Consider the following 288,358-nt stretch of genomic DNA (forward strand, 5'->3'; position numbering starts at 1 on the left):
TTCAAACATCTGTAGCTCAGGCATACATTCACCGAGAGACTTCATTTCAACTTTAAAATGTAGACCCAAGTCTGGTCTATTGGTGTGTTCATCCACATTTTGATTGGTCCTATAGTTTTTGATCAGTCACTGTTCAATGACAGTGATCGTTTGGCGGGAAATTTTGAGATTATAATGGGTGTGTATTGCGCGGAATGTTCGTGCTAGAGTGCGTGCTAGAGTGGCACAGAGTCTAAAAACGATCTGAAAATCTTCTCTTTTTCTCGTCGCTACGGCCACAAATTACACTCTACACGCATAATTTTGGGATCAGTTTGTAGACAAACTTGTCCTCTTTCGTGTGATGTCCTCGAAAAAGCCGAGAGACTTACTGAATTTAAATAGTGAGACGTTTTGTGCAGCCAGCGCCCTCCTGTTCTCCCATTAAGTCCCATGTTAAAATTCAGAGCTGTTTTGTGAGCAAAGCAGAAATGCCTCCTGTCTTTAGATCGCCATAAAACGAAAAGTTGTTGTGTCAGGAATAAAACGAGATGATGGTCGGACTCAGGAAGTTCTCGGGAGTCCGATGATCTATAGTACACTCTGATACGAGGTACGGTTCTCTCACCAGAGGATTTAGTTCAGGAGGTTCGCCGAACCCAAATCTCACTGCATACAATACAAACTCCTGTTCTCTGAGTGGCAGAGTCTTTTTAAGTCGACCATTTTGTCATTTTTCTAAAGAATATCTGGACATAAAACACACGTACATCTGGCCCAGACTTGTCCGCATCTCACAGTGTAATCGGTTTTTTGATAGCAGCTACGGTTTTGACACAATCGCAAGTTGTTCGGAAGAAACCGACAGCGAAAAAGCCGCTTTTCAGTTAACAGGTGCAACTGTCATTTACACACACACCGGTCAATAACCCACGCACACACATCTGCAGGACAACAAGCCTGAGAATGATTATCTTAACGAGCTCAGTCAAAACAAGGGCATTGTTTGAAAACAATCTCCATCCAACAAACAGTTAAACTCAGCTTCACCAAGCGCTTTGCCAAAAAGGTTGAGACAGTAGTCACACAAACACACACACAAAAAGGGCTAACCAACAGCTAAAAAGTGATTAAAAACAAGCACGTCAAAACTGAACAGGAACAGGTAAAAAGTGGGAGAGGTAGAGAGGTAATTATCAGCAGGTGGGGCAGAAGTTACACAGGCACACACGCACACACACACACACACACACATTCAGACACATATATACTATACACATCTCCATGTAGGAGCTGGTTGGGCTGCTTGTGTAGTTCAAGCAGACACACACACACAAACAGACGAAGACACACACATACACAGTCACACACAATGACAGATACATAAACACACATACACAGACAAATGCATAATGAAAACCCCATCCCCCCGCCCCCTTGTTAACACCGTAAGCTCTATTAGCTCTGTTAGCACAGTTAGCTCTGTTAGCGTTAGCGCCGTTAGCTCTATTCGCGCCGTTAGCTGTTCGCTCCGTTGGTGTTAGCTCCGTTAGTGTTAGCTCTGTTAGCTCTGTTAGCATTAACTCCATTCATGCTTATTGATTCAGTTCATTAATTCATGTTAACAGAGACATGAAGCAGAGGAGAGAAGCAGACACAGACAGCTGAGGTGATCAACAGAGACAGACAAGGAGAAAGCCACAGAAACAGACGAAGACACACACATACGCAGTCACACACAACGACAGATACATAAACACACACACACAGACAAATGCATAATGAAAACCCCATCCCCCCGCCCCCTTGTAAACGCCGCTAGCTCTATTAGCTCTGTTAGCACAGTTAGCTCTGGTTGCGCTAGCGCCGTTTGCTCTATTCGCACCGTTAGCTGTTCGCTCCATTAGTGTTAGCTCTGTTAGCTCCGTTAGCATTAGCTCCATTCATGTTTATTGATTCAGTTCATTAATTCATGTTAACAGAGACATAAAGCAGAGGAGAGAAGCAGACACAGACAGCTGAGGTGATCAACAGAGACAGACAAGGAGAAAGCCACAGAAACACAGCTGAGAGCAATTCATTAATCAGGGACTGACTGCCTCTGATATCTGCCGTTTTCTCACATTGCAGCCTTTTTCAATTGTCCGCTGCTTCGCCATAGTTTCTCCTAGAGACTTCATTCAAACTTTAAAACGTAGATAATTTTGTCGGCTCGAACGCACCCCGTGTCCCTTTCAAAATTTCCCAGGGGGAATTTTCTAGTTCTTTTTGCACTACCGTTTACATTTGCACTATTACATTCTCAATGTTTCATTGTTTAGTTTGTACAATTTTTACTTAGTTTGTACAGTTTTTATCTAGATTGTACAGTTTTTACTTACTTAGTTTGTACAGTTTTTATTTAGATTGTACAGTTTTCTTATTTATCTCTTTTCTAATATATGTCCTGTCACAAAGGGTTGAAGAGTAACGCAATTTCGATTCTCTGTTTGTCCTGTACATACTGCAGAATTGACAATAAAGCTGACTTTGACTTTGACTTTGATTTCTTTTATTGTCAGACATGGAAAAAAATGATTATTTTGTGACCATCATATTGATGTTGCTTATAAACTTTTCATTTTTATGTCACGTTTTACTCCCACTCGACATCCTGGAACTAAACACAGTAAATTTGATGAAACAGGAAAGGAAATCCACAATAAACAGGACAGCTCAACATGTGCAGCAGCCAGCTGTAAATCCACAGATGCATCACTTTAGTTATTCCCAGTCCCTGCTTGGATTAGCTCTGTCTGCTCCTGTCCAGGAGAGCACAGGCTGTGTTATTTGTGCTGCTAAAAGACTCACAGGCTACAGTTGACCTCCATCAAAGACCTACTCAACACCGGAGCAGCGGAGCACGTCGCAGCTGAAGATAAACAGTCCTGTTCCATTAAAGTGGCCCCGTGGCACCACCTGTCAAAACCCTGCCGACCGTTACTGCCTCTGTTTACGTTCAGATTTTTACTCAGATCAAACAAGTTTTCCAAATTGGTTTGTGGACATGGCTGGGAGCTACACATTAATGAGTAAATTACATTCAGCAGCAGTGTATGCATATTTGACAATACAATGCTGCACCATACCAATCAGTTACGGCTCAGAGTTCAAAAACTGTATTTCCTATTGATTAGATTTGATAGAAAGGAGGCATATAGTAAAATATAATATATTTTTCTTATTATTGTTATCATGTACCATACAGATTATGTAAAATTTAGAGCCTTTTAAGTAACACACAACATAAACTGTTTGACAAGGATCCCTAATGTTTAATTACTGAAGAGCTCTGACCTTATATACTGAGAGGAACACAGCTGAAAAATAAACTTGTTTTATTGTCAGAAATTTAATTCTGGAGCTTGGATTGAACTGTTTCTTAAGACTAAGCCCATTATTACTACTCCCAAGCAAACAGACCTTTATGAACTTTTAGAGATATCTTGTACTATGAGTTATGTGTGCATGGAGAATAATTGTATTATATTGGGTAATACGAACTGGTTACTGCTTCCTAGGAAGTTTAGTTAAATGATTTTCTAAAGTGTTTGGTTTGCAACAACTAGTAGCCAGTCCATATTAGACCTGATATTAAATTCAGTGTGTAAAGATGTGATTAGTGATCATAAAGAAATTTACTGACTTGTACGATATCTAAATCACAGATAAATACTGGAAATCACCGTCCTGTTAGCTTCAGATGTACAAAACATTACACAACATAGGCTTTCAGATACTGATTGGCCTGAGCTTTTGGGTAGTAGGGATGTTCATAAGACTTGGACTCTTTTAAAAGAGCATTTTATAGTTGCACTTGATGCAACTTATTCCACTGAAGGAGACTAGAATTAATTAAACTGAGAAGTTTTGGATTACTACAGAAATTATAAATCTTATTCGACAACAAGAGATATATTTTAGAAAGTTTAAGAAGTCAAATATGCCTATTAATTAACAAATACATTTATTTGGAAATAAATCCAGACATATTACATTGAAATCAAAGTCCCATTTTAATGCACATGCCCCAAAAATCATATTAATATTAAAATGAATCTGGCAGTATTGGAATAGTCATTGAGGCTCAGATGTGTTTTGATAAATGGAAGGTTGCTAGTTATTTGACAAAATGTTTTACAACAATCGCTGCTAGTTTGGTTGCTGAATTACCTCGTGGATCAGGGAGATATGAAAAATCATTTGTGAATTCTTTTTTACAAAGACAAAAAAGTTGTTTCTTTGACAGTACATACCCTCTGACTGAGAGTAAGGACGTGTCTATCCACATTACCAACAAACAGTTGGTTTGACGGATAAATTAGGGACAAAAAAAAATTATTCAGTGTTTGCTAAATACATTCCTTCGAAGTCATGTCGATAGTGATGAACCCAGAAGGGTATGACTGCAGCCAGTACAGCTCAGAGCAGAACAACAGAAGCTGTTTGATATGTACAATATTATCAATGGGTTTGCTCCTCAATACAAAAGATAACACTGGTCCATACTCCATAAGTATCATATCAGGGCCAGTGTACATCCATGTAAAGCGCCTGGAGTGAATGATGCAGCCAGAAGTTGCTTTTTTTACGCTCGTGCTTAGTTGTGGAACAGCCTTCTGCGAGAGTTATCTTTCATTTCTTAAATTATGGTGATGTGTTTTTGTTTTTTTAGTTTTTATGATGGATGTCTCTTTGTGTTTTGTTTGTCTTCTAACACCTTGGGACCAAAAAGAGTTTTCACTTTTACAAACCTTCGGATTTTAGTTTTTTCTGTGTCTGATAATCTGTACATAAATTCAGTCAATCAACTAGAACAGTAAGCAGATGTTTGAGTTGCTATCACCTTCCCATCAGCGGGAACCAGTCTGACCATTCTCCTTTGATCTTGCTCAATAACAAGGTGTTTTTGCCCACAACACTGCTGCTCTTTTTTTTCTTTTTTCTTTTTTTTTGCATTTTTTGGCATAGTTCTGTGATATCTACAGATTGTTGTGTTGTTGTGTCCCTGCAGATCAGTAGTTTCTGAAATACTCACCCTGCCTGGCAGCGGCACCATCAATAATTTCAAAGTAAATGTCACTTTGATTATATTTCTCCATTTTTTTGATGCTACTGTATGAATAACAACTGAAAGAGCCACCAAGCAGCTGTATAATGCAAACTCCAAAACTGTCACAAAGTTTTTGAAAGTAGATTAAAAAATAAGTGCAAAATCCAACCACAGTATTTTCTTATTTTCATCTTATTTTGCTTTGATTATGGGCTGCAACCTTTGGGTAGTGGGTGTGTAACCTCCAGCCAATAGTAGGGTGCAGGTGAGGTCTGGACTTCATACAAGGGTAGTGACCAGGTGCCAGAACGTAAGCAGCACACATCCCAGAGAAAGCTATGAAAATGGCAGACACAGCTTTGAAAAAGGATGGTGATGAAGAGCAACGCGGAGTTTAATATTAAAAATGTAACTTCTTAAAACTCCCAACTGTGGGTGCATTGTTCAGTGGCTCTTGGCAGATCTTTCTCGTGTAATGTAAAGCTAGCCTCAACCGGACAACCTGATCTGTAACAAGCTAGCCAAGCCGGAGCCTTTGAAAATACAAACACAACAACAACAGAACTCAGAAAGTTTCTGAATTAGCCGGGCAGCCAGAGTTGTGCACTTTTTCTCAGAGCCAATCTGTCAGAAATTACTCGCAGATATCACAAAATTTTCATGCCTCTCTTGTATGATGTCGCTTGGTTAAATCGCTTAATTTCCAAAAGGTTTCCAAAGCATTTCCGCACATGTAAGCAAGGTTGAAACAGCTGCATGCAAATGATGCACTTAGTATCCAAGTGCAGAAAAGTATCATCAGCTCCATACAAAAATGACTTTGGTGTACACGTGTAGAAACTGTGTCATTTGTATGCCATGGGATTAAAGTGAATTAACTAATCTATATGAGAGTTGGGAAATTTAAAAGGAGTTTCTTTTTTGTGCTTTGGAACTGCACACATCACAAAAGGGATGGTAGACAATGCTCAGTATCCCAAGAAGGAAACACCCCGTCCAACAGTCTGTTACTAGCTATTGCATGTAGTGATTTTGTCAAGAGGTTAGGATTTTTACATTCTGGTAGATGCAGCAGTTTTGCAGTGGTTGCAGTGGGTTGTAGTGAATTAAAAATAGTCGCTACCTAAAAGCACAGAAGAGCGTGTACAGTGGGAGGTTGTCTAAAGGATAGAGGGGACGATTCAATTAAAGCTGCACAACACACAGTGAGCTTCAGTGTGCAGCATCCTTGACATGCAATAATCCCTCTCTTTTCACAGGCCTCCTGTGTTCATACACGCTGAGACAAAAAAACAACATTTAGACAAACATTAAAACTGCAAATAAAGGACAAGATTCAAGTTGAGAAAGGGCATCGAACCAGCCTTAAATCAAATCTGCGATTCGGGATAAAAGCCAAAAACCTTGACACCTGAGGATCTGTTCTTCACTGTGATCTAACGATTGCAGGGACAGAAACAGTAAATCTCAGTTAGCTCAGTTAAGATTTAAAATCTGCCAATGAAATCAGGTGGCTTTTTGAACAGACCCCTGAGTCGATGCTTTAATGACATGAAATCTATCCGTTAGTAATCTATCATATCAACAATCCAAACCGGCCCAAACTTTTACTCTATAACCATTCAGAGGCGCCTCTTCATCTCCAGACAGCGAAACACAGAGAAGGTGAAGGGGAGTTGAGGCTGGCTCACTGCACGAGCACCTGCTAGATGACACTCTTTACCTTCCAGTCTTCCAGTCCTAACACTTGATCATGTTCATTGCAAAACTTTGAGCGGCCTCCCTGTGGTGCTTCAGATTTACAGCCCAGCACAAGACGGAAAGAAGAGAACAGGTGGAGGAAATGATTTGAAATAACACTGCTCGGACAAAATGGAATTGTAAACACAGCTAATTTGTGTCCATGTCCTCATTTGTGCTTCTTCATTGCGTTGATTGGACTTTGCAGTGTCAAACGGACGAGTCCATCAAACCCACAGAAGTTGCTCTCCATTGGAGGGCTGCAGTCTGCACAGTTCTGAATCAAATGTGAAAAAAATAATTGTGCAAGGTTCAAGGTGTATGCAGTCTGATTCCAACATGCAAAAGACAAAAAAGTTTTGTACTAAATTAAAAAAAATACAAAACAAAAAGTGAGTCTAGTTATTACCCTCACTAAATTGTCTTCCAATTGGCATGGCAACCTGACTGTTCTTGTAAATTTAATGGGGTCTGAAAGGTTTCTTTAAGCTTGAGGACAAACCCATGCAGTTGTGGTTCCCTATATTACTTATGACCCCAGTGAACTAAACAGTGTTTACTTCCTTCTACATATGCGAATAATTTTTAAAGACCTGGGAAGTAAAATTACCCAGTAATTTACAAGAAAAAAGCAAAGCTTAAAGATAATAATAAATTATACAATAATCGTTTTAGTCAGGTCACTTTCGCCTTGATACCACTTGGAGGGGTCCCCAACTCCAGCTTGGGAAACACTGACCTTCTGGATCCTGTGTTACTTCAGATCTGAAAACCTCCCTCAGTGAACATACATACAATTACTGTAATTCAATTCTGCAGTCATTTAACTAAATTATGGAATATTATAATAATATATATGATCAGTCTGTGTTACATATTCTACTCAGACAGACTCAGATGTTCACTCTTGCTTTTTAATTTGTATTGCTTGCTAAAGACTGCCTGTACGTGACTAAATTGAAAATTTTCTATTTACATGTTTGCTTTTGTATAGAATTTAAAGTAAAACATGTGTTACATGTTGTTACTGTCAGCACACATTTCTGTTTTAGGTGCTATATTATAAATCATGCTAAAGTGCATCATCATTGAGTCACCTAGTGAAAGATAAAATAAATGCCTGAAAGATGAGAAACACACACCTTGAACAACAGCTTCTCCAGACTGTTCCGCAGCTCCTCTCGGCACCTGGAGGTGAACAGGCCTCTCTGGGACTTGTCCTCACAGTTTCTGGCCAGCTGTTGTGGAGATCTCCTCCTTTTCCCCTTTGCTCTCCTGTGTTTTCCCCTCCTTTTGTCTCCTGTCTGTCTGTAAAGTCCTGTCTGTGTTCCTGCAGGGCGTGGCCGACTCCTCTCCTCCTGAGCACAGCTGCACTCAATCAAGCAATCAAGACTCAGCTGCCTGCACAGTATTTAAGCACCAGGGTTTCAACCAGTATTCATCAAATTGTCTGCCTTCCTACGGGTAATGACAAAGACCTATTTATTTTTTTTTTTTTCCTTTCTGACTGTCCTGTTTGTCTGTGCTCAGGTGCTCAAATCCTCACCTGTTCTCAGCTGTGCCCGGTTTGTCTGCTCTCACCCAAGCAATCTGGATCAGTCACTACCTGGACTCTGTCATTCTGGACTCATCTCTGCACATTCTCCTAACCTTCTTTTAACTGTTGAACTTTTCTCCGGCCTCCACTCTTATCTGTCTGAGTGTGCTATTTTGGGTCCTAAATACTCTAAAAACAAAGGTTGTACCCTCTGCAGCTGATTTAAATTTAGTATGAAGTTGGCCTGCTGCCTGCAATGACAGGGGGACACTCCATCTGGGCAGCTTCCTCAGACTGAACGCTGATGAAGAATTGACTACGAATACATAAATGTAACAGACAAAAAAGAAAGCAGCATTAAAATTGAATCTGGAGTCCAGTAAAGTGGCCAGAGACAGAGCACTTAGCCAAGTTGTTCTGATCATTGGCCCATTTAGAGGCAAACCTCACACTCATGGCTAGACCTAAAGTCACACCACAACATGCTCTTAAATGTTTAGTCCCATAAATGTTATCCCTGCAACAGAAAATATGCAACACTTACGCTGTGACTGTATCATCAGAGCTCACGTTACATCTCAGAGAGAGTTCCCTAACTATTGCCTGTGTTTTGCTCAGCAAGTAGCTTTCATTATCAGCATTTTCAGACTACAGTGTCCTGAAATGCACGATAATAAGAGCTGCACCAGATGCATTGCAGCATGTAGGTGGATCATTAACATACAGCGACAGACCATTTTGATCTGTAGATTACCACAGCAGCGTTATCATAGTATGAGATAACATAGTGTGACAGCATGTGGCCAATAAAGGCAAGTCAAATCAATAAATCCTACTGCAGCAGCAGTGCAGTCTCAGTGAGCTATAGCCTCTAACAGATTTTAGTGCTGCTCTTTTCATATTTCATTAGTGTGTATTAAAGCTGGATAGTGTCCATGCTGCCTGTGAAATATCACCGATCCTGGTATTAAAAGGCCAACTCAATTGTCTACATTGAACTGAACTGCAAATATTAATTGCTATTGTCTGAAGTTTCTGTCTCAGTCACCCTAAAGCTCTAAATCCCATACAGATTTTGTCTATAATATTGTGGACACCAGGAGAGATCTGACACTGCTTTATATTTCAGTTACTTCATAAGTTTTCCTCATTAATAAGCTTTATGAATGCCCCAACTGCTTCTCTCTATCTTAATTGTGTTTCTGGTGAGCAAGCTGGAAATTGCTATGGGTTGATAGACTCTCCAACTCCAAATTTCCATGTGTCTTAGATCACAACGCATTAATGTAAATTGGATTCTTTCAAACCTTTCCAAGATGTAGTCGGTACACTTAAACACATTTCTTACTTTATTTGTGTTAGAATATCAATTTGTGTACTACTCGTTGGATTTTGATTTTAAGGTGGATATCAAAACAGAGCAAAGAATGCCCCCGGGCCTTTAACAATTTGTTTTGAATAACTCTTTAGTCCTACTGGTCACACTGAGACTTAAAAACGCCTCACCACATATTTAAGACGATCTCTACGGCCAAGAGAGGAGAGACTGCCGCAAAGCCAAACACCATGTTTTTAGAATACCAGTACATTATGTTTATGTGTCACAATTCTTCTTATGAAGCTATGCATGACACTGACAGAATCTGATGCTTGTTCAGTCATATTTGGCCATAGCCTGTTCAAGACACTCCTGCAAATTCCCATAGAAAAGCACAAGGAAGCAGCTGTGTGCTGCTCTTTGACAGAGGTGGAGAGGTTAACCTGACATATATATGACCAGCCAGTTAGTCGCTTCTAATGTATCTTAAAGCCATTTGATCCATTGTTAACATAAAAATATTGGTTAGAGCAGGTTTAATACATCAGTATGCAGCTTTAATATATCAGCAGATATTAAAGTATAACACACAACACTAATGTTAAACAGATACAGCTGTGATTTGCAGTGCACACAGTGGAATTAGTCTCTTTACAGTCCGCTGAAGTCCTTTAGATATGTAGCAAGAGAAGCAATCAAATGCTGGAGGTAAGAAGAACTACTACTACGAAGCAATCTCACAATCTATGGTCTGTTCATCGCTACAGCATTTGTCATTTTCCACAAAGCAATTCAAAACAGAACTGGAAAGAATTAGATAAGATAAGATTAAAACATCAAGATATAAATGATACAATCCATCTGAGCAACATTTAATCTGAGAATAACATTTTTAAAAAGCATCGTGCTTACAAATGTTTCCAGACATGAACGTTCGTACAGTGTTACAAAGAAACTGAAAAGCTCTGTAAACACTGACCTCTGCTGGACACCTGAGGCATGTACACTACAGTTTAATCATGTGACAATCCTACAGCTGCTATATAGTTGTAGATAAAGTGTAGGTCACTTCAGGATCAGGTGCTTGAAATAATGAGTCACCCCAGTTGTTTGGGACCACTTGTTTTAAATCCTGTCTTCAGGAAAATATTGATTTCAGGCCCTGCACTGCAGCGTCCTTCAGACACCACGAGAGGATCATTTCCACTCTGTTGCATCTTGTTTTGAAGCACTAAGTTGTGTTGCCTTTCATTTTAGTTCCACTTCTAGCTCTCCCAGACAGATCTTGCTTAAAAATCTGTCCACTTTTAGATGAATTCCTTTCAGATCAGATGATATTACTCCTTTTTACCAAAGAAATAGGCCGCAGCAGATTGAAGTCAGCTCAGTATTGTCTGATATAGCAGTAAGCTGTACAGGGGCTAACCTAAGAAACATCAGTTCACCCTTGTCATTTAATTTGTATACAAATGACTGTGTCAGCACAAAATCTAAACATTAGTAGAGAAATGTTTAGATGACAACACGTCAGGTGCTTACCCGTGACTCTGACATTAGCTGCTCTGAAGCTGAGGTCAGCAAGTTTGTGGACTGGTGTGACGACCATCATTTGCAACAAGTCCACCAAATTAAACCACAAAGTACGTTGTTTGTGTAAGATCAACAATTAAAAACTTCACATTATACAAAAGGAAACATTATCTACTATACTGTACATACAGTGACTTATAAAAAAGGATATTAAAACATAAGAAGATTGAAAAGAATTTTCTTGCACTACAATACAAACTTGAGATTTATTTTTGGTGCAATCATTTGCATCACTCTTGTTTCTTTCAGCACCATCTGTTTGTGACTCTCCACCCCATTTCTCCTCTACTGCACTCACCTGCCAGAGGACAAGTGTAGACAAGTGCAGATGAGTGGAGACCTGGCAAGAGCTGGAGGTGGAAAGAGGAGTGAAAAAATAAAAAATAGAGGTGCTGTGGGTGGAGGTTAACTGCACTGTGGATGGAGGGATGTGGGAGCTTGAAGCCCATGCAGAAATAGAAACAGTGACAGACACATTATGCACTCACAAAAACACACCAGAGAGTACAGTACAACCACGCAATGAAACATGCAATGGGAAATGGAATTAGCTGCTCATTATGTGTGAAAGGTGAAAACATTTGTCTCCATTTCCTGAATATCCTACCTCTTGTGCTCTATTTCCTCTTTAACACAATATTTCATAAAGCATGTCACACCTACTGATTGCAGTTATAACAGCATGTTGGTGTCAAATTTGTGAGCATATTGATGAATCAGAGATTTAAACCAAGGGATCCATTCAGGTGCAAGAAGTGACAATACAGGGGACGAGAAACTGATTACATATAGTCCTGACTGCCTTCATTAAGGTGTCTATTCTCACAGCCCTGATCCCTGCTCCTCTTCAGGACCCGACAGCTTGTTTTGATTTGCAACCTGACAGAGGAAGGACTAAGAAACCTGTTGAAGATTAATCAAGTTTAACACAATACATACTGCATCTTCCTTAAAGAACACCCCTTTTGACCCTTGAAATTTATCCACAAAAGTTGCAATCAGGATTTTTAGCTTAAAAGTCTGAAGGACAGAAATAATGTAAATAAAGAATGGGGCTGGCAGTCACACTTTCTAGGGCTTCTTAAGACACACTTGGTATCCTACAAGTGAGTTGGAGGCACTCATTAGTCTGAGAGTGTCTTCAGTTACAGTGCTTTGGAAATTTTGGGATCATCTTAGCCTTAAGATGCTATTGGAAAACAGTCCTTGACCTTTATTGGGACAGGCAGGTTATATTTAATGTCCATCAGTACAGCAAGAGTCAATCAACAAATGAAACTCAGCATTTCCTCCCCAATGTTCAGGTTAAAAGTCTTGCACTCTGCCCTTTATACAGTAGGTATGCTTTTAATGTGGACAAAATGTGAAAAATATCTGAAAGTTTAAATGGTAATTTAACATCGCTGAGGCGTGAGGTAAAGAAGAGATTGTTTCAAAAAAGGAAAATTTACATCAGCAGAGTGGTGAGTATGACATGACTCTGACTGAAATGTATTGTACATTATACTAAATTTACCATGTGAGCTGTTGTAGTAGGATGCAGGTCATTATTTCACTCTGCTCAATGTTTTTACTGGCCATTTGTTTATGGCCAGGTGTTATTTGAGACTAGGCCATTATTTGTAGAGTGGCCTTTACATGAGAGTGTGATCTATTGTGGCTCAGAAAGGACTGAGTTTGGATATAGCAGAGTGACAAAAAATGAGTGCATGCAACACTGTTGACATGGGAAACATGGCAAGGTGACCTTTTTACCACAAGGGGACAGAAAAAAATCAGTATTTTTCAGTCTGTGTGCACTTATTCCGAAGGGTGTAGCTACAGAGGCGATTCTTTAGAGTCATGCTTTTTAGAGTCAGCTCTGCACATCACTGTTTAATATGCTGGTACCTTCAAATGACAGCAAGATGAATGAATTATTTATAAAGATACCCCTAAGGGCTGAGATGAGGAAATTACATTTCTTCTGTAGTGTCTGGTGGGTTGGAGGTGGTAAAAATTGTCAGCTATTGGTGAGTATTGGTGATTTTTGGTTAATCTTTATTATACTAGCAGTTTCTAGAGCACTCTTGTCATGACAACAACTCTGTCTTCATTTCCTTCCAGCCAGCTCCATCTTTCTCTTCCTCCCTCACAACATCCCTCCTTCATCCCTGTTTATAACTGCGTCACCCTCAGGCAAGCCTGCCCTCTCCCCAGTGTCCATCATTGCCTGCTCCCGCCCATAACTACAGCAGGCACCTGTCCTTGAAAAGCCTGTGTCCAAATCAGCCTGAAAGACATCCAAAGAACTCCCTTTTCCTAACAGTGGATGGTAGTAATTAGTGTCAGCTAGCCTAATTAATGTCAAATCTCTTGGATGAGGTAGAGCCCTGAGGAAGCAATGCAGCCTGTTACTGCTGGATCAGCCATCGCACAAACAGTTTGAGCTTTCTGTGGGAAGTTACAGTAAATAGATGTTCTGCTGTGATAGAAGAAACTGTAAAAAGGCGCAAGTCATTGTCAACGGCACTCTTGTGAACTGAACTTGTTAAAAATAGTTGCTTAACAGCGATACATAGCCATCTTTTGTTTGCAACACTCATAGTTTCAAGTACACAACCTGCATGCCATGTTATTGCATCTTCTGGAAATCCAGAGCTTTAATGGAAGTAGCATATTAACATTTATTAATGAAGATTCAATTATTAAGAGCATTCCAAGCACATGATCTACATACAAAGTGTATTTTTCTGCAAAGCTGGAGATTTTGATGCATTTGTCAGATCACCACTGAGCTCCTTCAAGAGAAACCTCCCAGTTGCTGCTCCAGATGTATGAAACCCTCATTCAAATGCAAACTGTCCTTTGTTAAAATACCAAAAACTAAGAATTCAGTCTCGGAACATAAACGTGTGCAATAGCATGTTGTGTGGTTCACTCCCCATATGTTAATATGGTTAGTATTAGTTCAAACAATTTAATACCTTCTGTAACTCTGTTTGGTGTAGTGAACATTGCAGCCTGTAGGAGCTGCTAACAGCGCCTCATTGATCTATGCAGTGCAGTGTCTGGCATTGCAGAGGGGTGGTGTGTGTGCGTGCATATGTCTCTGTGCATGTGTGGCAGAGATAATTATCTGTAGTTCATGTGCTGTCTGAATGTGGGAAGGCAAAAGTTCTATAATTAACGCTACTGTGAGAGAAAACTCCTCTGCTGCCTGGTGGGCCTCACCCTGTCTCACCTCGCTGTCTTTCGGCTTGACTACTGTACCAGGACTCACCCGCTTGTCTGACTGGCTGTCCGTCTGTCAGACTTTCTGGCTTGCTTCCCACCAAGATGCTGATGTCTGTTTTTTTACACCTCGTAGAGCTGAATGATGTCAGAATAAGTCCTCACATATGATTTTCGATTTCATTTTATTGTCATACAGCAGCTTCTTAGCCTCATGATGTCTGGTGTGACTGTGCTTACAAAACTCTTTACACTTCTACAAAATTTAGTGAGTACAGTACATGAATGAAAAACTCATTCTTGTGTTCTGTGTTGGCTGGCTGTGTGGCATTCTTGCCTCTATCCATCTGTCTTCTCTTTTTGCTGATCTGTCAGTCTGTCTAAAGTCACTGGGGCAAACAGAGCTGCCATCAAACAGCTTGTTCAGTATCATCTGTTCACAAACCAAATGAAATAGAACTGTTAACATAGCACTCACTGTGTACAGCAGCCTGGCCGTCTTTTAGCCGTTTTTTAACCACTCTTTGTTCTCTCTCTCATTGCAGCCATCTGTCCGAGCACTCAGCACTCATTCTTCTTTCATCTCTGCGTCCCGAAAGCCGGGATTGCATTATTCATTATGAAAATTTACTTGGTATAAATGACGTGGGCTTTCACAACACACACACATGCACACACACACAAACACTAATTATAAAGTGATTACAATTCCTTTTTAGTTGAAGGGACGAGAGCAAAATTGGAAATGATGATGACTGTGATGCTGTGACCAGCAGGATGATACTCTATCTTGGTCCAAGTGTAAGATGTCATTGATTTTAAGACTTTTCAACCATAACAAACAGAGTGAATGATAAATACATGCTATAAATGAACAACCTGTGGAAAGCTTGCTTTTCTCCCAGTTCTCCAGCAGTGCCAGTGCTTTAACAGTACACCATGTTTTCTCTGCTTTGTTATTAATTTCAGTCCAGTTATTATTATTTATTCAGTTTATCTGATAAATAATCAGTCTGGTTACATAAGTAACACAAGCCTTTTTAAATGTGTTTTTATTGTTGTTTCATTAGATTGTGATCTGTTGTTGTATATCATACAACGTAGGCTCAAAGTGTTTCACACAAAACAATTGTGAAAATGTGAACATGAATACATGCTGAATACATATAAAGCAAAAATTTCACATTAATTATTGATCCCCACTGACCAACATAAACATACCTCCCAGAGAGAAAGAGAGAGAGAAAGATTTTATATATATACTTATATAATATATTACAACAGTAAAAAAGTTTGTAATATCAGCTAAAATGTCACTCTGTTTTCTAATAAATACACAGCCGTAAGTGTTTTTCTCTCGCATCCTCACCTGATTGTGGCTGATTAAGGTGTTCCCTCTTTACTCTGTAAAAACTCAACATTGTATCGTGCTGCTGATTGATTCCACAAAGCAAACATACAATGTTATAGATCAACCACCTGAATTACACAGATCCTGATGTGTGTAAGATGAAGGTTTAAATAATCACATCAGTTATTAAATATGTGGCCTTTGCTGCACGATGCAGCGCCACTGCTCATTTGCCCTGAAGCCTAATATTGCGCTTCATTTTATGACGTGCAATATCAGTGTTTAGGTAGTGTATTAATATTTCTTTTTTATGTCAGGCAAGGTGGATTGCTCCACTTGTGCAAGCATAGTTCCTGCAATATGTCAGCATAGTATCTGCTCAGTGCTAGCATGAAGCCACGGACATCATCATCATCATCATCATCATCGTCAACATCATTATCCAACAGGAGCTTTATACAGAAAATTTGATTGTGACCTCTCACTGGTGGCAGTGTTTTTTAATGGCAGTGGTAAATGTAGAGGATGAATACACAGCTGTTCAAAGAGCAACTACACCTTTCCACTTTAATTTCACCTCGAGCCAAAGCAAATACCATGCAGAGGACAGCCACTGTTACTGAAAATATCCCTACTGTGTCTACCGGAGGTGGTGCAGCTGTTAAGAGAGAACAGAGGTCTCAGCAGGGCTGAGAGGCAGGCAGAGAAGGTGTATTTATCCTCCTGCTGAGACCAGAGCTATTCTGCAGTGCTTCATCTCTCACTGCGCTGTTCAGTCCGAAGGGGAAACTCCCCCATCTTCCCTGCAGCGAAAAATCTCCTTTGGCTGAATGAGACGACCTCACTGATCCTGGCAGCCTGTGAGGTTCATGTGATGGTGATTGTGTATGTCTGCCTGTGTGTGCGCTCTCTCTGTAGTCTCATAGAGACGGTTGTGTAATAGGCTGCACTCAAAACAACAAAATGGACATAAAAGGTACATATTGTACCCATACAGCAGCAAGCCGATGGGAATTCCTTCTGCTGTGCTGTTAATTATTGAAAGACCTTCTGACATTGGCTCTTTGCTATTTTCTGCTTTATGCATTACTTTGTGTGTGTGTGGCTAATGATAATCTATATTGTTATTGTGTACAAATCCCAGGAAAAGACCAAAACCAACAAACTGATTCAACTAAGTATTGCCTTTGTAGCCAAAGCCTGATATGGAGATGTTGTTTCACAGATCTCTATTGTTATCATCTACTAGGTGAAATGTTCCTCGATTACCATGAATATACGCTGAAGTTTATTTTGACTCAACCCCACATATCAAAAGTGTAAAAGGTTTGCTTGGATTGTCGTCCTCCACATCCAACCAGACCCGTTTATCAGCGGCAGGGCATCCATCAGCAAAGGCTTTAGTTAGAGAAAAACAGGCCCAGTTCTTAGATAAGATGAAACATCAGCTTGATATACGTGATGGTGTGTTGGGTTGTGTACTGTAAATCCTATCATGAATTAACTCACACAGTCCAAAAGGTTGGACTGATCCATCCATTTTATAAAGTTGATCCAGTATTGGATGTCATTTGAAAATCATATTTACAAGGTTTTACTTCAACCAGGTTGAGTATTAAACTTGGAGATACAGAGCAGCTGAACAGCGCCTGCGCTTGTGTTGCGCTGACTGCACCAAGAATTAAAGACATGCACTGTTGTGTCCTCAGACTTATGACACCGGAGTACAGTTTAAGCACAACTCAAACAGCCTTAGTTCACTATTTATAGGCACAGACAAGAGAGTCTTAGGTATGTTGCATACTTCTAGTCTAGTCTGAAAATGTAGAATATTTATCTATGTGCTGACAGAATGGTATTGTATGTGGAATAATGTTTGGGTATTGGTTAAGTTATTCGATAAGCTTGTATTGTGATATTTTAGCCAATTAAAAAAGTATTTTCCATACCTGAAAAAGTACATCTAATGTACTATTCACTGCTGTTTGAGTAATGTTTCCTGAAAACTACAATGCCTGTGAAATGTTTTTATTACACAAGAAGTTATTTCATTTATTTATGTTACTGAAACTACATATATGTGACCTGTTTTTACATATGCTGATCAGGATGTCAAGACTGCCAACAGTAACAATACAGAGAAAGATTTTATTTTCCAGTCAGTTATATACTGCAGTGTACTGTACACAGCACATGTGGCTTAAACAGAAGTGCAAGGAATGAGTATTGACTCATTCAGATTTTCTAGTAATTACTCAACGCAATATCTTCCTGGCAGCATTTCATAAATAACACAATCAGGATATTGCTGTGAGGCCACAACAGATACAACCCATTCTCACTCCCAACTCATCACATATGAACATTTGGTCAGGACCCTTTGTTGTCACTTATTAAGGCACTGGATACCCCTCATCCATACTATAAACAACCATATCTCACTGCCAGGGCATCAAATTACATTGTATAGAGAGAAAGAAAGGTCCTAGCAATGAGGGAAATGCAGGGAAGGAAACTGAGCAACCAGACAGCAAAGGTTTTCCCATTGTTTTCAACAGAAATCTGCTTCTCCTGAATTAACTATTCCATATTCAAAGCCAAGTGTAGCCACTGTGCCTCCAAGTGAATTGAAACTTTTCCAAGTGAAGATATGTTTTCTGACAGAGTTTCCAGTGTGGAAACAATGGATAAAACTTTGGGAATAAAATGCAAGTCCTCTCGATCTTCTAGTCATCCAACACCAACACCACCTCTCTGTGTGGTAAGACTATCATGGAAGGTGGCACCACCCTCCCATGACAGAAGCATGTAAAAGTGTCTCAGTGAGGTTCCCAGGCAGCAGGAGGGTAAAGGAACCACTGACACCTGAAACACAATAACTAACATATTCAACATCTGAAGGCATTTCAGCACGGCAATCCAGCATAGCCAGGAAACAGTCTGCACCTAATACTCATCCTCTTTCTGTTCTGTGTCTCTTCACAGTCTTGAGTTCGGCCAAGTTTGGGTGACCACACATTCTAAGATCCTGCCTGATGTGTTTTTGCTCCATATCCTTGCCTTCTGTCCTTGTGATCAAGAGTAGAAAATGACCATAAATGGAACAATATCGTCATACCGTATATTGTGGGAGTATCTGAAAAACTCCGAATGATTTTCAACAAACACCACATTCCTGCGCACTTCAAGCCCTGTAACACCCTGAGGCAGAAGCTTGTCCACCCGAAGGACAAAACACCCAGGCACAAACAGAACAATGTAGTTTGTCTGCAGTGCAATGCAGCGAGAGTGCACAGACTTGTACACTGGGGAAACAAAACAACCGCTTTACATGCGCATGGCACAACACAGAGGAGCCAACACCTCAGGTCAAGACTCGGCAGCCCACCTGCATCGAAAGGACATGGCACACTCTTTAGAGGAAGACGGGTGGTTTGAAAGAGGAGTGAAAGAAGCCATCCATGTCAAACTGGAAAGACCATCAGTGAACCGAGGAGGTGGTCTACAACACCACTTATCAGCCACTTACAATGCTGTCCTCAGACCCCTCCCCAGGCAGCTCAACAGCCATTTACACCCTGATGACTCACCCATTGTAGTCCATTTGCCCATGTGACCATCACGATTCACATGATTGCTGGGCAGGTCTATGGTCCTGCAAGAGGATAAATACCTGAGACTTCCCACCAGTCAGTTAGAACCGAAGACGCCTCTTGGATGAGAGGCAAAACGTCTTCTAGAACCACAAGCAAGTCCAGTTTCCTTTTGGAAGCACTGAGAAGTACCAGGACCCGGATGCATCAATATCTTCACAGACGAAAGTAGTCGTGTGATCCATTGTTATTTTAACAATATTGATTACAGCCAAAGTAAAGTATAGCCACAAATACATGGAGACATGGAGGAGCTGCAGATCTAAGCACCGACCTTCTGATTAGTGGAGGAGCTCCCCTCCCTCCTGAGCCACAGCCACTCAGGAGGTACACACTGTTATACACTTGAAAAGCAGTTAGCATATAGTTTGTACGGCACATAATTTACTTAACAGATTTCATCACCCAAATAAATCATATTTCAGAAATGGTTTAATTACAGGTATAAAATATAATGTGGTTTAATTATAAAGTTGTACAGCACTTCCTGAATGAAACACACCAGGACCCACCCACTGTGTGTGTAAGATTTTTCCATTTTACAGTAAATGAGGAACACCCCATACTGCAGGCAAAAAAGAATACTTGAGATATGTTCATTACACAATATAGCTGAAGTATACAATTACAACAATTAAATATTAGGATGTAAGTCACCTGCTTCTATAAAAAATGGACTGGGGTTGTATGGCTCATTTTGTAATAAACACCAGTTCTAGCTGTTTCAGAGAAGAACATTTTTCAACAGAGTGCAATTATGGACAGTTTCTGTGTTTTGTAGATATAATTTCCAATATTTTCAGTTGCTATGTGACACTGAAGTTTGGCTTCATCTGTAAAGCTTTTTGAGGTTGTTATACAGTTAGAGCATTGCAGTGTGAATATTCTGTTTCAGACAACTTTGGTAAAACAGCATAGATGAAGTGACGATTGTTACCTCCATGTCTTCAACTGTGGGGGCTCAACCAGCTTTGGATGAAATGGAAGAGAAGGACAGAGTTCCATGTTAGCTCACCAAGTAAGAAACAGCCTCTGTGGTGCCAGCAGCTCCCCAGGATACATTTTAATTTTCTGTAATGCGGTGTACACTATGTCCCTCACTGTGTGTGTGTGTGAGAGAGAGAGACAGAGAGAGAGAGAGAGAGAGAGAGAGAGAGAGAGGGAGACTTGTCCTGCAGTCAAGGACAAGGGCACTCTAATCACCTGAAGATTGTTCTAGGCCAGGCTGCTGGCTGTACCCTGTTCATTGTTGTGTATTAAGTGGTGTGTGTGTGTGTGTGTGTGTGTGTGTGTGTGTGGAGCGGGCCAAGACCACCTGAAAAGGTCCACAGAGGCAAACTCTGGGCAAGTTTGGCACTGTTACTGTTCCCAAGAGCATCATGACCATCAGAGGAGATGAAAAAATGATATGTGCAGTGATGGTCACCAGATTTTCTGTTGTGGGGGTGTGTAGGATAGCACAGGATGGCTTAATGTACGTTGGTCTGTCTGACTTCTTGTTTATGACTCACTAATGGTTTGTAATAAATAAGTCATGGTGACAGATCTTTTTCTCATCTTGTTAGCTCTGTTGCCATTCTGCCTGTCACTTACCTCTCTAGTCAAATCACTTCCCTCATTGTCCTTCACTCGTCCTCAGGGTATTCTCTCCTTCTCAACACCCCCTGCTCACAATTCCCTCCCCAGCTCCTCACCTTCTCGTCCTGTTACTCTGCCTGCTGTGTTTTTGGCCCACTGCCTGCCTTCATGGCCTGTTCTGTTACATGTTGGTGTCCTCTGCCTTCTTTTGTGACTAAATAAACCCTGCTTTTACATCACCTGTTTTGACTGCGAATAGTGAAAAGAGAGACACAGTTATCAATACAAATACTAGCTGGAGCACTACCCAGCCCAGCCCATCTCTGTGTAAGTAACTGGCAGATAATAAGACAGCATGTGTCCTCGCTGATGCTGTCCTTTGCTGGTACCAATATGCAGTTAAACAAATTACAGGCGGCTGTCACAAGTGAGCCAGGGGCTTTTGGGGATCCTCGGTTCTGTTACCTGCTTTGCCTGGTTGGCAGTCCAGCCTTAAATCTTCACACAGATCCCAGACAGTATTTTTCACTTTGGATTGGCTCGAGGACAAAATCTGAACATTATAACCTTCATGAAGGTAAGACTTCTTGCAGGACTGTTGGATTAGACTGCATTTGTTGTAGCTAAGTGTATTTAATAAACCGGGAACTGAGTGTGAGAGAACACACTGTAAAAGGTAAAGGTAGGCTTTAGTAGTAGGCTGATGTAGGCTTTTACTTGTCTACATCTTCAGATTATGTTGGCAGTAGCTTTGTTCATAGTGGATATGTTTTATCTAATTTTGTATAACAGGTAGAAGTTCATTGAGGTAACAATACATGTTATCTCAATGGATGTCCAATCTCTGATACAGCCAATAGATGTACAAAATTGTCCAATAGCTTTAATTCTTCCCTTCAACCCCATTTACTGTAAACCAAGAGGAGCAAGGAATGTCTTTTTCCTTTTTTTTCTTTTTCACATAAACAGACTTTCTGTTATTGTGAAAGAGTTGTCTAGATCTGACAAACAAATGTGAAACTGTGGGACAAATGAGACATGATTGGAATATTTTTGTTTATTCTTCTTTTTCGTGGATTTGTTTTCTTGTTTGTTCTTGTGTGACAAAGATGGGGAACATGTGCAAAGCACATATGTTAATTTGCAGCAAAGAGACATAAACCCATAAGGAATCTGGATGATCGTGAAATCTGGATTACCATAATTTTATGGTGACACAAATGAAGAGAAGAGAGAAGGAACAGTGTGCCCACAGCAATGAACTCCATAGGGGTTCAGTGTTTCTTTATTTCCTCCCTCCTGTTCTCATTTCAGGAAAAACACATCTGAACCTTCACCTGTGGGATGTTCCACCATGAGCTACACAGTTCTTTCCCAACACTCTGCTGATTCCATCGATACAGTACAGTTTGCTAATGTAGAACAGCTTACAGATGAATCCTATATAGATCATTATTACTACTTTTAGAAGAAACCAGAAGTAAAACTGGATTTATTGTCTTTCAGTCAAATGCAAGCCACCCCCATCCAGACAGATGTTCTGAATTACTGTCCTAGTCTGACTACACAGAATATATACTTACCACAGACCCCTGCTTAATCTCTACAAAATTAAAAAATAAAATCCCCACAACTGAGACATCCTCATCACCTTTCACCTGTAATGGTAATGACTGACCCTTTGGTCAATCAGAGTTCTTTTAAAACTGCCAAGATGATGTGGTGAGATGCATAATTTCCTCCACTTTGATAAAAATCACAAATTATTGGTGTCTGAGAAATTACATTGCGATTCACACATCGGGATGATGGATGATGGATAATGTCTCCTCCAGGTCAGATCATAACCGAAAGTCAGTTCCATTTCAACACAGTACATGTCCAACCCTATCTATGTTTGTGTGTGTGAAAAACAGCAGCAAGTTTCAAAGGCAGCAGCTCCAGTGCCTCTAATAGTAGATTTAAAGGACAATTCCAGAATTGCTGTATTATTTTTGTAGTTTTGCCCATCAGTCCTATTGCTTATGATAATATCGTACTCACCAACAAATTAGTTGCTGAGCTCTGGAATACAGTGACATTGTTGCTGCACAAAGATGTTGCAAAGATGCAATCGGTTGATCAGACATGTTCTCCACTATCTAAACTACTTTGGTCTGACAAAAAACTAAAAGGTGCACACCCAGACCACTCCAAAATCACAGAAAACCTTTCATGCATGTTGAGTTTAGCTATAACATTTGAACTAATTCTTACTTACTACCTAAGTAACATTTAACTGTTGTAGTTGGTCGAGGTGGAGCTTTAAATACTGCATACACAGTTCAGGCTTTGGTGGCACCGCTGAGGGAGTGATCAGTCCTGTGTTAATATGAGTATTGCAGAGAAAGCCTCAGAAAGCATGAATGAACCAACTCACAACCCTCATCTCATGTATATAACAAAACATATATATTGTGCTTGCGTGCTGAATAAAACAGCAGGGGAGCCTGAATCACTGTTCCTGCATGACGGGTCATGCTCTCATGTTACTGCTGCCACTAATGATCCCTTTACCAAACACACTCAGTGACCTGCCACAACTGCTCTTTATGTAATACAACATATCTGAAATGTCTGCAAATGGACTGTGATAGCTGCTGACTCACTACTGCCTGAATGACTTTTAATGGTAATCTGGAGGAGGGCTGAAGAGGTTCTGTATCTTATAAAGAGAGGAGGGTCTGAAAAAGAGAGCTGAAAAATGACAGGGTTTGGGTGTTTGACTCTGCTACAGCTGGCAACTCTACTTAGAATAGTCTTGATAGCTTGAGAACTCAATGTGAGCGGCCTATGTCCTGCTTTCACTTTTGTGAAAAATTGTTGTTGGTCTCTGTCGTTACTTCTGTATCCAAGCTGAAATGTTCTTGACTGCTAATGTCTGTCTCAGAAGAATACTGGCAAAGTATTATGGGGTTTTAACCTTCACCCTCTTAATATTTCCGTCAACAGAATAACATGTGTCTCTGCTGTTCAAAATGTCACAGCCTCATTTTATGCCTCTGCACTTTCTGAAAGTAAAATCCTGCAAAAGCCTTGGAAACAGTTAAATTATTGTCACATAATTCTGCTTTGTCCTGACCCAGTGAAACTGTTCAAGGTTTACCTCTACTTCAACTGGAAGGAATATATGTGATGAATTCAATGCACACTGTGTTTCTTCAGTTAACACATCTGACAATGCCGGATCATCTTCTTCTGTCTCTGATCATAGTGCACCATGCTGGGCAAACAAACTTCGCATTCAGGTCTTTTCATTGAAGCATCATATGAATCCTGAAGACTTTAATGATCTTCATTCTATTGATCCTAAAATAATGACTAATCAGTTAGAGCTAAGGCTGTAATTGTTAGCAGCTCTATTTTTAGTTGGATGTTGGTCTTATATTTTTAATCTGACTGTGGAAACAGAAAACATCCCTGACCTGTGGAGGGAAGCCGTATGTCGTACCTTACCTACTGATTTCTAAACTTATATGTCTATCTGAAATGTTAGAGAATCTGGTAAAGGATCCGGTGACAATGTTTTATGTTAACACTCCTCTTTAAAATCTTATCAATCCCACTTTAAACCAGGGCATAATAATGTGACAGCAGCATCTAAAGTCTTGGATGATGTTTTGTTAGTGAATTAGACAGTAAGTCATCCTTTCTGTTGACTTATTGAAGGATTTCAATACTGTTAATCATCAAATTCTTTTCAAATGCCAAAGTCTTCATATAATTAGCTTGGAAATGATCTCAGTGGCACAACACAAGCTGGCCGATGGTCACCAGAGGAGTTTTCTGAGTGTTAAGAACGGTGTGCCACACAGGGTTCTATTCTAGGACCACTTTTACTCACAGTTTTTGTGAATGATTTAAGTGAAAAAGTTTGAAGCAGTACAGTTTATCTGTACATGAACAATAGCATACATACAACACCACCCTTTGCTGGACAATTTATATGCACTGGTCTGCCTCCACTCTTAAACATGAGGGGGGTCTGAGGGTATTTTGCCCAGTACAAATTCCATTTTGTAGGATTTCTTCAATACTCTGAATTGAACATTAGACCAACAGGAACATTTACTCAAATTGCAGATGGCAGATGAGGTTGACTCCTCATGAAAAACTTTGTTTAACTTTGTTTAACTTTATGTCCCTAGTCCATACGCGATTTAGCTAGCTGGCTAGCAAGCTTGCTCACTGAGGTGACACGACAGGATGAAATATGGCTCACAAAAGACAGCAACTCCTCATAACAGTGTCATGGTAAACCTTTAGATGGCAATATTTCTCCAATAATAGAATTTTTGCTCATTGATTTGGTGGTCCAGTCAGAGAGAGAGAGGAAAAGACACAGAGTTGAGGTCAATTTAACAACCTAAAAGATGCAGGGCTATTGAGAAGCCATTTGGGCTTGGAGCCCCAGAAGTAAGTAACTAAGAAATGTGGGGCTGATCCGTAGATGCTGAATGGGGCTTTGACTTGACATTGAGGCCATAAAATGTTTTTTGCTTTTGCACCCAAATAACATGTATACTGCAAGCATTGTCATGGTGTGTATATAGTAATAATACGAAATTGTGTTTGTATAGCACTTTTCGTAACAAGGTAACAAAGTGCATTCCAGAAATATGGGGAAAAAACAACAGAAAACAATCAGAAAACTGCAACAACAATACAAAAAGCATAAAAAACACTGGGGAAATATATAATGTTAACACTGTAACATGGCAAGAGTGGCCAGATAAAATCCAGCAACTTATTAAATATTCATAAACGCTTTGAAAAAGGGACTTAAATTAAGTTAATGATGTAGCCTATCTGACTTTAATAGGTCGAGTGCTCCATAGTGTGGGGTCTCGAACAGCAATTGCACAGTCACGAACCACGAACAACTGGTAGAGCTGAATCCACTGAGAACGTTCAGGAGTGGGAAGTTGTTTGGATGAGCAGGTCTAGAGAAACCTGGATGCGGCAACACCAGAGGCCAAGCAATCCCCCGTCTGAACAGGCACGTTTTGAATGGGCTGCACTGCACTGGTCAGGCATGAACATTCACCTCTGGAGAAATGCTCTACTGGTAATAAAGGAAACAAACATACACACACACACTCATATATACTCTGGTAAAGTACAGTTCATGTTCATACACATTTCCCCACACACACGTGAGCACACACACGCGGATGTGTACATTTATTCAACCTTAGTTACTTGTGCACAGGCTTCACACATTCATGCGCACACACACACACAGTATATGCATATGTACAAGCACATATGTACAAAAATGAATACCGACACACCAATAAACATGCTTAAATGCACAAATGCGTACACTCACAGTGCATTGTTGCAGACTTATACATGCACAAACACACGAACAAACACACATGCGCACACACACTAATTGTGTCTCATTGTCTCATATGTACATATATATACACACATGCTTTCATAGCTCTCACTGGTGTGTGACAATCCTGTCAACACCAGAGGCTGGCTGTAGCCAAGGAGGAGGGGACGAGGAGAGGAGGAGGCTTGTGCTATGCCAAGTTGTGATTGGCTGTTGCCATACCAACGAGGGAGGGCCAAAATGAGACATTGGTGGGGGAGGAGCTGCAGGATGATTATAAAAGCATCTGAGCAACACTTTCTCCTCTTCTGAGCTGTCTCTACTGTATATTTGTCTCTCCGCTTAGCTTTTCCTTTTATCTGGCCAGTTAGGCAGCTGGCAGGGCTCTGTGTGGAGGACGGAGGGAGGGTGGAAGGGTGAGCTGTCAGAGGTACTCCCGGACAGGTTGGTCCATTTACCTCGTCTTCCTGCCGAGCCCTGTCCATCACTGGGATACAGCTGCCTGCATCTTGTGGATTTATCTCTGTGTGAGTGACACCTGGGAAGGCGAGGGAAACCTGAGCAGAGAGGCAGGAGCCCCCCCCCCCCCTGCTCCGTCCCTCCTGTGTGTGTGGATGACCTGTGCTCGTCTGTAAGTAGCTCTGCTGCAGCCACATCCACACACATTCTTCATTAAGACAGGTCAGGGGTCAGGGGAGGCAGAGACAGAGGTACATGTTGCTGAATTTAGGCTGAACTTGTGCTTTGAGGATGACATTCGTTATTTTTTCTCAGCATTCCTCATTAGCTCGCTGGACATCTCATGGCTGTGCACCAATGAGGTCTAATTGGCCTCATTAGAGGTTGCTTTTCTCTCTTTTTGGTCTAAAGGTCTGTCTTGAGGTTGAACTTAAATGGTGCTCTGTACAGTATGTAATGAAACTCAGAGGTTACATTACATCACAAAATTGCACACTTCAAAACTGACTGAATTGTATTACACGTCTATATTTTAATGAGAGAAAGAACTCATTATTCCATATAAGACTGTTGGCCATATTGATCTCTGCCCAGTGGGAATCACAACTCTGAGGCCAGACTGTGGATAACACTTTCTAATGTAATAACAGTGTGATACAGTATGAGAATAGATGAGGCTGCAGTCGCATCTTTTTCATCTTAACTGTTGCTTCTGTATTATGTCTACCACTGCAGTAAGAACATCTTAGGACATCTGAAACCCCTGCAACCAGCCGCCAACCCACTCACTCATCCACCCCTCTCCTCTCTGATGAGCCTCATGCAATAGCACTCACATGTAAACTAACACTGCAACAGTAGTAACATAGGAAGGGCCGCTCAGATATACTGAAGTCTATCCATAACCACTGTACACACAGCACTGTTTACCCACAGCTGGTGTAATTGGATGTCTAGTGTGTGTGTGTGTGTGTGTGCTCGGTGCTGGGTGCATGCACAAAAGTGGTTCCCTATTCCATATCAATGTCATGTGTTGTTGAATCATGCAGTAACTACAGCTTTGTTTTAGTGCAATAAAAAAAGAAACTAAATCTAACATGTTAGCGAGAAGTTAGTCTTCTGCTGAAAGTGTTGCATGTTGAAAACCCCAAGAAGTGTGAAACAATGTGTTAAGTCACTATTATACATATATTTTAGGGTCTTCAAAGAAAGAAATTAAAATGCTTCATTATAGATAGTATTTTTGTTTTTCATGTCACAGCATGCAGTTTTTTTTTTTTATTTTGATGCAGCTATAACATTTGATAATTTGTCTTGATAGGCACATTCTTAAATTTTCCTCTTCCAACCAGCAATTGTCCAATCATGGTGTAACATCTGTAATCACGCGTTGCTTGTCCGTCAAGCTCTAGCTTGTTCAGCATGCTGAAGCAGCGTGCATGGGGCTTTATTGGAGTGATATTGAACGTGTTCACACACAGTTATGCAAAATGCTTCTCGCCTTTCCATAATCGAACTTAAGAGCAAAGGTCTTAGGAACGGAATAACAGTGTATCTGCCCTGATGAAAGCAGTTAACATTAGCATTGCTTGCCAACTAGCTTACTGTGTCTCCAGTAGTAACCTAGTGTTATGTCCAAAGCCACTTGGAGAGAACCATATCATTAGCTAACAATAATTTTGTGTGACTACAGATCACATCAGAAATCCCCATTGGAGAACACAGCCACTGCGTTGGATCCAGTCCTGTCCTGTTTTCTGTTGGATTTGGGAAAGTTCTGCTTTGACATCAACCTCAGCCAAACTCTTTACCTGCGGCAGCATTATATTTGTTTGGCTCAAATCTTTATCTCAAATCTTTTCCTTCAGTAAAAATAAAGCAAGCAAGCAAAACGTTATTTATAGAGCACATTCTGTTTTAAGTGGAGGCACAATGTGCTGCAGGTTGTATTAGCTACCACAGAAGTTGCTGTTACAAACACTGCATGGATAATGTAATGTCAAAACTAAAGACACTATATTCAGTGGTGATGCCTATTAGTGTAAAAGTACCACTGGAGTCGAGACAAGCTTCAGTTAAAAATAGCATGTCCATCTTATAATCTGTAATTAGGTCACTAACGAGCACAGCCTTTTCAGTTAAAGTTCACTAGCCATTAGTGAGCACAAGAAATTACATTTTCTCAACCTTTCCTCAAAGGGAATCAGGCCTGTCAGAATAGAAAGCTTTCCTAGACTCCGATTAATATCGGATCATGTCTCATAGTCCTGTTGGAGCTTAATTGACTGCTAAAGTCTAATATCGTTTGCGCCCACATGAACAATTATAGTATTGGCAGTTGGGTGGATGTCATTTACAACAGCGATGAGTCCAACTATGTCCAGAATTTTGGCACCAGGCCAGTTGAGATTTCCACAAACTTTATAAAGGAGTCCCTCACTAAGACAAGCACTGGTTCCCCATCCGCAAAGCTTCCACTGCTGATGCAAGGTTTGCATGAACACCATCAAGGCTGAGGATAGCATTCTTTGAAACATCATTCCTGGCGACGACCAGAGATGTGTCCTCTACAGGCATCGCAGGTCAGGGCAGTGCGGTTGGTGTCAGGTTTCCTTTCTGTGGCTTGCTCAGAAAGGTAGGGGTGCTTGCTGTCCAGGGATGCTGAATGAGAGCTGACAGAATTGGCACAGGGTACTGAGGGTTTCCTCGCTGTCCGGTCACACTGGCTGGAGCCAGGTTATCAGGTCGCGGTGCAAAAGAATTTGAGAGAGGAAGGCTTGTATTATTAGCTGACATAGTTAGTTGGCTAGCAAACTAGAGCTGATCAGATCTATTTTTTTTTTATCTATATCCTGAAATCAAGAACTCATCATTTCAAAAGCCATAAGAATGTGGTAAATTTGACATTGTTATCATTCTAAATTGCATATATGCAATGTTAAACTACATAGCTTGACAGGTGCAGCGACAAATAGGCTGAAGCAAAATTTGAAGGTAATGGAAATTAGACAAATAGAATTTCATAATTTCTAAAACAAAGTAGTGACTGACTGACAGCAGCCATCTTTAGGATTAATACAAAACATTGGTATTTAATATTTACACATAATTGCTGGGCATTGTGTTACTTAACACTTCATTTTTGCTCTCCTTTAGTATTCTGTTGGTCTTTGCCACCCTTAGTTTGATCAGTTTACAGTTTTGATCAGTGAGCCTGGTTGTTTCTGTATGTTGGAGTCCATATCATACATCGTCTGCCTTAGCATGCTGCAGCTGAAGCACAATGGCAATGTTTACATAAGCAGTTTATTATTGAGTCCCTGATTCATCACACAGCCCCCAGGCCCACTCAGCCATGATAATGTGAAGATAGACCCTTCCATTTTCAACAATAACCCCGGCACCAGCACTAAACACCGCTCACAGATGAACAGACTCATGCAAACATTTGGTCAGACACACCGAATGGAACGCAGTTTGTCTTTCACACAGCACTGAGCCCACTGGCTACTGTGAAGAAAGGTTAAATGGTTCAGCAGGCAAGATCTTTTGTGAAAATAAATCGATCATCTCCATGACCTGAGACCACATGGGTCCTTATGGTGGGTTTCACCATAAGGACCCATGGAGTTATACTAGGATGGCTGTATTCCAGTGGTGGAGCCGCTAGATCACCTACTCTCAGATACTGTATGTTGGCTCAGTCACTACTTCAGTGTTTTTGTGTGAAGAGATTATAGACTGGCTGGGTGGGACAATGTGCATGTGCTATTTGCTGGTTACCAATGTCACAGTTCTATGTGAAACAATTTTCCTCTTATTGTTGCCTCTTTGAAATGCCAACATGCAGAATTGCCAGTTGAGGAACGCTGTGTTTCCAGTGTGTTCTTGTTCCGCTCACTGCACACTAGAGTTATCATCACATTATTGCTCTGTTTTCATTGGACAGTCCTTCTCAATAAGTCAGTGCACGTTTGAATAAACTGGAATAAAGCCACAGTTATGCGATAGCAAGTACAGTACACACTGATATGGTAGTAACCATTACAACTGCCAGTGAACGTGCACGCACCTCCCAAAACAACACACTGGCGCACAGAATGCTCTGAGTGTTACTACTTTTGTTTAAATACAAAAGTTAAGTTTACATCAAGTGTTAATCACAATGAATGCAATTCCTAAACATATGCAAAGCTGATCTTTATTGGTGCGTTGTTAACATGCATATTTACCAGCATGCTCTCTTCTTCTTCCCTGTCGTTGTTGGCACACACACACACACACACACACACACACACACACACACACACACACACACTATACGTTTTTGCTGCAAGTGTAACAAACTTATCTTGGCTCAAGGTCCACCTACAAACTTTTATAGTGTTTAGAACCCCATAAGGAGTCACCGTTGGTACACTGATTATATTGCTTGACGTAATGAAGTTTCAGTTTCAGCACAATAACATGCTCTGGTGCTGTTTTTGTGTTCATGAGCGGCAGCCGCATCCTCCATCCTGTGCCACGGCTGCCGCCACGGTCGCATTAAATTGCTAAAAAAAGACCTAAAGGACCTAAAGTGTTGCTGGGCTTGCTTTCCCCGCTCACGCCCAGTATGCTTCAAAAGCTCTTCACAGGTGGGCGGGCGGTGCATTCACAGCTGAGCTATCCAGCTCATTTAAAATTATCCACCCTATCTGAGACTGCCAATGCTTTATATAGAATTATGTTTTCAACGAACACTGGAGAAAGACAAATGTTGTGACAGGCACTCCTCTGGCGGACCCTGAAGTCCGGGATTTGCTTCTCTGGGCAGGATGGCAGCCAGTGTGCTCGTAACTGTCATGCTCAGCGGTGTATTTAAGTGCTTTACATAATTGCAGGCCTCTTTTTCCCAAGTTGCTAGTGTAGTGCTGCAGCGGTGATGGCTTATTAGAGTTTGGCTCACACACTGACACAAACAGAAGCCACCTAGGGAAATGTATAATGTATCGTGTGCGAGTGGTCTGAGGTAAGCTATGAGTCACAGGGCTGCTCCTGTCAGAAGTCCGACCATAAGCCAAAACCCCAGGGAGAATCCCAAACAACCAACACATCAGAACAATCACACACACCTAATGTGACGTGAAGAAATCTGACAGACATAAAGGTCTGGATCACTCATGCATGTTTCTGACATTCCACTGAAAGCCTTTTTTGTCTGTACTTTTAAATCTTGTGTTACTAATTTAATGGTCATAATTTCTTTTGTCTGCTTGGTCAAATACTTAAAAACGTGATTCTGAACATTAGTTATTTCATGTAAATAACCAAACAGACAAAGAAACCAATCATGCAGGGATTAGCTTCATGTAGTAAACCTTGTTCAGGTGTACTGTACATGTTTGCAACACAGAATGTAGATTAACCAATATGTCAACATCAATACACAACCACAGATCAATTTGAGTGACTCAACTCCACTATGTGCATTTTTATGGTCTGCGAAACAACCACAAACCTTGCTACTGATTTAAGATGAGGTGCTGACTTGGGGTAAAGCTTTCAGCTGAAACAGTCAATCCAGGCAAGTAAAGCTAAGAGAAGCTGCAAACAGTACTGCAGCCTTGAGCTGTTTCATTTGTTAGCACATGTAGCCTCATTGCAAATACCAAGTTTGTGTGAGTAGATGTGTAAAATTGCCTAAGAGGGAAAGATACACACCCTTGATACACATGGATGCCACTGAAGCACTGAGGTGGCTGATGCAATACATTTCAGGGGAGCAGCAGGTTAGCTGGGGACGATATCATCAAGAGATGTACACATGTGGTTTGACTACTAAGCCTGAGGCTAAGCCCACAAAAGCTGTGTTTACAAAAGGCAAAGTGAAAACAAGACTTATGCATTGACACTTTCAGGTTTTTGTGAGTTCAGAAAGCTCTGGCTGAACTTAATACTTCTTCCTGTCAGCAGGAAGTTCCCCAATCTAAATTTACAGTGTACTCTTTTAGTCTTGCTCAGGTAAGTTCATGCTTTTAGTCACAACAAACAGACGGCCATTAGACTGAGCCAGTTTGAGGATGACAACCGTCTGTGTTGCTTCTGTCTTTTCCACAAAAATCCCTCCCGACTCTTCCTCTTTCGCTATCTTTTTCTTCTCCTTTCCTTTACCCATGAACCCTTTCCCCCCTCTCTGTCTTTCTCAAACAGTTTTGCTTTTTTTGGCTAAACCATGAGCAGAGACATTTTCAATTTGAGTCGTGCCTTCATGTAACATACCTCACCTTCTGCATCTCGACTCGCCTCTGATGTCACTCTGACATCTACAATCAGTGTGCATATGCATGTTTTAGTAGGTTGGGTTCAGGAGGTAAAACCCTATAGAGAGAAGAGACTGCAGCTGCGTTTCCATTACAGTTGTTCGCAAAATAAAAGCGATATTTCTGAAATTTCAGCAAAGTTCAAATGCGACTTGCAGGTGTTTCCATTGAACAGTGTTCTGCCAACCAGCCGAAATTCTCGGACGTCCCGCGAGATGTGTGTGCGTGCTGTGCGTCGGTAAAACGTAACACGAAGCCCTACAATTAAAAAGCACATGCATGCTCCTGGCCTTGTAGGATTGCACATACTCAAATGCACAAATGCTGAAGGTGAAATAAAGAAATGATTTGTTAACTTGGAGTGATCACTGATTTTAATGGCCTATTATTTATCACTTTGTTATTACGCGAGGCTCGCTCTGACAGCATCAGCTCGCTCTGACAGCATCAGCTCGCGCCAGCAGAGCAGCAGCAGAATACAGGACTGTGAATTACTGAAGTGTCCTTTAAACATATTTTCTATCAGTAATTATGTGTAAATATTAAAGTTAATGGCGTGCACGCGTGTCTCCCACATAGCCGAGGTGCACACACTCATCACAATGGCAAACACCGTGCTGTACATCTGTGCGCACGTGTGTCTTTAAAGTTCATCTCACGATTAATGAAATGAATGATTAGATTTTGCAAAGTGCGCACAGGACGAGATCACAGCTGTCAGATTGTCTTTAACAGATCAGCCAGCATGACAGCTGGAACAGCTGTAGTGTTTTTGTCTGCAACTTATTGAGATCCAGAAAACAATAATTAAACAATTATAATCCATACAATACAAAACTGACAAGACGTTATAACTGACTGCATGCGGCCGCCCAAAACGGGGAGTCCGCTGACCTCGGTGACGTGTAAATGCAAAAAAAGTGTTTCCATTACACTTTTGCGATACACTTTTATATCGACACGTCTGAAAAACCACCTCATGAGAGCGTAAAAATTATTTAGCGATATTTGAGAGGATTTTCGAAATTTAGGTGTTTCCATTACCAGTTTTTTATTGCGATATTTAGGATTTGTGCATTTCTAGGGGCAATGGAAACGCAGCTATTGTCGGAATGAGTAAATCGCAGCCTCATCAAACAGTCATTATCCTGGAGCTTTAACCTATGCATGTGCTTAAAATGTCACCAGAAAACCTGAGGCTAAGGCTGAGAAGACATGAAGGCTCACTCAAATCTGCTCAGCTGCTTTAAATGCACATTAAATGCACGAACATGGAAGTACACACACATCCTCTCACATGGACCTCCTACTATGTGGATGTATACATACAAGAGTGTGTTTGGATGAAGCAAATGCACAAGTGAATGTATGTGTGTTAATCCACTGTGACCTGGTAGCACAGGATCTTGCCTCAACAGTTGTGATATTGTTGCAATATGTACAAATGTCTTTGTTTACAAGCTTCTCTTTTTCTGTTCTGCCATGATGACTGCTGCTAATGCTAACTACCCACATGTACTTCTTCTACGTCTTATCCACCTCCACATCCACCTTTCTAGACAGACAAACAGTATTAGAGGGCCCTAGACACCTAGACCCTAGAGTGCTCTGTGGACATTTAGGTTTATAACAGATTGTGACCCGAGTTAAAGAAGAGTTAAGGTGTATTGGGCTTTGCCAGGGTTGTACCTCGTCACATTTTCATTGATAGAATCTGGAGGTACAACCGACTTTGTGTTGGGAGTGAGTCAATGCTGCAAGTGCAAGCATCCTCCGGTGTTGTTTATGATTGATGGCAAGATGGAGTGTGAGGTCAACAGACAGACCGGTGCACGTCTGCAGTCATGCAGACATGATAATGGACTGTCATGGTGAACAGGCAGCTAAGCATGGAGGCAAAACTCTCGATTTTCCGGTTTGTCTCCATTCCAACACTCGTCTAGGTCATGAGCTTTGGGTTGTGACCAAAAGAGTGAGATTGGCAGCATAAAGGACCAAAGTTGTTTTCTTTGTGGGGTTGCCAAGGTCATACTTAAAAACTGGACGAGGAGCTCACAAGTTGGGAAAGAGTTCAAGCAAGCTGAGGTAGTTGGCATCTGATTAGGATTTCCCCCGGATGGCACCCTGCCAAGGTATTCCAGACACATCTGAGTAGGATGCAACCCCAGCTCAGACCCAGAATATCAAGAACGTGACGGAAGGATTATGATGCATAGGAAGAGCGCTGTGTGATCGATGTGGGGGTCCTGCTTTGACACAGTCGGATGTCAATGTAGTGGGACAATGCAAAAAAAAATTTGCAGGGTCATCTAGCAAAAAAGTAAATCCAAGTTAAACCTGGCAGGAACGCAGTGAGAGATCATCCAGCATTGCACTGCGTAGGCCAATCACATCTGTGAAGTGTACATTCCTGGTAGATTACTTTGTAATGTGAAGGCCATATTTCTACTGTTTATGTCAAAATCATTGTGATAAGAGATGACGTAATTGCAACTGCCAGGAACTTCCAGAGCGGCGAAAGTCTTCATCATAATATGAGAAATCAAGCCATGTTTTGGCTTCTAATAACCCTTTAAACTCTATTACTCAGACTGGTTTTCATTATCTCAGTGGTACCTGAAGCAACATACCTGCATGCATGTTTTAAAGCAGAGCTGTTTGGTCTTGATTCTTGGTCTGAATGTCCATTTAGTCTGCTGCCACCATCCAGTTAGGATGGGTGACAGGAAACAGATGCATGGATGAATGATTAAAATTAATTCTTGTGCAAAATATACGTATGAATGCCAGTGAATCTCCTAACAAAACAATCACCATGATGCATGTGGCCTGTTGCACAAACCATGATGGCCTGTGATACAATAGGGCAGTCTGATGTTGACCCCCCAGCACTGTTGTTATTCAGTCACAACCACTGGACACAGTAAGCCACTGTTCACACGGGGGCATGGGGTGATGTGTAGACAGACACAGAGAGAAAGACAGAAGGATTTATTGTTGTTGTCAACACTGTTGTCAATTCTGCTGCGAGTGATAGCTTCATTAACAGGACTTCTCTTAAACTCTTTGTGCAAAATTCTGAGAAGTGAGTTGGATGAGAAGCAGTGCACAATGACGGATAAAAGTGAAGAAAAACACCGCTATGTGAGTGTGATGCATAGCCATATAACTGAGTAAATAAGGCAGTGATTGTTGTCTAGTGACGCCTGACTCCAAGACAAGACAGAATGGGAGGAAACAAAAGGTCATCTTCATTACTGCTTCAGCCTGGACACAAAGAGGAGAATGTGACATCATATTTCTGACTGCACACTTTGTGCAACATATAAAGATATCAAGCTGGAGCTAGGTAGATTTTTCATCATTCATTAGAGGGACATGGGCTCAAGCACAAGCTCAAGGTTGGTTACTGTCTGTCCAGGCTCAACCTCTCCCTCAAGAACACTGCACAGAGAGATGCCTGGCAAAACTGATCGTCAGTGTGGGACAAGGGGGAGAAACCTTTCTGGGTTTCTTCTGTCTCTTAAACCAATCACACCCTGTCACAGACAGGGCTTAAGCCAAGTCTCCATAACATGTCTTTATAAGCATTGTGTTCATGGTGAAACTGTGCACTGGTGTCTAAAGGTAAAGGGGAGGAGCTTAAAACTGGTTTTAGTCTGTTCCAACTTCCTGCTTAGTCACACAGTGATGTTTAAGGCAACACTCTGTTGAGAGGAGAGTCTCCCTTCAAGCTTTGTTTGGCATTCGCAAGAGTATAATCTGATGGTGATCTGACCGGGCTACATAAAGCTCTTTGTATCTCGAACTAAACAGAGATGCAGCGTATAATCATCCACAAACACAGCTGATGCTCAGCCTTTTCGTTCTTTAGTTTGCAAAATTCTGTCTAATGAAGAATCCACTGACCGATAACACTCCCACAAAAACAGTCTGGCTACATTGGCACAGGTCCAGATGATCCAATCCAGTAAAATATTTAGTGCAAAACACTATAATAATCCACGGAAAACTGTTTTATCATTTCAAATTAGATGGCAGACTTGCTAGTCTTCCATGCTTTGTCTATTAAAACTCTAGTAAGCATGCATGTGTGGGCGATATGTTGGTTTCAAAATGACTACTGCACTTTGACCCTTCAATTGACACCTCGCTTGACCAATAATGATCTTCTATGTCATGTCACAGCCAATAACAGCCAATGAGAGTTAGCTGAGTCAGTTGAAAAGAGGTGCCTTGTTCTCTTCTTCTGTGTGAAGGTGCGGATGACTGGCACTAAATGGCAATGAAATTCCAAATTTAGTAAATGGCATTTTGTGACACACTTGGACATATTAGAAAAACATGTAAAATGTTCACTTTCAGTGGTATTGTCAGTTTTTATAGAACTTGGACTAGGGTAAGGCCTCATGCTGTGGTCCCTTTGTGTTTTCCAGCTAAAAGGCCCAGATATAACCATCTGCAGGCACATATTTGGAAAAATATGTTTCAGTAGAAATTAAAACCTTCTACTTCACTGTGTTGAAACCATTACTCAGTGCCAGTAGCACCTACAGTGATTCTGACTGCTGGAGATAAAACAAAACCAGGAACAGCTTTCAGTTACTTTGGGTTTGTCTTTGATAGGCGTTTTAGGCTAATTTTACAGAGATGGTAAGGAGATGTCTGTAGTTCCTATTTCACAAGTAGAATTGTTGTAAGAACCAGGGTGAACCCAAATTCACCCTCGTACCTTACAACTCACACAGCTACTGGACTTTATTTCTGTTACGACAGAACCTCTAGCTTAACAGTTCACCTGTTGGCATAATGTGAAAACACTGTATGAATCCAGGTAACATTATAACAGTTCCAATTTCGCAATAGATTGCAGAAAACACTTCAGCGGTAAAGACTTGTATCATCTCCATTATGTGTGTGCATTGTTGTTGGAACATGGCTGGATAATGGCAGCTAAAATTGGATTAGCTGCACTACAGACAAAACACACCAGCTGTGTAACAGTGATTCTCTCTTACCACTTTGGTTTCTGTGAGGCAGCACAGTCAACACCATTCCTCTCCTTCAGGGAAGATGTGTGTGTGTGTGTGTGTGTGTGTGGTGCATGTGAGTGTGTATGTAGTTGTGCAAGCAGAGCTGTATTTTCAGTCCATATGAACTACTGGAGCACACAGTAATGTAACCTCAGGCCCAAGGTCAGGTTTAGCGCATATGACCCATCACACACGTGCACAGATGACACAGATGCGTGTTTCTCTCTCTCTCTCTCCTGAACACACATACAAACGCACGCTCTCTGTTTAACATCACAGAAAAAGAAACAATGGGGAAAATGGCAGATCATAGCAATGGGGATGATTTCCTCACATAGCATGTGTTTTGCATTCAGTTTGAAGAAGCTCCTCTCTCTGTCTCATCTAAAGCTTTGCTATGACAGCTTTCTTTTCAAGCCAGTGTCCATATGATACTGCAGTGTGGTTATTTCAGTAACCATTTAGATACATTACCTCCTCACTCAATTTCTCGGTGTAGATACAGTATAGCTTGCCAGTATTTACTGTGAAACTGTAAGTCTATAGTTTCTGTTGCTGTGTTGCTAGGTCATAATAACTGGCTGTTGTGCAAGACTTTTGTTTCAAAGAAATCTTCTTCTTGTTGAAATTCCTTCTTATCACTCACATCAGTGCCTAAAGGTTCTTACGATTAATGGCATTTTATCAGCAACATACTGTGCTCAGAAGATAAGAAACCATTTCAGAATCACTACATTATTTTTTGTCCTCCCTCTGTTTTAATCTCCCCTTTAATGTCGGATCTGGGAATGGCACACACACACACACACACACACACACATCTGAAAATCTTTTTTTCTTTCCTTCTGCTTCATTTAGTAGCTTTCTGCATCTCCATTTTGACACACCTAGAGATCACATGTGTTGGCAGCCTGTTCGGCTGTCAGGAACAGGAAGCTGCCATGCGAGGTTTCACTGGACAAACACAGCGGTCGGTTTAAGCTGTGGTCTCACTGTTAGCGGACTGATGGTCTGCCCCTGACACTGTGCCTTTGTACAGGCCTCTCAGAGTCATTCATTCATTCAATTTCAACAAACTGGACGGAGGGAAAAAGATAAAGAGAAAAACATTTGCCTGAAGGTTGAAATTAGAGCGTGTGCATGTGTGACCTCATCACCCAGCGTGACTCACAGTTGTGTATCTCCATGCCTACGCTGTATGCATCATATGTGGATAGATTGTTGAATGTGTGTCATATTTTCTGATGACTGTGCCCACTGACCTGTATAAAACCATGACGCCCGTCTAAACTCGGCCCACATCTTTTCCATCAGCTGGCACCATTCTAAATGAGTACACATGAGGGGAGTTGTGCAGTTGTGTATATTCGTTTAACCGGAGCTGACATGGGTCACTGGACCACTGGCGTATGGCTTTTTGCTGAATCAAACGCATTCATCCTCGACCCAGCAGAAGCATCAACCGCTGAACTGCTCCAGTGGATGTGGTCACTGGTCAAAAGGACAATATCTTGTTTGCACTGGGCTCGTGTTTTTCCTCATTCCTCCCACTGCAACAGCTTTACAATTTAACCAAGTAGTAACAGATTGTTGTTGGCTTTCTGCTAAAATCTCATTTCTTCCGTCATCAGGGATGGGTTTTGAGACACCTGATTTCCACGGCCAGATTTCTCCTGGAAGAGGTAGATTTCTTGGCCATGTTACCCAGGTTTCTAATTATTCACATGCATCTGCATGACAAAGACTGCCAGCTGCAAGATAATGCACGGACTAAAACTAAAACCAACCAGCCTTCATTGTCCAAGTCAGATTTGCACAACAAAGGCACAGTCACACCAGCAATAGAAATGGCAAAATCAATTCACACATGTAAATCTGAATTTGTGTCAAGTTACACTTTGATGAACTTCAATGCATATTTTTACATCTTTGACCAATAGGAAAACTGAGCACAAGCTGAGAATAATTTTTTCCTGAAAGTGAAGAAAATGATCAGTGCATGGCACCCTTCCCATGATGCATGTCACATTATTCTGTTTGAGTTCTTTCTGACACATGAAAGCCTGTCAATGATACTCAGACTTACTACGTTTCTGAAGCAGGGCTAACAGATCTAAAATGTCAATAGTACAGATAATATTCCTGACATCAAAGTGCCAAGTGAGGTTAAAAAGACTGAAGAACACAGACATAAGTCAGTATCAGTCCTCCCTCCTTTTATTGCAGTAAGTAAAACATTATGCCTATTCACAGATTACATGGACGAGACTACTTCCGCCTTTGTTCATTGGTCAACAGAGAGCCTTGTCAGACCAGTTGCTTTAGGCTTTTGAACAGAGGACAGTGTGAGGACAGTCTTTCTAAAAGCCCCAAATTCAGTCAATAATAGGCCTACAAAGGATATGACCTTAGTGTCCTGCGTTGTACTGCAGCTGCAGCACTGCCTGCAGGCAGGTCGAGAGGTGTCTGTTTTTAGCCTGTTCAAGGTATCATCGTTCCTTCTATTTAAGATAACTTCCTGAAGATCTGCTCATCTTGGCTACAGCCCTGTTGCACTAAGTAACCTTGTCCACAATTGAATCATTCAGCACTGAGGGTCTGTTTGATTTCAGTAAACACATCAAAAGGCTTTGGGCCTCCATCCAGAATATTACACACACCGGTTTATGAATGGCCTACTGTCGACTGCCTGTGTTTTGGAGGGTTGTCATCTGAAATTTACAAGAAGAGAAAAGAAATTTAAATCCTCGTGAGGATGCATGAGAGGGGGAGGGCAGCTGAGAAAGAAGAAAAGAGATCAAAGAGGAGCGGCGATTTTTAAAAAAAAGAGGAGAGAGGGTGCCTCGGTAACATTAATGTGTTTGTGTCCAGGGATTATCACAGCTACAGGCGAACTGAGATGTGTGGGCACCTCGCTTCGAGCAGATGCTCTTGTGAGATTGAGTGTGTGTGCGCTATCAGACTGTGTCACACAACCTAGGACCAACTTCCTCCCTTTGATAGTATAGCTGTGAGAATGATGCATACTCCTGATGTCTGCAAAGCACCCAGACCCTCAAACTGTACCCTTCTCCAAACAGAGGAGGCCATTGTCCACAAGATAAATGAAGCACGCCGCCAGTTTCAAACACGCGTGCACACACACTGCTCATCGCAGTCAGGAATTTTCTCACTCACGACCCATGCAATTAAGCCGTTCAAGAGGGCAAATGAGAGAGGACGGTGAATAAAGAGAGGCTCAATAAGATTGGGGCCATCTCATTTCTCTGTGTCCTCTCTAGAAAAGAAACCCTTTAGATTGTATTTCAAACACCAGGCCAGAGCAACAGATGAGAGGTGAGGAGAGAAGAGGAAGCAAGTGAGAACAAAAGCAGCTGAGCTCACAGTAAAAGAGATCTGCAGCAGTCTCTCTCCTGGTGAGACGTTGCACAACAAACTGCACACGCACTGCGGCTGGCTGAACACAAACACGAGCATGTTAGTGATTTTCAGCCATGATTTACAGGTTTGTGAGTAAAGATGGCCTGATCTATAGAAGAAAGACGGTTCTCAAATGAAATAGGCTTCAGATATTCAGCGTGGGCTGCTTGCTACGCTCTCGGACATGACTTTGGTCTGAACTGTAAACAGGAAGGAATGTTTGCACTGAATGTTGCTGCATTTTGAGAAATATTTCAGTGACGTCTCACAAATACTTGAGAACAAAGTTATTTTAGACACGCATAGACTGTAGGGCCTGGGCTTTGACTGCACTCATCCAAGGCTGCTAGGAAGGCTTTACTGGTTATCCTCCAATATTAATTTTACATTTGAAACATTTTATCAAAGCTCTCATTTAGAGAAATTTTCATCATCAGCATGACCCTTGTTATTTATAAGTTAGATTACTGTGGCGTATTTGTCGTTGGATTATTTGTGAATGAAGTTACTGTATGTTTCTTGGCTTTCTTTAACTCTCAGGTTCCTATTCTGCTTAGAACTTTACATACAAATGTTAATGATCTGCGTTGGTTTTGTAGCTTGTAAAAGCCCAGTTTCATGAACTGGGCATAAGGGTTTGGAGGATAATCCACTCCAGGGTTTGGCAAATGGGCAAATTCATCTAGTTTTAGCTGAAAGATACACAGTAAACAGTCAAAACACCCTTTAGCATGCCTTTTTTAATACATGTTACTCCCTCATTTAGTTGACAATACCTCTACAATTTAACCAAGTCAGGTTTTGAATGTCCTTTACTTGTACTGGAGTGTTGTACACTGAGGTATTACTTTTGAACAGTGAATGAATTAATCACTTCCCTTAACACATCGGGCAACAGATGAAATCAATTATAAAACAGCCCTTCGGCTAATGGTCACTTAGGCCTTTAAAATGGCCCAAATGTGGCGCCATGACCAATGACCACAGCGCAATGCAGGTCACATAACTACCAACTCCAGAGGCTGCCAAAGTCTCTCCCTCCCCTCACATTTTGATCCAAGTTTTGGAAGTGATGCCTTGCAAGAATTCATTTTTTTATGACAAAAGATGACCTGATACTCACCATTAGTGGTTGTGAGGAAAAACAAAATACTCAACCATAACAGAACTCAAGACAACATCCACAACAGCCGACATATTTAGCATATTTTTAATGCTTGATATTCCAGTCAGACCTGAGGTGACTAACTTCCAACTCAAAGTTAACCAAACCCCTGCATCCTCTGGACTCACAGTAAAGAGTCCAGTCTCCTTCCTGCTCCTGTTTATCCTGTTTGTTTTATACAAACTTCATCCACAGAGAAGGAGTAAAGAGCAAGTTAAATAAAAATGATCCTGTGGATGCATTTATTTGTTTGTGTACAATGTTTTGCAGGATGAGTCACAAAGTCACAAATATTAATAGCATGGTATGGCAATAACAGCTACAAGTGTGGGGACACTGAATTGAGAGCTGAGAGCACTGAAAAGAAAATATATATATATATATATTTTTTTTTTTTTTTTTTTTTTTTTTTCATTCACATCAGAGCAATAAACACTGCCCTTCAGAAAGAAACCAAGCTAGTAAAGGAAACCGTTGCTCAGCTTGTGACACAAAGGGCTATTCGTACTGGTGTGTTCCAGTGCTTTTTTGTCCATTTGACCTCCTGTACGGAGGTAACTCCCTGCCTGTAGAGTTCTACCCTGCTGATACACTGGGGAAGTCGTCCTCCACAAAGGCTGCCTCACAAATTCTCAGAGGGCAAAACATAAGGCACAACCACAGAAACACCCGGACTTTAGCCGGCCTAGTGGTATTGATTTCTCTCTGCAGAGTAAGCCGCTTTCCTCCTCCATTCTTAACCCCTTAATCTGCTTTATATCTGATCACTCTTTATTATTCAAATGTCCCAAACCTATAGGTTTCTCTGCTTTTCTGCATTTTCTTTGACAGTTAACAATAAATACCTATTGATTGTTGGGTTTTTCTGTTCATACTGTCCAGTTACATGGTATGACTGTCAGAATATCCACAGTGAGCTGCAAGAAAACTGCTGTCATGCTGCAGAGACATGCTGCTGCTGAGCTGTCTGTCTATGTTTGAAACAGATGCTTCTGTCATGATGGAGGAGGATGAACTGCGTGTGACTGAGCCAAAGCGTTATGCGTTATGAACACCTTACAAACACCATGTAAAAGGCTGGCATGCCTGCTTCTAACAGTGCTGTGGCAGTTACTTTACTCTCTCTTGTAAACAAGAGGGTTCCACCTTCTCAATCAATCAATCAATCAATTTCATTACTTGAGTGAAATGATTCCTTAAGTCCTCTCATTTTCCAAAGCAGATCATTTTGCTTATACACACACACACACACACTTCTAGTTGTTTATATGTGTACATATGTATATAGCTAGTAGTTATAAAGCAAACCCAGACTACACAAAGTTCGCTGTTGAGAGTTTTGACAAATAAACTGTGAGTGCATCCCAGACCATCAATGGGCAGCACGGGTTAAAAGCAGAGGCCCATCACATAAATAGTATTAGCATTTATATGAAAACAATACTGCTTAAAGTAAGAGCTCAGAACGTCCCTCATTCTGGGTATTAGATCAGTAATGTCAGCATGTATGAAAAAAATTCTGCTCTTTACCATGAAAACATACCTAGTAGACACTACGCGTCTTCCACATGTCTTACATAAGCGCAAAACCTTACATTAGATGATTGCAGTTAACTCATATCACACTGTCACTTTAGGATTTAATGAGTATGATTAAATCAGCCACACAAGATTATGGAAAGCGAGTCTGCACACCTGCTTGTGACTATTTTTCAATTAAAAGAAAACAATTTGACGCATTCCACACCTAATTCCATCAGTCAGCTGTCACCATGTCCCAGGGTTAAACTCTAAATGCACATCAAACTGATCACCAAGGTATTGATCACAGTCTGACACACACTTTCATGACACTATTCATTGAACCATAAACATACTGTAGCAGTGTGAGCTCTTACTTTAAAACATGTGCTTTTCCATGCTCTGACCAGCATTTTTAGAGACCTGCGTGTGTTCTTCTGAATAAAATAATTTTTAGAAAAGACATTAAAAAAGTGAAAATAATAAGTCAGCAGTGACTTGTGTTTGCACACAGGACACAAACCCCTGTCCTGGGTGAAAGTCCTGTGTTTGATCTATTCCCCCTCTCCTCCCTGTGTGCATTCTTTGTACTATGTTTGCCCGGGAAATGGAGCAATGTTATGGATTCTTGAGCTGAGCGGTTTGCCGTGGCTGCCTTAGTCATCCATGTTTTTCAGTTTGAGAGAAGCCCAGAATTTACCCAGAATTCATAGCAAATTAATCCCCCTAAAAATACTTGAGAACTAGACAGCTTTGCGCAACAGATGCATTTAGATATTATTTAGACTAAATGGGGAGATTTCTTTCTTAGGAACCCACCTATCACTTTTGAGATCTATGCAGTTTAAGACATCAAAATAACTCATGTTGATCCCATAAGCTCTCCTTCATTCCAGTTGATGTCTGTCAGAAAGCCTTACATTGTTTCAAACCATCAGAAAAAGACCTGTGTATTTAAATCCCATTGCTCAGCTGTTGAATTATGTACTGTTTCAGTTGTTTCAGTGTTATGGTGTGGGTTAGAAGATCACTGCTACTGAGATAGTTGGGGTGGATTATTTTCACTTTCATCTGGATTCATCATTTTTGTGCATGTTTTGCATATGTGTTTAATGGCATGTTCCTGTTTGGAATCAGGCAGCCGTCTGAACTGCACTGTGCAGGTATTGCAGCCTTCAGGGTAATCAGACAATTCCCTGATTGCTCAGAGGCAGTGATATTCTGATGGGTTATTGACGCTTAAAAATAACCATAGGGAATATTGAGTCTGGCTGTAATTGAACCCAGCATACATATCTTATCTTAGCCTTTCACAATAATGAGCAGAAACGCACACACACGCAGACACACATGCACAAATCCGTGTCAGTAAAGGAATCACGGAGACCCCATGACACCAATCTGTGCAGCACACAGACCAGAGAAAAAGAAGAGAACAAAAAGCTGAGTGAGAAGAAAGTGCAGGAGAATGAAAATTAACTGTTCGGGCCGGTGGTTGTGTAACCTACTGCGGGAGAGGGTATATTGATCAGATGCTTTCCTGCTGCTTTCTGCCTCATTATCAGATGACACAGAAGACTGTTTTTGGCCAAGCTGCACAAAAAGATCCATTACAGCTGCACATCATGTTCTGCAGCTTGTCTCATGTCGGCAGTGGACTGTGGAGCGCTTACCCATCAGTTTCTTTGGTATATGGTGTACGATATATTCTGTACATAACATTAATAACACATTATTATTATTATCAATAATAATAATCAGATATTGTAAGAACTACTAAATGCCTTGCATTTAGAAAACCTTGATGTCACTCTGTTTGTATGGTGTTATACGGCTATACATAACAAATATTGCAACTTTATATTGTGTTGTTGTTTTTTTTCAAGAAAAACATCAGAATGTGCTGATGCACACCTCAATGGACTGGGGGACTGATTGTATATTTCTTGGTGAATGCGACTCAATGTGTGTGTGTGTGTGTGTCTCCTTCTCCTCCCAGAGCCTGCTCCTGAGCACCATGAACAAAATGAAGAACTTTAAAAGGCGTTTCTCTCTTTCTGTTCCTCGCACTGAGACCATTGAGGAGAACGAGTTCACTGAGCAGATCAACCAGCTCAACATACGGCACACTCAGGGTAAGACTCTCGAAATTAAGCTGTGTAAGCTATAACCAGGCAGAATGTTGATGTTGGATGAAGCCATAAACATGAATATCCCTAAAAATTGAGGCTTGTACAATACTCAAGGTCTGGTTTAAGTTAAAGCTGCGCTAATCAATATTTTTATATGAATAATTGATCAAGTGCATACCTGGAATGTGAAGGAGTTGTTCATAGTGACAATCCCACAGAGAATTTTCACTCAGCTGTTTAGTTCCCCAGATCTTTAAGCGTTTTAGCATGTTTCAGATCATTGTTTTGGTTTTATGGCCCACAGCTTTTACTGTTTGGTTTCACTCTCACTGCTCTCAACAAGCATATTTCCAGACAGGTGTTTTCAGTGAAAAGACTCTGAGAACTGCACTGCACACTTCTTGCCCATTAACAAATGGGTGATCGGTTTTTGTCCGCTCCTATTTGAGAGATATCAGTTATCAGTGGCCACGATGGCTGACAAAACCTTTTTATAACCATCGGTTAATTAAGCATGTTCATGTCCTGAATCCTGAGCTCTACTTTTTTTCTACGTCTTTTGGTGCCTGTTTGAATGAACAGCTCATGTCTAATAATAGAGCACAAACTGCAACCTCGGTCTGGGTTTTAATACCAAATACAAAAGCCTTGCTTCCTTCCGTGTCTGTAGCGGACCCTCGCAGATTATCTGGGGTTTTTCCGGCTACGACTGGTACCACCACCGGCGCTGAGCCACCGAGGATCAGCAGGCTTCAAAGGGAATTGAGGGTTATGGTGGGATAAGTAGGAGTAGATAATCGAATGGAACTGAATGCATTCAGAATAGGATTCTGAGTGTCTCGTCTTATTTATGTAGAGTTTGACTGCGAAGATAGCACAAACAGATGGAGTGAAAGTGAACTGGGTGAATACATCATGGGCAATTTTTTATTTCATACCATAGAGCCACCAAGATGGTTTGCTCTACGGTATGAAATTCATCTTAGATTTGATGCTTCATGTGCATCAGGTGGGCTGGAAGGTCACTCTAGGTGTACTGATATGATCTGCCAAGTCAAGTGCACAAACATTATCAGGCAACCATCATGCACTGCACTCAAGTGGCTTCATGAGACCTGCTCACATGTAAAGCACTTGAGTCAACTAATCAAAATGAGGCAACTAAAGCTTCAGCCTCCTCTCTGAACGTACAGCTCAGTAAAGTGACAATGTTATTTTGGCTGCCTGATGGAGAGAAGCAGCTGGGTATGTAGTTTAACCCCCCAGAGTACATCTGCCTGCATCACTGTCTGCTCCTCAAGGTCAGGACAGAGGTGACCAGACAGAGAGAGAGGGGGGAAGAGGACAAAGAAGTGTAGATAAACAACTGAGTGAGGAAGAAAGGAGACACAAAGACAGACAGAGCATTCGACCCAAACCCAGCAGCCCTCTGATGTTGCCATTCCTCTCTAATCTTTTCCCATTCATCTTTTTTCCCTTTTGCTTCTTGCTCTCCTCTCTCCCATGTGTGGGATTATATCATGCTCCCACAGCGTTATCCACAGCATCTGCTGCTGTTTGGACTGAAAACATCATCTGACATTTTTGCAAGGATATAAGCATCACATGCCCGGAGCACTTCTATAGAAAGAAAGCTATTTCGCAAATGCTCCATGTTTTATTTTTGGATCCAGTGAATATTGAGGATAACATGGTGCACGTTTAACAAATTATTTGACATTTTGTGAAATATGCTAATTCACTTAATTGTAGTGAGGAATGTCTTCTCAAACACATCAGATTGGTAAATTTGATTGGAATCCACAAATTCAATATGGCAATAGTCTACATACCTTGAGTCAATGAAGTATTTTTGTCATATTCATAATACTACGGTATCTCTCCTCTAATACCTCTGGGATTACAAATCAGGCTGTTGGTGAATTACTATGACTTAGTATGGCTTATGCCTTATAATAATAATGGATGCACCTATTAAGTGCCTTGAGAAGTCAGGTAATTAATTCACTAGATTCATCAAAAACAAGTATTCCTTTGATAGAGGATTTTTAACCATAATGCCCACTCCTCATGTCTACCATGAATGGAGGAGACTGTTTATGTTTATGCTCACAAATCTTATTAAATATACAGCTCATGCTCAGGTGAGTTTAACTTCTTCAGTCTTATCAGATTATTGGATTCTCTGATATCAGTTTTCACGTTTAAGAACAAGAGCAGCTGGATCAAACTGGTAAATAAAGTAAGTCAATTAGTCTCAGATCACTGAGCACAGTGAACTCATTAGCATCCCTTAAGGCTGTGTATACACACAAATACACACATTAGATAGAGTGGCACATGAACACAAACGTATACACACAATTTCATTACCGCAAGTCTAGTAAGATGTTTTTTTTAGGTGTGTGTGTGATTGATTCACTTTCCTTGCCTGACTAACCACTAATATTTCACATTAGGCAGAATCCCTTTGTTCACTTTCCATATATTAGCCCATTTAAAGCTGTTGAGCTGAGTTCCCATATGAACGTGCTAATGTAACAGTGAGGGTAATCACATAAGCCATCAGTGGTACATGATAGATCAGAGCTGTGATGAGGGCTCAAAAACCAATCTTAATCCTGATTGAAGGAAAACAAACAAATGATTCAAGCCAGTTGATTTCAATCAGTTCGATGTGACAGTGAGTTGGTTGAGTTTTTCCAAACCCTCTGGCACACACATGCACAAAGTCACAAAGCATTTATTACCAAGCAGGTGGGATTTTCTTATCTTGGTTATGTTGACTGGCCATCGTCCAAAGCACACTGCCATTTGCTTTTACAGGAAAAGCACCATCAGCCACAGTTCCCAGCAATCTGATCATGTGACCTGTGTGAACATGCGATAGTTTTAGCTTTTGCTCCAATACAGCTGAGGAGTGTAGATAAAGTTAAACCTGCATTAATGAATCCCACCAGTGGCTTTGTGACAAGCTACAAGCACAACACTGACGTACAATCACCTTATAATAGTCAAAAGTGTTCGCAAAAGGATGCCTAATTACACATCCAGCAGACAAAGAGCAACATTATGTCATGTCTCGTCGGGTCTGTTGATGTGTCTGTTCACAGTGTCATGTCTTGTTATGCACTTCCTGTTGTATTGTGAAACCCTAACTCTCCTCTCATTTCAGACCCTTGACTTCCTGGTGTCCTTCCCACCTGTTCATTGTTACCTCGTGTATATATAGTCTCCCTTTGTCCTGTGCCAGATCGTCTTGTGCGTTATATGCCTTGTTGTCATTGCTACCACAGCTATAGTTAACCCAGAGTCTTGTCTTGTATTGTTTGTTTGTCTTTTGATCCTCAGCATCTTTAGTTATTTGCCCTTCTGCCTTAGTTGCCTTTTGCCTAAGCGCCTTGTTGTTTGATTTTTGGAAAAAAAACATTTTTGTTAATAAATCAGCCTTTGAGCTCGCCTTCAGTTCGTGTCCTGTGTTCTGCCTGTGAGTCCTGAAAGCCCTGACAGCCCTACGGGCTTATCACATTAGCATTCATTTGGAGCCATGTTTCAAGCCAATGCAATGTTACCTGGTGAGTGTACGTCCAACCCCCCTCTCTCATTTTTAGCTCTCTTTTTGTCACCACCAGCTCCTGAAAAAATATTGGTCTCGCTAAATGCTAAATTTTCCACTTTGTCCACCAGCTTGTTGATTTCTGTGTCTGCCTAGCAGCGTAGAGTGGGCTAATCAGAGCTGCCTGCTGCTGCTGGAAACCATGCAATGAGAACAGGGAGTGTCCACCAAAACACTAGTTCTTTGCCAGCCGTAAAACCAAAACAGTGAGCTGAAAGACTATACATGGGTTCGCCACTCCAAGCGATCCCTTTCACACTACATGGTCATTTTTCCTTCATTGATTTTCAAATATGGATTAGTGCAGCTTTAAGTTCACTCAACAAAACACACAGAAGCATACTGTTTCATACTACATACAGATGGAAGCGCCACAAAACCATCCTGTGGCGTACTATATTGGATTGTCCTTTTACTAAGGAGATGAATAGCTGGCATCCATCCATACTGCGCAGACATCAGGCACCGTGGGTGTCTGGGCTCATATCAGTGTCGCCTTTGCTGACCATAATTAGCATCTGGAGATCAAAGAAGCGCTGTAGCTGTGATATTCAAATGACTGACAAACAGGTTATCATTCGCCCCCCCCCCAGCCCGTTTAGACTGTCAATCAATGTGACACAAAGTGGCCTGTTAGAAGCCTCTCTGTAGCGCTGTTAAACTCACCCAGGCCATCTTGGCCTTAAATCTGTCTGCCTTCTTTTTATTTTACTGATACGCTAGCAGCTTGTTATGTGAGGTGTGTGTGTGTTTAATTGATAGAACAGTGGTGAATTTCCTGTAATATGAGAGAGGCCATAGTTCATGCATTCAATGTTTCTGTTTATACTGTGTGTGTGTGTTGAGGGGGAGGCTTTAAAGAGATATATGACACTTCCTCCTTAACACGAAGACCCGCTTCCCTTGTTCCCGATGGTCCCCATGGAAACAAGAAATTAAAGCACTTCGTGCTTTAACCCAGGAGCAACCAGTTGAAAAAACACATATGCACATCTGGAGGATGCCGATAAAATGGAGACACGTGTCCACTTCTCACACCACGCTTGCCATACCAGCCAACATTAGCCATTGAAATGGGAGATCAAACTGCAGTTGAAACCTCAGGTAGCATTCAAAAGACACCGACCAGGCATCAAACACACATCACATTCAGTTTTGTATGATGAGGATCAAAGTCCATTCTTCCCACCACACTAGGCTGGATAGCTGTCACACTGCAGTATCTGTCCCTACCCTTTCTCCTGATGAGCCTCGTCCATTAAAACAAGATGCTGAATCCAGTTTATGGTTGCGTGCAGACATTTATGCCCTTCTTTGTTTTGTGCCAGTATATTGGATAATCTTTATTCAACTTTGCTAATGATGTCTTCACTCTCATCAGTCTTAAAGGAGAAAACATGCAGCCAAAGCGGACCAGTCACAGCTCTTGCAATCGAGGCTACCTAGCTCCGTTTGGGTCTTCACCAAATCCTCAGAAAAATGTCTAGCTGCTGAGCTGCTGAATGATCCAGTTTGTGCATCAGCTGGTTGCCATTCGGTGCTGGGCAGGTAGAGGCTGTTTAAATCTTTTTCTCTGAAAGCAGCTGCTAGTGCTGAAAATGACTCAGAACAGTAAAGTCAATGGCAGTAAAACCAAAACAATACACTGAAAGGCACAGAAATGCTCTGCACAGCTGAAGGGCTGCAGAATTTGGTGCGAGTTCTCTCGAGGTTCAGTGGTGAGCTATTTCACACTGCATGCAGTTTGATATTTTGGGAAATATTACAATCACCTTCTTGCCAAGAGTATGATGAGAAGATTGGCATCAACCAAATGGCTATATGGTAAATATGAAGCTGGAGACAGCAGCCACTTAGCTTAGCTTTGCATAATAACTGGAAACAGGGGGACACACTCGGGGTCTGTACAAAGGTCACAAAATTTGTCAACAAAGCTGACTGATCAGGCACCACCTTACATCTCCTTTGTTTAATCCCCACAAACATGACGTGTTAAATTACATATGCATCCATAAAATGCAGGATTGAAGTTACTCAGAAAAGGGGTAATTTCATGAGCTAATTTCACTGAAAAATGTTGGTTAACAGTTGTAGCATAATTCACTTCTCCACATTGACGTAGGGTCAGCTTTGAAGGTGGTTAATGATTTACATAAGTCACAGATGGATGTTTGCCTTGGGTGGTTAAATGTCAGCTCTGGTTCTCTGATTAAAAATCTGTCTGAAGCATCTAATTATGAGAAAATCTAAGTAAATGAGTGGAGAAACATGACAAATTCACAAAGAGCACAAGGTGTCACTGACGGCTGGAGGATTATAAAAATAATGTGAACCACTTCTAAACACAACTTTGGGGATCCACCCCCTTGGTCGCTGAAGCTGTTCTGAAAACACTGGGTTTTCCTTTGTCACCCATCTGTACACCTGCAAAAGCTGAGGGATCATGTTTCTCCTCTGACAGGCCTGACCCCAGACAGGCTGGATCCTCCATCTCATGATGCCAGTCCGGTGAGCCCTGAACCATCAACACCAGGAGCTCAGTCTCCGTCCCATCTCCACTATCACAGCAAGGCCCAGCACAGACGTTTCTCCATGGAGGTGAGTAACAGAGGCTCAAAGAGCAGCTGCAGGAGGACACGGGTTCAGGGGTTAACAGGCAAAGTGTTAACTTTGGCTTCCTGTCATGCTGTAGTCACATGCTGCCATGTTTGACTTCTACAGTGATTTACTTGTTGCTTATCAGAAGTGTAGTGTTTCTTCTTTAACCTAAGATTATGTAACCACTATGGTGGCAAGTTACATACATTAGTCAACTATAACTGACCACATGATCAAATGTTAGACTGAGTTTATGAATCGCTTTATTGTGTTGGGGATAATATGTTGCAGTCAGCCAAACATCTTGCTAATATTAGGTGATACCATGGATGGATGTAGTATGTTGAAGTTAGTGTGGCATTAAGCGATATAGGCAAATGAACACAAGCAGTTCTGTGTTTTGAATGATTTCATTTACTTGTGCCGAGCAAAGGAACCCACATTCAAAGCATCCATTGTGAGGAAGAGTTGCCATGAGGCAGAGGTCATGCTCATCTAATAAGCTATGAAAACATAGCTAACTTAGCTCATTTCCAGAAGGCATTGTGCATGCAGCACAAGCCGTCCAAGTTGAACAGACTGATTTTACAAATTCTTTGCAAATGCATCACAAATAAGCCAACAGAAGAGTGATGACGAATGAAAGAATGTTTTCCTGTCTTTTCATCTTTACTAGTTAACATTAGGTAGTTTTAGACTGCAGAAAAAATAATTACATTCACTGTGCAGCTCAAAGGCTACTGCCAGCTACCAGCAACTTTTAAGGTTGAGGTGTTCTTGCAAGCTGCTTAATGCATGAGCTGATCTTCTGAATCAATCAACACAACTTAAAAATCATTATGGCAACTTAGACCATTCCATTGGTTTTTATTGACTCTCTTGCGTGACATATGCTTTAGTGATGATTGGATTGGAAAAAGTGGCTATTACGAATATTTAAAGTCACTCTGATGCATCAGCAGTGACACAAATAGTTTGTTCTCCTGTTTCCGCCTCCGCCAGCTCAATGAGACCCTCCCAAGAGCACCAGACTTTTTATTGGAAATGTGAGAGAGTTCACGGTTCCACCTTTTCAGAAACAATCCCTGTGGAGTGAGTGTGACTCACTTTGAGTCTCTTTCATACTCGACTCAACTCGTACCAGACAGTGACGTGAAGCTATGCCAGAGGGAAGTGTGTGCTCAGGAAGGATGGTGGTGCTGTCAGGACAGAAATAATAGTGCGAATGAGACAGGGTTGGGAGCTTAAACAATTTGGGTAGCTCCATTCAACAAGCATGAGAAATGAATGTAACTGCAGTTGTACCTAATGGCTGCGTGGTTAATTAATGCTCCAGTTAGCTATTATAGGGAGAATTGTATGGTTGCCTGGATGTGAAAAATCTCTTTGGCTGGTGCATAACATTGTCTTTTTAGCCTGCTTTGCATACATTCATAGCATTCAGACTATAATAGATAGATTTATTAGCTCTTTAACACTTGCAAGCCCAGACCTGACTTATCATTGCAGTGGAAGAGCCCACCATTAATTAATGACTTTTAAACATTAAAGCACTTTGCCACATCCAAGACACTACTCTGGTTATGAAACTGCCTTCAAATGAGGCTTAATGTTCACACAGTTTCTCTTGACTGTCTCTCATTATAAAATATGCCAACATTACCCCAGTGTGTGGGTCTACAATAGATGCTACCTGCCACATTAGCCATGGAACATGCTAATGCCACATTCAACAGGCTAACCAGCAGAATAAACAGTGAAGCAACATAAAAATGGGAAAAGCTACAGGTTCTAAGTTTGAAGTGGGTAATGATCTGATCTGATGAAGAGCTTCAGTTTTGAGGTGAATCCTGCTTTGTATCGGCCCTCAAAGCAGTTCGAAGTAAATTTATTAGCACACATACAACCTAAGAGTTTTCCAGTTGTTGCTGTGGGGACATTTCCATCAAGTTAATCTAGTATTTTAGATGTTTGTTTTTTTTTTTGTTATGTTAGAACCTTTTTATCTAACTAAAACGAACACACATTTTGTTCTGCACCTTAAAGTTAGCTTGTTCAGCACGCTACCAAACACACAAGTGTTAAAAACGCTACCTGCTCAGGTGTAGCACATTAAACGGCATGTAAACACACCTGGAATTTTTTCACTCTCTTCAGTCCATTTAGATGCTGGTGTTGGTTTTTCTCTTCAGCACCACTAACAACCGGCTGTCTGCCTATGACGTCTAGATTACAGTACAAATTTTGGTGTAACACTGGCTTGCTGACAGCCTGCCAGCTGCTGTCAATCAGGCACAGCTCACTGAGAGGAAAAGGAGCATTTCTGTTTTTTCTTCCTTTTGATAATAATAAAAGGTAAAACAGGTAGGTAAAAAGGTAAAAGTTAAACAGATAAGAACATGTTGTAAAGCTTGGTGTCTCTTAATTTCCTGCAGGATGTCAGTAAGCGCATGTCTCTGCCCATGGACATTCGTCTGCCTCCAGAGTTTCTCAAGAAGCTGCAGCAGGAGAGTGAAAACTCACCGCTCTGCAAACCTCTCAGTCGCATGTCTCGACGTGCATCACTGGTTAGTGCTCTGTCTATCTATCTATCTATCTAGTCCTCTTATCTTGCCCTGCTGTTACTATTTACTTCTTTATTAATATTGTAATGAGTGCATTATTTTCTTTGACATTCTCCCCCCGTTCTCCATTAAGATGTATTTGTTTTGTATCAGGCTGACAGAGTAAACAAGGATTTATACTTAATTAAGAAAACATTAATTAATGCATGCAAATGTGATCTCTTGACTGATCTGAGGTATAATTAGTACAGAACCATAACAGTGAACACCAGAATTAATCTGTCTTGTTCTTTTTGCCTCTAGTCTGACATAGGTTTTGGGAAACTGGAGACATACGTGAAGCTCGGCAAACTGGGTGAAGTACGTCCATACCAGTCAGTCTCACACACACCTTTTATAACCGACGGTTGATGGAAACAGCTGATGTGCAGTCCAGTGAGAGACGAGTGCACGACTGCTACACCCACTGCAGCCACCGACCAATAACTTGAGGCTAGACTTTATCAAACACAAATAAAGCATCTCTCTGGTGTATAACATCCACCACGCTGACCACAAGCTGTCTGCGGGTCTTTGTTATACTGAACAGGTTGCAGCTTTGTTTATGTGCCTGAACAAGACAAACTACAGTTTACCCATGTGTCCATTTGATTGTATTAGTTGGGCTTGGCTGGCTTGGCTGGTATTCTGTAGGATCACAGTGCATGGTCCTGCTGTGGTTGAGGAGATTGCATATCACGGGCAATGCACTGAAATCCCTCACCATTTATCTGAGGATGGTTAAGGACAGAAGCTGTCTGCATTAGTCTCAGTCACAAGGCTCAGCAGCAGATCACAGCGTTGGTGAGAGGTCGAAAAGAGCTTCTTTTGTTGTCAATTATCATGACCTGTGGTTCACAAAGGCATGATTTAGTTTTACATGCAGTGGAACACAGTAATTTGAACATGTGACCCTGTCCCTTTTCACATAACCTGAAAAGATTTGCTCTCATTGCAAAGCCTGGACATATGAAGAATAATCATGAGTGAGCTGTGATAGTAATGAGAAATCCCAGTAATCAGATCCCAAACATGTAAATATGCACTTCATTAATGGACTGAATCCTGCTGGAGACGCTTGCAGTGCATTGATGAAATGTTTTGATGCTGCTCATGTATGGTAGCGGTTAAAACTTCTAACCTCATTTAGTTTAGTTGGAATTAATTATCTGTTTTGATTTTGATGTGATTCGTGTTTATGTGCTTTGAGTGACAAGTCAACAGAAAACACATTCCAATCAAATTAACTTCATTTTTCTGTTGCTGTTAATAAAAAAAATACATACCTGCTCGTATTTGATTAACAGTTCTTCAGAATATAGTATAATCAGAATACCCACTAGAGGCGTGTGTGTGTGTGTGTGTGTGTGTGTGTGTGTGTGTTCATAGGGGACGTATGCCACAGTGTTCAAAGGGCGAAGCAAACTAACAGAGAACCTGGTGGCGTTAAAGGAGATTCGGCTGGAGCATGAGGAGGGAGCGCCTTGCACTGCTATCAGAGAGGGTACACACACACACGCACACACACACACACACACACACACACACACACACACACACATTTCAACAGACACACACAAACAGGTGTGCCAGTCCAGGGGTGCAGCCATGCCCTCATTTAATATACCTTAAGATAAATTTACACACAGGGGGCTGTTACTGTGTCACTTAGCATCCAAACTGGACGTATGATGAACTCGCTTTGTAAGGTCCACCTCACTCAGGAGATTCAGAGGAACACTGCATAGCAGCTCAGAAAAGAAACAGCACAGGAACAATGTCCAGTGTGTGTTTTATCAATCAGAATCTGGTTGCACTTGTGTTTATCATCATCATTTAATGCCAGTGTACTCTGTCTGTTTACAATCAAATGAAGTATTAATAATCTATCAAATACATGATCTTCTATTCAGCTTGTGGGCAGAACTGGTTAATATCAGTTGACTGAACAGTGCATCCAAGAGGACAGACTGACCTCACGTTCTCCTTCACATCCTGAACATGCGCTGCTGCAGTAGTTAATACATGGCTTTTCTAGCAGAAAAGCTTTATTGAAGACACAACATTTTGTCCTCAGGCTTTCATCATCTTCAATAAAGCTTTTCTGCAAGTAGAAGGACAGTGTGAGGGAGCTCTCCCTTCTCTTGTCTGTGGATGTTTCCACCTACACGCCTGTGTACAAGAAGCTGAAGGTGTCAGTTGACATTTTAGTCAGTTGAAACCCAGCAGTGCAAGTATTGTATCACTTTCTCTCATGATGCTAATGGCAAAAACTGTATGCTATAGAGATTCACATCTACTGTACAGGATTAGGGACACAGCACTGTCTGCAGTACATTTCAGTTAAACCTCAGATACAGTGACCTCTAGTGGCATGTACATGAGGACACAGCTGAGTTTAGACTAAACCACAGGTGCGGTTTAAACAGCTGCAATGACAACATAGTAATGGGGTATTTTATTTTGTTGTTTCAGTTTAAACCCACCTTAAGCTTGAAATCGTAGCTAAGCTATTGTCTATTGTGGTCGTAGGTTGTTCTGTAGTAGTTTCTACTGTTCTACAGCACAACTCATCTCTCCGTCTTCTGTCCACCCAGTGTCTCTACTGAAGAACCTGAAACACGCCAACATCGTCACACTGCACGACATCATCCACACCGAGCGCTGCCTCACTCTGGTGTTTGAGTATCTCGTGAGTACATCGGCAGTTCAGCGTGCAGGAGTTCAGAAGGTGCTGACCTCATTTATGGACGCATTTGAGTGTGAACACTTTGGCTGTTGTGTCTTCCAGGACAGTGACCTTAAACAGTACTTGGACAACTGTGGGAATCTCATGAGCATGCATAACGTCAAGGTGAGCCCCCAGCATGACAATGACTCAGCAGCAGCAGCAGCAGGTGTCAAACACTACTGACTGCGTACCAGACCAGACACCACACATGCACAGCTCCAGCATTTGCTGCTGCTTGTTCTCAAGCCAAAAATCAAATAATCAAGCACAGTTGATTCAGCATAGTAGCCATGGAAGCCTGGAATTAAAACAATGAAATAAAGTCACATTCCCAAAGTAGACCAGAGCACAAATCTCACAGAATCATAAATAAAATGTTGTCCCAGAAAGCTGTTTGACAGCACTTACTGCTGTTCTGAAGGTACTTCCAATGATTCTTCTCAACATCCAGATGAAAAAATATTCTGTCTGCTGCTCAATAAAAAAGATGTTTCACCTATTTCTCAAATTGCAATCTGGGTTGTGGAAATGACTGGATTTATTTTTTTTTATCTTTTTGTAAAACACAAGCAAATATTATCATAAATATGTTACTTTGTATAAAAATGTAAATACTGGAAAGAAAAAAAAAACAAATATACCGATATAACTGATTATATACATTTTAATTTTTGCTTCACATCATACAAAGTGAGCAAGGATATACAAACGTCATTTATAGCTACAATCTTTAGGAAATTAAAATTAGAAAATGAGTCACAACTTGGGAAATGGGTTGAAAATCTTTTTTTATTGTGCAGCAGATGGATTTTTTCATCCACAGCCGCGATCCACCATCCACAACCATCCACCGAGGATCCTGGAAATACCATCAGGACAGCAGCTAGTGTTCTGTGTTTTTCACATTTTCCCATGCACACATTTTTAGCTAAATCGAATGTGTAGCTCCATAACTCAAATGTAACAAGAGGCACAAACTGGAACTGAGTGATGCATATTATCTTTTCATTCTGTGATTGTCTTGGATCTGTTGGATTTTTGATCTTCATCATTTTCACTTTTCTCCCACAGATCTTCATGTTCCAGCTGCTGCGTGGTCTATCCTACTGTCACAAGAGAAAAATCCTCCACAGAGACCTAAAGCCTCAGAACCTGCTCATCAATGACAAGGGCGAGCTCAAGCTGGCTGACTTTGGTAGATAAGGCAGCACACTCTCATGCAGCATATATGAACATCAACAAAAGTGAATGTGGTCATAAAGACTCAGGCACTTGGGAATAGAATAGCACGTTTCCTGCCACAATCGCTTTCCAATTATATTTTACTGCCGCTCAGAGATCTCCTATCCTGATTACTTTAGCACCCTTACTTCCTGTATCCTAGCAACTGTGCCCCTCTCTCTGAGTTTTCTCAATATTGTGCTGGAAGTGAGTAGATGAACCCACCAGTATTCCCTCACTATTTTTCAACTGTTTTAACTTAAAACTGCATATGAGCTGATGGAGGGACTATTCCACTGTATGAGACTTGCTGTCAGCAATCATGCTGTTTGATACAACACCTGTGGAGGCACAGAATACCTCATTTCAAGGGGATCTTGGTACAAAGGTAGTACCCAAGTGAAAGAGGTTGAACATTTACTCAAAAATTAGGCTGATTAAAGCAGCCATAGGAAAGCCATTCTGCTGTTCCTGAGGCCTCTCATGGTTAAAGCCCGACCATGCTGTGTTGTCCAGGTCTGGCGAGAGCCAAGTCCGTCCCCACTAAGACCTACTCCAATGAGGTGGTAACTCTATGGTATCGCCCCCCTGACGTGCTGCTGGGCTCCACAGAATACTCCACACCCATCGACATGTGGTGAGTACCACAGTATGAATATTTAATTATCATTAGTCTAACATGTATTTCCCCTCCACAGTACCACAGTAAACATCTGCTCTCTGTGGTAGACTAGACCAACCACACTACAAACTGTCCCAACTGTAATTTGTGGAAGAGCATGCTGGAGCAAATACTATGCTGTGTGAATGTTACCACCAGCATTATCTCTTGTTGAACCTCAAAATCTAAATGAAGGTGAAATGTAACATGCAGCTAGTTTGCTCCTGTCAATGATGCAAGAGATATTGCACTGTATACAGAGTAGATATCTGTGCATCTGAGTTCAGTAAGGACCTATCACTGGGACTAATTCAGGCTCGTCTCAGGTGTCACAAGGAAACTGAGAATAAATGGGTCGATAGCAACACATATATTAGACCTATTTTTACTGGGATTGTCTCATTTTTCTCTTAACTGACTGAAGTCTCAACCGGGAACTGAACAGAACTCCAACACTAGTGTCATTCCTGGTAATGAGCAATGCTGTTCACTTGGTGAAGCAGAAGAATGTCTAACAGGTTGAAGATCATCAAGGACTTCCATGACTTGTGCATATCTATTGAAATCTCCCAGGCTGTGGTCATACAATGGAGCATAATGTATCTGCATTCACTTTCCTTATGTGTTCAAACCCTCACAGCTTTGGCAAACCACTGATGACTAAATGTGGCTCTTCAGCAACACACCAGTCTTTTATGAGCTCACCTAGATACATATCCGCTCATCACACCACAGGGCACCACTCCAGCACACCATCCGGGATAGAACAAAAGGCTGCACTGTTCCCACTCACACACCGTACATGTTTGCACTTACAATCAGCGCTCTTTGAAGTGTGTGTGTTTGTTGAACGGAGTTCTACAATGCTGAAGGGCTCTTTGTTGTTTGCTCCTCCTCCCTCCTCCTCCAGGGGCGTGGGCTGTATCCTGTATGAGATGGCAACTGGTCGTCCTATGTTTCCTGGTGCCACAGTAAAGGAGGAGCTACACTTAATTTTTAGGCTCATGGGTAAGATAGCAGCATGTTATGACAATATCCTACCGGCCAGGCTGAAATAAAGTAATGCATGAATTTGGAATAAATAATATACGTGACCGTGTCCCGTGACAGCAGACTATTGTACATTTTTTTGTTTCTTCATCTTCCAGGCACTCCAGTAGAAGAGACTTGGCCTGGTATCAGCAGTAATGAGGAGTTTAGGTCTTACCTCTTTCCTCAATACAGACCTCAAGCTCTCATCAACCATGTACCCAGGTAACACTAACAACACTGTCCATTCAACTGAGTGCTGTCTGAGGCTCCATCAGCCTGTACTGAGGCCACAGCACTGCTTCAGCTAAATGCTAGTGTCACCGTGCTAACATTCTTACAGTGTCAGTGCTAACATGCTGATGATTAACATGTATAACGTTTCCCATGATTAACATCTCAATTTAGCTCGTTAGCATGCTCATTAGGACTAAATACACGTAATGCAAAGTACAGTTGAGGCTGCTGTAAATGTCACTTGGATCATAACCAAAAGATCTGGACAAGTTAACATTTTGACCTGATGATGGGCAGGTTATAACAGAACATCCAGAGGATGAATGAATGAAATTTTGTGGGGGCACTACAGGAAAATGCAGGAGATCAGCGGGAGACATCATGTAGTAACTATGAATGTGTTTGCAAAACTTTGCACCCAACCAGTCATTAGGATTCTTTTGCAGACTGCAAATATCTGTACAAAATTTAATGATGATGGCAATTTTATATGAGTGAATCTTGAATTAAGATAAACCAGGATGTGTTCTTTTTCCTCTACCATTGTCCTCCAGGGGTTTTTGTGGGTTTGAGTTCACTGTTGACATGGCCTCAGTTGGCCCTTTTAAGAAAACAGACCCCTCAGTGAAGCTGAGGATTTTGTCTGAACACAAGCTCAGGCTTGGTGCAAAAGTAATTAGGAGATTAATGTTAATAGGACTAAAGAAATGATTATTTGTGCTGGGCAGGATTTCATAACAGGGCCTGTTGCACTGGACAGCCAACTTGTTGAAACTGTTGAAAGTTTCTTGGTACAGTGTCTTGGTATAATTCTGTGCTGCCAGTTCAGCTTCTCTGAAAACACCAGCTATTTTTACAGGGATCACCGGGTCCTCTCAACGGTTTTTCATAAATTATGCTGCTCCTCAGCATTTTATTTTATTATAATTTAATGTTTTATGTTTAGTAGTAGTAGTATTTTGACCAGTGTGCTGGGTATTATATTTCGGTGGTGTTCTGCATGGACGGCGCCAGGATTTTTTTTCTACCGGTGCTAAGGGGGGGCTTAACCAATACGTGAGGGTGCTAAGAAAATAATCGATTTTCATGATTGGTAACTTTATAAAGAGGTTCTCGTTTTTTCAATAAAAGCAGCTATATTATACACAGCACAAGCATACTCGAGTATTTTTTAATTGAATTTGGCCAAAGACTATTCAATAAAATAACTAAGCCTCATACAAGCGACCACAATAAAGCAATGGCTAAAATGTTTCACGTACAAAAGTGACAGACTCAGCACCGAACAGCGACCATGCGCCTGCCAATAACCAGACAATACCCAAAATGCGACAAATGTATTTATTCCATAGCACTTAATGAAAACGAAAAACTATGCGTTGGCAATGTTGTCTTTGATCACAACATCATAAGAGATGAAAGAACAGTGAAATTAATAAGGCTGCAAAATGCAGCCGCAACGAGAACAGCTTCATTTGGATCACAACATAGGCTACGGTCAAAAATAGAATTAATAGCCACAGCGAGAAGAAACAACAAACACCCGATCCTGGTGTCCAACTTTTGTGGCCGGATAACGCCGGAGAAGAGGCCGCCTTGGTTCATCAACAGGTGACTGGCTTAGATCAGAGGTAGCGGTACCTGTGTCAGCAGCAGTGCAGGTAGGGCCTGTAGAGCATCTTGCAGCGATGGACTGCTCTGGTGCTGCTTTATGTTCTGGCTCAGCAGTTCCTCCCTAAGAACCATTTTTCGATTTATCTCCTCCTTTTTCATCTTCTTCTACCACTTTTTTTTTCTTTATAACGAAACGATCCATATTGCAGGCAGCGGACTAGCTAGCCAGTCTAGCTGAACGCACGTGTATCCATGGTGACAAAACACGCCCCCCTTTCCCCTCACACACACACACACACATAGGCTACACTTTGGGCTACACTAATCAATGGGAAACAGGCAAGCGGGGATGGATTGGAACTCGTGAATTTTTTAATGTTTTTTTAACTTAAAATAAATATTAAAATATACAATGAAATTATTGAAATTGTTTTTTTGTACTTAATATACATGTATTATAATATGAAATAAAATTCTGGAGGGGCTTAACTGGGGCTAAACAGATTTTTGACGGGGCTATAGCACCCTCTAGCCCCAGTGTGGAGCCGTCCATGGTGTTCTGTAATCATATCATGTTCTAAGGCTGCTTTTATCTTTTGCTGAGCTAAAGACAAATATCCACCCCTGAGCTCTATCTATTTGATTAAAGAGCAGAGAAATATCAGGTATTCTATGCTGTTTTGGTTAATTACATTTAGCTCAACCGTGGCGCTGAATACAGTATTGCTTTTGATTTGGAAAAAGGGGGGAAAACATGAAGAAAAGCATGTTATTTTTCTGTGAGTAGTCTAAATAAAAAGTGAACTTTTTTCTTTGCTGCCATCAGGTTGGACACAGAGGGGATGGACCTGCTGTCTGCTCTGCTGCAGGTATGAAGCAAAAGCACTGTGACCTTCACTCAGCTGGATTTGAGGCAGTGTGTGATTTCAGAGATGGTCTAATCTGCTGCTTCTGGATTCTGGTTGCAGTATGACACCAGGAGCAGAATCTCCTCTGAAGCTGCTCTACGACACCCCTACTTCCTGAGTCTGGGGGATAACATACATAATTTGGCAGACAGTAAGACACACACACACACACACACACACACACACACACACACACACTTAAAGGCTCTTTGGTGTATTACCAGAGTGTTTTGGTCAATTTGCACATTTTGATCGAAAATGACACAGTTCATATCGCTAGCACACAGAAAAGTCTGACAGAACACTCGTTGGTATAAAAAGCTCCAGGCTGCTCTGAATAAAAATTGCTGCTCTTGCTTAATGTGTTTGCCTTATTTAGATTTCTTTGTCAAAAGTTCCAAGTATTAGCATTAACCCTGTTAGCTCTTTGTTGTCACCCACTGAAAACAGTGGCTCGCAGTGTAGTGTCAGCCTTGAAGCAGCCGGAGGAGAGCACCGTCTCCCTTTGATGACAGTGTTACTTGGCAGGCAAGGTCCAGGTGAAACTAATTACACCAGCAATGACTCTGTTCCAGCTAGCTGTCCCTGTAAGCCCAATAAGTGAGCCATGATGCCATTATTAGTATTATTAAATACACCTGTACTTTTTGTCATGTAAAGATGTCAGCAGTACAAAGGTCTTCAGAAGGCTTATCTGTGGACCACACTGTTGAGTCAAGACTGCATGATACGAGACGTTCAGATAAGTTAGTTGAAGAGCTAGTTAGGATGCTAGTTAACAGACAAGTAACAAAACCCACCTCTTTCTTCTTTATATATATTCTGCACTGACTGAGTTCAGGCTTAACAGGCCACAGAAACCAGTCTACCTTTTCAGACCTTACCTTTACAAATGTAAACCTTCTTCACATATACATCTCGTCTTGTTAACTGTGGGTTGAGTTGAGCATGTGGACTCGTTCTTCTAGTTCTTCTAGAACCTTTAAGACAGGCGCTGTCTGTGGTTGAGAGAAGACGTCTGATGTTTACTGCTGAAGTTGCCAAATTTAGTTGTACCTCTGATGTGTGTGACAAGGCCAAGGTCATATAAACATGGGACCTGATGTAATGGTCCAAAAGTTATAACATTAAAAAAGAAAGCAGTCCTACATTCTATTGCAAAATTGCAAACAGTGATGTATGCATGACAAATACATAGCTACAGTCCATCTATATATATCTGGTTTGTAGGTTGCGTATGGCACGCAGTGCCAAACAGAATTTGGTATTAAACTATATACACTATAAGATGTTCAGGCTAAAAACTTTATGTCTAACACAGCTCACACTCTTTATGTTTAACACAGCATCCCAACTGTTTTGTAATCAGGGTCCTATAATAAGTTCTACAGCTTTAGCACATGTAGCAGTTTTTCAAATCAAAGCCTTTATAAAAACTTTTTTTCTGAGCTCTTAAGTCATTCTTTCCTCCCTCTTTGTTTTAGCTGCTTCAGTGTTTTCCCTCAGAGAGGTGCAGCTCCAGAAGGACCCAGGCCACCGCAGCTCAGTGTTTCAGCCCTTAGGTAAGGTTCCTGCCTCACAGTCTCACAGTGTGAGTCATTTCTTGGTCAATGACTTGGTCATTTCTAGAATAGATCTGTACATTGACAATGTTCTGCACGTTAGACCTGGTAATTAGAATATGGTGCACAAGATGTACATTCACATTAGTTTTTTTGTTATATTCTCATAGTCAATAGTTTTATATTACATTTAACAAGACCTGCTAATTAAAAGTTTCAGAGGTAGATATGAGTCATTAATGATTACAATGGGATAGCTTTATCACTGTGTGGAGTGAAACAGAATTAAATCCAGCTTTGTTTAGTTTAGACCACAACATCTGAAATGGTATCTGTAGACGTACTTTAATTAGCAAAGCTGTGCAAGAAGCCAGCAGGCTGATTTTGTTTACTGTGACACAAGTTAAAATACCACAGAGTCGAGTCTTAGAGGACCTGAAAAGAAAATGAGAAACAAATTCAATGCAGATTACAGATTTCACCCATTTTTATATTCTAACAAACTCTTTACATACTTAGTAAGTCTCACTATGACTGTATTTCCTAGTTACACTCATATAAAGCTTCAAGACCTAACATAGTACTTGACTTATACTAGCATGTAGCATCCAACTGATTAACGTTGCATAGGTTGTTGCATCTTGTTAACATTGATTAATCGTCATTTTGAAATACGTGTTCAGTCTCAACGTGTCTCTCTTCAGGTCGAGGAAAGAACCGTAGACAAAGCATCTTCTAGACGTCACAGAGGACGACCAGAGACACGCAGAAAAGAGGAGCTCCCATCTCAGACCACAACGCAAAGGCCGACACAGCTCAGTACATCAACAAGCATGCTCACCTACGTGCACACGCCTGCATGCACACAAAAAAAAACTCATGTGCACTCACTCATTTCCATGGCAGCTGACCATGGGGACACAGGGTTTCAGGAAATAAACTTGTACTGCACTTGAAATGACTGAGCTGCGATACACTCTCCTTCCACAGACATTTGCACAATCAGCAACATGCTCCGGTGATTTAGTTAAAGTAGGCCCCTAAATAAACTGCTCTGCTCTCTTATAGTGTACACATGTACGCAAGCTTGTTTAATTGCCATCCAGAGCACACCCAGGGCTCTGGCCATCTAAGGTAGCAGTTTAAAGTGAAGTCTAATAGTCAACTTGTTTCCAAATTTTGCAAAATGTTTGGCTTACAGGCTTGTCTCTACACCAAAATGTAGCTTAAAGGTACACTCTCTGATTATGTATTATAAAGGAGGCGCTCCTGGTTGGAAGCATCCAGTGGTGCCTCAGCGTCATAAAATTTCCTCCCAGCTCAGCAGTGACATTCTGGGATTTGTGGCACTTTCAGGGCCATAACCGGGATGATTTGGTCAACTGTTCATTTGCTCATTGTGCACATTTTATTTCAAAGCCTGAAAGTCTAAATGGCAATTCAAAACCTTCTCAGTATTGCCAGGAGTAAAATTCTGCTTGAGAAATGCTGAAGAGGTCATTTATTTATTATCATTTTGACCTACAAATAGTCATATTGAATCTAGCATTACTGGAATCAATTTATAAAATACACCAAGGTTGCTAAAGCCTGCAAATTCAAAAAGAAAACGGTAACGGAGGCTAATCATGCCACAGAGCTAATAAGATGGCATAATTTAAACTAAATCAGACTCATCCATGCTGAAATGATTACATCCCTGTCAAAAGAGTCACCATTTGGCAGCTATGGGTACGTTATGTCATCTGGCAGTCTTGAAGTTGTACATATACAAGCAGTCAGGGCGTTGAAATAGTAGCAGCACACTGTTCATTCACAGCACCTCTACTCACACGTAACAAACAATGAACCGACTCTGACGCCATCATAAAGAGGAAACTCCAGTGCGAAATGGGTTCGCGTCGACGGACTTGCCTTGCTATAGCGCCCCCGTGTTTTAACTCAGCGTGAGGTTTTGTTCCACAGTGTTAACAGCTGGCTTGACTCCAGTTTTGAAGTTGCCTTAGTAAACTGTGCATGATATTTTGGCTTGTGAAGAATCTATATTTGATCTTGTGTAGCCAATGTGTTAGGAGGCGTTGCTTTGTGTGTGTAAATAACTCTATGAGTATATGTATTTCTTAGTCTCCTATTTGCACAAACCAGAAGTGTCCTCTGAAGCCTGCTCCCTTCCCTTTGTGTCTTATCGTACATGGTTCCAACATATGAGCCCTATATTGTTCCAAACCCCTTAACCCTAGACCCATAACCTGCGAAAGTATGATCTACAAGTACTTTCTAGTAGCAAATTACTGTCAGTTGGACTCACCACTGTCCTTATATTTTGCACAGCTCTCTTTCAGCTTTTGCAAGGGAGCAGTTTTTGGCTGCAGGACAACAACAGGCAGTGCATACAGTATAACTTTAGAAAATATATGTATCTGCAGAAGTGAAACTTCTACATCTTCCTTATCTAATGTCTTTCACAGTTCCCTTGTGCCTGGGGTCACAGGTTATGCTTATGTCGTAGAAGATGAAATGATCTGCAGACACAAAAAATGATGGGGGCTTGTGGCCAAGCTCCAGCCTCCTCTCTCTGACACCTTGACTCCCTCTCCATCTTCTCTCTCTTTGTGCAGTGCTGCTGAGATCCAGCAGAAAAGAAATGCTGAGGGAATGTTAGCCAATGCAAGGGGGTTTTAATGACTGGTGAGGTATGATCAAGGCTGTCTGTCAAATTAACAGTGCGGTATGGTCTGTGTGCAATACGGTAGTGGTTTCCCACTGCCATCATTCCTCCGGTGGTATGCTTGAAACAAACCTGATCATATGTTTGCTGCTCCAAGCAGCCACATTTGAAAGTGGGGGCGATGAGCCTGCCGTCAGTGAGGGGGGTGAGATGTGGTAATCGCTCAAATGGGGACAAAGGAACACAGTCTGCTTTTGAAGGCATCCATGGTGTTCCAGTTGTTTCTAGACACAAGGAATGACATATAATGAAGTAGCTGTGTAATGAAAATAAGAGAGAGAGAAGTTAAAATCTTACATACTCTCTCATGCCCGCACACCTGCTCAGTCGCTTGTTGTAAATTGGAGATGACTTGTCCAGTTGGGGACAAAAGCCATGTCTCCAAATGGGAAAAATGTGATTTTTGGGTCAGTGGGTAAGGGTTAAGGTTAGGGTTAGGTAAGTAGTGGTTATTGTTAGGGTGTCATATGTGGAGGACCAACTCCCTCAGGTCGGGAGTCTTCTAAAGGACAATGGTCACTACTTTGAGGACAGTAATATGAACAGATGTGGACACATGGTTTGACAGAGTACTGAAGGATGCACTTACAGTGCTGTCCTGATATCCCATTCACAGTCAGTCACTTCAGAAGTGACGTGCTATTTGGATCGTTGAGAAGCAAACGAAACCCCCTCACCCACACCCGTATGATGTCAGAATTGATGGGGTCCAACAAACTTCCTGAAACTGACAGTCTAACATGCACCCCACTTCATGCAGCGATTGGTGTCCAAATGACTGTTCGAAAGCGTGCATGGTCTCCCCAGTTGTACAATTCAGCATATATCATCCCTCTCTATGACTGGAGATTTTTCTTTTTACCCCGCCATCGAATGTGGCATATGAACACTTTTGCCTTTCAATGCGGTTGGACAGCATTTTTTACTTCATTTCAAGCATACCTCAGCTTTTAGAGTGCAGTCATGGCATCCTTTCCAAGGCCGTTTCAGGCCCATTCACACCTTGACTCATGACTTCAAGGCCCCAAGGCCTCTTGGCTGATGCAACAAATTTGAAACATTGCGATCTGCTCCTGTGCATGGCTCCATGCTGATGATTGGCTAATTGGTCTGTGGTACCCTGACCCATTCGTTTTCTGATTTCTTCGAAAAGCCACTGCTAATTAGATAATCAATATATTTATAAAGACCAAAAAAGAAAAAAAGCGAGAAGGAGACAAACAACGGTGATACAGCCACTGTGAAAGTTAACTAAAAACATTCATGTTCTGCTTTTGCTGCTGTCTTTTTCTGCAGCAGCCTTCCTGTGTACTGCAGTAGATCGGTTCACATCGTCACTACAGTGTCAGAGAGTAATGACAAGTCTGGATGATACTGTGGCTCACAAGTGCGTACACATTAATCGTTGTGGGCAGTGTGCAGATCACGGCTGCTGCTCACCATGCTGAGAGGGTAATTACTCTCACTGGTGTCAAATGCTCCTCGTGTGAATTTAGTGGCTCTCAATGTGTGGACACAAGTCTAAAGCAGTTGTCTTTGATTTAACACTTCTAGATGATTTGATCCACAGAATTTGGACCCACGAAAAGTCGTTAAGTAAGAGCCAATGACTGATGGCTTGAGACTGTTCAGGGAAGACAGAGGTAAAGAAGCTAAACGGTAACCAGAAAGTTGTTGGTTTGACCCTCAAAAGAAAGGTGTGTTCAAGTGCCCGTTAGCCAAGCACTGAACCCCTAAAGCACTCCAGCACCAGACTGGTTTGAAGAGTTATATACATGCAGATAAGAGGTGTTTATGTTTGTGTATGAGTGAAGAGAAAAATGCTAGTGAAAGGTAAATGGCCGCTGAAAGTTTTTCTACCTCTAAAAGTGATCGAAGCTGATGGAAGGATTAGTGCGACCATCCAACCCTCTGTTCACCTGCCAGTGACCGCAAGCAAAGGTGAAGGCAACAAGGAGAGAAATCCAGGGCAAACCTGCGGGTACTTCAGAGGGATGTTAGACTTCCAACCTCCCCCACTCCTTCCCTCAGTGGCAGAAGTATTACTGTGTGTTTTAGTTGTGGTAAATGAAGCTATTTTAAATACTGTAATGAAAATGAAATAATATATATATATGTATTTTAACAGATGTTTTCATCTTTCTCAGTGAGTTTTATGCTGTTAAAATATAGAGCAATGTATTTAAAGTAAAAGAGAGAAAAAAACTGCAGACGATGTCTAAATGTTTTATAAGATAAGTTTAGATTTTGTATAAGATGTGATATTTTGTGTGATTTGTCTACACTGTTATAAAAAAATGAATGTACTGTGACTGCCAACTGGCATACATTGATTGAATAATTGAATTAATGAATAAATAAACTATTGAAATCTGGAACACATCCACCTCTTCAGTGTTTTGTTTTGTTTTGTTTTGTTTTTGGCTACTTACGTAGTTGATTATACCATTGTAGGTTGATGTGGTGTGGTTCTTGTTGATGCAGCGCAATAACATAGGTGAACAGGAGATGGTGCTATTGTTCTGCTGAGTGTTGCTGCACATCAGTCCAGGATGTCTAGAGAGTTTATTTTAATTGATGCACAGCTGGTGAGAGAGGCAGCAATGCAAAATGTTATTGCATAATCCAGTGTTTCTTAATCGTTTGCAGACAGTGTCAGTGCTGCATTTCGAGTTGACATATTCCTTACTTTTCTATTTTCAAAAGAGCATAAACAAAGAAGTGTAATCTTGTACATTTCCCATAACCTTTATAAATACACTCAACATTACTCAATGTAAGGTTTGTGGTGAGAATAACATATTGCAGTGGCATCAGATGTTCTGTGTGTCATCATCAGTCACATTACCATGACTCTCCTGTGTCTCCTGTGGCAATCTGCAGCCTGATTAATCTGAAAGGGAACTCAAAGCGCAAAAAAAAGCCCAAAGGTCCTTTTCTACAGCCATGCCGCCATGCTGTAGCTTACATTTTATTACATTTTACTGAGGTGATATACGCCCTATGGACTTAAGTTTGAATTATTCTATAACAGACAAATTTTGAGATTATTGTAGAATTACATATTCTTTGTCAATTGGCTGCAGAATGGGGACCCCCTGTGTCCTCCTCCTCTCTGCATCCAGTGACACAGCTACAGCTAGGCCATCTTTCTGAAGCTGCCCCCCATGGAAAGAACAGATCTGCGGGCAAACTTCGCAGCTGCTGTTAGGAGGAAGATGGCAGGATCACTGCGTTTTACACTGTGCACGTATACGTGCGCGTATTCGGTACGACCTGATAATCCGGCTGCACATGGTAATTAAAGTGGGTGAGTATTCGAAATGATGGTATTGGAAGAGCGTATTACCCAGAGAGTCCAGTAGAAGGCGGAGTGCGTGTGAGATAGAACTTGTCAAAGCAGTCAGAAAATCAAAATACAAGAAAAATGTCATGATGATAGTAACTCAAAATGTTGTTCTCAAACTAGTTGCACAAATATGTAGTTTCGCTGGTTATGAACATGTACAACTGAAAAACATTTAAAACAAGAACGAAAACTACAACCACACAGCTATTTTATCCCAACTCGTATGTGTTTCTTTTTTCATAATAAGTCTACAAATGTGGAGTCCTGTGTGAAAGCTTCACATCAGCGCTCAACCGGTTTTCTCAGCTTGTCTCTGCGTAAAAATGAAGTTATGAAGAAAGTCATGTCCTTATAACCAAAAAATATTCGCCGCTGGGCAGAGAGCCTGAGTACTTGTTTGCAGTGACGCGAGTTCACTGAAAAACTGATCTGAAACCAGCCAGGAAGTAGGCTGTACCTTGAGATTTCAGCCAATCAGCGTCTCGTCCGTCAATAAGATAACTATCACTCAGCACAGCGCCCAGGCTGAGTGAGTGGAGCAGCTCTGCAGACTTTATCCGTCGACAGGTCGTGAACTTTATTCGGAGGTGACGGAGCTCCATCAGCCGTCAGACAGTCACACATCCTCGACCGGACCGACATGAAGCTGCTGGACGAGCGGCTCTGGTCGCTGTTCCGGCGCCACTGTCAACAAACTCTCACCTACTGGAGTGTGTTCTTTAGCTTCGGCCTGTGCATCGCCTTCCTGGGACCCACCATCCTGGACCTGAGGTGTCAGACCCAGTCCACCCTGCAGCAGATCACCTGGGTCTTCTTCTCCCAGCAGTTCTTCCTGTTGGTGGGCAGCAGCCTGGGGGGACTCTTCAAGAAAACGTGAGTATCGTGAGTGCTAGTAAACACTACTGAAACACACACACACACACACACACACACACACTGAGGACATTAGACTTGCATTAAGAAGACTTACTCTTACTTGCCTAACCCCAACCCTTACTCTAACCTCAACCCAAGTCTTCACCCTCAAATTTAATCATTTACATCATGGGGACTTGTGTTTTGTCCCCATAGGGAAGGTGAGTCCCATCTTATTAAAACTAATGTGCCTGTTGAACATTATTTTATTTAGGATCAATCAGGCCCCGTTTAACAGCTCAAAATCACGTAGGCTACTCAACATTGTTTTATCACCTTGATACTTCATGACATTTTATTGTTTCTAAACATAATTTTGTACTGATACCATGTTTAATAAGACCAAGACAGAAAATCAGACATTTCTTCTGTTTGGGGTCTGGCTAATTGGCTAATACAATGGATTTTCATATGCTCTATATCTATATCTTTTATTAGAGTTTCATAACAGTTTCTTTATATGCCTTCTAACAGAAAGTTCTACGTCTTTGGCCTCTAACTGACTCCAAACGTAATATAGAATCATTCCACAGTTGTAGTTAGTTCTTATAAAGTGCTGTACATTTCTGAATTTGTGAATGACTTTTTGACAAATAACATAAATATACAGTATATGTGTTCATGTACAGCCCATATAGCATATAAAACATGAAATATTTCCTTATGTGGTGTAACATGCTTTATGGTCATTTCTCTATTTTGTCACTTTCAAATGTGCACGCCTACTTTGTTGCAAAAGCAGTCATTACCACCGCAATACTTTTCTACACATTGAGTTTTAACAATTTCAGAGAAAGAGAGAAACATTTCAGAGGAGAATAGCTTGACTGTGCAATTCTTTTTGTCAATTTCACACATGCAGCAGTGGGCTCTGTGGGACACCAAACAATAAGGAAGTAAAGCCAACAAAACACAGTATCACTTAATCTAACATTCTTAAATATGGCCCTATTTCTACATATGTTTTACCCCAGTACTTTAATATTACTGACTAAACGTACGGATTTGAAGTATTTAAATGACCACGTTGTGACTTTTCATCTTTGACAGTCTGGTTGACGTGTTGTAAATTTGACTGGCAAATCTTCCACATTCAAACGACAGACGGTTGTTTCAGGCCTGTGCTTTACTTCACACAGTGTGCAGCGAGTGACCCCTGACCAGAAGTGCAAATAGATAGATAGATATACTTTATTTATCCCAAGCTGGGACTTTGAGTGTGTGAAGCAGATAGAGAAATGGTTAATACAGGTGCCCTTCATACATGATACACAAAGTGTATATATGATCTTAGCATGGGACTGAAAACATCCCTCCTTTGTCACAAATTGACACACACATTGGTCTGTTTCACAGACACATTTATTCTGCTATCTACGTGCTCTGTCAGGCAGAATAATTGCACTCTCCAGTCAGGCTAAGGATCTTATTGTTCTGTGCCCCAATGAAAAAAACAAAGGCTACGCAAGAGTCTCAGGCCATGTTAGCAGCAGTGTGAGGCTGCACTTTGAGCTAGATGCTAATGTAAGCCTGCTAACATGGTAATAACAACTACGCTAACATGCTGATGTTAAGCAGGTACAATGTTTACACCGACATTTGCTAATTAGCTACAAACACAAAGTACAGCTGAGGCTGGTCAGTCAGTAGGGAGATGGCTATCTGTGCAGTGTTGAGATAATTCAGCCTGAAACAAAGTGGTGGACTGGCCCCCTGTCAGACCAACTCTGCCATACCTAGAGCCATGCTGCTAGCATGACTGAAACTTACTAAACCACCTACCACACACACGCACGCACACACGCACGCACACACACACACACACACACACACACACACACACACACACACACACACAGGTGCCTACAGTGAAACTTATCTTGGACAAGGTTAAATACAGAATGGAAAGTTGGCAGGAAAGAAGGAGAACACAAGGTGAAAATAATGCGGTGGTGTGCTGCTGCTGAAGGCCTGCGATAAACCTGCAGGGTAAGTAAAAGTTAGTGGAGCAGGAGACCATCAAGGTGACCCCACTGCAACAACAACAAGATGGAAATCCCGTGTTCAATCTGGACCACAGTGCAGTACTAATCATCTTAATTACATTAAGTTTCATAAGAATAAAAATTAAATTTGCACTTGAGTGACTGAATGTGTTTTGTTATGAAGTCATAAACAGTCTGAATGCACTGCATAATGCTGTGGCTGTCTTCTCTTTCTGTGTCTTGCCCAGACTCCTATCCTCCCTGTCAGCCCTCCTGTTCTGCACTCTCATCATTTCACTCGTGTTTGCCATCATACCGCTATGTCACAACATCATACCGCTGTCCATCGCCATGGCGCTCGCTGGCAGTGCCATGGGCGTGATCGACACTGTCGGCAACCTGCAGCTGGTGAAACTGTACCAGAAGGACTCCGCCATCTTCTTGCAGGTCAGAGGGGAGAGGGGGGTGAAATAACAGCAGTGACTGTTTGTGTGTGTGTGTGTGCCGGGCTGTATTTTTCATGTTGTTGGAACATAAATCTGTTTACAGTCACATTGTAGGGACTCGCCTTCCTTATGGGGACAAAATGCAAGTCCCCATAATGTAAATCATTAAATTTCAGGGTGAAGGGTGAGTTATGGTTAGGGCATGTCTCCAGGAAATGGATGATGAATGAAAGTCTATGTTATGTCCCAAAAAATGAGTGTGTGTCCCGTGCTGTGTGTTCAAGGAGCTAAGGATGTCATTGTGGATGAGCCATTACAGTCCACATACAGCGTGTGCTATACAATAACATCATTCTGATTAATTGACTTTATTGATTAAGTAAAGAAACAATAGAAAATTACAGCTATATGGACCAATATTGTTATATGTACAGTAGGTACATTCTGTGTAATGACTTTTTTTCATCATCATCAGGAGACCAAATCCGAGCTAAAAGGAGAGTGAATATTTTGACTTGTGTTCATCAAGTCACCAGAAACACGAAGATAATGATAATGATAAGGGGCTGAGAAAATAGCCCTACTCCAAATACGGGACAAAGACTACTGATGATTTGAATTATAAAAGGGTTTACTGTCACAAGAAAAAGCACATTGATCACTGGGAGACGATTGTTGATCCAAGGAGTGGGCAGGCGGGTGAGCTGAGTCAGCAGGTTTTCTGGTGGGGGGCTGGAGCTGGGTAGACTTAACAGGTTGAGACAGGAGGAGATGATCCTGAGACACAAGGAGAATAAACTTGGTTACTCTGAAACAGACAAAGCAAACGTACTTGAGCAAGAATAAAGCACAAAAAGAGCTATGTGGCCAAGGTGTGTTACCAGACTAGTGGGTACCACAATCCGGCAAGGACTGGTGAGGAGATCCGGGATTTTATCCTGTGGCTGGTGATTATGGATTGACTGTAGCTGTGGTGGCTGATTGGCACAGGGATCAGGTGTAGGTGAGCCATGATTGCAGAGGAACCGCCCAGTTCAGACACACACACACACACACACTCGCAAGAACAGACATAAGGAGAGACTAACATGACACAAGGAAACACAAGGAAATGGAAAAGGAGACAGAGGCTTCCTAACAGCTGATGTTGTTTGGCCTCTGCTCAGTATGTAAACATGGTCATATATCGCCAACAACTTATCCATATTAAAGTCATAATACTTGTATCTAACTGTGGAGTTCTACCTGCCAGAACAAAAAAGACAAATGCAGCTTGAAACCATTTGCCTGAAACAAATTGTGAACACGACACTTTTCAGCTGTTATGGCTAAACTGTTATCAAGAAGCTGTCCGTTCACACATCCAGCTGACACAGAACAACACTGACATTCATTTGGAGTGTGTCTCTGATCAGCTAATAAAGGCAAGTCCAGTATTCACTCTCTTCAGCTTTCTTTTTGGTCTCTGCCAACTCCTGAGGGAAATGTCTGGCTCTTTCTTTTTATATATATATTTTCTACATATTTTTTTCTTTTATATATTCAAATTTCATTTTGCTTGTATAATATGTACATATATAGTATACTTTTTTATCTTGTTTTTTTTTTTCTTTTCGAATGTTCTCCATCTATACTGCTAATTTTCTTACCGCTGCTATCACATGCTGCTGTAATGCCCAAATTTCCCTGGCTGGGGATAAATAAAGTTTTATCTTATCTTATCATATCTTTACCTGCTAAATGCTCCACTGTTTTCACCAGTTAGTTGCTAACTGTCTGTTTGCCAATAACATCTATTACAGAAGCTTTGACAAAGAATAATAGGAAACGGATACATTGGATATAGCTGTTGGAGCTGTTAACTTACTAAAAGACGGACTGTTAAGTGATAAAGACAGTCTAAACTGAGATGAGATTTCCTTTTAAATACTTTTTCCAACTTCTTCACAAACCTTAGAACAAAAATGGACATAGTTTCTCTTTCATATACTGAAAGAAAAAATCTGAATTTATTTATTAGCCACTCCAGCTAATACCTTTCATCTCACAGTTTAGGCTTTTAGGAAAGTCATCAAGATTTTTGGGGGGTATTTTGTAACCTGTCCTACAATGTAAGACAGAAAATAAGGGGGAATCAAGAATGATATCAAATGCAACAAAGGTTCCTGGCTGAAATCAAACCAGGGACGCTGCAGTCCTATGGTATGTGTCGTAACCACTCGACTACTGGATGCCCCCAGTATATAATCTTAAGGGATCTATGTTCATGTCTCGCCCTAGGCCTTGCATTTCTTTATAGGCGTGGGAGCGCTGGTCAGTCCCCTGGTGGTTGATCCTTTCCTGGCAGAGAGCAACTGTGTCCTGGGTGCCAACTGGACCACCAACTCATCCTCTTCCTCAGACCTGCAGCACCTCCGCAGCCGCATCGCGGGTCAAGGAGCAGGACTACACAACATCTCTCATGATTCTCTGCACACCGAGGGTGTAGTCATCACCAGGGTGTCGTACGCTTTCTGGATCATTGCTCTGATCAATGTGAGTTCTTGCCAATATTACTTACGTCACATGATTGATGGCCAAGATCTATTGGCTCAGATGTCTATCATTAGTGAATGGGTAAAAGACTCTTTACCCATCAAGTGACTCTTGTAACTGCTAGTCTGCAACTAGATGTGCAAAGAGGTGTAGCTGTGTGATTTGAGTAAGAGTACAGATAACTCATGACATGCAGTATCATGACAGAAAGTCCCCTCTACTGAGCAATGGTTTGACACTGGGTGCTTCTCAGTGCGACAGTAAACATCCAAGGGGTTCAAATCTATTGGATAAGGGATCCATGGAGGGGGTGACTTGCCATAGTCAGTGTCCAAGTGCTTGCCCATCAAGTCAGAAACAAAGAAAACACAGACGTATCTTAAAGTTACGAAGATAGAAGTACAACCCTGTTTCCAAAAACGTTTGGACACTTTGCAAAATAAATAAAACAGAATGTGATGATTTGCAAAACTCTGAAACCCTGTATTTAAATGAAAATAGCACAAAGGCGACTTATCAAATGATCAAACTGAGAATTTGTATTGTTTTTGCAAATGATATCCTCATTCGCATGTTTCTTCTATTAACAACACCCTGTCCTGTTTGGGAACTGAGGAGACCAACTGCTGTCATTTTGAAAGTGGAATGTTTTCCCATTCGAGCTTGATGTTTGATTTCGGCTGCTCAACATTTCGATGTCTCCTTTGTGGTGCTTTAGGTTTCAGAATGCACCAAACATTTTCAGTGGGTGACAAGTCAGGACTGCAGGCAGGCTGGAATACATGCAGAATGTGGTTTGGCATTGTCTTACTGAAATAAGCAAGGTCTTCCCTGAAAAAGACATCATCCACCTGGCAGTCGGCATATGTTGCTCCAAAACCCGTATATGTGGTTCAACATTAATGGAGCCTTCACAAACGTGCAGGTTACCCAATGCACCCCCACACTATCACAGATACTGGCTTTTGAACTGTGTGCCGATAACAAGCTGGATGGACGTACCTCTCCTCTTCAGCCCAGAGGACGCAGTGTCCATGATTTCCAAACAGACTTTCAAATGCTGACTTGTCAGACCACAGGACAGTTTTCCACTTTGCCTCAGTCCATCTTAAATGAGCTCAGGACCAGACAAGGTGGCGGTGTTTCTGAATCTGGTTTAGATACAGTTTCCTCTTTGCGTCATACAGTTTCAGCTATCTTTGTGCTATTTTCAATTTATGTTTTACAAAGTGTCCCAAGTTTTTAGAAAATGGGGTTGTACAGAAAATCCATGTACTGCACCTATCAAGTGGAATGAATTAGGGGAAAGATGAAAATGGTTCTTACAGTGGAGCCCCTTGGCTACAGAATCCAGTTTTGCTGATTTGCGGCAGTTCCGCTGCATCACTTGACTGTCAAACTGAATCAGCAAACAGCCTCAGCGTTATCCATTATTTTCCAATCCAAAATGCTTCTTCATAGCTCAGATGATTTGGTATTTTTGTCCATTAGCACAACTTAGCTAGTTTTCTCTGTTTTGCATTAGCAAAGAAAGAGAACAATAGACTGCATGTGAAGAACACCCCCACTGGAGTGAAATTCCTGGCATGCTGTGTTTATACACTGTGAATTTTGACCTTGACCAAACAATTACAGATTAAATATTTAACGTAATCCCACATTCAAATGACAGAATGGCAGTGGCAGGCCTACAAGTTGTGAACAAGATTTCTCTGCAGCAGTGCTAGCAGCTCAGCTCAGGCTGCAGTTCAGCACAGCAGAGTTTTGAGCTAAATGCTAACATGCTTACAATGACAATGCTACTGTATAGCTGCTGTTCAGCAGGTGTAATTGTTACCATGATATTAGTTTAGGATCTTATTATGCTAACAATTCCTGATTAGCACCAAACACAAACCATAGCCGAGGCTGATCGGAATGTGATTAGTATTGAAGATGCAGGACAGATTACAAATTTGACCCAATGGTGGGACTAGTTGTAAAATTAAGGGACTACCAAAGTGATCACAGTTCCTGAAGAAAACAGCAATTTATTAACCACATTTCATGGCAAATCTAATCGCTGTTGAAACATGTAAGTTTGGACATTCCTAAATCCATGTCACTAGTATGGCTAAGAAACAGGATAAACATTTAACAGGTGTCAGTATCAAATATCAATCTTTCATGTGTTCCATCCTCTCTCTGCTCTTCATTATAATATAGTTCTTTATAGTTTTATAGTTCATTATAGTTCTTTTCAACACTGAAGCACCTTTTGTTCTCATGAGGCTTTATAGAAAAATACCTTTGCAAAACCTTTTTTGGCTCAATATAATACAGGTATCCCGTGACTAGATTTCTAATGCAGTGCTGCACAGTTTCATTAGCCTGAATGGCATTCAATGATGTTACTGTTCCTCAGAGACAGAACTGTGCCCTTGTTTTCAGTGTTTTTCTTTTCAGAATTATTTGCATTTCTTCAGATGGCTATAAGCCTCGATATTGCTTCTCAGATAAATCGATAAGATCCCACCTCAGCAGAAATACCACTCCGTTTTCATGTTGAACTAGATCTGTTTCAAGCAGATGAAGAGATAAGATGTGTGTGTGTGTGTGTGTGTGTGTGTGTGTGTGTAGCTCCCTGTGCCAGCGGCAGTGCTCGCATTGATGTACCATGAGAAACTTCTGCCTTGCTTCAGCAACGGTCCACGTCTGCTCGATGGAGACTCTGTGTCCAGCGTGAGCCCCACTGGGGCGGATGCTAAAGGTAATGCATGAATGTAATGTATGCATGTGTGTGTTTGTGACTCACTCTCTTCAAATGACACGGCAAACGTCTCAGTATCCCTGTCTCTTCAGGTCATGGGAGTTTGTTTGCTTGCTGTAATCCTGCCAAACTCCAGGGTCAGCCCACTACTTTCTTCATCCTCCATGTTTTGGGTGGGGCCGTCCTCTTCATCTCTGATGGGATTATAGTGAGACTTCCTGCTAATGCTCCACACATACACACAAATATTGAACACTACATAGACTTGAAAACCTCCTCTCTGTGCTACCCTCCTGCTGTGTTTCTTGCCCTACAGGGATCCTACGCCGGCTTTGTCTACACCTACGCGGTGCTCCCTCCTCTGCTGATGGGTCATAAGACTGCCGGCTGCCTGACCAGTATATTCTGGGCGTCCATCACAGCAGGAAGACTGGCTTTCATCTACCTGTCTTACAGATACACACCATCAAGGGTGCTCACCGTCAGTCTGGTATGAACACTCACCAAATCATTCCTAAAGTAATGACAGTAGTTGACATCACAGTGCAGTGAGAATAGATCTCAACAGAGGAATGTGAAGGATCAGGTTTTAAGTTTGTGTGTCACACTGAGCAATAATTTGTGTTACAGTAAAAGCAGCTCACGCACAGCTGTCACATAATAGTTCTAACCAAATATTTGGACTGGGAGGGAATGCATGTGACAGGATTTATTACTCAGAGGAAGATTAGGTAGGTATACAGACAACAGGATCTTTAAGATCAACACTTGATTTAAGTACTTTAAGACACAGAAACAGAATATTGTCATCTACTGAATTTCTCTGCTTGTCTTTTTAGCTTCTGTCTCTCTTTCTGCTTCTTTCTTGTCTCAGTCTCACAATTTTTGCCTTGCCAATCAATGTGTTTGCATGCACTGTACTAGTAATTTTGGCAGTAATATTATATTAGAGACATTTTTCAGGAAAAAGGGTTAAAACAGAAAGATTTTTACTGAAGAAACCTAGTTACTTGAACATGTATAAACTTTGAATCTGCTGTCGTTATTTAATTATTTAATGTAATAGTTTGATTGATTTTTGGCCACTTATGGGCAGTGGAGCAAAGTGGAAACACAACATCTGACATATTATCACCTTAAAAAGTTGATTCAGTGAGCTTGTTAACAATTAGTTGGTTGTTTTACAAATCAAGCAGATACAGAGCAACATTAACATTCATTTGGAGTCATGCCTCTCCACCACCTGATAATTGTAAGTCCAATATTCAGTCGTCTTTCAGCTCTGTTTTGAACTCCACCAACACCTGAAGGAAATACTCCCTTCCATGTTCAGCAGCTAGTTGCTTACCCAGTGTCAGACCAATACAAAACAACGATCCAGAATAGACTTAACATCCTGTAGAGCTGAGGGGAAGTGTTCAGTTTGGTGATATTCTGTGTGGATTAGTCTCTATGAGCAATACCTTCCACATTACTTTCAAGTGTGTTAAATGTATGCAATTGTCACAGGACAGGCAACAGAATCAAAATGTCATGGCAGACATTTTGATTAGTCATGGCTGAAAAAGCACATTTGAAACTAATTTAACAATGGCTCCGTTCCATCAAATGTCCCAGTAAGCCATGACAATGAGCCAGTACACACAACACCAGGACCCTGGAAATAGCTTGCCTAAATGGAATTCAGTCATTTTGTAATGTTAATAATTATAGCTGGCACCCCACCACCCTAACATGAAGCACAATTCATGTTGCACCCCAACTAGGGGTGGCAGAGACACAACCACAATGAAACACGGACTAGGGCAGTTATTTGGGTTTCAATTTACAGTAGTTTCCCTTTTACTGTATGTGTGCCCCTCACCCCGTCTTTATTCTTTCTGTTTTTAAGCCTTGCTATGAGGTAATGTCTCATCTTGGAATAGGGGTTCCTGTGTCTTACTAGCCTGTCCAAAGTCTGCACTGCTGGCGTGTGAAAACTGCAGTTTCATTTGTCAGGTGTGCTATAGAGTCTTTCCAGTGGACATGTAAAGTACATTGGCCTCAAGTATAATTGTGGCAGCAGCAACAACAGAAATTTGAACTGAAACCCAATATACTCAGTACTCATCTAATGATGACCCACAGAGTCTGTGTCTGCAGGTTGTAGGCTCCTTGTTTTGTGTATTGGTTAAATAATACTTTGAACATCTCCATTCATTATCTATCTCACCCAGCCATGATGATATTGGATGGAATCAAAATAAACACATGGTAGTTTTCATGACAATCTCTTAATTATGTAAGGCAAAACTCTACATTATCTATAAGCTAATGAGTACATGTACAAGTACATGTTGTAGAATCATGAAATACATTCAAATGTCTTTTGTCCACAAAGTACCTGCACCAACTGGTGCAGAGCTATGCCCTCTACTGGTCTTAACAGTGAACAGCACTAAATGATAAGACTGTCATTGTTTTTTCTCAGTTAAAGTCTTACTAAAATGACAGATATGGACTATTTTCCACATCTGTTTTCAGCACAAACAAGTCAACGACTGAATTAAAACAAAAGTAAAAATGTTGCGACTCAAACATAACTTGAAACTGGCAGCTGGAAAGCTGTATTTTGGTAAAGTATTCCACAGTATGGAGAAACATTGACTCATAGTAGTCTGACTGGGGTCTGTTTGTATTGAATGTTGGAAATGTGCTTGAAAAGATTTCGTGTTGTCAGTCATTGCTGACTTGGTTACGTCCATCTGGATTCTCCGTGTTCTTCTACAGGACCCAAGTCCCACAAATCAACCCATGTAGGCCGTGTCCATCCCAGGTTTCAGCAGCTGGAAAGCTGCATTGTCTGATTGGGGTCTGTCTGTGTTGAATGTTATGGATGTATTTGTGTGGTTTTCGTGTATTATGCCATAGCTGATAGCTGCTTACGGTTTGTGTGTCCATGGTCTCCTACAAGAACCAGCTCACAAAATACGCCATGTGGTTTGTGTTGTCCTTTTGTTGTCTTGGATTATCGATCCCAGGTTTGAGCAGCTGGAAAGCTGTGTTTTGGGAATGCATTCCGAGGTATTTCGACCCCCCTCACTGTAGTCTGATTGGGGTCTGTCTGTAGTCTGTAGTCACAAGTATGTCATACTTGTATTGAATAGATTTCGGAGACAATGTCATAACTGATTGTTTGTGTCGAATATCCATGTTCCCGTACAGTACCCAACTCAACAAATCATGGCATGTTGTTTGTGTTGTGTCTTTTGTTGTCTTGGATAATGAAATGAAAAGGAACAGTGACTCATAGTAGTCTGACTTTGGTCTGTCTGTATTAAAGTTGGAAATGTGCTTGCATAGATTTTGTTGACTATGTCATACCTGATAGGATGCTGTTTGTGTTGAGTGTCCATGTTTTCGTACAGGAGCCAACTCAACAAAGTACAAAAATCTAACGGTCCCTGGTTGGATCCTGAGTTTCGACAGTCGGAATGTAGTTGTTTGTGTTGTGCTTTTGTTGTATTGGATGATCAAATGAACACAGGCAGTTTTGCAGTAAGCGTTAGATCAAAAATCTAAAGGTCCCTGTCGACCCCAGGTTTCAGCAGCTGGAAAGCTGTCTGATTGGGGTCTGTCTGTGTTGAATGTCATGAATGTATTTGTGTGGATTTCGTGCATTATGTCATAGCTGATAGGATCCTGTTTGTGTCTAGTGTCCATGTTCTCCTACAAGAACCAACAGTGACTCATGGTAGTCTGACTTTGGTCCGTCTGTATTAAAGTTGGAAATGTGCTTGCATAGATTTTGTTGACTATGTCATACCTGATAGGATACTGTTTGTGTTGAGTGTCCATGTTTTCGTACAGGAGCCAACTCAACAAAGTACAAAAATCTAACGGTCCCTGGTTGGATCCTGAGTTTCGACAGTCGGAAAACTGCATTGTCATACCAGATAGGATACCGTTTGTGTTGAGTGTCCATGTTCTTGTACAGGAGCCAACTCAACAAAGTGAAAAAATCTAACGGTCCTGGGTTTGGACAGCCGGAAAACTGCGTTGTTTCCCGTTCTTGTCTGTGCGATATCACAGATGTTGTTCAAATTGCCGGATATCTGTTTTTTATGGCCGAAATAGCTCAGTTGGGAGAGCGTTAGACTGAAGATCTAAAGGACCCTGGTTCAATCCCGGGTTTCGGCAGCTGGAAAGCTGGCTTTTGGGAATGCATTCCATGGTATTTCGACTCATTGGCGCACAGTCGTCCAACTGGCATCCTGTTAGTGTTGAGTGTCCATGCTCCTGTACAGGAGCCAACCCAACAAATGTTGACATATTGGTTGTGTTGTACTCTTGTTCTCTTGGATTATCAAATGAACACAGGCAGTATTGTAGTAAGCATCACAGGAGCCAACTCAATACATGATGGCATGTAGTTTGTGTTGTGCTTTTGTTGTATTGGATGATCAAATGAACACAGGCAGTTTTGCAGTAAGCGTTAGATCAAAAATCTAAAGGTCCCTGTCGACCCCAGGTTTCAGCAGCTGGAAAGCTGTCTGATTGGGGTCTGTCTGTGTTGAATGTCATGAATGTATTTGTGTGGATTTCGTGCATTATGTCATATCTGATAGGATCCTGTTTGTGTCTAGTGTCCATGTTCTCCTACAAGAACCAACTCAACAACTTACGCCATGTAGTTTGTGTTGTGCATTGTTGTCTTGGATTATCAATCCCGGGTTTCGGCAGCTGGAAAACTGCATTTTGGAATGCATTTCACGGCATTCAGGAACAGTGACTCATGGTAGTCTGACTTTGGTCCGTCTGTATTAAAGGTGGAAATGTGCTTGCATAGATTTTGTTGACTATGTCACACCTGATAGGATACTGTTTGTGTTGAGTGTCCATGTTTTCGTACAGGAGCCAACTCAACAAAGTACAAAAATCTAACGGTCCCTGGTTGGATCCTGAGTTTCGACAGTCGGAAAACTGCATTGTCATACCAGATAGGATACCGTTTGTGTTGAGTGTCCATGTTCTTGTACAGGAGCCAACTCAACAAAGTGAAAAAATGTAACGGTCCCGGGTTTGGACAGCCGGAAAACTGCGTTGTTTCCCGTTCTTGCCCGTGCGATATCACAGATGTTGTTCAAATCGCCGAATATTTGCGTTTTATGGCCGAAATAGCTCAGTTGGGAGAGCGTTAGACTGAAGATCTAAAGGTCCCTGGTTCAATCCCGGGTTTCGGCAGCTAGAAAGCTGGGTTTTGGGAATGCATTCCATGGTATTTCGACTCATTGGCGCACAGTCGTCCAACTGGCATCCTGTTAGTGTTGAGTGTCCATGCTCCTGTACAGGAGCCAACCCAACAAATGTTGACATATTGGTTGTGTTGTACTCTTGTTCTCTTGGATTATCAAATGAACACAGGCAGTATTGTAGTAAGCATCACAGGAGCCAACTCAATACATGATGGCATGTAGTTTGTGTTGTGCTTTTGTTGTATTGGATGATCAAATGAACACAGGCAGTTTTGCAGTAAGCGTTAGATCAAAAATCTAAAGGTCCCTGTCGACCCCAGGTTTCAGCAGCTGGAAAGCTGTCTGATTGGGGTCTGTCTGTGTTGAATGTCATGAATGTATTTGTGTGGATTTCGTGCATTATGTCATAGCTGATAGGATCCTGTTTGTGTCTAGTGTCCATGTTCTCCTACAAGAACCAACTCAACAACTTACGCCATGTAGTTTGTGTTGTGCATTGTTGTCTTGGATTATCGATCCCGGGTTTCGGCAGCTGGAAAACTGCGTTTTTGGAATGCATTTCACGGCATTCAGGAACAGTGACTCATGGTAGTCTGACTTTGGTCCGTCTGTATTAAAGTTGGAAATGTGCTTGCATAGATTTTGTTGACTATGTCACACCTGATAGGATACTGTTTGTGTTGAGTGTCCATGTTTTCGTACAGGAGCCAACTCAACAAAGTACAAAAATCTAACGGTCCCTGGTTGGATCCTGAGTTTCGACAGTCGGAAAACTGCATTGTCATACCAGATAGGATACTGTTTGTGTTGAGTGTCCATGTTTTTGCACAGGAGCCAACTCAACAAAGTACAAAAATCTAATGGTCCCTTTTTCGATCCTGGGTTTCAACAGTCGGAAAACTTCATTGTTTCCCTTTCTTGTCTCTGCGATATCACAGATGTTGTTCAAATCGCCGGATATTTGCTTTTTATGGCCGAAATAGCTCAGTTGGGAGAGCGTTAGACTGAAGATCTAAAGGTCCCTGGTTCAATCCCGGGTTTCGGCAGCTGGAAAGCTGGGTTTTGGGAATGCATTCCATGGTATTTCGACTCATTGGCGCACAGTCGTCCAACTGGCATCCTGTTAGTGTTGAGTGTCCATGCTCCTGTACAGGAGCCAACCCAACAAATGTTGACATATTGGTTGTGTTGTTTCCCATTCTTGTCTGTGCGATATCACAGATGGTAGTCTGACTTTGGTCCGTCTGTATTATATATGTATTATAATGAGTATTTCGACTCATAGGCGCACAGTCGTCCAACTGGCATCCTGTTAGTGTTGAGTGTCCATGCTCCTGTACAGGAGCCAACCCAACAAATGTTGACATATTGGTTGTGTCGTTTCCCGTTCTTGTCTGTGCGATATCACAGATGTTAGTCTGACTTTGGTCTGTCTGTATTTAAGTTGGAAATGTGCTTGCATAGATTTTGTTGACTATGTCATACCTGATGGGATACTGTTTGTGTTGAGTGTCCATGTTTTCGTACAGGAGCCAACTCAACAAAGTACAAAAATCTAACGGTCCCTGGTTGGATCCTGAGTTTCGACAGTCGGAAAACTGCATTGTCATACCGGGTTTCGGCAGCTGGAAAACTGCGTTTTTGGAATGCATTTCACGGCATTCAGGAACAGTGACTCATGGTAGTCTGACTTTGGTCCGTCTGTATTAAAGTTGGAAATGTGCTTGCAAAGATTTTGTTGACTATGTCATACCTGATCGGATACTGTTTGTGTTGAGTGTCCATGTTTTCGTACAGGAGCCAACTCAACAAAGTACAAAAATCTAACGGTCCCTGGTTGGATCCTGAGTTTCGACAGTCGGAAAACTGCATTGTCATTCCAGATAGGATACCGTTTGTGTTGAGTGTCCATGTTCTTGTACAGGAGCCAACTCAACAAAGTGAAAAAATCTAACGGTCCCGGGTTTGGACAGCCGGAAAACTGCTTTTTATGGCCGAAATAGCTCAGTTGGGAGAGCGTTAGACTGAAGATCTAAAGGTCCCTGGTTCAATCCCGGATTTCGGCAGCTGGAAAGCTGGCTTTTGGGAATGCATTCCATGGTATTTCGACTCATTGGCGCACAGTCGTCCAACTGGCATCCTGTTCGTGTTGAGTGTCCATGCTCCTGTACAGGAGCCAACCCAACAAATGTTGACATATTGGTTGTGTTGTTTCCCGTTCTTGTCTGTGCGATTTCACAAATGGTAGTCTGACTTTGGTCCGTCTGTATTATATATGTATTATAATGAGTATTTCGACTCATTGGCGCACAGTCGTCCAACTGGCATCCTGTTAGTGTTGAGTGTCCATGCTCCTGTACAGGAGCCAACCCAACAAATGTTGACATATTGGTTGTGTTGTTTCCCGTTCTTGTCTGTGCGATTTCACAGATGGTAGTCTGACTTTGGTCCGTCTGTATTATATATGTATTATAATGAGTATTTCGACTCATTGGCGCACAGTCGTCCAACTGGCATCCTGTTAGTGTTGAGTGTCCATGCTCCTGTACAGGAGCCAACCCAACAAATGTTGACATATTGGTTGTGTTGTTTCCCGTTCTTGTCTGTGCGATATCACAGATGGTATTCTGACTTTGGTCTGTCTGTATTTAAGTTTGAAATGTGCTTGCATAGATTTTGTTGACTATGTCATACCTGATAGGATACTGTTTGTGTTGAGTGTCCATGTTTTCGTACAGGAGCCAACTCAACAAAGTACAAAAATCTAACGGTCCCTGGTTGGATCCTGAGTTTCGACAGTCGGAAAACTGCATTGTCATTCCAGATAGGATACCGTTTGTGTTGAGTGTCCATGTTCTTGTACAGGAGCCAACTCAACAAAGTGAAAAAATGTAACGGTCCCGGGTTTGGACAGCCGGAAAACTGCGTTGTTTCCCGTTCTTGTCTGTGCGATATCACAGATGTTGTTCAAATTGCCAGATATTTGCTTTTTATGGCCGAAATAGCTCAGTTGGGAGAGCGTTAGACTGAAGATCTAAAGGTCCCTGGTTCAATCCCGGGTTTCGGCAGCTAGAAAGCTGGGTTTTGGGAATGCATTCCATGGTATTTCGACTCATTGGCGCACAGTCGTCCAACTGGCATCCTGTTAGTGTTGAGTGTCCATGCTCCTGTACAGGAGCCAACCCAACAAATGTTGACATATTGGTTGTGTTGTTTCCCGTTCTTGTCTGTGCGATTTCACAGATGGTAGTCTGACTTTGGTCTGTCTGTATTAAAGTTGGAAATGTGCTTGCATAGATTTTGTTGACTATGTCATACCTGATAGGATACTGTTTGTGTTGAGTGTCCATGTTTTCGTACAGGAGCCAACTCAACAAAGTACAAAAATCTAACGGTCCCTGGTTGGATCCTGAGTTTCGACAGTCGGAAAACTACATTGTCATACCGGGTTTCGGCAGCTGGAAAACTGCGTTTTTGGAATGCATTTCACGGCATTCAGGAACAGTGACTCATGGTAGTCTGACTTTGGTCCGTCTGTATTAAAGTTGGAAATGTGCTTGCAAAGATTTTGTTGACTATGTCATACCTGATCGGATACTGTTTGTGTTGAGTGTCCATGTTTTCGTACAGGAGCCAACTCAACAAAGTACAAAAATCTAACGGTCCCTGGTTGGATCCTGAGTTTCGACAGTCGGAAAACTGCATTGTCATTCCAGATAGGATACCGTTTGTGTTGAGTGTCCATGTTCTTGTACAGGAGCCAACTCAACAAAGTGAAAAAATCTAACGGTCCCGGGTTTGGACAGCCGGAAAACTGCTTTTTATGGCCGAAATAGCTCAGTTGGGAGAGCGTTAGACTGAAGATCTAAAGGTCCCTGGTTCAATCCCGGATTTCGGCAGCTGGAAAGCTGGCTTTTGGGAATGCATTCCATGGTATTTCGACTCATTGGCGCACAGTCGTCCAACTGGCATCCTGTTCGTGTTGAGTGTCCATGCTCCTGTACAGGAGCCAACCCAACAAATGTTGACATATTGGTTGTGTTGTTTCCCGTTCTTGTCTGTGCGATTTCACAAATGGTAGTCTGACTTTGGTCCGTCTGTATTAAAGTTGGAAATGTGCTTGCAAAGATTTTGTTGACTATGTCATACCTGATCGGATACTGTTTGTGTTGAGTGTCCATGTTTTCGTACAGGAGCCAACTCAACAAAGTACAAAAATCTAACGGTCCCTGGTTGGATCCTGAGTTTCGACAGTCGGAAAACTGCATTGTCATTCCAGATAGGATACCGTTTGTGTTGAGTGTCCATGTTCTTGTACAGGAGCCAACTCAACAAAGTGAAAAAATCTAACGGTCCCGGGTTTGGACAGCCGGAAAACTGCGTTGTTTCCCGTTCTTGTCTGTGCGATATCACAGATGTTGTTCAAATTGCCGGATATTTGCTTTTTATGGCCGAAATAGCTCAGTTGGGAGAGCGTTAGACTGAAGATCTAAAGGTCCCTGGTTCAATCCCGGGTTTCGGCAGCTAGAAAGCTGGGTTTTGGGAATGCATTCCATGGTATTTCGACTCATTGGCGCACAGTCGTCCAACTGGCATCCTGTTAGTGTTGAGTGTCCATGCTCCTGTACAGGAGCCAACCCAACAAATGTTGACATATTGGTTGTGTTGTACTCTTGTTCTCTTGGATTATCAAATGAACACAGGCAGTATTGTAGTAAGCATCACAGGAGCCAACTCAATACATGATGGCATGTAGTTTGTGTTGTGCTTTTGTTGTATTGGATGATCAAATGAACACAGGCAGTTTTGCAGTAAGCGTTAGATCAAAAATCTAAAGGTCCCTGTCGACCCCAGGTTTCAGCAGCTGGAAAGCTGTCTGATTGGGGTCTGTCTGTGTTGAATGTCATGAATGTATTTGTGTGGATTTCGTGCATTATGTCATAGCTGATAGGATCCTGTTTGTGTCTAGTGTCCATGTTCTCCTACAAGAACCACCTCAACAACTTACGCCATGTAGTTTGTGTTGTGCATTGTTGTCTTGGATTATCGATCCCGGGTTTCGGCAGCTGGAAAACTGCATTTTGGAATGCATTTCACGGCATTCAGGAACAGTGACTCATGGTAGTCTGACTTTGGTCCGTCTGTATTAAAGGTGGAAATGTGCTTGCATAGATTTTGTTGACTATGTCACACCTGATAGGATACTGTTTGTGTTGAGTGTCCATGTTTTCGTACAGGAGCCAACTCAACAAAGTACAAAAATCTAACGGTCCCTGGTTGGATCCTGAGTTTCGACAGTCGGAAAACTGCATTGTCATTCCAGATAGGATACCGTTTGTGTTGAGTGTCCATGTTCTTGTACAGGAGCCAACTCAACAAAGTGAAAAAATGTAACGGTCCCGGGTTTGGACAGCCGGAAAACTGCGTTGTTTCCCGTTCTTGTCTGTGCGATATCACAGATGTTGTTCAAATTGCCAGATATTTGCTTTTTATGGCCGAAATAGCTCAGTTGGGAGAGCGTTAGACTGAAGATCTAAAGGTCCCTGGTTCAATCCCGGGTTTCGGCAGCTAGAAAGCTGGGTTTTGGGAATGCATTCCATGGTATTTCGACTCATTGGCGCACAGTCGTCCAACTGGCATCCTGTTAGTGTTGAGTGTCCATGCTCCTGTACAGGAGCCAACCCAACAAATGTTGACATATTGGTTGTGTTGTACTCTTGTTCTCTTGGATTATCAAATGAACACAGGCAGTATTGTAGTAAGCATCACAGGAGCCAACTCAATACATGATGGCATGTAGTTTGTGTTGTGCTTTTGTTGTATTGGATGATCAAATGAACACAGGCAGTTTTGCAGTAAGCGTTAGATCAAAAATCTAAAGGTCCCTGTCGACCCCAGGTTTCAGCAGCTGGAAAGCTGTCTGATTGGGGTCTGTCTGTGTTGAATGTCATGAATGTATTTGTGTGGATTTCGTGCATTATGTCATAGCTGATAGGATCCTGTTTGTGTCTAGTGTCCATGTTCTCCTACAAGAACCACCTCAACAACTTACGCCATGTAGTTTGTGTTGTGCATTGTTGTCTTGGATTATCGATCCCGGGTTTCGGCAGCTGGAAAACTGCATTTTGGAATGCATTTCACGGCATTCAGGAACAGTGACTCATGGTAGTCTGACTTTGGTCCGTCTGTATTAAAGGTGGAAATGTGCTTGCATAGATTTTGTTGACTATGTCACACCTGATAGGATACTGTTTGTGTTGAGTGTCCATGTTTTCGTACAGGAGCCAACTCAACAAAGTACAAAAATCTAACGGTCCCTGGTTGGATCCTGAGTTTCGACAGTCGGAAAACTGCATTGTCATACCAGATAGGATACCGTTTGTGTTGAGTGTCCATGTTCTTGTACAGGAGCCAACTCAACAAAGTGAAAAAATGTAACGGTCCCGGGTTTGGACAGCCGGAAAACTGCGTTGTTTCCCGTTCTTGCCCGTGCGATATCACAGATGTTGTTCAAATCGCCGAATATTTGCGTTTTATGGCCGAAATAGCTCAGTTGGGAGAGCGTTAGACTGAAGATCTAAAGGTCCCTGGTTCAATCCCGGGTTTCGGCAGCTAGAAAGCTGGGTTTTGGGAATGCATTCCATGGTATTTCGACTCATTGGCGCACAGTCGTCCAACTGGCATCCTGTTAGTGTTGAGTGTCCATGCTCCTGTACAGGAGCCAACCCAACAAATGTTGACATATTGGTTGTGTTGTACTCTTGTTCTCTTGGATTATCAAATGAACACAGGCAGTATTGTAGTAAGCATCACAGGAGCCAACTCAATACATGATGGCATGTAGTTTGTGTTGTGCTTTTGTTGTATTGGATGATCAAATGAACACAGGCAGTTTTGCAGTAAGCGTTAGATCAAAAATCTAAAGGTCCCTGTCGACCCCAGGTTTCAGCAGCTGGAAAGCTGTCTGATTGGGGTCTGTCTGTGTTGAATGTCATGAATGTATTTGTGTGGATTTCGTGCATTATGTCATAGCTGATAGGATCCTGTTTGTGTCTAGTGTCCATGTTCTCCTACAAGAACCAACTCAACAACTTACGCCATGTAGTTTGTGTTGTGCATTGTTGTCTTGGATTATCGATCCCGGGTTTCGGCAGCTGGAAAACTGCGTTTTTGGAATGCATTTCACGGCATTCAGGAACAGTGACTCATGGTAGTCTGACTTTGGTCCGTCTGTATTAAAGTTGGAAATGTGCTTGCATAGATTTTGTTGACTATGTCACACCTGATAGGATACTGTTTGTGTTGAGTGTCCATGTTTTCGTACAGGAGCCAACTCAACAAAGTACAAAAATCTAACGGTCCCTGGTTGGATCCTGAGTTTCGACAGTCGGAAAACTGCATTGTCATACCAGATAGGATACTGTTTGTGTTGAGTGTCCATGTTTTTGCACAGGAGCCAACTCAACAAAGTACAAAAATCTAATGGTCCCTTTTTCGATCCTGGGTTTCAACAGTCGGAAAACTTCATTGTTTCCCTTTCTTGTCTCTGCGATATCACAGATGTTGTTCAAATCGCCGGATATTTGCTTTTTATGGCCGAAATAGCTCAGTTGGGAGAGCGTTAGACTGAAGATCTAAAGGTCCCTGGTTCAATCCCGGGTTTCGGCAGCTGGAAAGCTGGGTTTTGGGAATGCATTCCATGGTATTTCGACTCATTGGCGCACAGTCGTCCAACTGGCATCCTGTTAGTGTTGAGTGTCCATGCTCCTGTACAGGAGCCAACCCAACAAATGTTGACATATTGGTTGTGTTGTTTCCCGTTCTTGTCTGTGCGATATCACAGATGGTAGTCTGACTTTGGTCCGTCTGTATTATATATGTATTATAATGAGTATTTCGACTCATAGGCGCACAGTCGTCCAACTGGCATCCTGTTAGTGTTGAGTGTCCATGCTCCTGTACAGGAGCCAACCCAACAAATGTTGACATATTGGTTGTGTCGTTTCCCGTTCTTGTCTGTGCGATATCACAGATGGTAGTCTGACTTTGGTCTGTCTGTATTTAAGTTGGAAATGTGCTTGCATAGATTTTGTTGACTATGTCATACCTGATGGGATACTGTTTGTGTTGAGTGTCCATGTTTTCGTACAGGAGCCAACTCAACAAAGTACAAAAATCTAACGGTCCCTGGTTGGATCCTGAGTTTCGACAGTCGGAAAACTGCATTGTCATACCGGGTTTCGGCAGCTGGAAAACTGCGTTTTTGGAATGCATTTCACGGCATTCAGGAACAGTGACTCATGGTAGTCTGACTTTGGTCCGTCTGTATTAAAGTTGGAAATGTGCTTGCAAAGATTTTGTTGACTATGTCATACCTGATCGGATACTGTTTGTGTTGAGTGTCCATGTTTTCGTACAGGAGCCAACTCAACAAAGTACAAAAATCTAACGGTCCCTGGTTGGATCCTGAGTTTCGACAGTCGGAAAACTGCATTGTCATTCCAGATAGGATACCGTTTGTGTTGAGTGTCCATGTTCTTGTACAGGAGCCAACTCAACAAAGTGAAAAAATCTAACGGTCCCGGGTTTGGACAGCCGGAAAACTGCTTTTTATGGCCGAAATAGCTCAGTTGGGAGAGCGTTAGACTGAAGATCTAAAGGTCCCTGGTTCAATCCCGGATTTCGGCAGCTGGAAAGCTGGCTTTTGGGAATGCATTCCATGGTATTTCGACTCATTGGCGCACAGTCGTCCAACTGGCATCCTGTTCGTGTTGAGTGTCCATGCTCCTGTACAGGAGCCAACCCAACAAATGTTGACATATTGGTTGTGTTGTTTCCCGTTCTTGTCTGTGCGATTTCACAAATGGTAGTCTGACTTTGGTCCGTCTGTATTATATATGTATTATAATGAGTATTTCGACTCATTGGCGCACAGTCGTCCAACTGGCATCCTGTTAGTGTTGAGTGTCCATGCTCCTGTACAGGAGCCAACCCAACAAATGTTGACATATTGGTTGTGTTGTTTCCCGTTCTTGTCTGTGCGATTTCACAGATGGTAGTCTGACTTTGGTCCGTCTGTATTATATATGTATTATAATGAGTATTTCGACTCATTGGCGCACAGTCGTCCAACTGGCATCCTGTTAGTGTTGAGTGTCCATGCTCCTGTACAGGAGCCAACCCAACAAATGTTGACATATTGGTTGTGTTGTTTCCCGTTCTTGTCTGTGCGATATCACAGATGGTATTCTGACTTTGGTCTGTCTGTATTAAAGTTTGAAATGTGCTTGCATAGATTTTGTTGACTATGTCATACCTGATAGGATACTGTTTGTGTTGAGTGTCCATGTTTTCGTACAGGAGCCAACTCAACAAAGTACAAAAATCTAACGGTCCCTGGTTGGATCCTGAGTTTCGACAGTCGGAAAACTGCATTGTCATTCCAGATAGGATACCGTTTGTGTTGAGTGTCCATGTTCTTGTACAGGAGCCAACTCAACAAAGTGAAAAAATGTAACGGTCCCGGGTTTGGACAGCCGGAAAACTGCGTTGTTTCCCGTTCTTGTCTGTGCGATATCACAGATGTTGTTCAAATTGCCAGATATTTGCTTTTTATGGCCGAAATAGCTCAGTTGGGAGAGCGTTAGACTGAAGATCTAAAGGTCCCTGGTTCAATCCCGGGTTTCGGCAGCTAGAAAGCTGGGTTTTGGGAATGCATTCCATGGTATTTCGACTCATTGGCGCACAGTCGTCCAACTGGCATCCTGTTAGTGTTGAGTGTCCATGCTCCTGTACAGGAGCCAACCCAACAAATGTTGACATATTGGTTGTGTTGTACTCTTGTTCTCTTGGATTATCAAATGAACACAGGCAGTATTGTAGTAAGCATCACAGGAGCCAACTCAATACATGATGGCATGTAGTTTGTGTTGTGCTTTTGTTGTATTGGATGATCAAATGAACACAGGCAGTTTTGCAGTAAGCGTTAGATCAAAAATCTAAAGGTCCCTGTCGACCCCAGGTTTCAGCAGCTGGAAAGCTGTCTGATTGGGGTCTGTCTGTGTTGAATGTCATGAATGTATTTGTGTGGATTTCGTGCATTATGTCATAGCTGATAGGATCCTGTTTGTGTCTAGTGTCCATGTTCTCCTACAAGAACCACCTCAACAACTTACGCCATGTAGTTTGTGTTGTGCATTGTTGTCTTGGATTATCGATCCCGGGTTTCGGCAGCTGGAAAACTGCATTTTGGAATGCATTTCACGGCATTCAGGAACAGTGACTCATGGTAGTCTGACTTTGGTCCGTCTGTATTAAAGGTGGAAATGTGCTTGCATAGATTTTGTTGACTATGTCACACCTGATAGGATACTGTTTGTGTTGAGTGTCCATGTTTTCGTACAGGAGCCAACTCAACAAAGTACAAAAATCTAACGGTCCCTGGTTGGATCCTGAGTTTCGACAGTCGGAAAACTGCATTGTCATACCAGATAGGATACCGTTTGTGTTGAGTGTCCATGTTCTTGTACAGGAGCCAACTCAACAAAGTGAAAAAATGTAACGGTCCCGGGTTTGGACAGCCGGAAAACTGCGTTGTTTCCCGTTCTTGCCCGTGCGATATCACAGATGTTGTTCAAATCGCCGAATATTTGCGTTTTATGGCCGAAATAGCTCAGTTGGGAGAGCGTTAGACTGAAGATCTAAAGGTCCCTGGTTCAATCCCGGGTTTCGGCAGCTAGAAAGCTGGCTTTTGGGAATGCATTCCATGGTATTTCGACTCATTGGCGCACAGTCGTCCAACTGGCATCCTGTTAGTGTTGAGTGTCCATGCTCCTGTACAGGAGCCAACCCAACAAATGTTGACATATTGGTTGTGTTGTACTCTTGTTCTCTTGGATTATCAAATGAACACAGGCAGTATTGTAGTAAGCATCACAGGAGCCAACTCAATACATGATGGCATGTAGTTTGTGTTGTGCTTTTGTTGTATTGGATGATCAAATGAACACAGGCAGTTTTGCAGTAAGCGTTAGATCAAAAATCTAAAGGTCCCTGTCGACCCCAGGTTTCAGCAGCTGGAAAGCTGTCTGATTGGGGTCTGTCTGTGTTGAATGTCATGAATGTATTTGTGTGGATTTCGTGCATTATGTCATAGCTGATAGGATCCTGTTTGTGTCTAGTGTCCATGTTCTCCTACAAGAACCAACTCAACAACTTACGCCATGTAGTTTGTGTTGTGCATTGTTGTCTTGGATTATCGATCCCGGGTTTCGGCAGCTGGAAAACTGCGTTTTTGGAATGCATTTCACGGCATTCAGGAACAGTGACTCATGGTAGTCTGACTTTGGTCCGTCTGTATTAAAGTTGGAAATGTGCTTGCATAGATTTTGTTGACTATGTCACACCTGATAGGATACTGTTTGTGTTGAGTGTCCATGTTTTCGTACAGGAGCCAACTCAACAAAGTACAAAAATCTAACGGTCCCTGGTTGGATCCTGAGTTTCGACAGTCGGAAAACTGCATTGTCATACCAGATAGGATACTGTTTGTGTTGAGTGTCCATGTTTTTGCACAGGAGCCAACTCAACAAAGTACAAAAATCTAATGGTCCCTTTTTCGATCCTGGGTTTCAACAGTCGGAAAACTTCATTGTTTCCCTTTCTTGTCTCTGCGATATCACAGATGTTGTTCAAATCGCCGGATATTTGCTTTTTATGGCCGAAATAGCTCAGTTGGGAGAGCGTTAGACTGAAGATCTAAAGGTCCCTGGTTCAATCCCGGGTTTCGGCAGCTGGAAAGCTGGGTTTTGGGAATGCATTCCATGGTATTTCGACTCATTGGCGCACAGTCGTCCAACTGGCATCCTGTTCGTGTTGAGTGTCCATGCTCCTGTACAGGAGCCAACCCAACAAATGTTGACATATTGGTTGTGTTGTTTCCCGTTCTTGTCTGTGCGATATCACAGATGGTAGTCTGACTTTGGTCCGTCTGTATTATATATGTATTATAATGAGTATTTCGACTCATAGGCGCACAGTCGTCCAACTGGCATCCTGTTAGTGTTGAGTGTCCATGCTCCTGTACAGGAGCCAACCCAACAAATGTTGACATATTGGTTGTGTCGTTTCCCGTTCTTGTCTGTGCGATATCACAGATGGTAGTCTGACTTTGGTCTGTCTGTATTTAAGTTGGAAATGTGCTTGCATAGATTTTGTTGACTATGTCATACCTGATGGGATACTGTTTGTGTTGAGTGTCCATGTTTTCGTACAGGAGCCAACTCAACAAAGTACAAAAATCTAACGGTCCCTGGTTGGATCCTGAGTTTCGACAGTCGGAAAACTGCATTGTCATACCGGGTTTCGGCAGCTGGAAAACTGCGTTTTTGGAATGCATTTCACGGCATTCAGGAACAGTGACTCATGGTAGTCTGACTTTGGTCCGTCTGTATTAAAGTTGGAAATGTGCTTGCAAAGATTTTGTTGACTATGTCATACCTGATCGGATACTGTTTGTGTTGAGTGTCCATGTTTTCGTACAGGAGCCAACTCAACAAAGTACAAAAATCTAACGGTCCCTGGTTGGATCCTGAGTTTCGACAGTCGGAAAACTGCATTGTCATTCCAGATAGGATACCGTTTGTGTTGAGTGTCCATGTTCTTGTACAGGAGCCAACTCAACAAAGTGAAAAAATCTAACGGTCCCGGGTTTGGACAGCCGGAAAACTGCTTTTTATGGCCGAAATAGCTCAGTTGGGAGAGCGTTAGACTGAAGATCTAAAGGTCCCTGGTTCAATCCCGGATTTCGGCAGCTGGAAAGCTGGCTTTTGGGAATGCATTCCATGGTATTTCGACTCATTGGCGCACAGTCGTCCAACTGGCATCCTGTTCGTGTTGAGTGTCCATGCTCCTGTACAGGAGCCAACCCAACAAATGTTGACATATTGGTTGTGTTGTTTCCCGTTCTTGTCTGTGCGATTTCACAAATGGTAGTCTGACTTTGGTCCGTCTGTATTATATATGTATTATAATGAGTATTTCGACTCATTGGCGCACAGTCGTCCAACTGGCATCCTGTTAGTGTTGAGTGTCCATGCTCCTGTACAGGAGCCAACCCAACAAATGTTGACATATTGGTTGTGTTGTTTCCCGTTCTTGTCTGTGCGATTTCACAGATGGTAGTCTGACTTTGGTCCGTCTGTATTATATATGTATTATAATGAGTATTTCGACTCATTGGCGCACAGTCGTCCAACTGGCATCCTGTTAGTGTTGAGTGTCCATGCTCCTGTACAGGAGCCAACCCAACAAATGTTGACATATTGGTTGTGTTGTTTCCCGTTCTTGTCTGTGCGATATCACAGATGGTATTCTGACTTTGGTCTGTCTGTATTTAAGTTTGAAATGTGCTTGCATAGATTTTGTTGACTATGTCATACCTGATAGGATACTGTTTGTGTTGAGTGTCCATGTTTTCGTACAGGAGCCAACTCAACAAAGTACAAAAATCTAACGGTCCCTGGTTGGATCCTGAGTTTCGACAGTCGGAAAACTGCATTGTCATACCGGGTTTCGGCAGCTGGAAAACTGCGTTTTTGGAATGCATTTCACGGCATTCAGGAACAGTGACTCATGGTAGTCTGACTTTGGTCCGTCTGTATTAAAGTTGGAAATGTGCTTGCAAAGATTTTGTTGACTATGTCATACCTGATAGGATGCTGTTTGTGTTGAGTGTCCACGTTTTCGTACAGGAGCCAACTCAACAAAGTACAAAAATCTAACGGTCCCTGGTTGGATCCTGAGTTTCGACAGTCGGAAAACTGCATTGTCATTCCAGATAGGATACCGTTTGTGTTGAGTGTCCATGTTCTTGTACAGGAGCCAACTCAACAAAGTGAAAAAATGTAACGGTCCCGGGTTTGGACAGCCGGAAAACTGCGTTGTTTCCCGTTCTTGTCTGTGCGATATCACAGATGTTGTTCAAATTGCCAGATATTTGCTTTTTATGGCCGAAATAGCTCAGTTGGGAGAGCGTTAGACTGAAGATCTAAAGGTCCCTGGTTCAATCCCGGGTTTCGGCAGCTAGAAAGCTGGCTTTTGGGAATGCATTCCATGGTATTTCGACTCATTGGCGCACAGTCGTCCAACTGGCATCCTGTTAGTGTTGAGTGTCCATGCTCCTGTACAGGAGCCAACCCAACAAATGTTGACATATTGGTTGTGTTGTTTCCCGTTCTTGTCTGTGCGATTTCACAGATGGTAGTCTGACTTTGGTCTGTCTGTATTAAAGTTGGAAATGTGCTTGCATAGATTTTGTTGACTATGTCATACCTGATAGGATACTGTTTGTGTTGAGTGTCCATGTTTTCGTACAGGAGCCAACTCAACAAAGTACAAAAATCTAACGGTCCCTGGTTGGATCCTGAGTTTCGACAGTCGGAAAACTGCATTGTCATACCGGGTTTCGGCAGCTGGAAAACTGCGTTTTTGGAATGCATTTCACGGCATTCAGGAACAGTGACTCATGGTAGTCTGACTTTGGTCCGTCTGTATTAAAGTTGGAAATGTGCTTGCAAAGATTTTGTTGACTATGTCATACCTGATCGGATACTGTTTGTGTTGAGTGTCCATGTTTTCGTACAGGAGCCAACTCAACAAAGTACAAAAATCTAACGGTCCCTGGTTGGATCCTGAGTTTCGACAGTCGGAAAACTGCATTGTCATTCCAGATAGGATACCGTTTGTGTTGAGTGTCCATGTTCTTGTACAGGAGCCAACTCAACAAAGTGAAAAAATCTAACGGTCCCGGGTTTGGACAGCCGGAAAACTGCGTTGTTTCCCGTTCTTGTCTGTGCGATATCACAGATGTTGTTCAAATTGCCGGATATCTGTTTTTTATGGCCGAAATAGCTCAGTTGGGAGAGCGTTAGACTGAAGATCTAAAGGACCCTGGTTCAATCCCGGGTTTCGGCAGCTGGAAAGCTGGCTTTTGGGAATGCATTCCATGGTATTTCGACTCATTGGCGCACAGTCGTCCAACTGGCATCCTGTTAGTGTTGAGTGTCCATGCTCCTGTACAGGAGCCAACCCAACAAATGTTGACATATTGGTTGTGTTGTACTCTTGTTCTCTTGGATTATCAAATGAACACAGGCAGTATTGTAGTAAGCATCACAGGAGCCAACTCAATACATGATGGCATGTAGTTTGTGTTGTGCTTTTGTTGTATTGGATGATCAAATGAACACAGGCAGTTTTGCAGTAAGCGTTAGATCAAAAATCTAAAGGTCCCTGTCGACCCCAGGTTTCAGCAGCTGGAAAGCTGTCTGATTGGGGTCTGTCTGTGTTGAATGTCATGAATGTATTTGTGTGGATTTCGTGCATTATGTCATAGCTGATAGGATCCTGTTTGTGTCTAGTGTCCATGTTCTCCTACAAGAACCACCTCAACAACTTACGCCATGTAGTTTGTGTTGTGCATTGTTGTCTTGGATTATCGATCCCGGGTTTCGGCAGCTGGAAAACTGCATTTTGTTGTATTGGATGATCAAATGATTTGTTGTATTGGATGATCAAATGAACACAGGCAGTTTTGCAGTAAGCGTTAGATCAAAAATCTAAAGGTCCCTGTCGACCCCAGGTTTCAGCAGCTGGAAAGCTGTCTGATTGGGGTCTGTCTGTGTTGAATGTCATGAATGTATTTGTGTGGATTTCGTGCATTATGTCATAGCTGATAGGATCCTGTTTGTGTCTAGTGTCCATGTTCTCCTACAAGAACCACCTCAACAACTTACGCCATGTAGTTTGTGTTGTGCATTGTTGTCTTGGATTATCGATCCCGGGTTTCGGCAGCTGGAAAACTGCATTTTGGAATGCATTTCACGGCATTCAGGAACAGTGACTCATGGTAGTCTGACTTTGGTCCGTCTGTATTAAAGGTGGAAATGTGCTTGCATAGATTTTGTTGACTATGTCACACCTGATAGGATACTGTTTGTGTTGAGTGTCCATGTTTTCGTACAGGAGCCAACTCAACAAAGTACAAAAATCTAACGGTCCCTGGTTGGATCCTGAGTTTCGACAGTCGGAAAACTGCATTGTCATACCAGATAGGATACCGTTTGTGTTGAGTGTCCATGTTCTTGTACAGGAGCCAACTCAACAAAGTGAAAAAATGTAACGGTCCCGGGTTTGGACAGCCGGAAAACTGCGTTGTTTCCCGTTCTTGCCCGTGCGATATCACAGATGTTGTTCAAATCGCCGAATATTTGCGTTTTATGGCCGAAATAGCTCAGTTGGGAGAGCGTTAGACTGAAGATCTAAAGGTCCCTGGTTCAATCCCGGGTTTCGGCAGCTAGAAAGCTGGGTTTTGGGAATGCATTCCATGGTATTTCGACTCATTGGCGCACAGTCGTCCAACTGGCATCCTGTTAGTGTTGAGTGTCCATGCTCCTGTACAGGAGCCAACCCAACAAATGTTGACATATTGGTTGTGTTGTACTCTTGTTCTCTTGGATTATCAAATGAACACAGGCAGTATTGTAGTAAGCATCACAGGAGCCAACTCAATACATGATGGCATGTAGTTTGTGTTGTGCTTTTGTTGTATTGGATGATCAAATGAACACAGGCAGTTTTGCAGTAAGCGTTAGATCAAAAATCTAAAGGTCCCTGTCGACCCCAGGTTTCAGCAGCTGGAAAGCTGTCTGATTGGGGTCTGTCTGTGTTGAATGTCATGAATGTATTTGTGTGGATTTCGTGCATTATGTCATAGCTGATAGGATCCTGTTTGTGTCTAGTGTCCATGTTCTCCTACAAGAACCAACTCAACAACTTACGCCATGTAGTTTGTGTTGTGCATTGTTGTCTTGGATTATCGATCCCGGGTTTCGGCAGCTGGAAAACTGCGTTTTTGGAATGCATTTCACGGCATTCAGGAACAGTGACTCATGGTAGTCTGACTTTGGTCCGTCTGTATTAAAGTTGGAAATGTGCTTGCATAGATTTTGTTGACTATGTCACACCTGATAGGATACTGTTTGTGTTGAGTGTCCATGTTTTCGTACAGGAGCCAACTCAACAAAGTACAAAAATCTAACGGTCCCTGGTTGGATCCTGAGTTTCGACAGTCGGAAAACTGCATTGTCATACCAGATAGGATACTGTTTGTGTTGAGTGTCCATGTTTTTGCACAGGAGCCAACTCAACAAAGTACAAAAATCTAATGGTCCCTTTTTCGATCCTGGGTTTCAACAGTCGGAAAACTTCATTGTTTCCCTTTCTTGTCTCTGCGATATCACAGATGTTGTTCAAATCGCCGGATATTTGCTTTTTATGGCCGAAATAGCTCAGTTGGGAGAGCGTTAGACTGAAGATCTAAAGGTCCCTGGTTCAATCCCGGGTTTCGGCAGCTGGAAAGCTGGGTTTTGGGAATGCATTCCATGGTATTTCGACTCATTGGCGCACAGTCGTCCAACTGGCATCCTGTTCGTGTTGAGTGTCCATGCTCCTGTACAGGAGCCAACCCAACAAATGTTGACATATTGGTTGTGTTGTTTCCCGTTCTTGTCTGTGCGATATCACAGATGGTAGTCTGACTTTGGTCCGTCTGTATTATATATGTATTATAATGAGTATTTCGACTCATAGGCGCACAGTCGTCCAACTGGCATCCTGTTAGTGTTGAGTGTCCATGCTCCTGTACAGGAGCCAACCCAACAAATGTTGACATATTGGTTGTGTCGTTTCCCGTTCTTGTCTGTGCGATATCACAGATGGTAGTCTGACTTTGGTCTGTCTGTATTTAAGTTGGAAATGTGCTTGCATAGATTTTGTTGACTATGTCATACCTGATGGGATACTGTTTGTGTTGAGTGTCCATGTTTTCGTACAGGAGCCAACTCAACAAAGTACAAAAATCTAACGGTCCCTGGTTGGATCCTGAGTTTCGACAGTCGGAAAACTGCATTGTCATACCGGGTTTCGGCAGCTGGAAAACTGCGTTTTTGGAATGCATTTCACGGCATTCAGGAACAGTGACTCATGGTAGTCTGACTTTGGTCCGTCTGTATTAAAGTTGGAAATGTGCTTGCAAAGATTTTGTTGACTATGTCATACCTGATCGGATACTGTTTGTGTTGAGTGTCCATGTTTTCGTACAGGAGCCAACTCAACAAAGTACAAAAATCTAACGGTCCCTGGTTGGATCCTGAGTTTCGACAGTCGGAAAACTGCATTGTCATTCCAGATAGGATACCGTTTGTGTTGAGTGTCCATGTTCTTGTACAGGAGCCAACTCAACAAAGTGAAAAAATCTAATGGTCCCGGGTTTGGACAGCCGGAAAACTGCTTTTTATGGCCGAAATAGCTCAGTTGGGAGAGCGTTAGACTGAAGATCTAAAGGTCCCTGGTTCAATCCCGGATTTCGGCAGCTGGAAAGCTGGCTTTTGGGAATGCATTCCATGGTATTTCGACTCATTGGCGCACAGTCGTCCAACTGGCATCCTGTTCGTGTTGAGTGTCCATGCTCCTGTACAGGAGCCAACCCAACAAATGTTGACATATTGGTTGTGTTGTTTCCCGTTCTTGTCTGTGCGATTTCACAAATGGTAGTCTGACTTTGGTCCGTCTGTATTATATATGTATTATAATGAGTATTTCGACTCATTGGCGCACAGTCGTCCAACTGGCATCCTGTTAGTGTTGAGTGTCCATGCTCCTGTACAGGAGCCAACCCAACAAATGTTGACATATTGGTTGTGTTGTTTCCCGTTCTTGTCTGTGCGATTTCACAGATGGTAGTCTGACTTTGGTCCGTCTGTATTATATATGTATTATAATGAGTATTTCGACTCATTGGCGCACAGTCGTCCAACTGGCATCCTGTTAGTGTTGAGTGTCCATGCTCCTGTACAGGAGCCAACCCAACAAATGTTGACATATTGGTTGTGTTGTTTCCCGTTCTTGTCTGTGCGATATCACAGATGGTATTCTGACTTTGGTCTGTCTGTATTTAAGTTTGAAATGTGCTTGCATAGATTTTGTTGACTATGTCATACCTGATAGGATACTGTTTGTGTTGAGTGTCCATGTTTTCGTACAGGAGCCAACTCAACAAAGTACAAAAATCTAACGGTCCCTGGTTGGATCCTGAGTTTCGACAGTCGGAAAACTGCATTGTCATACCGGGTTTCGGCAGCTGGAAAACTGCGTTTTTGGAATGCATTTCACGGCATTCAGGAACAGTGACTCATGGTAGTCTGACTTTGGTCCGTCTGTATTAAAGTTGGAAATGTGCTTGCAAAGATTTTGTTGACTATGTCATACCTGATAGGATGCTGTTTGTGTTGAGTGTCCACGTTTTCGTACAGGAGCCAACTCAACAAAGTACAAAAATCTAACGGTCCCTGGTTGGATCCTGAGTTTCGACAGTCGGAAAACTGCATTGTCATTCCAGATAGGATACCGTTTGTGTTGAGTGTCCATGTTCTTGTACAGGAGCCAACTCAACAAAGTGAAAAAATGTAACGGTCCCGGGTTTGGACAGCCGGAAAACTGCGTTGTTTCCCGTTCTTGTCTGTGCGATATCACAGATGTTGTTCAAATTGCCAGATATTTGCTTTTTATGGCCGAAATAGCTCAGTTGGGAGAGCGTTAGACTGAAGATCTAAAGGTCCCTGGTTCAATCCCGGGTTTCGGCAGCTAGAAAGCTGGCTTTTGGGAATGCATTCCATGGTATTTCGACTCATTGGCGCACAGTCGTCCAACTGGCATCCTGTTAGTGTTGAGTGTCCATGCTCCTGTACAGGAGCCAACCCAACAAATGTTGACATATTGGTTGTGTTGTTTCCCGTTCTTGTCTGTGCGATTTCACAGATGGTAGTCTGACTTTGGTCTGTCTGTATTTAAGTTGGAAATGTGCTTGCATAGATTTTGTTGACTATGTCATACCTGATAGGATACTGTTTGTGTTGAGTGTCCATGTTTTCGTACAGGAGCCAACTCAACAAAGTACAAAAATCTAACGGTCCCTGGTTGGATCCTGAGTTTCGACAGTCGGAAAACTGCATTGTCATACCGGGTTTCGGCAGCTGGAAAACTGCGTTTTTGGAATGCATTTCACGGCATTCAGGAACAGTGACTCATGGTAGTCTGACTTTGGTCCGTCTGTATTAAAGTTGGAAATGTGCTTGCAAAGATTTTGTTGACTATGTCATACCTGATCGGATACTGTTTGTGTTGAGTGTCCATGTTTTCGTACAGGAGCCAACTCAACAAAGTACAAAAATCTAACGGTCCCTGGTTGGATCCTGAGTTTCGACAGTCGGAAAACTGCATTGTCATTCCAGATAGGATACCGTTTGTGTTGAGTGTCCATGTTCTTGTACAGGAGCCAACTCAACAAAGTGAAAAAATCTAACGGTCCCGGGTTTGGACAGCCGGAAAACTGCGTTGTTTCCCGTTCTTGTCTGTGCGATATCACAGATGTTGTTCAAATTGCCGGATATTTGCTTTTTGTGGCCGAAATAGCTCAGTTGGGAGAGCGTTAGACTGAAGATCTAAAGGTCCCTGGTTCAATCCCGGGTTTCGGCAGCTAGAAAGCTGGCTTTTGGGAATGCATTCCATGGTATTTCGACTCATTGGCGCACAGTCGTCCAACTGGCATCCTGTTAGTGTTGAGTGTCCATGCTCCTGTACAGGAGCCAACCCAACAAATGTTGACATATTGGTTGTGTTGTACTCTTGTTCTCTTGGATTATCAAATGAACACAGGCAGTATTGTAGTAAGCATCACAGGAGCCAACTCAATACATGATGGCATGTAGTTTGTGTTGTGCTTTTGTTGTATTGGATGATCAAATGAACACAGGCAGTTTTGCAGTAAGCGTTAGATCAAAAATCTAAAGGTCCCTGTCGACCCCAGGTTTCAGCAGCTGGAAAGCTGTCTGATTGGGGTCTGTCTGTGTTGAATGTCATGAATGTATTTGTGTGGATTTCGTGCATTATGTCATAGCTGATAGGATCCTGTTTGTGTCTAGTGTCCATGTTCTCCTACAAGAACCACCTCAACAACTTACGCCATGTAGTTTGTGTTGTGCATTGTTGTCTTGGATTATCGATCCCGGGTTTCGGCAGCTGGAAAACTGCATTTTGGAATGCATTTCACGGCATTCAGGAACAGTGACTCATGGTAGTCTGACTTTGGTCCGTCTGTATTAAAGGTGGAAATGTGCTTGCATAGATTTTGTTGACTATGTCACACCTGATAGGATACTGTTTGTGTTGAGTGTCCATGTTTTCGTACAGGAGCCAACTCAACAAAGTACAAAAATCTAACGGTCCCTGGTTGGATCCTGAGTTTCGACAGTCGGAAAACTGCATTGTCATTCCAGATAGGATACCGTTTGTGTTGAGTGTCCATGTTCTTGTACAGGAGCCAACTCAACAAAGTGAAAAAATCTAACGGTCCCGGGTTTGGACAGCCGGAAAACTGCGTTGTTTCCCGTTCTTGTCTGTGCGATATCACAGATGTTGTTCAAATTGCCACATATTTACTTTTTATGGCCGAAATAGCTCAGTTGGGAGAGCGTTAGACTGAAGATCTAAAGGTCCCTGGTTCAATCCCGGGTTTCGGCAGCTAGAAAGCTGGGTTTTGGGAATGCATTCCATGGTATTTCGACTCATTGGCGCACAGTCGTCCAACTGGCATCCTGTTAGTGTTGAGTGTCCATGCTCCTGTACAGGAGCCAACCCAACAAATGTTGACATATTGGTTGTGTTGTACTCTTGTTCTCTTGGATTATCAAATGAACACAGGCAGTATTGTAGTAAGCATCACAGGAGCCAACTCAATACATGATGGCATGTAGTTTGTGTTGTGCTTTTGTTGTATTGGATGATCAAATGAACACAGGCAGTTTTGCAGTAAGCGTTAGATCAAAAATCTAAAGGTCCCTGTCGACCCCAGGTTTCAGCAGCTGGAAAGCTGTCTGATTGGGGTCTGTCTGTGTTGAATGTCATGAATGTATTTGTGTGGATTTCGTGCATTATGTCATAGCTGATAGGATCCTGTTTGTGTCTAGTGTCCATGTTCTCCTACAAGAACCACCTCAACAACTTACGCCATGTAGTTTGTGTTGTGCATTGTTGTCTTGGATTATCGATCCCGGGTTTCGGCAGCTGGAAAACTGCATTTTGGAATGCATTTCACGGCATTCAGGAACAGTGACTCATGGTAGTCTGACTTTGGTCCGTCTGTATTAAAGGTGGAAATGTGCTTGCATAGATTTTGTTGACTATGTCATACCTGATAGGATACTGTTTGTGTTGAGTGTCCATGTTTTCGTACAGGAGCCAACTCAACAAAGTACAAAAATCTAACGGTCCCTGGTTGGATCCTGAGTTTCGACAGTCGGAAAACTGCATTGTCATACCAGATAGGATACCGTTTGTGTTGAGTGTCCATGTTCTTGTACAGGAGCCAACTCAACAAAGTGAAAAAATGTAACGGTCCCGGGTTTGGACAGCCGGAAAACTGCGTTGTTTCCCGTTCTTGCCCGTGCGATATCACAGATGTTGTTCAAATCGCCGAATATTTGCGTTTTATGGCCGAAATAGCTCAGTTGGGAGAGCGTTAGACTGAAGATCTAAAGGTCCCTGGTTCAATCCCGGGTTTCGGCAGCTAGAAAGCTGGCTTTTGGGAATGCATTCCATGGTATTTCGACTCATTGGCGCACAGTCGTCCAACTGGCATCCTGTTAGTGTTGAGTGTCCATGCTCCTGTACAGGAGCCAACCCAACAAATGTTGACATATTGGTTGTGTTGTACTCTTGTTCTCTTGGATTATCAAATGAACACAGGCAGTATTGTAGTAAGCATCACAGGAGCCAACTCAATACATGATGGCATGTAGTTTGTGTTGTGCTTTTGTTGTATTGGATGATCAAATGAACACAGGCAGTTTTGCAGTAAGCGTTAGATCAAAAATCTAAAGGTCCCTGTCGACCCCAGGTTTCAGCAGCTGGAAAGCTGTCTGATTGGGGTCTGTCTGTGTTGAATGTCATGAATGTATTTGTGTGGATTTCGTGCATTATGTCATAGCTGATAGGATCCTGTTTGTGTCTAGTGTCCATGTTCTCCTACAAGAACCAACTCACCAACTTACGCCATGTAGTTTGTGTTGTGCATTGTTGTCTTGGATTATCGATCCTGGGTTTCGGCAGCTGGAAAACTGCGTTTTTGGAATGCATTTCACGGCATTCAGGAACAGTGACTCATGGTAGTCTGGCTTTGGTCCGTCTGTATTAAAGTTGGAAATGTGCTTGCATAGATTTTGTTGACTATGTCATACCAGATAGGATACTGTTTGTGTTGAGTGTCCATGTTTTTGCACAGGAGCCAACTCAACAAAGTACAAAAATCTAATGGTCCCTTTTTCGATCCTGGGCTTCGACAGTCGGAAAACTTCATTGTTTCTGTTTGTGTTGAGTGTCCATGTTTTCGTACAGGAGCCAAATAAAACAAAGTTCAAAAATCTAACGGTTCCTGGTTGGATCCTGAGTTTCGACAGTCGGAATGCTGCATTGTCATACCAGATAGGATACTGTTTGTGTTGAGTGTCTAGTGTCCATGTTTTCGTATAAGACCCAACTCAACAAATTACGGCGTGTTGTGTCTTACTTTTGTTGTCTTGGATTATCAAATAAACACAGGCAGTTTTACTGTGAGCATATCTTTTGGAATTTTAGATGTGTTTTTCTTTTCAGACAAGACTCCACAGAATCTTTAATAGGTATGTTGGCCCACAGGTGCGGACCACAATAGTTAAAACAAAGTTGTATCAATTGAGAATATTTCATTTGTTTGAAAAATGTTGCACTTCATTGCCTGATTTGAGATGAAGGGATAAAATGTGACATGCAATAGTTTACAAAACTGTGCCTCCCACAGGCAATCACAGGTTCACAAATCTGTTTCTCAACTCATTTAGCTTAGATGGTGTCAACTGGAAAACCATCATGGATATTGTGCGCAGCCACACACACACAAATGTGTTTGCCAAACATTCATATTCACCCGTGCAGTCAAAGTCTTTTGTCCATGCTTAACATGATCATTGTGGTGGTTCTCTGAAAACCACCACAATGCATCTGCATCTGACAGTCACCACGGACAAATGTGGTCCATCAAAGTAGCTCTCATTTTTTTGGTGTACATTTGCCCTGCGTGTCAGTACTGTTGTCTTGTAATGTCAAAACTCATCTCCCTGTGTTCGTTGTGTGGTTTCCACCACAAGAAAACATAGGCATATTGGAGAAATTCATGTTCCTCTGCTATATGTTTGGGTTGACGAAATGAATCCAGGCAGGTTTTGTAAAAGGTTATGAGTATTTGCTTTACGATTTGTGATGTGCTTTGATTTTGTTTGGTCCAGACTATCTGAGAGTTGTACTGAAACTTTTCAGATGCTGCAATTGTAAGGGTTGCTAACATTTGCTATCCACATTTGTTGGGTGGATAATGTTTTTGTCAAATTCAGTGGTTCATTTTTAGTTTTGATTGATGCTGAACAAGTTGGTCAAGTTCTGCACAGCAAGTATAACTGCGGTCTGTTGGATGCAGCAGAACACAGGCCTCTGGTCATGGTCATCCTCTCTCTTTCACTGTCTGTCTGGTTGTCTGTCTCAGGTGGGGGTCATACTGGTGCAGTGCCTGTTGTTGATGTTCAACACCAGCTGTGCGTTTCTGTTCATCGGCACCTGCATGTTGGGGCTGTGCATCAGCAGTGTGTTCCCCTCCATGCTGGCCTTTACAGAGGACATACTGGACTACAAAGGTAGATACAAACACTGACATGTGTACTCTCTCAGCATCACCTCATCTTTGAATTCACATACCAAATATGGAAGATAAAAAAAAAAACGCCTATTTATCAATAGATAAACCTGTGCATTTTTAAATAATTGCTAATAAAACATAGACAAAAATACATTTTTATGTATATAAACCTGAGCTAAATGGTATTTTATTTTATTTATTACTGATGTTAACTAGCTGCAAGAAGGACCTTAACTTTATACACAACTAGCAAGGCTCACATTAACAGAGCAATCAAGTCCTGCTTTGCAGTCCCTCATTAACATACATCTAAATCAATAAATGTAGCAATACAGACATTCATCTATGTAGATGTGTGGAAATATAGAAATACATTAAAAATGTCCATCTTCTGTTTAACAATTGAAATATTTATTTACTTATTTACGCCTTTATATACAAAACCATTTCCAAAAAAGTTTGGACTGTGTGAAGTGTAAATAGAAACACAATGTGATGTTTTGCAAAACTCTGAAACCCCAGCACAAAGACAAACATATCAAATGTTCAAACTGAGAAATGTCATTGTTTTCGAAAACGATATCCTCATTCACACCTTTCAAAAAAGTTGGGACAGGGTCATGTTTAGCACTCTGCTGCATCACCTCTTCTTTTAACAACATCCTGTCAGCGTTTGGGAACTGAGGAGACCAACTGCTGTCATTTTGAGAGTGGAATGTTTTCCCATTCTTGCTTGATGTTCAATTACATCAAGCTGATCAACAGTTCAAGGTCTCCTTTGTCATATTTTGTGTTTCATCCATCCATCCATCCATCTATTGTCTTCCACTTATCCGGGGCTGGGTCGCTGGGGGCAGCAGTCTAAGCAGGGATGCCCAGATTTCCCTCTCCCCAGACACTTCCTCCAGCTCTTCCGGGAGGACCCCGAGGCGCTCCCAGGCCAGCCGAGTGACATAGTCCCTCCAGCGTGTCCTGGGCCTGGAGGCCTGGAACACCCTCCCAGGAAGGCGTCCAGGAAGCATCCGATAAAGATGCCCGAGCCACCTCAGCCGGCTTCTCTCAGCGTGGAGGAGCAGCAGCTCTACTCTGAGCTCCTCCCGAGTGACAGAGCTCCTCACCCTGTCTCTAAGGGGGCGCCCCGCCACCCTGCAGAGGAAACTCATCTCGGCCGCTTGTATCCGAGATCTCGTTCTTTCGATCATGACCCGAAGTTCATGACCATAAGTGAGGGTAGGAACGTAGATTGAGTGGTAAATCGAGAGCTTTGCCTTTCGGCTCAGCTCCTTTTTCACCACGAAGGACCGGTACAACGACCACATTACTGCTGCCGCCACGCCGATCCGCCTGTCAATCTCACGTTCCATCCTTCCCTCACTCGTGAACAAGACCCCAAGATACTTGAACTCCTCCACTTGAGGCAGGAGCTCTCCTCCAACCCAGAGGGGGCAAGCCACCCTTTTCCGGTCGAGAACCATGGCCTCGGACTTGGAGGTGCTGATTCTCATCCCAGCTGCTTCGCACTCGGCTGCAAACCGCCCCAACACAGTGCATGTTGGACTCCGGCAGGGCTGCCCTTTGTCACTGGTTCTGTTTTATGTTTCATAAGGCATCAAATTATTTCAATTGGTGACAAATCTGAACCGCAGGCAGGCCAGTTTAGCAATCAGACTCTTTTACTACAGAGCATGCTGTTGGAATATGCACAGAATGTGGTTTGTCATTGTCTTGTCGCCTACTGTACGAATCATCCAGCATTAATGGTGCCTTCACAAATGTGCAGGTTACCCATGCCATGTGCACTAATGCACCCCCACACCATCACAGATGCTGGCTTCTGAACTGTGTGCTGTCAACAAGCACGAGCTTGAGCTGGAAATAGAAAATCATTATGGATTTTCAGTGTTTTTTTAGGAGTCTGTTCACTCTTATATAGATGTATAAAAATAACATTCATTTTAGGAGAAAGTGAAAATGATAAAAAATAATAGGATAATCAGGCTTAAATCTATTTTTTAATTTGAAAGTCTGGCCCCAAAAATGTTTGCTTAGAAAAATTCTGGCCCTTAGACAAATGCAGTTGATCCCTGCCACCTTGTGTTTTGAATAGGCTACAACACATTATGAAGAACACTGTAATTTCATTCCGAAATAAATTTTCTATTGATTGAGCAGGGTAGCACAGATCATCGAGTGTTGTGTGTTGCTGCTAAGTCCACACATAAATGTTGAACTGGATGGATTTGCTATCAGCTCCTAAAGTCCAGATTCAGAATGTGTCTCCTTTTCTCACTGCTGCTCCTGCAGCAGAGCTGCAGGAGCCAGTGACTCGGGGCTACGCCCCGAGTCACTTATTACTATCCCGCGCGTTTCTTCTTCTTCTTCTTATTAGGGACACGGGGCAACGTCCCGAGTCACTTATTACTATCCCGCGCGTTTCTTCTTCTTCTTATTATTATTATTAGGGACACGGGGCAACGTCCCGAGTCACTTATTACTATCCCGCGCGTTTCTTCTTCTTCTTCTTCTTATTATTATTATTTTTCATCTTCCTCCAAGTTTTCGTCCTCAAACTCGTCCCACAGCTTTGAGAAAACCCTCGCAAATTATATATCAAAACGTGCTTATTGTTCGGGATCGGTGTGCTATTACTTTTCTCAAATTTATAATAATTTATAAATTTCCCATAAGAAATTAATGGGACGGGCGAAAAAAACAAGATTGAAATTGGAGTTTTTCAAACATCTGTAGCTCAGGCATACATTCACCGAGAGACTTCATTTCAACTTTAAAATGTAGACCCAAGTCTGGTCTATTGGTGTGTTCATCCACATTTTGATTGGTCCTATAGTTTTTGATCAGTCACTGTTCAATGACAGTGATCGTTTGGCGGGAAATTTTGAGATTATAATGGGTGTGTATTGCGCGGAATGTTCGTGCTAGAGTGCGTGCTAGAGTGGCACAGAGTCTAAAAACGATCTGAAAATCTTCTCTTTTTCTCGTCGCTACGGCCACAAATTACACTCTACACGCATAATTTTGGGATCAGTTTGTAGACAAACTTGTCCTCTTTCGTGTGATGTCCTCGAAAAAGCCGAGAGACTTACTGAATTTAAATAGTGAGACGTTTAGTGCAGCCAGCGCCCTCCTGTTCTCCCATTAAGTCCCATGTTAAAATTCAGAGCTGTTTTGTGAGCAAAGCAGAAATGCCTCCTGTCTTTAGATCGCCATAAAACGAAAAGTTGTTGTGTCAGGAATAAAACGAGATGATGGTCGGACTCAGGAAGTTCTCGGGAGTCCGATGATCTATAGTACACTCTGATACGAGGTACGGTTCTCTCACCAGAGGATTTAGTTCAGGAGGTTCGCCGAACCCAAATCTCACTGCATACAATACAAACTCCTGTTCTCTGAGTGGCAGAGTCTTTTTAAGTCGACCATTTTGTCATTTTTCTAAAGAATATCTGGACATAAAACACACGTACATCTGGCCCAGACTTGTCCGCATCTCACAGTGTAATCGGTTTTTTGATAGCAGCTACGGTTTTGACACAGTCGCAAGTTGTTCGGAAGAAACCGACAGCGAAAAAGCCGCTTTTCAGTTAACAGGTGTAACTGTCATTTACACACACACCGGTCAATAACCCACGCACACACATCTGCAGGACAACAAGCCTGAGAATGATTATCTTAACGAGCTCAGTCAAAACAAGGGCATTGTTTGAAAACAATCTCCGTCCAACAAGCAGTTAAACTCAGCTTCACAAAGCTCTTTGCCAAAGAGGTTGAGACAGTAGTCACACAAATGCACACACAAAAAGGGCTAACCAACAGCTAAAAAGTGATTAAAAACAGCACGTCAAAACTGAACAGGAACAGGTAAAAAGTGGGAGAGGTAGAGAGGTAATTATCAGCAGGTGGGGCAGAAGTTACACAGGCACACACGCACACACACACACACACACACACACATTCAGACACATATATACTATACACATCTCCATGTAGGAGCTGGTTGGGCTGCTTGTGTAGTTCAAGCAGACACACACACACAAACAGACGAAGACACACACATACGCAGTCACACACAATGACAGATACATAAACACACATACACCGACAAATGCATAATGAAAACCCCATCCCCCCGCCCCCTTGTTAACACCGTTAGCTCTATTAGCTCTGTTAGCACAGTTAGCTCTGTTAGCGTTAGCGCCGTTAGCTCTATTCGCGCCGTTAGCTGTTAGCTCCGTTAGTGTTTGCTCCGTTAGTGTTAGCTCTGTTAGCTCTGTTAGCATTAACTCCATTCATGCTTATTGATTTAGTTCATTAATTCATGTTAACAGAGACATGAAGCAGAGGAGAGAAGCAGACACAGACAGCTGAGGTGATCAACAGAGACAGACAAGGAGAAAGCCACAGAAACAGACGAAGACACACACATACGCAGTCACACACAACGACAGATACATAAACACACACACACAGACAAATGCATAATGAAAACCCCATCCCCCCGCCCCCTTGTTAACGCTGCTAGCTCTATTAGCTCTGTTAGCACAGTTAGCTCTGGTTGCGTTAGCGCCGTTAGCTCTATTCGCACCGTTAGCTGTTCGCTCCATTAGTGTTAGCTCTGTTTGCTCCGTTAGCATTAGCTCCATTCATGTTTATTGATTCAGTTCATTAATTCATGTTAACAGAGACATGAAGCAGAGGAGAGAAGCAGACACAGACAGCTGAGGTGATCAACAGAGACAGACAAGGAGAAAGCCACAGAAACACAGCTGAGAGCAATTCATTAATCAGGGACTGACTGCCTCTGATATCTGCCGTTTTCTCACATTGCAGCCTTTTTCAATTGTCCGCTGCTTCGCCATAGTTTCTCCTAGAGACTTCATTCAAACTTTAAAACGTAGATAATTTTGTCGGCTCCAAATGACCCTCGGCACATTTTGATATCTCTTACGGTTTTCGAGCTATGACCATCGAAGGCCGACGTAAGACGCGAACAACTGCGATAAATTTCCCATAAGAAATGAATGGGGAAATTTCCTCAAATTTCAGCCTTTTTCAATTGTCCGCTGCTCGGCCATACTTTGTCCTAGAGACTTAATTCAAACTTTAAAACGTAGATAATTTTGTCGGCTCGAACACACCCCGTGTCCCTTTCAAAATTTCCCAGAGGGAATTTTCTAGTTATTTTTCATCTTCCTCCAAATTTTCGTCCCTTAACTCGCCCCGCAGCTTTGAGAAAACCCTCGCAAATTATATATCAAAACGTGCGTATTGTTCGGGATCGGTGTGCTATTACTTTTCTCAAATTTATCGCAGTTTTTCGCGTCGTAAGACGCGAAAAACTGCGATAAATTTCCCATAAGAAATGAATGGGACGGGCGAAAAAAACAAGATTGAAATTGGAGTTTTTCAAACATCTGTAGCTCAGGCATACATTCACCGAGAGACTTCATTTCAACTTTAAAATGTAGACCCAAGTCTGGTCTATTGGTGTGTTCATCCACATTTTGATTGGTCCTATAGTTTTTGATCAGTCACTGTTCAATGACAGTGATCGTTTGGCGGGAAATTTTGAGATTATAATGGGTGTGTATTGCGCGGAATGTTCGTGCTAGAGTGCGTGCTAGAGTGGCACAGAGTCTAAAAACGATCTGAAAATCTTCTCGTTTTCTCGTCGCTACGGCCACAAATTACACTCTACACGCATAATTTTGGGATCAGTTTGTAGACAAACTTGTCCTCTTTCGTGTGATGTCCTCGAAAAAGCCGAGAGACTTACTGAATTTAAATAGTGAGACGTTTTGTGCAGCCAGCGCCCTCCTGTTCTCCCATTAAGTCCCATGTTAAAATTCAGAGCTGTTTTGTGAGCAAAGCAGAAATGCCTCCTGTCTTTAGATCGCCATAAAACGAAAAGTTGTTGTGTCAGGAATAAAACGAGGAGATGGCCGGACTCAGGAAGTTCTCGGGAGTCCGATGATCTATAGTACACTCTGATACGAGGTACGGTTCTCTCACCAGAGGATTTAGTTCAGGAGGTTCGCCGAACCCAAATCTCACTGCATACAATACAAACTCCTGTTCTCTGAGTCGCAGAGTCTTTTTAAGTCGACCATTTTGTCATTTTTCTAAAGAATATCTGGACATAAAACACACGTACATCTGGCCCAGACTTGTCCGCATCTCACAGTGTAATCGGTTTTTTGATAGCAGCTACGGTTTTGACACAATCGCAAGTTGTTCGGAAGAAACCGACAGCGAAAAAGCCGCTTTTCAAGGGAGGAGTTTAACAGGTGCAACTGTCATTTACACACACACCGGTCAATAACCCACGCACACACATCTGCAGGACAACAAGCCTGAGAATGATTATCTTAACGAGCTCAGTCAAAACAAGGGCATTGTTTGAAAACAATCTCCATCCAACAAACAGTTAAACTCAGCTTCACCAAGCGCTTTGCCAAAAAGGTTGAGAAAGTAGTCACACAAACACACACACAAGCAGGGCTAACCAACAGCTAAAAAGTGATTAAAAACAAGCACGTCAAAACTGAACAGGAACAGGTAAAAAGTGGGAGAGGTAGAGAGGTAATTATCAGCAGGTGGGGCAGAAGTTACACACGCACACACATTCAGACACACATATACCAGACACATCTCCATGTAGGAGCTGGTTGGGCTGCTTGTGTAGTTCAAGCAGACACACACACACAAACAGACGAAGACACACACATACGCAGTCACACACAACGACAGATACATAAACACACACACACAGACAAATGCATAATGAAAACCCCATCCCCCCGCCCCCTTGTTAACGCCGTTAGCTCTGTTAGCACAGTTAGCTCTGTTAGCGCTAGCGCCGTTAGCTATATTCGCACCTTTAGCTGTTAGCTCAGTTAGTGTTAGCTCTGTTAGCTCTGTTAGCATTAGCTCCATTCATGCTTATTGATTCAGTTCATTAATTCATGTTAACAGAGACATGAAGCAGAGGAGAGAAGCAGACACAGACAGCTGAGGTGATCAACAGAGACAGACAAGGAGAAAGCCACAGAAACAGACGAAGACACACACATACGCAGTCACACACAACGACAGATACATAAACACACACACACAGACAAATGCATAATGAAAACCCCATCCCCCCGCCCCCTTGTTAACGCCGCTAGCTCTATTAGCTCTGTTAGCACAGTTAGCTCTGGTTGCGTTAGCGCCGTTAGCTCTATTCGCACCGTTAGCTGTTCGCTCCATTAGTGTTAGCTCTGTTAGCTCCGTTAGCATTAGCTCCATTCATGTTTATTGATTCAGTTCATTAATTCATGTTAACAGAGACATGAAGCAGAGGAGAGAAGCAGACACAGACAGCTGAGGTGATCAACAGAGACAGACAAGGAGAAAGCCACAGAAACACAGCTGAGAGCAATTCATTAATCAGGGACTGACTGCCTCTGATATCTGCCGTTTTCTCACATTGCAGCCTTTTTCAATTGTCCGCTGCTTCGCCATAGTTTCTCCTAGAGACTTCATTCAAACTTTAAAACGTAGATAATTTTGTCGGCTCCAAATGACCCTCGGCACATTTTGATATCTCTTACGGTTTTCGAGCTATGACCATCGAAGGCCGACGTAAGACGCGAACAACTGCGATAAATTTCCCATAAGAAATGAATGGGGAAATTTCCTCAAATTTCAGCCTTTTTCAATTGTCCGCTGCTCGGCCATACTTTGTCCTAGAGACTTCATTCAAACTTTAAAACGTAGATAATTTTGTCGGCTCGAACACACCCCGTGTCCCTTTCAAAATTTCCCAGGGGGAATTTTCTAGTATTATAAATGATGTCTTTTCTTTCTTACACCTTACCTACAAATATGAGAAATACTTTATGTTGCTCACTCCTCTACCCAGCTAGTGTCAGTCAGGCTCTACCTGCAAGACCCACATTTCAATGCCTTTTCCATCATCTGTGATGTGAAAACATCACATTTCCACACAGTCAGAGAAAGTAAAAGTGTCATAGTTGAGTTAATAAAATCCTAATACACCACTTAGACTGTCTGGCTGCTGACAACACTCGTTGGCAGATTGTACCAGCACCTGGTTTATCATCCAGTTTAACCAGCTTGACTAACACAGAGGACCGTAGCTGAGACTCGGGGCAGCCAACAGATGCCCCCTGCCTTTTCTATTACAGGGCTTGAAACATTAACTTTTATGGGACAGACATATGAACATATTTATTTATCAAATAACAAATTTGTGATTTTTAGGCCTCCATAACTGAAGATAGTTTCTGTCTATCTCTTATGTGTTAAAGGTTGCGCCACAACCGTCCTGGTGACCAGTGCCAGCACAGGAGAGATGATGTTGCAGTTGCTTGTTGGATCGGTAAGAAATGTTTGTGTCCTTTCTTCTTGAATGTCATTTGATTAAAAATAATGATTAAATTCAAACCAATGGTTCCACATTTGATGGTTTTACATGATTCTTGTCATATCTGCATTTTGCCTCTTTGTTTTGATATGTTAATATTTGCTTCACAGATGATAACATTGAAAACAAAAATGTATGGAAACCTGGCTGTGGACCTTGACTTTGCCCTCAGTTTAAAAGTGTTGTATTATTGTTGAAAAAATGTCTGTAGCAGGGCATTATTGTTCGCAAGGTTTCGTGTGGCGGTGGCAGCCTGCTGTGTCTGACTGAATGAAGCAGACACACTGTCATAATAAACCTGTTCTGTGGCTACACCGAGTTGTTTGATTTCAGAAACCCACAGTGTGCTTGTATCTCTTCCTGCAGGTGATCAACAGTCAAGGCAGTTACGCTTTTCTGTTGTCTTGTACAGTAGCATCATTCATCGGCTTCGGGCTGTTCCTCCTGTTCCTCTATGCCCAGCACATCCACAGAAACACAGGTAAACACACATCAGGTAGACTCATATGGAGATGTCATGTCACACTTATATTAGACAGGATGTCACATAGCAACCGGACATGACATTATATACAGTGTGACTTAATTTCACTTGGGAATAAATTGGTGCATGCAAACAGAGTAGACACTAAAGCTTCTAGAGGTTAGTGTATGTGTATAGTGACATGTGATGGGTGGGGAAGCTAGCTGTCAGTTGATAAAACTTAGCTTGAGGCATGATTTAACTGCTCTGCCTGAATTGATAAACAGCGATCGCCCACAACATTATAACCACTGACGGGTGAAGCTGTCTCATTACAACCAAGAGGCAATCTCTGGGGCTGAGAAACAAAGCCAATGTGGAGGTGCCAAAAACTGCAGTTCCTCGAATGGCCACTTGAGTCTGGCCCCAAAAGCGAGTCAGTTCCCATAAACCCCTATATTAAAATGCCCAACTTCACAGCAGAAATAAAAATGTTCCCAGCCTGGTTTTTGGATTAGTCAGGTGCTTTGGTGGAGTCAGGCACTGCCAAGATAGCGACAACCAGAGCCACTGACACTGAGCTTCACTATGGCTCTGCAGGAACTTGTGGGTGATTTCACAGAGACTATGTGCATGATTTGTACAGTCCACATTACAATCCAACGTTCTGCTGGAAAACCTTGGGCCCTGACATTCATGTGGATGCCACTTAAACACGCACCACCCAGATACTGTTGACCAAGTACACCCCCTCATAGCAACAGCACTCCCCGATGGCAGCAGCCTCCCCCAGTGCCCTGCCCTCCTTGAAAAACTGCTTAGGAATGGCCTGAGGAACATGGCAAAGAGCACAAGGCATCGTCCTGGGCTCCAAACTCCCCAGATCTCAGTCTGGGACATGCTGCAACAAGTCCAATCCATTGGGGGCCCCACCTGGCATCCACCGCCAACACCCTGGCGTCAGACACCACAGGACACTCCCAGAGGTCCTGTGTCCATGCCTCGACAGGTCAGAGCTGCTTTAGAGGCAGGAGGGGGCCTACACAACATTAGACAGGTGGTTTTAATGTTGTGGTTGATCGGCAATGAATTAAAGACTTACCGTCAGAATCAGTAGGGGAGGGCATAAAAGGAAGACATTGCAGCTCATCTTTTTGTACAACAAAATCCCTGCAATCTCAACCGGCTCTGTAGTAACTGCTGTCTACTTTTGTCGGTCAGTACTGAAATGGGTACAAAAGTGTAAAACAAAACAATCTGGAAACCAAAGTGATAGAACAGAAAACACAATGACATTTCATAAATTGCAGGAAGGCACAGAGCATTTTTCAACTTGAACACACTGGCTTTATGTCTCTGCTGTGAGTCAAACTATTCAGCACTGTTTACTTCTCAGGTTCGTCTAATAATACAGCCATGGAAGAGAAGCCTAAACCAGGAGGCTCCTGATCCGAGGGTTCCTGAGAGGCAGACCAGAGGACACAAAGTCCCCTGCTGAGCTCGAGCACAGGGGGAAGAACAGTCTCTGACATTCAGACATCCCTCCCCAGTGTTGGAACAGGAGCTTTATCCCGGCCTCCTCCGGCTGACTGTTTTTTCTGGAACTCGAGAGAAGTTTACAACCCGGATTCCAAAAAACTGTTGGGATGCTGTGTGAAACATAAAGGAAACAGAATGTGATCACTTGCTAATCCTTTTTGACATGTACTCAATTGAAAACAGCACAAAGACAAAATGTTTCATATTTGACCTCATCACCGTCATTCATTTTTGTAAATATCTGCATATTCTGAATTTGATGCAGCAACAGGTTTCAAACCAGCTGGAACAGGAGCAACTAAAGACTGAGAAAGATGTGGAACGCTGCAAAAACACCTGTTTGGATCATTCCACAGGTAAACAGGTTGATTGGTAACAGGTGATAGTGTCATGATTGGGTATGAAAGGAGCATCCTGGAAAGGCTCACATGATTGCATAAAGGACGTTACTGCATGGGCTCAGGAACACTGAAAAACTGCAAACACAGTTTGTTTGCAAATGATTGCGTTCTGTTTTTCTTCATGTTTTTCACAGCGTCTCAGCTTTTTTGGAGTCAGGGTTGTACTTTCAGGCCTGATGATCAAGAAGCAGCTCAATGGATGCCCACTGCTTGACTTATTTTTTGGTACAATCATCTCTTGTAGTACATTATAATGCTGCTGTATCTAGATTCAATGATTAAGTATTGCCTTTTCAGTGTGAATGTGAATGGACGATGGGACTCTGGTTTAAGTGTTGTATGATGCCCATTTTTGTAAAAACATCTGCAACAGATTTGGCTGCTACTGTTAAAATATGACTCATATCAGCTTGTGAAAGTAATCTTGTGATTTCCTGGTGGTTGAATGAACATTATTAGCACATGACGTAATGACATAATACAGAGACTTGGTTAGTTAGAGATCTTTTATTATTGGTCTCACATATCTCTTTCATTACAAACACTTCCTCTACACCTCTCACACATTAATATGCCACTTAAGACAAGCAGCTTGTAAACATTTGAAAAAGCATCAAACAGATAGAAAATTGGACAGAACAAAGCAAGAACTGTTTTTAAAACAAGATTTTACATTTCAAGCTAATTTGAAGGAAAAACATCATCAAAAGAAGAAATATGCAAACGACAAGCCCTAGATGATTTGATGGAGGAAAGTTTCAAATGGGCTTTGGGGTTATTATCCAGCTGTTTTATAGTTTTTCATCAAACTTACTGCAAAAATGTGACATAAGCAACCAATTCCATTGGGCTCTATTATAAATTCAAATAAATAAATATTGTGTGGTCATGCCTAATCACAAATCATTTGATGCGTACTTGTAAAAGATTGGATTTCCTATATAAAATACGAAGTGCATAATTTTATCCTCCCTTTGGGAAAATATACATTTCTCAGTAAGCAAACATCAACAACATTTCATGAAAGAGGAAATCACAGTCATAGAAAAGCGACAGAATCCAATACTACAGGAACCCCGAAAAGTTTAAGTGCAAACGTTCCATCACAACATCTGCATGTACAATATCAACACTATATCAAAACACTTTACATATAAAACATAGATTTAGATTTCTCCTCGTAAGGCTTTGATTTCCAAAAATAGCCAATGCCACCATGGGGCAGTCACCTCCCAAATACACAAGAGGAAAACAACATAAAGAAACACATGCACAAAAAATAGCAGACATCTAACTATCTGGCCATTACAAAAATAGAAATTAATCTTAAAATTCTATTGGTGTTACAGGAAAATGAAAGGAGATTACAGAAAAAATAATAGGTTTTATATATATATATTTATATTTATATGCTTTCTGAGTAAATTTGTTATCACAAACATTTATAAGCAGGTTGGATTCTTTCCACATGGCCTGATTACATTTACATGCCCTGCATATTAACCCATGTTGCTGTCTGTATGTACAGTTCTGCATCCTGGAGAACACTGCAGCACACTTAAAGTCCTGCGATACATAATCTGTGGCAGACCACATGAGCTGCAGTGAACTCACACACAAAATATCCCTGTGAAGTTTTACTCCAAACTTCTAGGGCACTGGTTTGGTCTACGCAAAGATATGACAGAAAAACAAACGGCAAACGCTTCTGCACACTGTGAGTTCTACACTACCTTTAAATGACAGAACTCCATCCACTTCTGGGAGATAAACTTGGGCTTGGCTGTGGTAAGGCACCATATAACAATGTGACGGACTGCGGGCCGAGGGGGCAAATGTTAGTTGAGTAAAAAATGAGCAAGAGTTCCCCCCTATAAGATTCGCTGGTCGTCCATCCCTGGGTTAGAAAGGGACACTTAGGTAATGAAACACTGAAGCGTGTTCTATCCAAGTACCATGTAAACAAGTGTGTTGTACAATTTCCACATTTACTAGCATAGAAATGTGGGATCTACCTCTTGTGTCTGTGTCTCCGACTTATGGCTTTATCATTTACAAAACAGGTATAAGCCTTTTCATGGCTGATAATGTAGAGGAGGGGTTTCAGGGTGAGGAAGGTGCTTCAAAGCTCCAGAAGGTTTCCACAGTCCTCTGGATTAAAGGTTGATGTATTTCAGATGGCTAAGGCTAGGCAACGGTTACGACTGGACTGTTAAAAGTCTAGCCACTAAGGTTTGGATGTTCAGAGATAAAATGACTGCACCGACCCTGCAAGCAACATTAATCACTGACAGCAAAGAAGACAGAGCCGACCCGTGGACAATCAACACAGATTCAAGATCTGGTGTGACTTTTCCTGATGAGTAACAATTTTGTCTGCTGTTAGTTCAAATTGTTCTTTAAGGAATAACTGTTTTACTTACTTGCCAAAAGTTTGATGAGAAGATTTATAATACACTCATGTCTGTATAGTAAATATGTAGCTGCGGCCAGCAGCCCATTGGCTTAATTTAGCAAGCCCTGCCTCCCTAATTAGCATGTTATTTCTCATAAAAACATAAAAACAACAAGTTGGGTTTTTTTTAACCATTTCTTGGCCAGGACCAGTTACCAGGCAACCAGCGGAGACTTGCTGAAGAAACAGTCTGGCACCATATAAATCAATGTTTTTACACTGTAGGTTTTGTACAAATTAAACACACAACATATTAATTAATGACTGAAGTTCAGAGGTGGTGGTAGGTGGATTTTGTGCTGTTTAGTCAGACCTAGCTCATTCCAGTCTTTATGCTAAGCTAAGTTAACCAGCTTATGGCTCCAGGTACATACTAACTGTACAGACATGGGTGGTATCTTACCAAACTCACAGTAAGAAAGCAAGCAAGTGTATTTCCCAAAATGTCTAACTATTCCTTGAAAAATGTTTTATTTCTCTACAACTTGAATTCAAACTTGAAATAAGTGTCTTTAACATGATGTCTGCCTTTAAGGGGAAAATGCACATTTTATGTGGAGTGTTGATGGTAAATGCATTCAATTGAAGCCATAAATTCCTCAGTGTGTGCTACATTGACCGAGAAAGCCGAGTTCTCCTGCTGCTAAATCTGTTCTTCCAGCACCAGTTCTGTCATAATACAGTGACATAGTTGGTGGAATATGCTGCCGCTCAAAAACAAAACCTGTTCGCTTGGAAACTAGCTTTTCCACTGCTGGCACAGCTATGCCTGCAGGGGAACTCAGCTTTCTCAGTCAATATCGCACTCACTGAGGAGTTTATTGCTTCAGCTGACATTCATTAATTGGACATCCACACAAAACATGGCACAATTCCCCTTTAACAATGTACAGTTCATTTTCAAAGGCAACATCAGAGCAGTAATAACAGGATTTGTGTGCTGCTGCTTGCAGAGTGGATGCACAGAAAGGGTTATGGCTTCACTTTCTTTCATTCCCACCTGAAAGCTTGCTGGCTGGAGACCAGGCCACAATGGCTTCTGGGCTTATTCTACTGTATATACGCATTAGAAAAGAGGCATGAGTCAAGGTTCAACTTGGATTATGGCCACGTCACAATAAGACAGTCAAGGTAAAGGTCCTGTTGGATAGGGCTGTAGTCAGCCAACATTTCAGAGCAGCAAACAGTACACACTTAGGCAGGTGAGGCAAGGTTGAGAGCTGTGTAAAAGATAAAGAGCTAAAGGGAAACAAGGAGGTTATCAGGATAAAGCACAACCCTTCAACAAGAGTAAACGTTAAGGATAGAACACAAAAAGGAACAGAATCACTGTCAGCAGGGGAAGAAGCAGGTTAGAAACTGATAATATATCTTTTTTGGCAGCAACACTGTTGCACAAGAAAAGACAGAAAATCTATAAAAGGAAAGATTCAGTTATCTGCAATCCCACTGGTCTGTGAGTCCAAGTATGAAGCAGATTGTCGCTGCTAAGGGTCCAATCCACATGCACCGACTGTTGCCATGGAAATTCCTTCCTCCTTTGAATTGTTGTGAGTGAGGATCCCAAAAAGCCAGACAAAATGAATCCATATGAAAGTGCATATGAAACGATGGCATCAGCGTGTATGAGTACAGGATAGCATCCGCACGTTGTAAATGCTCAGAAACAAACTGAACATGTGACCCTCATCCGTCAAACCGGGACTTCCAACATCTTGTCTCATCACGTATGACTGTAGTGTGAATTCTGTGGCAGTGAACTTGAAAGCACCGGAGTGATGAGGAATGGCAATGACTCCCACATAATAGTCCTGGATGTAGCTTGGGGAGGGAGGGGGGTCTGGCTGTCTGTGTCCAGATGCGATGATGCTGTGGGGGATTAATTCTCTATGTCTTCTGAGGGTCTGGAGAAATGGGGCCAGGCGTGTTGGTCCCATCCATACTGTGTACAGGGATCTGGAACTGGGGGGTGAGGACAGACGGAAACTGAAACAGAGCAGAATGGAGTGTTAGGATGCTTTAGACAAATACAGACATGCAGAAAAATGTAGAGAAATGAATTGAATACTAGATGATAGCAGAAAGAGGGTGCACTATATACTCTAAAGTACTGACTTGGAACAGGTGGGCTCCCTGGCGACGAGTGGCTGGACTGAGGGGAGCGACTGGACTGAGCGTGCTCCAGAAGTGGATGTTAGACAGCAGAGGACTGGGAGTCAGTAATAGAGTGGGAGTCTGAGGAGGAAGACAAACAACACACTCATAAAATAGACCTATAAATAAGCATGGCAAATTTTAGATTCAGATATGTTGTACCATCATAAATTTAAGACAATACATAACGCGAAACAAAATGCCAAATATACATTTGAGTTCATTTAAAAAACAGCATCTCGACAACATATAAACAGTTCATTTTTGAACTGTTAACTCTCCGCTCAGTATCTAATCACTTAGGCTTTACAAAAAATGCTAAAAATTGAATATCCAACCAGTATTAGTTGGGCTCTATTGTCTGTGAGACATTTCAAGACCACTACTAGCCTCTGAATTGGTGCACACAAATACAATATGTTCAGCAACTTAAATAAGTCTAGGTTCCCATTCATAGCATTTTCCCCCAGTTGGAAAAGCAGTCAACCAATTAAGAGTTGTGTAGGCGGAATTAAGAATGGGAATGTCATCTGCCCACGAAGCTACCATGGTAACAAGCGTGGATGAGATTGACAGGGCTACACAAGTAGTTGTTAGTCCATGAATGAATAAAGTGAAAAGAAATGGCAGCTCAGTCAGATCATCGTTATATGTCCACTGCTGTTTAAGCTTTTGCTTTATATTGTTGTGATTGTCCCTTTACAGTGCTCATACACATAAATACACTATTCCATCTATTGCAAAAACAATGTGTGACACACTGGGCACTGTACATATCAGAATTTACTGTTTATATGTAATGGGCCAAACACACTTGATCACATGCACAGAAACAGACAACACTTTTGGATTTGGCAGATACGCACAAAGAACACAGGCAAGTATCACAGTACAGTCGCTTGTCCATGCACATATGTTCGTAAACAGGAAGTATATCATGGCCATGGAGAGCAAAAGTGCTTTCCATGTGCTCACAAGGTTTGTGTAAATATATATACACAGTTTAAGGACCTGTTGCACACCATCCCTGGATTTGTCAACTTTGAACAGCACTAACTCTACTCATTTACTAACAGGTATCAGAAAGAGAAACTCATTCTTATGGGAGCTGACTGGCAGTCTGACCCTGGATCTCATGATCAAACTGATCTGACTTGCTGGAGAGAGACACAATAAAAACAGCACTGTCTAAACCAGCAAATCTAATAGACTCCTTAAGTAGCACACACAGTCATGTGGTCTGCAAACAGCATCACTGGGAACGATTAAACACCACTAGAACAAGACCAGACAGCGAGGCATTAAAGATTACTGCTGCTCTGCTGCTACCTGCTGGCCAGGATCGGTAAATGCTGGAGGGTGTCTTGGTTCTGTCCAGTTACATACAAACAGCAGATTACTTTGTTACAAAACCATTTCAACAAAATACAGGACATCCTCACCGTACTGAGAAAATTACCAAAAGTAAAGCAGACGCAAAATATATAAGAAGTATACGAGTAAGTACAAGAAGTGAATTTCTCCATCGTGAGATCAATAGTCTTTTCTAATCTAAGTATCACTTCAACAGGCAGCACCAACCTTCTATAATTAAAAATGTAAACCACAAAACTACTGTTAAACTACTTTTAATGTTTGAATTTTGATGAAACAACTAGGGCTGGGAACCGAACTTCAATACTTTTACACAACTGCCCAAACTGCTTCGACCCTATTGAGCATCAAAAAATGCCTCGTCATTTGGTGCCAAATTTCGATATCAAAGGATCTATATCAGTGAGCTAATAATCATGGAGCATACTTGTCTCCAGATCTAATAATGCTGGTGATTAGCAGTCTAATGTTACACGTCGTGGAGGCATGCAGCAAAAACACTACACTATGCCTGTAGATAGGGCTCACTGATATTTCTTTTTTTTGTTGTTTTTGCCACCAGCTGCTTATCTGTTCAGATAACTCGAGGTAAACTTTAAGGTGCTATGGGTGCTCGCAAGGGTGCTGCAAGGACAAATGTGCTCGGATAAAGTAAACACTCCTTGGCGAGTTTGGGTGTGAAATGAGCAGCTTTCTGCCAGAGACGGTGTTTGCGGGCAAGTTTTGTGGTGAGCAAGCTAATAACTAGCTGAAACCTCATTCAGAAGGAGAATTTGTGAAGGAGAGCCTTGTTGCTGCTGTGGAGTTGCTGCACCAGATCCAAAGTGTCAGTTTGTCTGGAATAATTCAGAGAGATGAAGGAAAACCTGACGTGGACACTCAGTGATAACAAGTGTGTGATTTGGCCTCCATGGTGGACATTACCAAGAACCTCTCAGAGCTGAACCTCGAGCTCCAGCAGCTTCTCAGCTCTCTGCTTTCAAATGTGAAATCAAGTAAAATTAAAGCTGTGGCAAGTGCAGCTGGAAAGGGTTAAGGCGTTTTCCTTCTGTCCAAGATGAAAAGCCTGCTAAGATATCTGAATATGCTGCTGAGTGTGAAAACTCCTTCAGGTGTTTGGTGAGAGGACTGAGAACATGAAAAGAACTGAACACATTTGCTGCACTGTTTAATGTGGAACCAGCTGATGTGAATGACAACCGACAAAATGAAAACACTGAGTTGCAAAGCAGCAACTGACAACTGAGAGCAGCTCTTTTCAAAACTGGCTTTTGCAACAACTCCGTTCTGCTCAAGATCGACCGACCTAAACCTGAAAAACCAGCTGTGAGCATCATCATCATCACAACCATCTGACATCAGACCCCTCACCAGAAGCAGTTCCAGCCGTCGCAGAGCTTAGTGTGATATATGCATTCAATAATTTAGCATGGCCCTTGAAAGATGTTATAAAAATTTAAATGGCCCATAATAGGAAAAGGGATCCCCACCCCTGCTGTATCTGCTTAGCAGTGACTACGTTCACGTTCATCGTCTACCTGTGGATCCTCTCCTCATCACCACGGGGATGGACAACCTGACGCTGAGGTGGAGGGTGCTTCTGAAGGCAAAAATGCTAGCTGCTCTTTAGCGCCGAAAAAGTAAGAGGTGTCACGGTGACACTATTTCCCAAACTACAAATTGGAATGGATAAAGCAGACTGGAAGTTACAATGGCGTATTGCTGCCTATTCGCTAATACATTGCCTCCAACTGTTGCTCTCAGGTCAAGTGAGAACGTGGTAAGCAGTCCAGCTGGCCAAATCACATGATCTTGCGAGGCAGCAGTATGGCTACATCGTGCAATCACCCTGGAATGTAGCAATGAAAACCATTTTCTCATATGAACTCCAGACAATGTCCGCAGAATCCAGTCCAGACATTGTCCAGAGTTGTCCTTCATCACATGTAGCACATTTGTCTGTGTCAGACACACTCTTACTTGAAATATACAGGCATGCAAAAAAAAGGGTATGAAGCAGCTACACTCAACACATGTCATCACGACACCCACTCGCTCACTGTGCAGCAGGGTAGCAGCACTGTGAATGACAGTGTGTAAATACTGCTTCAGGGAGAGCTCCTGTGGTGGAAACAGTATCGACAAATCTCTACAGGTGGACAAATTCCTACATCCCACAGCATATATATCGTCATACCAACCCTAGGTTAAACATTTTTGAACGACACTCAGCCCTACAAACAACATAGCTGCTTGGAAAATTTCTTGATGTATGGCTAATACAGATTACACTTGATTATAAGTTCAGTATAGATTCGATTTTTAGCAGTTTATGGGGCACAAATTGTTCCATGGAAAGCTGAAGGTCAAACAGATCAGTTTCAAGGAACTCTGCCTTGGTTTTATCATATACAAACCTGGAGAAAATTAATAAAGCACAAGACTGTAGCAAATACTTTACAGAGAAATACAAGTCAATATGACCACTGCACTACATGACATTAGTCACTACACACTCAATTTGCAGCTCAAATATAGCAGGTGTGTGTGATGAGTAAAAGCTCTCTTCAAAATATTACTGGAATGAGTGAGGATGTCTCACTGTTAATTAGAGTTCCACTTCCTTTGTATTTCCTCATTGCATCTGTCCTTCCAGTCATATGACTGGTGGTGGAGCTACGACAGTTGGCATTTTCAACCTGCTAAGTAGTCTACAGTGATTATAATTAAACTATTACTATTACTTAACTATTACTGACCAAAAGGTTTATAACTTACTGGGCACTAAAAAGTGTGTTATTATTCTATCATATAAAGGCTGACATGGTCATATTTTATCAGTCATAATACATCATATGTCATTTCATCATTCATCATCACTTAGATGTCTGGAAAGTTTCCACAATCACAAAGTTGTACCATCCCACACATTCACATCATGCATCTTTCATACTGCTGCCATGACATTTCTAGGCTAATATTTATGTCATACACTGAACTGTCTGATTACTTAGACCTAAATGTCTTATCATTCAATTGTTATTTAGTATTTAAAATGACTTCTGATTTATATCGTCATTTTCAGTGGAAATGTTTTACTTAAATGTGTTTTTACCTCAAAAGAACTGACTTAAAATGTGGATGTGAATTCATGTGCTCACCTGTAGCATTGCTGGTGTGAGAGAGGCAGTAGGTAGAGAGGGGCTGCAGAGGTTCATGGGGGAGAAGTCAGAGGTGGTGACCAGCAGGGTTGGTGGGCTGATCTGCAGGACTTTCGGCGGCTTGCGTGTCTTTCCTGAGCTCTGAGTGCTGACTGTGGTGCTGCTGCTCACTGAGGATGAACTGGTTTCAGCATCCACCAAACTGGTCTCATCTCCTGACAAACCAATGCCACTGTCCACCTGGTAGACAGGAGACAGACACCGACATGTTTAATATCATTTTGGAGTTCCCTTTTGCTTTACCCTTGTATACTCTGTAATATCTGGGGCAACAGAAGAGGTATGTGTATGCTCGAGGTAGTATTTCATGCTCACAGTCTGGAACATACACAAAAATCAACACTGGCAGAGTCACAACTCAAAGTAACAGTGTTTTTATAAAGCTATTATTTATTTCCTGCTTTGCTAGTAGTTTGGATGTGGGGTTGTGTGATTACTGAAGGAGTTACACATATATTGACACATATTTTAGCAACAATGGATATTTAGAAGAAGAAAAATGAATCATGAATCGTGATTCTGTGAAATGGGTCACTGGGGTTGATGAATTCACGGAGAATTACCACCCAACTCTATCATATCACTCAGCTCTAAGGAGCCTTTTAGCGTCTTTCAGCTGGCTGTTTATGTTTTCTGGCCCACAGCTTTACTGTTTTGGTTTACACAATGAACACTACCTGCTCAGCATCAAATAGAAGATGGACACAGTTAGAGACTAGTGGCTGCATTTAGCAGCTAAAGAGCCAGCAATTTCCCTCAGGAGTTGATAGAGACCGAAAACAGAGCTAAACGGAGAGTGAATATTGCATTTACATTCATCTGGTGCCCAGAAACACGACTGCAGTTGAATGATAATGTTGCTCCGTGTCTTGCTGTTCACCAGCTAACTAATCACTGATAACATGTCAAAGTCTTACAGCTTGTTTTCATTGCTTCCAAGTGGTAAAAAAAACCTTTTTAAATGTTTAAATCTACATATACTTGGTTTTAGTTATTATTTAGAGATTAATGCCAAAAACAGAGCCAATCCGCTTCAACGGGACTGTATCAGTGTGTTTTCATCAGATTTGATTGACAGTGGTCTGACAACGTAAGTAAACAACCCCACAATTGAACGTGTAACTCTGATTGGGGAACAGCAGTATGTGACATCATAAGAAGAGTTCATTCAAAATGAGTCCCACCCACTTCAAACCAATGAGAAGAGACAAAAGCAAAAATATCACGTGAAATAAATAACCAAAACCACTTTGACTGAACAGGATTATAGATATTGTTCCATAGGTTAGAGTAAAAAGCTTCCTGAGAAAATAAGTTTTTAGGGCTTTTAAACATTTATTCCCTTCTATTTAAGTAGCATTGTGTGAGATGTCTTTGTATGTATACTTGCCTTCTCCTGAGACTGAGCATCTGTGGGCTCCAGTGCCTGAGCGTCTGCGGGCTGAGAAGACCCAGACTCCATATCACTGTCTATCGCCAGCTCTTGGGAGGAGTCAGGCACTAGGCTCGGGGACGGGCTTGCCGAGGTCAGGTCTGGTAGGCTGAAAGTCGGTTCTGATGGGCGGACGTGTTCAAACGAGTAGACAGACTGGGATCGCAGGGAGGAATGTGTGCTGATGTCGTCTGCCCCCTGGGGTGGAGCTTGCAGAGGATCCAAATGGTTTGACATCAAGGTCGGCTCTATGTCAACCTGAGGAGGTGGTGCTGGTGCTGGCTTTGGAGGGGTGTTTCCAAACTTGATGACGGATGACAAACCAGTTGGCTGCTGAGGCATCTGCTCCTGGCTTTGGGCCGTGGCAGTGAGACCTCTCTTGTCAGCCATCTTTTCTGCTGGGTTCTCTATTTTGATGGACTTGAAGAGCTGCCGTCCATTTTGCAGCGAGTTGAGGGTAAAGGAGGTGTACAAGCCGGAGTGGATGTAGTCGTTACGGTTTGACTGCTTGGTGCTGGAGGCCAGAGCTGCTGCACTACCTGCTATCTTGCTGCGGTCACCAGACTCACCCTCCTGTAGGTTGCTGTCTCCCCTCTTTGACAGGGGAGGGATGGCCCCAGCAACCACATCCCCACCCTCTGTCCGGGTAGCAGCATCTCCTTTCAGGATGTCAGGATAGGACACAAAGCGATAGACAAACTTCTGACCATTCACCTTTTTAATGATGTTCTGTAAGACACAAAAAAGAAATTGCAGAACAAGATATGTTAGTTTATAGTCTTGGTGAAAACAATAAAAAGTACACCATTATCATCTAGGCAGAAAGCACCCTGTGAAAGCAGAAAAAAGACTTTCCCTCATGTAATATGCCTCTACCAAAGAGGCACTAGGAGTAAAAAATAGCAGAGAGAAACCACAGAAAAGCCTTGTGCGTGGGACAGCTCTGTCCTTCCTGTCTGTACCAAACTAGCAGCCACTAATGCTGCAGCCAAACATACCAGAGCAGCCCTGCCCAGAACGCCCACAGGGTCAGGCTGCCAAACCACAAGCAGAGTGGGAGACAGACAGCACTCTCACCCTCTTCCGCACGTCACTGAGCAATGGACTTAAACCATTCTGAGATGCAATTAACTTGTGTTTTGCTATTTGCTGGAGCACTCCTTAGTGCAGCTGTCTGGAGGAAACCGTCCCCTCTGAGTCTCCAGCTGCTGCTTCAAAACATGTGCTGTTATGCAACTTTGTCATCATGTAATTGATTTAATTATAACTGACAAACATCTCATCTCATACATATCAAGATACCACACAATTGGAACTTGTATTCATTTTTATTTTTGGAACCTGGGAATGTGCAAAATTATTAGAGTACTCAAGCCTCTAAGCACCCTTAGAGCTGTACATCTGTGCCTAGTTCATTCATTAAGTGGCCATAGTAATACCAGTTCTTCAAAAACATTCAAAAAGAGAGCAGCAATATTCTGTTTCTCAGTGTCTAAGTCATCACGACATCAAAAATTAATGTGTGTTTGGTGGAAGTATTAATACACATGAGTGTAAAGTTTACCTTACCCTTACGTTTGCCTATTGGTGCAGATTGTTAGTCAACTACAAAGATACACAGAATTTATCAGTTGCTGTGAGATCTTACTGGTCACTGGTCTGTGCAGGGCATTCAATAATATTCAGTTTACATTAATGTTAATAGGTAAGCATTCTGCGTTAAAATCCAAAAGGACGTCGTAAACTCACTATAGAACACTAAACTAAGATCAGATAAAATAAGATACACTTTATTAATCCCCAGCTGGGGAAATTCAGTTGTTACAAGCAGCAGGTAAAGGCAGTTGGAAAAAAACAATAGCATCAGAAATAGAGAAATACAAGATACAAAATACAAAATAAAAGCAGACTATATATGTGTACAATTATACAAAGGGCTTAGTCAGAAAAAAAATGTGTATATATATATATATATATATATATATATATATATACTTAACATTTATTGCTGCAAAGAACTGTAAGAAAAATTCCAATAAAAATATACTGTCAAGAATTCTGTTGAATTTCACAGACTATACACAGATAGCACATGGAATGGATACAGCATTAATGATATTGCACAAAAATAAATATGTATATGTCACAGTAGAACACTATTATGTATTGATATGTACAGTACTAAGAGTGAAAAAGAGCAGTATTGCAAGGTACTAGGTGTATGATAGATCATACATCACTGCAAAAAACAGTCTGAGTGTGGAAAACAGTGCCAAGTTAAGCAACACTGGTGTTGAACACTCTGACAGCTGTTGGAATGAAGGACCTGCGGTAGCGTTCCTTCTTACAGGGTGAATGCAGCAGTCTGTTACTGAAGGAGCTACTGAGGGCCCCCACTGTGTCATGCAGAGGGTCGGAGGGGTTGTCAATGATGGATGTCAGCTTGGCTAACATCCTCCTCTCACCTACATCCTCAGTGGTGTCCAGAGGACAGGACCAGTCCAGTTTATTGTTGAGGTGTACACTCAGGTATTTGTACTCCTCCATGAGTGGTGCGTTCAGGGTACGCATCCTTATTTCCCCCTGATATACTTGCTACACAGTGAATTAACAGTGTCCATGTTTAATACATCATGTATCTGATACACAAACCAAACTGTATTTTAGTGAGAAATCTTAATTTTTGAAATAGTTTAACTCTCATTCTTCATGGTTCGCTCCAAATGAAATTGCTCAGCTAACCCATGGAGGCTAGTAGTGAGCTGAAGTGACAAAAAAGTTTGGACAGAAATAAAGTTTACCTTTATGGATTACACTGATGCTGTTGCTTGACAAGAAGACATATGGCACTTTTTTATCTTGACACATAAAGAATTTCAATATAATATTATATGTCCATATAATTATCACTTGTTGTTATTGCCTCATTGGATTTGGTCCCTTTGCCCGATGTAGGAGCCAAATATGTGTGTTTTCTGTTATAATGTTTCTGTGTGTCATTCACTGATGTGAACATGGGGTGTCGCTGTAATGCCAGCCTATTTGGGCTTACCTATAAAAGTAGAAGGAAGTATGTTGACGTCAGGTGTTCAACCCGGAAGGGCAAACGGTTTTTTGACCGCTGTGGCGCGGAGGGATTACGGCGAAGTTGTATGTTTGGTCTTGGATATATGTCACGATCGGTGCATCAGAAAGCAATAAAGTATTGTCATGTTGCAACAAGCGCTGCCTGTGGATTATTGAAGAAGCAACTCAATCGCGGTATCTCAAAGCGAAGCGCGTCGACCAGGTCACACCGGGGGAAGACATCTCAGGAGTTAGCATTGGGCTAACCCCTTCATTCTGTCAAAAACCTGCACCTTTTGGAAGCAGAGGAAGCCCCAGCACGTTTGGGCGAGCCAGAGGGCGATCCAGGAGGACGAGGAGAGCCGCTGGGAGCTGTTGGTTTGCTGACGCGGTTTGGAGCCAGGTTTGCTGCGGTACGGGAGAGACGCGGAGGAGCTAGGTTGCTAATGCTAAAGCCGGCTGTGGAGCATCGGACCATCGCACGGCGCCCAACGCAATGCAAGGAGGTATGTGTAGCGCTACACTCTTTGATGGCCATCTAATTTGTGTGCACACATAGATTTAAATCCAATGCATTGGTAACTGGCGCGCGTGGATAATACATTTGCATTTGACTCTCGTTTCGTTGCGGCAGACTGCTAACGACTGACTGTTCACTCAATATGGAAATGCGCGATGCGGCGTTGGACATAGCCACCAGGACTCGATGCGCGAACTGCTAGTAGACCCGGTAGTGTGACTAGCAGTGTTGAAACTCAGACTCAAAAACGGGTGGTTAAACTGACGGCTAAAGTGCTTGCGGAAAAACTGGACAGGTTGCAAAATGGCAGAAAGGCCAAACTGAATAAAGCAACTACTCTGAGAAATGTAATATAAAATTTAATGTCAAAAGGTGAAAACACCAAGGTGCAAAATGCTCTTGACGATTTGATTGAAATGAGTGAAGAAGCAAAATGCATGCATGATTCTCTGTTGGTTTTGTTGCCATGTGATGAAAGAGAAAAACATGAAATATGGTTCAAAGCCAAAATGCTTTCAAATGATGAGTGTATTGCCAATGTGAAAATGTGGGTTTCTTCTGATGAGGGTAATGCACATGAAAATTATGTCGATGATGACGTAAATCCAGATGACAGTGTTTCAAATGTTGGTAGCAAGCATTCAAGCCAACGGACTGGTTGTAGTGGAAAATCAAGTACCACGTCCTCTGCTAGGATTAAAGCTGAGGCAGAGAGAGCTTCACTCATTGCCCGCATTGCAGCTTTAAAAGCAAAACATGCTCTGGAAGAGGAGGAACAGCAGCTGAGAAGAAGGAAAGAGCAGCTGAAGTTGGAAACTGAGCTAGCTGCCTCTGCTGCTAAGTTGGCAGTACTACAGGCCTCTAGCTTGAAAGGCACATCTCAAGCACCTTCAAATGGCATGAATTCTTATGTGGAAAGGGAACAAAGGAAAGGGGATTTCAGTATCTTAAACCCAAAGGCAAAGGAATTCAAGCCTGAAACCTTTAATTCAACACAACAAAATGACATGACAGAAGTGTTATTACTGCATGATAACACAATGGATGTGTGTTCAAAGGGAACAGTTCAATTGTTAAAAAACACTTCAAATCCTCAACATATTCCCAATCAACAGCAACAGGAAAACAATCTCCTGGGAATGTCACAGCCTTTGCAGGATCAACGTGCAACTGCTCACATTGAGGATGAGGAAGTAAAATCTGCATATCTCCAACCAGTCAATCAAAATCCATCTGGAGACCTTCTTTCCATCATGCAGAGGCAAAATGAAATTACAGCAGCTCTGGTACAACAGCAGCGGTCACTGTCTCTACCACCAAGAGATATTCCCATATTTGATGGTGATCCTCTCCAATACAGATCCTTCATTAAGGCCTTTGAGCAAGGAGTGGAGGGAAAGGCAGGACAAACGGATTGTCTGTACTACTTGGAGCAGTTCACTAGAGGACAACCACGGGAACTGGTGCGTAGCTGTCAACATATGGCTCCTGAGCGTGGCTATGCAGTGGCAAAGGGTCTGCTAAAGGAACATTTTGGTAACCAGTACAAGACTGCAACTGCGTATATGGAAAGGGCATTGGCCTGGCAATCAATAAAATCGGAGGACGTGAAAACACTCCAGGCCTATTCCTTATTCTTACGCGGCTGCTGCAATGTAATGGAGGAACTGGAGTACATGCAGGAGCTGGACATGCCGGTAAACATGAGAGCCATCATTTTGAAGTTGCCATACAAAATGAGAGAACAATGGAGAACCAAAGCTCACGACATCATGGAAACAGCAGGCCGCAGAGCTAGCTTCAGTGATTTAGTTACATTTATTGAGCGTCGTGTCAGCATTCTTTCTGACCCTCTGTTTGGCGACATACAAGATCAGTCAATTAGTGCCACTGGGAACAAAGCTCTCACCAGATTCAAGTCACAGCCCAGAAACAAGGTTAAAGGAAGTGTTGTTGCCACCACAGTAACCTCTACCACCACCATGGAATCACCTGAAGAAGTTAAAGAGCCAACGTTTCGTCCAGAGAAGGCTGAATGTGTAGGATGCCTCTGCTGCTCTCGGAATCACTCATTGCAGGAGTGTAAGCAGTTTAAGGGAAAGAAGCACAAGGAAAAACTTCTCTTTTTGAGGGAAAAGGCAGTTTGCTTTGCTTGCTTATGCGTTGGTCACATGAGCCGGGATTGTGAGAGCCGCTTGACATGTCAAGTTTGTGGTCAAACTCATCCCACTGCGCTTCACATCAAAAGGCAAACTGCAGCACTGGAACAGGAAAGAGAACCATCCAAACATTCTGGTTCACTCACAACATGTGGACATACAGGGGCCGGTAAGGACCGGTGTGTGTTGTCCATCCTTCCTGTAAAGGTCAAAGCATCAAAGGGAAATCACATCATAAGTACTTACGCCTTCTTGGATCCTGGCAGCTCAGGCACATTTTGCTCCGAACATCTAATGCAGAAGTTGAATGTTACAGGAAAACGAACAAACTTCCTGCTGCGTACAATGGGACAAACAAAGGTGACTCCAGCCCACTCATTATTTGGTGTAGAGGTATCTGGTCTTGAAAGCAATGACTTCTATCTTCTTCCAGAAATTATCACACAGCAGAAGATGCAAGTCACTACCGATGACATGATTACATCTGAGGACCTGTGTAAGTGGCCATACTTATCCAAGGTGCACATCCCCAGCATAAAGGCAAATGTTGAACTGTTGATAGGAACCAACGCACCCAAACTTTTGGAACCATGGGAGGTCATTAATAGCCAAGGGAGTGGCCCATATGCTGTTAAAACTGTGCTAGGATGGGTGGTTAACGGACCGCTGGATGGAGGCAGCGATATGGACCAGGAGCCTCACTCAGCTACAGTGAACCGGGTGTTTGTGTGTAAACTGGAAGAAATGCTGGCAAACCAATACAATCAAGAGTTCAACGAAAGAAATTTCGAGGAAAAGCAAATGTGGACTGACAGCACTTCAGTGTTGAAATATCTGAACAATGAGGACAGGCGCTTTCACACATTCGTGGCCAACAGAATCTCAACAATTAGGGAACTCTCTGAACCATCACAGTGGAGACATGTCAGTACTAAAAACAATCCAGCTGACGATGCATCGAGAGGAATGAAGGTCGCTGATTTCTTGAAAGGCAACAGGTGGCAGAAGGGTCCAGCTTTCCTTTGGATGGAAGAAGAGGATTGGCCTAAGACTGTGTTGGATGTCACATTGGATGCCACAGACAAAGAAGTCAGAAAGGAGGCAACAGCCAATGCCATCAGGTTGTGTGATGTTTCTAGTCCCACAGACCAGCTCATTACCTGCTTTTCTGACTGGAGGAGGCTCAAAACAGCAATTGCCTGGATCCTTAGGTTAAAGGCTATGTTGTTGGAACAAAGTCTCCGAAGGAAGCAGTCAGAAGCTTCTGTGGTGGAGCTTTCTGAGTCTGCAAAGGGAGAGAGACAGCAGATCACATCTCAGCCCAGGAGCAACATCTTGACACTGAATGAGCTCGTGAATGCAGAAATTGCTATCATTCGCTTTTGCCAGCACCAGAGGTTCAGCGAAGAGGTCTCTGCTCTGTCATCAAAAAGAGCAACTGTGAGTCCCATATACAGGTTGGACCCAGTTTTGGAGGATGGACTTTTGAGAGTCCGAGGAAGATTGAGCAGGGGATCAATGCCAGAGGAAACTAAGCATCCACTCATTCTCTCCAAAGAGCAGCATGTTTCTATGCTCATTCTCAAACATGTACATCAAAGTCTGGGCCATGGGGGGCGAAGTCACACTCTGGCTGCTGTGAGAAGGAAATTTTGGATCACCAATGCCAATTCAGCAGTTAGGAAGATTGTTGCTGAATGCGGCTTTTGTAGACGCTATAATGGAAGAGCAGTGGAACAAAAAATGGCAGATCTTCCTGAGGCAAGAATCCTTCCTGATTTACCACCATTTACCAACACAGGAGTGGATTACTTCGGACCAGTCGAAGTGAAGAGAGGAAGATCAACCTGCAAACGCTACGGTGTTTTATTTACCTGTATGGCGAGCAGGGCTGTTCATCTAGAGGTGGCACCTTCTCTGGAAACAGATGCCTGCATAAATGCTTTGCGTCGGTTTATCAGTAGAAGAGGACAAGTGGAACATCTGAGATCAGACAATGGTACCAACTTCATTGGGGCAGAAAGAGAGCTGAAGGAGGCTCTTGCTAATCTGAACCAGGACAGGATACAAGGAGCTTTGTCGCAGAGTGGAATCCGCTGGAGTTTTAACCCACCAGCAGGCTCGCACCATGGGGGTGTATGGGAACGGATGATCCGCTTGGTGCGAAGAGTTCTCAGCTCGGTACTGCGGCAGCAAAGGCTGGATGATGATGGGTTGCACACGTTGTTTTGTGAAGTGGAGGCCATTTTGAACGATCGGCCAATTACCAAACTCTCGGAGGATCCTAATGACCTGGAACCACTCACACCTAACCATCTGCTTCTCCTGAAGGGCAAACCGTCTTTTCCACCTGGAGTATTTGGACCCGATGATCAATATGTGAGGAGGCGATGGCGGCAAGTGCAATACCTCTCAGATCTTTTCTGGAAGAGATGGGTACGGGAGTACCTACCCTTGCTTCAAGAAAGACAAAAATGGAACCAGAAGAGGAGAAGCTTGAGTGCTGGAGACATTGTCGTGATCATGGATCCTTCAGCTCCTCGTGGTTCCTGGCCGCTTGGCAGAGTTCTGGAGGTGTTTCCAGATAGGCAGGGTTTTGTGCGTTCTGTGAGATTACAGACGAAATCAAGTGTCATTGAACGACCAGTGACAAAACTTTGTTTGGTGTATGGAGTGTAAAAAATGTTGGTGCTTACTGTGAAATTTGACTCCTTTTTGTATCACTTTAATGAATTGTTATGTCTGGTGGCCATCACAATTAGGGGCCGGTGTGTAGGAGCCAAATATGTGTGTTTTCTGTTATAATGTTTCTGTGTGTCATTCACTGATGTGAACATGGGGTGTCGCTGTAATGCCAGCCTATTTGGGCTTACCTATAAAGGTAGAAGGAAGTATGTTGACGTCAGGTGTTCAACCCGGAAGGGCAAACGGTTTTTGACCGCTGTGGCGCGGAGGGATTACGGCGAAGTTGTATGTTTGGTCTTGGATATATGTCACGATCGGTGCATCAGAAAGCAATAAAGTATTGTCATGTTGCAACAAGCGCTGCCTGTGGATTATTGAAGAAGCAACTCAATCGCGGTATCTCAAAGCGAAGCGCGTCGACCAGGTCACACCGGGGGAAGACATCTCAGGAGTTAGCATTGGGCTAACCCCTTCACCCGACATTTTGGCCACAATGCCTTAATAAGTTTGTATTACTCAAAGGTCAAGTGGCCTTGCCCTGAAAATTACCTAATTCCAGGCCTGATATCAGTATTTTATCAATCAGTTTTGCTTAAAGTCATTCTAAACTGATCTAATTGACAGCTGCTGAGCTAACATTGGCTAACTTTGGCAGACTGACAGGACAAGCTCAGGCCTCATCACCCTGATTAAAGCCATTAAGATACTGATTGGTTAGTACGCGACTGCTATCTAACTACAAGGTACCAGGCTCATGTATGCATGGATTATAAAATAAGTTTTAATACATCCATGTCGGGACTAGATTATGACAAAACCAGCCAGCACAAGATTGTTTGTTTATTGTTGACAGAGACTTAGAATACTAAAAAGACACAATCCTTGGTCACTTTTCAAAAACTGAATTGGTTCAGAGTAGGGGTGAGCAGTACAACAGTATCTCCAGCATCACGCTCTGTGGCTGTGATAACGTGCAGTCAGAGGGCTACACACGAACTCACTGATCTGGGGTTACATCCAGTAACTGCTATTTTCCTTGCTATAATGCAACCTAACATTATCTCCACACTTCATACTACAATGCAAGCTCAGCTGGTTTTGTTGCTTCAGGAACACCTCCTGCGCTGCATACTGCGTTAGTATGTGTATGTACATGTATGTGATAGACATGCCCCATGGTACACTGGGTAGACATGTTGTTGTACTTGGACACATACTTTGGGTATTCTGCCAAAATATATCAGTATGTGTGTCAGTGTTGGGCAATAGTGGCATTACTAGTTTAACAACATTCTCAGTAGTATGTAGAACCCATACATTTCTAAAGCTAAAACACAGTGGAGCTTTCTGCTGCAGTTTGCAATAAAACTGCTAAGGATCAGTAAATGACACCACCGCCATACACAGAATTGTATGCAGCCAACAGAAGCACTTCCATATGACAGTGGCATCTCTTACCAATCTGTGGGCTCATGCCTGCAATGTCTCTGTTGCAGGGGAATACAGACACACACGTTTGAATTTAGAGGGCGAGAGGAGGTGATGCCGATGAGTCAGGATTTTAATTCTTTTTCTACTGTGGTTTGAGTTATTAAATGTTGAGTAGACAGTACTGCAAGTATGCCCAGGTCTAAATTGAGCATGCCCATGCAGTTTACACACAAACACACACACACACACACACACAAACACACACACACACACATACACACACAGTTTCCTGCCTATCCATTTGATTGACAGTTTTATTGTTCACTGAGTTAGCACCGACTTAGAATGAAGTTGGTTGTAAAAAAAAAAAAAAAAAGAAAAAAGCTTTGGTGTTGCTGTAGCTTAGCTTGCTACATTTCTCTGGGGGTAGGTTCAGTGCAGTGAAGCTTCATATGATGAAGAGTAACTGGTAGTTTAGCTCACCACTATTTCCAAGTACCGTAGCTTGACCAACACTGGTGTCTGTTGCTGACGTATATAAATGTACTTGACATGCATGACCAGTGGTACACTGACTATTGGACTTATATAACATACTTTAGGTTTTCTGCCAAATAACTGCTGTTGAGAAGCTTAATCCAACCACTTGTATAACTAAGAATGAATCACATTACATTTACTAATTAACCTTCATTATGTGGCAGGTTACTTCACCTAAAACAGATGTAGACCTGCACCTCATTTTCATTCCTATTTGGAGCCAATATACACATCTGTCTGTTTTTTTTTTCTTTTCCTAAGACATATTAGTGAAAAAAGTAAGAATCTGATTTTAAATGGAGTAACCCTCTTATTTTTTTTAATACCGTGGTATGAAACCGTCACTGTGAAAAACTAAATCTGATGATATAAATTTTAGGTCACATTGCCCATCCCGAGTACAAAGGGGGGGTTTCTCTCTCTCACCATCTTTGGCTGAGTGTAGAGACACAGCTTTGCTTTACTACAGCCTACAGCTCATTTTGTGGTTTGGCTAAGACATGAAATAAATGATTATACAGTTTATGAAATCTAAAAATGGAGGATATAGAGGCCCAGGAAGGTTGTAGTGACGTGACATTTTATTTTTTGATGGGGTACCTTGTTGCAATGTTGCGCTCTAACTCAAAGCCTGAACATGTTACAGTTTCAGCTCTCAAATTCTCCATGCTTTGTCTCTTTTAGTCATTTATGCTGAAACGAGTTATACCAATCAAAACTTAAGTCTAACTGTGTATTGCATTTCACAGTTTACAACATTAATTGTGTTGACATTGTATAAGCAACATGCTCTTGTCATTGCAGGCCCTATGCAGTGTGGTCTATTGCTGGTGTATCCCCACTGATTTGGAAAGCACCCTCTGATTTTACCTGGCCTGGTGACTATACTGCAGTCACCAGCACTACAAGTTCTGTGAAGATGTTCCTCAGCAAACACAGCAGGGACTGTAGTGAGCTACCTGTACAACCCCATATCCACCACATCTTTTCTTAGAATTTCATCTTGACTGGATGAAAATGTTTCATTGTTGACACAATCTCAAAAAAATGTGCTAAGACCTAACCAAAAATGTTATTATATTAGATACTTAAAGTTATTCAAATCTTTTTGAAAGCCTGAGAGGAATGGCTATGGTGATGGAAATGGAGTCAATAGAGGAATAATAAGAACCAGAAACATAAGACTTCAATTTAGGCTCCAGCCTACCAACCACAATGCAGCCAATCTAACAGGCAGGACCACATTTGGGCCAACCGAATCATCATTTAGCCCTAAGAGGCAATATCAGACATTCAAAAACAGCTGAAACTGGTCATGTTTGTCAAAGCTGAAGGACAACACATGCTTGTGGTTTGGGTCAGGGTAAGTGAGGTTAGGGAGTACTGGGAAGGTAGTTAGGGAGCTTGTCCAATCAGGCTTCCTATGGGAATGACAAGGCTGGTGAAGTGAAAAACCACAAAGTGTGAATGCAGGCAAACAGTCAGCTGATGGTTGACCAAATATTGGTCTTGTGGTGAAAAGTAACTGCTGTGTATTCTACAGGAGAGAAGAGTTAATGTGGTTACCTTGTCGTAGTAGTATCTGAGAGCCCTGCTGAGTTTGTCATAGTTCATGTTGGGCTTGTTCTTACGGGCTCCCCACAGACGGGCCACCTCCTCTGCCTGTAGCAGTTTAAACTCCCCTTCCTCATTGGTCCAGCAGATCAGCTGCTCATTACTGGGATCCAATAGGAGCTGGAGAAGGAACTGCCACAGGGTGACAGAGTTGTCCATGTCTCTCACTGGGGAAAAAAGAAGTAAGTCAGTTCAGTATGTTCAGTTGATTCTGACAGTTGTGTTGTGATGCATTGCTGAAACTTAGTCCTTGTATCCACTGTTGGGTGCTGCTCTGACTTGTCCCATCAATTGTTCAACCGAAGCATGGTCACAAGCTCGTGCATACATCATGTGCATAAACAGCAACACACACAAGCAAGACCAAAGCTCCAGATATACTACAAGCAATGTCTCAGCACAAGGAGGGGATGTTTCTTTTTTTTTTTTTTTTGGCATCACTTGATTTCTCCCGCTGCAAATAAGAAAGTGTCTAAGTTACTTATATTAACTAACTTGTACCTCCCAACAGCTCCTCGATTTTTATCTAGACCTTGTCCTTTTTTAGGATATCCTTATTAAAATGGTGCTGTAAATCATAAAGATATAGATCATCAGATGTGCCCCTTCTCAGCAAACTAAATTAAGTCTCTCACCCATGTTGACTGCTGACAGGAGGTGAAATGGAAATGCCAAAGATGTCAGCATCAACTTTAACCAATGAAAACAAGTTGGAGGTGGAGCAAGTGCACAAAACTTCACAAAAACAGGACCAGAGAGAGCGTTGTTCCACACAGGTGACACGTAGCTTAGCCTGTTCACTGACACAGGTAAAGATAACCTCGCTGGGAGAAAATGAAACTGATATTCGCTCATTCCCATCACTTCCAGTTAGGAAACTCTGTGAGTAAGTCTGATATGCACAAGACAGTATTATATTTTCATTTTATACGTACAAAATCTGATCCCATCTGGAGCAATGGAAAGAGTACTGGTCTTAGTCACCCACACCTGTATCTTTAACAAGCCAAGGAAACCCCTCAAACCACAAAGTCTGTTGGATACCTAAAAGCATGGGCAAAAATGTGGTGTAATTACTGTAAATGGTTATTTAATAGTCGAGGAATAACTGGCTGTGCAGGACCAGGTGCCCTGTCTGGTACAAATGTTGTTCCCTCACGTGGTTTTCACATTCCAGGATGATAATGCCACCATACACCCTGCTGAATAAATTCAAGAGTGGTTTTATTAACAGTTGGATGAAGTCAAACACCTTCCATGCCATCCCTTTTATGGGAAATTGTGGAGCCAAGAGTGTAAAGTACACTTCCACCTTCTTCACCCCTTAGTAAGGTGAAGTGGACTTCAAGACGAGCAGCGCTGTATGCGCTTCCTGTCAGAACTTGAGGGCTGTTGACTGAGGCTGTTCACAGCCCGACAGACAGAGAGGAGCAGTTAGGGTTAGTGATAGTGAAATGATGTAATATATCTGGACATTTGTCACATTGTTCATATTAAACCAATTATTCAGATAAAGATTATTACACCTAAAAATAACTTCTTTTTTTCCAATTTTAAGGGCACCTATAAAATATGGCACTGTGATGTGGCCACTGACAAGTCATAGTCAAGGCCAAACATCTTGTTCACATCTGGCTTTCAAAACACCATGGCCATGAAAATGGAACGCCCCTCATAGTGAGAGGAAAAGAATGGTATTGATGAAAAGGTCAATTCAAACAGCAGGGGCAGAGGAAAGCCATTCACACAGCACCCTGACATAAGGCCTTGGTATCCACAGTATAGTGAAAATAATTCTTTTTTCTTTTTTTGCTGTATGGTCATTAGTATATTTCACAAAGAGCATTTTATTGCATTTGACTATGTTCAACCCTAACCCTAACCCTAAGTTTGAGAGTTATATATAACAACACGATTTTCATCTGCTATTACCTCTTGATACTATAACTTTGTTAAGCTGTTCATGTATGTTAGTCAAGCTAATTAATAATTTTGAGAGCACGGGAGCTGGTTATGATTTCAAATTTTCTACACTGGTACAAATACAATACTTGCATTTCGGTACAAATACCAAAACTCTTGACCCACACAGTTTTGTACAAAACCCCTTTTTCTATCTAAACTAATAACAGATTTTGCAATAACCGCTTTTGGTTATTTATTTTTTTGGTCTCCACCAACTCCTGTGGGAAATATCTGGCTCTGCCATGTTCACTGGCTAGTCGTTAACTGTGTGTGTTTGTCTGTGTAATGTGCAGTGGGTTTTTAGAGCTTTATCTCTGAAAACGGCTGATTGCTGCTGCCGAAAACGCCTCTATGAGAGAACTGAGATGAACCAAAACAGTGAAGTTGCAGCCAGACAGCTAAACAATGAGCTGAAATTCCCCATTAAGCTTCAGACAGCTGAGGGAAACTGCAGATTTGTGTAATAATTCTCTGCAGGTTCATCACTACCAGAGACCCCTTGTTCAATGTCACATTGTTTTCACGTTGTTATTTGATATTAATATCCTAAAAATATCAATCAAAGCAACTTTAACCAAATATGGCAATATTTCAAATGCATTCATGTTTAATTTTGTCCAAACACAAATTATCGTTACAAGAACTCCGCGACAACAAACCACGGGCCAGAATTAGGATTATTATTTAAATAAGGAAATATCCACTTAAGGAATACACCTGAGATGTTGAGTACAGATTACAGCAATTAAAAACAAAGACGTACACAGACACAGCATAGACATGTTTTGCTGTAAGAAACTGGTTAGCAGGGGTGGTCAATTGGGATCAAGTATTGCATCCAGTGTGTCCCAGCTGAACGCACCCCAAACAATTACACCTCCCCCACCAGTGTGTACATTTATAATTAGACACAACAGAGCTTACATTTGCACCATTCTTCCATTGAGACAGAACACAGCAAAACATCAGACCAACTTTAGTCTTTGGGTCATTTAGGAGAGGAGCCCTCTGTGGTTGTCAGCTGTCATAACCCCACATAGGCAAGAGTGTGGAACACACTGGAACCCAGAATTGCATTGTTATGGCCTGTGCCACCCGTCACCAGTATGAAGGGCTGCCTCCCGTGCAGAAGATGCACTGATGCGGTGTTACGTGTTCGGGTCCAGCTATTGTATCAAAAAGCCCGGCAACTGCGCCTGCTGATGTGAAAAACAGACTGTCTGCCTCTATCATGCTTTCATTCATTAGATCAGGCTTAGAGCCCACTCTTGGTAATCCGTCCACATGCACTGCAAATGCTGAAATGGAGCTGCACACACAAGCTTATGTCGTGACACATGCAACGGTAAGGGAGGGTCCACTTCTTCAGCCTGGTTTTCTTCATTTTAGGACAACTTTTCTCTTCTTGCAGATTCAGTGCACAAAATCCCAGTAATTCACACCCCAACTACTGAGGTTTTCTCATATTGCCTTGAAGAGCCACACCAGAAGTCATTGTCGACATGAGCTGCCGTGTGACATTAATCTAAATAATAGGACTGGTATGTGTCACTGGATTTTCATGTTTTATTTTTTTTTTTTTTGATATTTTGCCCACTCCATGTTGCAGACTGAATCTGATTTGTGCTCTCACTATCAGTATCTGTCAACAAGTGTGTGTGTGTGTGTGTGTGTGTGTGTGTGTGTGTGTGTGTGTGTAAGCTTCTTATGGGGACGAGTAAATCTGCCCTGACTCATCCAGACCTGCTGGCTTGGAGACACACCCCCCCCACACACACACAATCTGTCCCAAACTGTCATCTTAAAACCGATGATATCGGGGCAAAAAATAGGACGATGTCAAAACTGCTGCCAGAGAAAGAGATTACCGATGAACGTTATGTAACGTCTGATATTAGCAGCAAACGTTATCGACAGCGCACTGAGATAACGAAAGCTAGGTCAAATCAGTCATGTAACGTGGGTTATTCATGCGCTATAAACGATGGGGCCGGAGAGACTGGTGCGTACTGTCCGACAGCCAGGCACCCACACAGTGCAAAATAAAAGACCACTTGTTGATGAATAACGTTAGTTTCGGTGCCGTCAACACATGCTACCAGTTATTTCCTGACACTTTAAAGCCACAGTGTCGAACTCAGGTGCTACTGTCGTGTTTAGCACGTGTGTAACTTCAACAATCGAAGAGATACACAAATCAAAGCATTAACGTTTTTTTTGTTTTTGCTAACTGTAAGTTAGCTGTTAGCTAGCTTCGTGTTAGCTTGCCTGCTAACGTTACCTCGCTCGCAGACCCCGCTGAATTTCCGAGTCGTCGAGCCGCGTCGAAATATTCCCAAAACATTGCTGGAAAACTTTCTATCGTGCCATAGCTCAAGAAAGAAGTTTGGAACAGAGCGTCAAGGAAATACCTGAACACAAAACACATTAAAGTGCCTTTGGCTTGCACTGACGATATATCCTTTGAACTGAAAAATGTTGCATTCAAGTTCCTCGGACACTTCAACATCGAGAAATGTCGCGCCTCTCAGTGCTTTTCCTCGGACACAAAATAGATATTTTGTACCCTGGTAACTATTGTTATTAAATATATAAATTATGCAGCAAAAGTTTTTATCATTTGAGACGCGGCTGTGAAAAAATGCGCTTTAGTCATACGTGAGTTATTACTATTATCATCGCAATATCTAAAAAATGGTGACAACTCAGAGAAAATAGAACCTTTAAAGCAGGATTTTCACAGATAATCAAAAGCTATGCAATAAAGGTAACCTGTACAGTTTCACTCGCTGATGCGGCTTGCATGTTCTTCTGGGTTACATGTTACATCCGAGGAACACCTGAACGAGAAAATTAGCACCTGTGTGCTTGTCGTGTATGCTTATCAAATTTCCGATATCTCTGAGAGCACGAAAATGTGTCTTCAAACTCACGCTGAGATCACTTCCTCTCTTATATTTCTGTTATTATTTTGTTGTTACTTCACCACCCACTTACAAACTTCCCCCGAATAGCAAAAGCTGTGTGTGTCGTCCCTAACTTAGGCTACTGTTTATTTCCCTAACCTAACTTGTGATATAAAACGTGTTGCAACAATCTGAGCGTCCAATAATCATTAGATTGAAAAAAAAAAAAAAAATCACAACAACGATTTTGGCTCACCTCGTTGAATAAAAACGATTTTACAAAACTTGTAGACTTAAATTAAACTTATAAGTACAACCTTTTCTCAGAAATTGTGAATTCATAAATATTGCTGTTTCATATTGGAGTTACTTTAGGTAATAACAGATGAATGGATGCATTGTCAAATAATTTGATTTGGTGACAATGAAAGACAGAGGCAGTCATTGTAGAAAAATCTTGTTTGCATCTGTTGATAACTGGATTATGAAAAGAATGAAAACAAAGAGATGTGTGGAGGAAACACTTTATGTATATATTTAATATATACTCTGACACTGCATTTCCATCTTACTCTAGCATGCACTGGGCTGGAAGATTGCTTACCAGTCTATCACGTGGCTATAACACACACAACGTAAGTTTTTTTTTTCTGTATTTGATGCAAAGCATTTAATGGAATGGCACTGTAATTTAATAACTCTGAAACTCACGAATTAACATTTAGCAGACAACGATTTGTCCACAAGGGGGAGCTGTTCGGTTATTGTCCGAACAGCATGCACCACGCGGAGAGAAGGCGAGCGACAGCTGCAGCAGTGGAGACCAGCTGACGTACACATTAATGGTGCCTCCTACAGTAAAACCAAATCATAGTCTTTGCTATTTTTTCGGTTTTAACACTTAAGCCCTCTCCAGGCAATAAGTGTCACAACTGCAGTCTTTCACACAGTGCCTGCTGTCTACATTGTGCAGATCTATGTTATGCTAGTCTAGACTATATTATATTATTTGTCTTGCTCATGAACATAACATACTGCGATGACACTTTATACCAGTCCATCATCAGCGCTGTGCTTACTATTTTGTACTGTGAATAACCACCACTGAGGTTACTGACTATATTGTCATTTAATTGTTCACCATGTTTGTATAGGTTGAGATACAGGTAAACACAGCATTCCTATTCTACTTTATTACACTATTACAACTTAGAGTATTTCTATTTCTATTCTATATTTTTGATATTCTATTTTATTTTCCCTTTTTAAAATTCCTATACTTATTTGTGTAGTTCTACCTTGGGCCCATGAGGAACGACATTTTGTTCGGCTGTGTACTGCATATTTTGATGAATGAGAAGAAACAAACTTAACTTGACTATCAGTATTGATAGGATTCTGACATTCAGCCATAATAATAATAGTAATAACAATAATAATATTAAAATCAACAAAAGGAACATGATGACTATTCAGCCCTTAATGTGAGGCATTCAAGGACCAGAGGGTGACGGCTGAGTGATTCACTACATCTGAGGAACAAATGTACGGTATTTGGATTGCCTCTATTAATGTCTTAAGCAGGTTTACAGTGTGCTCATATTTTACATAGATATACGGTGCATTTGTTGGAAGTCTGCACATTACCAGCTGCAGATTTGAAATTATACAGTAAGCTCTTGTTAATCAACAGGAATGTAAAGTGTGTGCAGATATGACTGAATCCACTGTACTGTGTGTTGTTCTGTCCCTGTCATGCTACTTAATGCACAGACTTGTGTACGCTTGTGTCTGGCTTAATCCTTCATACAGTTTTAGACATAAGACTAGATATAAATACAACTGATGTAAATAAAGATAGATAGATAGATAGATAGATAGATAGATAGATAGATAGATAGATAGATAGATATCTCTTAGCAACTTCAGGCTTTTCTCTCTCTGCTTTTCTGATGCCCATATGAATTCACTATACTTTCCAACTTGGCCAGAGAGAGGATGCAAGAGGGAAAGGGAGAATAAAGGAGGGTGGGAGAACATATTTAATAAATTCTCAACATGTTTCATAGGAATTGACAGAGGAGCAACCTTAAACTATCCACTGAAACAGAGTTACAACGTTCTCATCTATTCTATAGCTTTTAGAAGCAGAAGTTGTCACACTTACTAATCAGAAGAAATTTTGAGCTTTTTAAAGGCAGTGCTGTTCCTTTTTAAAGACAATACAGCACTCTGTTGTACAATAACCACTGGTCACAACTGTTGTCAGCTGCTCTTATTACATTAAAGCCTGTGGGCACATTTCATTTCTAAAAGGAAACCCCCTTCTTCCCTCTGTCCTCCAGTTCCAGCCCCCTTCCTTTACACACACCTTGCTCAGTTACAGTTTATCAATCAAAGCAGCACAACACTAACCAGATGCTTTTTTTCTGATCAGCAAGAGCATCTCGTGTGCAAGAGCGAAGCAACGGAAAGGAGGCAACACAGATTTTCGCTTTGAAGGCCAGTCCCAGTTTCCTCTGGGTGCTCTCTATTAGCCAAACACAACTGGAAAGCACCAGCAGCCAGAAATTCCACCCTGATATGCGTGCAGACAGAGCTGCAGCTTCCTCTCTGCTTTCTGGAGTACTGCACAAAGAGGTATTGCACCATACTGCAGCAGCCACAAGAGTATTGGAAAGTGATTACAGGACTGAAACCTTCCTGCAACATCTTTTTATTCAGGCTCACTGAAGTGGCCTTGATGTGGTTATCACGTCACCTCTGTGCTGCAATCCCTGCAGCCTTTCAGTGCTGCAGGAAATTCAGATTGGTGGCATTTCAAAGAGACAGTCACTGGGTAAATGAATAGAGGAGGTGACTAGAGACACAGTGAAAGAAGAGCACGCTGGTAACTTTGTCTGCCACCACAACAAAGCTAGCCAGTGTTTTGAAGTTTATTCCTGCTTCATTATAGGTTGATGGGTAGAACGCAAAATGCTGCTGGTTCATTTCTGGATGCTGGCTGATGCTTTACTGCTATCGAGAGTAATGAAAATGCATTCAGACTGATCCAAGTCCTGTCTATATAAGCAGAGAACCAGCATTAATATGTCTGGATTCCAAAGCATTTTCCTTTATATTTACAGATGAGAGTATATTATGTATATTTATATGATTATCTATGATACATCTACGTGCTACCAGCATTTCATTTTGTTGTAGCTCACTGGTGGAGGAGGAGTAATGCATTCTGTTGGATAGTTTAAGTTTTATTTACCCATGTATATTACTCATCTCAGGGTTTTTTTTTTATTTTAAACCTGTACTATTCAGTATTTTTACATGAACAATGTGTCCAATGACTATGTGTAATGTGAAAGAGGAACTTTGGCGTTCCCCTCATTGTTTTGGTTTCCAGCCCACAAATGTACGACTTTGGTTCAGTCCACATGGGTCCGCATCGATGTTGTACTGAAACCATTAAAGCAACTAAATCTACAAAGAAATTTGTAATTTGGTTGTCAAATAAAAGCGGTGGAGTAAAAAGCACAATATACTTGAAGTAGATGTACAAAGTGGTGGAAAATGTAAATACTTCAGTGAAGCACAAATACGTAAGAATTGTACTTGCAGCTGCATTCATAGATTTTTTTGCGCCACTGAAAACATGCAATTACAGAATTATCAGGCTGTTGTGATGAAGATTGCCAAAATGTATTTACACATCCAGAAGACACACAACAAAACAAGTTTTCATTTCGAGTTGATTCTGGCCAGTTAGTGAACAGGCGTTGTTCACCAGCTAACTGCTTACGTTGTCTGTCGTTTGGTGCAGAACATACAACATAAAGTGAGTGTTTGGGATTTTTTTTTGCTGCTGCGGTGGATGGAAACCACAGAGTTTGGTGATAAATCCTTTATCACTTCGTCTCTACTAGTAATGCCTTTCACATTATACCTAGCCATTGTTAATGTAAAAATAATGATGTGTACAGCTGTAAGTACAGTACTTGAGTAAATGTACTTCATTATATTCCACCACTAATTAGTGTTGACCAGTTATTTGCAGGCACACATCTAAACAGGACCACATCATTCCATAATGAGATCATTGTATTATTACATCAAATGAAACATGAACGCAGCAGACTATAACTCCTGTTCTGTCCTCCTGACAGTTCTTTTCCAAAAGCATCCCTCAAAAAACAACATGGATTCAGTGTTTTCATTTTTTTTTTGTTTTTATTTTTTGCAAATAGGAAAATAGCATTTCTGGTATTAAAAAAAAAAATACAGCCTGTGTTCAACCAGATACACAAGCAGGACTGAGAGAGAAACAGAGAAGAGAGGGAGAACTGGATGACGATGATTGGGGAATACAGGTCTGGATGTAGGTCAGTAGAAGCAGCCTGGGGAGGCTCAGACACAAAGACAGCACTGGTTCAGACAGATAAACACGTCTGCCTGTCTGTCTGCTCTCAATGGGTTTCTACATTACCAAGCATGGTTGTTTTTAAAGAGTGAGACCTAATGTGTCCATGATGCTAACAGACAAGGACATGAGCATGATTGCTGTGTAAATGACTGTGCACTGCTACATGCAGAAGTGCTCTACTTTTGAGTTTATCCAAAAGCACCAATGTTGCTCGAGTCGAGCTAAGTTAAGATTGCCAGTAGCCTAAGGTTTGTAGCAGTAAGAGTCTGTTGGTTTAACAGAGACAATCCAGTTATGTGAAGCGTTATGCTGTCAGTTGTACAGTCTCTTCATGTGAAGCACTGATAGGTTAACAAGCACCAAAGTGTCAAGATCATAGAATAAATGATAATAGTGACTGCACTGCGCTGTGCAGTTTATCCGTCCTTACAAAATATGTCTGTTTGTTTTTTTTGGCATTTTATGGTTCCAATACATTTTATGGAACTGCCGTAAGAGCACAATGACTGTTTCTCACTGTAACACAAGTGCACTTGAGACCAGAAGACTCAGCTTAATGGTTTGTGAATGGGTAGAGTGGGACTCCAAATCCCAGACCATAATCAGTCTGACATTCCACAGATTGATCACGCTACAATCAAACTCACATAACAGGCCGAAAACCTCGCCAGAAGCACGACTGAATAGCTTAATGCACTGATTGAAAACCCTTTGATAAAAAAAAATCTATATAAAGGCTACAAGCTGTACAAGTTCAGTACGTATTATATTGAGTATGCTAATACAGGTGATTGAATAGATGTTAGCTGCCTTTCCAGCTGCTTAACCTATTAGCTTTTCTTGCTGCTATGACCGACAGAGAAATGTTTTACAGTAACTGCTAATGTAAAGGAGAAAGAGGAGTGTTTCACATCACTTTTGCACCATTGAGCCAAAAAATAACATATAGGACAAGTAGTTTTCCAGGCCACATAAGTCCTCCGCACAATGATTTCAAGAGAGTTTCAGAGAATAAAGAGCTTATAAACTGTCACGCACCGAGGATGTCGTTTTCATGCTCTCGTGGGGCCAGAACATGGATTTCTGGTTTGGCAACCCCCAGTTCAGAATCACAGTTAAATACGAGCAGTCATATGATAACAGTAGGATAAAGTGAGGTTTTGTGATATGGACAAAGGCATCAATAGAGATTAGGGCATACTGGGGCTGAGAAAAGGCATTCAGGTCATAACAGGGTGGATTATGATTGGACGAATGCAGTAAAGGCCAGGGTTGGATGCAAATAAACATTGGAAGCTTTCCTCAGCTCTGCCAAATTGTGAGCAAAGCCACACGTTTAGTCTGACAAAAGCAATGTCTCAGCATGTACTCCTAACATCAAGAGTCATGCCGTTCATTCAGGGTGAACTGTGACTCTGAGTATCTACAGGAGATTCTGCCGCTTTAATCATGATTTCACGCCACGTGAACATGTCCATTGCAAGCCTTGTGATTAGAACACATGGCATAAATGTGATGCTAAGCAGACTAAATCTTCACTTTAGCAACGTACAAAAAAGTTTGGAAGCTTTATGCATGTGGACCCTTTGGCATTGAGGATGAAGGGCAATCACAGAAGTAGAGAAGAGGTTATAGAATTACAGACACTCCTATTACTGGTCACCGCCCTACTTTCAACAGCACCTGGTAGCTTGGCAACACAATAGTAATGCAAGAGGGGCCTCTGTAAGACCTCTCCCGTTGTGTGTTTTGTACTGTGTGTACATACATACATACTGTGTGTGTGTGTGTGTGTGTGTGTGTATGAGAAGGCCAGGAAATCCACTTTCAGATGACTTTTTCCTGAGGAGGCTGTTCGCTCGTATCGGACGAGATGCTCAGAAGGAACAGTGAAAGATAAACAGCAGGGAGGGAGGAGAGGAAGGAAGGAAACTATGAGTGCAGCCGGCTCTCGTGATTCTTCTGAAAGTTCTGCTTGTCAAGCACCAAAAGTCCTGAGGGAGTCCCGGACGCCCCTGGTCAACGCCACGCCAGGCCAGGCCAGGCTGGGTGGGTGGGTGCAGGGCTGGGTTTAGGCCAGCTGCAGGTGTCACACAGTGGTTCTGATAATCCTGCTGGGCCTGGAGCTGCGGTGGACCTTTGTGTGTTTGGATAAGTGGTCGCTGCGGGCGAACTTCTTCTCGCACAGCGAGCACTCGTATGGCTTGATGCCAGAGTGAGAGCGGCGGTGACGAGACAGTTCGTCAGACCGGGAGAACCTGGCGACACAAGAGCAGGCGGGTGGAGACAGGAACACAGACACGAGTTTTTCACATTAGCATAGAAACATAGCAAGGAGTTCACGAGCCACAGAGAGAGAGAGAGAGAAAGAGAGAGAGAGAGAGAGAGAGAGAGAGAGAGAGAGAGAGAGAGAGACACTCTGGAGTCATTTCTTCTTATTAGTGAAGAAATGATGACTACCAGTCAAACTTAGACCAAAAACTGTGGCTGTGTCTCAAATCATGCCCCACTTACTACACTGATGACTACATTTACTTTAAGACACTTATTTTCTATGTGCTATACAGTGCCCTGAAAGTTCCCACAATGGAATGAAAAAGTCATGAGTCCCACAATGTAATGCATGCCCTGATGGATGTGTGAAATCAGACAGCAAACCCGTGATGATGATTGACAAATGCCTGAAATGGAAGCGAATGAGTGAATAATTTCAGGGGACTCATATTCATCCCGGGTTTTAGTGCCTGTCATATCCTTTAAAAAGCAGTGGTATACACTCTGCAGCTCAATAAGGCAGTTTTTTTTGGGGGGGTGGAATCCACATGTAATGACACAATGAATATAGGTGAACTAGTAGGAGCATCTTTCCTTTAACAGGACACTGAACAGCTAAAATCACTATTCAGCAAATGAACATATGACTGCTCATGTGAAGTGGTCCCAATGTGTATTAAATATGTAATATATTTAGTTTTTAATTTCTGTCAAGTTTTTATTACTATTCAGCCCTCTTACACAGGCTAATGTTAGCGGTTTAGTGTGTTAGCATTGGGAAAATCTTCCAAAACTTTGGTATATTACTGTACATTCTGATGATAGAATCGAAAATAAACAACTGAGAAATTAAAAAGATGATCACAATTTTCAATTGCTGCAGCCTTATTTTTAAAACTAGTTTTTATGACTAGCCAGTTACTTTGAGGTAAGGAAGTGCTCAGACGCTGGCGAAATAATAACATCAAACCCGGCTCAACGTTTGGTGCAACTCACGCTGTAACATCTTTCCTCACATGATTATAAACCTGTGCGATGTGAACTGGACTTCCTGGTTCCTGATTCATCATCTCATTTGTGTCTTGACCAACCCGCCCCATCACTCATTAACACTGCGTCAGTACACATCATGTCACGTACCTCCACCCACACTCAGGCCAGCTACATGTGTAGGGCTTCTCTCCCGTATGCCGGCGGAAGTGAGCTTTCAGGTGGCTGCTTTTGGTGTACATCTTCCCACAGCCTGGGTGCGAGCACTTATGGACCCTCTCTGTTGGCGGCACTCTGGTCACCCGGGGGGCCACGGCCTTCAACAGACCACTGCTTTGGCCCCCGACCCCAGTCACGCCCGTGATCTCTAGAGTCCTCATGGTGATGGGCAGAGGGGCGATCTTCACATACTTCTGGTCAGCTGACTTACTATCTCCACTTTTTAGTGATAACAAGGTGGTGGGGGTAGAGGGCACCTGTGGGGCCAGCAGGGTGAGATTTTGTCCTGTTCCACCCTGGAGCCCCATGACCAGATGAGTGAGCCAAATACCACTTTGGGCCCCGGGAGGAGAGCCTGCTGGGGTCTGAGGCTGGGCCAGACGTAGGGGCTGGAGCTGGAGAACCAGTGGACCACCCAGCACCATGGGCGGAGTTGAGGTGGATGGTGAGGGGTTAGCTTGGGCAGAAGGGGAAGGGTCAAGTGGGCTGGGGCTGTCTTGCTCGTCCTTAGGGGTATTTGGGCTTGAAGTCCAATAGGAGGCACTAGTCCCTGGGTCACTGCAAGACTCTGAGGAAGCAGCCGGGGGTGCAGCAGAGGATGAAGAGTCACTGCATGGTAGAGGGGAGGTCTCCTCTTTTGGGGTCAGTAGCCCCTCTTTGACCAGTTCCATCTTCTCCCTCAAGAACTCCTCTATGTCCTCCAGAGTCGGGGAGAACGGGGAAGACGGGTGGAAAGGGAATTCTGGCAGCTTAGGCTCCTGACCTGCGGGTTCCTCTTCTCGCTCTGCTCCAAGAAAAACATGCAGACGCGCACCCTCGTCCTCATCCTCTTCCTCCTCCTCGTCTTCGTCCTCTCCGAGGCTGGAGCTGTGCGTGGCCCCCAGCTCCGCGGCCTCGGGGCTGTCGCAGGAGGCCAAACTACCCCCCTCGCTGCGGACTCCATCTCCCAGGCTGAGGGAGAAGAGGCTGCTGCTGCTGCTGTCCCTGAACAGGTCGTTCTCCAAGCTCAGCGTTCTGCTGCTGAGAGACACCATTGATCCAGGCCAAACGCTGAAGAGAGGACGTGGAGGAAACACTATCCAGAAGTGGGATTGCAAAAACCTGCAAAGGCAACATTGAGATTGGATTCGATTACATAGCATTAAACATATGAGGAGCTGTTCATGTACCTCAGGGCCTGGATTTTAAACTTGAATGCTACAGGATATCGTCAGCATAGGCATTTATTCTTTCTATTTAGTCTACAGGCTACCTTCTTACAAAATTCTTAGAGACCCCAATTTTAATCATGCTGACATCGAATTATTGATTTGGACAACACAATTCTGAAGTAATAACACAGTATGACCATCCCATTATGATACAAATCTATTAAAAGTCACTAAATAACAATACTGATTAAACATTGAATATCTGGTAGATGCACACGCACCAGGATGGGACAGGAAGAGCTGGGGATCCGACCATCAAGCCTACGATCGGCTAGCTTACTTTTAATATTCAGTGTGTGTTATTTTCTGGTTATTTAATTAAATACAACTTTATCTTTCACACAGGGCCCCTCTAAACGACTGAAAACAGTACTGGTGATGATGTATTACCTGCCTATAGTTCAGTAGAGCACACACTAGTTCACAATCATTTGGATTACTAAAACTAACTGACATATAATCAACCAGGGGTTTTTGTGGCCCTGTGAGGCTGGGGGCCCATTTTGCCAGTTTCAGCCCATTTATAATCCTTGAACCAGCACTAGCAAGAGTTACAGCAGACCACTTCACTTTGACATTAGATATCCCACCTTTGTTTTTAAATATAGGCCCCTCTTGGGGGAACAGTCCCTCTAAGTCTTCTAACAAATAGAAAAATAAGGTCCAACTTCATCTGCGGGCCACAATAATGTTTAAACCTTGTAGCACTGGTCTGGTACTCTTTAGTCCAGATGTTATTACATAACAGCTATTTACATATGTATATAAAGCCATGTGAGCGAGCCGAGATGTGAAAAAAGCTTTAAAAAATACAGTTGGAAAATTTTGGGTCACGTAAATTTCAAGTCGATTAAAAGTTTAGAAAGGGAAAAGCCCGCCGTGCGCTGATGTGACGGATGTTTGTTGCTGCTGTCACACCGTGAGGCACATGTTGCAGCAGGGCCTCACACTTCACACAGCGGACGAGCTGGGTAAACACGGCCCGCTCCGACGCGCCCATGAACGTATGGCGAGCAAAACTAAGCCCGAGCCAAAGATCGGCCCGTCAAAGCGGAGAAAACGGCCGCCTGCCTGGACCTCCGCGGGAGCAGCGGCCCAGAACACGGCGATCTGCCCGAATACAACTGCGCCTGCATCGGAATCCACGAGTCTCAAGTTCGGCTGGGTCAAAAAAAATGTTCTATTTATACTCCTCCGTGTCTCCGGATGATCCGGGCAGGAGGATCCCGGCCGTTCGGCTCGACCTACCGTGTGTTGTTGGGAGGAGGCTCGGCGGAGAAGAGCGGCGCCGTCGACTGGCTTTGCTATCTTCGTGTTTTCGTTTTTCCTCCGTCGTGTTATTGTCGGAGCACACTCACATCCCGTCCTTGCCACGGGTCCATGTTGGCATTCCTTTTCCCAGCGTCACGTGATTACATCGCTGCACAACTCGGAGGCACGGGTCCTGTTCCGCGTCTCCGATTGGCCGAGCGCGACGGAGGCTCGCCCTAAAAGGAGCGCTCTCATTGGCTGCCGCTCGATAAATTCTGACTGCCATGTGTTGATGGAGGGATAGCCACACCGAGACTGAGCAGGATACAATGTTGCTTTGTAATGGGGTAAACAGGGAGGGGACAAAAAAATGGAAACAGCCGTTAACATAACAACTCACCGAATATAAGTAAGATCAGCCTCTTCCACCAGAACAGCTTCAGGGCTCTCTGACCTGCATCCTAACAGCCTGCACTTGTTCTGAGAAGAAAGGGGAGGAAATCTGTTTAAAGGGTATATCAACATCCTGATGCTGAAGAAACCACTCTTGAATCAGTTATATCTAGTGAATAGTATTAGCCCCCTGGCGCCTGATGTTTACTGTTAAACTAGCATGCTGAGAAATGATCAGACTTGACGATTTCCCATTTTGGGGTTGAAATGTTTGCCTCCTTCAAATGTGAATGCTATAAAAATTGCAAAGATGTCTCATCTGATCTCCATGTTTTGTTGAAAGAGATGTCTGAGGGTGTATGAATGATTCACTGCACACCCCCACTAAGAGTCTATAGTGTGTTGTTCATGTTTGTTCTTTTCATTTTCTATAATAAAAATAGATTTTGACAAATAGCCAATCCACAAAATCCTCAAGACCAGGTGAGGACCCTTCCGACCATTTCAGTTTTATCCATCAGTGAGTCAAATAGCACAGACTAAATGTCACAGTGAACCTGGGGCCTTTGGGGGCTCTGAGGGTCTGGTTGTCCACTTTGCTCGCTTATTAATCCAGCCTTGATGTGAGAACAGAGAGACATATTGTCTCATCTCACGTGTCACATAGTTCACCGTGAACTTCGCTGAAGTTGTGTTTCTTGACTCCTCCACTGTTAAAGTTTAACTCCATAATGATGCTGCAGCTGTTTTGTGCTTCTTCGGTTTGACTAACACGCTGGGTTTCCCAACAGCTTCTGCAACACACACAACATTTCCTTTTCTTCTACAGTATATCATTCACAGAAAAGTAGAACAGTTACAGCGGTGGACTGCTCAGGCCAGAGAGCTAACTGTACAACATTTGTGCAGTTGGAAAACATTTATGATTTTTGAAATTATTATTCAACTATTCAAAGGCCTTTTGCCAAGGGCCTGTGCTGTTTCATAAAATGGAAAACAGCATTCCAACTTTTTCTTTCCACATTTTATTGTAAGGGTGGGAACCTTGTTATACAATATAGAAAGAAATTTCTCAAACAGATTCCGTCTCAATCCCACGTCCTTGGAACATGGAAATGATCCCAGTAGAACGGTTCATATCTGAAATATCCCTTGTATTTATAACATGTATCACATAGTGCCACTACACACTCTTCTCTGTTTGCCAGTTTTAACACAGACATGGTAATTCATGTTGGGACAAATGATGTCAGGGTAAAAGCTTGCAGAAGGAGTGTGAGGCCTGGAAGCAATGCAATCATCATCTCCAGGCTTCCTCCAGTGAGCTCTCTTCTAGAAACAGATTATTATTAAAGAGAGGTGGACTGCAGTGGGAGAGTCGAATGCTAACTTTGTGTATAAAAAGGGGCAGTACTTCAGGGGTCTGGAACAACACAGGGCGCCTGAAGGAAACAAACCAAATGAACAGTTTTAAGGAACTTTTCTTGAGATGATTTTTTCTGTCTGACAGTTGTAGTTAATATTTTTACGGTTCTGACAGCTTGAACCTGTTAAAAAAAACTAAATGATTGAAATGTGTCATAAAAGTAACAAAAGTGAAATATATGTATCTCCTCAAAAGTATATGGACAGTATAAAAAGTTTAATCTGAAGTTGTGGAGAGAATAATAGTAGCAAGCTTTGTTTTATCATATTAAAATGGAAAAGTGTCAAAAACAGAACTCAGATCGCCATAAGACACTAAATCCACCCACTGAAACCGATTAAACTTCTTTACATGGGTTGGATATAAAACTTTTGAGCATAAAAGTCCTCTTTCTGCACATACTTACCACATCACACCAAGCAAGTGTCACTGGAATGATTGATTGATGGATACGATGAATTTTAGGTCCTTTTATCTCAACCACAGCAACTCATCACTGGTCCCCTCACGGTCTACATCCAGCTCAAAAAGCCCACAACATAATGCAGTAAAAGAAAAACAGCTGGGAGCAGACGTCTCCCAGCGGAAAAGACTTCAAAGTTCAAAGACAAATTCAGAATGAAAATCTTACATTTGGTACAGTTTGTAATTGAGACAGCAGCCGTGATAAATTATTACCTTATTCCAGTTGGGGACATTATATCTTCCATGAGCAAACAATATCCTTACAGGTCTTGCAGGTCTTTTTCTTTATTGTTTGTAACACTGGGACCATTATGATCTTTATCAAACACCAAGGTGCTTCATGAAATGTTTAAACAGTCTAGAGTTGATGATGATGTGATGCTGGTCTGTTGTACAAACGCGCCCTCTGCTGGTTCATCAGAGCCATGAAAAAGTGCACTCCAAATAATAAATCTTTAAATAATTAGGAGATGGGAAAATGACTGAAATAATTGATATCACTGCCAAACACATACATGCTACAGTTATCCTAAACTGCATTAATTGTTGTCATCTTCTGTAGTACAATGTGGGAGAGAAGTAAATCCAGAGCAATAATATTATTCTAGTGCTCAAACTAAACTACACATAAGAAAACACATGGAAACCATATAGCCCCTGACACTCAAAGAGGGGATTATGAAAATGTATTATTTACATACATTATTATAATTACTCATGACACATTATGTGAATGCATATATTGGATTGTATGCATATTGGTATATTCCACACAATATTACTCCTACAGATGTGTTGTCAAGCTGGAAGCAAGACTTTCTGCCTTACAGGTGTACAGTTGCCCATTCAGTTCTTTTACCATTTTGGATTTTTTGGTAAACAAGTTTTTTGGTTCTTACTTCATCTAATATTCACCAAACTCAGACATGGAATTTCTGCTATTCTGTTGACTTTATTAAAAGGGAACTTGGTCAATAAGGCTTCCATAAGCATGTGCATGGCATATTGAAGCATGGCACCAATAGCCCCACGTTGTGTCCATTAATAGACAAATTCAGCAGAGCTGCACAGATACGAATCCCGAAGTCTGTAGAATTAGATGCATGTCAGGTGGCGCTAAAAGATTGGAAAAATTAGCACTTGTAGATGGCAGCAGCCATAGCTAGGAACAGCATACTGCAGCAGCAGCTCTCATGTATTTTCTGCATGAAATGCACATTCTAGTTGAAAAAAAATCGTATTCAATGACCTAGCTCATGAATTACCCGTATAGCTCCAAACAACTTTCACACCTAGCTCGAAAAGGCAACTTTATTTTAGAGGTTGATTTTGTTTCATATTCGTTAATGAGCATTATTGAGTAACTACATGCTGGCAACTGATCCTCCATATAGGCCAAACAGCATATGGATGAAGAGACTGCAGCATAATGCACCACACAAGTAGTGTCATGACTCCAGTTTGGTTTCTTAGCAACAGTACACAGCAGGTTATTGCTTCCTATCATTGCTTATAAAGGAATATAAAAAACAACCTAATTTTAAACATGAACATACTGTAGTTTTTGTACAGTGTTTGATTTTACCCATTATAAACTATTCTGACTTTGATGAAAGCATCACATTCATCCACATCTCATTACTGGTGTTGAGAATTTTAAACTGATGCTACGTTCAACATGTGACATGTGTCTTAAACTTCCAATGACAGTACAACGCAGTTCTTAGAATAACTGCTTAAAAATTAAATTAAATGAACAGGTCCCAGAGTCTCTGTAAACCCTTGAGAACACAGCAACCACTTCATCACCAGAGGCTATACTGTAATCCTGTGCTTCTGGATGGAAGAGATGGTCAGCGTTGGAGGTCATTGTGGCTGTAGACAACCCTGGTAGAGCAGAGAAAAGCTAGCAGGCTGAAGCAGCAGGCGGAGGCCATGTACGCCCTCACACTGTTAGCCAGCTGCACTATCGACCCAAGGCACATTGCTGGCAGCACCTGCAGGAGAATCAGAATGGATATTTCTTTTAGGCCACCACATAATGAATTGCTCCATTTGTCACTCGCACAACATATGAAGAAATATAGAGTTATTAAGATGACTTACAACAACTTGTACAGCTGATATCATTCACACTTGTCACAATTCATATTTCAGTCACCATTCATGGGTGTAGCTGGATAGCTAGCTAGCTAAAAAACATATTTTGACCTTGAGCTCTGGCTCAGACTGTTTCTCTAACTAATCATCAATAAGCAGAAAAACAAAGCGGTGATATGGGCATCTATCAGAGGTCTGGAACCAGATTACATGTTTTTCATGTGTTTAAACAAGACTCAGCAGCTACAGCCATGCTAGCGACCCTGTGAGGCTGCTTTTAGGCACAGCAGCGCTTTGAGCTAAATGCTAACGTCAGCATGTCAACATGCTCACAATTAGTATGCTAGGATTGTCATTACTTTTGCAAATGTAGCTATGAACTATGACCATGAAAATCTGTACAAAAAGTCACGGTAATCCATCGAATAGTTGTTTCAGCCAGTTTCACTACCATTTTTCCAGTCTGGACCAAACTGGGGGAGCGAGGGACTGGCAGCTGTCCCCGAGGCTGTGCTGCTAATGTGGCTAAAAATGACTTCTATAAACAAACATTAGCAAAAATGAAGTTGTGGTCTATTGTGTTAGTGCATTTCAGCGCCATAGTAAATTTAGCAGTTCTTTGGTGTTGGGGTGAGCCATTAAAAAATAAAGTTTCATACAAATTGTGCATATAAAAATACCTTTTGATTTACTTTTCTGGTTTGTTACTTGGCATATGGTGGTGAGGGTGCTATTCATGCAGTTAATGTTGGAAGTATATGTCATAGCCATGAAGATGGCCCAGACACTCGCAGCTTTTATCCTGTCTTCTTAAATACCCAAACAGATTGACAGCTACAGCTACACACTCACAGCTGTGTGTCAGTACGCTATCTCCCACACTGTGTGTTTTAAGAGCTTTTGGGCAGAGGTGACTGACACTCTCTCGTATACTGAACACAAGCCTTCGGGCGTACAACACACTTCTTGTCTGCTGTTGGGCAAATGCTGCACATTTACAGTGCAAGAGTTCACAGAGGATAGCTGTTTAAGCTGTTATGGTAGCCAAGAGTGTGAGTTGTATGACTTGGAAGATGCACAAATATGCTCCCCAGCACACACTGGTTCAGACTTGCTAAACAGTTATTGAGCTGCTTGGTTATTCAGGAGGCGAGCCCATATATTCAGCAGTAAATGGATCAATAAATGCAAATCTCTCCTCCGGTGGAATTTGCGTATTTTAATGATTTTGTGCCTGACGTTGCTGCTATAACTGAATGATGCATTTCTATGGGCTGTATTTAGTTTGATTACATATTAGAACGATGTTTTGTACATCATCAGTTAGTAATTTGAATAACCAATTTATGATGCAATGCAAAAACCCAAATTACCTGTGAGAGCAGGTAGGCGCTATCCAGTATTGCCATGTCAAAACATATCCCCCTCTGCGAGACTGGTGTGCAGTTTGTGTCACCTCTGTCAGCCCCACTAACAAACAGTGAAACATGAGGTGATCCGACAGAGGGCTCTGCCCTGGGTAAAGACAGTCCAGTCAGTCCCCCTGTGTGGCCTTGAGCATAAGGAGTGACTGCGCCATCACTTTCGCTGAGCGGAGGAACTCTGGGCTTGGATGAAGTGAAAAAAGCCTTGAAGAGAGAGGGGTCAAAGATGAGCAACGGGAGACAAGCTCTATCATTGAGATCAGTTCATGTCATCACTCATTTTCTTCATCACATCATGTATAATCACAGATGTAGTGAAGAATATAATGTCCTTAAAGAAACATTTTGAGAAATATTCATTTAACATTTCTTTCTGAAACTGAGATAAAAGGTTTATCCTACCACTCTTGTGTGCAAAGTACACACCTGAAGCAGGGAGGTGATTATCTTGGAATAGAGCCATTTCAGCTTTTTTACCCTGCTTTCAGTCTTTATGCTAAGGTAGGCTAACTACAGCCTGGCTCCTGCTCCATACTGAATAAACATACATCAGAGTGGTATCACAATGTTCCCACCTAACGCTCAGCCAAATGTTAAAATATTCAAACTATTTCTTTAAAACAATTTCATCCTTAAAAATTGTCCCAGCAAAATTACTAGTAGCTTTAATTACTTTTAAAATGTGATTTTTAGTGCCCCCACGTGATAGTGTTCAAAAAGACACCGTGGTAGACAGTAAGGCATGCATGGAGCACACTGATCACTGTGTTCTGTGTTTTCCACCAGATTTTTGATATGTGGGTTTTTATTTTTACTAATTTCAATTTCATTTGATTAATATTAATTTATATAATATATAATGATGACCATTTTATATATTCTTCTATGTACTTCTAATAACACCAAAGATCATACCTCCTATGGTATTGGTATTTCCCTATGGTATTGGTTTCTTTCAAAAATTGCAGGATGAAATCAGTTCACACCAGCAGGTACACACACACACACACACACACACACACACACACATGCACATGCACATACACACAGAGCACTCATAACAGTGCTGGAGGAGGAATACTTTGCTTTGCAAGATCGCTGGCTAGTACCAGCTGTAGTGAGTGAATAAGTGTGTCATTTTCAATAACTATAACAAGACATAAGCAAAGAACTGACACGAAAATCTCCAAAGAACGACACAGTATTTATCCTGATATAACATGGGAGAGTACTGAGTAACAACTGATTTAGTAAAGTTTTTGAAATGACCCCACCCGGTAAACTAAATTTAAGGCTCTAATATTTGAGAAGGGGACTTTTCTTTTGGTGGTCTTATAATTGACATGTTTTTTTTTTGTTTTTTTTAAGGGCATTGTCTTACTTAAATGTTCATAAATTAAACCCTACTTCATATACATATTCTTATATTATATGGCCCAGTAAACTTTCATGGTATTGGCATGTATACTTAGATTTCATAGCATAAAAGTGTGTGTCATAATCAAAAGATGTGAAAACTGATGCTTCCTGCATGTTAATGAGATTGCAAAGTGTTTTATGCATGTCACTAAAGTGTGTGGGTGGGAGATTAACTTACTTGTGTATTTGAGTGATAGAGACACAGCAGGGTGTATGGCAGGACCTGAAGAACGCAGAGTGTGTATCCTGTCACAGCCGCCATCACAGTGACCGTTATCACACTTTCTGAGACACTCATGACGGTGGTGGCAAACACCAACAGAGCTACACCGCTGATGTACACCACCCTGGCTCCCAGCAGAGCAACCCAGAAGTCCATAAGCACGGAGCACAGCATTGACACAACATTCTGCAGAAAGAGACCCATACTGGCCATACGCACACCTGGACAGACATAAATGAAGTGGTTATACAGCAAATGTGTCCCATTGATCCAGTGACACCTGTGTGGGCGGAGCTAAATAGGTGCTTACCCTACCTTCATCATAGCGTCTTCTTTCCTGTGACTGTGGCTCTGCACTCGGCACTCCCTGGTACAGGGCCTCCCCCATAAAGTCAGCAAAGAAGAACATGACACTCATGAGCGCCATCCAGCTACAGGTCTCCGCCACAAACAGTCTCCATATGACCGCTGGCACACACACACACTCTGCATACACACGAGGTAACACCGACACATATGCTGATACACATCTGCCCAGGGCAACAAGGACACACTGAGGCTGGGGCAGACAGGAGCGAGGGCAGTATCTGGTGATCCATCTTCTCAAAGGGTTATGGGTGACAAGCTTCCTCTCTCCTCCTCTGGTTTGTGCCTCCTCTGGGATAAAGACAGTGGTGATGAGGCAGCAGATGAATAGGAATGTTAGCAGTGTGCAGACAAAGGCCTCCTGTCCACCCAGGTATGATGCTATGGGTGCTTGACTCCAGTCCACGGCAGGGAGGAAGAACCTGAATATAGAGTTTAAGATAGTGACATGGGTCTCTGCTGAAAAAAAAAACATGTACATCCCCTCAAAGATGTTACTTGACCATTTTACTTGTAATAGCTGCTACTTAAATTCTAAATAATCAATAAAAATGAAAGCTACATTTCAAAAACTGTGGTACCTTAAAAACCTAGTGCTAGTATAAAAATACACCCAGGCAGACAAAGTGTAAACTCACTATGGCATCACCAGTCAGAAGTGGATATTTGGATGAGGGGGTGGAGCTGGGGAGGATGCAAATTGCTGCACCTCTGTCCTGATTGGACCTGACTGAAAACCCAAGGACACGTGACTAGTCAATCACAAGGTAGCCATGCTGTAAAGCATGCCCTCCTTTATCATCTATTTTAGTCTCAATGGGACCATAATTTACTAAATGAATATCATGCTGTATTGAAGAAGACTTAAAAGTAGTGATTGAGTTCATAAACTCATCAGGAAACTGTCTGAGGTAATAAATCAAGAGAGAAGCAGGGTGAGTTTCTCATAAGTGTCGCCCCCTGCTGGCCATTAGTAAGAATGCTGGTTTAAGGCACTTCCACTTTGGCTCCACTTTTCAGACCCTGAAGCTCAATCCTCTATTTATAAGCCCACCTCAATGCCCCCCTTTCCAACAGATCCAACTCAGGGACACTGTACAAGCATTTGCCACTGATCCACTGAACACACATTCAACCACCATTGGACTGAGATTAGGCCAAATGAGACAGCTGTCACAGGTTAGTCTCTAGTTGTCACTGTTAACAAAAACTCAACCATTAGATAGATTTATAGAGAACTACACTAAATATTTGCATGAAGTTCCAGTTCAGTGAGAGTGGAAATGAAGAGTGGATTCTTTTGGCATGTCAGAAAATTGATTGGCAACAATTCTGATCAGTTTAAGTCTTTATGAGGAGGCATGACTCTGGGGATGACTATCAGTCCAGCACATTGGTCCAAACTAAGATATCTCAACAGCTCAGGATAGATTCATGGTCCCCAGAGGATGAACTTGATCCTGTATCCAACTGACGTTTTTCGTGAGTGTCGCTTCATGTGTTGACCCTGTACCTACAGTATTTTTAAAGATGGTGTTTGACAGTGTTTCAAGTTATGTCCTGAAGATTTTAAACACATCTCTGCAAACAGGCATCTTCTCAGATGCCTTCAAAGCAGCTGTTAAAAAACCCTTACTAAAGAAATCCAACCTAGACAGGAATGCACTCACCCAGTAAATCGGTTGGAGACAGAGATTCAGTGCAAATAAACTCCTCCAAATAAACAGTGAAGCTGCTCTGTCTAAAATAATCAGCGACCTCAGACTAAATTCTGATGAAAACAAGGTCTCAATTCTTGTCCTCTTGACCTAAGTGCAGTGTTTGATACGTTTGGCCATGATATCTTAGTCAATCCTCTTTAACAGTTGGTTGGTCTCTCTGACTGTTTGTTGAACTGGTTTCAAACATACATCAAAGGAAGGAAGTTTCACATCAGTCTGGATATCATGTGTCTGAGAAACATGACATCTGTTTGGGTTTGCAGGGAGCTGCTTTGGTCCATCACTGTTCTCACTATACAAGCTGCCACTTGGTGACATCATTAGAGAGCACAGTGTACATGTTCATAGTTATGCAGATGACACACAACTGTTCATCTGTGCTGAACCAACTGATGCTGCAGCTATAGACTCCATCACTAACCATCTTTTGGCAATTAACAAATGGATGAGCAATAATTTCTTGAAGGTAAGTGAGGACAGAATTGAAATCCTATCACTCTGCCCTAAAACAAAAAGAGAAATGCTGTTTCATAATCTGGGAGATTTAACTCCCTGGATTAAATCTGAAGTTACAAATCTTGATGTTATGTTAGACTCAGATCTTTGATTCAAGTCCAACATCAACAAGGTGACGAAAACTTCATTTTTTCCACCTTAGAAACATAGCTAAAGTATGACCATTTCTACATAAAAAAGATGCTGAAAAACAGATTAATATCTATATTTCAAGCCGACTTGATTACTGTAACTAATTATTTACTGACAAAAATACACAGAGAGACTTCAGCTCAGTCAAAACTCTGCAGCTCTGCTATCAACCAGAACCAAGAGGAGAGAGCCTGTCAGTCCTGCTCTGCGCTGGCTTCCTGTAACATTTAGAATTGATTTTAAGGTCCTCGTCCTTGTAGGCAAAGCCCTTAATGAACCAGGATCAAGCTACATTGCTAAATGTCAAACAATGACCATGTTAGCATTGTGACCATGTTAGCACGATGATATTAGCATTAGCTTCACTTTAATGGGAACATTGGCCCACGTCAGAGCAGTGTTCAACCCTGGTAGGTAGAACAGTGAAGAATCCACAGAGGCTGCCGATATGGATTTGACCAGTGTCACTGTGTCAGTCTGAATGCCATATACTGTAAGATGAATGTGCTGAGAGCAACACAGGCTGCTCTTATCCCAGTGAAAACTGGTGCCTATTCACACATAGTGTCTAACAATAACTAATAAGGATAGTCAGAGTTTAAAATAATTATGGTCTGGTGTACTGCTGTACTTGCTCACCAGTATGCCACTCTGGAGCACCAACTAAATGTGTAAATGTAAGTTCATAAGATAATAATCAGGGAATAGGAATACAGGACGCCAAAAAGCAAAGATGGCCAAGATGGCTACATAAAACACCATGTAGTTGCATGCAACAGTGCTACTGAGGTAAATAAAACAAAAGGCAAGTGACGTGCAGTGATTAAAGTATGCTCAGACAAAGGCACATGACGTACAGCGAATGCGTATACTCCCCGTGCTCCGCATGCATTCCTAAAAATTAAAGACAGCAACTGAGAGACAGAACGAGTTATGAAAGAAAGGTTTGTCAAACGCCTTACCCCAGGCATCCCCCCAGGCTAGTCATCAGGGAGTTAACTGAGAATGCTCTGCGGTTCTCCTCCTCTGCGGGGAACAGGTCTGACAGCAGTGCCACCACAAGAGTCAGACAGGCCTGAGGAGCCAAAACAAGGCTTGTCTTACACCAAATCCCACTGTGATAATAACATCCGTCTGTTGCTTTAAATTCCCAGAAAACATATTTTCATAATCACGTATTATAATGGGTGATGGATCCTGCATGGCCTACATGAATACTAGTTAGTACTTCAAAATGAAACCATGTTTGGTAGGGCAGGACTGATTAATCAGACTTTTCTCATACCTGATGGGCTGCTTGTTAGAGTCCATTAGTAAGACTAGAGGAACTAGATATACAACTGGAGGCTGGACTATTAAGCAGGCCATGGCACGAAGATGATACTGCGTATAAAGACAGTGGGGCCAACCACTGTAGCCTAGTGCCCAAGCAGAGTCAGTGTAGATATAAAGGCTGCCAGGTGTCTGCTCTTTGCTTAGGCAAATGTTGGATTTAAAGGCAGATCAAAGGTAAGTTGTGTCGGGGGGGGTGTGGCCTCTCAAGGGGCGCAGTAGATTTATGATGACACAGCCAGATACCCACGGTGGGGCCTAATGAATGATCAAAACATGATTGAACATGAAAACTGTGCTTCCATTGGAATATTCACCCAGTCTTTGGCACATTTTACTGTGTCTTGATAACTGTCATCTTGGTTCGATGAACTAATCAGGATCTGAAACAAAGTGTGATGACAGTTGTGGGGTTGTTTGCTTATGTTGCCAGACCACTGTCAGTCAAATCTGACCAAATCACACCCACACAGTCTTGCCAAAGCAAGTTAATGTAAGATGACCTTCGGTATTTATTGCTGTGTAGCTGACACTAGTCAGTTTGCTGACTTGTTACTGAAAAAACATTTTCAGATTTTGCACATAGCAGCCTCATGCAATGGAATGGCATCTTTTCTTTATCAACATGATCCATCTGAAAAAGGTTGTTGGAACATCCACTGAGGAAAAGTTTTGTACTGAAATCTGATGATTTTATATTCATGCCTACCAGTGGAGGATGACTTCACTCTTAAAGATTCACATGGTTTCCAGACAGTGACAGTTTCCAGTGAACACGTCTATTTTATTGTGTCCTTAGGAAATGATAAACCAGAATTTTCTAAAGCAGTATTTTTCTTCTTTTGAGAAAGATCTATTGAAAGTGCAGAACTGTATTTGTTGAGATGTGGCATTTCTGTACTTCTGAGCACATCTGTTTCACACATTTTAGCACATCTGTTCTGTTTTGTGTTATCTGTGCTGCTGAGAAACCACTTTTGTCTCCAACATTATCCTTTCATGAAGCAAGACACTTTCTTAAGCACATATTGTTGTTGTATTGAAAATATATTGATGTTTAATTATAAAACCAGCACCACTGTCACACCTCATTACATGGCTGGTTTGTAAATGTAAACCAGGACTTTGAGCCAGACAGTAACTCACATGTCCGCAGAAGTCCATCAGACACACGGCTCCGGCCTGCAGGGCAGCTTCCAGCCAGTATGGGTGCTGTGGGGACATCAGCACAGCTAGGTGCCAGGCCTGTGGTATGATTTGCAGGCTTAGTACAACTCCCAGGCTGAGCATCCAGATAAACGGCCGGCGTCGACCAAAATGGCTTTGCAGCGAATCGCTAGCTGAGCCAATCATGGGTACAAAGATCAAACCCAGAACTGGGCCCACCGCTGGCAGAAAGAGACAGCCTGTTAATTTGATTACATCGCTTCTGAAAACATGTTCATTGACCAGTGAGGAATGAGCAGAAAAGACTGGGAAACATTTGAGAAAATATTTCAGCAGTGAGAGCTGATTAGCCTCGTAGTAAAATTGATTGATTGCTATTTTACTGAAAAAAAAAGAAAATTTGTGGTACTACATGTCAGTGTAGCCAGTCTCTACACCTTTTCCACTTGACAGGTAATCAGAGACTGGAGTCAGCCCATGCACTGGCCAGGCACCAAAACCAGGTGGCCACCTATGTAGACAGCCAAGCTTTAACGGTGATTGTCCAATCATAGCTTAGCAACCACAACAAAGCATGGCTGTCCTGTTGAGCTTACTAAAGCTGTGTGCATGGGGCTGTAAAAGTGATATGTGGTACACAAAAAGTTGGGAAGGTTGCACCGTTATCGCCTTTCCAAAATCAAATATACAAGAGTAAAAGTGTGAGAAATGGAGTGTGTTTTACTATTCTAATGTAATGTATCATTCGTTTGATTGTGTGTGTGAAACTGTGTATCTGTCTGCCCACAGCTAATCTCACATAGTCTACCAATCAGCCTCATATTCTTTGTGCACACTGATGAATGTCGTAGTTGCAGCAATTCACAATCTTTGAACAACCTATTACTGACTGTTCTGTTTTAGTGTATACTGCCGCTAACTGCTGACTCCTCACTCATCTTAACCAGCCGTTAGAGGCTATTAGTGATCGACTGCCTTAGTTTGGGATCCTGTTTTCAATAGAGACATCATATGTGGTAGTCACATGTCTAGAGCACGAAATTCACGAGACAAGGGACTGTCTATACTGGTTGCGTCTTTTCCGCACAATTTAAACATGGATGTACTCTAGTTGAGAGGGTCAAATAGCCGAATTTAAGTTAACTATAATTTTACACTGAACCTGATGGCAAAAGAGATCAGACGTAGTCTCTGTGACATCACCCACAGGTTTTTTGAAGAGCCACTGTGGAGCTCAGTGATGGTGCCTCCAGTCGTCGTCCTGTGTCTGACTCCACCTCCTCCTTAATAACTTTGACTGCTACATTATGATCATACACTAAACAAATATTTCAATCTCATAGGTTCTGAAAAAGTTTAAGAGAGACAACAAGAGGAGTTGTAAGAAATTAAGAGGGCCAGTAGGCTCTAGCCAAAAAGTTGAGTGTAGATTGAGTCTATTATTGGCCTTAATCAAATGCGTCAACTGATGCTGAGAGGATTACGAACCGGAGCAGAGAGCAGCACACTGTGCTCCACCTAGGCTGCAGAATGTAGATAAAAGTGAGACGTATCTGAGCTTCAAGACTGCACAGATTCGTTGCATTCACATGGCTGATGTTGGAATTGTTCTGTCCAGCTTTCCTCACCTGCACTCGACTGAGTACTGTGTTGCTCCTTTGTGCGCATGCACATCCATGAACAACAGAAACAGATATCAGCGCTAACCGCTGACCCGCCATACTGTGCATTAACTGTCAGTACAAATACAACAACTGCTTGTGCCTTGCAGTGGCAAGTCATGTCCATTAACTTCCAGTCATGGCCAGTAAGTGTGCATGGTTTATCCACTTACCCAGGACCATAGTCATGTAGCGTTCCTCCATGCCGGCTTGCAGCAATAGAGGTGGGATGTACACAGTTCCTGCAGCCATGCAGGCCTCCAGACCACATGATAAGGCGTTCACCATTAACAACTTCCACACCACGCCATGCAAAGGATTTTTCAACTTCATCTTCACTGATTAACTTTTCTTCTTTTTGAACCACTTCTTTCGTTTTTCACCACCTTGTTTGGATGTAAAATCTTTGCTGTTCAAGCTGTTATGAAGTAATTAGTACATGTCAACACAACCGTTGAATAATCAAAATTCCCAGAGGGGTTTTGGCTGGTTGTGAGTTTTGCAAGATTTCCATGTCATGATGCATCTTATGTTCCTTTGTTTTTCTTGTTGGCATTAGGTGTCATTCTGCAAGGATGAACAACACTTCCCATCAGAGGCCAACTTGTGGACATCTTCTGGCAGCGTGGTGTCTTCCTGTGGAGTTCAGAAAAAGAAAAGCACTGTTGACTCTGCTGTAAATATACAGGGCCGAACAGCTAACAACTCTTTCTTGTTTGGGACCAGCAACTTGCTTGAGGCTCCGCTGGTTGAGAGCAACCTCCAGATGTAGTCTGGCTGATCTGACCACATTCCAATTGTAATACGTTTCACCTGCATTTCCACCCTTCTAAAAATGCATTTTCCCTATGTTATATTTACACGTGGCAATAACACCTTGGTTGGTGAATAATCTTTGTGCCGTAAGTGTGAACTACATGTCGCTAGCACACTAGCAGTACTGACAAGCATAGGCTGTGTTGATACTCCCTGACTGGCTAGCAGTCTTCTTTGTGGTACAGTACATAAAACCAATAGTAAACCACACAGATATTTCTAAAAATAAAAGCACTAAAACAAACTTTCATCTGTTGTTTTTTTCAGTCACTCATTAAACAAGAGCCTCATGTGTCTGCTAAACAGTCATTCTTTGTGACATTATTAAGCATCAAGCGATAAACCAGTGACTTGCTTCACTTGCCTCATAAAAGCTCCTTGATCTCGCCTCAAGGAAAACAGTGGTTAGAAATGTTGTCAGCAGCAGCTCACCCAGTGTGATCACATCTTCATTCTAAAGCTCAGCGGTGTGTGGCAGCATGTGTGTCTGTTCCAGACAATCCCAGACAAGGAACCACGATGACAGGACACACAACACCCCCTGCCAATGAGTGGGGAGATTCTGCCTCATTGGGAAAGAGACGCTGAAGACTAAATGACTGGGTTTCTCATCATCTTTGTATGGAACCTGTAGGCGGGCCTACTGCTTTACTAAGGCATGTCAGTCATCCAGTTTGAGGGTTTGGTCACATGTTATGTGGTGTGTTCATTTTATTATTTTCTCTATTACAGACCCGTTAATCTGGATTTAGTTCTATTCGGAATTTTCCCAACAGGTAATATGAAATGTTTTACATTAGTATAAAGATTAAGTATATTGAAATATATGTAGGTCTATAGATTGACCATAGATGCAGCACAGAGGTTCATGAGTTTCATTACTTGGTATGAAAACATCAGACTGAGCTTTAAAAGTTTTAATGTTATGGTGAAAAGTATGTAAAGTATATTATAGTAAACTGTCATAGTGTCTTCAGCTTCTCACCTTCTGCCATGTCATTAATTGTTTACCTGCCCAGCCAGTTCTTTCCACTCTCATTCCCAGCCACACCCACCAGTCCACTCACCTGATCCTCATTCAGCCAAGTATTTAAGATGCTCTCCCAAATTTAGATTGTTCTTTGTTTCCATGCAAGACTCTCCAGCTTTCTACTTTGGACTGATCTGTCATTACCAAACTTGCCTTTGACCACGTCTGTTCTTCTGTTCCCCGGTAAACACATCAGTCTTCTGTCAATGTTCCTTTGTTTGCCTGTGATTGCTTGATGTTTGCTTCACCAAACATTTCAAGAGACTTTGAATTCGCCAAGAAAGCTTCTGTTCCCAAGTTGGCAAGCTTCGTGCCCGAGGCCAACCTTGGTGAGTTCCAGGGGTCTCCATTCCAGGGAACACGGCTGGCATTCAAGATGGCCCCCACAAGAAAGAAGCGGGGCTCCAAACCATGTTGTTCTACAACACCACCCAGCTCTTCATCCTCACCTCTGCCCAGCGTCTCGTAGGTCCAGGTCTAAGCCTCTCCAGTTCCTGTAGTGATGGCCGCCAAGCCTGCTCCTGACCCCAAGTCAGCGGACTGACTGGTCCGGCCGACAATCGCGCCCCAGGTTGCAGTGGCCTCCAGTTCCTGTGCTGCAGCCGCCTTCTGTGCCAGCGTCCTGCCCATCTGCCTTTGCCGCTGGCCTCCAGAGGGGTTCTGCCTTTGCAGCCGGCCTCCTGTCCATCCTCAAGGGCGGTTTCGTCTTAGCCCCCAGCCTCCAAAGGGGTTTCGTCTTCAGAGTCTGCCTCTGGAGGGGTTCCCCCTCTGCAGCCAGCCTCCAGTCCAGGTCCCAGATGGGTTCCACCTTTGTCGCCAGTCTCCCTGAGGTTTCCAGCTCCACTCCTGTCAGCCTCTTCAGCACCTTGACCACTTTCATCATAGTCCCTCCTCCAGACGCCCTCCACCCACCCAGCTCTGTTTTAGACTTTGGTTTTGGGACGTCGGAAGCTGTCCCTTGGGGGGGGGGGTTCTGTTACAGTGTCTTCAGTCTTTTACATGCTGCAACATTCATCTTTTCACCTGCCCAGCCAGTACTTTTCAACTCTCACTCTCCTGGCCAGCCATGCCCACCTGTCCACTCACCTGATCCTCATTCACTATCAGCCCCATATCAAAGATATGTAAGATCAATAATCTCACTATTAATAGATTTTACTCCATTGCAGTAAACAGGTGACAGCAGTTTGTCAGCTTACCTGTCAATAAGGAATGAATCAACTGTTATAGCAGCAGGAAACCTACAAACTGGACACACCAGACACATTCAGGCTTTGACAGTCAGGACGGAGCATAAATCTTACAGAGTTCACTTTAGACAACACACTGACACCCTAACCCTAACCCTAAATACCTAAGAATGCATGCATTCTTTTACCACAACAAAGATGAACTCCAACCAGTTTTCACTCTTTAATGCATCTGTAATTCCACCATAATGTCACCCAGTGGTTTTAAAGCCTCAATTTTGGCATTATGGCCATCGCCATCTTGGTGCTGTGCTGCTGCCATGGGTACAAATGGCTACACCTGTATCCTGATATGATCTACCTGAGAACTTGAGGCAATTTTTTAAATTTACGGTTTCACTCAGGCAACACACAAGAGTCAGTCGCAAATATTGAACCTGTTTTCAAAAATCTTTATGATAACGACTGGAAGCGACTGGATCCGAGCACTTAAGATTCTAATCTTTAAATATCACACACTGTGTGATCTTAATCTACTTACTGTCAAAACAAACTTGAGAGACCTTTGGATGATTGCAGTCTATCTACATTAACGCACATTGGACAGGGTTTTCAAAGTTTTTTTGTACAAACACAACCAAGAAATTGTAATGAAGAATGTTCTTTCCTCCTTAATTCGTATCTTGTATTATAGATTCACCTTATTTGACCAACTATATCTATATCTATATAGATAGATAGATCTATATCTATCGATCTATCTATCTATCTATCTATCTATCTATCTATCTATCTATCTATCTATCTATCTATATATATATATATATATATATACAGCAGCAAGTGAAAGTTCTGCCAATTGCTGGTAATTCTTGATGTGTGAAATGCTACAATATAAAAATCCTAGAAGACAAATGGCACACACTACCTTCTGAAGCCATCATAAACTTTACAGCTACGTCCTTCTGGTAAAACCATCAGCGGAGGGGAATCATTGTAACGAGTGTGTGGTGTTGTAAACAGTACTGACTGTGTTGGGAAAGAACAGCAGACGGTGATGAATAAAATCACATTTACTCACTTTGTTGCTCTGAGTGTGATGACCATGTTGCCGGCTGGTTTGAGGACCTTTATCTGTCCTTGGGTGACCTAAGATATCACTTAGCTTTGTGCGCGTTTGTGTGCGCAACACTCTGAGTGAAGTGTTAAGATGCCCGAAATAAAAAGTGCAGAGAAGCCGAGACACACAGTCGTAGAGAGGGAAGCACAGAGGGCAGACACATTCACGCCTTCACACATATGTAGACAAGCCAATACTGGATGAAGATACTGGACTATTTCATGTCAGTGTGAAGGATGTGTTAGCTGGGGAGAGGAGACATTAATGTCCATTCCTGTTACAACACAGCAAAAGTAAGTTATTATCTGGTCTGGCCATTAAATCTTTTTTTTACACTGTTTGAAGAAGTCTGAGTTACCATCTGACTTACACACCAAGGTGTTTGTAAAATTGACTAGATTGAGATTTGACATGAAAACTGAAACAATACATAAGAAGACTGTATTTATCATAGACAGGAACATGAGTCTGTATATAATTTACATATGCATGCTGACCTTCTGAGTAATTTGGTAGTAAGGGAATTTAAATGAGTGAAACAGGAATCAACTGAGCAATATTGTGTGGATGGCCAGTGAAGTACTGGTCACCAGCAGCAGCCATCCATGTGAGACATTTTTAGCCATTGAATTACATGGATGCAAAGCTAAATCCATCTAAGCAAATTCAGTGAATTCCCTCTTTAAAGCTGCATTGACTGTTTTTCTCTTCTTTCCAGGCCACAACATCAGATTCGGCTCCTGAAGAAACTGACTAATTCTCCCAAAAAGAAAAAGAAAATTGATAAAATATGATGAAATATGTTACATTAAAATGTAAGCTCTTTTCACTGTCAATGCTTGATATTATTAATGGTAATATTTTTAAAGCAGCGGTTTGGGACTTGACCATGTGGATCAAGAAAGACAGGCCTACATGTACAATCTCAGGAATCAGGAATCAGGAAGCGTTTATTGTCATTACACAAGTGCAACGGAATTATATTCGGTTACAACCTGTCCCAGAGGACACAAAGGCACCATAGACAGTACAAATAATTGACATGGGAAGACAGGGACAGGAGGACCACGATGCAGCCAGCAGGGCGGCGCTTTGCTGACTTAGATGAAAAACAAATGAAAACAGGAGGGGGAGGGAGAGGAGAAAAAAAGCTAATCTGAAGCCTGAGAATCAAAGCCTCAGGGCAGAGAACAAAGACACACTGCCAAAATCCCGTCAGGCCTAGCAAATCACACCTAAGTGTCAGATTTAGCTTGAATCCAAATGCTGGGTTCCCATTGGATGAGATCCATTGGGGCTTTGGGGAGTCCCCACGACACAGCCATGTGATCAAGTATACAAAAATCAGGGCTGGGGTGGATCTAGGATTTCTCTAAATCAGAGGCCCTAAAGCATGCAGATTTAATTACTCAGTAAGCTGTACATTTCACATTTCACATTTCACCCTGTTTGCCAGTGGCTCTATAACTTTGAATGAAGACACACAATCATTGAATAGATAGATAGATAGATAGATAGATAGATAGATAGATAGATAGATAGATAGATAGATAGATAGATAGATAGATAGATAGATAGATAGATAGATAGATAGATAGATAGATAGATAGATACTTTATTCATCTCCAAAGAGAAATTTGCAGTTCCAGCAGCACATGGAGCACATGCACGACACATTCACCCCCAGCTGTCACTGTAAGTGCTACTGGCAGTGAGTAACAGAAGTCTGAACACAAGGTTTTTTTCTGCCTAAATACTTTTTTGTAAATAGCCTGCAGATGACTATATCTGGGACCTATTAGCAGGAAAAGACAATAGGACCACAACATGAAGTTCAATAAAAACGGACAACAATACCACAGAAACTGAACATTTTCATGTTTTCTCTGATGGTATATCTCAACATCCTCTAAAAAAGCCAATTTACTATATATGAATCTACATCAATATCTATATTTATATTCATGAAGTGACATTTAAGGTATCTGTACCTATATTTGGGTTACATGTCTTTATATTGAGGCAATTTATTGTATTTGTCACTGCAAATTGTGTCTTGTATCCCAATTTGTGTCTGGAGATATAAATAATCTACTGAAGCAGCTGTGATTGCTTGATCTTCCCATGGAAGAAGAGCAGAGAAGGAGGCCCTTCTGTCCAACTCAGACTTTTATTGGCTTCTCAAGGGTGATTGGTCAAGTGAGGTGTCATTTCCAGGATTTCCAGGAATTTCCAGGAGACAAGATAATGCCTTTCTGTATTTCCTTAAGTTATTATGAGGAAATCTCATAAGATGAGCACATCACATACTGATATGAAAGGAGAAAACATCTTTCTGTGGATTATTATCATGTTTTGAACTAAACATTTTTACTGCAGTGGATTGGATCATCTGGACCTTGATGATGGTTACCAGACGTTTTTGTGCAAGTGTTATCCATAAAAGTGATTGTTTGTCTGCTGTTGCCGTTTATTGTGCCTCCTGTTGTGATGTATGTTTCTTGAAGTGGTTTGCATTAATTGAATTACGAGAATCGTAGCTTTCTAACGGTGTGTTAGTTTGTGTTAATAGACAGGAAGAAAAAGAAACAACAAAAAATGATCCTATGACCCACGGGCGGGCCGTCATAACAGTTTTAACCAACTAGTGATGTTAGCTGTAGCTTGCTGCTACCTGATGTTCCACAAACCTACATTCTATGACAGCAGCAAGAAAGCCCTTTCAACATAACTAATGTGGAGAATCATAACTTACCATGAAGCTTCAGTGGAGGATGAAGTGCTGTGTAACGCTGTTCCCTTCAGCTCCCAGTACCGCCTCATGCCGCATTCAGGTCAAATTGAAATTTCTGGTAACTGCTCATATATACAATTGTCATTAACATCCAAGCTGCATCCATGTCATGAACATGGGAATCTTTCCCATTATGCCCGGATGCCAGATTCAACCCTTCACTGTTCACCTGATAAGTGTAAAATGGTATTTTAAACATTGACAGACATCTTAAGTGAACGACCCTTTTTGAGACTGTATCCACTGTTTATTGGTCCCAAATGTCAGGGTGGTGCCCCATTATTATTAATTCATATGAACAATTATATGAACATTAAGACACTTATTGGTATTAATTACTATTCTTAATGTCCGTGAATAACCAAACCTGCTCCTACCAGGCCCCAACAACTTTAAATATTTAAATATGACATCCACCCCTCTGAAAATTAGGTGCAAAAAGTTGATGTATAACACACTTCATACAAATATATGTACCTTTTGGTTCCCTCCACAGCCTCGCACTTCAAATGATGCCTTTTCTTACCTGTGCATTTTTTTTTATCATTGACTTTTCACTGCATTTTGTACTGTTTGGTGTGTAGTATTCACACTTTTGATGTGTCTATTGCCTAATTATGTTTTCATTGTTTTCAGCTGCTCTAAAATTTCCTGTTGTGGGAAAGCAGGGATTCCTTTTAATTAGGCAAATGAGAAGAAGACAAAATAATCATGCAGCCATTTGTATTTAACACTGAAGAAGACTAAAGGCTCTTTCACTGATAATGGAGACATCTGGATGTCTAAGTATTTGTATTAGTGAGTGAGTGTGTGAATGCAACATGGGTTGTAAATTTCTTTGCATGGTACAGAGTGGGCACCCCTCAGTACTTGTAACTATAAGAAATAATTACAGAATAGTATATGCATCATATAATGGGTTCTGTGCCTTATTTTACTGTATTAGATGCAAAAATCAGTAAAGAAGGAGTTGGAATATTTGAATGCACTGAGGAGTTCTCCTCCTGTACTGAACTTTATTTGGGTGCTCAAAAAACAGCAACATCTGTACTTCCCCAAAACAGTCAGGAAAAAAAAAAGGCTGTGGTCCAGAGGTCAAAAACAGAAGAGGAATGATCTGATGTGTCGATCTGTCAAAAACATTATGAAATGCTGGCAGTTACTGCAAACAGAAACAGCTATGCTTTGCTTTCAGATGAGAGGAGATGCACATGTGGGCTTTCACTCAGACAACTTTAGTTTGTAAGAACATGTGAGTATTGAATGAAGGTAATGATTGTAATGCAATGGTACCATGTGGTCTGAGTGACTTCCTCTTTGCCTTTAAACCCTGATTCCATGGCATGTCTCTTTTTCAAAACGGATTCCCCCACTGTATTGGATACACACACACACACAAATGTAGAACTTGTGGGTCTGAGGGGACCAAGATTAATGTGTTAAATAACAGAGTTATTGTCCTTACTTTTCCACACATTTCCTGGTTAAGAGCTGGTGCCTACATTACCCACAATGGCCATCGCTGCCGGTTAGGTCAGAGATTCAGGTGTGTTATTCCAGTAGCAGCTACTGTAGCCTCGAGCTGCTAGCCACAAACACAAATGATGAGCCACAGAGGTTGGGTGAACTTACTTCTGACTCCACACCTCAAGTTTTTTTTTTTCAGTTTCAAACTTGTAGCCTTCAGACCCACCTGACACTGACCCGAGTGACATCACTTGAGGACATTTAGCAGACTTCGATCTGCAGACGAAATGCAGATTTGTCGGTTCTTTAGCTACAAAATAAAACTCACCGAAATGATCAACACATGAGGTGACCGTTTTGCTGTTTTTTGACCACTGGGGTGGCACCTTTACATGACAAAAATACAGGGGAAACACAGACATTTGCATAGACATAAAGGGGTCAAGACGTGAAGAGAGGTGTCTATGGGGATGTAAGCTGCTTATGTCACACACAATTCATCCAAGTTAAGCATGATCCTGTACAGTTAGCATATAAGCTTCTCAGCGATCAGGTTCTGCAGCGTCTGAGCCGTGTTGTGATTGATCTGATCTGAAGTGAGAATGTTCATCAGCGCTCCTGAGCGGCTGACACTGACTATTGCCGATCATCATGAACCAAAACCACCATGCGCACATTACACAGAGCTCAACGTCACAAAACAAGTAGTTAAATCCGTATAAAAAGTAGGTTGCCTTTATTAGAAGCTGGGAAACCAAAACATTATCAACATCGTCGTTGTTAATACTTTTTTTTTGTAAGACCACAATATTGCCATCACCAGCATCATCGCTTCGCACTTTTTCCACAACATGCAAAAGATTCAAGAGTTCAGCGTTCCTTTTCCACACTACTGACAAAAGCTTCTTCACTTGGTCTCCTGTAGGAATCACAACTTGGCTTACATTTACATTGCCAGTACAACTGAAGGTAGATAGAAAAAAAACATCAAAAACAGTACAACAGAAGAAATCGTAGAATGGATGAAAGAGGAGAAATTCACAGCCTTATGCCATGTGCCCCCTGTGGGATGGAGAGGACCCTCACTCAAGCCCTCAACGCTGTGATCTACAGACAGTATCTGATCCTACTGCAAACAGCTCTCAGAGCTTTAGATTGGTATAAACAAACTTTTTTTTCCTATTTTCTTGTTCATATCCAATCGTCTTAAAACGTCATTAAGGATTGGGTGCCAATTCAGGACCTGAACGTAGAAAAACACACTAACCCGCTGATAAGGACAGTGTAAAACAATTGAATGTGCTTCTGAACCAAGGACTAGGTTCCAGTGTGTCCTGTACACATCCAGGACTGGTTTCTATTGCAGCCTTGGGACGAATCAGGGTTTCTCCTGACAAACGCCTAATAATGAATTTATGTTCCCAAGATCACAATAGCAGCTTTTTCTTATATATTTTTTTCTTTGACATCAAAACACTACTCATCGCAAAAAAGGACAATCTCACAAGTGTTGCACCTGATCTCCGAGTCACTAGTTTTGAGATCGTTTATGGCTTTGGATGGTCTGCTGATCATACAAATTGTTGACTTGTTCTAAGCCTAATTTGCCGCTTGTAGCAAAGACCTAAAACATGAGGACAGGTTACATTCTCAGGCCTCCAACGACGTTATCAGAGCCACTACTGAACTGAACTCAATGAAAATTAAGGCATTAAAAGACAAATGAATGCCGGATATAAACTGAGCTGCTGATCTTTTCTGAGCCTCAGTACTGTATAATTCTGAATTGAAAAAAGTATCTGCTTGTGAAATACTAATGGATGAACCAAAGCTCTAAACAAATGGACATGGATACCAACAGTAACCATTAAGCCGATGGGACTGGGAGAGGGGGAGAAGAGAGTGAATGAAGGACAGGAGTAAATCAGGGAGGGGTGGCTGGGTCCAACCATCAGGCAGAACAGATTGGATAGGGTCAACTTTTTTTCTTTAAAATCAAGATACATTTTATTTCTTTTCTTAAAAAACAAACATTACAAAAAAAAAATCTGAATAGAGAATTAGAACAATGAACCAACAGGAGAAAAAATGACATTCATTTTTTTTAACTCTCAAAAGAAAAAAAAAGAAATATCTCTTCTTGCATTTCTTGAAAATAAAACAAACAGAAAGACTTAGGGGGGTGCCTGGCACAAAGGGTTGAATGCTGAGAAGATGTTATAGCCATGCAGGCAGGTGGGGATCGTGTTTTGAAAGGGGTGGGGGTTGCTTCACGTAGCATGGTGCACCATCAGAAAGCCCAAAAATACACCAAAAACCATTTCACATAGGCAGCTGATGGGCTGAGAGAGAAGAAGCCAGACCCTGTGACAGGAAGTACTCCCACAACCATAAAAATCTAAACAAGTACATAAAATCACACATATGCTGGCTTGAAATGTGTGACAGCTGCGGTCCAGCATGTAGCAAACACTCAGCGGTGACCCGCCACTTCGTCTGTCTACTGAGCACACCTTTACTGGTTTAAACTGATCTTCGAAGCAGCAGCTATGAGTGGAACACTTTCAAAATAACGCACTTTATTTCAGTCTCCACACAGCCACACGACAAGGGTTCAGGGCACCAGCACGGCCTGAAAAAAGCAGGAGAGGGTTTGAAAATAAAACTAAGACGCTGCTTTAAACTGAAAGAACAGTTTCAAAGGTTTTAAAAGAACGACCTAAATAACGCTGCCCTGTTAAAACATGCTCCTGGTTTAAAAGCACAAAGTACCAAAGAGAGGGTAAAAGCTTCAGCCCTGCGTGTGCTGCCTGAACGTTGCTTTGTAAATACAGCGCTTTACTCATGGATACTAAGAAGCTCTGAACGATACTCCCTGTAATCGCAGACCGGTCAGATAAACAGGAAAAAAAATGTGGCCAGTCATGTCAGATCACTGGTTATCCCAGGGGAGGAAAAAAAACACAAACACAAGTGAACTGGTTTGTTCACACCAAGGACGGATGCTCACTAGCACTGAGCTCGTGGAAAGGCAGAGACTTGTCTGAATTTTCACACTTAGATGCAGAATGTAAATGGTGCAGACGGGAGGGTGAGTAAGGCTGAATGCTGTGACTCCGGTGCTGAAAATGAAAAACTCCTTACAAACACCGTGTGGTCACATGAGCACAATGTCTTGGTCGGAGGGGGGGAGAAGCAAAATATGAAAAAACGCACACAAAGTCCAAACCATTGAGCCAGGCCACCAGGAGGAAATAAAAATAAAAACAAGAAAAAGAAAAAGGGGGAAAAAAAACAAAACAAAAAAACAACCCAACAACAACTCTAAACGCAGAGCAACAAAAGAAAACAAAACGTTGAGAAGAGACACAGAGAGACATGGAGGATGGGCTTCAGCAGGTACCATCTTCTAGTCTTCTCCAGAGGGTGCTTCCTCTTCCGAGCCGTCCTCCTCCTCTTCGTCTTCCTCCTCCTCATCTCCTCCTGCGGCCTCCTTCGTCGTCTTGGGGGCGGGGGAGGTCTCTTTCTTCTCTGCCTCCTCCTCCTCTTCCTCCAGGGGACTCTCGGGGTCCTCCTCTTCCTCCTCTTTGGGTGAGCTCTTCTCCAGGGCCTTGGCGCTGGGGCGCCCTTTGCCCTTTCCTTTCATTGGGCTGGGGGTCACTGAGTGGAGAAAAGACAAACCAGTTAGTGGTCATCGGATTATAGTTTAAACTCACAGCTGGCGACTGAACAGCAGAAATAAATGGTTTTAATAATGTCCATCAATGATCTTTTAACATCGCAAAAAATGGTAACAGAATTTGTGTCCATAGTCACACCTCTTCTTTTCAGTATAATCGCTTTGTTAAATATTGATCACACCAGTAACTCAACTCACCCTTCTTCTAAGAGGTAAGGGGGAAACAGCTAATATGGCTCTGCCCAAACATTAAGAATCCACCTGCCAACACCTCTAAAGCTCCCCTTTAAATAAGCATTTCACCACTGGAGAGGTGGTCCTTTAATAAAATGGGGCTGTCAATGCAGTGGAAAGACACAAATGTTTTTGAAATTGCTTCTACATGATCAGAGGAAACAGAAAAGGGGCTGTAGTACTGCCTTTTGCTCGAAAGGTAGAACGCTCGCAACAAACTTAGACGGGAAGTGATCGGCCAAGACACTGCAAGTGAGTGGGCAGGCCTGGGTGCAGGCAACACTGAAGGAAGTTCAGCGTTATTGATTTGAATATACGACCCACACTGTAATGATACAAAGCTGGTTGAACATCGGCAAAGTTTCCCTTTAACACTTCAGATCTCATTTGTTCAAACTGTACTCCAACAGAAATGCAAAAACAACAAACTGACACTTCTTGGCAAACACTAACTAGGTGCAGTGATTTATCTGTCTTATCGCCTCCACGAGTCTGCCAATGAGTGCAGGACAAAAGTACTGGGTGCTGGATAACCTGCATTAGTTACATACACTGCTTAACACACTGAAACCATAGAGTAGATTTTTTTAAGCTCTGTTTGTGTATCGACAAAACAATATTAATTTAATATTAATTCCTGAAAGTTGGAGGTGCTGGTGCAGATCCAGACTACACAGCCTTTCACTGGGCCTGCGAGTGAAAAATAATGTGTGAATTTGAAAATGAGTTCAGACACTGAGGCTGACAAAACACATGGACTCACAGATGAACCTGTTCTCTCCTTCTCAGTAGCAAAGATCCGTTTCCAAAACATTAAGGGACCAACCTCTCACTTTTAGCCAACGCCGACCAACACTTTCACTGGTTAAAAAACGTTACAGATCACAACAGCTGTCGCTAATAAACGATAACTCCCGATTAACTTGATAAAAGAGCAAAATGAAACTGTGGTCTTGTTTGCACATTCTCTGCAGCTGCTGTCTCTGCTCAGCTAAACATCATTTGTGAGGGAAGAACCAATCTGTAGCACAATTTCTCTATTTTTTCTACAGGATCCTAGCTATTGGAGAGTCCTTCAGAAGCCTGGGTTTTGCCTACCAGCTCAGAGGGAAAACTGTGGCATGACTTGCAGATTAGTCATGAGGCTAATGATGCATCCCAAAGCCAACAGAGGAGGCATGGCGAGAGATAGCAGCACATATTTGGGGAACGTGGAGTTTCTAAAACTGCAGTGGGGCCATCAATGGCAACAGTGATGGTAAATACTTGCAACCTCAGCACTGGGGAAGGGGATGAATGCCCGGACACTGCATGTGCCAGAAAATGGACCCGTGCCCAGATCAGGTCAACACAGTGATGTGTGATTTACAATGGTGGGGGTTGCTGCCTTGTTGAGTTCAGTTTTAAGGCCAGGAAGATGTTCGCCGCCGGCGGAGGGGATTCTACAGCACGATTTCATGTTGCCTTGTCATGTAGACATGATGGTGAAGGCAGTCTGTGTCCTCCATAATTATCTCCTAAGTCCAACAGACAACCAGAGCAACACAGAAGGAGAGCAGACAGGGAGACAGCTACAAAGTGTGAGGAACATGGGAGGAATAAGAGGATCCAGGGAGGCATGTGATGTCTGAGAGCTGCCCTGACAATACTTCAACTCCCCTGAAGGAAGCGTGCTGCGGCAGGACAGAAACACAAAGTCATAAGGACACTTTCCCCTCAACAGTTTCAGTTGATTAATTGGACTAGCACATACCACACCAAACACAGGACTAATGGTGAATATATGATGCATTTCTAACAAATATGAACAAATGTATATGACTTCATAACAAATATGCATTTATGTCAATACTGAGATGTCAATGCTGGCCACTGTCCCTTTGGCACCCCCTTACAGGCTGCCATAAAAAAACTGAATAGTTCATCCAACAGTGTTTGCATTTGTTTATTTAATGTTTACTTTGATAATTATATCAATTATGATAAGTGGTAATGATGACAAGGAGAAAAATGCTGTGAACATATCTTAGTATAGGCCTTTACAAATATTCATATTAAATCCAAGGTAGTTATTTTGGATGTCATGTCAATTAATAAAGAATGTGTCAGCCAAAAACTGGATTTTTGTAAATGTTACAGCTTTCCTTTTTGTTTATGGAGACAATCCTATTGTTTTTACTTGTCAAGAGAAAATGAGGAACAAGCACATAAAGCTTCACTTCAAGACGCGACTTATTGCTGAGCTTACATCCAGTTATAGCAGGTCTGAATAGCTAACAACAATTCTAGTCAAGGCTACTCAATGTTTGTACTTAGCAGTTCTTAATAGTGCAATGTCGCGCTGTACAGAATTAATGCTACAAGAGCTTTAGCTTCGTCTGTGGTGACACCTACAAGCCCAGTGGCGCCTTATTTTATACACACACACACGCGCACGCGCACACACACACACACACACACACACACACACACACACACACACACACATATATATATCTTGTCTTGTGTGTGTGTGTGTGTGTATATACATACGTGTATACACACACACACACAATAAGATACATATACATACACACACACACACATATATATATACATATATATATATACATATATATACACACACATACATACACACACGTATACTAATAAATAGCTATAAAAATCTAATGCAATATTCAGTGCTTTATTGTAGAGTCTTCTGAATATGACAGTAGCACTGTATTCGAGTGTGAGCAATGCACTGGTTGGCATCTTAAATTAGCTAGCTAACATAAAATGTAGCCTACTGAAATTATCACTCACATGAGGCTCCACCTGCCAATGAAATCTTTGTCCATGCTGCATCCTTTCTCAGGTTGTAATTTTTTTACTTCAGTCATCAACTTTCTATCATTCATTGACCTTCCCTAGTTTGGTGACCGACAATTTTATGAAGTGTAGTGTTGTAGCAGCCGCTCTGCGAACACTCTGCATACGTTACATGTTCAATGTAGCCACAGCAGTATTTTAGTGTGTTGGTTACATATTTAATAAACACTTGGGTAAATCTAAGTATTGGGTCTGGACCAAAAAAACTAGTTCAGGACTTCCCTTACGCCACTTTTTTTTTTTTTCACAAACTACCTGATCTGCTGCTGGAGGTCATGATTGAAAATGACTTGATAAATTTAAATCAGTGAGACAATTTGAATTAAAAGTTTAACTGGGAGATTCAGACAGAATCAAAAGTCATCACAAACATGCAAGTAGATTTACAACTAAACGGTTTCTCCTTCAAGTCTGAAGCCGCAGCTGCAGAAGGACTGGACCTCACCTGTGGCCTTTAGTCGAGGTTTGGGGCTTTTCTTCTCCTTCTTGTCCGGCCGTCCCCGTCGAATCACCTTCTTGCCTCTCTTCTTGGAGTGACCATAGTCACTGTCATCATCATCCTCCACCATGAAGTCCTCGTCGCTGCCAGACTCGTCGGCTGCACACAGAAACAGAAGGCATAAGAATTTTTGTGGCACAGATACTGTCCATCAGTCAACAGCACGGACACGTTGTGACTACAGCTTCCTGGAGTTCTATCTGCATCCTTGAGTCCAAGTGAATGTTTGCGCCAAATTTAATGCATTGTCTACTTGTGATCTCTCTCTTTTGTTTCCCCTCAGATAGTTTACCTCTAAAGAGGTCAAGTATGCAGGCAAAATGCAAAAAGTTTGAGAAAAGTTGACAGAGATAATCTGAATATTGTGTGACAAAAGCAAACTTTTCTTTCTAAACCCTGCAATCAGAGGGTCCTGACCCCGAGCTTGGAAACAACTGCTCAGAAGAAGAACTTTAGACCTTCAATTCATGTGCAAAAATCTGCTACATGTAGCTGACAGTCTTCTCCTGGTTCATACACAGACAACACATTAGACATTTACTACTGGACAAATGCTTGCTTAAGGTTTATATGTAGCTTACGATGAATTTTGGGGAGGTGTATAGTGCAAAGTGCAGTTGTACATACGGTCCATATAGGATTCCTCTTGGTCTTCGTGCTCCTCATCCTCACTGCCTCCGTCACCCAGCAGGATCTCCCTCTGTTTGGACACTGCCTTGGAGGCCGCCTGGCGCACTGTACGCTTTCGACTCACTTCCCTGTCATCATCACTGTCATCTATGTGAAAAAGTGCACGTTACACAATGATTCACAACATGATGTGTAAAAAAACAATAAGACAACAGGAAACGGAGAGGATTAACCAGGTATATATTTTCTATAAATGTACTTGACTTTGACTGCCTGTGTTCCAGTACATATTTGTGTGGATCTGATACCTCCCCTGGCATAAAACCCAACATAACATAAAATCAAATTAAAAGCACATCATTTTATTTACAGACCAATTTGACTTTATTAGATTAGACTGACTCGTAAAGCTGGATGAGTCTACCTGTTTAAATCAAGAGTTCTTTGATCTTATATAGCATCTCAGGGTTCAGCTGTCTGTCTGAGCTAGATGATCCCACAGCTGAAGGAATTATCCATCATCTATTACCTGCTCTGGAGTGCCTACATTTGACTGAGGCATTTCTCTCTGAAACCGTCTTTAGAGTAAGATAAGGTAGCACTTCTGTCATGTTGGGACGCAAAAGTGAATTAGCAAGTAGGCTTTAGGCCATTTGGCCCATAGGCTTGAGCTCACGGTAGGCAACATAGTGAAAGAGATGGGCGCTAAGTACTGATGGCCAGGGTATATGCCACTCATAGTAAATCCGACAAAAAAGAAAGGTGAAAAAGTAACATTATTTCAGCACACTGGGCAATTTGTATGGAAATCTGGATGTTTGAGGCCTTATCGGCATAACAGTGGCACCACACAGGACTCAGCTAGAGGGAATAGAGGAGAACTCTTACCAGGCCATCACACTGAAAGGAGCAAAACCCAGTGACAACACAAATAACCAGTGGCAGTTTTTCTTCAGTTTGGCTTCAAACTTGAAGGACCATATGTTGAGTGGTATCTCAAAGGGGGTGGTTGCCAGATAAAATTGGGTATAACAAGTTTATTGAGAAGCTGAAGGTGCTTTACGCACAGTACTGGTCTGAGGATTAAGGCTTTCTGGTGGCAGCGGGGAGGTGGTGCTGTCGGAGCGCACCGGAATGACGCTCTGCCACTTTTGTGTGAGGAAGTGAGGAAATATTCATCACTCAAATGTATGTCGTCCAAGAAAGCCAATAAAGACAAATGGTCAAAGTTGTCATATTGACACTGAAGGTGTGTGTTTCATGACGTCAACTAATGCACCAAGTAACATTTAAAGAAAACACTGCACCTTAAAAGAGGCTGGTGGCTGCCAGTAGCCTTTGAGTCGCACAGTGAATTAAATGAATATTTTTCCAGTCTAAGATTACTTAACATTAACTAACTCTCATTCATCATTCACTCTTCTGATGGTTTATTTGTGTTGCAATTGCAAAGAATTTGTAAATTCGGCGTGTAAAACTTGGACAGCTTGTGTTGCATCGACAATGCCTGAAGGAAATGAGTTTACTTAGCCGTGTTTTCATAGCCTGGTCTATTCTGCCTCAAAACAACTTTTCCTCAGAATGGAAGTTACAAATGTGGCTTCATTTGCTTATTGGCACAAGTAAGTAAACTAAATCATTTAAAAAAACACAAGCTGTATTGCTTAATGCCACACAAATTACTACCTACTACATCCATGGTACCGCATAATAATGCATAACTAAATATTCTGCAGACTGCCTCCACCTAATATTGTCAACACGATGAAGCTATTCATACAGTCAGTCACACATGGTTGGCTAATATACGTAAGATATGTAATATATGTTTAGTGTGACCATGGATTTTCCCAGAAGAGCTTGACTTGCACCCCAGACCACGCCTCTCTTCACACCATATCATATTCACACTTCCTGAAACTTGTAACTAACTGCATGTCAACTGTGTTGGTGGCACTTTCCTGCTGTTCTTGTTTCAAACATGTCCATCATGACAAAAGCCTGTGGTGGTTGTCACAATATTCTGATTGTATTCTGGGTGTGCTGGATTACAATGCCTTTAAGCGGACACTACACCACCATGATGCGTAACGAAAAGCCACAGTGAGGCACCGCAGATGGGTTGTGTTTGCTGTGTCGGATATCTGAATCTGAAGTCCCACACTGTCAGGTACGTTGTAATTACTGAGAGCGCACACACTGTGCCCGTGGACGTTAATCATTTATTTGAATGCTGAGGCAGAAATGCAAAAACAGTTATTTTGGTGATGCCTATCACCAAACAGCACGTATGAGACCTTCAGGGAAAAGGGGCAGAGACTTGTATTTAATGAGGACATTGTTGAGACCATCATCTAATCACCACATTGATCACAAAAGATGAGAGGCCGTCAACAGACTCGGCTCAGCAGATGACAGTGATTGATTGATCAGGCTCAGTCAGTGTCGGGGAACGCTGGAGGCAGATGACTCAGTGACCATCAGCTGGGGCTGTGGGAGGAATGAACTCGTCCAAGAGAGCACATGAAGTGCTGCCCGTCAACTACCTCACGTTAGTTTAGACATTCACGTGTCAAAACATGAATATCAACAGCACTAATTCCTCTCATCATTATTTTAGATGGTAGCAGATCACCACAAATGCCTCACTGTTGGAAAACATCCTGTACCTCAGTTCCACCGCAGCTTTAGTATATATTGTCTGGCTGCACAGAACAAAGCCAGCTGAAAAACTGACTCACTTTTATTAGTTAGTTAGTTTATTGGTAATGAGTCAGTTAGGCCAGATACTTTACTTAAATCCTTCAGCCCTAGTGTGAGCTTTAATTGTGTATTGTATTAATGGATTCCTATAAAGCACATACAGTATGAAAACATAACACCCCGTGTACTGTGTATCAAGGTGGATGAACACAGGAAGCAAAACACACTCTACATACAGTAATCCCTCGCTATATCGCGCTTCACTTATCGCGGCTTCGCTGCTTCGCAGATTTTTTTTACAGTGTTTTTTTTTTTACAGCGCTTTGAAGGTGACATGTCCGTTTATAAAAATCTTCTTGCTCAGAAAAAGAAAGAGTGCCGACAACTACCCATAACTATGTTCTTCTCTCGGGCAAAGACTCCTGCGCAGCCTTCAGTAGAAAAAGACGCTACAGCGCAGCGGAGTCAGGACGAAGAGGCACAGCTGGATGGACTGTGAAATACGCGAGTGACAATATTTCCTGTTTTGTATCATAGTTTTTGTTAAAAAAAACGTTAATATTTGCATTTATTAAACGCATTTTAGGCGTGAAAACAAGTTTTGGCGTTTTGTTTCATTCTATAGTACAATATTGCATTGTAAAATAATAGTAAAAATGAAGATATATCTACTTCGCGGATTTCACTTATCGCGGGTTATTTTTGGAATGTAACCCCCGCGATAAACAAGGGATTACTGTACTCCACAAGTTACATGACCACGCGTGAATAAACAGCAGATTTGATGTAGAATTTATTCACCCTGTTCAAACATGATCAGGAAAGAAACTGTATGTTACCTGCAGCCCGTTTTCTCTTCGGCCCCCTCTTGCTGGGCTTCTCCACCTTGGCTTTCTTTGCCTTTTTCCCTCTTTTTTCTTCATAGTCGCTTCCTCCATCTTCATCCTCTTCCTCTCCAAAGTCATTGTCTTCATCATCGCTGCCAAAGTCATCTGCAGCAGCGATACAGAGGGAAGTCAGTGAGGGAGCTGGCTCTCAGCTGTTCACTCTCACAAAGCGGCTGAGCCAAGCTTCTCTAATAAATCAGACAATAGAGCGACTTACCTGCTGAATCATTTTTGGATTTAGAGAGCTTGTCATCAGACTCCTCGCTGGAACAGAGATCAGGACAAAACAAAGTCTTAACAACTAGATTAAAGGAGGCCAGGGGGGGTCATGAACAAGGCACACATTTTCAATCTGCATTTCATTCAAGCAAACAGTCAACAAACAACCAATAGAGGATGGGTACTGAGAGCGGGTCAGATATTTGTACTGATAAGCTCCTGAGCAAAAATGTAAAAGCAGCACTTTTATTTTTGCTCTCATTTTCCATGAGATGCAGTAAACAATCACAGAGGTTTTCTACTCAAGGTGAATTCTCTCAGGTTTGGCACGAACAACTCTGACTCCAAAAAAGTTAGGACACTGTGTGAAACAAAGAATTTGATTAAACTTGCTCATGCTTTTTGACATATACTCCACTGAAAACAGTACAAAGACAACATAACTAATGTTTTATCATCATCATCAACAACTTCACTGATTTCTGCAAATGTATGCTTATTCTGAATTTGATGTCGATAAAATTAACAAAATCGGGAAGGATAAACGTTCTGCTTCTGAAACGCGGTCGGTGGGGTTTGCAGCCAGGCGGAGGAGGGAACAGAAAGAGTCACACAGATGCACCCAGTGTAATCTTGGGGTTAGCTTCATCAGGGGACAGACCAAAAGCTTTTCTCTGTGTTACGTTTGGTTTTAAATTAGAACCTGTAATTGTGCGTTTCTCTGCTGTACAGTTATTCTCTGCCTCTGCCATTTTTCAACCCCAGAGACAAAGCAGATGGTGCAATTTCCTGTCATTCATCATGTGAGCTGTGCAAGGCACGGCATTGGCTGACCATCTGCACCCACCTTAGGAGACACTGCCACAGCGGGTGCTGAGCATCACAACAGACACCCGACTTATCGGTGCGAAATTTGTTGACAACTATTTTTATAACTGATTAGTTGTTGCAGCCCGAGTACTGAAGTTGAAGACAATCTGTAAAGGTGTTCCTGAGATATCGTGTTCATGAGAATGGAACATTGTGTGGACGTACGTATGGACAATGTGACAACATAATGCCCTTGGATCATTCCACAGGTAAACAGGTTGATTGGTAACAGGTGATAGTATCATGATTGGGTATGAATGGAGCATCCTGGAAAGGCTCAGTCGCTCAGGGAGGACGGAGGGAGGTTCACCACTTTGTGAACACATGATTGGATAAAGGATTTTACCTCCTGGGTTCAGGAACCCAGGGAAAAAAAAAACTGTTGTTAGCAAACACAGTTTGTTTCCAAATGATTGCCTTCTGTCTTTAATTACGTTTTACACATCGTCCCAACTTTTCTGAAATCTTGATTGTACATTTGTTTACATGCCTGTCTGTGATTATTTCACCTGATGACTGTGTGGCAGACATAACATACCAACATGCTGACTAGACAGCATGATCATCACACAGGAGTGACTGTGGCAAGATAGATGAACACTATATAAAGGAAGTTTCTCTTGACTCTAAAGCACAGATGCCATCAATTATTGAGAGATTGTGCAATCTGCATGCTAATTTTCCCTTTGCCACGAGCTCTCTTTGCCTAATGTCCCTTTTGCCACCATAAGCTTCCTCCAAAGTTGTTTCACAGCTCCCATTTAGACTTGTCATGTCAAGTGTCTCCATCCAGGTAAAATGCAGATTGAAGACACTTTAATTTACATTTAGTTCCAAATTTTCTCAGTTGGCCAGATCACAGATTTGATTTTGATCATCTTGCTTCTTACGGGTTGCATGGATCAGGCTCAGTGATTGGCCACATGTGCAGATGTGTGAAGGCAGGTGGGGTTTGATCTTTTCTCTAGAGCTCTCTTAAAATCTTCACGCAACTACCTCTGTCACTTTTTGTATGTGCTACTGAGTGCCACATCATTAATGCCTTTGAGGAGAGACTGTCTAAAAATACGCTCCACTATCCCCATTTGTACCCCTCATCATGTCTAACCCCTCTCTGACGACAGGCTAGTTGTCCCGCCTTTCAGTGTGGCCATTTAAAAGTGTATAAACACTGTATTTAGACATGGTACTATAACAATTGGTACAAACTAGTTTGTACCATGTATATCCCTCCAAATCTCCAGGTCGACCTGACCAACAGAGGCAGATCAACCTGAAGAATAGCACCACTGATGAAGCTCTGACAACTCACTGATAAACTCATTGCATTTCCTATATCCTCCCCACTATAAGAAGCATCCCATAAACACAGAGACTTTTAGTCGCCAGTACACACAGTCCAGTTTGGCCGTGGAGGACACAGCTAAGGGGAGGAGACCGTTACGGGTCACCCATGGTCGGTCCTGCTACCAGCTGCTGACAGGACCACAGCGGCGCAGCTCGACCATCCCATACACTGTACATCCCCTGCTGTGAGGCAGCAGTGGAAACACATATCATCACAGCTTGGTACAGTGTAGCTAAAGCTGGCCTTTTCCGGCCCATAGAAAACCTACAAGATTTTAGAGAGGTAGTACATCACAAGCTGCATCCATGATGAATTGAATACAGCTCTCCTCCCTCCCCCACAGTTTCCTCCAGCTGAGTTTCTTTCTCTCGACTCTCCTCCAGCTCACTCATCAGCCCTGCTCTGCCTGACACACTGCTACAGCACACCTGGTCGCCTTCCCTCCTAAACATGCATTTGATCAGCTACCTATTTCCTCTTCTCTCGCCCCCATAAAGGCTTGCGTCTACCCCCCAGCCGTATTGCATGTGTACTACTAAATCCTGGCGTCTTAACATTTCCACCCTGCTCATATAGAAGCTGTGCTTCTCAAGGACGAATATTCTGCTCCTCTCTGAATCAATGTGCTGAAGCACTTAAACCACACATGGCACAAAAGTGATTTATCAGTGAAACACAAGCAAATGTGACATGAATTCAAGAGAAGAAGCCACTAATTGACAAATGTATGAATGCACTGAACACACTGTTGAAAGCTGTTAGACCCTGTCAGTCTATAGAGAGGGCTCACCTGTCATCCTGTGAGTTCTTTGAGCGCTTGTGCTTGGGCTCACGAGGGGCTGTGCGCACCTTCTTAGGCTTACTGTCACCATACTCCTCATCTACAGAGAAAGGACAAGGTTTTAGTCTTTCACTCCCATCCACCCACACACAAGGACACATTCTTATTCACTGTTGGTCACACAGACCAATACTTTTTTGTCCATGTCACACTCTCTGTACCTCTTTAGCTGCTTCTCATATGCTGATACCTGGAAGTCCTCTATGAGGCACACTCGGGGTGTGTGTGTGTGTGTGTGTGTGTGCAATAGTTATACAACACTGCATTTGCCCAACATGAAGAGGTGATCCATTACATATACTCAAAAGCATCTGATTTACTCTGATATTGCATTACTGAACAAAAACGACTGAAGGCTTTGCTAGGGGCCTCCTGATGCCATGATGCCATCCCAAATAATCAAACTGACAGACACTGCCTCCCTAGAGTGGTCAGCTTGCTAGCTAGAGTAAAAAACAATCAATAAATAAAGTAGCTTATTCTTTCATGTCAAAATAAATAAATATTGAGTTGTTTAAATTCTACATGTTGTTACAGGTTTTAGACTTCCAACTCATCTGGTATAATCTATCAATTCTAGTATTATTGTATTAATACGGCTGACACAAGCATCAGTGCATTTTCCCTCACAGGACTGGTCAATATGACAGCGTGTACCACAACAAGATGTAATTAGTATTTGGTGAGAGATTCTGCCATATTGCTCACACTTAGGTAGCTATCCCTTAAATACTTCATCTCTGGATGTTTTAGACCATTGTGGTCTTTATGGTAATGTTGGATTTTTACCTTTAGCATCAGTGGAATGAGCTGCCTTCATTGGTCAAGTATTTAATTTTATTCAGCCAAAACAGACATTACAGTTTGTTTATTTGATTCATTAATATTTCTTCAACTGATTTTTTAACAGAAGTGCAGAAATCTCCTTCGATGGAGGCATGGCACACAAAAAGGTGAAGCCCAGACTTTGATTGTCATCCCGTTGGACTCAACAAGGACTTTTCATGTTGGACAATTTTTCATGAATAAACAAATGAGTAAGTATCATTTGTTTAGGTGCTGTTATCTAGTTTTAGGACTAAAGGGTTCACGAACTTTCTAGCGGCACTGTAGATGGATATCATGATGTAGAATATTAAAAGGTAACAGGCTCCGTATCCCACATCTTCACTACAGTCTATATTAAAACACATCATCTTAGAGCTTTCTTACCTGCATCATCAGACTCGTTGAATTGTGAGTAGTTCACCACTTTCCTGTTCCTGTGAAGAAATACACACACACACAAATACACTGCGTCAGATTACATTTACACAGGACGAAATTACATCACTGCTCACACCTGATATTAGACATGTCAATGGATGCTGGGTGCTGGGCAACAAAGCTATTGCACGTTATGTCCAGCAATTCTACAGGCAGGTTGGTTGGTCTGAGAAGCCACGAACAGCCTCCAGCTGGGGGCACTGAACTGGACACTGGTCTACCTTCTACAGTTTCCAGGGCTAATTTGGCAAAGTGTATGAGGGAAGCCTCAGGTAACAGCAGCCAGCTATAGTTCAGGTGACACACAACTCTAGAAGCTGCGTTGGTGCAAGTTAAACTATCAGAAAAATAACCCTCACCCTACTTATGTGAATAAAACCTTTCAAGTACAATTTAAAGTAATTTACATAGATCAGAAATGCAGATTAGCCCTAAAAATATTGTTCTTCTGACACACAGTGCTCAAAAAACTCAATCGCTTGACACACATGTATCTGGTGCAGTGATCGCTCTGAACAACTGTAGGCATCTTTGGATCCTAACCACGTTAAAAACCATGCTGGAGCAGCGTGTGTGTGTGTGTGGTGGGATGGCAGTGGCAAGGGTAATGGCACCACAAACTCTAACAAGTAGTTAGATTACAACACACACGCACGCACGCACACACAGTAAAATCCTCAGACATGTGCAACAGCAGTCACTGATGTGCCCAAGAAGTTTTCCAGACATCACTGTTCATATCTCCTCTTTTTCCAACCAGCTTCTTTACAGCGAGTCACAAAACTGTGGAACGGATGCTGTGTAAATCTGATGGTACTGCGGGGGATCCACTTGCAATGCAGGAAGTCTCCGTAATGGTCAGTCTGGTACAGTGTGTTATGACAACTTTCTGGAAGTCTATGATCCCTGTGTAGTTTTCATTTAGGGCTATGATTCATTAGCACTTCTGAATGTGCATCAACCCTTTTGCCAAAAAAGTGAGGATCGGATGCTTTTCTGTGTCGTACATTATCGTAAACGGAATACGCTGTAGTGCTTTGAACAGCCATTTCGGGCTTTTTTCACTATTTTCTCACATTTATATATTCTACACAAGATTTACATTGTTGGCCCACTTAGACAGAAAAGCATGGGAAAATAGGGATCATGAACACAGCCACTATTTGTCTGTAATCATTTCTCCTGTTTGTCTGGGACACTGAAATCTTCCAATTGGAACAGCACCAGGCTCTTCTAATGGAAACACTTATACACAACACATCAAACCTTTTGGAAAATGTTTTTATTCAGTAACAAACAACAATACTATACAATAGCAGAATCCTTCAAAATTCACGCCTGGCTGAAAATAAAACAGTCCTTCCCCAGTCATGCTCAGCTGCTGCAGTGTTACCACAGCATGGCACGGCACGGCTCTACTCACTCATATTGTTTTCTGTTGTTGTAGTTGTGGCTAGTACCTGGTACTTTTTATTGACATCACCTTTGTGAAGGTGGCAAGCGAGCTGAGCTGATACTCACTGGAGCTAGAACACTGCAGAGCACTGATTGGTTGGAGAATCATCACTAGCGCGTCTCGTCATCTGGACTTCCCAAGCTCTTTTTTTTTTAGCAGTCCATTGTCTTGCTGCATTCGGCCGTTTCTAAAACACAGTTTGCCTCCTTGCTGTGACAAACAAATGTTTTAAAAGGCTCTTGCAATATTTTATTTAAAAAGCTGTGTTTTAACATTGCAGAGGCTGTGTCGGTTTTAAAAGCAGTTTTCAATGTGTCAATCTTTCCAAAAATCTGCTTCAATATTTTATAAAGCTTTGTCAATATTTTAAGGCCCGTGCCGAGTGTCTAGACACTAAGGCCTTCCACTTCCATAGTCCTCCACTGGTTTTCACAGCATCACTGCATACAAGGAAAAGGAACGAACACACACAACATAAATATGTATGCAATCATTTGTTTGTTAATAAACTGTGTTCCATTTTACATTTTTCACTGTGCTTCTAAATTCTTTGTGTGCTCTTAAATTTTTTAGGAGTGCACAAACAAACAAAGTTAGTGTAGAGCCCTCAAAATTATAAGGCGGAGAGCTGGGGAAGTGATTCTTTCTTCATGATGAGGGGAGGATAGGGGGATGCTTACACTACCTGGAATACCGAACAGACTTAGAATAAAACGTGAGACTTTAAAATAACACCATTCACATATGAAATTCAACTTGAAATCTATTCTGAAATTTATTCTGACCCTTATGTTTCTGAGATCCCAATGACAAAACAAAGTGTGATAACGTTTTGCAAAAAATAACACAGAGTACCCTCTCTTAGGATGAGACCAATGATTTAGGGACCCTCCATTATTCTGACTGAACTAACGGACGCTCTTATGGGGATGAAATGTGGTAAATCACTGGCATGGGATGGTATTCCCCCAGAATTTTATTCCATTTTTTTGGGATCTGTTAAGTTGGGTTCTACTGGATATGATTAACTGTTCTATTAATTAATAAAGTAAATCCATCTGTACTACCTAAACCCAGCAAGGACCCTACTCCGTATAGTAATTACAGACCCCTCTCCATCCTTACAACCAAGATCAAAGCACTTGCTCGCATCTTGGCATCTAGTCCTGAACCTTACATGACCAAATTAGTTTACTGTGAAGAGACAATATGTGCTCATTTCTGCATATCAATTGTGCTGCAAAAGATAAATCTCCAAGCACTGTTCTTAGCCTGGATGCAGAAAAAACACTTCATAGGCCTGTATGAGATTATTTGTAGGTAAGTGATAAGTAATGAAACTATTTTGATAGGTGCCCAAATTAAAGAAAATGACTCAACTACCCTATAAAAACACTACAACCATAATTCTTACTGGTATAAGAATTATATGCTCTTGTTGTCGAGGCTGCCCCAATAGTTGGACTTGTACAAATTACTTCCTGCATCATGATTTTTTTCTACATCTTCAACAGATCACCACTGTTGAAGACATACAGTGTTCCATGGAAGGAACGACTGAAAACACATCACCTGCATCACCACAAGGTCAAACAAAAGGATTAGTATTAAACTGTATTGGCTGTTTTCTGTATCTTCTTGTAAACCTCTGTATATTGAACCTTGAGCACCTGATGGAGAATGTGCCATTCATCTGGGATGAGATGGGGCAGGATATTATACCAAGGCCAAGGCCGTGGATGCCCTTGGGTGTCCAGTGTCTTGCACAAGGACACTTAAAACATGCAGACTGGCAATCAAACCACCAACCTTTGAGAACGACCCACTCTACCTCCTGAGCCACAGCCGCCCACATCTTTTTCAATTAACAGGTGTGCTTTGTTAAAAGTTAGTTAGAATTTCTTGCCTTCTTAATGCGTTTGAGACCATTACTTGTATTCTGCAAAAGTAGTGTTGTTATACAGTAAACCCCTATTCACCAACTACATTACCACATTACGACAAGAACCGCTCAACTAAGTAAAGAGAGGCACCAATGCATCATTAATTCAAGGTATGAACTCCTGTCAATCTGGAAAATTTGAAGAACTTTGTATGTATCTTCAGTGCAGTCGCAGAAGCCATCAAGCACTATGATGTAACTAGATCTCATGAGGACTCCCCCAGTAAAGGAAGGCCATGAACTACTCTGCTGCAGAGAAACAGTTCATTATAGTAACCAGCCTCAGAAATAGTCAATTAACACCACATCTGATTAGAGCCCATATAAATGATTCACAGAGCTGAAGTAGCAGACACATCTCAACATAACTGTTCAGAGGAGACTGTGGGAATCAGGCCTTCGCTTAGTTTGAGAAACACAAAGGATGGAGATTAGATGAGCAGAAATCTGTACCTGGGACTGATCAGTCCAAATTTCAGGTTTCTGGTTCCAACCAGCATGGTATCTGCATGCGTGGTTCCCACCATCATACATGGAGAAGGTGTGATGGCCTGGGGAGGCTTTGCTGGTGACATTATTGGCAATTCAAAGCACACTTAACCACACCAATCTACAGTGACGTGCCATCTCATCAAGGGCTGTCACAATTGGCCAAATATGATGTTTGCATTGTCCTTCAAAAAAAAAAAAAAAAAAAAAAATATGCGCAGCATCAGTTTACATCCACTGACAGAGGATGACTGGCTCATGACTGGCTCAGATTGTTAATGTTTTGTATTGTATTGTAAGTGACAACATTATGGAAAGGATCCCTACAGAAATACCTTTTTGTTAAAGAGTAAGTCCTATAAAGTAATAAAACTCAACAAAACCTTCTTGGTTCTTCTTTCCACTACTGTAACAATGATCACTGATTCTGGATTGGTTGAAATAAACTCTTAATTACTCTTAATAATGAACTGAGAGAGTAGCCAGCGAGTGAGGGCAGATATCAAAGAAGCAGCAAAAACAACATAAGGAGCAGAATATTTACACATCTAACTCAGGAATTATTTTCACGTGATGTTAAGACAGGAGAGACTTAAATATGATGGACTTCAACAGGTTTGGCAGGTTAAAAAAAAAAAGTAAATTCTGGTTTTGTGACTCCTGCCTCTCATGCAGTGCATTCAGTGCAACTGCTGCAGCAGAATATTTGTTGACAGCCCTAGTCACATCTGATTTTTGGTTTGTGGGACCATTATTTGCTTTTCAACAGGGTGATGACCCAAAACACACCTCCAGGGTGTGAGGGCTATCTGACCACAAAGCAGAGTGAAGGAGAGTGCTGTCACCCAACTTAAACCCAACTGAGATGGTTTGAGATGAGTTGGACCACAGAATGAAGGAAAAGCAGTCAACAAGTGCTCAGCATACAGTGTTTCCTCTAGGTTGACTGCTTTCTGGTTGTGGCGGCAAGTGGGCTTCCAACTATCACCACACCAAATTCCCAAATTTTACCACTACAATCCTAAATACACCACACAACACAACAAAATACATCACAAAATACAACTCCCATTAATTTCTTCTCCCAAAACAGTGGGGGAGAACACTAAGCAAAAATCCCAGGCGTTGACTTTTCATTCAAACAAAATTATGATTGGTGTGTTAACTCTATGCCAAATTAATCAGAGCACACAAGGCCGAATTTCCACCTAAATTACCATGTAAGCAGTTGCTGACAAGTGATGTAGTGTTGTGATGTGTGAACGGCTGTTTTTTTTTTAAGGAGGCTGGTGCGGTGGGTGTTACACAACAAATGGAAAACTCTTATATATGTGTGCTAATAATTTTACTTTGAACTGCTTTACAAAGCAGGATTCACCTCAAAACTGAAGCTCAAGGATGGATCAATACCCACTTCAAACTTAGAACCTGTAACTTTTGCCATTTCTATGTTGCTTTATTGTTTATTCTGCTGGTTAGCCTGTTGAATGTGGCATTAGCATGTTTCACGGCTATGTGGCTAGTAGCATCTATTGTAGACCCACACACTGAAGGAATGTTGGCATATTTAATAGTGAGAGACAGTCAAGAGAAACTGTGTGAACTTTTTTTATTGAACTTTTTTGTGTGTAGCAAACAATTTTTGGGGGTAGTTCGGTGCAGTACTTGATAGACATGGCCCACAGTACAATGACTGTTGTACTTGTATAATATACTTTGGGTTTTCTGCCAAATAAATGCTGTTGAGACGCTTAATCCTACCACCTCTATAGTGAATGACATTGCATTTACGAATTAACCATCATTACGGGGAAGGTTAGTCCTCCCAAAACACATGGAGGCCTGCACCTCATTGTCATTCCAGTGAAAAGGGGCAGAATCATATTTTGAGTGGAGTATCCCTTTTATTTTTGTAATACTGTTGTATGAAACCATCAATGTAGAAAACAAACAAAGAATTTTGTGATATAAATTCTAGGTCCTGTTGCTCACCCCCGTATGGATGGGCTAACCCTGCCCTCTGTGGAACATGAGAACAGACAATATTGAAGATTTTGTGAAATTTTAGCAGTGCCCCTCATTCAGCTGCAGAATGAATATTGGGGAAACAACCGTAGCATCTTTCATCACGTCAACAGTTTCCCGGGAAACGACAGAGTTTGACTCATTTCAGAGCAGCGCTGCACAGAGGCCCCGACAAACACAAATCATTGATTTCCGAATGAACGGCTATTTGGTGTTATTTTTAGTTTTGCATGATTATTTTGGCCTGGTGGGAGTTCCCATTGGCCTGGCATCTCGCCAATTATAGGGGAAACACCAGCATATATGGGTACTCCTTCAAGGCTGCTGTAAAAGCTTTCTAGGTGACCAACTCATGAAGCTAGATGAGAGAATGCCAATCGTGGCTGAAATCTATCAAAATAACTGATTTTTCTTTTACACTTTTTTGCTCCCTCTATGTGTTATTTGACAGTTTTTTGTCTTCAGTATCAATCTATGATATGAAAAGTAATAAAGACAACTATTTAACATTGAAAAGGTGTGCCCAAAGTAAATATAAACTCAGTTTTCTCTCAGAGAAAGGACAAATAGCTCAGAATGAAATGTTCCATTCAGACGCCACAAATGCCGCACTCAGATGCGCAGACACCGCGAGATTTCAAAACCCAACTTTACATTAGATGTGATGTCATTTAAAGACGTCTCATCACGTTATCGGACGCTTTAATTTGAATTAAAAGGGCTTGGAGACACCTCATGCGCTATGATCACAGTGGGGCTCTTGCATTGTGGGGGTGTGGTGACTTTTTGTAGTTCTCCGCCTTCCTCTGACATCAGCCAGCAGTGGTAATTTACTGCCAGCGCTGAAAATGTAGATCCGCTCTCCCTATCCTCTTTCTACCCGACGACGACATTTTTGTTGACCAATAAACGATTTTCGATTGTTCTGAAACGACAAAAATGCCTCCATGCAACGAAATGCGATATAAAGGGGACGATAGCACAGACGCGGCTGGTCTGCGCGGTAACACGATCAAATCCCGAGGCCGAACACCACCTCCTCCGGTCGGTTTTTTTTTCAGTTTTGGTGGGGGGGTTTTAGCGTTTTAGAGCCTCCCCTGGATGAATGGGTAGCCATATTCTCATTCTCAGTCAGAGAGGGGAAAAATATTATGAGGCCTGGCATAAGTGAGTCGTAAAACGTCGCTGGTTAAATCACACTGCCTAATTTTCCGCTTGGCCTACATAGCAGCAACAATGCAAACCACGGATCCGTTTAAAAGCATGATAGACACGACACAGCGGCGGGCTGCGCGTATCTCCACAAGACATGGCGAACAGTCCACACCGCTGGGATCCATGTTAGAAAGAGAGGGTGCACACACGCGAGGGGAAACACACACGCACACACACACACATTCCCATTATTTTTTCATGAAATAAACAAATTCCCAGCTCATAAAACACAGCGTGGTCGAGACGTGCATGTTATCTGCGATGCCTGCCAGCACGGCGTCGTTATTAACTTACGGAGAGCAGAGGACAGATTTAGCACACCTACCTCACTGGTCTTGACATTTTGCAGGAATACTGTAGAGGTTAAGGATGTAAGAAAGGGGGGAGACGAAAAAGCACAGGGGAAAAAAAAGAAATATAGATTCCCGCTCTGCAAAACACCGAGGGGAGCGAGGTTGACGCACAACTCCACCGTCCGAGCTAGCGCGTGAAAATAAAAGTACGGCAGCGGCTTGTCCTCCACACGCAAATATTCTTAATTTTTTTTACCTTCAGCTACTCAAAATGGTGAATAAAACAAACTGAAACTGCAGCCTCTGTGCAACCAAACCCCGCGGCCTTGAGGGGTGGGTCGTCGACGACAAGCACCGCCCCTACGGTGCCCTGAGAGGAGCAGCGCGGCACTCTGCTGCTCCCATTGGCTGATTTGAACGATGGATTTCCTTCGTATTGGATACTTTAGCTGCTCGTGAGAACATTTTTAGCATAGAGTTCCCCGCCTTCGTTAGCAGGCTCGGTTGGATTAGCACTGTTAAGAAAACAAAAAGAGGCCCTCAGGTTGGATGCAAACATTGAATTCAATGTGGGTCCCAAAAGACCATAAAGCAATATTGCAATTATAGGTTACAACGTGCACAAACATCATCTATATGTAATGATAGAATGTAGTACTTTTCACTGATCAGATTGACTGCTACATTGCTGATACTGAGACTAACCTTCTACTGTTTCACCTGGCAGACTGCTGCAGCATGAGATGCAGGTAGCAAGCAGTTGCGTCCATAGCATTACAGCTGCAGAGCCTATAATATTACAGTTATAGGTCACTGACAGATTTAATTCAATTAGGCCTGTCTTTTTTAATCTCTAGACTGTAATGAGAGTCTATAACTAAATTTCACAGTGTCAAATCAAAGCAAAAAAACAAAAAAACAATAAAAAAAAATGCTGCTCCCATATCTTAAATCACTTTAAAGGGACAGTTCACCCCAAATTTTAAAATATTTCTCCCCTGACCTGTAGTCTTGTTTATCCATCTAGACTGTTTTTATGTGAGGTACAGAGTTCTGGAGATATCGCCTTGTAGAGAAATCTGCCTTTTCTTCAGGATAATGGAACTAGATGGCTTGTGTTGCTCAGAGCAGCAAACGAATACATTTGAAAAACTCAACAGCGATGTCTTCTTCCAGAAATAATGACCCAGTTACTCAAGATAATCTACAGAAATTGTTGTGAGTAGTTTCATTCAGGAAGTGTTTTCTTTTTACCAAACTACATCCAGCAGCTGTATCACTGCACAGACAGAAGCATGCATCTACTCACTGACCAGAGGCTCGCCCTCGTCACAGTGCAAAAATGTAAACATTAATGAGTTAATGACACAACGGCTGAGCAGTACCGTTAACTAGCAGTATAGGTTAGAAAGTAGTCTCCACAAGCTAGCAATTTCAGACTAAGGTTAAAGTAGTACATGCATGCTTCCTTCTGCTCAGTGATATTGTTGGCGGGTGTAGTTCAGTAGAAAGAATATAGTTCCCACATGAAGCTACTCACAAGGTCTGTGGATTACCTTGAGTAACTCAGTCATGATCGTAAGGAAAGAAACATTACTGCTGAATTTTTCCAAATGAATTTTTTTTTGGTGCTTTGAGCAGCACAAGCCGAGCGCCATCTAGTTCCAGCATTCGAGAGAAGGCAGACATCGCTACAGCCGATAGCTCCAGAACTCAGAAAATCACACCAACACAATCTAGCGCCAGAGGAAAGGGGAAAAAACAGAATTTAGTCTCCGGTTGAACTGCCCCCTTGCTTTTAGTTGGTCTGAATGGGTCGCCGTGTACAGTCCTCACGACCCTGTTCCTGACCAGGGTTTAATGCTGGTCTGACGTTGCTGGTATGAAAGGGTGAACAGGAGTTTGAATGATGACTTAAGGATGAATATATGGTATTGCACAGTACCCTGGCTCTTACCTGGATTTGCTGTGACAGCAGAAAGGGTGTGTTCATATCCCGCATGTGAAAGTATTCATATAACTAGTCTGCAGGACCAAAATGGGATTTAGGATCAACAACTACAAATTCAATCATAACACATTCTTTATTAAGCTGTTTCTTGTTCTGCAAACATCCATTAAAATCACATCTGAACAGAGAAACACGCAGTAGTCCAAGCCATAAGTGAGATGACTGCTCAAAGCATGCTTGAGATGATTTTAAAGTAGTTACACACACAATCCTCACACAATGATGCTTTTTTCATTCCCTGAAAAAAGTCTCATTACAAAATAAAATGAGGCCTTCGCTGTCACTGCTTAACAGATAAAGAACGTGTAAAGGAGGAAGAATTTCAGCTGATGCTGTGATACTGATTGTAGTAAATAGATTGCTTCAAAACTGACTCTGTGATGTCAGGAGTCCCGTTTGATAAACTGCTGGAAAAAGACAATCATGAATGTATCTTAAGATTCCTGATTTTTTTTTTCTATAGAAATGACAGAGGGATATCAGTGCACAAATGACCTGACACTTGTGCCTTTGTTTACATTTACGTGTGGAGTTTCAACACTTTTCTAATCTCCCCCACAAATGTATGTATATGGAATTAAGCTGCTGGTAGGAAACAACATGCAGCTAGTAAGCACATACGCACTGATGAATTTTCTATTGTGTCAGTTTCCTGTTTCTGATGCACAGAGTGGTCACCATGCTGCACAGGCTAGGACAAGATTAGTGGAATCAATGAGCTGTGGATGTGAGAGGCAAAGGAAGAATACAATACACGTGTTCATAGTCCTGTGGTTAAGGACTCTAATGGAGATTTCTATAACACAACGGGCTTTTAAGTCAGAAACTAAGTAGAAAGACTTGTGATGACAAGGTTTCCCAACATGCTAATGTTAGCATGACAACATGCTAAACATGCATGACGACATACTAAAGCTAGCTAGATGCTAATCCTAGGCTAGTTGCAAATGCATGCGTTGACTGTGCTACAGTTGCTACAGGAAGCTGCTCCAGTGCTTGATAGACTGAGGATGGGATGAAGAGAACTGATTTAAGCAAACTGTTTGACAATAGAGAGCTGAGCCTGACAGTCTTAGTCTTGCTCTGCAACATGGACACAAACACTTTGCTTTCTGGTATCTTTACTTACATCACTTCAAAGATGTTTTGTATTTAGAGAAAGTGATGACTGACATGTTCGTTGAAAACTGATGATCGGATGTCAGTTTTTCCTAAAGATCTATGCCTCAAGCAAAACACTAGTTCAAAATATTTACCATGGACTCATTGGACACCGTGATGCTGGTCCCAGCATCTGCTGCTCATTGCTTTGGTGCAACAAATGTAATGAAAAAAACAACAACAACTCATCTCTTTCAACACGTCTTGAATTTGTTAATGGCTTTTAAGCAAGATGCTGTCCTGTGGTGAATAACGAAACATGTTATTTAAAACAATCATTATTTAAAATTCATTCAGTGTTTTTCATTTCAGTGTTAAGTGTTGAATTCCATCAAATCTTCAGACAAACAAATTAGCAGTGTACAGACAGTGTATTTCTCAGCATTACATGTCATCACTTGAAATTGAGCATTTGAAAAGGAATAAAGGAACAGAAAACAAATGTATCCCACAAGGTGAATTGTCAGTTACAGTTGAATTGTTTGGCTTTTGTGAGTCTCCAAACAAGTTGATCACTTAAAGTTCAATGATTAGTTACTCGGGATATTCAATTAGAAAATCTCGTTGTACTGCAACAATCCTCTGTTAAAATTCCAGTTGAGTTTTGGAGGCTCTGGGTGGAAGTAACCTTTGTTTTTTAGGCTCATTGAATTTCAGGTCCACCCACTCATGTGGTGAGTTCGAGTGCGTTCTGTCAAATTGTAGGCTGTGCTGAAGGCTTGTTTGGAATGTGAGTTATTCCCATCATGCTCTGTGTGTGTGTGTGTGTGTGTGTTTGTTTCTTTGTGTCACTGTTGACCTGTGAGAAATGATGTAAAGTTGGATTTTGAGAAGCAGACTGTTGAATCCTGATCAGAATATAATGCTCAGTGTTTTGTGAGTTGTTTGTCTGTGATGAGAAACTGTTCAAATGCATGCCTCGTCCCTGCCTGTCTTTCTGCCGCTGTCTGTGTGTCTGTTGTTCTCACTCTCTCTTGTTTCTTACACATCAGACAGACTTACGTCTCTGTGTTCAGGGATGATGCTGTAGTGAGGAGCAGGTATGTTGCCATGGCAACCTGGGAAGTGACTCTCGCCTTTCTCTTCATGGCTCTACAGTTGCCTCTGGATCATTCATCAGTCTGAGCTCTGCATTCTCAGTCTGCAACAAGAGAAAAGTGCTTGAACCTCAGAGACATGTTTCTATCACACCTCCGGGTGAATGACTAATGCACAGTTTGTGCACCATCGATGTCTGGCTGGGGAATGGTACCAACCTGTTGCTATAATTCAGATTACACACAGGAACACAATGTTGATACATCAGATTCAAACATAATCAGTCATTTCATTCACTCAAATCCCTGCCAAATTTAGATTCACACTGATTTCCATAAAATTGAGTTGAGTCGCAGCCATACACGATCATCTGGCAGAGCCATCTCCTCACCTGTGTAGCACTGCCACCTTGTGGCTTATATGGTAAACTGCAATGCAGCAAGTGTTTGCAAATATAACCACATTTAACCCAGAGGCTCAAGTGGCCAACAGTAGTACTCCAAGAGAGAGGGAGTCTTCCAAAACATGTCCCCTCATTTGGTGTTTTGATGATGGCGGTGGACAGTGGTGGACTTGGAGTACTTTCGCTCAAGCTGATGCATCTGATGCTCATACTGATGCACCAATATTTTACTGTTGTAGCTGCTTAAGATGGAGCTAGGCTGAACTACTTCATACACAGTTAGGTACTTTAGGCCACTGGATCATAACCTAGTGGTCGAGCCACTCCAAAGGAACACAAGATAAATCTGGAGGGTCGTGAGATGATTAATGGGAGAGGAAAGAAGAAAAAAAAATTCTGATGCACAAATCTGTGTTCATATTTTGGATTTTTCTCCAGGCATTTTTTTTGTGAAATATTAGAGCATTTAATGTCTTCATGCCATCTAAAGTTTTGTTTTGTTTTTTAGTAAATGACACTATCTGAACAGTTTAGAAGGGAAATGTCTCTTTGCTGAAACTACTTACAGCTCATTGACATTTGCAAAATGACAAGGACCCCAAATAGACACCACTGGAGTAACAAGCCAAAAATGTTGGGAGCCACTGACTTCATCTTTATTAAAGCTTTTTATTTTATAAGCTTAGCACGTTTCTTTTGATGTAAAATGTCAATTTGTGAGGTAGCAAGTAACCGTGACTGGCAACAGCGATTATATCTGACAAGCTCTCCTCATGTGAGATCAAAGAAGCAATGGTGTAAAAAGTAACTTTTTTGAAGAGTCGCTCGTAGGTTAATCTGGCCCCGGCCTGGCCCTTTATCATATCTGTATACATACATGTACTGTATGTAAAGTTAATGAAAAATTCTTCTGCTTTCATGAAAATTCATAGTTGGAGTGATTACTGCTAATCTACACAGTCACTGTTTTATTTTTGACCTTATTATGTCAGAGATAACAGAAGATAGTGAGGAGATCAGGACCAACTGTATGCCAAGTATGAACAAGTTCTCCTGTTCCTCCTGAGGAGGGCAACGCAGGACTGCGTTTGGCTCGCAGTAGAACAGGATTACAGCTTGCCAGCACAGAGCGCATTGCACATTCCAGTCAGCCACTAGTGGTGAATGCCTGCTGGCCAAGTGTTTGACTCAGTATCTCTGTCTGCGTGTGTGTGAACGTTTGATTAAAATGTCTCTTGACCTGGCTGTGACACCCTCAGTTGGTGAACTCATTGTTTGACAGTCTGCAAACAACCCGCTGATGCTCTGAGAGAGAAACAGAAAAAGCAACAGGGTTAAGAACTTCCATAAATGAACCTCATATTCAAAGGCTTATCGTGCCTCCTGGCACAATGATTGTTCTTACACATCATCCTCCTCCACTTTGGAGTTGATTCCCTCATTTTCTCCGCTCTGTTCTCAGATGAGTAGCTTCAGGCAACGCTGTGGATAAGTGGAGCAAGAAATACAGGGACTGCGTGAGAGATAGATGGAGAGGAGGCTGTGCTGCTTAACTTAATTCTCAACTCTGTGATTTATGGAAAACACGTGCATGTGTAGAGATAGTGCTACATGTACACAAACAAAGAGAAGCCTACACTGCACATTAGTGTGTTCCCGTCAGATCAATCCTCAGCCATCATGATTTAAATGATCAGTTCACCCAAATTGCAGAAAAACCCCAGACATATTCACTGTTTTAGCCACAAGCGTGTGAAACGTGTCCTGAGAAACCTGAGTGAGGTGTGTGGTTAATCCCGTCTGACATGCTTGCTCGATGAGCTTCCTTTGTTTTCCTCCCTGTCAAAAGTTTGTCCGTCTTGTACTTTGCTTGTCTTTTTGCTTTCCAAATAAATCGTGCTCTCCTGAATCTTAATAATCCCGCTGACATCAGAACACTCTTGTTTCTTTATTGCTGCCGTATGAAGCACATTCACAGACCTCTTTTGACATCTTGACTTGTCAAAGCAGGAAAGGTCCAGGTGGAATGAAAAATGTAATGATGGTATTTCTCCAGCAATCAATCTAAAACAGAATGTCTTTCAGGACTGAAACCATTAATTGACTGATCAATTGTTGACTGACAGAAAATTAATTTGAAACAACATCTGTTGGCTCTCTCAGTGTGTTTGACAGTAAATGAAATATCTCTGTGTCTTGGACTGCACGCTGGGCTGCAGGAAACTGTGATGAGTGGTGTTTTTTCACTATTTTGTTGAATTCTCATCTCATTTTATTTGCAAAGTTGTTTTCACATTTCACATAAGTTATTTACTTATTCACCTCCACCGTAGTAGGGATGAGGCTGATAGATTAACTTAACAGTATCAAAGAATAGTATTAATCTGCTTTTTAATTACTGTGCATACAGTATATGTCAAACAGCTGTCGTCCTTTCTTTTTTCCCTAATATGTAGGACAAACTAAGAAGCACAATACCTAGCCAAAGGGACTGAAAAGACATAGACAGTGACTACAGTACATACAGATTCAGATACACTCACTGGCACATACAAATATATGGGGATATACTGTATATTCATACAAAATAAAACTTTTATTCCATTTCACATCCAATTTCAAGATTTTCTGCCTTTGCCCCATGTTTTCCGGCTGTAGTATCCAACCAATGTGTTTGAGATAACACACGAGGGTTCTTCCAGCGAACAGCTTGCAGTATTTGTTGCAGCTGTCGGACCTGTGAGATACACCTTTCATGGTTAACCGTGACAAATGAAGCAAAGAATCATCATTTAGGGGTGAGAGAGTTGGGAAAACAAGACACATTCTTACCTACAGCATTAGATCAGGGCTGGATTTAAAGACATGATGGCGCCCCAGTCCCAGCATCATCAACAAAATGTACTCACATTTAGTCTCTTCAAAGTGGAGCTCATTTTAATATTCAAGTAAAGCACAGTTACCTCATGACTGTAATTAAATACAATACTTGAGTAAATGCACTAATTTTCTCCTCTGCTTCCTCTGCTGCATTTGCAGATTGAGATACTAGATCCAAAATACATCAAGTGCTAAAATATAAAGCATCATTATAGATGAGAGTACGGAGCAGTACACAAGGCAATTAATCTTAACATGAAAATCCTGTTTACATGCTAGCGCATCTCTAATAATAATAATAATAACAATAATAATAATAATAATAATAATAATAATAATAATAATAATATAACCCACGTAAAATGCTGACTTGAAATGGAGCATTTCTATGCTGCAGTATCAGTGCTTTAAAGCTCTGAATGCTCCCTCCAGCACTGTGACAGCACGTTGCTCCACATTCTGTTCTGGGAGCAGTTTTCTTCTCTATAGGCTACAAGCTGCCTCTTCCTCCATGCGTTAGGATAGTAGCATAATTTATGTGAACATCATAATAAATCGAGAGCTGCTGGGGGCCCCTCTTAGTTGGGGACAGCTGCCTACCTTATGGCAAGGCATTACGTACATGCATGCTTACCACTTTCCAAAGCACAGACACTTCTTATAGGTGTGTCAGAAGTTGCTGTGACACCTTCCTGTTTTCCTTTGGGGAGTGAAAAAAAAAAAAAAAGAACTAAATATGGTCACAAAAAATTATTTTTGTAATTTGTATGAACCAACCCTCTAATGCATGATCTAGACTCAGACTGATTCCTGCCAAGCAGCCGCCTATTCACGAACATTTGTCTTCTGAATTGAGTTCATTCGTATCACCTTCAGTTAAACCTCGCAGTGCAGCACCGGTTGAGCTTTTCTTCCAGCAGCGAAGGACGGCTAATGAGAATACCTGAATAGGTCTAGACTTCGGAAAGCTGCATCATTGACGCGCGGCAGCTTCTGACTACTTTTAGTGGGTCAGCCTGAAAGCCACGCACAGGCGGGATGAATGGAATGAAAAGAGACGGAGGCAGATCACATCTCAACTCGTGCTGCCTTCTCAGAGGAAAACTGGTGTAAACACGGGATTTGTAAACAAAATGAAAGATGAAACACGGGCTCCCTCCGTTTGACTGAAGTTTCATTATCAGCCTTGATAGCGGAGTATCCCAACATTATGTTGTGGGTTTAAAGGTTGGAAGGAAACTAAGAGCGAGGCGAGAACTGTGTGTTCTTGACAATTCCCCACTCTCTCCTCGAACAGAGATGTGCTGACAGTCGTACAGCTTGAAATGTAAATAGGTCTGACATTAGTATTCAACCGTCATCCCATACTCTGTTTTCGTGTCTGTGCATGTGTGTGTGTGTGTGTGTGTGTGTGTGTGTGTGTGTGTGTGTGTGTGGGGGGGGGGGTAACAGTGGGGAATTTGAGTATTTGATCAGACTCCCCTTGGTTTAGTGTGAATTTCAGTAGCAGGAGTTCATCTGTGGGACAGTCACTAGCACTGAGCACATCAGCTTCATTGGCGTATTTGTCAGATTTTGGGCATCATGCGTGTGTGTGTGTGTGTGTGTGTGTGTGTGAGAGAGAGAGAGAGAGAGAGAGAGAGAGAGAGAGAGACAGTCAGTGTTTGTTTGTGTGTGTTTCCCTGCGAGCTTCAGCATCTGTCTCCTTACATGTAGCGCTCCTCCATCCCACACATTCAATACACAAGATATCACTGCGACATGCAAGCACTAAGCCGTGAAACTCCTACGCATCCAAGTTAGCTCGTGTGTGTGCGCGTGCGTGTCTTTTGGTGTGTGTGTGTGTGTGTCTTTCCGGGCTTTTTGTCTGTCACATTCACCGGTAACTGAACCCTTGTCCCTGAAAATCCAAATGACACAGTAAACTGTTCCTGTCACCCATAAATCCAGGCAATTATCCTGACACACACACACACACACACAATCAAATACTTCATACACACCAACATTTCCAATGTATGTGTGCCAGTGTGTTAATCTGGCACCTTTTATGCCAGTTGGCAGAGAGTAAAGCGGAGCGAGGAGGAGGGGCGCAGGAGTGTTTTCAAACTCAAGGCCAGACGTGATCTGTAGCAGCTCTATAAATCCTTTAAAACTCCTCACGTGGACTGAAACCGCACCAACACAAGAATTCATCACGACCTCAACAATGGTGTCCATCTTTGATGAGCTTCAGCTCCCACTCTGTTTCCAGTGTGTTTTGTGTTAAAATATTTAACCATGTTCAACCTGTTCCCGCTCCCAGAGTGTCAAACACCGATGCTTTGTCACACCCCTCTGCACCTCATACGGACTGCTGAGGTACCCTTTGGCGTCTGTACGGGACTCACCAGGCTTTCAGGTAACTCCACTGTAAACCCACAGCATCAATATCAGACTCCCAGAGGAACTGTTCTGGCCATCCAACTAATTCTCATGCCAGCGATGCAGCTGTCAGAAAGCCTTTCTCACATGTGTTAAATGTTGCAGTTTGTTTAAGTTTAGGCACCAAAACTACTCGATTAGTTAACGTACAAATACCACACTGTGAAAATAGTCCTGCAACTACATATATATATATATATATATATAAATTCATGTGTGAGCTCATCTGTTTCTACAGTTTCTCAGATCTGACAAATGAAAAACTGGCTCTAGAGAGGGCCTTTCAGGTTTGTCACCATTTTCGCGGCCACTGTAGGTTCACCTACAAGCTTGGATGGGGCAGGTGAGCTGGGGGGTGTTCAGTTGGTTGCAATCTGCAATCTAACTGCTTGATGCCATTAAATCCTACACACTGGTCCTTTAAATATAAACTACACTAATGCAACTTGATGTTTTTGTAAGACCCCCTGCCTTAACACCCACAACACATTCTTGCAAGTTTATAATGTTTTTTTTCATTCAGATGATTTGCACTGTTAGGAAACAAAGGACAGCAAAGTCAATTGTTTCCTTCAGTGTTAGAGGCCGGTTTGGTCCGACACGAACATACGCTCCAGCTGCATTAATGTTTCCTGGAATTACAAATAGAAAATCAGTTTACTAGTCATGAAGAGCACCACTACTACTCAGCCTGTGAAAATAATTTCATAATGTCTTCTGCGGCTCTGGAGGAGTGCTTTTTTTTGTTGTTGTTGTTTATATGCTACAAAGGTCCACAGCTGAAATCAAACCGAGGATGTGCCTTAACCACTAGGCCAATAGCATGCTTCTGCAAGAGCTTTGTCTCCCAGCTGCATGAAAGTGCAGTACAAAACTGCTGCAATAAGTTTGACCAAATACAGAAAAAAAACATACACATACAAACATATACTAGACATGTGTGACATGCAGAAATTAGTGTTTTGTGGGGTAAAGAGAAATCCAATTTAAATGTGTGTAACAGGGCTGATTTTAATTAGCTCAGTGTAATCTAGTATAATTACATGGAGACAGTTCTGGTACGAGATGCATGTTAATAAGATGTAAAGAGAGGCGGGATGATTTCAGTTCCCTTATGGGGACCTCAGTGTTTATAAGTTGTTTCTGATTCATGTCAGGATAATAACTGGGTATTATTGAGGATACAAGTGATTGGTAATTATGCAGAACGCTGCATTCAAGTCACATTTTGGCTTAGGGCAATGTCAGTGCCGTTATCAGATATTTCCCTCCCCTAAAAGAAATGCATGTGTTGAATACGATGAATGAATTTCCATAGAGTTTTTTCGTGTTGCCTATGTGCCGGAAAAAGCTCCCCATGCCTGCAGAAACCCATCAGACCCCGGTACTGTATCTCTTTCTAACTGTTGTTATCTGTTAATAGGGTTCCAGCATGTCGCCTTGCCTCCATTCACACTCTGTCTGTGCAGGCACACCAGCATGAAAAAGCTACATGTGTTTTGTAGCGGAGGTGAGGAATCATGAGAACAAAGTCATCAGACAGGTATGATAGTATTAGAGCTGCCACTCTTCTAAGTGATTAACGGTATGCTGGCACCCCTCAGTGTCATAATAAGAAGCGGGAAGTGAGAATGCATTGTGACGAGTTGTTGTTCTAATGAGAGAGACGGACGCGGCCACGTGCTAGCAGGTAGCTCATGTGCAGCGGGTTGGCTTGAAATAGATAGGAACAATACGTGAGGGGAGACTGGGAGCTAAAGTTATACATCAGCCACGGAGCTGCAGGCGCCCCGGTGAGTTAGCTGTTAGCTGAACTGCAAATTAGCATTCAGGCTGTTGCTACCTTTGAGGCTGCTGCTAACTTCGTTCGCAATATTCTACAAAATCCAGTCGGGGTGAGCTACTCTTTCTAGCTTTTAGCTAGCTGTCTTTCCATTGAATTGTGCTCTTGTGAAGTTAGTCTGTTGGGTTGGACAAATAAGATTGAGCTATAAGATAAAATGCATATTATTGAGCTGGGTGTTGTATATGTGTGTATGTCGGGACATAATGATCTCGTATCCTGAGAAGAAACGTGAACTGTTGAAACAGATAACTTAGAGATTTCTCTGCACAGTTTGTGCAGGCAGGATTTTGTTTTTTGCTTACGACTAAACTACAGACAGGTTTTTCTTTTAGTTATATATTCCCTGTGTCAAATATGTAAGTATAAATGTTTTGTCTTACTGGAGAAAATACACAACTCTTAGTGATTTTCATGTGAGTGGTTATGGTTTATTGTTGGTTGCGTATCAGGCAAAAATGCTTTGTGTTACGTTTTCCGGCTTTTGACCAATCTCATAACAGATTTTGAATTTTGGACCACGCAAGCTCAGGCTAGTTAGCTTTAGTTACACCTCGACACGGCTTAGCCAAATATGGCACGCATTTCCAATACATGCTTCAGTCAATCACAACCAATCAGACAACACTTAGAAAGATATAGCAAAAAAGGCCTGATCATCAAACACACGTCAAAGTATCAACACCTGCAATGAGGGAAATTCCTCACAATCACAAGCACCATTCTTGCACCATCAAAGACAGTCCTGTTTGGAACAACCATCACTTTCTCATAACCAAAAAGCCACATGACTTTCATCGATGGACTGAAGAGGGCATCACACAGCGTAAAAATACCTTCAGTAATAAAAACCTTGATCGCATTCTCCCACCTTGTCCAGAAGTACAGCGTTGGGAGTGATCCTTTGTTGAATAACAACTCAAATCTTCCATTAAACTGAAATTAAACATGAAGGCCATCAACCCAAATTCTCCCTCCTCGACATCAGATTCAATTAACATCATTTCTTCAAACATAGCATAGAATTTTATTCTTATCTTTTAGATAGAATTTTATCCCATCAGACAAAACAATATCCTTAACATCAATAAAACGGGGACAAGGTTTATCCATCTCTCCCAATGCTGGAACCAAATCTGGACAAGAAGAAAGAATAATCTCTTTATTAATCCCCCTTGGGGGAAATTCATCTTTACACTCAGATTAGTATTATTACACACACACACACACACACACACACACACACACACACACACACAGGTATACAGAGGAATCTATACATGCGACTGATGTAGAGAGATGTCAGAGTGATGGGCTGCCACAGCGCAGTGACCTGAATGGGAAGGGGTTAGGTACTTTGCTCAAGGGCATGTTGGCAGTGCCCTGGAGGTAGATTAGCACCTCTCCAGCTGCAATCTGAAATTTGCTGACACTACACACAGAACACTCCTGACACCCATCTCCATGCTACCTGGCACTGCACGACTAAACAAACAGAGATACTCACTGCCCCATCACACTCACTCTTCCCTCGAGGAGGAACATCAAGATCAACTGAAACAAGAAAACCAACTTAAACAAAAAGAAAACCTCAAGGCACAACTACCACAAACAAAACTAACCCCCTGACACGGAGATGAAGGAATAGTGTCGGCTACACGTCCCTTGTTTTGGATTGCATTCAGTGGAATCTTTGCACAGTGTGTCTGGGATTGACTCAAAATAAACCACAGTGTGTTTGCTCATGGTAATGAAGGAACATGTCACCCAGTGCAGCAGTGTGGCTCAGTGACGTATTTCTAATCGTTTTTGGACAACAACAGAGCTCTGTGGCACAGAGGAATAAGATATATCAGACTGTGATACAGACAATACATGTCAGTAGCACATATTCATTGTTGGCTTTTGTCTTTTTATGGGATTTTTGACAGTAACTAAAAAACTTACCAAACTTCACTACAAATACTCTCAAAAACAAGAAAAAAGGCCAAAAGATTGGGAAATTATTAAATTATTACAGTACAGGAAAATTTCCCTTGCCAAGATTTTTACATGTAAAAATATCTCGTCTCAATGAGCCCCAGTTAGCGGGAAAGTGGTGTGGATTCAAAGAAATGCTGACTGACAACGCTGTTTTGTACTTGTCAGTGTTTTATAATTTATAGCTTTATAATTCTGGAAATTCTAGTTTCAAGCATGAAGTTACTCAGAAACAGTAAATCTCAGGAAGAAGTTATAATATCTTGTAAAGATAATTAATGACAAAAAGCTTGAAATGAGTGAAATGCACTTACACATGCGCTGCCTGGTAAGAAGATGTATCTTGTCAGACAAATGCCTCGATATAAGAGATTTCATCTCACTCTGACTTCCCTTTTTGCAGTGTTTGAGATCTTGAGTGCACATCATCTATCTATGGCCTGTTAGCTTATGTGAGAGTCTGTCAGGGCTACAGCTGCCGACAACCTCTGAGCGTCCACTTTTTCATGACTGATTATTACTGGATGTGTTACAAGTCAGCACCTGTGTCAAACAGGGCAGATGGTAACAGAGACCATCGATAAACCAGACAGAGGGTAAACAGACGCAGTCATACAGAGAGCAGCGAGCATGTGCATGCTTAACCCAGCTCCGGTGCCTCTTGATGCTGCATATGTCTCCTCCTCCTCCTCCCGTGGTGAGAAGCTCATCATCAGAATAGCACTCTCCTCTTTTTCTCCCCCTCTCGCTCTCTCTTTCCTGATGCTCCACACTTGTTGAGGAGCTGTCATCTCTTTCTCTCCTCTCTTTCTCCCTCGCCACTCTCTCCTTCCTCGCTCTGTCATCTTTCCAGCGTGGCTGCAGGGGCGGATCAAAGCCGAGTGGAGGCGGAGGGAGATGGGGAGGGTGGAGGGAGAGGAAGAGCAGGATGAAGAGGGAGTATTTCTGTTTTTTCGGGGTGAAAGAGAGGACAGGATGGCTCTGTGACACACATACAAACCCCCACCGAAATATGCCGCTATAAGGAGCGCCGAGGTTTGAGCTGCTGCTGCTGCTGCAACCCAGCTGAATGTACAGCGACAAGAATGAATGAATGAGTTACAAATGCACGCTGATGATGAACAAAATACTAGGGTGAATATCAGTATCGCAACCTTTAACTAATATGAAGGACTTGAAAAAGCAGCCTCTGTCATCCTGTCTGATCCTGTGAGAAAGGTTAAATCAGCATGGCTGGCCCTCTTCCAGAAGGCGTTATCATTACAGATCAGCTCTCCTCTCTCACACACACGCTGTGATGATGACTGCTTTATGTTCCCACATGCGCTTTTAGTGCAGTTTTGTCTTTCTGCCACAAGGTGACAGCCTTGGATGATCTGACTACACGCCGGTGAATAAAGGATCTCACATATTTGACCCAGTAAATCACCTTACACTACACTGTGAACAGTTAATCATATATTTTGGTAACACCATTTAGGAATGAATATGTCATGATGAGTTATACTAACAGGCAGTGGCATATTCATGTGGCTCTGTTGCAAAATGCATGGAGCAGAGGCAGTAAAACATCCAATCTCCTAATATTTAACTGTGAAATACTGTTTTTTGTGTGCAAACAGAAGCACATTAGAGCAATGAAGCTTCTGAGCCAAGAACAGAAGATTTTTCATAGTGGAAAAATTTACCCTAGTACTGTACTTCAGTACAATTTTGAGGTACTTTTACTTCGCTTGAGTATTTCTATTTTATGCTACTTTTTATAACACTACAATTATTTCAAGGGATTGACCAGAAGTTACCTGTAACTTCAGTAATGTTGAGTTTCATAACAAACATTTGATCACCTTTTAAAATATGATAAAGTCAATTAATAAAGTCAGTTATGTTTAGATTTCATTCCTCATTTTCTCAAAATGTGAAATAATGCAACTGAGTTCAGCCTTAGTTTGTATCACATGGGAAATTTGTCTTGCAGCATGGACAAGTCAAAAAATAATAAGAAACTAGTATCTATAAAGAGTGCAAATTAGGTGCTGAAATGCAAACTCAGTGATTTCATTGCACGTCCTATAGATGAATGTTTGAATCTATTGCCTATATCTAGTCTGTATCTCCACCCTGAAGGAAGCAGCTCTGACTCTTTGTTAAAGGGCTTAGTGGCAATAATGTTTGCCTTTTGCCAGACTGTTCTAATAAAATGTGTGAGAGTGAGGACTGCTGCTCACTGATAATCTTTCGGGCTACCTTTATCATCTCCTTCAACTGGATTTTGTTGTTGACTATCAGATGACCGTACTATGCTACGAGACCAAGGGTTCAAACAGACTGAATGGAAGATGTGTAAAATAAGGACATCGGTTTTCAATCAATATTAAAAATTTTACCATCTCAGGAAATACAGTAGTTTTTATTTATTTATTTCTCTTTTACAGATTCCCTCTATATGTATATCGAAAGTCCTTGTCAGTGATTGTTCCCAGGTGCAACAAGGTACAACCACTTTTCCTCCTCTAACGGGTTCGTGGAGGACTCTGATAACTGTGCTTGTATGTATTCACACAGACTTATATACTTTATGTACAGTGCATCAAGATCAAAATCAGAATCTGAGTCATTGCCAAGTCAGCAATGAATCTGCCCTGGTGTTTTGGTGCAAAATAAAAAGCAAATACTGCCAGTCAAGAAGCAGATTTTTGAGCTATGCACATAGCATACCAGCACAGACTCACTCCAATCTAACTCCAGTTTCTCCCACATAACTCTGTCTATATGTATAATGACTCTGTTTTGTATCATTGTGTTTGCTGTTGTTAACATTGCACTAGTTACAAAAAGGTAAAAGCTCCACCACCGCCCATTGAATTGTAGACCTGTCTACGTAATGAAAGAGTGAAGTAATGAAACATCCTTACTTTTAACAAATCAATCATTCTACTCCTCATTGTTAGTGACGCTCCAGAAACTCCTACAGGAGCAGGGGGAAGTATACCCACTGCATTATACTGAGGAGGAGCTTCAGGGAGTCCACTTTAGCAAACTTTATCGACCCAAATTTATCCAGAGACCCGTGTGTTCTTCGATTGGATGTCCTCAGTCCCCCTGAGGTCTGACACACTTGTTCTGGTCATGCCCTAGATTAGTTATATTTTAGAAATCACTTCTTGACAGTGTCTGAGGTTTTCAAGTGCAATTGCCAAATTTAGCACTCGTGTACGTGACCTGAAAACAGCTAATGTAGGAGAAGGTCATCAAAGTGGAGGCCATCAGCTTTTCAACTGTGGAGGTCTTCAGGGTACACCTGACCCCCCCCAGTGCACCAAGGCACTGAATCAAGTCAGGCTTACACCCTAATCGACCGTACTCTAATTCAACTGGTTGCAATCAATTGAAAATGGTCAGAGTGTATGCAGATTGTTTTCCTGGACCTCTCATTCATTGTTCACCTGTTGTGGTTTGTGGCGAGCTGCACTGTGTCTCCTCTGAAGCTGAACAACTGCTGACTTTTTTCCATTCTCACTATGAAAAAAAAAGAGCTGTTTCAGATTGCTCTCCCATCAGTCACATCCTTCTATTAATAGATAAGTGCTTCCTTTACGTGACACATCAGTGGGTAACTGCCAAGTCATTATAGGAGGTTCAGAGTTGGATAAGTTGCAAAAACTTTGTGCATGCTTAAAACAGTTTGGAGACAACGCAACAGTGAAAAGGCTGTTTCTGAAACAAACCACTTTGTATGATGTATCGTCTGACCACGCTTAAAGTAAAAAGTGTCAAATCTCATCCAAATCATTTTGTTGCACTTCTTGTTACAGACCATCACACCTCTGCACACATGGCCAATCGCTGGCTGAAGTGGGATTGCTGACTAAGAGGAGGGGGTTTCAGTTAGACAATTCATGAGCACTTTGTTTGAAACATACTGGTTGATTGTTAGTGGACAGGATCAAGGCTGTTTTGTGTTTTTTTAAATGCATTTGCTCATCTTTAGTTCAGGTAAGATGCTCTGCTGAAGAGATGCCAGTGTGCAGCATTTTACTGCATAATAAGTGTATAAAAGTGTTAACCACAGAATATTATAACTTATGTCAAATTAGATATATTAATTAATGAAGTTACTTAATATGTCATTAATACTTTACCTTTTAGCTATCTGTACTGTATATGTATTATCACTTTATTGTATTTTTTGTTGACAATGGGTTATATATTTTTTTTATTTATTTATTTTAAATTAGTTATGCATATATAAAACATACTGTGTATACGTTCAGTGCCTCAGAAATCATGTGTGATACCACTCATCCAGTTCCTCAGGGGCTTTCTCCTTGTCCGGTTGGGCTGGAGTTGATCTTAGGGTGAGAGAGCGGAGTACATCCTGAACAGGCCCACAGTCGACCACACAGCTAACACACAGGTGTATGATAATGACTCGTTTATTTTGAAACATTTCAAAGCGCTGAGCTTATCCAGTAAAGTAAATTGGATGACACATGGCCAGAGGTGGAGCAGGTGTGAGCTTTTCTCTCTGAGAGAAATACCTGAGCTCAGACACATCCATGGAGGTAGCAACCAAAGTTTCCCAACATTTGCTTGGAGGACCAGAGGTCCACAGTTCCAGTGTCGACTGCTGCTGTTGAGCATTAGCCTGCAGCTCTCTCCAGGCTTCCTGTGGCAACCTGTCTCACCGCTGGCATCGAGGTATAGAGCTGTCAGACTCTCTGACAGTCACACACTGCCGCTGCAGCGCGAAGAAATGTGCTGCTAAAACTGTAATGCAATTGCAAAAAATGAGCATAATGGGCAGCTTTTATCTGATTTTTGCTTCTAATCTAATATTCAGCCTGCACTGTTGTACACTGTCCCCCAGTGGGAGATGCATTATTAAAAATGTGATTACTTGATTGTCTTGAATACTGATTGCTATTGTACATGCAGCGGATGCTGTATGCTGTGAGTTGTCTTTGATTGTGTGTGGCGGAGCAGGACCACTGTCGTGCTGTGTAACTAATTATAAATGACCTCCTCTGCAGAATTCATCCTTTCCGTGCGTGCGTGTGTGTGTGTTACTGTGTCATTACTGTGGTGGTGGTTACCTCAGGAGCGCGATAGGTAGGTCAAGGTTAAAAATGAAGAGGAGGACATTAGTGTGTCTTTCTGTGTCTCTCTCTCCATATAAAGTCCATTAACATCTAGAATGATAACCATGGCGATAACTTCACCGTACTGTATAATCCATAACGGTGTCTGTCCCTGCTCTGGAGTGAGGGCTGTTGGGTGAAACTTCTTACAGAGAGCTATCTATCACCTTTTAAATCCTGTCCATTCTTATTCCTCAGCTTAATGTTACACCAGGTGTACTCATAGGCTCTTCATGCGCTCAGTCAGTCAGAGCGCAGCTTCAAGGACACAGTGTAATAAATGTGAAGCATTAAGGCTGTGCAATACTGACAAAGTCAAATATAATGATACATTTGACCAAATAATTAAATATTGCAAATGTGACAATATTTTGACGATGGCTGTTGGTGCTTTCAGTGCAGGTTTTTTTCTCTACTGTACTTGGATGCAACAGTCAAGTACTTAGATAATTTTGAGGTACATTACTATTTATATGCTTTGCTACTTTATAACCTCTACTCCACTGACTTTTCACTTGACAATGATTATTTGACAGCTATAGAGTCTAGTTGCTTTACAGATGAGTTTTCCTTATACGATGTGATACATTATTACAGATTTGTGTCACGATGTCTGCCTCAGGTGTGTTTATTTGTGCCCATTCGGCCTCTTTGTCCAGTTCCTCAGAGCTCTTCATTGCCATTCTCCACCTGTCCACCAGATGATCAGACTTATCCACCTGACCCTCACATCCAGCCCCTCCCTCCTGCACTGCAGTAACCCCTTTTCCTACCACCTGGCCTACCCTGCCCACCTGTTCCCCATTTCCCTCATTAGTCTGGCAGCACACTATATATCATCCCTTTTCCGCCCACACTTTGCCAGATTGTCTGGTTTGCATCCACCCAAGCTTTCCAGCCTTTGTTTTGCCTGCCTGACCGGCTGCCTGATCCACAGACTGATGATTCCAGCCCCTTTGGATAGGTTTGCCTTCCCGGTAGGGCGGGCAAGGTAGGGAAGTCAGAAAGAGACAGACACACTAAAGCTGTTTTTTTGGGAGAGGTTTGTGCCATTTTTTGACAATAATATCAAGAACAATTCCACCTTTGTCACTGAAACTACCCAACACTGTACATATCAGCTGCACCTCCACCAGCTGTAAACTTAGGCTTCTTACATGCTAATGCAAAAGTAATAATAATCTAATAATAATATATAGTTTCTATCACTTTTGTAATTTTACTTAAGCTGACAATAGATTTTTTTTTGCTTTAACATAACAATAAGAAGTAACCGTTGATTGCACAACCTAATGACTATAGAATAATGACACCACTGGGGTTTTGATCGATTCCCTACAAGTCTCACTTTCACTATGCAATGTTATCTGCCACCAGGTACGATCTCCTGGGAAAATGAAGGCTTACTGGTGACCCAAATCTACTCCCTTGCTGTAGTTAATTGTTTGTCAAAAGTAATTGAGTATTTTATTTCTCCAAGGGTGAGGTGACAGGTGCGGCATGTATGCTCAACAACAGTGTGGTTAACAGTGTTACAAGCATGTCAGAGAAAACAACCATTGACCACAAATGTATTTATTTAGTGTGATTTGTTCAGTGTTAAGGGCCCATATTTCTTTTTTAAGATAGGGATAGATTTAAGATGATATATGCTTTAAGACCACAGTACGTTTGTGTGATTTGCTGCGTGATCCCAGGTATGTCCCCTGAAAGCTGAAATGAAACCTAGACTCTTGCAGGAAGACTATTTTCACAGCCTAAAATTTTTAACTTGACTCCAGGCCATGTCACTCTGAAAAGACGATCCTGCACAAGCAACCTGCTGCTGTGCTCACGTCCATTCAGTCTGCGGGAGAAACCTGAATCCTGTTGTCAAGGGATCCAGAAAGGAAGTGAAATAACTTGGAAGTATGCACCTAAAATAAATCAAACTTCGTTAACTCACCTATGATTTTGTTCGGCCCTCTTCCGCTCTGTGAGAATTTGATCCAGCCATCCTGTGTGGCAGATAAGCGTCTAAATGCCTTCATCCTTTCAGGTATGCTGGCTGGGTGCAGCCCACTGACCCGTGACAACCTCTTTAGCCTCCAGGAGTCTCTGGTGCAACCAAGCAGAAGGCTCAAAACAAATAGCCTTTAATAGAATTTAAATATCTGGAATTAAATTATGTAAAGTAAGTAGGACCCTTAACCCAAACCCACCCACTTGCAAATCAACTCCTGACGATATGGTACAGTATATTGTGGCTGCAGCATTCACATCAGTGATATCTGTAAATTCTTCAGCACACAAGGCTCAAACACTTATCCTCAAATCCTACCACGTCTTTTTTTCTCTTCTTTAATTTGCCTGACTGAAAATGTGATATTGTAACTGCATCAAACACAATTACTCTGTACCTTTTCATCTGATTCTATAATTCATCAATTCATACATCAAAGTGTGAATGCTGGGAACAGCTATTGTATTCACCTAAAATAATTTAAACCTTTGTGTGGTTACAGCAATATTATTGTTCTAGGTGTGAAGGAAACTCATGATTCACCACATGATTCACATCTTTGTTGCTGCCACTGCATGGTGTTAACACATAGAAGAATAAAAAGAATAAGTCATGATTTGACATCTCAACCTTTTCCTTCATAGCTGTTTTTGTACCCGATGATGTGGTTCCAAGTTTTTAAATGTTTGTGTGGTCAAATTTCAAATCCAATCCAAAAATACTTACCAATCAGGTAACTGTGGTCCTGCATAACTTTGACTGAATGTGTTTGAACAAGAGGCATGCATATGTGTGTGTGTGTGTGTGTGTGTGTGTGTGTGTGTGTGCGTGTGTGTGTAGAGCGGTCATCGGAGGTCGAGTGATGTCAGTGTCAGTGCTCTCCCTCCTTGTTGACCCTGTCACGGTGACTGCCATCTAAGTGTCTCCATCGGAGCGACGCTGCCCGCACACACACACATCGACACACAAGGATCTGACATCTTCAAGTGCAAGGGCAACAGCACTGTCAGCGTCGAGAGCAGGGCCAACAGGACGGGCGACTTCAAGTGTCTTCCCTGAGTCACCACGTGCGCAAACCCCACCCACGCTCAGCACCTCCCTCTCCCAGCAGACAGTGGCAGGGCCTCTGTCTGCTGTCCTCTGGTTTTCTGTTACTCAACGGATTTATTGCTATTATATAGATTAAGTAATGCCTGATGTCCGTTTTTTGCATGGAGCACTCAACGTCTTTTCTTTCCAAACGTTACCTGTGCATAAAGCTGCACAGGTCTGATGTTCAGGATACAGTTGTTTTCCACTCAGTGTTTGATCAAGCTGGAAAGCAGCAGAGTGAATTCCTTCCCGTGTCTTTGCCATTACAGTATCGTTACTGTATATACTGTACTATCGTATTGTGGTTCATATATAATATAGCAGATTAGGTGTCCTCCTTTGCTCCTGACCACTCAAATTTTCACCAGGCCTGGATTTGATAATGCAGGTGACCGCTACCTGGGTGTGCGTTTACCTCTGCCTAGAGCCTGGCTGCGTGGTCTTGACCACTTTATCCAAGCTGCTGCACGTTTAGAGCGCGTGTCGTTGCCTTTACTTCTGTCTTCGCTCCTCTGCTTCGCATTGTAGCTGGTTTTCTGGAGTAATGCTGTCAGCTCTGGGACTTTGCATCACATAACTTTATCTGCTAACTTGAGGCGGCTTCAATGTGGCCTTCAGTTAAGTGTAACTCTTTGTCTCTTAGTCTCTGGTCTTCTGTGGGTAGTGACTGAGCGGCTCGCTGCTCTCACCTTCCTGCTGTTTGGGAAGCTTCGCCTCCGCTCTCCGACACGTTCAGGCCCATTCCTTGGCGTCTCTATGGGTTTGGTGTTTATGTATGGCTGGTATTACCTTTACTGCTCTTCTTTCTTTTTTCTTTTTTTTTTTGCTCTTGTTCTGTGACAGTTAGCTGACCCTCGGTCAGCACTTGCCTTAACCGAGAGTGAACGGTGGGTCATTGAGAATGCTGTTGGTTTTCCTGTAACGATACAAGGGGTGTTTTTCCCCCTTTCTTTTTCTTCTTTTTCTTGAAATTGATTGACTATTGATGTTATTTGCTTTTTACTTTATCATATTATTGACTGTTTAGTTGATTAAGTGCTTTTTGATTTGGTTATTTTGAAATTTTGCACATGTGTATATTTCCTGTTAATTGTGTTTGCATTATTTGTATTATTATTATTTCAATTTTGCATTTGTATTACTTTATTTTTTATTTTTCTTTTGTGCCAGTTGACCATTGTTGTAGCATTCATCTGGCCAACTACACCGTGCAGTGTTGGGATGGCTACTGTCAGTTAACCACATAGCTTTTACACTGCATCCTTCTATGAAACTGTATTAGATGAAATGGAAGCTGCTTCATAGCTTTCTCATTGCCTTTACTTTCCTCCATTTTGGACTTCATCACTGCCCTTCCAGAAGTCAGCTACTATTATTGGCCACTGTTTCATCTTTGTGAGATTATTATTGATCATTGTCTGAGTTTTATTTTGTTTTACTATTGGGAATGTGCTACGTGTGAACACAAATATTTATTCATTGTTGTTCATGTTCATTTGCTTATATGGGTCTAACTGTCAAGATTTATTTTTCAATAACTGTGCATTCAATTTAGTGAAAGATTAAAACAAATTTTGCAATTGGTCATCCATCCAAATTTGCATGTCTAGACAACTTTACAAGTAGAAGCTAAACTCAGTGCAATTCTCTCTGTGGGACTTTCTTTGATGCTGTGAGGGGATTCACTGATCGCAGTGAATCCACTCCAAAGACTGGAAATCTGTGCAAAATTCAATAATTGAAATACACTAATTCTGAGGAACAGATTTACTCAAACTCCCTGCTGCAAATACATGGTTTGTATTCATCAGCAGGTGCTCCAGGTTGGAGTCGTGGTTTATGTGTCATTTGTGTGAGGTTTTGCAAGGTGGGACTGTCTTCTCATTGTGTAAGCATTTTAGGGAGGACTGTGCAAATAATAAGAGACGACATGTGAGCAGAAGTTAATTATGTGTTCCACTGGATTTACTGAAGTCACGCAATTTGTTTAGCTGGGAAAAGTCTCTACCTCTGAAGAGCAGATGGGATTTACAAGAGCCACAAGCAGAGCTGGAGTGGTGGAAATAAACATAATGTAAATAATTTTAAAGAATCAATATAAAGAAAAATTCTGCAATTTCTGAACGCAATATCTACTGTTACTGTTACTGTTAATGCCAAAGCTGTAAAATCACTTCAGTCTGCATTCTTTCTTTAATAAGACCTTTAAGAGTGCGTTTGGCTGCATTTACCTCAGTATTAATGTCTATATGACACCATCTCTACCCCCCTGCTTCACTGTGAGCTGCTTCACCTACTCTCTCTCAGAAAGTACTACTGGCATTGAGTAATAGAAGACTGAACAGACCTGTCAACCCTCCCATTTCATTTCACCCTTCTCTCCTGATGTCCTACTGTTTATTTTCCTGCAAATCTCCCATATTTTTAAGCTTTCAAAAAAAAAGAAAATAGAAAAAAAAAGTTGGCTGAAATGTAGTGACGAAAAGTCATTAACTCAAAATGCACCAGCCACTAAAGGAAGAAGAAGATGAATGAACATGAGAGGGTTGGAGTGCCTGCCCAAAAGGCTCAAAGTTTGTGTATCTCACCAAGTGGAAGGAGGCGTTCCTGTACATAATGAATATGCCACATGGACTTTAGTGTATCACACGTATCACAAGTTGGGAACAATGCCAAGAGGCACAGAAACAGGCTCCACCAATGACTGAATTTATACTGTCGCTATCATCCATTTTCATAATCATCCTCTCCAGAATTGTTTCATTGTCTCTCTCAGAAACACAACTGAAGCATAATGGCTTCAGTCTCAGCCTCAGCTCAGCCTTGTTTTCATTTAGATAATGCAGGGAAGTTCACAGCATTTCACTTTCAACCAGGTATCTGATGCTGACCAGACGAGTGTAGTCTATATGAACTAGTCAATCACTCACCCAGTCCTTGTTGCTCTGATATTTCAAAACAAGTGGTTGCCTGGTGGTGGTTTTAGGATTCACTGTGTGTCCCCTTGTCTAAATGTGAGGGGTATGTGAGGGTCACCACCCAGGGTGTGGCACCAGAAAGATTCCCTTATTTTCACGTCCCAGGTTTTAATTTCCCCTGCAGATGAGTATATGTGGGAGTTTTTAGCTGCAGCATGAAGACTTACCCTCGTCCAAGAAAAAAAAGAAAAAGACAATAATAAATTAATATTTCACATATGTTCCTGGGGGTGGTGTTTTCCAAAAATGTAACTATATTCATTTAGATTAACATCTATATTTATTTAGTCCATCTATATTTATATTTAGAGTTATAACAGGGCTTCCAAGAAGATCCCGTCCTGGCTCTGATGGTATACAGGGCCTCGCCTTCTTCCACTACCGGAGTCCATCCTGCAGAACTGCTGATGGGTATGAAAATTTGGTCAACTTTACTCACTGTCTGAGAACTTAACCCCAAACTGGCCAGACAAGGAAGAAATCAGGCAAGCAGATGCAGCTGCCAACCAGAGACCAGCATATCTCAACAACTAAAGGAACGGCATGAGAAATCTACCTCTGCTGAACCCAGGAGCCAGTGTTCTCCTGAACCTGGGCAGTGAGTTGTCTGAAGAGCCAGCTCCACTCCTAGATCTTATGTGGTGGACACAGCCCACAGTACAGTACTGACACACGCACCTACATCTAAGGAGTAGGTAAATGTAGAGGTGTCTGAGTCTGAGGATTGTGGGACTGAACAAACAAGGATCACACAAAAATGACACCTTTGCTGGAGCAGGTGTTGTATGAACACAGGGGACACTACGGTCACTGGCTTGGGTTGAGCGAGTCAAACACCACTTCAGCTCGACTTGTGAGGGCATTTTTCCTGGTAAGGAAGGACAGAGACAAAAAAAGAAAGAGATGGGTTAGCTGTTGTTAAAAGTAAATTGGTTAAAAAGAGATTTATCAGAGGTGAAGTGTTAAAGTTGGGTTATGAAAATGCTGTTGCAGATGCCAGTGGAGTAATATAGACTGTATAAGGTGAATTGTGAAGTAATCAATGGGAGTAACTTGTAAGGACTATCAGAGTTCTGTATTACTTGTGGTAATGCGTAATGTAATGGCTATAGAATAATCACACCATTGGCGTTAACATTGGTCCCTATAAGCCTCGCTTTCACTATGAAATTTTGTCTGAAGGCTGACTGGCATCCAGCCTGGCTGGCACCATTTCTAGCTGCTTTCATTTCTGCATTATACACTAAATGAATGAATGAACTCAATTTTTCTCTGAATGTTTCTTATACTCCCCCTCCACCGCAATGCCTGCCATTATCACAATTTCACTGTACCTCTTCAGTGTACATCCTTCTTTCTTCTGTCTTACTTCCAAAGCGCTGTTGATCGTTTCTTCAAGGAAATTAGGAAATAAATGCAGCGTGTCCTTTGTTGTTGGTAGTTGCTGGCCTCTGAGGAAAATGGGAAGTGATCCAGTTGTCTTTGTGACAGTGGCACCAACAATAACAACACTGGGGGAGGAGGGAGGGGTTGAAAAGTTGTCTGCTTCCACTTAAATAACAGAAATAGTTTGTTTAAGGAATGTATCTTTGCGGGCTAGATGTAATAAATGGGATTTCCTACAGTAATGGTACATTACTGCACATGTTGTGAGACTTATAGGTAAAAGATGTTCGTGTGGAAAGTGAAAGGACTGTGTTTTTACTGTGTGTGCAGTCTCTAAACACCACTGACAATTCAGAATTTCTGAGTTGTTCTTCCACTTTATTAGATGTCAAGCAGACATTAAAAGGCCATTTATTGTATTGTATCATTTTGAAGCCCTGTCTAATATCCCAATTCGCCTGGAATACCATGTGGTGGCTTTAAAGCTACACATTGAAGCAGCATGTCCACATTTTTGGAATTTCATTGGCTACACGAAGCGTCAGTCATCTGCACAATCAGTCACAACTGGCTCGATCTCTACATGAAAGAAGGGACGACACTTCTTTTCAATGCCGTCTCTTGTTGGCTGTTGCAGGCTGTGGACAGGACCATCCTATTGGGTCAAGAGAGGGATCAATCGAAAGGTCAGAGTGCAGCTACCACTTTGATACCAAAATACCTCCATGTTGACATGGTAACTGGAGTTATGACGGTGAATCAGCAGAAGATTAGCACATCTGCAGGCTAATTTGAATTGATGCAATAGCAGTCTGTGAGTATTCATTGATGTAATAATGTGTTTTGGAGTATTTCACAGGATTGGATTGTCTGGACCTCTGTCACTGCAACAAGACAGTTTTTGTGTTATCGATTGGTGGATTATTATGAGGTTTCAGAGATGAGATGCCACAGTTTCAGTTTGTTGGTGGTCTGACAGAGGCATTGATCGCACCTTCTGCTGTGATTGTATCTTGACATCAATTGAATCACAAAAACCTTAGCTTTCCAAAGATACAGTATGCTGCATGAGTACAAACTTAAAGGTGGCAGTTGTGTACATGGCATAGTTGTTAACAATCTGGCCCATGGGCCATCTGAGTTTTTTAATGCTTTGTAATTAGATAAATATTTTGATTACAACATCACAACTTTATGAATAATTCTTCTTTGTTTTGCAGTTTTTCTCAGGTGGAAGGTCTTAGTTTAGTCATAGAAATCACACTGCTGAAAAGCACTTATGAGCTCTCCTTCACTTGCATTCTGTGCATTGAGGGCAGTTTCAGGATCAGTCCAGCAGCTGACTGCGTAATGAGCTGCTTCTTAATAAATCAGGTGCAGAACACAAACAGAATTCATCAGCAAATTCAATGAAAACTGCACTGCACAATTGCAGAGCAACATTTTCTTAGTAAATCTGACTTTAAGAGAGCTGAAAATGCACCACTGATGCATTTTTGGCCAAGTTTCATTAGTGTCTGAAAAACTGTATCTGAAATGTTGCACATGATCAATGAACAAAAATGATGTTGCACCACCTGTGGTCAAACTAACAAACAAAGGGGTAAAGAAATAGCCAAACAGCAGAAACACTTTGAGTATGCTTTCTTCTGCGAAACAAATTCTACCCCTATAAACACATGTGCTGACAGCATCTTTGTTTTTGAATGCCTGATCCGAAGAGAGATTTCATTATGAACAATGAGCAGAAACAAAGAAAGTATTTATTATTCCACAGCAGCGAGGCCGTGCACCATCCGGATTTCAGACCTCCGTGCTATGAGAGGTTCATAAGCGTCGTTGGATGCATCAAGCATCAGTGAGCACCAATAGACACATCAATCAGAGCAGGTGCCATCTCCGTTATCCCATGTAGTTACCACCTGCTTATTCTCAACCTTTATGCTCCTGTGTTTCCAGCTTTAGAAAAGTTCAATTTCAACGCACAAAAAAAGTTTGTGTGCTTGTGCGTGTGTGGATATGCTGGTGGAGCTAATACAGTCCAATAAAGGATTGCTCCATCCTGTATTTGTGAAGTTCTTATTTTATCTTGCATCTATTAGCCTACAGGCAGACAGGACTCCACCACGTACTTCACCGCACTGCAGAGCGGGTGTGTGTGCGCGTGCACATGTGCTCGCGTTTTCGGGGTGATGTATTGAGCCAATCGCTGAGTGACGTCTCATACATCACTTTTATTGCAGCGGTTTGGCCCTAACCCTCTTCCTTTCCTGTGTTGCTCAGTCTTTCCTTCTCTCCATTTTCGGCACAAGTGGTGGAGGAGAAGATAAATAATAAAGTTTTCATGAGACTTTCACATTCTCCGAGACAAAGAGGGCTTGTCAGTGCACTGAGAGACAAGATTTACTGTGTCAAACCACACGAGCGCTGGCTGACATTAGCCCCCTGACCTCTTGTATCTGTCTACAGGTGGTGGCATTACTTTTTTCTGGGCAGCATTTTGAACAAACACCACGCAGATCGTTCCATTTATAGCTGAGGTGAAAGCCATAAGTAATAATGCCTGGGATCAGCTGCCATGCCTCTCTCTGTAGAATATAAATGGAGCCTTTTACCTCCCCACCATATTGTTGAGAGTAAACATTTGAATTTTACAACAATAAAGACATGCTTTACTTTCAGAGCTCCATTCTTTCTCTTTCAACATCATAACCAAGCATTATTCATTCCTAATGTGTCTCATTCCCAGCTCTAATGAGTTTTGATGGGCTGCTTTTGTCTGGCCAGCCCGCATTATTTGGCTCCTTCTACACAGCCTTTATTATGCTAAATAAAAAGCCACAAGACTTCTTTGTTATTCCTAATGTCATTGAATAAAAAGTGCCATTTCACTGCTAATTGTGCTCTCTAATCTTCCCACAGATAATTGTTTTTATCCCAACAAAATCTGTCTTGGCTCGTGGTTCATCGTCTCTTTGGACGCACAGTTCGGTTCTGATTGGACTTCGTCTGAGTCTCCTCTGAGGAGGCCTATATGAATCAACTTGGCTCAGGATCCAGATCTTTCACTAGTAATTCCTCATCGAGGGCTCACTTTCTGCTATATGATCCCTCTGAGCTCTAATTAACACAAGCCCTCAGTGTTCTTTTGGTTGTTAGACAGCAGGCAATAAATCCTGCTCAATAATTTCTACATCATTTTTTTCAGCATGCATTTGTAATGTTTATGTTTTTGGTGTTTTGATACAGCTGAAGGGTCAGTAGAGATTTTGAAGGCAAACACTTTATGAATTGGTACCGATAAAATACATATGGGTTCCTAAAAGTAAATAAATGTAGGTGCAAGAAAACAAGACTATAGGGAAGAATGGAGTCAAAATCAGGCATTTTAGAGGAAAGGAGGAATAAATTATACTATATTCTATATATGGTATGTATTTCTGTAAACACTGGGCTCCCACAGTACTGGAAACAAAACTGAGGCTTGTGAAAAATGATGTTGACAGCACTCATGTTCTGCAGAATATATACATTTGCTATCATTTATAATTCAACCTCTATTAAAAATGTCCTCAGTGTGGCATGTGGAGTAAAGGAGTAAAGATCAGTCTCTCTCTCTCTCTCTCTCTCTCTCTCTCTCTCTCTCTCTTTCTCTCTCTCTCCAAGTAAAATTGTTCCAAAGTGTCAGTTTGTCTGGAATAATTCATAGAGATGAAGGAAAACCTGACGTGGACACTCAGTGATAGCAGGTGTGTGATCTGACCTTCATGGTGGACATTACCAAGAACCTCTCAGAGCTGAACCTCGAGCTCCAGCAGCTTCTCAACTCTCTGCTTTCAAATGTAAATTCACTGAAGTGAAAGTAAAGGTGTGGCAAGTGCACCTGGAAAGAGGAAACACTGCATTTTCCTACTCTGCAACAACAAAAGCCAACAGGCCAAATAGATTTTGTCTCATCAATACCTAAGACAACACGCCCACACAAATGCAGTCTCTTGTGTCGTTTGGATGCCGTGTTGTTTTCATCTTGCATTTGATGATAAGTAAACAAATGGAACCGAACATACAGTATTTGCTACAGGTTTAATGTGGAACCAGCTGATGTGACTGAAAATTTCTGGGGGCGCCACCTTGAAGGATGTTATAAAAATTGAATTGGCCCTTGATGGGAAAAAGGTTCCCCACCACTCATCTAAGCTGTCCTGTCTACTGAGGTGGTGGGGAGGGGCCCAAAACAAATTGTGTTGAAGGCCCCAAAAAGGTTTGGGCTGGTCCTGGTCCCAACTGAGGGGGTTAGGGAATCAGGGTTGTTCCTGAACAGAACTACCCCATATGTAGATGCTGCTGCCACTATCCTTAAACCAGTTGGCACATTTATCATTGAGTCCTTTGATTCAGCTCTCAAGACAGCAATCACATTCACGTGGCGTCCTCCTCAGCTGTGCTGTAAAGTTAGGTAGCAGTATTGGCTAGCTGTATACTAATATCTACAAGCTAGCAATGTCCGACTAGGGTTCAAGGAGTACATACATGCTTCCTTCTGCACAGTGATACGGTTGGTGGGTGCAGTTCTGCAGAAAGAAAACAGTTCTCATATGAGAAAACAAAAGCTCACAGTAAGGTCTGTGGATTATCTTGAGTAACCAAGTTATGATTTCTGGAAAGAGACATTGCTGTTGAGTTCTTTAAATGAATTTTTTGGGCGTGTTGATCAACACATGCCGAGTCCTTTCTAGTTCCATCATCACTGAGAGAAGGCAGATATCTCTACAGCTGATATCTCCAGAACCCAGAAACTCACACCAAAACAACCATGATGGATAACATCACTACAGGCAAGAGGAAGTAAAACAAACATTTTATTTAGGGTTGAACAGTCCCTTTAAATCATGATAAAAATCCTCGTTAGTCTGATGGTCAGGAGGGCGGCTGGCTTCACCATCCCAGAACCTGCTTGTATCTAATCAGCAACAAGAAACAAGGCTTACTGTGCTCAAGCAGCTCAGCAGCACTTCAGGTTAACATACATCTTGTCAAACCACCGTCCAGCCTCACACAATCTCAAACACACTTACCTGGCACGCCCAGTCATCTCTTCACAGTTGGTTTCGCTTCATTTTAGTGCTACGCCAGCATGAACACATGCACACACACACAGGGAACACACTCTTGAATGAGCCAAACTGGCAAGCCTCATTGGAGATAGACAGCATTTTGGATGTTAAACAGGCACTGAGAACACTCATGCACGACTGACTTCTCATTGTAGCAAATCTAAAGCATCGCTTCCTACCAACATTACAGTATGTGATTTAGTCCAACTACTCTCTGCACAGGAGGCTGGAGTTGGTTGGAGGAAATCTGCCAACTAATCCAGAGAAAGTGGATCCAGGCAGTGCACAGTTCTTTGCTGGTCTCATTTCAAATATGTTTTATTTCATCTGTCCTCAATTTGACACCATAAAGAATGACAGAAGAAAAGAAAAAATAGCAGGAAAAAAAGGCTTTAATGCTTATTTCTTTTCAGTTATACACAACTAAATGACATTCATGGGTCAGTCTTAAAAGTGACACAATTTTGCCAGCGGTTGTGAAAAAGAAACTCTGGTTTCCATGGGGTTTTCCCTTTGAGAGAACAGAGAAGGAGGAAGAGAGAAATGCGCTGAGAAAGTAGAGGAAAGGAGGGTTAGAGTGGGTCAAGAGGGTGGGGAAATAAGAGACAGAACAATAAAAGCAAAAAAACTGCAAGGAAACTCAAATAAAAAAGAGGAACAAAAGACAAAGATGGCATGTTGTTTAGCCCACTAAGCCTCTGGGATGTCCCGTGGGTTTAGTTCTCTTCTATTTTTGATTTGATCCATGACAGCGGGACAGATCAGTGCAAAAGCAGCCGTTGCACTGCTGCGCGCTTGCTGTGGAAGTTAGCACTCACCTTCACATGCCACAAGAAATCAATCGCCACACAAACACTGCACACAGCTCACTCACTCAGAGAAAAACCAAGACTGTGCTGTTGTGTTTAGAGAGGATTTCACACAAGAAGTGCTTTTATTTCAGAGGAAGACTCAAACTTGTGACCCCCCCCCCCCCCCCCCCCCCCCCCCCCTTGGGGCCCATTTCAGATTTGCAACATACAGACCGTAATATGCAACAGAGGGCTCTTTCCTCTTGCTGAATTTGACACGTTGCACTAAGCAAATCAAACACCACACTTGCAAACTCTGTGTAAGTGATTGCAGCTTACTTTTGTGAAACAGGCCTCTGGATGGCATCTCAACATACTGATACCTGAGACAGCACGGGACCAGGCATTCAGGCTGTTTCCAGCCTGAATGCCTGGTCATGCCACTGATGCTGGTATTATTATGTTTTTTGTATAAAAAAGTTCATGCTAGAACTTAAAAATATAGATGACAGCTGATTACTTTATCTGTTGAGTCACAACAGTAAGGCAAACTGTGACGTAAACAGTTCCACTATCTGAGCTCCTGCTGCAGTTTATGGGCAGTTTACATCAGCCCCTGCATCCTGATCCGCACTCTTGGTTGCATTTGTTGATGAGTTATCATCTGTGGTTCGAGAGGTTAAGCACGGAGAGCTGACTGAACACTGAGCAGATGCCTTTTTACATAGACACTGGGAGATGAATGGTAGCTGGAGGAATTCAGGCTTGGCTGAACTTTACTGCTTGAAACAAACAATGAGCAACTGTGTTGTGAAAAATTGATGGAAAGTCTAAAATACCAGATTGTACAGAGAGAGGTCAACTACAAGTCTTCAGGAGCTCTGTGGTGAGAGACATCCAGTCAGAGAGCTCGAAATTCTATTGACTGCACCGTTCAAGGCTGTGGGAAGTCAGAGGATGAGATTTGTAGAGATCTGAACCTCAAGATTCTGCAGGATTTCTGGATCAATAGAGCAACTGCAGTGTTTCTGATTATACAAATCATCCTCGGCATTTGCACTGCTGCTAATAACAGTGTTATTCCTGTTTGTAATACTTACTAGTAGCCCTTCTTGTACTGGTGTTAAATTTGATTGTGATTAAGTGTACTGGTGAACGCTGGTGAGACAAAACTGATTTAATTAAACTGTAACTAAAAGTAATCTGGTTCTATTTCGCTTGTGTTGTATGGAAAACGTTACAAATATTTTCCTTTCAAATTTATGCCAATAGTAGTGTACAAACTATTCTGAACACTTGCAAGTTTAGTTTGTAACACAGGCAGGCACAACACTATCACTAAGGGCTGAAAACTAGCTTTCTATTGTAAACAACAGACAGCGTGCTCATTCATCCAGAGGCCTCATTTCATAGATCGTGTTGGTTCAACATGAAAATGCAGATCAGAACATGTTTTGGTATATTTTTCTAATTAGTAAACTCAAACAAGACTATGAAGCTGCATTCTTAATCATCATCATCATCATCATCGCACTTCTTTCAGCCTAAAATCCATTGGTTGAAATCTTATTTGAAAACAGTTTTCTGAAGTTTGATTTATATACTCTTTCTTGGCCTTGACTAAAACTAGACTGAAAAACATTTCTGATCTTTTGAGGGCTACAGTGTCAAGTCGAGTCCATTCAGACAAGACTATATCGAGTTTTAGTCAACTAGACATAAAAACAACGAGTTTGACTGAATGTGACTGAAACTTACATAGACTTTTAATGATAATAAAAAACTTAACCTAGTCTGAAAATAACAAAAATGTGCAGCTGCATCCACTGTAGCACATATTATTGTACCTCTGCTACAACCTTGAATTACTTTTAGCACTTTTAAACAGTATCAAATACTGTAAATGAAAAGACAGTTTTAGAATAAGTGATACAAAAGGTTAAAAGAAGCTCATTCCAGCACAATGTTCAGGGCTGCAGCAGACTTGTCTCTTCCATCCTGTTCATGGGCAGACCTGTGCTTGTCAGCCCAAAGACACAGTGGATACCTGCCAAGTAGAGCTGGAATATAGGACAAGTCTCTGGCCCGAATGCTGTTGGGACATATGTGTGAGGATGAATTGAACCTGCTGAGTTCACACTATAGGCTCACTTGGAAGGAGGTTTGTGGAGAAAAAGTCGGACCGAAACAAAATGTCATGGAGTCATCCAGACGCTAACAGAGTTAGATATCACCTACTGAGTGATCGCTTCCCTTATTTACACTGAAAGCATTTAACCCACCTTCTCTTTCAAAACAACCATAGACTGTATAGAACATGGACAGTCTCTATTCCGTCACCTATAGGTTTCTGCAGAGCCATTGTGAAGCTCAGTATCAGTGGCTCCAGCTGCCCCCACCTTGGCAGTGCCGGACTCCACCAAACTCCCAGCTAATCCAAAAAAATGGACAAAGAGGTGAAGCGTGGGTGGAGCTGAGGCAGGCCAAATGAAGCCTGGTTGCTGAAACCTATTAGCCAGGTATCATGCAAAGTGACCATATCCATAATTATGTCCATAACTTTAAGTCTAAAAAAAAATCACGTCTGTACAGTTTGACATTAACGGGGAAATTAACTACAGACACCAAAATAGTCTTTTATACCAGGCTGTAAGCAAGTTTATTACTGCTGTGAAGTTGGCCATTTTAATATAGGGGTCTATGGGGACTGACTCGCTGTTGGAGACAGCCTCAAGTGGCCATTCGAGGAACTGTGTTGGTTTGGACTTTTCCGTTTAAGAACAACCTAAAAAGTGCGAGAAAGAAGAGGTTCAGAGTCCTTATGGGGGAGTTTATCACTAATGCTGCTGATACATTATTGAAGTTAACCATCTGAAGATAAAGAACCACCCACAGATGAAGGGAAAAGTTCCATCAATATATTCAAGTCTTGTCATAAAAAAGATAAACTTGTAGAAGGTTGCCTTCGTGGGATTTGGATTTGCATCAGCCCTGCACCCACTGCTGATGCATTACTAACACCTGAGCAGATCCAAGTGGAAGGATTATCAGCACTGGCCTCTTGGTGTGTCATAATCATTGCAGGAGAAATGGTTGTTTTTGAGGCACCTTTTTCCTGTGAAGTGCAGGTAAATTCGCCGTATTGTGATTTTCAGCCGTGGCTGCTCATTTATTGGCCATTCGCTCTGCCCTGCCCAACCTCACTTACTGCATATTTTTGATTGAAACAACTAACATTCCCTCTCATCTTTCTTTTATGTCTTCATCTGACTTGTACAAAATGAGAAAACTGCAAAAGGGTCTTAAATATGTAGCAGAGGTATAAAAGCATGAGTTATGTTGTATGGTAAAGTACAGGGGTTTGAGAAGACGGACATTTTAGAGAGTTTACTTCTGATGTTCCTCAAGTATACGGTCAGAGTTAAACAATCAACTTCTAGTTATATGATAAATGGGGAGTTAGGATAATAGTTAGATAAATAAAGAGAGTAAAATATAAAGAGTTTAGAGTTTTATGAGATCCAGAGTATGTGATCATGTCACATACTCGTTAACTTTGAAAAGTGTCAACTCTGTGAAAAGTAGAAAAGCGTTCACAGGCCATTTCTAATTTACGGTTCTTAATAGCAGTAATAAAAAGTTTTGTAATTCGTGTAATGTCAGCTGCTTAAGGGAAGAATCCCATGTTTTTCTATAGAAAAACACAAACATTGTTGAAAATAGCACAAAGCACCTGCCAATAGCTTAGTAAACCAGTCGTCTATGTTTAAACTTACATCATTGCAGGCAGCTTAACACAGTAAACTGGGTGCTTTTTGGACTCATGTTCTGCCTCTGACTTAGTTTGTGCTAAAGGTTTATTCTGGTTGTTTCCCACTGTTCTGCTGCTCTGTTTTATGTTTGTACTCCATACTGTGACGTGTGGTTTAGACTGAATAAAATCTCAATCTGAATCTGAATGTGATGGCCACATATGTCATATCATGCCATATACATACATATACATTCAATCGCTGTTTGGAGGAACGTCGTGGGGTTTGAATGTATTTAAATCCATTCTTGATTTCCTTTTGCATCTTTTTAAAATCGTTTTCCATGTGTCTGCTTTGGATTTTGGACCAGTGGAGACTTCCCGGTCCCGATATTTGTTACAAAGAAATCAGTTGTGCTGCCAAATCCCGCCTGTAATCATCCTTCATGTCCAGTTGTCACAAAGCACAGTGTCATTTCCATCCACTGCCTTATGCACAAGATCACAACAGTAAGTGCAACTCAGCAACCCGACTAATCACAGGACTGTGTGTAAAAACACGCTGGTCCAAATGTGAAACAGCAGTGGACGAGACAAAAGCACAGTGGCAGCTCTATAACCATGCTGTCCTGGAAAAAAGTGCACAAGCTGGTTTTTAAGCACTTAAAGCAATTAGTGCAGAGGACAGAGCCAGCTGAGCCATTGATTACTGTTATTTATAAACCTGACAGCACCCTGATGGGAAGACAAAATCTACCCTCCATCTTTTCATCCCTCCCTCTCTCCATCCCTGACTGACTCCTCACCTCTGTTCACCTTTTCTCACATCTTCCTTCCTCCCCCGACTCCCTCCCTCCCTCTCCTCCCTTCTTTTTCTCTCTCAGTAGATTTCAACGTCCATCATATTCGCTACTCCGTCTCTTTTCCTGCTCCCCTTTCCTGCTGGATCACTCTCACACATTGCTTTACTATTTTGAAAGAAACAAGAGAAGGTAAGCTGAGCAGGAGCGTTACCTCATAAACAAAGAAAAAATGTATTTCTGCTTCTCTGTACGACAAGCCAATACTCCCTCAGGTCTGGCCTCGGGCCTCGCAGCGGTCTGGGAATGGCACGAGACAAAGCAGCAAACGACAACAGCCCCTCAGACAAGCTTGGACATTCTTAGGAGATTGTCTTGCATGCAGGTATGCCTGGATGAGTGTCACAGAGTGGGAACGGAGGCATCCAATCTATTCCCAGGCTCTGGAGCCAGCAGGCCAGCAACAACGGGGGCATTATGGCCAGACCCTGGCTTGCTTTGCGGGCCCCAGAGGGTCTACGTTTGCCGGTAGACAAGAAAGCGCAGGTATGCTGGGAAGTGCAGGTGGAGATGGAGATGTGAATGTGCATGTCAGGGGGAATGTGGAGGGCTGAGAGAAACATCAAGGAAACATGCAGAGAATTTCAAAACAGGATAAAAATATACTCCATGGAAAGAGTTCTGCTTCACTGCCCGGAAATATGTGTGATAGCAGCAACTGAAACAACACTAGAGGTTGCTGAAGGGATGCTACACTTAGAGCAATGTGTTTTGTTTGGACCTGCTAATTGAATAACCAATAAATATTTATCAGTGTCCCAGAACAAGTCGACTACATACTCTAAGACAGTAAAACCAGGCTGAAATGCAGCAGCGCTCCTATTGAAGGTGAATTGACCAGAAATCGCAAAAGTATAAACCAGAAATGCAAAAAAACAAAAAACAAACAAACAAACAAGAAGGTGAAACGCTGAGGTGACGAGTATGGTTGAGGGTTAAGGCTGGCATTACTCTGTATTTTCATCAACAAAATCCACGAAAAGATTAAAACCAACAATGTGAAAGTCTGTGAGTACTGTCTATTCATTTCAGATAAACTTAATAAATGACTCACAAATGTATGGTTTCATATTTTAAAGAACGCTCAGTCATTTCCTAATACATCTGGTTACTGTCATTTTTAGTAAACTTTACTCAAACATAAGGAAATGGTGCATTTCTTGGGACTACTTTCAGCCGTGGATTAATACACATTTCGGGTGCTTCTAAGTATTTTGGGCAGCAGGACGATATCTGTTGGAATGAATCACAATAATTTACAACCTGTGTGTTCATTGTAATGAGGGAACATGTTATCCAGTGCTCATGATGCATTTAGGGTCTGAGGCACAGAGGAGTTGCTGTTGAAGTAGTGTTTGTGTTTTGTAAACCACCACATCAATAATTGCATTTCTAATCATTTTCCAGGAGATAGTACCTCTTCCAACTCTTATGTAAGAGCCCATGTAAGTTTTAGCAATAACAAACTTGAATTTGTCAATCAACTTGTGTGCTGTTGCTTCTTTATTTGAGTCTTTGTTTTCTGTGTTTGAGAATGACTCACAAAGAAGATGAACTTGTTAGTGAACATCTACAATCTAAATCCCTGGAGATTTTAAGAATTGGTGCCTTTATGAAAATATAAATATGAATATGTACACAAATATGCTGGATTGTCTCCTCAACCCTGTGATATGACTGTCAAAAGCATGCAGAGAAAAGAGCCAGCCCGCATGACCCTGCAGGGACTGAGCAGGTAGGAAAATATGTAAGAAATTAAATTAGACTGAGAGAGAATTGGGGTAATTGCTATTTCTTGTGACTGTGTGTCTGCTGTATCACAAGTCCGATAAGTCTTAAATGACAAAATAGGTAGTTTGTCATCGTCCAAAACAACCCACATGCATTCCAGAAATAACTCATATTAGTGTTTTCTAATGCCATCTCTAGGGTTTGAAATAGACCTTAATACAGTCTTCCTAATACAATATAATACTGACAATACTCAGAATTTTGTACAAAAAGACTAACTCTTGGAACTTCTGCAATTTTGAAGGGAATGAAGGGGGTTTTGTCTGCCATTTCTTACAGTGGAGTTGCGCTCCAAAGCTGCCACTTCATGGCCAGTGGCAATGATTACAGTGCACAAATGGCATGTGAGTACTGTATTCAGATAGACTTGAAAAAAAATGCACACTACTCCTTTGTTTGGTTGAATTTAACCTGCAAGCATTATGTATATCTAAGAGCTAAGTACGGGAACCATTCTGCTGCTGGCTGTACAGGACAGCACAAATCATTGATATTTCCATCTGCCAGACAAGTACATGTGACACTGGCAAAAAGCAGGCTAACAAAACCCCTGATTTGCACACATTATGCTTACATTTGGCACCAAACTGGCCCCTTTCTGTGCAAATGAGCCTTGTTGTTGGCAAAAGGTCTATTTCACAAACATGCAGTTAGAATGAAAATTATTAGCATCTTCAGAGAGTTGGTGGCTACTGAAGCGCACATATTCACAAAGGGTGACATGATGGGGTCTAATTTCCAAAACGTTTGACATTTATCATTCTTATTGTGTGTGGAAATGAAATAATTGTTCACTTTTGTGAAATCTTGAAATGTGGCTTAGTGTTAAGTGTAGTAAGGAAGACTATCCTTATATTATCATTCATTCTCATTCCCCCCAGTGTGTGTGTTATAGTTTTCCACATGGGCAATTCCAGTCAGATGTAAAGCAAGGGCAAATTGCACTCAGCTGTAAAACTTTTGTGAATCAGAAGTTTAGACTGGGCCGGTAGCGGCCACGAGCAGGCCTTTGTGTTTTACCCATTCTCCAACTGACATTCCATTGAAACATTTTCCCATAAATCTCCCATGTATTAAATCTTTCTTGAAAAGGTTGGTTGTTACTACCTATTGATGTGTTTGCTACATTCCCCTTTGGTACAGCAGGTGGCAGTATGTACAACATTAGCTGTAGCATCTTGTGATGAGAGGTCCGTTTCACAAAGCAGGTTTACTGAAAACTCTGAGTATGTTAACCCTGAAATGAGGGAAACTCTGAGTTTTCTGTTTCACATAGGAAGGTAAGTCAAACCAGAGAAAGAGGGGTAACTCAGGCCTGTTTCACAGACAGAGGTAAGTTAAACTCTGAGTCAGTTACCGCAGTCACTATGAACCTAACCTGGTCGGGACCAGGTTTTACTCAAGGAACCTCGAGTTTCTCTGTGTCTCCGCCCTCTTTCAACCGCACACCGTATTTCACTTCCTCATTCATTCATTGAGTCGGCAGACGAGTTTTGGCAAAGTTCTGCCGTCTGTTATTAAAAAAAAATCATTAAAAATATCAGTCAGTGAGAAGTCCATTAGACACAGTAGGTGGTGACTTTTTTTCGTTAACATGGCATGTTAACGTCTTTTGATCATGATCCCGTGGATGAAGGTGCAGCGATACTGCGCAGAGAATTAAATATTCGTCGGGAGATAGTTATCAGACCACGATGTTCTTGCTTTTCCAGACACTTATCGGTTTTAGGCCACCACCCGTTCTTCATGCATCTGCCTTCTTTCTGTTAGCTGAGTAAACGTCTGTGTTAGTTTAAATATAGGCTTAATTATTTAACACAACATGATATAGATGAGAACACTGTTTTTCATTTTTAAATTTTATTTCATTCGTTAACAAAAAACAAAACATTATATGAACACAATATAACCAATTTTACAATGAAAGGGAGCCACTTAATATTTACTTTACAATGTAAAACATGATCAAAATGAGGTAGCTACCTCCATGAGATCATGCAGAGGTCTTACCTGTTTGAACAATGTTTTTATATTTCATTTTAAGCTGCTGCCAAGTGCGCTTCTCCCCCGTGGGATTGCACCTAAATGAAATAAATTAATAGGCAACCATTCAAGCAGTCTTGCCCTGTAATATTATTGTGATTTCAAAGGACCACATTTATACTCACGCATTGACCCGAGCAGCAATGTTCTCCCACGCCGTCTCCCTCTCCTTCGCAGCTGCAGCGGTGTTGGACTTCCGTCTAAAAACGTGTTCATATTCACAGTATGAGCGCATTAAAACGTCTAATTCCAGTGGCGTGAAGTAGGCAGCCTTCCGCTTCCCCGTTGCCATGGTGACTCCTCAAATCGAGGTTCCATTGATGCTGTCTTTTTAAAGTTGCGGTGCACGCGCTTAACTCGAGGTGAACCTACTCTGAGTTAATCAAACTAATCTGCTGTTGTGGAATCGAAAACTCAGAGTTTCCTATCTTAGAGTAGATCAACTCAGAGTTCAGGGTTACACTCAGAGTTTGTTGAACCTGCTTTGTGAAACGGACCCGAGGAGTCATTCTCAAATGGCACCTGCCAGTAAAACAAGAAGAACAACAACAAAAAGGATGATTGATTACCTGGCAAAAAGGCTGAAAGTCTGTGCAAGTATCTCACCAAATGGGAAGAGGCTTATCCGTACTTAATGAAGAGCATCATCGACCAAAGTCATGCCTTTGGAAAATATGTCACACAGATTTGAGAAGGTGTTTCGCGGCATCATTGTGTGTTTTACGCCAAAGAATGTTGCCTTGTCAAAAGAAGTGCCATACATCATCTAATTGAGTAGATGCAGTTAAGATTAATAGTGACAAAAAATTGACAATTGTAGAAATACAGTGATTCCATATCACAATCCACATTCACGGTTATCAGCTATCCTCTGGGGTAGCCTTAACATGTAGTTGTAATTGTTTCATGGGAGAACTGGTACAATTTTAACATTTGCCCAAGGTTGTTTTTTTTTTTTTTCCTCAAGATAAAGTCCAGCTATAGAAATATAACTGCTTTTTCCAATTGTATTTTTTAGGAGGCTTCTGATAGGCACAACCATATTTTGACATAATTCTGATAGTTCTGGAAACATATCCAGAGATATTGGTTGTACTGACAGATTTGTACAGCATAGATGTCTGCGCTGTCCGAGTGCCCTTCTTGTGATAATCTTGCCCATTTAGTAAGAGGTCTTTGCTCGGAATATATGACGGTCTTGTAATCCCATAAAACATAGGAAAATGCCATCTTGAAAAAAGAAAAGAAAGACATTGCACTGGTGCTAGAAACCCATCTCAGTGATGGAACATTTGAAGTTATAACAGGGAATATGTGCACAAGCACTCTTTTTGTCATTTCCAACCAGAACTAGGGTTGTTGCTATACTTACTGGTGTTAAAGGGCAAAGCCAGTGAACCCAGGTGCAGACATAGACAGGTATGAGATTTAAAGTCATTTCTTGCTGTGCAAAGGGAATGTGATATGAGCTGGGGCCGAGCTAAGCAGGGACGAATAAGTGGGTAGCAGAGCCATGCAGGTCCATAGCCCAATTTTGCGAAGTTGCTGGACTGAACAGGTGTCGGAGGCAGGAGAGTAGGGAAGACATGACGAAGAGGGAAGGAGTTACGATCTGGCAGGGTGGTTGTGGCTGAGCTGAGTCTTTGTAGGAACTTGATTACAGGATAGGATGCAGCTGGAGAGGCTCTGCTCGGGCTCCGGTGCACCTGTCTCCACTCAGGCAATCATGCACCACACAGGCAGAGAGAGACTGCGAGGGGTTACTGCAGATCCAATTATGCTGTCGGGGCAGATGTAACAAATGCCTTATAAGGTGGTTAATTGTGTTCACACTAAAAATGGTCATTATGTTATAATTAAAGGTAGCTTACAAGGGCAACAAATTCTACCAGCTCACCCATCAGAATTTGTTAGTGAAGTGCTCCTTCACCTTGCAGAAATGGCAACTGATACAGTAATTGTTGATGGCGATTTTAACTGTACATTAAATCCACTCATAGATGTCCTTATAGCACTATGACTGCTTCTCCCCAGGCGAATGCCATTTGTGAAGATCTTGAATCTGATGATGTATGAAGAAGTCTTCACCACTTTAATAATGAGTAAACTTTATTTTCTGCTCCTCATGCAGGTCAGACTAGAATTGACTTTTTTTTTCTTTTTTTATACCCCAGAACTGAGTTGTAGTTACAGTTTTGTCTTGTAGCAAATGCCATCATATTTGACCATGCTAGTGTGGTTATGGATATAAAACACAAATGTTCAATAAATCAGTCACAACAGTGGATACCTAACACTATTATTCTTAATGATAACACTTTTACATTTTATTTTTCCACTGAATTTTGGCTACTGTCAGTGCAGAGGGCAACAGGGTATATGAAACTAGGTTGATGAATGACTGCTTCAAGGACTGTTACACAAATCTGTACTCTTCTGAACAGACAAGGGATGTGCCTCAATTCACATCAATCTCCCAACAATGACAGATAAACAGAAAAGTTTGCTCGATGTCCTGAGTGGGATGTCACCAGGGCCTGATGGGTTCTGTTACAAATTGTATTAGGAGTTTCAGGACCTATTTTAAGAACCATTACTTGAAATGTTTAATCATTTGTTTTCTACTGCAGAATTACCAGACTCATAAGGAGGCCAGCATATCATGCATGTTACAAAAAGGAAAATGTCTCGAATCTTGTTCCTCCTAAACAGCGGTATGTCTTTCAAATGTGGACTGAAAACTGCTTTCTAAAATTGCTAGCTGCTCGTTCAGAGGACCTTTTGCCCATACTATTTAGGGAGGTCAAACTTTTTTAGACAGGCAGAAATTCAACAATGTTAGTTGAGCTGCTGGGTGAGGCCATTAGAGATATATGTCATAAAATAATTCTGTATGCTGATGACATGCTAGTCTTTTTATCTAACCCTGAGACATCACTTCCAGCTTTCCTTAGTAGGGCCCTAATAAATCTGTTTTAAGTCTACAGATTCTGTTTTCATTTTTCTGAATTCTGTGTTATACAATTGAAACACATTTTGTATTAAGTATTCTACATACGAAAGCAGATCAGTTCTACAATTTCAGGCAGCCCTTTCTGTACTATCTTGGACATGATTTTCTGCACTTCCTTGCTCGAGGGATATTTGTTTGTAATTCTTTGTTGCTTTTTTTGGATTTATTTGACTGCCACACTGTCTGGATCAAGGACCTCTGGTGGCATCCTGGTGGATGAGCACACTCTCTGCTGACTGCAGGCTGGCGGAAAAATGAGACTGCAGGAGGTCGTGCTGTGATGTGGGAACCCACAATGGTTGGCTATAAACCAACTTGGCAGATGAAGCTTGAAGTTCCTCCTTGGGGGCAGTCTTGAGACCCAGCTTGACCTGCAGGAGCCCGTTGACCCAGCTGCTGTCTGTGAGGCTGGCTCAGAGAGCAGCCTTCATGGTATGAGGGAACTGTTGGCATAATCCATCAGCCTGCGGTTGGTACATGGTGGTGCAATGGAGCCTTACCCCCAGGCCTTCTGCGACTGTGTTCCAAAGCCAGTGAATGCCTAAACCTCCCCAGCAGAAGTCGTCAATGACAGCAGACCAGCTTCCGGCCACCAAGTGGTCCCGTTCACTGTGGTCAGGAGTTGTGTGAACCTATGGGAGGGAAGAAGGTGTCCATCCAGATCCATGTTAATGTGGTCGAATCTCCTTTTGGGCCCCAAGACCTCTGCCGGGGAACCTTGGTGTGGCGGTGCACTGTAGAGCATCGGCACACCACAAAGGTCGTAGCCCACTTCCATATATTCTTTGTAACTCCATTCCAGATGAACTGGGATGCCACTAACTGCTAGGATGGCTTCTTGGCTGGATGTGGACACCATGCTGAGGGACCTGCCTTTCCTACTCATCTATCTGCACAACATCCTTGTAGACAGCTTCTCCAGGGTGGACTTTTTTGAGCAGCTCAGTCAGAACAGCCGAGTACCACTTCACGCTGACCACCATCAACTTCCTCGGGGACCATATAATGTCAAGGTCACAACTGTGGGACTTGCTGGAATTAAACTAGTAACATTAACCAGCAACCTTCTCTTTTTGGCTGCACATGGTTGCTTTGTTTACACCACAACCACTCATGACACACAATGACACAAGATTGTCATTGAAAAACACACCAAAATACAAAAAATATTGAAATAAACTAACTGAATTAATTTAATTTAATTTATGTCTGTTTTGCTTTTATGTGGAACTTTGTTTTCAGTGCAAATACAGCTTTTTTACAATACAAGTCTTTCAATTGCAGCATTTCATTTTTCAATTTAAGTTTTGTTTTAAGTGCCAAGTTTTATTTTGGGTGCCAAAAATTTTCACCGTTCTACTTTTCAATGTCAACTTCTAGTTTCAATGACAAAATTTAAAGTCACTGTTCTAGCTGTTCATGCTATGTTCCATAGCATGTCTCGAACATTTTTAGACAAAGGATAAACCATGGTGGGCATGATGACATGAGACAGACAAGAAGTTGAGAGAAGCTGAATAAACTTGCAGTTGAAATAATAGAATATTCTAAAAGTATTACAATCATTATAGAATATTATATTGAAAACATTATTCTCCTCTTGGGCACCATCTTGTCTGGGGCACCGAACCCTCGTAGTCAATGAATTAATGAGTGGGATTTGCTGAGCAAAGACTGTGTGGTTTTTTTTTTTCTTTCTTCAAACTACTGTTTCCAAGATAAAGCATGAACTTTCATGCTGTAACTTTAGGAAAATGTCACTGCCATGGTTCAAAGAAATCAATGTTGACTGCTGGTACGAGATTGGCTGTGAACCCTCCTGTGACAAAGTAATAAAATTTAATCCAATCCAACCACTGATCACAACCTCTTCTTGAAGAGGTTTTGTGACGTATTATACCATCCCAATATAGAGATATAGAGACTGGAAGAGCTCTGTTGTTAGGAAAGCTGTCTGAACAAACAATCACTGCTGTTGTTTTCCTGGTGAAGACAATTTTGCATATCATACCTCACCGTCGTCATGTCGGCGTTCTTACCCAAAATCATTCTGGATCTATGCATGTCTCACCAGAGGAAGGCGAAACATCACTGAGAATTTAAAGACAAGGAGGAGATATAGAAAGACGAGGAAAACACCATCTCTGGAATTAGATATAACTGGGACAAACACTAATTGGTGACATGATGCAGCCTCAATTACTGTGGCGGATTGTCTTTCTGGCAGCAGTACACGTCTGGTGTAATAATAATAACTAGAAAATTCCCTCTGGGAAATTTTGAGAGGGACACGGGGGGCTACTGCCGGGGGAACCATCTCTGTCAACATAGACATGATCATCTTTCACTGAGCAATGATTGAGGAGCTGTAATCACATTAAGTCTTCTGTGTATCTCTGTAATCAAGTTACCTGTATGTGCGTGCATGTTTGTGTTTGTATGTGTGTGTGTGTGTGTGTGTTTGAGCCGACAAAATTATCTACGTTTTAAAGTTTGAATGAAGTCTCTAGGAGAAAGTATGGCGAAGCAGCGGTCAATTGAAAAAGGCTGCAATTTGAGGAAATAGCAGATATCAGAGGTAGTCAGTCCCTGATTAATGAACTGGTCCCAGCTGTGTTTCTGTGGCTTTCTCCTTGTCTGTCTCTGTTGATCACCTCAGCTGTCTGTGTCTGCTTCTCTCCTCTGCTTCATGTCTCTGTTAACATGAATTAATGAACTGAATCAATAAACATGAAAGGAGCTAATGCTAACGGAGCTAACAGCTAACACTAACGGAGCTAACAGCTACGGCACTAATAGAGCTAACGGCGTTAACGCTAACAAAGCTAACTGTGCTAACAGAGCTAACGGTGCTAACAGAGCTAATAGAGCTAACGGCATTAACAAGGGGGCAGGGGGATGGGGTTTTCATTATGCATTTGTCTGTGTGTGTGTGTTTATGTGTCTGTCGTTGTTTGTGACTGCGTATGTGTGTGTCTTCGTCTGTTTGTGTGTGTGTGTCTGCTTGAACTACACAAGCAGCCCAACCAGCTCCTACATGGAGATGTGTCTGGTATATGTGTGTCTGAGTGTGTTTGTGTGTGCCTGTTTAAGTTCTGCCCCACCTGCTGATAATTACCTCTCTACCTCTCCCACTTTTTACCTGTTCCTGTTTAGTTTTGACGTGCTTGTTTTTAATCACTTTTTAGCTGTTGGTTAGCCCTGTTTGTGTGTGCATAATAATAAGAAGAAATGCGCAGGATAACAACAGTGACTGGGGGCAAAGCGATTGTGTCAAAACCGTAGCTGCTATCAAAAAACCGATTACACTGTGAGATGCGGACAAGTCTGGGCCAGATGTACGTGTGTTTTATGTCCAGATATTCTTTAGAAAAATGACTAAATGGTCGATTTAAAAAGACACTGTCCGGCAGGCTGCGACTCAGAGAACAGGAGTTTGTATTGTATGCAGTGAGATTTGGGTTCGGCGAACCTCCTGAACTAAATCCTCTGGTGAGAGAACCGTACCTCCTATCAGAGTGTACTATAGATCATCGGACTCCCGAGACCTTCCTGAGTCCGACTATCTCCTCATTTTATTCCTGAGACAACAACTTTTCTTTTTATGGCGATCTAAAGACAGGAGGCATTTCTGCTTTTCTCACCAAACAGCTCTGAATTTTATCATTGGAGTCAATGGAGAGAAGGAGGGAGCTGGCTGCACAAAAAGTCTCACTATTTAAATTCAGTACATCTCTCTGCTTTTTCGAGGACATCACAGGAAAGAGGACAAGTTTGTCTACAAAAAGATCCAAAAATTATGTGTCTCCTATTCACCGTTTGGATTTTACGGCAATTTTAGAAACACATTTCAGGCGATTTCTCACTCGCTCTGTCACTCTGAGTGATGACATCACCCACTCTAGGGGGAGAGATTTTGAGCATTTTTTGAGAAACTTTATGGTCTTCAGATGGTCATAGCTCGAAAACCGTAAGAGATATCAAAAATGTGCTGAGGTTCATTTCGAGCCGTCAAAATTATCTACGTTTTAAAGTTTAAATGAAGTCTCTCGGTGAATGTATGCCTGAGCTACAGACGTTTGAAAAACTCCAATTTCAATCTTTTTTTTTTCGCCCGTCCCATTCATTTGTTATGGGAAATTTAGCACACCGATCCCGATCAAACCGCACGTTTTCTCAAAGCTGTGGGACGAGTTAAGGGACGAAAATTTGGAGGAGGATGAAAAATAAGAAGAAGAAGAAGAAGAAGAAGAAACGCTAGTAGTAAACGATAGTAATAAGTGACTAGTAATAACAGGAAGAAGAAGTTTGAGGTCACAATTTGACCTCACTGAAACATTAAACTGTGGTAGGCAAGTGTATTGCTACCCTCCCAAAACTAAGTTCAGTTTTTTGTTAATAGAGATCATTCTGTAGTAATTATATTTGATTTTATATTATCATATTTATATTTTATTACATTTGACGATCCACTGACATTTTCTTTAATGCCACCATAAGTTCACATTTTCGTTTTTTACTCAAGTGTCTCAACTATTTGCTGAATTGCCATGGCATTTGGTACAGACATGCATTCCTCCTTCAGAATGAACTGTAGTAACTTTGGTGATCCCTTAACTTTTCATCTACAGATATTTTCTAAAATATTTTATTTGTCCAGTACTTACTAAATACATGCAAATGATATTCCCATCAGCCTCAGCTGTCCTCTGCGTTAGCGCTAATTGGCAAATGTTTGCATACTAACACACAAAGCTAAGACGGCTAACATCAGCTTGTTAGCACTTTAATTGTGAGCATGTTAGAGTGTTTAACTGAAAGCAGCACTGTTCAGCCACACAGAGCTACAGTGTGACTCATTGATCTAAAGGTCTAAAGGTCCCTGGTTCAATCCCGGGTTTCGGCAGCTGGAAAGCAGCGTATTGAGAATGCATTTCACAGAATACAGAACCATTGACTCGTAGCACTCTGTGTCGGTTTGTATTGAATGTCATACATCTGCTTGCATACGTTTCATGCTTGATGTTGTAGTTGATTGGGTCCTGTTCATCAGTAACGTTCATGTTCTTCTATGTGGGCTTGTTAGCACTGTAATTGTGAGCATGTCAGTGTGTTTAAGTGAGAGCAGCACTGTACAGCCACACAGAGCTACAGTGTGACTCATTGGGGTCTCTCTGTATTGGATATGTTACATGTGTTGACATATGTTTTGCAGTTGACGTCATTGGTGGTGGGGTCCTGTCTGTCCATGTGTACATGCCAAGTTACAAAGCAACAACCCCCTAGCTGTTTGTGGAGAATTAATCAGTGGTTTTGGTGTTCTGATTTTCAGATGACGGCTTTCTTTTACCAAGTTTGTGCCGAAATAGCTCAGTTGGGAGAGCGTTAGACTGAAGATCTAAAGGGCCCTGGTTCAATCCCGGGTTTTGGCAGCTGGAATGCAGTGTTTTGAGAATGCATTCCACAGTATATAGAACCATTGACTAGTAGCACTCTGTGTCTGTCTGTATTGAACGTCGTACATGTGCTTGCATACGTTTCATGGTTGATGTCATAGCAATAATGTCCATGTTCTTCTCTGTGGGCATGATGTGAGTCAGTGAGTTTACCTGAAAGAGCACTGTACAGCCACACAGAACTACAGTGTGACTGTAGACTATTGTTTATGTTATTAATACATTCAACTGGAACAATTTATTCAGTTTTAACAGAGAAACATTTTTCCAAGAACATATCTTTTCATCTCGCTATATCATACAGTATAACATGTAGAACTAATTAGAGTGTATTAATTCAACAGTGATTATTTGTTTTATGTGGTGTAGGATTCTGAACCAAAAACGAACCAAATTGCCTTCATGTAACAGTGCAAATACATACAATTTCTTAGGACTAATAAACAATGTTAATCCAGAGTAGGCATCTTTTTTTTTCAGGTGTAATTTTTCTTGTGTCATACCAAAACAAACAAAATCGCAATAATGCAGCCAATTCTACTTTGTGAATCTAGAGAAAATATACGACCAGCTGTAATAAATTGCTTTAGTTGGCTAGACTTCAAAACATGACCCTTCTCACATCTTGAAACAAACATGAGTCGCTCTTCATTGAAATATTTCAGAGAGGAAGGCAGAGACGAGGTAAAGACAGCAGTTGTATGGCAGCGCTCTCACACTTGTCACCATCAAAGGTCACAGTGACAGATCTTACATTTCTCCAGCCCTTTCTTCCCTGCACCATCTCCTCTTCCCTCTCACAGTCTCCTCTCAACATTGCACTCCCCTGTGTGTGTGTGTGTGTGTGTGTGTGTGTGTGTGTTAGAGGAAGAGTGAGACAGGAAGAGAGAAGTTGCAAACTTTCCTGTGCATGTGAGTGTTGAGATGAGAGGAAAACTGAGATGAGTGTGTGTGTATGTGTGTGTGTGTGTGTGTGTGTGTGTGTTTGTGTGTGTCAGAGTGGCAGCAGAACAGGGAGATGAGAGGGGACTGTAAGCTGTCATATTTGAGGTGAGATACGGGTTCATCCTGAGGTTAGACTTTTCTCAGGGGTCTAGTGAACCTGCTGAATGAGACATCTAAAAAACAGAAAGAGAGGAAAAGATGGAGAGGTGAACACTGTCCGGAGATTAACTCACCATCCCTGCATGCTCGGTGTATGGCTGTATTGATGCATGTGTATGCTTTCTTTGTCAAAACTGATTCACGCAAGGCTATCCAATACTTAGCAGAATCATTAAAGTAATAACCTGGGAAACTTCCCTGTATATAAATTGTAGTGCTTCTATTTGATTTCATTATAATCTAGCTATTAGCAGTTAGCTGCAGTTAATTTGTTTGTGATGTCTTTCTGATTTTCGCAGCAGCCACCATAAGATTGTCACAGTCCTGGGTTTTGGCAGCTGTTTAGCTGTGTTTTAGACACACATTGCAGTAATGGTTAGAGCTGCAGACCCTTAGAAGTCTGACTGCCGGGAACTTTTCTCCATTACATTACATTCACATAGGTTTCTGTTAGGTTTAGAGCTGTACTGAAGCTCTGGTGTGTCTGGCAGCCCTGAGTTGCAAACCAAAGCAGCTGGATATTCAGCATCCACACTAATAATTATCAAATTATTCAATCAATCAAACTGAATTCATAAGGTCTGACTCTTGGTCTTGGCAGCTGTCAGGCTGTTTATTGGGAACATATTTGACTCATAGCAGTCTCATTGGGGTCTCTCTGTATTGAATATCTTACATATGTTGACATGTTTTGTAGTTGATGTCATAGGTGGTTGGGTCCTGTCTGTGATAAAGCAACAACCCCCTAATGGTTTGTGGAGAATTTCTCAGTGGTTTTGATGTTCTAATTTTCAGATGACAGCCTAATTTTTTAATTTTTATGCCGAAATAGCTCAGTTGGGAGAGCGTTAGACTGAAGATCTAAAGGTCCCTGGTTCAATCCCGGGTTTCGGCAGCTGGAATGCAGTGTTTTGAGAATGCCCTCCACAGAATACAGGACCGTCGACTCGTAGCAGTGTGGTTGTGGTCTGTCTGTATTGAATGTCATACATGTGCTTGCATATGTTTCATGGTTGATGTCATAGCAATAATGTCCATGTTCTTCTATGTGGGCTTGTTAGCACTGTAACTGTGGGCATGTCAGTGTGTTTGAGAGCAGCACTGTGCAGCCACACAGAGCTACAGTGTGACTCATTGGGGTCTCTCTGTATTGGATATCTTACATGTGTTGACATATGTTTTGCAGTTGACGTCATAGGTGGTGGGGTCCTGTCTGTCCATGTGTACATACCAAGTGATAAAGCAACAACCCCCTAGTGGTTTGTGGAGAATTAATCAGTGGTTCAATCCCGGGTTTCGGCAGCTGGAAAGTTGCGTTTTGTGAATGCATTCCACAGTATTGGGGTCCATCTGTATTGAATGGGTGGGTTTCCACCCACAAAGCAACACATGTACGTACTTGTTGCGGACAAACTCCTGCTCTTGTACTACTGGGGTCCGTTTCACAAAGCAGGTTCAACAAACTCTGAGTGTAACCCTGAACTCTGAGTTGATCTACTCTGAGATAGGAAACTCTGAGTTTTCGATTCCACAACAGCAGATTTGAGTTAGTTTGATTAACTCAGAGTAGGTCCACCTCGAGTTAAGCGCGTGCACCGCAACTTTAAAAAGACAGCATCAATGGAACCCCGATTTAAGGATTCACCATGGCAACGGGGAAGCGGAAGGCTGCGTACTTCACGCCACTGGAAATTAGACATTTTAATGCGCTCATGCAGCGAATATGAACACGTTTTTAGACGGAAGTCCAACACCGCTGCAGCTGCGAAGGAGAGGGAGACGGCGTGGGAGAACATTGCTGCTCGGGTCAATGCGTGAGTATAAATGTAGTCCTTTGAAATCACAATAATATTACAGGGCAAAACTGCTTGAATGGTTGCCTATTAATTTATTTCATTTAGGTGCAATCCCGCGGGGGAGAAGCGCACTTGGCAGCAGCTTAAAATGAAATATAAAAACATGGTTGAAACAGGTAAGACCTCGGCATGATCTCATGGAGGTAGCTACCTCATTTTGATCATGTTTTACATTGTTAAGTAAATATTAAGTGGCTCCCTTTCATTGTAAAATTGGTTATATTGTGTTCATATAATGTTTTGTTTTTTGTTAACGAATGAAATAAAATTTAAAAATGAAAAAAGTGTTCTCATCTATATCATGTTATGTTAAATAATTAAGCCTATATTTAAACTAACACAGACTTTTACTCAGCCAACAGGAAGAAGGCAGATGCACGAAGAACGGGTGGTGGCCTAACACCGATAATTGTCTGGAAACTATCTCCCGACGAATATTTAATTCTCTGCGCAGTATCGCTGCACCTTCATCCACGGGATCATGATCAAAAGACGTTAACATGCCATGTTAACGAAAAAAGTCACCACCTACTGTGCCTAATGGACTTCTCACTGACTGATATTTTTAATGATTTTTTTAATAACAGACGGCAGAACTATGCCAAAACTCGTCTGCCGACTCAATGAATGAATGAGGAAATGAATGCGGTGTGCGGTTGAAAGAGGGCGGAGACACAGAGAAACTCGAGGTTCCTTGAGTAAAACCTGGTCCCGACCAGGTTAGGTTCATAGAGTCAGTTACTGCGGTAACTGACTCGGAGTTTAACTTACCTCTGTCTGTGAAACAGGCTTGAGTTACCCCTCTTTCTCTGGTTTGACTTACCTTCCTATGTGAAACGGAAAACTCAGAGTTTCCCTCATTTCAGGGTTAACATACTCGGAGTTTTCAGTAAACCTGCTTTGTGAAACGGACCTCTGTTGTCTCAGATGATGACATGAACACAGGCAGTACTGCAGTGAACTTGTGGTTTCAACTTTTCTTACTTATAGACAATTTTCTAGTTTGATGACTACTCAATATTACTGCTCATGTTGACAGAGCAGTAACCCCCTAATTGTTCGTAGAAAAATTTTTTTTTTTGGAAATGTTATGTTTTTTGACATGTTCTGTTTTTCATCTGATGGCCACATTTGACTAACTTTCATGCTGAAATAGCTCAGTTGGGAGTGTGACTGAAGATGTAAAGGTCCCTGGTTTGATCCTGGTTTTTGGCAAATGGTGCTTTGCTTTTTGTGAATGCATTCCTCAATGCTTAGACCTATAAATTCATAGAACTCTGACTAGGGTCTGGCTGTGTTGAATGTCGTACATGTGCTCACATACTTTTAAAGGTTGATGTCATTGCTCATTGGGTCTTATCTATCTATAGTGTCCATGTTCTTCTACATGGGTTTCCTCCCACTTCGTGTGCAACTGGAAATAATCCTGTCTCTAGAGAGACAACATCTAATACATCACACATCAAACTATCCAAAACTTCCTTAAAGACAATTAGGAAAGTGCATTCAGGGAGCTTTGACTGCAGAATTTTGTGGAGTTAATTTTACAAAAAAAAAAAAAAAAAAAAAATGTAAATGTTCTCAGGAGGCATTAACAGTCTGAATTGTTTGGATTATTAATCAACATTATTAGCAACACTACCTTGAATATTATATTAAACTTATTTTCAAAAAATACATGCCTCACATTTTGACTATGAGATATGGCATATTTGTTCTTGAAGATGGGAAAGATTTAAAAGGCAATTTGGGTGTGTTTCCACTTTGACTGATAAACTTAGAGAAGTATGCCTGCTTCTCACTGTGTAAAGCATTATTAGAGACTCTGTTGTAAGGATCCCTCATAGATTGTTGATTTGCTTTACCTCCATATTCGCTTTATTTGTATTTGCTAATTTTTTCAAGGCATTACCTTAATCTGTGATTCCTTCATGGTATGGTAAATGGCAAACCTATGGATCATCCTACAAGGAAGTTTAACTTAGCTGTTGCAACTATTATACACAGTTTGTGTTGCTCTTTTTAAGTATTGATCAAATAAAAAAAAAATCCATTGCATCAAATAGACTGTTTCACTGTGTTAGCTATTGTCTTTTATGAAATCGCTATAATCAATCAAGTTTGAGATCAGTTGATGTAAAACATAAAACCAGACAATCAATTCTGATTGTGTCGAAACATAACTTAAATCTCTAAACAAAGATGTGAGCTAATAACATTGCACTGTTATTAATTATTAAAAGTCAAACAACTGCAGTTGTCAAGCAACTACTGATCCTTACTTGGCTGGGACAAAGTAATTAAACCTTTAAACAGAGCAGACCCAAGCACAGGACACAGACACAGGGGGTAAGGCGAAGTTACAAAGGCTTACTGAAGGACAGCATGGTTTTGGTGGAGTGGAGAGGGAGATGGCTGGCAAAGGCAGAGGAATGAGGGTAGACGGTGTGGCAGGCTGGAGAAGCTCCAGGGTTAGCAGGTAGGATGGCAGGCGGATGTGAATCGAGAATCAGCACAAGGAACAGATGATGCAACCATGTGGTGAAGAGTGGCAGAAGAGCCAGGGATGACATGCTGGAGAGGTGATCGACTGATTGCTGGCAGGTGTGTTGGTGGAACCAGGAGCTGAGAGGGTGGGAGGGTGAGAGATGGAGAGCCACTATAACACCCACAGACACAGACACTATAACAGCAGACTGAGACACTGGGGAAAAGGGAAACACAAGGAAGCACCAGCATGGCAGTGACAGCGTCCATCGTCAGTGACAGCGTCCAATGAAGACAAATAATAGAAATTCAGAAACATAATCTTCAAATAATTTATAGAGTTCACCAGTGAGGCCATCATTGCCAGGGGATTTATCATCTTCTAGAGATAAATCTTGATGACGATACTCTGTCCACTGTTAAATACTGTATTGTCCAGCTCACTGCAATTCAATTAACTTATTAATATCACTTTGAGAGGGATCATTATTTTCATTTATGGAAATTAAAATTGATAAATTCTATCTTCAGTAATTCTATCTTGTGTTTCTTTGGAAATTCCTTTCCCTCTCTTCGAGAGTGAATTCGAAATTTTGCATGTTCCCAGTATGTTTTCCAGTATACCTTTCGTTCTTGAGCTTTCCATCAGTTTTCATGTCTCTGTGGCTCTCTCTATTTAATTTCCATTAACTTGACTTGTATTTAACTGACAGGCTCCCTGTATGCGTTTCAAAAAAATGATTTTTCAACCATCTCCGCCCGTGTCAGCCATTGTTTAGCTAGCTGTAGCAGCATGATGGTTTGAAATCAACACAGATGAAATGCCTCAGGTTTATCTAACACAAGTCACTGAACTTCTGAAGTATCAGTACTAGTCAAGCCTGGATCCAAAAATACTTTCTTAGCTGGAAATCAGTGTTCTGGTCGTGTAATCTGCGTACTTCTTCACACAGCTATAAAATGTCTCATGTCATGTCTGCAAGGATGTGGTCATAGATGAAATTGATCACATGACTCTTAGGTCATCCCTTCTTGTTGATAGTGGTGCTGTTCCATCCATCCCTTTGCTCCCCAGTCTCCAGACGAAATGTGAATGTAACATGAGAGAAAGGCAAGTCCAGGATTTAAAAAAGACGCTCGGATTCAGAGAGGATTTCCTCAGAACTTTATGAAGGATTACGACGCCTTTGTAAGTGAATATGTGAAGGAGTTGAACTTACTTTACTAGCTATTGGTCTGCATCTGTATCCCTGTGCATGTTTCTTTCTCTGTGATTTCAGTGTGCTGACTTCTCACTGATGAAAGTGGCGTGCTGGGAGACCTGCAAGACACGAGGTTTGAGTAAATACGATGAAACAATCAGTGATTAAAGTCAGTTCAGCGGTGTATCCTGCCACTTGTGAGTTATTTTGTGAGTGAATTATAATCAGGACAAACAGAGGGGACTGGAAAGAGAGAGGAGGCTCTCCCTCAGTAGACCGCCTTAATGAAGAGCTTTTCCCATCTGACGAAGGCCTGAACACACACATTTGCACACAAGGTGACACACACATGCACACATAACTAAATCCTCAGCTTGTGCTTCCCCAACAACATGTTGACCGAGGGATGTCACTCCAAAGGGTGAAGGGAAAAAAAAAAAACAAACTAATTTGCTCCAGTCTTACTGAAAGGTTTTTCCGTTTTGTATTTGTCCATTTTGCTCTACTTGTCATGAAATGAGAAAATAATATACTTTGCATTTTTGAAAATAGACAATGGATTTGGGATTGATTTGTTCTCATCTAAGTTTCCAACGGAAAGAAATAACCACATTTCACCAAGTGTCAAAGTTTTCCTGCACCCATCTCTTTTTTTGTCCACTTGGGGGCAGAACTCCACATACCAGCTGAAAATCTCGGGTAGCTCACAAGTTGTCATCTTATATGCAAGGGTGCACGTAACAGTTGTAGTCAGGTAGTCAGGTGAGCAGCAGGAGATGGTGTTTGGCACTCAGCTCATATATAGAATGGTCTTAATAAATACTTCTTCCTCTCTGTCCTCGGTGTCTCTCTCACCACTTCAGCTTCCTATATGGTAGATGATGACGGTGCACCTCCCAGCCCGTTGTTGAGCCTCAGATTAGCTGTCTGCATCCACAGATCAACAGCTGGCTTTGGGCCAAATGTCTCTGTGGTCGTCTTTGACAGGCAAAAGTCCATCAGACGAGCGTGCGACGGATGAGATCTGGACTTGGTTTTTATTATGCCGAGGTGTGAGAATCCCCTCTCACATGCTGCACTGCTCAAAGACAATTTAACCACCTTGTTGATGTTGGAGCAACAGTCTGGATTGCTTGTATTTCCTGTTTGGACCAAGTCACACACAGAGGATGCTGCCAAGCGTCTTCCCGTTCGCTTTAAGTGCATCCATTCTCTCAATGGAGTCTCTGTCAAGCTGCAAGGTGGTTTACGTGACGTCCTCCGATCCGTCAAAGAGCAGCGCGCTGCAACTGTGCTCTGACATGCTCGGCGTGTCCGTGTTCCCCCTTCATGTGAATGATAAACACCTCACAACGAGCCGCTTCATTAAAGCAAACTCCTCAGCATAGGAAGCCATAAGACGAGTGTGTTGAGCCTCATGAAATGTTAGGAAACACTACACAGAGCTGGCCGTACTTCATTCAGCTTGATTCACCGTTTATCAAGCAGGCAGTCTGACCAGCTTCTTTGTTAGTTTGCGCCACACTCATGGACTCCTTACTCTTTTCATGTGTATCAAATAATGGAAAATTCTTTCAGCCTGTATAAAACGCACATGTTTTGTCTGCTGGATGTGGATGTAAATGACATATCTTGCACCACACTTCAGTGTGCTTATTGTTTCAAGCAACAACATCTCATGGAGCCACTTAAATAATAAAATAAAAGATAAAAATCTTTTCTTCTGCTCAGGTTCAGTTTGATGTTTCTTTCTAAGTAGCAGAATGCTAAAGTTATCGCTTACTGTCTGTTGTTTCTTGAACATCTCTAACAGCAGGTTGCTCCAATGGGTTTAATATGTTGAGAGGAAACACGTGTAGGAAAGAAATGATTGATTGATTGCACGATGGCCAATTGCTGCTCTTCTTCTGTTGAGTTTTATAGTTGTTGCATGCACAAGTGTTGCATTACCCCCATCTGGTGGATTGTAACAGTTTCACAGTGCACCCAAAGTGATCCCATTCCCATTTTCCATTTTATATCCAGGTCGCAATACAGTTGCTGCCTGCAATGCAAAGGCACGCTTGGAAACTAGATGTTCCGCATTTCTGATTTTTGTCGCTCATGTGCTTATGAGCTGATACAGGTGACACAAACTGCTCATCAAGCAGGCACAGTGCAACATTAGCATTTATCTGGAGTTGTGCTTCCGGACACAACACATAATTCCAACATTCGCTCTGTTTGGGTTTTCATCTACTCCTGAAGGAAATATGTGGCTCTTTAGCCGCTAAATGCTCCACCTGCCTTCTGTCTGCTGTTCAGTGCTCGTTATGTAGTGTATGATTGGCTCATCAGAGCTCTTTGCTAAGAACAGCTTGATAATAGCGACCAGAGTTAACCAAACAATATAGTTGTGGGATTTAAAACCAGAAATAAAGCATATTTCCCAAAAATGTTCCAATATTCCATTAAAATTAAAAAAGAAAAGAAATAAAATAAAACAAAATAAAACATATTAATATAGCTCAATTAAAGCTGATGTAGCCAGATTAGACCAGTTCACATCAGAGTTTTAATTAAAGTCCTGCATATCGCCTGCTATCAAATCCAATTACAGGTCTCACTCTACTTTCAACTTTTACCCAAACAAATCGAATCATGTCTTTGCACAGACTTGCTACCTGAAGCCATCATCCTAGAGGTCATGGTGGGGGGTTGTCCTATCCTAACTGCCCTGGCTTTGGACCCCCCCCATCTCATTTCGCCCCCGTCAATAATCATGCCTGTGTGGTATTATGGTATTTGCGCAGAAAAGAACTCCGTGAGCATCCAATTAGCAACCAACAAAACCAACACAACCTGTCACAGTGGATTATCCCAAACCCTCCCCGCCCTCCCTCACAACACCCCCCTCTTCCACATCACATGCTGGTTTGCTCCACCACCCTATTTACATTTTTATTGGCCAATTATCTCCCTCTCTCCCCAGTCTGTCTGGGAGCAGGGCGCTCAGTAATAGGGGGAATCTCAGCCATTCTCTAATTGAAAGGCTTTCTGGGGATTATGGAGAGGTCAGAAATAAAGTTGTTTTGAGAAATCATAAACATAAGCCTTTTCTCTCACTCTGTTGAGGAATATTATTTTTTCTCCAGCAGCTGTTTATCATTGCAGGATAGTTTTTTCTCTCAGAGCAGAGGAGCTTATCTCTCCTCCATGAATACTTTAAGTTGGGAGTCTGGAGCTCTTATTACCAACGAGGAAACGGCAGGGACAGAGGGATGATAGGACTTTTAGATGGTTTGAATTAGCCGTGTATGTGCCGTTCGCTTCCCTCTTCAATCATTCATGCCTCTGATGAGTCATGATGTAGTAATGTAAAGGTCTGACAACCCAGAGACACGGAAGCCACGCACAAACACGCACCCAACGCTGCACGCTTTAGGGGTGAGCCTGACACACGGAGCGCATGATTCCTAAAAGCAATAGGTTGATATTTGTATTTTAATTGGTTCGTTTTATTCACCAGATGCTTCTCACACCAGGAGAAGAAAGCTGAAGCGGCTTTGCAGCTTGCTGGGTCCCCAGGTTTTTGGAACAAATGCGGATAGCTTTAACCAGATGTTATTTAAGGGCACCTGGGGGACAAAGTTGAAAGTGTTTGCCACCACATAGTGTCTGCTGAAGAAAAATAACTCGGTAAAGTTCAGGCTTTCAAGCAAACTTTGTAACATACTGTACTCAGGTGAGCTACAGATTTGGAAACAGCTATTTGCTGCTGTATAAATAAGTTGCTTTGTATTATTTTTGTGGTTTTTTTTGCATATGTGTGTGTCTGCACATGTAGTGCCAGGTATGAATCTGGGGAGTGAGCTAAAAGTTCATTTCTGTTTTAGAACGGAGCAGAGGTGCACTAAATAATCTTTAAACACCTCTCTGAGCAGCAGTTTTGTTTCATGTTTGCCTCATTAGACAGAGAGAGGCAGGAAGGATGGGAGACAGGGAGGGGACGACATGTGAAAAAGGTCATGGACCAGATTCAAATCCATAATGCCTCAGGACAGCCAGGTTTAGGGTAGAGCCAGGCGGACTGTGGCCAGGCCGCTGGGTGCCACCTACGCCTGCGGTAATCAGCCGCTGGTGGGCAGATAAGTCATCTTGTCAGTTTAGGCTGTCAGGTGACCTTCGCTGGTGGATTTGCACAAAATAGAAGTTATATGGAAGCATCTAGCTCAGTCTGTTTGGTGCCACTGTACTGTTATATATTTAGTTAGGAAATGATGTTACTAAATCTGGCAAATGAAAGTTGCAAACCCTTGAAAATACCAAAGTATTAATAAGAAAATTAAAAGATGAAATTATTGTTTGGGACTATATTTTGACTACGGGTGTCATGAACAGGCAGTGGAAGGCAAATATCAGAAAGGTTTCTGTGTATCACTAAAATAATATCTGACAAAGTGGCAGGATGGAACTTAAAGCCCTGGTGTGTAGGATTAAAAATGTTCTCACTTTACTGACCCTCAGTGGCGGTGTCAGAAAAGACACTTGAGCAGACAGCACAGACCCCAGCATGGGACACTTAGAGTGGAAGCAACACAGAGTCCACTCATTTTCACAAACGGTTGTGCCACTTTTACTTTATATAATCCCACAATCAAAACTCTGCACAGACGTCCAGCATGCATGCTTTATCCTCTTTTTGTCCTGCAGCTGTGCGTCTGCGGAGGGGTCGTGGAGTTTGACGAGTCGGCACTGGAGCAGACTCACTGTCTCACTGACTGCCATCTATTTTGGTATGGCCTGTGATACGGTGAACCCTCCACATAAATGTGCGAAGTGGAGTGGATGGGACGAGTACGTGATATGTGGAATGCTGCTGAACTAATCTCTCTGGACTGACGTAACTGAGGCTGAGAAGAGCTTTTATTTACACAGTAAGAGCATTTCCTCTATGTGTTTGGTAAACACGATCAGAATCAGCTTTATCTTGAAACATAGAAGGAATGTGACTCTGGTTCTCAGTAGCACTCAATATATAAATTTACAAGAGGAAACAATACAGACACACAGCAGAAAGAGAAGAAAATAAACAATGAACTTATAAAGTTAAATACGACTTTATACAGGTCATATTGTCACTGTGCAGTAAACAAACAGGGTCGTGGTAGAGGCAGAGCAGGAGAGCAGAACATAGTAATGAATGAATATGATATCAAGTTATTATATATGATAGATGATATACCCAAGGTCATTTATTTCAGTTCATCTCCGTGTGCTTTGAAAATCAGCATTAAGGATCTTAAATCTTGATTGAGAGTTAATCTATCAGTCTGTTCGGTGTGTTCAGGAAAACTCCAATATCTGAGCCTTCACAGTCTGCTTAAGAGAAGCATTGCATTCCTGTGATATTCCCTCATGAAATCAGAATCAGAATTAATAGTAAGCAGTGGATGGGTGTTATATAAATATCACAATATCTATACATTTTATTGTACAGTATGAATAAATCAGCGATGCCTAGGCTTCCCGTCCCCTGCTGTGGCTGGTGGATGTGTGTGTACGTGAGAAAACGTCGGGGAGGAGGGAGTAAGCCTGGAGAGCCAGACAGAATGGAAGAGCGGAAGAAAACATGTAAGTCAGTGATAAAGAGTGTGTGTGTTTAAGGTTGTAGTGATTGCTGGCTGAGGAGATAAGTGGACGGAGTTTGCAGCCCAACAAACGGCAGCCATGAGAGGAGCGGAGAGCAGAGGCTCTTGGGTAAAGACGCGTGCTGCACTTAAGAACCAATTACCCACCATGCACACATCTCCTCCTCCTCCTCCTCTCCTCCGCTATCTCTCCCTCTCTGCTATCCAACATGGCACTCATCTTAGTTTAATGGCCCACAGGGACTCCAACACACACATTCTTGTACACACACACACAGGCATGTTTGCATGTGTGCAGTGTGACTGCGCACACAGAGATTGCTTCACGATGTGTGTGTTTGCAATCCTTTAATCTCTCCTTTAACTCTCTCTCTGTTCTTTTACTATGTCCTTCCCTCTCTACTTCACACACACACACTGCTGCACACACACACATAGACGCACGCTCATCTTATTTTAATGCGTCTGAAGGGGAGGCACTCAGCAGCACAGCAGGGGGGCTTCCTGGCAAGTCACGGAAGCACTGAAAACATACACTCCTGCTCACGCTACCACCATACACACATAGAAACACCCACCCACACACACACACACACACACACACACAGAGATGCAGTATTTGCATACATGCCAGCACATAGCATAACGCAGAAATAACACAGGAAATCACAATGCGGTAAGGCACACGATGCTGACTGTTGTGTTATGCAGGGGACACACTCCATCACAGCATCGCAGTAGAAAGTAAAAGTCATCCAAATTCCGTGACTGGGAGGCTGAAAACACTCTTACCAGTCTACCAGCGCTAGACAGGAAACTCTGCCAGAGGCTGTCCTGATCTGACAAGGTCTTTTGGTCTTTTCATCAAACCCACTGACTCACGAACACTCGCTTTCAGTCTGCACGGAAATTTTTACAATTAGAAAAAAAAAAGGACAGCGTAAAATCCATAAGCATTTCACAAAGTAGGATTGCGGCGACATTAAAACGATTATCAAAGCAAATCACAAGGACATAAATTCATTTTCCAGACTCCCCGTCTTTCAGTTGAAACCCTGTAAGTCACTTTGACATTTTTTCACTCCATCTGCCTGGTGTGACTTCATTAACAGCCAACCTTTGATAAATCTGCCTGCTGGAGTGTGTATTCCCTGCTGGCATTTCGGCTTTTTTGATTTGATCGATAATTGCGAGTCCTGGAGAACACAGGGGAAAAACGGCTCGGCCAGTGTTGGAAGTACAACTCTCAGGCTCCGGATGAGGAAGAATAGCGACTGTTCAAGTGCCACAAATGACTACCAGGACAGCCAGTGCTGGTGGTTGACTCTAAAGGAGTGGAATGAAAAGGAAGGAAAAGCAGACTGAAACACATTGAGAAATGTCTTTTAGAATTAAAAAAAAAAACTTGAAATTTAATATATATAGGGAAATATATAATCATCTCTAACTTTTTCAAGGAGCTTTACTTTTAACACCCCAACGGCTGTGCAGTAAAAAATGCCGACTGGCTGATCAGACTCAGGCTCCGCACTGAGTCGGCCATTCAACTCTTATCAAACTGCTGCTCGCTTCGACCTTCAGTGCTTTTTAACAGACTGTCACAGCCACTTCTGTCTTGGCCCAAATGAGTGAGCACCTTTTAAGCTGTTGTTCTGCAGATGTGTTCAGGACCTCTGCTGGATGCTTGAAGACGATATTAAACAAACTGTGAAAAACGGCTGGGAGGGGACTCCTCGAACCAGATCGAGCTGCAGCAAGCTGCACCCCTCTCAGATTCATAACTCATTCAAATCTGAACACACAAACAGTGCACGCACACACTTGCGAGACTGTGTGGGGAACCCTGGGGTGAACAATACCAAACGTATTCATTCAATAACAGTAAGTGGGTCAGAATCAGTGAATATCACCTGTTTGTCAATATTCAATAGAACTAAGGCTCAGAATGTTCCATCAACATTGTTCTTATATTCCTGTAACACTGACACTCTCCTCTCTCTATTCATGTAGAAATGTTTGCTATGCACATTCAGGCAAAATTTTTAATCGTTTTTTTTTTGTGAAGCAGTATTTAAAAACAATCCCAACTTCAGGTCCATTCAGGGTTTGGATTCATTGCTTTTTCAGTTGCTTTCAGTTGCTTTTTTTATTTAAATAACAAAAGCTGTTTTACTATTAGTAATCTGGTCAATACATGCAGCGAGTGCTATAAGCATAGAAAAGGGAGTGAAAACTGAGCTTCTGTAGTCCCCAGGTTAATTGCTGTTTAACTGACCTGCTGTACTGTGTCACGACTGTGCACGCTCATAGTTCTCCTGCTGAAGGGCTGATTTTTACTGCCATTTTTGGGTGTGCTCTGTTTGTTTTTCCTCCACATGGAATGGTTTAGATAATCTGTCTAAAGCGTTGGCTTGTTTACAACTTGTCCCGTTGCCTGAACGCCTGTGTCTCTTGCCCCATTCCTTGAAGTGTAGCATGAAAGCTGCACAGCTTTTAAATCATGTATTGATCATTGGAAGTGGAAGTGAATGTAATTGCTGTGCATTTCAGCGATTCATTACTGAGAGTTGACAATAACTATCAACACTATAGGCAACAATGTTATGGCAGCAGATCAAATATCTGTGTCGTTCAGTCCAGCACTTTTGAAAAGAATGGATGCGAGTTCTTAATCAAACAAAATACTTTATCTAACAAAAAAGGTTAACAAAACAGGTCTTCAAAAACAATTTCCAGGTTTCAGAGTTACACGGTCAAAAAACTATACACATCCGTGCTGGTCTAAATCCTTCTAGCTCTTTCCACCATGGTTTCAGTTCTGAAGTGCGTCAGCCTTTACGCTTTACGCACGAAATTACAAAATACTAAATATATGAATTCTTATATTGCTTTCAAATTATATTATTAATTATTTTAAATATTAATCATGGCTCTAACAAACAATGAGTTTCTTTCATGCTTCCAAACTACATGTGTGACAGTGGCTGCAGTGATGTGGTGAGTGTGAGAACAATAAGACCCAAGCTGTAAACTGGTAATTCTTTTTAAAAAAAAGTATTTAAATGTTATATTTAAGTCTCATTAACTGTTGCACTTGCCTCCTTCTTGTCTACTGTAGCCAACTCAAACATGGCCACGTATGTGTAATAATTTTCAGACGTTTGTATATTTGCAGCAGAAACTTCTTGCAGTGTTTGACGTTAAGCCTCAGTGCAGTCGTTTTGATCTTTCTCACAGTGGCCAAAGGGGGTGAAGCCTGACAGCACCGTTCCAAATTGCGTTTCTGGGACAAAGCCTGTTTTTGTTCAGCCCTGTACGCGGACAGAGTCACAGCGAGGCCAGTGGGCCGAAAGTCTCACGGTCCATAATCCTGATTTTACACTGTAAACAAACTGGCTGCATTTTGTGGAGATGTGTACCCGATACTGAAATATCAAGCTTATCAGCTGTGGACAAAAATATGCGTTTGGAAATGGCAGACACTCTGATTGCTGAATCCCTTCTTCTCTTCAACAGATACAAAGTCCAGCAGACAGTAAAGAGGAGTATGGCCCCTGTCATGCTATGTATTATGCAAAATCCTGCGGTTCCCTGAAAAAACGTTGTGAGGTTTTTAGAGCAGAACTGAACTGAGCCGAGCCGAGCTGTGGCGCTGGTGGCTGTGTGCGGCTTTGAGCTACAGTAACAGATGTTTTACCAAGAACACCCAGGGAGCCTGATGGGATGTTTTAAAGGTCACTGTTATCCTGCAATAAGAGGCAGTTCCCCAGGGCTCCGCCATACTGTACCTGTCAGCAAATACCAGGCCTGGGGTGTTTAACTGCAACTACTTTTCACTGAGCAATAGCCAGGCATTATTTGTACATTTAGAAGAGCTTTAAAAAGCAGCTGACATTTAAATATCCAAAGACCTGAGGCATTCAGGGACAGCATCTTTAGTACGACGATGCAGCTGCTATAGCTGCTATAATAGACATAGATATTACTTTTCATATTACATATTTGTTCATCACATTAAATGGTGACCTCCCGTAGTCATCCAGTGATCACTAATATCAAAACTTTATCAGCTAATGGGCCAGCTAACACTGTTAGCATGACACCAGCAAACTAGACAATATTAAAAACCAGATGCACAGTTTCTCACTTGTTGTTGAGTGGGAGGAGAGCAGCGTGATTTCCTGGGGAGCATGAGGCAGCTTTTTTGAAAGTCATCTGTGATCACTCTTACTACAACACATCGCTCCATCCCACAGGCAGACTGCTTTTGGGTTGAAATTAACTTTGGTCTCTTTAGCTGTGCAAATGAGAGTGCTGCAGTGCTCCTGAGTTACGTGTGTTTTGTCTCCAAACAGCTGAAGGAAGTGTTATCCTTCTGACAGTACATGGTAACATCGTGCACCTACTGTGTGTTTGGGTATGTCTGTGTGATTTGTTAATTGTTCAAAAAGAAAAAAAAAATCCTACAAATAGCTCATTTTCCACCATGTGCTCTTCTTCCTGCTTCTGTCTCTGAACATTAAGGAAGTAGAGGCATATCGCTAACAGTTTTCTGAATCACCTGGAGTCCGTTTCACAAAGCAGGTTCAACAAACTCTGAGTGTAACCCTGAACTCTGAGTTGATCTACTCTAAGATAGGAAACTCTGAGTTTTCGATTCCACAACAGCAGATTTGAGTTAGTTTGATTAACTCAGAGTAGGTTCACCTCGAGTTAAGCGCGTGCACCGCAACTTTAAAAAGACAGCATCAATGGAACCCCGATTTGAGGAGTCACCATGGCAACGGGGAAGCGGAAGGTTGCCTACTTCACGCCACTGGAATTAGACGTTTTAATGCGCTCATACAGCGAATATGAACACGTTTTTAGACGGAAGTCCAACACCGCTGCAGCTGCGAAGGAGAGGGAGACGGCGTGGGAGAACATTGCTGCTCGGGTCAATGCGTGAGTATAAATGTGGTCCTTTGAAATCACAATAATATTACAGGGCAAAACTGCTTGAATGGTTGCCTATTAATTTATTTCATTTAGGTGCAATCCCGCGGGGGAGAAGCGCACTTGGCAGCAGCTTAAAATGAAATATAAAAACATTGTTCAAACAGGTAAGACCTCTGCATCATCTCATGGAGGTAGCTACCTCATTTTGATCATGTTTTACATTGTAAAGTAAATATTAAGTGGCTCCCTTTCATTGTAAAATTGGTTATATTGTGTTCATATAATGTTTTGTTTTTTGTTAACGAATGAAATAAAATTTAAAAATGAAAAACAGTGTTCTCATCTATATCATGTTATGTTAAATAATTAAGCCTATATTTAAAATAACACAGACTTTTACTCAGCCAACAGAAAGAAGGCAGATGCATGAAGAACGGGTGGTGGCCCAATACCGATAAGTGTCTGGAAAAGCAAGAACATCGTGGTCTGATAACTATCTCCCGACGAATATTTAATTCTCTGCGCAGTATCGCTGCACCTTCATCCACGGGATCATGATCAAAAGACGTTAACATGCCATGTTAACGAAAAAAGTCACCACCTACTGTGCCTAATGGACTTCTCACTGACTGATATTTTTAATGATTTTTTTAATAACAGACGGCAGAACTATGCCAAAACTCATCTGCTGACTGAATGAATGAATGAGGAAGTGAAATACGGTGTGTGGTTGAAAGAGGGCGGAGACACAGAGAAACTCGAGGTTCCTTGAGTAAAACCTGGTCCCGACCAGGTTAGGTTCAGAGTCAGTTACTGCGGTAACTGACTCAGAGTTTAACTTACCCCTGTCTGTGAAACAGGCTTGAGTTACCCCTCTTTCTCTGGTTTGACTTACCTTCCTATGTGAAACAGAAAACTCAGAGTTTCCCTCATGTCAGGGTTAACATACTCGGAGTTTTCAGTAAACCTGCTTTGTGAAACGGACCTCTGGAGTGAATCATTTATATTTGTGTATTTCCATCCGGCTCTAAATCTCCCTTTACATCATATAATGCATCTGACAGGCAGCTTTTACCACATTGCTGTGGGGGGTTGTGGCTGAACTGTGAGCGGAGAGCAACAACTAGAAAACAGGAACAGCTGAGGATGGAGATTTAACAAAAAGCTTGAGTTATGTTCGGTAGTACTATGTACGGTTGCTACGTAACTACAATCAGTATGTTGTTAATCATTTCACATGAAATACTGATTTAACATAATATTCATACAAGCCAGATAGTCCCCAGCAAAACCTGTAAAAGATCCTCTAATCAATATTTTGTACACTGATGGCTGTTTTAACGAGGAAGGTCTGATAAACTCATTGTGAGGTACCTTCCTAATGTCAATCAACAGACAAAGCAGCTCGCTGGTGAATTAATTTTGGATTGGAGCCAGATTTCTCAGCAGTTGATGGAGGCTAAAATAAAGCTACAAGCAGATTGCATATCATCAATAATACTGACCTTAGTCAGGTCACCAGAAACACGACTACAAATGTATCCTAATTTAGATCTGCTAACATGTTAGCCATAACGGTTTCATAAGGTGATGACATGTCAGTGTTTTTCACCTTCGTGTCAGAATTAATTATTTCTGCCTGAGGCTGATTAGAAACCGACAAAATGGACCAAACCTTTTGATTGTGCCGTGGACGTGAAACAGTGCTTTTATTTAAGTTCAGGTCTTCAAGTCTTCCACAAGAAGGAATCCTGTATTGTCAAATAACCTCATTCAGGTCTACATGATCCGACAGCTAAGCTCTGTGCTTCACTAGAAGTGTGCGGAGAGCTTTATTGCAAATCACATGTGGAGGCAAACGTGCCACAGCTTCATCTTAGCAGGTAATTACTTTCTCTGCTGCAGGGTACGTTTCTGATGAAACTCAGCTCGCTGTAATACTGGAGTCAAAGTCACTTACTGTTATTTAAACAAATCTCTCCATTAGCCAGAGTTATTCAAAAGGTCCGGGATAATATCTGGCGATAATCACCGTCACAGTACTAAAGGTAGCAGCTCGACATTAATTCAGCTGGCCCCGCTGAGGCGAGGGATCGAGCAGACACTTTTTAGGCCTTCGTGCATAGAAATGGTTAGCTCCGTTTCACAGCGTGCTCTCCTCCTCCGTCCACTGATACACTGGAAGGAGAACAAAAGCTTGACAACATTTTTCAGGAGAGAGATCTGCAAACACATGAAATACCCTGAAACACACACACTCTCTCTCACACACACACGTATGTCCCAAGGTATGTCCCACTTCATCAGACACAAAAAGAAATAATTCAGCTTTGCACTCAGAATCACCTCTGTTAGTCCCCAGCCATGAAATTTCAGCTTTGGCAAAGAAGCAGGCACAAAAAGGGAAGACAAAAACAAATCGCACAAACACACGCAGACGCTCACACACCCTCCCACACACAGGCCTGCCAAATGTGGATTTGGCCTGGGATCCGTCTCTCTCCCTCTCTACCTCTCTGTCTCTCTATCAGTGTAAAGACAGCCGGCTGCTGGTGATTGGTGCCTGATGGGCGCGGTGCCATGAAGGGGCAGATGTTAAACTCTGGTCCTCTCCTCTCTTACATAACTCCTGTTTTATCGGGCCAATTCCCTGCGGTGTAATGAGGCCAATAAAATCAGTGCCTCATTAGCATACTTATGTAAGCTGAACTAACGAACTGGGCTCAATCCCTGAGCCAGGACGAGAACCGGGGTATATTTAGGGTGTGTATATTTGTATGTGTATAAGTATTTCATCAGTACTGGCTGAATTAGTAATGAGGTTGTTGTGTGTTTTGTTTTTTGTCAGCCTCTGTAGTCAGGAGTCAGCTCCACTTTGTGATCAAGAGCCATGGAAATGGTTTATGGCGCAGTCAACATATTCTCCCTTTAATCCGCTGAACACTTGCATTAGTGAGCGAAGACAGCACAGCAGCATAGCAAAAGCCATCCTGAATGCTTTCTAGGGTGACAGTATGAGAAGGGGAAGGGGAAAAAAAGCTGGCAAGGGTGAGAGACGGGTCGAGGGGTGGATGAAGAGGGAGAAGTGGGAGCGAGGAGGAGGCTGCAGAAGAAGACAGGGTTAAGCTGGGTGAGGCTAGGACAGAGACAGAGCATGTCAACGAGAGGAGAGGAGAACAGAGCAAAAGGAGGGTGAGAGGCAGAGAAAGGAGGGGAGGGGGGAGTCAATAGGGGAGAGCAGGGAGTCGGGACTCCTCCGTGGGGGTTTGACTTCACCCCCGCTGTTCCTTTTGCTGCTTTTTTTCAAAGCTTTATGTCTGGAATCTCACTTCATTTCTTTCATGACATCTTCGCCTGGCGTTGTCCATGCATCAGTGCCCTGCCCTCACTCCACTGTCTGCTTCGTCTTCTGTCTTTGTAGAGTCGTGGTGGGAACTCGAGGTGTAGAGGTGAGTGTGTGCGTGTGTTATTTCTAAGCTGGACTTCTACATAAGCCTCTCCTAAACAGTGTGAGATCGACAGAGCTGAAGGCCGCCAGCTAAGATTAGGAACACCCACCCTCTGAGCAAGCCCTGTGGAAACCAAACACACACACACACACACACACACACGCACACACACACAGCAGACCAGCTGAGCCACTGGCTGCCATCGTCCAGTCCTGGTCTCTTCAGATGCTCGGGCTCAGGATTCGGGGCTGCGATGAAACTTTCAAACAATCCACATTTTCAACCATCTGGTGCCAAATAACCTGTGAAACATCATCTGTGGTCTCCTGTTTATTCCGTCCTGAAAGACAAACCTGATATGTCGAACAACCTCATAGAGACGCAAAAACACTCTATAACCCTTGTTATGCTGTATTAACAGAGGAAAACGAAAGTAGCCGGACCAGTACCAGAAGACACTAAATTGTTAAGAGCCAGTGCTTATGAACATCAATAATGACGCAGAAAACCATGAGCTGAGTTTTTTCAATTATTATTATAAATAACCGACATAATTTTGAAAACAACAATACTTTGAACAATGAATAGAAAATGCTAAATTAAAATAATAAAGCCGGCAATGAAGAAAAAGAAACCCTCTGTTCCCATAGTTGACTGTTCTTTCGTTGGGGCCCTTTCGCAGTTACCATCAATGTCTACTCCATCTTACCACACAGTCCATGAGGGAAGGGGGAATCAGAAAACTGCACATCTTGGATAACAATGGTTGACTCTGGCTCGCCACCCAGTTCACACTGGGAATCTCTGGTTTTGGGATCTAGGACTGAAGTTTATACAATCCCCAGCAGGAAAGTGATGGGGTATGGCTCCACCCTTTTCAGGCGACGTCACCAACACACCAGGAGGGAATCCTGGGTAAAACAAAACCTAAAAAAAACCTGACCAGTAGATAGGCCAGACAAGACCCAAAGGCTTGTTACATTCATTCAGTGTCTGTGCAAATCATGTTAATTTTTCTCTATTTCTCCATGAATCATTACCAATTAAATAGACTCAATCCTGTATTATTAAATTCAAATCAGCTTCAACCACATTAGTAACCAACATTTTACAAAAATAAAATAAAACACCAAAGTACCCTTTCTAATTCAACCAAAACTGCATTAAATGCAGTAACAGACATAAAGTAAATTAGTAAACTTCACATGTAACATTAAATAATGGCGGCAACTAAGTGGCTAGGCCTAAACTAATAGGCTATTAGCAACCCAGCGGCATTGTAAGCTTCACAATAGCACCATTATCTTCACAATAATTCCATTATCTTCACAATAACACCGAATTGCTAGCGCCATTAACACATTCATCACAGTAACAACAAAATATAGTATTATCTTTAACCCAACGGACTTCACAGTGTTTCACTCACCGCTGAGTCAATGCCGCTCTATAGCGCCTCACTTCATAGATCTGCCATTGTCCAGTCGCACTTTACTACAAGGTTTAACGTAACAATATAATAATCAACAACTATTTAACAATCTCAAGAATTAATGACTTCATTTAGAAGGTCACTTTCAAATCTTACCCAGTGGATGATAATGAAATTACTTTTGATTTTATCGATCGGCACACAAGTCTGCCAGCGCGATTTCTTCGTGAAACAGGAAGTGATACAGGAAATGAACCTGTCACATGACATTCACTGAATCCTCTGATTGGCTGGTTGGGGAACATGTGACTTAACCCCTCCCGTAATACACAATGCTTTTTGACACGGTAATTCTTCCTTTTTTGTGCAAATGACTTTATGCATTTAAAGCAGACCTTTAAAAGCAACTTTTAACAGATGTATTTATCTATGACTTATTTCAATTATTCATTCATTTTAATTTAATTGACTAATTCCAAATCAGCGGTTTTAATAATTTTCTATCAACTTATCTATTTATTTCAAAATAAAATGAATTATTAAAGGGATGATTATGATGCTAACAGGTATGGTTTTAGATTTTATTTTATAATATTAGAACCTGGGCTACAACTCCATTCCCAAAAGCAACCATTTTATCATCGTAAAACTGACTGTAACAAAATAAAATTGGCTCAACACTGGACTGGTTTCAAAAGCTGTCGTCCCCACGAGTCACTCCTCAGAAATGGAAATGTTCAGAGACGCAGCCAGAATACACCAGCGCCCCCATTTTCCATCCAAAAGAAAAAACAGCTGTCATTGTTTAACCCTTCACATCCTTTGTGTTCGTGCAACTGTTTCCAAAGAAGGTGTTTAAAATGGAATCAACGCCTGATCAACACATCTGCTGACCTGTGAAAACCTCAAAGACAAGTTAGCAACGATAAATTAACCAAATATTAATATTTTGGTTTGAGTTCAGGATAAAGTAAATTCTGCTCATCTGTGCAGCAACATGAGCATAAACACTAACGAAGTGAAGGTGGGCCTTTATTGTTTCACTGAAAAAAGTTGGTTCATATAAGTATGAATTCTTCCAGGTAGGTGTCTGTGGTGTCATTTCTAGCTGAACTTGCAGTTGTGTGTCTAAACGAAGGTGTGAATTTGTTTGGGAATCACAGTGTGAGGGTGTGAACGAGTGTTTTACACATGTACGTTGAAAACTGGCCCTCTGGCTGCTTCGCCAGCACTTAAGTTTGGTTTGTAAAGTCGAGCTTTCTCACCACACAGATCCTGAGCTGTCGATCATTTTGCACCCTAAAATCTAGTACAACTACTGACTGAAATGCAGTGAAATTAAACGGAACAGGCTTTATTTTGAATGTATAGTATATTTTGCCAGATTTATTAAACTTGTTTATAGCAGCAGTCTTTTATAGCAGCTTTAATTTCCTGTCTGAGGACAGGCTCACATCAACAGTGGTTTACCACCAGCCCAAGCTGGAGGGGAGGATCTTCTTTGTGTAGGATCTTCTTTGTGTAAGAGTAGGTCACAAAGACCCTGCAGAGGACAGAGGCTAGAGACCAATCAGGAGGGACAGTTCGGTTGGTGGGGTCCTCCACTCGCCAGTGTGGTTAATGCTGGGAGTTCACTTTAGATGGTGTGTTGAGTTTTGCTTTCTTTGGTTATGTAGTATACTCCCAGTGTCCCAGCAGTGAGTGGTTGGTGTCCCAGCCGTAGTAAATGACAAATGACATGCGTATGACCCACACTGGTTGTTGCGGCATCTTTATTGAAGCCCTTGTGTTTCCCCTGAAAGGCTACATTTGGAAAATCCACTGTTAAAAATTAATTTTATATGAATACAAAATTAAAATATAATTTTTTTCTCTAGTCCTGTTCAAACCTGCAGTTGAATTAAACGGAACAGGCTTTATTTTGAATGTATAGTATATTTTGCCAGATTTATTAAACTTGTTTATACCAGCAGTCATTTATAGCATATAAATATTATAGCTGAGGACAGGCTCACATCAACAGTGGTTTACCACCAGCCCAAGCTCTCTAAGAAGACAAGGGAAAAACTCCCAATGAGGAAGAAACTTTGGGAAGTGCAATTCTAAGAGAGATCCTCCCCTCCACCGACGGCTGGGTCTTCTTTGGAAACTCTACTGTTCTATACCTTCTCCAAAAAGGCATGGAAACAACCTCTGAAACCAGTTCCTCCTCCTGGGCCTGCTGTCCCTCTCTGTCCGTTTTGTTTTCTTGTTTTGCGGGTCTGCTCTTAGATGTAGACGTCCAACCCGTTGCAGAAGCCTGGTTATCTTGTCATCACTCTGAAGCCAGGCGATCTCTGCCTTCTGGCTCTGCAGCAGAGACTCATACTTATCAGAAAACTCAGTGACTGCGTTGCCCATGATTGTCTGAAATTCACTGAGCCTGATGGAAATCACGTTGTCGTCTTCGACGCCACTGGGCTGAGCATCTTTGACATGGAGGTCTGATTCAAGCGTCTCCATTTGGGACTGAAGAGCCCCAAACATCTCGACGCAGACGTCCATGCATTTCCTCACAGCCTGGAGCGTCTCGTTTGTCTCTGTCTCAGCAGCCTCGTCCCGCTGCTCACTGGGCTGACTGCTGGAAATGTGCTCCGCCAGCTTCCTTGTGGATTTCTCCAGCTGGATCACGAGTTCTGTCACATTAGCGGGAGCCTCTCTGCTCCTCTGACCGGCCTCCTCCAGCTTGTGATGTCCATCCGTGTTGACGGCGGACTTCAGTTCCGAACCTAAGGCCAAGTTCTGGGCCTCCTTCAACTGATGGTTATGTTCTTGGGTGTCCATCTCTGCTACCTTTGCAGCAATGGCCTGCTGAAAATAGGTTCTGGTGTCCCTAGCTATTTCTCCTGTGACATAAAGGCTGTCAGCAAGCTCTTCCTGCTTGTCTTGGGCCTCCTCCAGCTTCAGCTTGAGCTCTGCAATCTCTGCCTTCAGCCCTGTTGGATTTCCCTGGAGCCGATCATGGACTGCAACAAGGGTCACCAATTTGGTTTTCAGGGGGCCTCTATCACGTGGAATACAACACAGGAGGCTCATCTCCGTGGATTTAATTTCCCGGTAGATGCTCGTCTCCCAGTCTTTAACATAGGCCCTCACACGAGAGTCTAGGTCTGCTGTGTCTGTGTTTGCCATTTATCTTCTTGTTTTGCTTAATATCTTGATGCTGATGTGGGTCAGTTCAGTCAACAATAGTATACGTAGTCCCTTGCGTTCAACTTCAACACTGAGTACTGAAAGAATAGGCAATGTCTTGGGTGTGCTAGTATTCATAGCTTTTTAAAACAGTCCTTTATGACACCAAAGGAATCTGCCTTTCATGTGTGCCAACAGTTCAGATCAAAGCACGGTTACCATGGTAACACCTGATGTTTGAAAGTAAACACCTGTTGCATGCTGACAAATTCATTTAGATGGACATCCTCACCAGAAAGACGGCCAACTGCGCAGGACTGTCACTTTGGTCTGCTGCTTTGGTCCTGTTGGTCATGGTTCAATCATTCACTGCCAAAGACATTTCATGCCAGTTTTTGCACACGCTTCAGTCATGGCGGATACTTACTTATAATAATTTGTGAAAGAAGGAAAGCAGAAGTTATTTAAGTTAAAAACTAATTTTATATGAATACAAAAATAAAATAAATATATGTTTTTTCTCTAGTCCTGTTCAAACCTGATGCAGCATCAGGGCGGGCGGATCTAAACCGCTGCCATCCCATCTGGCAGCGACGAATTTGACAGTTACGACTGCGGAACTCCAATGTCTGACTGCAGTGAATGCAGCACGAGATGAGGGCGGAGCGGAAGCGAGCGGCTGCAGCGCAGGAAGGAAAGATGACACCGGAGGAAAGAGGTAAAAACTGAGCAACTATCGATATGTCTATCTATTAAGACATGTAGTTATAGTTAAAGCACGGAGCCAGTATAGTTGCAATGCTGATTTTAAGATAATAACAATGAGGTTGAAGAACGCTGTTTTGCTAACTGTTAGTTTAGTTAATGTTAGCTATGTCTGACGTTTTCGGAGTAAGGTAGGCTACAAAAGCCTCTGTTGATTCACCAGGCTAAAATGCTAGTGTTAACACAGTCTGATGGTTATAATTGATTATGTATTGATTATGTATTTAATGCACTTTGAATCTTTCCTCCCCTCCATCTTCTAGACTTATTCAAGTCCAGGTTTGAGGTGCCAGCGCAGCCAATGAGAGACAGTTTCCCTCAGACCCCCCCAGGGAGGAGCCTGAAGAAGCTTCCGCAGCGACAACTACAAACTTCATCCCTGGTTAGAAAACTCACAATCAAAAGATGCAGCTTACTGTTTTGCATGTCGGCATTTTTCCAGACAGAAAAGAGACCATGGAGTTTGGCTGCACTCAGCATTGAATCAACGCACAAAAGCATCCGATCTCGATCAGTTTGTGGAGCGTTTTGCAGAGCAGCATGGAAATCACCGCATTCAGCTGTTACAGACATGTCAACTTCATGTTATGCTCACTGGTGAGGCTTTACAAAGGTCTTAAAATGATGACCTAATCAGAATCTGCACTTTCTTCTTGTTTTTCTGTATTCATATCTTTGTTTTGGTAACTGGGAAAGTCTGATATCACCTTTAATAAAACCTAGCGTGAGAAAATCTTTAAAATTTGACACTGGTGCAAATGGTGTAAATCCTGCTGAACAGGAAGCAGTGTTGTTATTGTTGTTTTTTTAATGTCTCTTTTTTTGTATATACATTATAAAACTGTCCAGAAAGGCCCTGTATGAACCAACTCATAAAATAATGTTGAGTTGGTTAAATTCAACTATTTAAACTATTAAATTCAGTATATATACATCTGTCATATGTTACCACCCCTCAAAAATGCCTGCCCCCTTCTCACCACCCCATAAATATTTTTCTAGATCCACCCCTGATGCCAAATCAGTTTGTTCTTTCTTTTCGGATTGGCTCATTTTTTGTTGGCGTGCTTCATAAAGGTCTCTTGATGTTATTGGTTGAACATAGAGTACTGTTCACTGTTGCTGTTGGGGAATGACTCCACTTCCAGGATAACTGGCAGGCTACAGTGCCTGGACAGCTATCTAATTATGTGCTAGCTAGCAGATCACAAGCTAGCCAACATAGACTCTGTAGTCTCTACATCACCAAATGTCCTACACGAAAAGATTCACTTTGCTGAGCCACTGTTTGGTCTGCTTATTAGTTTCTACAATGAAGAGCTGAAAGCTAACCAGCACTGAGCAACTGTTGATCAGCACAACAATAATAAAGATCACATCTTTGAAGAAACAAAAAAACATTTATATCACTTGTAGCTTTATGTCCTTTATTTCAGGTCAAATTGAGTTTAAAATCAATGAATGTGGAGTAACACTGACTTTCATAGTGTTTGTTTGATCAGCTTTCATCCATCACAATGAATGAAGCCATTCTGATCAGAAATCAGCTGTGAGGGGTGAACTGTTGAAACTGCCATTAATTATTCTTGTACATGTTGGACCTTGACTTTCACTTTTTTGATCAGAAATACATTTTAAAAATCAGACAAAAACAAACAAAAGACAACATTTCTGTTTTTGAGGCGTCACAGGATGAACTGACTGAGTGCAGGTGAGATGACGGCTTCACGGCGGCAGAGTCGGCTCGCTGCACAGGAAGCAGAGGAGGAAGCAGAGGAACTTCGCATTAGAGGGTTTTAGATTGAAGACCCACAGTGAGAGATTCAAACATTTAGAAAGTAAGTTAAAATCAGCCATCAAATGCATGTGATGGCATTACATACAAACATCAGGGCTCTCCATAAGGACATGAAGTAGACAGCCAGTGGGGTCCAGGGGTTTGCCCACTCGCCCCGTTAAAAAAATGTGCCCATAACAGTCCAAATTTGGTGGCCTCTGACATTCTAATGCCACTAATCCATCATATATAGATCTTAATTATGGATATCGTAATGAGTTTGCCTACCTGACATGTAGTGAATGATTGTAAAGGAGAATTAGGCTTGTTGTTATTTTGTTTTTTTTTTTTAAGAAAAACATCATATATAATAAACTTTATTGTTCATGTGTTCAACAATCGTTTTCACTTTTTCATTGAAAAAGGCTTTAATCTTGATGACTAACAAGTCACGCTGTCCTGGATAAGGAGTGTGACTGGGGTTGCTTTGGTAAACTTCTGCAAATCAGAGTAAAGAGTCGGACAGAGCTGCAAACATTAACCCTTTAAACTCTGATATAGTAACCTCCTAGATAGTAGATGTCCAGTCCTGTATGGGGCTAACGTTTGCAGCTTACATTTGAGCAGATGAACACCATTCCTTATCCTGCTCTCCAAGCTCTTAGGATAGTATTATGCTTATTACAGCCCCATGCACGCCGCTCCAGCACATTGAGAAGTCCAAAGCTTGACAAGCATGCTGTGCCTAGTTACGGTTGCTAAGCTGTAATTGGACAGTGGCTGTTTGGGGAATGGTCAGTTTTTGGTGCTTGAAACTGGAAGTGCTTGAACTATGCAAGCTGTGTTAGATGATGATGCTTCAGGTGATAAACTTCAGTAAATTTCAAGAGGCTTAACAATACGCATCACAAATGTGCTTCATGTTGGACTTCGCCCCATTTGGGTCTATCTAATCCACTTTGTGACCAGACGGGGCCAGGACATCTCAACGTCATCACACCTAAACAGCTTTTTTTTTCTCTAATGTGAGTGTCATGCAATTTATTTTATCAACAGAACATTGAAGTTTTTTATGCTTTTTAGTGCGCAAAGCTTTTCTATCACCTTCCACAATGGAATATCGTGGTTCTTTACTTACCGAGCGCTCCCACACCCCACACACTCTCATACGTAAGGTGGTCACATACCGCATACAGCATATTATCATATGCTGCACAAGCTTACAGAAATCATACACAAGCTATTTTGTTTTGCTCCAAACTTGATGTCTAGCATTCTCAGTCCCTCCCCCCCTTTCTTCTGTCTGCAATGTTTCCATTTGGGAAAATAGCGAGGCCAAAGATTATAGTCATCGGAGGCTCTGCTTTATTTTTCTGTTTTAAAAGAGAAAGGGGAGGGAGGGGGGAGAAACAGTGAAGAAGAGGGGGAGGAGGAGAGGCGGCTAATAATTGCAGCTGGCTTGTTTTAATTGTGCATGGAGTCCCTGGTGTTTGCAGGGGCCAGCGGGGACTGAGACACTGTTGTGCTGATCGGCATGCTCTTTTCTGCTCCACACAATAACACACATAAACATTAAGCCACAATGATGCACACACACACACACAGAGCAGCCAAGCTGTCAACAATCGCCACAACAGCGACCATTATGTGCAGCCGTACCGCTGCCTCCCCCCCGCAGGGCTCATCCCTATATAAAAGCATGAGTGTACAGGATGTTTAGGAGCGTGTGTGAGTATGCGTTCTTTGAATCTTCAGAACAAGCTGTCCAAAGTCGCCTCTGCCAAGTAAAAGTCAGTGGCCAGCTTCGATACGCTGGCCAAATACTGACTGCCCAGTGGCAGCAAAGCATCCAATAAAAATCTTTTAAAAAAGTACACTTTGATTTAGTTCATTTGCATAAAGAAGGAGAAAGAGGCTCTCGCTGAATTTTAAATCTGAGGCCGCCTTTAACTGATCGTCCGGGTTTGCGTCTGTGAAGTTGACCAAGGTTGTGCTGTTCAAAGGCAGAAAACTGCAATCAACCTGGTGGAGCAAATCCCCACCATCTTTAATCAGGAGGAGAGAAGCGTGTCAAGGAAAGACTTTGCTCTCGTCTGTCTCGCTGTGCTTTTTCCTTGCCTGTCTTTTGTTTGATGTGCTCACGAGAGAGACAACGGAGACATGGCGTTTGTGTGTAAGAGGGAGGCAAAGAGAGAAAGAGAGGGGGTGTGCGTGTGCGCACATGAGGGAGAGATTCATTATTCGGATAATGAGTCCATCTGGGACAATATGAGACAGTTCACTTCCCCCGTGGTCGTCTCCAGCATTCAGGGAGAGGACACTTTTCCAGCTCGGAGCCAGAGGACGTCGAGCAGCGGCCGCGGCCTCGTTAGCATGCCTGCCGACAGGCGCCGCCGCCGTGCAGAGCTTCATTCAAGAGCACCGTCAAGTGTGCCTCTTCAGGAGCATCTCTTTATCCACGGGGCTGTGTTGTTTTTGTCCTCTGGTTAAGGCGTGCTCGGTACATTCAGAGGGTTTTACTGTCAGTGTGGCCAGAGCGAAAACAGGAAGTGACAAATCCCGCTTTTCAGGGAACGCCATGTCGCTCCAAAATGGCAGCTTGACAAAAAGTTGCCCTTTCTGATTGTTTACTGTGGCGCACGTAAACAGTTCCATTATCCAGTTACTTTATTCAGTACACATGGAAATATTTTAAGGGTTCTGTCAATCAGATTGGTTAAAGGACTTTTATTGTGGTTTCGGCCTTCATTGCCACTGGTGACAGATGAGTGATCAGTGTAATTAGTGTTCCCAGTTTGGACAGAAGAGATGATCAGACCAATTATACATACTGCACAGTAAATAAAGCATATATAAACACATTAAAAAAAAAACTAAATGAAACTAAAAATTAGGCTGATTTCATGATTGGGTGAGTTCAAGGCTCTGATTCATCAGTCCAATCTGGCAACACTGTCAGTTACAGTAATGTGATTTTTGATTAGTCGTTTAAGGGAGTTCAGAAATTACATCACATTACTAATCCCAGTAAGTCTCTGTTATTTTGTCATTCATTTGCTGTCCAATCAGGAGTTAGATATCAAACACTGATGATGGGAGATTCGCATGTTTTGTCACGGTGGGTTTCTTGGACAAACTGGTCCTGGATCAGGGGCTGGAGCTGGCAGGAGGGAGCTATAGCCTTCCCTCTAAAAGAACAGAAGAAATTTAGTAACTTCAACTTTCCACTCACAAGGAATCACCTGGTTTTGTTGGGAGTTAGAGACATCCTTTCTGCATGTGTTAAATACAGAGCATATGACGTGTGGGCGTGGAGCTGTTAGAGCGTTGAAAGGCATTATTAATAGAGCTCGGCTGACTAACCAGCACTAACTAATTACTGTCACCACTGTGTAAGTAGTAAGAAGTGGTGTAATTATTTTTTCACTGATAATAATCAAAAAGTACGCTTCTGGTGTCAGCAACATCGCTAAAACTAAGTCTACTTGACAGCTTGCTTGCAACTTATTTCAAACAATTAAAATAATAAAAAATGTAACTGAGGAAAATACTAAAAGAATAGAACGCTGATGGTTCATTGTGTAGAATAAGAACTTTTTCTTTTGATACTTCAAGTACATTTTTGTAATAATATTCACATTTTTAAGTGAAATTTTGAATGCAGGACTTTTAACAGCACTTTTTAACGTACTTAACAGAGAGAAACAGATTACAGATTATTTACATACAGTGGTATTACTACTTGTACTTTAATCAAACATGCAGTAAATACTTCTTCCTCCACTACTGTCTGTGTGACACATGGTTTGTGTAATACCCAAGCTCTAATATTCCTGAATTATCCTTTAAAAAGTAAAACTAAGAAGCTGGCTCATAACAATTAGTGTGTGCATAAATTAAATCCTGTGAACTTTCAGTTTAAGTTAAACAAAGAAAAACAGTCTTGAGGTATTGAGGCAGCTGCAGCATTACACTTTTATTCTTTTCTTTTGGATTCTTCTTAGCTTCATGTGGTGCGCTGCTGTGTGGTGCATCCCATTCGCTGGAATAAACCTTAAAGTATGGATTTTTCCATAGAGTTTAGCCGTCACTTTAGCGCCCGTGGCTGATGTGATTTTACCCCCTCTGGGTTCGGTTGCTTGCTTCCCGATGGGAGAATCAGAAACGTTAATCAATAGAGTCTCTCCCTCTCTGCCTCCCCCCGTCTCCCTCACCTCAAAAACAAGCAAAGAGAAGAGCAGCCTGCCCTCGCGGACATGGAGGTAGGCAGGAAAACAGCTATGCGGCGAGAAGTCAGAGCCCTGTAGACTTTAAAGCGCCTTGGTGGATGTGTCATGTTGTGTATGTTCTGGCTCCACCTTTGTCCTTTCACCAGTCACGGCACCGTAGCTTCCAACTTTCACTCCTGCACGTCTTCCCTAAGCCAAAAAACATCAGGCTCCATGGGCAAGCCCTGCAGGAGAGAGGAAAAGCCGGTAAGAGTGTGCAAGGTCGGAGATAAGTGGAGGTATTAACTTGTGGAATGGAACAGAAAGAGACCAACAGAGATGCACACGCACGCCTGCCTGCCAGCGCATGCGGCTCCATTCAGAGCTGCTGCTGCAGTAGTGCACACAGGCAGCACGCAGGGACACTTCCCCCGTCATTAATCACAGTGACAGGCCTTTTGTTGTCACTTAACAGCTGTGTGCTGAGGAACATTACTCTACTGTTCCTGACTGCACATGCACATACAGTATATAGACTACACACCACAGTTGCATGTACATGTACCGTGTAGTTGACCTTGATTAAACCCATAATTGTTATCTCGCAGTAGTAGTTCTGTGTCTGCTTAGCTGGCTGTTCCTGATAGCTGAGTATCAAGACAACTGCAGGGAGACGCTTTTGATGAAATGTCACAGCCTGGTTCGAGGGGGTGAGGAGGGGACCACAATACAAGACAACTAAAGACAATGTAAAGCATGTAAATATGAGTAACACCAGTGGTGCTGAGTGCATGAGTAAGGGAAGCCACGTCAGGTTCATTGAGCAACATAAAGCGACTTAAGTCAAACAAACCAGATGCCCACTGAGAGACTCGGCTAGCTTATGTAGCTGAGGAGCAGCCAGCCCAGGTGGTAGCCATCCTTCTGATGGACGTAATGCCCATTTCTTAAAAAGAAGCATATAGGAAACCAGAGGACGAGAGGGCTGTCACAGCCCGTCACGATAAAGAGCAACTCAGGCTGTTTCAGCCTGAACACCCTTCAGAGATAAAAAAAAATGCTCTGAAACCTAGAGACACACCACCACCCTTTAATTATTGGTTTTGTCTAACAATTATTGTAACATTTCAAAGCCAATGGTCCGACATGCACGTACATACAGTGATTGGCCAGGTGTGCAGAGGTATGACAGCAGGCAGCTCTGCACAAGTTAAAAGCATAGAAGAAGCATAGAACTGCTTTTTGTTTGTACAAAAGATCACGTTGACACATTTTCAAATCACTTGGACGTCTTTGCCCCATTTGGCACCGCCCCAAACAAATGTGCATCAACTCATGTTTTTCCATTGACTTTGGCTTCACATTCTGCTCGAACACACAGTAATGCTACTACACCACCACACTTTCAATCACGTCATCTCTTTACGAACTGCATATCCTCAAGCAATTGCTAGCATATGATTTGCTCACTCAAACTGTCTATTTGGTGTGAAGTTACTGCGTAAAGTTGTGATTTTGAGAAAAAAAAAGATGATAACAAGCTGCTAGAAAATGATTGCGTCTTTACAAAGTGTCTCTTTTTTGGTCACTCTGAATGCAGTACTCCGCCATCTGATATGTGTGTCACTTTTTATGAGAGTCTGAGGGAAACAGCAGTCTGTAACGATTATTTGAATTACATGTGGATGTTTCGAGCCTCATTACCATTTGAGACAGTCTCACCAAAACAACTGGTGAAAAAGTGTGGATAATGACCGTGTAACATGGCCATTACTTATGAGTGTGCATTATCATGGTTACGCATAAGCTGACCTTTGAAGTCTTAGACAATATGCAATTTGAAATTTCTCACCTGATTCGCCCAACTGTCTTCCAAAGCCACACAGGCTTTGAGGTGTGATTGTGGATGCAGCCACATGCTCTGTACCAGTGGTTGTTGTTGCTTTGTCTGTTCAAGCTTAATGAAAGTAAAGCCTATTTTAACAAGGCAATTCTCCATGCAGTGAGTTTTATTCAAGTATGGCTGATGACTGGCACATAGAAATATGGTTGAAAAAATGGCTGGATAACTTCACCGTCTGCAGCCCCGTACAGACAACACAAAGGGTTTCTGAACACACCCAACAGCCGAGGGGGGCAACAATATGTCTCTAAAAAGAGATATGCTGTTTAATAACTTGGGGAAATTAACTCA

The 288,358-nt window shown here is 41.9% G+C and overlaps 6 protein-coding genes, 1 long non-coding RNA gene and 26 other non-coding genes across 33 annotated transcripts; 29 read left to right on the top strand and 4 right to left on the bottom strand.

The window, feature by feature from the left end:
- The first annotated feature begins 26,769 nt into the window (after positions 1 to 26,769).
- cdk18 (cyclin dependent kinase 18) lies at positions 26,770 to 70,344 on the top strand. The gene is made up of 16 exons (XM_041947958.1): positions 26,770 to 27,065; positions 46,334 to 46,469; positions 52,544 to 52,680; positions 55,116 to 55,247; positions 55,548 to 55,604; positions 56,673 to 56,787; positions 57,881 to 57,975; positions 58,075 to 58,137; positions 59,086 to 59,209; positions 59,752 to 59,872; positions 60,807 to 60,904; positions 61,045 to 61,150; positions 63,603 to 63,645; positions 63,745 to 63,835; positions 65,169 to 65,246; positions 65,951 to 70,344. Exons 2-16 carry the CDS (start codon positions 46,352 to 46,354, stop codon positions 65,983 to 65,985), a joined length of 1,413 nt encoding a protein of 470 aa, XP_041803892.1. The 5' UTR covers positions 26,770 to 27,065; positions 46,334 to 46,351; the 3' UTR covers positions 65,986 to 70,344.
- Positions 70,345 to 71,963: 1,619 nt separating this feature from the next.
- On the top strand, positions 71,964 to 120,573 carry mfsd4aa (major facilitator superfamily domain containing 4Aa). Its single transcript, XM_041961222.1, has 10 exons — positions 71,964 to 72,196; positions 74,472 to 74,670; positions 76,950 to 77,204; positions 79,824 to 79,953; positions 80,046 to 80,161; positions 80,270 to 80,443; positions 109,876 to 110,023; positions 118,356 to 118,426; positions 118,838 to 118,952; positions 120,331 to 120,573. The coding sequence occupies exons 1-10, from the start codon at positions 71,964 to 71,966 to the stop codon at positions 120,381 to 120,383; spliced, it is 1,494 nt and encodes a 497-aa protein (XP_041817156.1). The 3' UTR covers positions 120,384 to 120,573.
- trnaf-gaa lies at positions 84,060 to 84,132 on the top strand. Its single transcript has one exon. It is a non-coding gene; the product is annotated as a tRNA-Phe (tRNA).
- Positions 85,104 to 85,176, top strand: trnaf-gaa. The gene has a single exon. It is a non-coding gene; the product is annotated as a tRNA-Phe (tRNA).
- Positions 86,161 to 86,233, top strand: trnaf-gaa. The gene has a single exon. It is a non-coding gene; the product is annotated as a tRNA-Phe (tRNA).
- On the top strand, positions 87,181 to 87,253 carry trnaf-gaa. Its single transcript has one exon. It is a non-coding gene; the product is annotated as a tRNA-Phe (tRNA).
- On the top strand, positions 88,183 to 88,255 carry trnaf-gaa. The gene has a single exon. It is a non-coding gene; the product is annotated as a tRNA-Phe (tRNA).
- Positions 89,014 to 89,086, top strand: trnaf-gaa. Its single transcript has one exon. It is a non-coding gene; the product is annotated as a tRNA-Phe (tRNA).
- On the top strand, positions 89,638 to 89,710 carry trnaf-gaa. Its single transcript has one exon. It is a non-coding gene; the product is annotated as a tRNA-Phe (tRNA).
- Positions 90,682 to 90,754, top strand: trnaf-gaa. Its single transcript has one exon. It is a non-coding gene; the product is annotated as a tRNA-Phe (tRNA).
- trnaf-gaa lies at positions 91,726 to 91,798 on the top strand. Its single transcript has one exon. It is a non-coding gene; the product is annotated as a tRNA-Phe (tRNA).
- trnaf-gaa lies at positions 92,783 to 92,855 on the top strand. The gene has a single exon. It is a non-coding gene; the product is annotated as a tRNA-Phe (tRNA).
- Positions 93,803 to 93,875, top strand: trnaf-gaa. Its single transcript has one exon. It is a non-coding gene; the product is annotated as a tRNA-Phe (tRNA).
- Positions 94,805 to 94,877, top strand: trnaf-gaa. Its single transcript has one exon. It is a non-coding gene; the product is annotated as a tRNA-Phe (tRNA).
- On the top strand, positions 95,849 to 95,921 carry trnaf-gaa. The gene has a single exon. It is a non-coding gene; the product is annotated as a tRNA-Phe (tRNA).
- Positions 96,906 to 96,978, top strand: trnaf-gaa. Its single transcript has one exon. It is a non-coding gene; the product is annotated as a tRNA-Phe (tRNA).
- trnaf-gaa lies at positions 97,926 to 97,998 on the top strand. Its single transcript has one exon. It is a non-coding gene; the product is annotated as a tRNA-Phe (tRNA).
- On the top strand, positions 99,196 to 99,268 carry trnaf-gaa. The gene has a single exon. It is a non-coding gene; the product is annotated as a tRNA-Phe (tRNA).
- Positions 100,088 to 100,160, top strand: trnaf-gaa. Its single transcript has one exon. It is a non-coding gene; the product is annotated as a tRNA-Phe (tRNA).
- On the top strand, positions 101,468 to 101,540 carry trnaf-gaa. Its single transcript has one exon. It is a non-coding gene; the product is annotated as a tRNA-Phe (tRNA).
- trnaf-gaa lies at positions 102,525 to 102,597 on the top strand. Its single transcript has one exon. It is a non-coding gene; the product is annotated as a tRNA-Phe (tRNA).
- trnaf-gaa lies at positions 103,545 to 103,617 on the top strand. The gene has a single exon. It is a non-coding gene; the product is annotated as a tRNA-Phe (tRNA).
- trnaf-gaa lies at positions 104,815 to 104,887 on the top strand. Its single transcript has one exon. It is a non-coding gene; the product is annotated as a tRNA-Phe (tRNA).
- Positions 105,707 to 105,779, top strand: trnaf-gaa. The gene has a single exon. It is a non-coding gene; the product is annotated as a tRNA-Phe (tRNA).
- Positions 106,751 to 106,823, top strand: trnaf-gaa. The gene has a single exon. It is a non-coding gene; the product is annotated as a tRNA-Phe (tRNA).
- trnaf-gaa lies at positions 107,795 to 107,867 on the top strand. The gene has a single exon. It is a non-coding gene; the product is annotated as a tRNA-Phe (tRNA).
- Positions 120,574 to 121,366: 793 nt separating the features above from the next.
- On the bottom strand, positions 121,367 to 147,944 carry elk4 (ETS transcription factor ELK4). Its single transcript, XM_041958129.1, has 6 exons — positions 147,772 to 147,944; positions 143,478 to 143,692; positions 131,469 to 132,239; positions 130,019 to 130,258; positions 125,445 to 125,564; positions 121,367 to 125,315 (listed from the first exon to the last, which is right to left on the bottom strand). The coding sequence occupies exons 2-6, from the start codon at positions 143,682 to 143,684 to the stop codon at positions 125,217 to 125,219; spliced, it is 1,437 nt and encodes a 478-aa protein (XP_041814063.1). The 5' UTR covers positions 143,685 to 143,692; positions 147,772 to 147,944; the 3' UTR covers positions 121,367 to 125,216.
- Positions 147,945 to 152,669: 4,725 nt separating this feature from the next.
- Positions 152,670 to 158,886, bottom strand: si:ch211-117k10.3 (Krueppel-like factor 15). Its single transcript, XM_041956494.1, has 3 exons — positions 158,756 to 158,886; positions 156,228 to 157,397; positions 152,670 to 155,071 (listed from the first exon to the last, which is right to left on the bottom strand). Exons 2-3 carry the CDS (start codon positions 157,328 to 157,330, stop codon positions 154,903 to 154,905), a joined length of 1,272 nt encoding a protein of 423 aa, XP_041812428.1. The 5' UTR covers positions 157,331 to 157,397; positions 158,756 to 158,886; the 3' UTR covers positions 152,670 to 154,902.
- Positions 158,887 to 162,895: 4,009 nt separating this feature from the next.
- On the bottom strand, positions 162,896 to 173,436 carry LOC121613089 (solute carrier family 45 member 3). The gene is made up of 7 exons (XM_041946368.1): positions 173,277 to 173,436; positions 171,422 to 171,663; positions 169,906 to 170,018; positions 166,524 to 166,996; positions 166,164 to 166,429; positions 164,516 to 164,770; positions 162,896 to 163,039 (listed from the first exon to the last, which is right to left on the bottom strand). The coding sequence occupies exons 1-7, from the start codon at positions 173,434 to 173,436 to the stop codon at positions 162,896 to 162,898; spliced, it is 1,653 nt and encodes a 550-aa protein (XP_041802302.1).
- An 8,782-nt stretch (positions 173,437 to 182,218) lies between these two features.
- Positions 182,219 to 205,313, bottom strand: nucks1a (nuclear casein kinase and cyclin-dependent kinase substrate 1a). The gene is made up of 8 exons (XM_041962432.1): positions 205,020 to 205,313; positions 197,514 to 197,563; positions 196,251 to 196,341; positions 193,241 to 193,287; positions 192,976 to 193,128; positions 189,431 to 189,580; positions 188,750 to 188,902; positions 182,219 to 185,180 (listed from the first exon to the last, which is right to left on the bottom strand). Exons 1-8 carry the CDS (start codon positions 205,034 to 205,036, stop codon positions 184,930 to 184,932), a joined length of 912 nt encoding a protein of 303 aa, XP_041818366.1. The 5' UTR covers positions 205,037 to 205,313; the 3' UTR covers positions 182,219 to 184,929.
- Positions 205,314 to 254,048: 48,735 nt separating this feature from the next.
- Positions 254,049 to 254,121, top strand: trnaf-gaa. The gene has a single exon. It is a non-coding gene; the product is annotated as a tRNA-Phe (tRNA).
- Positions 254,122 to 256,071: 1,950 nt separating this feature from the next.
- trnaf-gaa lies at positions 256,072 to 256,144 on the top strand. Its single transcript has one exon. It is a non-coding gene; the product is annotated as a tRNA-Phe (tRNA).
- A 23,963-nt stretch (positions 256,145 to 280,107) lies between these two features.
- LOC121624026 lies at positions 280,108 to 282,252 on the top strand. Its single transcript, XR_006007852.1, has 3 exons — positions 280,108 to 280,132; positions 280,443 to 280,776; positions 281,862 to 282,252. It is a non-coding gene; the product is annotated as an uncharacterized LOC121624026 (long non-coding RNA).
- The last annotated feature ends 6,106 nt before the right edge of the window (positions 282,253 to 288,358 follow it).

This window comes from Chelmon rostratus, chromosome 2, assembly GCF_017976325.1.
Source record: "Chelmon rostratus isolate fCheRos1 chromosome 2, fCheRos1.pri, whole genome shotgun sequence".
Lineage (NCBI taxonomy): Eukaryota > Metazoa > Chordata > Actinopteri > Chaetodontiformes > Chaetodontidae > Chelmon > Chelmon rostratus.

Coding starts and splice junctions, on each gene's coding strand:
- cdk18 (XM_041947958.1), top strand. CDS start 46,352: ATGAACAAAATGAAGAACTTTAAAAGGCGTTTCTCTCTTTCTGTTCCT. Junction 46,470..52,543: donor CAACATACGGCACACTCAGG/GTAAGACTCTCG, acceptor CTCCTCTGACAG/GCCTGACCCCAGACAGGCTG. Junction 59,873..60,806: donor TCCACACCCATCGACATGTG/GTGAGTACCACA, acceptor CTCCTCCTCCAG/GGGCGTGGGCTGTATCCTGT.
- mfsd4aa (XM_041961222.1), top strand. CDS start 71,964: ATGAAGCTGCTGGACGAGCGGCTCTGGTCGCTGTTCCGGCGCCACTGT. Junction 77,205..79,823: donor GGATCATTGCTCTGATCAAT/GTGAGTTCTTGC, acceptor GTGTGTGTGTAG/CTCCCTGTGCCAGCGGCAGT. Junction 79,954..80,045: donor CACTGGGGCGGATGCTAAAG/GTAATGCATGAA, acceptor CTGTCTCTTCAG/GTCATGGGAGTTTGTTTGCT.
- elk4 (XM_041958129.1), bottom strand. CDS start 143,684: ATGGACAACTCTGTCACCCTGTGGCAGTTCCTTCTCCAGCTCCTATTG. Junction 130,259..131,468: donor ATGCTCAGTCTCAGGAGAAG/GCAAGTATACAT, acceptor CCTGTCTACCAG/GTGGACAGTGGCATTGGTTT. Junction 125,316..125,444: donor AGGGAGCCCACCTGTTCCAA/GTCAGTACTTTA, acceptor GCTCTGTTTCAG/TTTCCGTCTGTCCTCACCCC.
- si:ch211-117k10.3 (XM_041956494.1), bottom strand. CDS start 157,330: ATGGTGTCTCTCAGCAGCAGAACGCTGAGCTTGGAGAACGACCTGTTC. Junction 155,072..156,227: donor TGGCCTGAGTGTGGGTGGAG/GTACGTGACATG, acceptor TTGTGTCGCCAG/GTTCTCCCGGTCTGACGAAC.
- LOC121613089 (XM_041946368.1), bottom strand. CDS start 173,436: ATGAAGTTGAAAAATCCTTTGCATGGCGTGGTGTGGAAGTTGTTAATG. Junction 166,430..166,523: donor AAGAAGACGCTATGATGAAG/GTAGGGTAAGCA, acceptor ATGTCTGTCCAG/GTGTGCGTATGGCCAGTATG. Junction 164,771..166,163: donor TCTATCACTCAAATACACAA/GTAAGTTAATCT, acceptor TCTCTCTTCAAG/GCTTTTTTCACTTCATCCAA.
- nucks1a (XM_041962432.1), bottom strand. Junction 193,288..196,250: donor AAGAACTCACAGGATGACAG/GTGAGCCCTCTC, acceptor TCTCTGTTCCAG/CGAGGAGTCTGATGACAAGC. Junction 193,129..193,240: donor ATCCAAAAATGATTCAGCAG/GTAAGTCGCTCT, acceptor TCGCTGCTGCAG/ATGACTTTGGCAGCGATGAT.